We start from the raw sequence: 277,208 nt of genomic DNA, 5'->3' as shown, positions 1-277,208 counted from the left end.
TCGTTTGAAGATTATAGTGGAACCCTCTGCGGAGGAGACTAGATGTAGCTCAATTAGAGTGAACCAATATAAAATCTCTTGTGTTATTTTCTCTTCTCTTAACTAAATGATCCTCTTGAAAAACCTTCAGTTGAACTTTATATTTTAAATACAGGAACTTCCACGCTAAACGATTATTTTCCTTAAGGAAGTTCTTACAAAACACTAGAATAGATATATTCTGAATAGCACGCCAAACTTATCAACATTTATACATATATCTCAAGTCAAGCATCTAAGCTTTCAAAAGAATATTTCAAGAGCTTGATAGCGTGCTATATCAGAAGGGTTGTGAAAATGTTTTCCATTAACATTATTCAACTTCTCTTATAGTGTTTTTCAAGTACTTCAACAAAGACCTTCATGGTCTTATTGAGGAACAAACTGTTAAAACAGTAGATAAATACGAGGGGGGATTGGAACAAAATAAATAAAAAGATTATTATCATGATCAGACAATGGATAAATTAATCAAATTATCAACATGTATTAGATGATACTTAGCTTACAACTTATGGAAGATATTAAGCTTGTTGTTTGAGTCTAAAAACTCCTTAAACAAGACATTCCTTGTTAAAAAACTAGTAAACTTGAAATACAAGGATGAAAATTGTTTGTGAGAATTGTTCGTGATACGAAGAATGGAAAGTTGTGGTTGTACCAACAAAAAATATACTGAACAAGAATTAAAGAGATTCAATATGAACAATTTTGAGCCAATTAACACTCTACTTGCAAGTCACTTTAAGTTGAGCTCAAAGCATTGTCCTACAAGTGAGAAAGAGAAAGAAGAAATGTAGAAGATTGCATTTCATCTATAGTTGATAGTTTGATGTATGTTATGGTGTGGACAAGGCCGAAAATTGTTCATGTTATTGGTGTAGTGAGTCACTTCCTTATAATAATGGGAAATAGAATTGTTAATCTATGAAATGAGTGCTTAGGTATCTCAAAGGTACTTCTAGAGTTTGTTTATTCTCTGAAACTGGTAAGCCTATGTTAAATGGTTACACAAATGCATACATGGCTAATGATGTGGATTATAGGAAGTTTGCTTTTGGTTACATGATGACCTTTGCAGGGGGAGCAATGTCATGGAAATCTAGACTACAAATATGTGTTTCTCCATATTTTACATAGGCAAAATATGTTGTTGTTACAAAAGTTGCTAAGGAGCTCCTGTGGATTCATAAATTCTTACAAGAGTTGAGATTATTACAAGAAAAATGTGTTTTGTATTATGATAGTCATGTAATTCATCTTAGCAAAACTTAAACTTTTCATTCAAGGTCAAAGGATATTGAAGATGATGCATTAAAGATGAAGCAATTATCATTAGAAAATTCATACTTACGAGAATGGATTAGATATGATGACAAAGATCTTAATTGAAATTTTTTTTTGCTAGTTGTAACGAAAAAACCAATTTAATTGACTATGATCTCAATTAATTAGTGAGAGGAAGAAATTTCAGCTGGGTCACCAATTTATTAGGCCCGCACTAACTTAATTAAGAAAAATAAATGAAAAAATATATTTTTCTTTATGCGCTACTAGTCCATTATGCAATTTAAAGTTATGCAACCCTTTGCATCATGTTTTCAAGAGAGAAAGATAAAGAAAAGTTCTAAGTGCCTCTAGTAAGAGAAAAAAAAAAAGAGAAGAAGCCACCATAGGGTGGATAAGAAGAATAGAGCAACCAATGTATCTTGTGCAAATCTATTCGAAGAAGTTAGTTTGGAGAAAATGTTTTATTATATTGGGGTTCTCCATGTAGTTTGGTTAAGTACCCATTGAAGTTTTCTTGTGCTATTATCCACCTTGTTAATGAAGAAAATATTTTTTTTTATCCTGTAGATTTTTCCTTTTTCACATGTTAAAAATTTTGGTATATGCTAGTTTTTCTTTTCTTTATTTTTGTGATTTCATTGCTTTGTGTATCATTTATGTATAGAAAATATTTAATTTTGGTTTTCCTTTTATGTACTATTTTTTTTTTCACAATAATATACATCTACTATGAAATTTCTAACAGACTTATACTTAAAAACTAGAAATTATAAATTTTTGAATATTACTTATTTTAATAAAATAAACTTATAGGATTTATTATTTTTAGTAATTTAATTGTATTAAAATAAGGTTATTAAAACCTTGAACTTTAATATTTTTTTAATATTTTACATTGTATAACTAAAGAAAAAAAATTACAAAACTAATAATTCTTTATATGAATTGACTTATGATCAAATATTATGCAAAATGAGTAAAAAATGTATTTTTATATAAAATGAAACCGTCTAACTTATTCTTTATGAGATAAATGTGAGACATACCAAAAATGGGTTGAGATAATCAACATTACTAACCCTACTTTTAGGTTGATAATGATTTTGTGGTAGTTCGAAACTCATTTCTTTTATATATATTTATACAGTAATCTACTTCTATTATTATTAAAGTCAATTTTAACTGAAGGAATTAACTTACAATATGAAAAAAAACTCTTATTTGAATGAATAAATATTGGTATTTAAATGAGTTAAACTCACACATTGTTAAATAATGAGATAAATAATCAATATATATATAAAAAGAAAAAGTGTAACCATATATGAGTTAAGTCTAAGCTGACGTTAACAATATTTTTAGTCACTTAGACCTTCTCATAAAGTTCGTGATCTTCCTTTGACCAAAGTTTTACCCTATCATACCAATTTTCTCTCTCAATATATTTTAATTTTATTCCTTATGTTTTATTGTCTTTTACTTTAAAAAAACACAACTTTAAATTTCTAAAATTAGAGTTTAAAAAACAGAAGAAAAGAGAGATTCAAAATTTAGAGAAACAAACACGTTACTACTATTAAAAATAAAACCATAAGTCACAAGATCAAATGTGCCACAAATGTTTTTTATCAATCTTTTAAGTTTTACATTTTTTTTACTTTCAATTTTATTCTCATTTTAACATTTAGGATTTAAGGTTGAACCCGACTTTCAAAATTTCTTACCACTATTACTACTAAAAAAACATTCCACTCACAAGAATAAAGGTGCCACCAATTTATTCTTTTATCAATCTTCTAAGTTTTACATTTTTTACTTTCAATTTTATCTCATTTTAAAAGAACCCTATTATTTATTTCTCATTTTATTTATACGTACTTATAACTATTAAAGCAAGAAATACACCTATACTCAATTAATTGAGTAAATACTAGACGCCACTAAGAGAATACAAACAAAAAAATAAATGTCTCAGTAAACAATATTAAACTAGTAATTTAATTTGAACTTACTGCACATATAGTGCACTGCATATGTAATTACTAATTTATTTAAACTATATTAATTTCTTAGAACCTCTTAAATAAGATTATAAGTATAAGATTATAAGTACTTGAATCAATGTTATCAGTATCAATATAAATAATTTAATAAAGGAAAATGACACTTGAACAACCATTTTTGACAACATTTAGACACGCGCACACGTGTCAAAATCTGAGTGATCCATTTTCATTTAATTTTTCCAACTGGACCACTCAGATTTTGACACGTGTGCGCGTGTCTAAATGTTGTCAAAAATGGTTGTTCAAGTATTATTTTCCTTTAATAAAATACTAATTCTAAGTAGGAAAAATAGTATTATTATAGTGCAATCTTAAACGATAGGATTGTATAAAATACTAATTCTAAGATAACCCGTATGACTTAAAATTATTTTTTACATATTGAAATTCTCTTATATAATTTATTTAAATTATAATAAAATTACTTGTAATAAAATCAAACAGATGAAAAAAAAACACATAAGGCAAAAGATGACTTTGAATTCTAAAATATAAATATAATAATCTTAAATTAAATAAATACTTTAACTTTATAATTAAGTTCTAAAATCGTAGTAATGACTTATATATCTTTCTGATCATGATTCCATTTTAATTTAAAACTAAAAACAAATTGATGTGAAGTAATATAAACTTAATTAATTTGGATTAGATGCTAGGACTACTATGGATTGATTGGATATTAATAATGAACACCACACTGTAAAAAACTATTACTTCTTTTCCCTTCCGTATTAGGAAAAGTGGGAAACAACTATCACCTACCTCTCTCCTTATTTAACCAAAAAAGGTTACCTATTTCTTTAACTGATTATTCTACACAGCACTTCCAGAAGATTCACAATCAATAGAGATAGATGAAATTCTTGACACGAAAATTTTCAATTCGTGCATTGCTCCATCCACACTGATACACAGAGAGACGAAGACAGTGCACAGCCAGCTCATGTTGCGGTTGTTGATTCAGTATCCCAAATACAGAATTTCAGTTACGACTAAGCACCGGATTTCGTTCCAATTCACCTCAATCAGTAATCAGTAATCATCACTACCATTTCAATTTCCCATGGCGAACCCTAAAACCAAGAGTCTTCATTCCCTGGGTGGCGAGGGCGATCCCGAATCATACGAATCGCGGTGGATTTTCCAGGAGGATGAGTATCCCTCTGAGATCGAGGACTTCGACGCCGCCGATTTACGCCACCAGCCTATGTTTGATTCTGAGGACGAGGACAATGGCGAGCATAGACTCGTTCGCACCGGTCCGCGAATCGATTCATTTGATGTCGAGGCTCTCGAGGTTCCCGGCGCTCAGAGAAACGACTACGAGGTGATTCCGAGCTTGATTTCCCGCTTATGAAGTGTTCAATTGTGATGTATTGGTGATGCGCATTGTTTTGTGTTGTTTGCATTCTCTTATTGCTTGTCGTGGTTGATTTGTGTGTTGTTACAGGATGTTAGTGTGGGGAAGGGGATTCTGTTGGCTTTTCAAACTCTCGGTGTTGTTTTTGGTGACGTTGGAACGAGTCCTTTGTATACGTTCAGTGTTATGTTCAGGAAGGCTCCTATTAATGGAAATGAAGATATTCTTGGAGCTTTATCACTTGTTTTGTACACTTTAATTTTGATTCCTTTACTGAAGTATGTGCTTGTTGTTCTTTGGGCCAATGATGATGGGGAAGGTATGTTAACTTGGGTGTTTTAATGAGAAATATTCGGTATTATTTTCTGTTCTTTCTCTTTTTCACACGGGGTTCTGCACTCAAGTTTATGCTTATTTATAACCACCGCAGGTGGTACCTTTGCATTATACTCGTTGATTTGTCGAAATGCCAAGGTGAGTCTTCTTCCCAATCAGTTGCGATCGGATGCCCGAATATCGGGCTTTAGACTGAAGGTGCCATCTCCCGAGCTTGAAAGGTCTTTAAAAATCAAGGAAAGATTAGAGAATTCGCTGACTCTTAAGAAGATTCTACTATTATTAGTTCTTGCTGGTATTTCCATGGTGATAGCTAATGGGGTAGTTACGCCGGCAATGTCAGGTTGCTTAATGCTGTTGCGTCATATCTTCTATAACTTCTTTTACAATTATATTTTGTCATATTATGTTTGACTGAAGCCAATGTCAAACTTGTAATGTAATGACATCCTGTTGCTTTTGTACCTGGTCACTGTTGTTCTTCAGTAACCACTTCTTTTCTTTATTTCTTCATATTAATTCTTTCTTTATATCTTTTTCATTCTGCAGTATTATCATCTGTTAATGGTTTGAAGGTTGGGGTAGATGCAATTAAACAAGGTATCACACTAACCTATTAACAAATTTATATTCAATAGTTATTAATTAACACTTGCATTTTAGGTTGTTATGCACAAACACAACTGGAGAACTTTGATTTCTGTCCTTCTTCTATGGAATAATTTTTTGGAGCTTTTCCTATAAAACATAGTGTTTGTGGCTGCCTTTTTGTTTATAATATTGTCTGAACTATGCGTTGGTCCTAGCATTGAACAGATTGAGTCATGTATTTGTAGAATTCTTTTGCTCTGCATGTTATTCCAACCAAAGTGTAATGGTATGGGATGAGGTTCTTAGAGTTTAGGTAATCCTGGTAGAGACTGTAGATGAATTTGGCTAAATATTGTTATTTTAGCATAATTTGAAGTTGAATTAATCTTTTCTTCTTTTTCCTCTATTATGCAGATGAAGTGGTGATGATTTCTGTTGCCTGCCTTATCGTTTTGTTCAGTGTACAGAAATATGGAACAAGTAAAGTGGGGCTTGTTGTAGGGCCTGCTTTGTTTATATGGTTTTGTTCTCTGGCGGGCATTGGTATATATAACCTTGTTAAATATGACAGCAGTGTCTTGAGGGCATTTAATCCTATTCACATATATTATTTCTTTGCAAGGAATTCAACTAAAGCATGGTATTCTCTTGGGGGCTGTATTCTGTGTGCAACTGGTAAGCACATATATGTAGGATAATGGATATGGTGTATTCAGTAATATATGTTCTGCTTCTCATGTATATTTGTGGATTCAATTCAACCCGTGTGTTTGTTTTTCTGTATTTATAAACCAATTGTTTGCATGATATTGAATGGCTAATCTCCTAGTACTCATTTGTTCTAAAGTTGAGTATAGTTGATTTGGATAGAAGTGATTTAGGTCAGTTGAATGTAATTGGTATGTGTGCCAATATTCATCTTGACCACAAATTTAACATTGGGACATGGGCACAGTGTGGGAAATTGATTATTGATGTAAAACAAGTAGGCCTTAAGTTTATGCTCGCTATCTGTCTTGATGGAACAACATGCCGAATGACTTTTATTAGAATGTGAGGTTCATTGAAGTATTAGATCTTCCTAGCTGTGGTGTGGGATAAAATTATTATTTTTAACTGCTTGACTAATTGGTAACGAATTTATTTTGATAGGGTGAATAGATTAGTAATGGACAAATTCAAAAAAGCTTTGTTTAAATCCAAGAAGTTGGGAATGGATTCATTATACTCAAGCACTGTTTGACTTTGGTTGGTTCACTTCTTGTGAGGGTATACGTCTAGGAAGACCAAAATTAAATACGTCAAATGTTCATATTTGATGAACTCAATACATCATCAAGAAGTCTGATCTGCAATTGTTACTTGTACAAATAGTCATCAGTTGGGTAATTATTTTATGACAGGACTTGACAAAAAAACAGAGAAAATAAATATTTTATTTATTACAAGTATAACTATTACATTCTCAACCCCTCTATTTGTAACAATCACACTCTTTTAAAAGAGGAAATAAAATCAGCTAAAATGAATGTGTAGATTCAAGGGATATTTTATTGATAACTATAGAGATATTATGATATTTTTATTCCTATAATCCCTTATTTATAACACTTCCCTTCAAGTTAGTAAATGAATATTGATCCCTTCTAAAAGAGGAAATAAAATCAGCTAAAATGAATGTGTAGATTCAAGGGATATTTTATTAATAACTATAGAGATATTATGATATTTTTATTCCTATAATCCCTTATTTATAACATTTCCCTTCAAGTTAGTAAATGAATATTGATCATTCCTAACTTTCGTTAGGCACATTGGTTGTGACCACATTTTCTCGATCAATTTTAATATATTTGGTCCTATCGTGAAATTATGAGCAATGCTTTCGGGTGACTTATGATCACAGTACAATTGCACATGGATGACAACTTTTATTTTAAGGTAATCTAATATGATCTTCATCTAAAGTCCTTCACACACACCTTGAGTAGGGGTTTACAATTCAACTTTTGCAGTTGAACAAGATACTCTATCTTGCTTATTGCTTCTCTAGATGGCTAGCCTTTTTAGAATAAGCAACCTCTATTTCAAGGAAATACTTGAGTGTTTCTAGGTCTTTCATATCAAATTGGCATGTGAATTTTTCCTTTAAACCCAATTTATTTATTTCATCATCTCTTACAATAATCATGTAATGGTGTGCTTTACAAATAAAGTATGATCTCCTTGACTTTGCTTATATCTTAAGGAAACCATTTGTTAAGAAGTAGACTTTAAGCCTAACTCAACCCTACAAAACCGGTTTCTAAAGTGAGGTTTGCATCCACTTATATACTATAAATTGACTTTATCTCTAGTTGATGTGGGACTTCCAACACAATCCCCTCACGCCGAGGTATATACATCTCAAATGTGGGACTAGACATTAATGGGTGGTCTGATAGCGGGTGGAACAATATTGCCAACAACACAAATCTTGCTAGGATAGGCTCTAACCTGACTTTGATACCATGTTAAGAAGTGGACTTTAAGCCTAACTCAACCCCACAAAACTAGCTTGTATGGTGAGGTTTGCATCCACTTATATATTATAAATTGACCTTATCTCTAGTCGATGTGGGACTTCCAACACCATTATTTTTGTAAATCTCCTAAACTATACTGTTGGAGATTGTTTAAGACCATATGTAAGGCCCTCTTTAGGAGGCAAGCCTAATCCCTTTCACTATGAGTATCAAATCAAGGTGGAATTTCCAGGTACAAATTTTCTAAGCTTTATGAAGAAAGACATATTTCACATCCAACATGTACAAGTCCATCCAAAATGAGTTGCCAAAGAAAGAACAACTCAAACTATATTCATTTTTGGCATGGGTGAAAAAGTCTCCTCATAGTCAATTTCATAAGTTTGAGTATACTCCTTTGCAACCAATCTAGTTTTATACCTCTTTACTCCCCATCCACCTTATGTTTTATTGTAAATATCTATTTGCACCCCACAACCTTTTTGTCTTTTGGTTTCTCAACAATCTCCCATGTTGAGTCTCTTTCCAATGCCTCCATCTCTTCTCCCATGGCTTGAGTCAAGTGCTCATTTTTCATTGAGTTTTTTAGATCAAGGTAGGCTTTGTGGCATCAATCGCAACAATAAAACTTCAATGTCTATTAGAGAGATTGTGAGTGCATATATAATGAGAAATAGGATATTTAAGACATGATCTTATTCTCTTTCTCAACTCAATGGGTAAATCCTTAGTAACATTTACCTCTTCACGGTTACCTTTATGGTTCCACACCTCTAAGGGAGACAACTCTTCTTGCTTTATAGACAAAGTGGGTCGGCTTTGATATTTTTCCCATAGAATTTGAGTTCTTCTTTACTATCAAGTGATTCTATCCTACTCGTGGTAGCTCTATCACTTAAATCTAATGACAAGAAGTAGAGATCCTTTGCTTCAAGTGCTTCCTCCCTCAAGCGAAGGACATATAAAAAGGATTTTGTTTCATGATAAGTGACATCCATTGAGATAGAGACATGATGACTCTGAGGTTGATAACATTTGTGCTCTTTATGAAAACATATTTAAGAGCTATAAGATCCAATTTATTTCAATTATGATTATGAGAGTGAAGGAAAACAACACAACCAAAGACCAATAACAAGGTTGACACTAGGGGAGAAGAGTAAAAAGATAATATACACTTAATAGCATTGATGCCATTTAAGACACAACTTGGGAACCTGTTAATGAGATGTTAATGAGACATGTGGCAGTTAATACAACTTCTCCCTGGTATGTTTTGAGAAAAGGCATTTGGAAAACAAAGCTCTAGCTACTTTTAGGAGATGATGATTCGTCCTTTCTGCAACTCATTTTGTTTTGTAGTTGTTGAAATATAATTTCTTTATTATAATTAATATTTATGTTAGGGTTTTGTTAGGGACTTCCTGCCCTTTTACTTTTTAGAACTACTGTCTCCTATAAATACAGTAGTAAGTTGTATCAGATATACTAAGTGAAAAATAAGACTTTTCAGCTTCTCTAACTCTTCAAGTTGGTATCAAGAGCCGAACCTCTTTGTCTTCCTCGTCTATCATCATCGAAGCCGTCGTCTCTTTGTCATTTCTCTGCTGTCCGTAGTTCGCTCTGCTGTCCGCAGTCGCCGTAGTGTGTTTTGGTTCTTGTTTCTCCGTTTCGTTGGCTTGGGCTCATACCTAGGGTTTCCTCCCTCACGTTATTTGAAACCCTAAGTCCCATTTCTTCTTACAGTTTTAAAATGGGCTCTTCTATTGGAATTAATTCCTCTGATATTTGGGGACCAAGTCATGTTACTTCTTTTGATTTTAATTATTTTGTAACCTTCATTGATGAATTCTCTCGATGTACTTGGGTTTATTTAATGAAAGAGAGATCTGAACTTTTGCAATATTTGTGTCCTTTTTTAATGAAATTAAGAACCAATTTGGGAAGACAATTAAAATCCTCAGAAGTGATAATGCTAAGGAATATTTTTCTGTAGCATTTTCTTCATTCCTATCTTCCCAAGGAATTTTACACCAGTCAACATGTCCCCACACTTCACAACAAAATGGCATTGCAGAGAGAAAGAATAGACATCTCATTGAAACTGCACGCTCCCTGATGTTGAATACCATTGTTCCTGTTCATCATTGGGGTGATGCAGTCCTCACTGCCTGTTTTCTGATCAATAGGATGCCTTCTTCATAAAGTCCCTCACTCTGTCATTTTTCCAAATGACCCTCTATACCATGTCTCTCCTTGTATATTCGGATATACTTGTTTTGTTCATAATGTTTCTCCAAGTCTTGATAAACGCTCTGCAAAAGCTATTAAGTGTGTCTTTTTGGGATACTCTCGTCTTCAGAAAGGGTATAAATGTTATTCTTCCTCAACCAAGAGGTATTATATGTCTACTGATGTCACATTCTTTGAGGATACACCTTTTTTTCTTGTCCTCCATGGAGGACCGTTCATTTGTTCAACAAATGTTTCCTCTACCATCATGTGATCCCTTGGTTACTCCTGCTTCTTTACCTCAAACTCAAAATGCAAATGACATTGTTCCTCCACCTCTTCTCACATATCAGCATCGAACACAATCTCAAACTCAGAACACCGAAGATCGTCGAGACTCATATCCTCCTCCATCAGATTCCCAAACCATGGATCATTCATCCTCCTCACCCTCTCTTGACTTAGATAATAATTAGCCTATTGCCCTTCGGAAAGGTATTCGCTCTACTCATAATCCTTATCCTGTTTATAATTTTTTGAGTTATCATCCTTTGTCTCCTCCATATTTCTCTTTTGTTTCCTCCTTATGTTCCAAAAAGGTTCCCAATAATGTTCGTGATGCACTTGGTCATCCTGGATGGTGACAAATGATTGATGAAATCCACTTGGGACCTTGTTCCTCTTCCTCCTGGTAAGAAGCCTGTTGGTTGTAGATGGGTTTATGCTATTAAGGTTGGTCCTACTGGTGCAATCGATTGTCTCGAAGCTCGTCTGGTAGCTAAGGGGTATACTCAAGTCTATGGCCTCGACTATTGTGATACCTTTTCTCCTATGGCCAAAACCAGTACTGTTTGTATTTTTCTTGCTATGGCTACCATTTGTCAATGGCCCCTTTACCAGTTGGACATTAAAAATGCTTTTCTTCATGGTGATCTAGAAGAAGAGATATACATGGAGCAACCTCCTGGGTTTGTTGCTCAGGGGGAGTCTGGGTTAGTTTGTAAATTACATCGTTCCCTTTATGGCTTGAAGCAATCACCTCGAGCTTGGTTTGGTAAATTTAGTCGGGTTGTGCAGAATTTTGGATTGAAACGATGTGAGGCGGATCATTCAGTATTTTATGGTCACTCTTCTCCTAATAAATGTGTTTATCTTATGGTTTATGTTGATGATATTGTCATTATAGGAAATGACATCACTAGAATTGCTCAATTAAAGAATCATTTGTTCAACCACTTTCAGACCAAAGATCTGGGTCGGCTAAAATATTTCCTTGGTATTGAAGTGGCACAATCAAAGGAAGGTGTCATCAGTTCACAAAGAAAATATGCTCTTGATATTTTGGAGGAAATAGGCCTGACAAATTGCAAGCCCATTGATAGTCCTATGGACTCAAATCAAAAGTTAATGAAAGACCAAGGTGAACTTTTCTCAGACCTAGAGAGATATAGAAGGCTAGTTGGAAAACTCATCTATCTTACCATAGCAAGACCTGATCTTTCTTATCCGGTGAGAGTTGAGTTAATTTATGCAAAATCCACATGTTGATCATTGGAATGCAGTGATTCGCATTCTCAGATATGTAAAAGGGAACCCAAGACAAAGATTGTTGTATGACGGCAAGGGAAACACTTGAGTTGAAGGATATTGTGATGCAGATTTGGCTGGTTGTCCAATTGACAGAAGATCTACCAGAGGATATTGTGTTTTACTTGGAGGGAACCTTGTATCTTGGAAAAGTAAGAAACAAAGTGTTGTTGCTCGATCTAGTGCTGAAGCTGAGTATCGATCTATGGCTCTAATTACATGTGAGCTTGTGTGGATTAGACAACTCCTTCAAGAGTTGAAATTTTGTGAAAATAAGCTGATGAAGTTGGATATTGTGTTTTACTTGGAGGGAACCTTGTATCCTGGAAAAGTAAGAAATAAAGTGTTGTTGCTCGATCTAGTGCTGAAGTCGAGTATCGATCTAACTACATGTGAGATTGTGTGGATTAGACAACTCCTTCAAGAGTTGAAATTTTGTGAAAATAAGCTGATGAAGTTGTACTGTGGCAATCAAGCCACCCTTCACATTGCCTCCAACCCAGTGTTTCATGAAAGAACAAACACATAGAGATTGATTGTCATTTTATTAGATAGAAGTTGTTGTCAAAGGATCTTGTTACTGAGTTTGTCAACTGTAATGAACAACTCGTAGACATTCTGACCAAATCTCTAAGGGGACCTAGAATTCAATTTATATGTTCCAAACTTGGTGCATATGATCTATATGCTCCAACTTGAGGGGGAGTGTGGAAATATAATATCTCTATTATTATTAATATTTATGTTAGGGTTTTGTTAGGGGCTTCCCGCCCTTTTACTTTTTAGAACTACTATCTCCTATGAATACAATAGTAAGTTGTATCAGATTTACTAAGTGAAAAATAAGACTTTTCAGCTTCTCTAACTCTCCAAGTGTAGTGTTAACACATATTTTCTCAATACATGATAGGTTCCTAAACTTGGAACCTAATCAAGAACTCCCTCACAGTCTCTCACACCCAGAAAACAGAGAGAAATATATGGTGAATTGTGTATTATTAACAGAAAAAATAGTGTGTGTATACAAGATCCAGAGGCATAACCCTCTTCACAGGTCAATGGTCTGTTAACAAACAATGTACTCAAAAACTACCTTCTAACTATCCAAACAATCTATTTATACAATTCCTCTACCTTCTTTCCTAATCCCATTTCCCATTATACCCTTATATCCCAAATACCCTATATCCTAACATTACACCCCCTCAGAACAATCTTGTCCTCAAGGTTGGAACCGGAAAGCTCGATCTCATGGCTCCTCTTCATCAACCTGTTACCATATGAAGGGAACCCACTGGATGCTGCCCTCCAATTCAGGTCTGGAGGCTTGGGTGGTGGCCATTTCTCCTCAATGACTTCCATTCCTCCTCTTTCCTTCTTATCACCCCCGAATTCCACACCAAGGTCCACGGTTCTACTTCCTTTATTTTTAACAAAGCTTCTGGCTCCACCCACCTTCTAGCTAGTGTTGGATCCCCCTTGCTGAATACCTTCTTCCCTCTTTGATTGAACACCCTAGTCAATATCGTTCGGTTTCGTCCAATAATGGTCAACACCGTTCGGTTCCGTCCTATTTTGGTCAACACCGTTCGGTTTCATTCTATAATGGCCGATACCGTTCGGTTTCTTCCTATAATGTGGACCACCGTTCGGTTTCGTCTTTTAATGGTCAATACCGTTCGGTCCTCTATCGAACATTGCAACTTCATTGCTTTTGGCTGAATAGGGCCTCCAGTCGAGAGAGTGGACAACTCCGTCTACTTCAGGTCTAATTCTGTCTCGGACCGCTCGGCAACCTCACCTGGGATATTGCGCTCGACCTCGAACTGCTCGGCAACACTCGATCTACCGTTTGGTTCCTTCCTGCTAACTTCAACCGTTCGGTCCGTGTTGGTTTTCTTCCTCTGCTCATCCTCCAAGCTCACCTGGTACGGTTGGGTATCCTCCATAGGTAAACCCCGATCCTCTACTAGTACCTTGCGTATGAAACTATGGCTGGCTCCTCGCATTCGTCCCCCAAATGAACGGTGACCCGCCAAAATCTTGAGGTCTTGTACAGACTTGTCCACCGTCCCTTTCTGTTTGGATGCCGCCAAACGCTCAATGATGGTTCCAAACCGTATCACCAGGGCTTCCTTCAAACCATTCCAAGAACGATTCTTGCCTTTCTCCTTCCAGGCTCTGAACCAGTAACTCGCGCTTCCCTCCATGCTAATGGCTGCCCGACGCACCTTTTCTTCCTCCTTCACCCCCTGGGTCTCAAAAACTGTCTCCGCCCTAGCAATCCAGCCCATCGCATCAAACCCTTCGAAAACGGGTAAATCTACTCTCCTCTCCCTGCTGGGTTGCACTTCATGGCGTTCATCCCCTCTCTCCCCTTCCTCTTCCTTTCGCCGGTCCCAATGTTGGTCGTCCTGGTTGTGGCCTCGACCACCCAACATCCTTATGATTTCTTGCAAATCTTGGCGTATTGCAGTATAATCTTGGCGTATTGCAGCATAATCTTGGCATATTGCTACATAATCGCAGCTTCCCTGTCTGCACTGTCATTCTATCAACCGCAATTTCTTTCACCCTCACCCGATTCTGGCGGCGTCTCGATCCAGCAGGTCGGACCAATTGATAGGTTCCTAAATTGGGAACCTAATCAAGAACTCCCTCACAGTCTCTCACGCCCAGAAAACAGAGAGAAATATATGGTGAATTGTGTATTATTAATAGAAAAAATAGTGTGTGTATACAAGATCTTAGACTTTGAGTTTAAACCTAAATCAAACCCTCAAAATTGGTTTGTGAGGTGACATTTGTGCCCCTCTTTTATATTTTATTTTAGCTATACCACTGGTGGATATGAGATCTCCAACAATTCTAAAATATAAAAGTGGTATCTTTGCTTTAGACTTCTTTATTTTAGATATGGAGTACTTGCTTAGTGAACTTGGAAGCTATACTCAAGGTGGTCAGTTTAGAATGTCGATTGAAAATGTGGTAGTGGAAGGGTCCCACACCTGTAAAAGGTCTATCCCCTCACTTGATAAGACTTCCAATGATAGAATGAACTGAAAACTAAGATGCATTGGAACTGTTAGAATCCTAAATGCTTACTGAAACAAAATTTTATCTAGAAAAACATCACTAGGTCTATTTTATTGATAACTTTTAAGAAAGGGGAATTTAACCCTAACTGAACTTCAGAAAATTGGTTTGAAATGTAAGGTTTGCATCTACTTACATGTTTTAACTCGACCATATCTCTAGTCGGTTTAGGATGTCTTACGTGAATTTAATTTTCTTTTGTTTTTTCTTATATATATATATATATATATATATATATATATTATAAATAGACCATATCTTTAGTCAATGTTGGACCTCCGGCACACCACCCCACACTAAGGACTAGACATCTAGAGTGTGAGACTAGAGGGGAGCCTAATAGAAGGTAATATGATAGGTCTAACAAACTTGATTATGTTAAGACTTTGAATGACTTTTATACCTTTTTAAAAAAAGTGAAATTTAAGCTTAACTCAAGTATAAAACTGGCTTGCTAGGTGAGGTTTACACCCACCTATATACTATAATTTGGCTATATTACTAGCTAATGTAGGATCTGCAACAATATTAATCATACCAATAACATTCTCATCATCTCTACTTTTGTAATAATCAAATCCTTTAACAAAAGGAAATAAAAATATGCTTAAATGAATAGGGAGATTTTGAAGATATTTTTTCCTAATATTGTGGAAATATTGGGATTATTTTTATCCTAATAATATGCTATCTACAACATTATCCCTGCCTTTTGAAACCAATCTCTTGTTATTGTAATGTGGTGAATAAGCAATTTGCATTTTGGAATTGCTAAGGTACATATTATTTTGAACTGTTGATTAACATTGTTACTGGATCTCGTTATAGGCTCGGAGGCAATGTTTGCAGATCTTTGCTATTTCCCTGTGCGGTCAGTTCAGGTAATGAATGCTGACTATGTTATAACTGACACAGCTTATGTTTCCATTATTGTACTTTCTGTATCTTATAAGCTAATATCTGATGAGACCGATGGTGGTTTTTTTGTAGCTTACATTTGTATTTCTTGTTTTACCGTGCCTACTGTTGGGATATTTGGGTCAAGCTGCATACCTTATGGAAAACCATGCTGATGCTGGCAATGCTTTCTATTCTTCTGTTCCAAGTAAGTTTAGTCTACTTGGTTTCTGTACTAGTGTTTATCAACATTTCCAGTGACATTTCTTTGCACTTTATAGAACCTTCATCTAAGACTATTTTGTGTCTGCAGGTGGGGCATTCTGGCCAACATTCCTCATTGCTAACATTGCTGCATTAATTGCAAGTCGGGCTATGACAACAGCCACATTTTCTTGTATAAAACAGTCTGCTGCACTTGGTTGTTTCCCTCGTCTTAAAATAGTTCATACCTCTCGGAAATTTATGGGACAGATCTATATCCCTGTCATAAACTGGTTTCTCTTGACTGTTTCTTTGGTGTTTGTCTGTACTATATCCAGCCTTGATGAGATTGGAAATGCATATGGTAATGATTTTGTTTCAATTTCTCTATTTTTATTTCTAGATAATTTTGTCATTTTTGTCAGCGTATTCACATGACATGTCAAATTTTAAATCATGTTACTTTTTTATGGGATCAATGCATATTGATACTGATTGGAAAGACATTGAGTTTCTCTCTTATAATCACACTTGGAAGAATAACAAAACTGGAGGTCGAGCCTTGACCAAATTTTCTTTAAGAAACCTTTAAAGCGTATAAAATAAAACCATTATTTGTGCAGTTTTACAAGTACTGACTTTATTTTCAGAAAAAAATGACATTCTGTATAAATAAAGATATAATTATCTTGCACTCACAGCATTTTTAAGAGGTGGCGGTTATCATTTTATTCCAAATGGATGTGGTCAAACAGGCAGGTTACCGGTTTTCAAGGTTAGGTCATGTCAAAAGCTTCAAAAAGGGCTTTACCCACACCAACTGATTTGGAACCAAACAAAAAAGATGTGGTGTTTGGTCCTAGTGGTCGAACTAACCTTCATTGGAAACTGGCAGTCTACTTCAGAACAAGCTTTCACCTTACTTGTAAATTTGTAAAATGAATACATCAATAATAATTTGATTCTTACTGGGAGGAGGGAGTTAATCTTTCATTGATTTTTATAGACTTAATTTACCTTTGTTATTATTTTACTATACTACATAAAATTATATAAAATTGTTTTCAGCTTGTTCCTTTGTCTTCTTTCAGGCATTGCTGAGCTGGGTGTGATGATGATGACCACTATTTTAGTAACTCTTGTTATGCTTCTTATATGGCAGATTCACATCATTGTAGTGCTGATTTTTGCAGTAGTCTTCCTGGGATTGGAGTTGACTTTCTTTTCATCAGTTTTGTGGAGTGTAACAGATGGAAGTTGGATCATATTGGTCTTTGCAGTATTAATGTTTTTTATAATGTTTGTATGGAATTATGGCAGCAAGCTCAAATATGAAACTGAAGTAAAGCAAAAACTGTCAATGGATTTGATGCGAGAATTAGGCTGTAATCTTGGGACAATACGAGCTCCTGGAATCGGTTTGCTCTATAATGAGTTGGTGAAAGGAATTCCAGGCATTTTTGGCCATTTTCTAACCACGCTTCCAGCTATACACTCTATGATTATATTAGTGAGTATTAAATATGTTCCAGTTCCTATGGTTCCTCAAAGTGAAAGGTTTCTTTTTCGGCGAGTTTGCCAGAGAAGCTATCATATATTTCGCTGCATTGCCAGGTAATAAATAAGCTAAATATTTTACATTTTGGGATATTTGTGCGTTTTTCATCTGTATTGGATCAGTGAAAGTGTTATCTTTTAAAAAGCCAAATAGGTTGTGAAAAAGAAGTCCTACATACATGTTACTTTTGGAATTGTGCTATAGCTTTACTTGAAATCTCAAGGAAAATAGTCAATAATACAAGGAAAAGTCTCGATGATGTGATTGTTGGTAAAGTATTTAGTTCAGGACAATTGATAAGTTGCTAATTTGAGTTAATCAATGGTTGCTCTTTAGCCACTTTTCACTAGTCATAAACAGGATTACTTTTTACTATATTTTTTGTATATTTTCCTGGAATATATACTTTAATTAAAGTTTCATTTTTCTCAATTCTATAAGCCGGATCAGAACATTTTACATTTTCAACAGGTATGGTTACAAAGATGTTCGAAAAGAAAATCACCAGACTTTTGAGCAACTGTTGATGGAAAGCCTAGAGAAGTTTATACGTCGTGAAGCTCAGGAGAGGTCACTCGAGAGTGATGGGGATGATGATTCTGATTCTGAGGATGAGTACTCTGGTTCTAGGGTTCTCATAGCTCCCAATGGGAGTGTTTATTCTCTTGGCGTCCCTCTTCTGGCTGATTTTATTGATACAAACATACCCATACCCAATTTGGAAGCAAGCACATCTGAGGATGCAAACCCTGAATCTCCTAAGCCCCCAGTGCTTGATGCTGAGCAGAGTCTTGAGAGAGAATTATCTTTTATACGCAAGGCTAAAGAATCTGGAGTGGTTTACCTTCTTGGTCATGGGGATATAAGGGCTAGGAAAGACTCATGGTTTATCAAGAAGCTAATTATAAATTATTTTTATTCTTTTCTGAGAAAGAACTGCCGGAGGGGGATCACAAATTTAAGTGTACCCCATTCACATTTGATGCAGGTTGGCATGACCTACATGGTTTAACCATCAATTTTCCGACCCCAACATTTGACAGGTAATTTGAAATTATAATTTGGTAGCAGTGAGTTGGTCTTGGAAAGGTCTCATTTTGCAGTTCTAGTTGCATGATCGTAACTTTTTTGGGTCCTCAAATTGCTATGTATCTTTCTAGCTCATAATCTGGACCCTGTTCCAATGTTTTTTATGGTTGTGAGCTTGGATTGTAGATATATGGAAATGACATAGCTATGAGCAAAAAATAGAAAAGAAAAGAAAAAGAAGATAAATGTAGAATTGTCATTACAAAAAAGAAACTGTAGGCTGTTATGTACACATATCGTGGATGTGCCAAATTCCACCTGAACACGAATTTTGTACTATCTAAAGACAAATTTCTGTAGTTTGCGTTAGCTCTTTACCTGATCTCATCTTACAAGTCATTTTAGTGATTAGACTACAAGACATATGGCCCTTGAAGATTTTATCGTTGTGGATTTTTTAGTTTTTGATGAGAAAATAGATTATGGTAATAAAAAAACTGATAATACCTATTTTAAAACAGATATTAATTTTGATTTTTTTACACTGAGGGTTAATAGTTAATAGTTGGAAATTGAAAAAACTGAGGAACCAATACTTCATCCCAACTACGCATTTTGAAGTTTTATTTGAAACTATAGTTGTATTCTAAAAGGCTTTCTGACTACACTTGGAGATTTTAAGATGCAGAAATATAAATGGATTTTACTGCAGTCCCTTTCAAATCTTATTATAAACAACAAAAAGACCAAGGAACAAGGAATAATGAACCTGCCATAAGTGGAAAATAGAGAAAAGCTTATGGTTGAAAGAGAAAGCTAGAGAGCTCATAAAGAGAGAAACTTATGAGAATCAAATAGAAGTACCAACCAGTAAAATGATTGGTGCAATTTATTCTTTTTCATATTACATAAATTGCTTTATTAGTTTTCGCCGTTTCCTGAAGGTGTGAATCTTTCAATTCTATGCATCCGAATTTTCCTGTAAACCGATTTCCTTTCATCCGAGGACGATCGCACCCATAAATCAAAGGTTAGCAGTATACACACCGAGCTGACGTCAGGAGAGTCCGCTGTTCTGCTTTGTGCCTGCGTGTATCCAACATCTAGTATGGTCGGCTTGTTTTCCGGTTTTGTTGTGCCAGATCAGCATCTACATGGATTTTGGTATTTGGCGATGTACTATATATTTGTTTCTGCTTTGAGGAAAATTTGAATCTCAAAAGTATCGAGTTGGTCATTACACCAATGGAACTCAGCCCCATGAGAGCCCCTGCAATTGATGGAGTCAGAATAGTTCCATTTATGGGAAATAACACTCCAGCTGCAATTGGAATTCCTACCTGTATACAGATAGAGGTTTAAATACACCATGAAGGTTGAATAACAATATAGAACAATATTTTTCCAGATATTTCAAAATCGCAAATAACAGAAACATTAAACCAACAAAAATAAAGTATCAGTCCTAAATTCAGTTGAATTTGGTACATGAAACAGGTGGAGATTATCTGCGCTGATACCGCATGTTAATAAAATTCGGACACCGATTGTATTTGCATTTTGATGTGGAGTGTTTTATTTAACTGTAAATGAAAGAAGCAGAACACTTAAAACCCAAGCTGTCTCAAAGAAGAAAGTATAATTAGTTGCTATATTTAAAGCTTAGATTTCATTTGAAGCATGACTTTGATTTGTCTCATTCATACAACTACTACCACCAAGACCTTACCCTACTCGGTGAAGTAAACTATTATCATATATCACCAGGCATGGTTAAACCCCAAACTTTTGAGAGATGATCCCTTTTAATAATTTTCTCTAACCTTCGAACAAGAACCATGCAATATATTTAATCGATGCCTTCAATGGTAATCTTTGTCCTTGTCCTAATAATCTTATTGATTTCTATAACACCAATATTCCCTTGTATAGAATTTGTATCCCACACTTCTCCGCACGGTGAGCTTGACAGTTCCACTTCCAATATTTATTTATCAAAAATACTTTCATCAAGTGTTTTTTAAGTTTAGTATTTATTAGACATTCTAAATGTTAAAATGACATAAAAGTAAGAAGATAAAAGAACAACAGTTCTTAAACATAAAAAGGATGTAAAGAGGAATTCTTGAGATAAAATTATAATTTATAAAGTATATTTCTTTTCTTATATAAAATATTTCTTTTATTTGTTATAAAGTACCCATAATTTTTTAATTTCATACCTCTATAAGCTGACTTTGATTGAGTAGTTAACAAGTAAATTAATAGTTCATTAATAACTAAATTTATTTCCATCTCTAACCATATTCCTTCATCGGAAAGGTCTTTTGCTGATAATCAAAATATAAAATGCTAAGAACATTTTTTACATTTCAACAAGAAACTTTTCTATGCGAAACAAAAAATCAAATTTGTAATGGAAATGAATTAAGCATGTGGAAAATTCTTAGATATACACGCGGATCAATTTCTATATTTAGGTGGTAGAAGAACTTACAATGTTGTAGACGAAAGCCCACCAAAGATTCTGCTTTACAGTATTCATGGTCAACCTACTAAGCTCCAAGGCATCAAGTACCTGCAATTAAATAAAAAGATTAATTATCTACTAACATTCGATTGTCTAAATCAACCACATCGAAGAAATATTCTGGGTGCACATAATAAAGTGTCTTAGCAGAAATAAAGGCATCGAGAACGTAACCTAATCATTTTTTGGTTATTGAAGTAAAAATACGTACTTCATGTAAATCAACTACTTTCAATCCACACCCAGGTGTCTCCTAGAATCTCAAGTGCACTAAAAGAAAAATGAGAAAAGTGTTAAATAAAACCGGTTCCAATCCTATATATTTGTTAAGAAGTAGATTTTGAGTCTAATTCAACCCCATAAAACCGACTTGTAAGATGAGATTTGCACTCACTTATATATTATAAATTGGTCTTATCTCTAGTCGATTGAGACTTCCAACACACCCTCCTCACGCCGAGGTATATACATCCCGAGCGTGAGACTAGACATTATTGAGTGGTCCAATAGTGGCCTGATAGCTGGTGGAATAATATGTCCACACAAATTTCGCTAGGATAGGCTTTAACCTGGCTCTGATATCATATTAAGATCCCACAAAACCGGCTTGTAAGGTGAGGTTTACACCCGCTTATATACTCTAAATTGGTTTTATCTCTAGTCGACGTGGAACTTCCAACAATATTTTATTAGTGCAACATTCCAACGAGTTTGTCTTCTAAACTTTCAAAAGTGAGTATAAGCTAAGAGGCTCATTGACTAGTCAACAGAACCATCAAAAGGGCTGTTTCCAAAATACAAAAAGAGATTGAAAGATGAAGTCAAATAATAAAATATTTCAAAAATAATTGAATAGAATAGAACATAACTTCTAACAAATATAAGAATGTTTTAAGAAAATACTTAATTAAATAACAATGACCTGTGACAGCTGGTTGCGCATTAATACAATAGAAGACACCTCACTAGCAGCCCCGACACCTCCACCTAATGCAATACCAACATGTGAAGAAGCCAGGGCAGCTGCATCGTTAATTCCATCACCAACCATAGCAACAATGTTCTTATCTTTCTGTAGTTCATTTATGAACTTCTTTTTCTCATCTGGTTTCACTTCAGATAGCACCTGCAAATGGCAACATAAACCAGACATTAAATAAACAATTTTTTCTGTTTATTAAAAAAATATTAACAAGAAAAAAATATTTAGGTACACAAGAATTCAGATCCAAGACATTTATATCTACCTGTTATAAAAGACGGATTATTGGATAAAAATATCCTCAATATTTTATATTGATTAGGAGATTTTAGCATATTTTCTTTCCCTATTTAGAGTTTGATTGTTAGAAATAGAGGTGATGAGAATGTAATGGGTGTGATTATTATCTATAAAATAATTCTTCTTTTCCTTGTATAGTTCAAGTTGGTTAGAGATCTTGATCTTGGAAGCTCTATTTTCACTGCCATGTAAATAGCTGCTACTGCTGTTACTCTATCGCCGCCACTGTTGAGGTCTGATGAGGTCAATAGTGAGCTAGAAAGGTGCACCCTAGTAGAGTTGCCACGTGCCACCAGTACCAGCTGTTAGTATACACACTATAGTTAATTGTCAAATGTATTGTACAGCTTATTTTCTTTGTATAGTTGTAGGTTTACCTGTAAACTGTTTTACTACTTTGTACAACTGTCAATTCTTATAATAGCTAGTAGTAAACTATATCTATAAATACATCTTGTACCTAAGGTTCTAAGTGTGCTACAATAATAAAAATATTCAGTTCTCTATATTTTCTCTATTCAATTTCTCTAAGATAGTATCTAGAGTTTTTTCTTCAACAATCTAGCTTCTTCAAGTTCTTCATTGATTTCCTTATTGTTCAAGTTGCGATTGCTTCCACTTCATCCTCTTCTAATTTCAATCAGTAATTATTCGAGGTTGATTCACTTCCTTAATTCACGTTTTCAATTGGTGATATGTTCTCAATTCAGCTCGAAATTGATTCAGCTTCGTTAATTTGAGGTTTCAATCAGTGAATTGATCCTGATCTGACTCGTGATTGCTTCTTTTCAAGTGTTTTCCATTTCAATTGGTGAATTGTTCTTTGTTCCTAATTTTCTCTGTTCAATTGTATCTCTGAATTTGCACTTTGCGAAGGCTTCACTCGCTTTGCTCATGGTGATTTGGCTATGCATAGAGTGAATTGCTGGTTTCTCTGATTCTTTTTGCTAAGCGTTTCTGTTTGCTTTGCAGTCTTCATAATTCTGCTTGCTATGGCTTTTGCTTCGTTTCCTACATCTACTGCTATGAAATTGGATGATTCTAACTACTTATATTGGCATCAATATGTTGAGCCAGTAATTAAGTCACATAAACTCCAGCGTTTTGTTGTTAATCTAGTGGTTCCATCTAGATATCTCAATGAACATGACTGTGCTGCTAACACTGTTAATCCTAAATATGAAGCTTGGGAAGTTCAAGATCAAACACTGCTAGTGTGACTTCAGTCTACTCTCTCCAAATCTGTTATGTCTCGTTTTTGGATGCACTCATTCCTATGAGGTGAGGGAGAAGATTGATGAGTACTTTAGTCTCCAGACTAAATCTCATGCGGGACAGCTACGTACTGCTATGCAAGGTATCAAACTTGACTCCAAATTGATAGAGGAGTACTTGCTAAAAATTAAGAGCTATGTTGATGAACTTGTTGGAGTTGGTGTTCCTATCAGGCATGAAGAACCTGTTGATGCCATCTTGGATCTAATTATGCTTCCGTTGTTTATGTCATTGAAAGTAAGAAATGCATTCCTTCCATTACTGAGATTGAAGCTCTCTTGTATGGTCATGAAAACATGGCTTACTCGTTATGTACAAGAGACTCAGCTTAATCACACCATCTCTAAACTACACTCAAGTCTCTTACTCTCGTGGTGCTAATAAATAGGAGGTTTTCAAGGATCCTTTCATGGTGGAGGTCTTGGCAAAGGACGAGGTGGAGGTTTGCTAACTTTCAATGCCAAATTTGTCTAAAATTTGGTCATACAACCAATGTCTGCACTTCAAATTTGATTTCTCTAATCAGATGCATGAGTCACTGTTTTTTATTGATCCAGCTCACAACAATCTATTCCCTATTCAGCTGGTTCATAGAAGACTTCAAACACTTGGCTGAATCTGAATGCTAAATCTAATAACAATAATCAACCTAATTCTATGTTGATGAAGTCTAACTCTCAAGGTAATGCTAATACTTCTGGATACCAGATTCTGCTGCCAGTTTTCATGTCATTGGTGAACCACCAAATATTAAACAACTCCAACAATTTGAAGGTCCAAATCAGATATTCATCGCAAATGGTGCTGGTTCATCTTCTTTTGTATCACCTTATGATTCTAGAGTCTTGTTTCAGTTAAAAAATTGTTAAGTGTTACTTTGTTTGTGTTAGATATAGTGTTTTATGTTAATTAGGAAAACATAGTCCCTATGTTAATTATGTTGTTTTTACATATTCATTTGTATTTGGGCTTAGCCCACATTCTCATTATTGTAAATACATTATCCTATGTATATTTTCTACACAAGGGAGATTAATCCTATATCTAGTTTTACTATATTCAATATTTGATAGTCAATATTTGAATTTAAATTCATTGAAAGAGGATTCTCTTGGTTCTTGTCACAGAACACTCGTTCTTATCAAAGATTGAGATCTTTGTGGAATATGCTAGTCTCCATCTCTGTATTATTTTCGCATTCTTCTCTGATTTTCTTTGTTTATGCTTCCCAAATGATAAAATCCTATCCAAGAAAGAGTATGCTCGTTGGCACAGTTATGGAGTTTCCATCTCTTCTCATGGCCTTTATCATCTCTGCCCTTCTATGCTAGTCTCCATCTTTGTATTATTTTCGCATTCTTCTCCGATTTTCTTTGTTTATGCTTCCCAAATGATAAAATCCTATCCAAGAAAGAATATGCTCGTTGGCACAGTTATGGAGTTTCCATCTCTTCTCATGGCCTTTATCATCTCTGCCCTTCTATGCTAGTCAAAAGTATGTTTTATTGTAAGGGGGGAAGAAACCATGAGTTCTAATGCTTAATAGAGGAATCTCCAACGTTGGTTCTACCATGAAAATAGGAAAAAAATGGGTCCTCAAGGGATCAAACAACGGATGGAAATCTAATCATACTAAAGAGACATGCTTCAAACCCCACAAAGAGATAAAGTCTTGGAACGCAAGGGAGCAAACAAAGGAACCTCAGAGATGGGCAAGTGATACAACCTTAGAACATGAAGAAATAGATCAACCCATTGCTTCACCTCAACTAGATGTTGTTATAAAAGTCTATAAGGAGGAAATATATCATTTGAGAACACCAATTAAATGAATGCTTAAGTTCTCTAGATCATTTACTTTGGTCATAAAAGGTAAGAGTTGGTCCTATGTCTCATGGTTTTTGGATTATTGATTTTGGAGCAACTAATCACACCACTCCATTTCCTATGCTCTTCAATTCATATGTCAAAATGATTGGAGAACAACTCATTAAAATTGCAAATGATGACAGTGTATCCATATATGGATCCAAGAACATAACTTTAGAATCATATATTATATAAAGGAATGCTTTACATGTCTCACAATTATCATATGCCACAAGCAACACCATAAACATGAGCAAGTTCCCAAATATGGCTTCATCATAGAAGACTTGGACATCCATTATTCAACCCTATCAAACCCATGTCACCTCATTTGTTTTCCATAAAGCCTATTGAGTCTTTCAAATGTATTTGTTTTAAAGTATCATTGTGCATCCTTTCCCTTAGTAATTTCTTATTTGATTAAATTTAATTTGACATTTGGGGACTATTTTTATAATCTATTTTTGGAGTAAAATGGTTTGTTACTTTGATTGTCGATTGTATTTGTCACACGGACATGTTATAAAAAGTAAATTTGAGGTCTTTCAATTCTCTATTAATTTTTTTGCTTGATCCAAAATGAATTTGGAAAAGGCATCAAAAGAATGAGATTTGATATTGGTAATGAATTTGTGAATCATGAATTCTTCAAAGTTTTGTCTCCTAATAATATTGTTCATAAACTAAAATGTGAAATACTCCACAACAAAACACATTTGTAGAAAGAAGTAGCTAGAGCCCTTCTTTTCAAGATGTCTATTCCTTAAACCTACTAGGAAAAAGCTATGTTAATTGACACATACCTCATTAATAAGTTATTCATGCTTGATACGACCTTAGTCCTACCGAGTCTTTATTGTCAATTGTTTTTTGTTTTTCTCTTAGAGTAAAGTCTACCTAATTGGGTTTTCTGATGTGTTATTTTTGTTCAGTCTCATAATCCTAATTGTAGTAAATTAGACCCTAGACTTTTTAAATGTATCTTCATTGGTTATCCTTCAAACAAAAAAGGCGTTAATGGTATCCTCCTCCTCATAGTCATGTTTTTATCACTATGAATGTCACCTTTCATGGAGCATATTTGTTTTTTGTTAGCCATTCTTCTTCAGGGGGAGAAAACTCTTAAAGAGGAGGACCTTTCATTCCTGGCATTACCATATCTGTCTTTGCAAGATGAAGCCACCATAGATGGGATAGTTCCAGCCCACATTGAGGAAAAAGGAAGAAGACACATTCTTTGCATAAATTATCAAAGGGGACAACCCACTTTGGCTCTCAAGAAAGAATTGTTTTCTGACTTGGATGTAAGGATCGTTAAAATTAACAGTGAGAAGGTAAGTGTTATTGAGAATTTACTCATTGTATTGAGAGAGGGAAAAATTGCGTTTTAAAGCTTTATTGCTACCAAACCATAATATGTAGCACATTTATATCTAGCCTTGTACAATAACTTTTAATTAGATTTTTGTAAGCTTACGATGAAAGGAAAATAAAACTTCACATGTTTAAGCATGGGAAGTTATGCATAATACATCATGTGTAGCTCCCCCTTGTATCTTATCATCTAAAGTGAACAAGTAAATATTTCTGATTATTAAGCAATTGATGATTCAAAGCTGCTGAAGATCATTTATAGTGGGGAGATTTGGTTGTATAAAACAAAGAAATATTCAGTTCTCAGCCTCTTTTCGATGGTGTAACATCTTCAATCTAGCATTGACCAAGTGTAGGCTGGCGCTCTACCAGTCATATTTAAACAATATTGTACTAAAATCTCAGCCATACATGTGATCTTAATATAAAATTATATCATAGTTGAAAGCCTTTCACCTTATCTTTGGGAATTCCAACAAGAGAAGCAACATGCTCGGCAGCATTCCTCTTGTCTCCTGATAGCATGTATATATCAAGATTTTGCTTTGACAATCTGTCAACAACGTCTCTTGCATCTTCCCTTATCTCATCTTGAAAATAAATTAGGCCAGCTAAAGTATCGTCAATTCCAACATAGACAAAGGATTGATTATTACATTTCTCCACTTCTTGATCTAAACTGTCAATAACTCCATGCCTGCACAAAGTAAATCACCTGCTGAAGGTTTGAAATTTATAAAGAAAAAATAATAAATGTATGTTACATACAACGAAAGCTATTGGCCTCTTAGTGAAATGAACCAAGTTTAAAGCAAGTAAACACAGGTATGCTGCAATTGTTTGAAGGAATTGTATACTGTAATAAAAAATAAATAAGTAATGCTGCAAGGTGTATTAATTGTCTTGTGACGTAGGCCAGGTGGATCAAGTCATAATGAATTGCACCCTAACTATCAATTATTAATGATAGGCATTCGATCCAATAAATAAGAAATATTAAAGAAATTGAGTAACATCATATATTGTGTATGCTTGGACAAATGCCCAGTTACCTGGTGATCCATTCCAATGTACCAACAGAAACCTTTTTGTTATCAATTGTTGCCACTGCACCAGACCCAGGTTCTTCCAGGAATGTTCCATCTATTACCTGTAAAATTTGCTGTAAGGCATAAGCTGACAGTTTTAACTTCACAACTTTCACTACAAGAAGCTAATGTGTACTTGAAAAATAAAAGGCATACTTTATAACTCCTCTGTTTCAATTCTACAATACTTGTCAGTCAATATGACAACTAAAATACTGACTGTAAAATAGTAACCAAACTGTAGAAAAAGATAAGTTGCTAAACAGGTCATGTGATGTTCATCTCAACATGGAAATGACAAATGCTTGAATAAGGCAATAAGATAACCCCAAACACAGAGAACATTAAAAAGAAATAAGATGAGGAACCTTAGCATTATGACAATTAACAGCCACAGCAGCATCCACAATCGCTTTCCCAACTGGATGTATGGAATTCGATTCTACTGCAGCTGCTAGCCTTAGAACTTCAATATCAGACAAAGCATTTTCTTCAGTTTGGCTGCATTAGAAAGACATGGTTATATAACCTCTTAGTTGCATAAAGTAAAAAAAAAAAGTATCCGAATTCAGAGTATAGGCGCTAAATCTAGAGATATGATTTCTCACTATATCTATGTTTCCAAAATACATCCACTTTTTTTCTTTGTTCTTAAAGTTGTTGGATCAAAGCATCCTATAAACCGTTATTGAGTGTTATGAGAACTATTAGATATATTGAGTTTTATGTTAATAAGGGAAATGTAGACTGTTGTAATTAGAGAAAAATCTTCCTAATTAGAGAAATAATTTGTAGAATCTTCCTAAGTAGAGAAAATATATTCGTAGAATCTTCTAGTTTATTTTTCAGTATGTTGTTTCCTTATTTTCTTTTTTTGGAAGATTAGATTGTTACAAATAAGGGTAAGGAGAATGTAATAGATATGAATGATAATAGTAAAATTCATTCTCTTCTTAAGTTTGTATCATAGCTCCCGATCTTGGGAGCTCCATTTCCACTGCAACATTAGCCATCGTTGCCGCTATCCGACCGCTGCGGTTGTCACCATAGCCGTTGGGGTCATTGATAGAGCATAAAGTTGCACCCAACTCCAACAAACAAAAACAGTGGAAATTGCTTCAGGAAAGACGCCACCACCGTCGCCGGCTTGTGTAGCCCATGTGCCTAGTTCCGACGAGACCCACTCGCTACCGCCATCACAGAAAGGTTCGCCGGAGCCTCTTGAGTCCGTTCCACAAGTTGGTGACGTCCCATTTGGCCTAGATTTGAGTAGATTTGACTTTTGAGTTCTGCTCTTTTTTCTCGGATTAGGCCCATATTGTGTTTTATGTTAATCAGGGAAACATAGTCCTTATGTTAATTATGTTTTTTTTGCAAATTAATTATGTTAATAGCCCACATTCTTATTATTTTAAATTCATTACCTTGTGTATTTTCTACTAAATAGAGATTAATTCTATACTAGTTTTAATATATTCAATAGATATATACATTTGTAGTCTATCCAATGACGAATAATACACAATTAGGACATCCTGGGTAGGAAAAATTGTAGAAGATGAAGTTAAGTTACTTGTTACTTGAAGAGTTGAGAAGAATTAAAAAGTTTTATTTCAGTTAAAACTTCTTATACAACTTACTACTGCATTTATAGGAGACAGTAGTTCTGAAAAGTACAAGGGTGGGGGAGGAGCCCTTAACAAAACCCAAAAAAGTAAAATACCTTACAAAAATATTAATAATAATAAAAGTATTACATTTCAACACTCCCTCTCAAGATGGAGCATATAGATCATATGCATCAAGCTTGGAACATATAAATTGAATTCTAGGCCCCTTAAGGAATTGGTCAGAATGTCTACGAGTTGTTCATTAGAGTAAACAAACTCAGTAACAAGATCCTTTGATAACAACCTCTCTAATAAAATGACAATCAATCTCTATGTGTTTTTTTCTTTCATGAAGCACTAGATTGGAGGCAATGTGAAGGGTGGCTTGATTGTCCCAGTACAACTTCATCTGCTCATTTTCACAAAATTTCAACACTAGATTGAGCAACAAAACTTTTTTTCTTACTTTTCCAAGATACAAGGTTCCCTCCAAGTAAAACACAGTATCATGTGGTAGATCTTCTGTCAATTGGACAACCAGCCCAATCTGCATCACAATATCCTTCAATTCGAGTGCTTCCCTTGTCCTCATACAACAATCCCTATCTTGGGTTCCCTTTTACATACATGAGAATGCGAATCACTGCATTCCAATAATCAACATGTGAATTTTGCATAAATTGACTCAACTCCCAATGGATAAGAAAGATTAGGTCTTGTTATGGTAAGATAGATGAGTTTTCCAACCAACCTTCTATATCTCTCTAGGTCTGAGAAAGGTTCACCGTGGTCTCTCATTAACTTTTGATTTGAGTCCATAGGACTATCAGGCCTATTTCCTCCAAAATCTCAAGAGCATGTTTTCTTTGTGAAATAATGACACCTTTTGATTGTGCCACTTCAATACCACGAAAGTATTTTAGCCACCTAGATCTTTGGTTTGAAAGTGGTTTAACAAATGATTCTTTAATTGAGAAATTCTAGTGACGTCATTTCCTATGATGACAATATCATCAAAATAAACCATAACATAAACACATTTATCAAGAGAAGAGTGACCATAAAATACTGAATGATATGCCTCACATCGTTTCAATCCAAAATATTGCACAACCCAACTAAATTTGCCAAATCAAGCTCGAGGTAATTGCTTCAAGCCATAAAAAGAATGATGCACTATACAAACTAACCCAGACTCCCCCTGAGCAACAAACCCAAGATGTTGCTCCATGTATATCTCTTCTTCTAGATGACCATGAAGAATTTTTAATGTCCAACTGGTAAAGGGGCGATTGACGAATGACAGCCATAGCAAGCAAAATACGAACAATACTAGTTTTAGCCACAAGAGAAAAGGTATCACAATAGTCAAAGCCATAAACGTGAGTATATCCCTTAGCTACTAGACGAGTGTTGAGACGATCGATTGCACCAGTAGAACTAATCTTAATAGCATAAACCCATCTACAACCAACAAGCTTCTTACCAGGAGGAAGAGGGACAAGGTCCCAATTGCCATTGTGTTCAAGTGCCTGCATTTCATCAATCATGGCTTGTCACCATCAAGGATGACCAAGTGCATCATGAACATTATTAGGAACCTTAAAGGAAGATAGGGAGGGAATAAAGGAGAAATATGGAGGAGAAAACGATGATAACTCAAAAGATTATAAAAAGGATTTGGATTACGAGTAAAGCGAATACCTTTCCGAAGGGCAATAGGCCAATTATTATCTGAGTCAAGAGAGGGTAAGGAGGATGAAGGATCCATGGTCTGGGAATCTGATGGTGGAGGATCTAAGTGTGGAGGATCTTCAATGTTCTGAGTATGAGATTGTGTTCGATGCTGATATGTGAGAAGAGGTGGAGGAACAATATCATTTGCATTTTGAGTTAAAGGTAAAGAAGCAGGAGTAACAAAGGGATGGTAAAGGAAACATTTGTTGAACAGATGAACGATCCTCCATGAAGGACAAGAAAAAAGGTGTATCCTCAAAGAATATGACATCAGAAAACATATAATACCTCTTGGTTGAGGGAGAACAACATTTATACCCTTTCTAAAGGCAAGAGTATCCCAAAAAGACACACTTAATAGCTTTTGCAGAGAGTTTATCAAGACCTAGAGAAACATTATGAAGAAAACAAGTACACCCAAATATACAGGAAGAGACATGGTATAGAGGGTCATTTGGAAAAATGACAAGGTGAGGGACTTTATTCTCAAGAGAGGAAGAGGGCATCCTATTGATCATAAAATAAGCAATGAGGATAGCATCGCCCCGATGATGAACCAGAACATTAGTATTTAATATTAAGGAGCATGCAGTTTCAATGAGATGTTTATTCTTTCTTTCTGCAATGCCATTTTGTTATGGAGTGTAGGGACATGTTGATTGGTGTAAAATTCCTTAGCAGGATAAGATTGAAGAAAATGTCTCAGAAAAATATTCCTTAGGATTATCAGTTTTGAGGATTTTAATTGTCTCCTAAATTGGTTCTTAATTTCATTAAAAAAAGGACACAAATATGGCCAAAAGTTCGGATCTCTCTTTCAATAAATAAACCCAAGTACATCAAGAGAATTCATCAATGAAGGTTACAAAATAATTAAAACCAAAAGAAGTAACACGATTTGGTCCCCAAATATCAGAGTGAATAGTTGAAAAGACAGAACTACACCATGTCTTAGACTTGTTAGGATAGGTCCTGAAACAAGATAAAATTTTATCTTTTCAATAATTCATTTTTACATTTAGGGTCCCAATCTTGTCACATGCTTTAGGTTTCGTTATCTTGTCACTTTCATTGATGAATATTCTCATTGTACTTGGGTCCACTTAATGAAAGATAGGTCTGAATTGCTGAATATTTTTTAGTCTTTCCTTAATGAAATCAAAAACCAATTTGGCCAAGTAATCAAGATCTTAAGGAGTGATAATGCCAAAGAATACTTTTCTTCTGGTTTTTCTATTCTTTTAAGATCACATGGTATTTACATCAATCCACTTACCCACATACACCCCAACAAAACGATATAGCAAAAAGGAAGAATAGACATTTAATGGAAATGGCTCGTACCTTGTTAATAGGTGCCAATCTTTCTGCTTATCATTGGGTCGATGCCATTCTCACTAGTTATTATCTTATTAATACAATGCCCCCTTCTTCCTTGAACAATAAAGTTCCATATTCATTGATTGTCTGCTTCGTTTTATTCTTTTATCTCCTTTGTTTCTTCTATTACCATTCCTAAAATTGTTGGCCCTTGAACAAAATGGTACATGGAATTGGTGCTAATGTCGGATTAAATGAATAACTTGCAGATATATTAACAAAATCCTTCAGAGGACCTCAAATTGAATCTACTTGTTCCAAAATTTGTATGCTCCCTCTTAATGGAGAGTGTTAGAATAAATAGTCTTAAATATTATTTATTGTACTACTGGTACCTAGGAGCATGCTTTAGACCTAGTTCTTAGGAGCATGTTCTAGAGTTCTCTTCTTTTCTCTCATCCATTGTATCTAATGTATCTCAAACTACAATAAATATGAAAACTGATAGGGGTAAACACTCTCTCAAATTCATTCCAATTTCTTTGTATTTTTCTCAAGTGTAATATTATTTTACAAATAAAACTATGTTCCATGTCCCTTTTATTGACGATTGTACCCGTGTCACGTGGAAATACCTTATTAAAAATAAATCCAAAGCTTTTCAAATTTTTATTAATTTTTTTCGTCTTGTCCAAAATCAATTTTGAAAAAATATCAAAAGAATCAGGTCTGATAATGGTGCTCAATATGTGAATCATGAATTTCTCAATTTTTTGTCTCATAATGGTATTGTTCGTGAACTAACTTGTGTAAATAGCCCTCAACAAAATGGGGTTGTAGAAAGAAAGAATTGTCATCTTCTTGAAGTAACAAGAGTTCTTCTTTTTCAAATGTCTGCTCCAAAAAATTACTGGGAGAAGTTGTGTTAATTGCCACATATCTCATCAACAAGTTACCCACTCGTATCTTAAATGGCATTAGTCTTATTGAGTCTCTATTGTCTTTTGTTCCTTCTTCTTCCTTGATAACGAGTCTACCTAGTCGAGTCTTTGGATGTGTTGTTTTTGTTCACTCTCATCATCCTAACCGTGGTAAATTAGATCTGAGAGCTCTTAAATGTGTCTTTATTGGGTACCCTTCTAATAAAAAAGGGTACAAATGTTATCATCCTCAAAGTCGTCGCGTCTTTATCACCATAAATGTCACATTTCATGAAACACAATCCTTTTATGTCAGTCCACCACTTCAGGAGGAGAAAGCACTTAAAGTGGATGAACTTTCCTTCTTGTCATTACCATGTTTGTCTTTGTAGGATGCCCAAGATCTGAGCAATGAAGCTACCATAGTCCACATTGAGAAAGAAGAGGAAGAAGACAAATTTTTTGGCAAAAAATATGAAAGAAGAAAACAACCCACTTCGACTCTCGAGTAAGAAAAATTGTCTAATCTAGAGGTGAGGATCCCTAAAGATATCAGTGAGGAGGAGGTAAGTATTATTGAGGATTTACCCATTGCATTGAGAAAGGAAAGAAGATCATGTGCTAAATATCCTATTTCTCAGTATGTTTGCACTAACAATCTCTCTGATAGGCACAAAAGTTTTATTGCCAAGAGACACGAAGGCAGTAGGGTGTAGATGGATATTCACAATGAAACATAAGGAAGATGGGACAGTAGAAAAATATAAAGCTAGATTAGTGGCAAAAGGATATACCCAAACATATGGGATTGACTATGAGGAGACATTTGGCCAAGTGGCAAAGATGAATACAGTTCGAGTTATTCTCGCTTTGGCCGCTCATTTTCGATGGGACTTACACCAGCTGGATGTAAAGAATACCTTTCTTCATGGAAATCTAGAAGAGGAAGTGTACATGGAGATTCCCCCCGGGTTTGAAGTGAAAAATGAAAGAAACAAGGTATGCCTCTTAAAGAAAGCATTGTATGGTCTTAAGCAATCCCCTAGAGCATGGTTTGGAAGATTTACAAAAGCAATGGTTTCCTTGGGATATAGACAAAGCCAAGGAGATCATACTCTATTCATAAAGCACTCTTCTACAGGTAAACTCACTTTATTGCTTGTCTATATGGATGATATGATTATTGCAGGAGATGATGAAACAAAAAAATTGGCATTAAAAGATAAATTGGCTGCCCAATTTGAAATGAAAGACCTAGGAAAACTCATTTTCTTGGAATAGAGGTTGCTTACTCCAAGAACGAAATTTTCATCTCCCAAAGGAAATATGTATTGGATCTCCTCAAAGAAACAGGAAAGTTGGAATGTAGAATCTCAACAGTTCCTATAGAACAAAATCACATAATTGAAAGTGAGGAAAGGGCTTATGTAGAGAAGGCCTAATATCAGAGATTAGTAGGAAAATTGATCTATCTATCACACATAAGACCAAACATTGCTTATGCAATTAGTGTAGTGAACCAATTTATGGATCCAAGAGAGAGACACATGCAAGCAGTTGACAAAATTCTCCAATACTTGAAGTGAAGTCCAGGAAAGGTGCTATTATTCAAAAGGGAAGACACATTGACTATGAAAATATATATTGATGCTGACTATGCAGTTTCTATTACTGACAGAAAATCTACTTTTGTGTATTGTGTATTTCTTGGAGATAGTCTGATAACATGGAGAAGCAAAAAGCAAGATAGAGTATCTCGTTCTTGTGCAGAAGCTGAATTTCGAGCTCTTGCTCAAGGAATATGTGAAGGACTCTGGATGAATATCATTTTGGATGATCTTACAGTCAAGGTGGACAGTAAGTCTGCCATGAGCATAACCCATAATCCAGTACAACATGATAGGACCAAACACATTAGGACTGACAGACATTTCATCAAAGATAATCTAGACAGAGACTTTGTGATTACAACTCATGTTTCTATAGAATTTCAAATAGCAGATATTTTTATAAACTCCCTCTGGGTAGATTTCAATATCTTGTAGGTAAGTTGGGAATGATTGATATTCATTTACCAACTTGAGGGGGAGTGTTGTAATTAGAGAAAATATCTTCTTAATTAAAGAAGATATCTATAGAATCTTCCTAATTAGAGAAAATAGTTGTATACTCTTCTAGATTATTTTGTTTCCCTATTTCCCTATTTTAGAAGATTAGATTGTTACAAATAGAGCAAAGGAGAATGTAATTGATATGATTGAGAATAATAAAATCATTCTTATTTTCAACTCAAAGTTTACGTCTTTAGCAATGTTTGTAATAAATGAACATAAAAAATCCCTATACTACCTTGAAATAGCACTTTTCATGCATGGGGCAGTGATAATGTTTGTCACAACAGGTCTACCAACTGTGAGGGTCCCTGTTTTGTCAAACACAACAGTGTTTACCATTGCAAACTTCTCTAGAATGTTTCCACCACGTAAAAGTAAACCTCTTTTAGCCCCCAGAGATGTTCCAACCTTTTTATACACAAAATTGTAAATATGGCTTAGTTCAAACATAATTATAACTAATGATGATAAATGTAGTCTTCACGAAACTTTACCAGCACTGCAGTAGGTGTGGCTAACCCAAGTGCACATGGACAAGCAACAACCTGCACCAATAAACAATATTAAAGGCTTAAAATAGAAGCCTTAAATATACGGAAGAAACTGATTCCTTGGAATAATATAGCAGTTGGCGTGCCCCTTCTTTTTCTTTTTCAATTTAAAAGTTACATCAGAATTTAAGTTTAAAAACAATACTTTCAATACTTTTACAGCTTATCTGAAACTTCTATACCACAAACAATTTCATCAAACATTTGGCATGCACAACAAACCCATACACCAATGCAGACAGATCTAAATATTCGACATCCCTTGCACTCTATACCAATTTGATCTCTACCTAAATCTTTGACATCCTAGCTGCTTGCATACGGAAAATGGTTGATCAATTAAACTACACAAGACAGTGTATTTATCCCCTCCCTTTTCTCACTAACAAAAGTGAAGGAAGTAATGCAGTAATGAGAAAAGAAGGGAACAGAATTTGCATAAACTGAAAGTGATTTATTGCATTTCTTATGTGAAGAGTATATGCTCAAGCTTTGCTGACAAGACTATAGATCTAATAAACTGACATCTCAGCATACTGACTTCAGTTAGTTTGTTACATCTTTTTGCAATTGGACTACAGATATAACTAACTAACAGCTCGACATAACTGACTTCAGTTAGTTATGTCAAATGCTAACTAGGCACCTACAACACTTGGTGCTTAACAACTATCATAGCATTCTATCAAAAAGAAAACACCTAAAACATTTTGATAAAATTGATAGCACCAAAATCATTGGAAATTATGGTAAACACTTTGCACTGTTGAAACACTCCTCCAATGAGCTTTTGTGGAAGCTCCTTTAATTTTTAGAGCTTCTTAAAATCGTGTTTCCTCACTGTTCCTTTTAAGGAGCAGAAAAACCCAAAAAAGGTGCCCCAAATGCCATCAAGAGATACAAAAGAATAAAATGCTAGTGCAAAATCTGAATATATTCTATACTTGTATGTTATTCTGTGCAATATATTGCTTCTGATTTAAAATAGAGTAGAGGTACAAAATCTTGAAAATCCCCAGACTAATTAAAGAATCCCTAAAGAAAAGAAACTAAGTAAAGAATCCCTAGAGGATGACTTATCAATTCACTAGCACTCATAGTGATAGCCCATCCGAAACCATTCGACAGCTAGTAGCAATAAAATAACAATCTTTTTAGACTGGTACTACGCATTTTGGCTGGTTTGATCCATCAGGCAGGACTGCATCGACCAAACACATTTCTGGCTGAGCTGCACCAATTAAGTTGCAGGCTAACAATTTGCTTCGACACTGAGCAGTCACTAAGTGGGCTATAGCGCAATCGTCTACTATTTACTTTTTAATAAAAAATACTTCATAGAAACGTTAATGATATGATAATTAAGAGGTATATGACATCTATATAAAACCGCTAATTTTCTATCACTATCCAACATATTATGTTTCAAAATTTTATATTTATTAAATTATCATATTTTATTTAAAACTTGAAGGTTATCAGAAATAACTTCTACCCTTAATCTCTTGTTAATTCCTTTTAACATGCAGATTTAAACCCAATATAAAAAACCTAGTCCAAATATATAAGGGTTCATATAAAAATAAAGCAATATGGTTCTGCCCATTATGGGCCAGTCAGTTGCAAGGCTGGGCCAAATTACTACTGGGCTTGAAATTTTAGAACCAAACTCACCACACATAGGGCTATTCAAGTTATCCGTGGCCCATTTGTTGGGTATTGGAAAAATGTTAGAGGTGTCTGACATCATTTAGGATATCATAAATCATAAGGTGCTCTGTATTTGTTGTATATTTTTCAGTACACACTATTGATCCCTATTTAGAAGACAGCAGAGATGCAAAAAATAAACAATGCTGCTAATCAGCCAAAACAATTCCCCAGCAAAACATAATAAATAGGGAAAACTGGACTCCTTCTAATCGTTACCCTTTAATAAGCATTCTAATTAGAAAACATGACAAATGTTAAACATATTTACAACAGTGTTTCTCAGACAGGAGAAAGTTCCTGCACGAAAGAAAGACTCTTTAACTCCATTATTTACTTCTTAAGCTATTGCAATTCCATTTTCTTTAATTATTCCCAAACAAAACTGGCATGCTACATTCAAAAAATAAAATATGGAATAGTAGAATATACATAGACAATAAAGGAAGCATACACCGGGATACTAGTATTGATTCAGATAAAATAGCGTTTATAGGGACACAAATATCTTCAGGATATCCGTATTGATTAAGATAAAATATTTTTTATAATATTTTTATTTCAGCATACTTTGTTTTCTTATTTAGAGAGATCTTTTGTTACAAACAGAGGAGCTAAGAATGTAATTGGCGTGATTATGAATAAAATAATTTCTTGTTATTATAGAATTATTAATATTGTTTCTAATAGTGTCAAAAAATATTTAGTCTAATGGCCAAGCCATCAAGCAAGAGTAACAAAACAGACTTTATAATTCTGATCTAAAATCATTAGATGAAGGAAAAATACACTCAAGCTGCCCAGAGGCCCAATCATCATCATACGCATTGGATATGTGTGGTTCATGGAAAACATTTGAATTGAAAAATACCAGAACGCTGCAAGCAAGCTGCAAAGCCAGTGAAACTGAACTTCCTTGATATAAAGCAGAAGGCAAAATGTGTGCCCCATACAGACTCCAGAATGTGAAAGTAGCAGCAGAGGCTGCCATCACTCCATAAGTGAAATGTCCAGCCACCTGGATATAAACAAAAAGATGTTACTCAATTCAATAAAAGATGCAAGAGTAATACTCAGTTACTAATAAAGTAGAACAAAGGAAGACTCAAGGAATACGACCATTTCAATCACGAGGATATCAGAATGATAATATTTGTCATTGAAATATTGGAAGACTGTTATTTTTTCAGCACAGGAAACACATGCTTCAACAAAGGTAATACAAATGAAACATGCCTACAAATAGATTTGTTGCATATATGAAGACATCCATTGTTAATGCTCAAATGTTCCATATCAATTACCAATACAAACAAATGTACTTCTTACAAGACTTGGGAATCCTCTTCCCTTGAGCTAGTATTTGAAGTAGACTTGGGTTGGGTCCCCTCCTGAAATTAGATCTCCACTATAGAGTTCAATCCTTGTTGTCTCCATACTTATTAGAAGTTGAGTTTGGAAATTTAGCTTCATTGCTCAAATCTTAGGGATGAAACATAGTGAAGTAGATAATTTGATTCCTTATTGTTGTACTTTTTTTCTAAGAAATGTGTTTACTTAAAGATACAGTTACTGATGATATTAGAATTTATTGTATATAGTGAAAAACTAGGTATAAAATTAATCTCCTTTGTTTTGAAAATATACATGAGGTACTGTATCTATAATAAAGAGAATATAGGCTAAGCTCAAATTACCAAGAATAATAAAAAAGAAAAAATAACATATAAACAGAAGATAAAAGATAATATATCTAATATATCTAACATTGTCCCTCAAGCTAGTGCATATAAATCATATGTATCAAACTTATTACAAATATAATAAATTCTCAGTCTTGATGTCCCATATACAATCTTCTCTCGAATGAAATGATAGTTAATATCAATATGTTTGGTCCTCTCATGAGTTAGAACTAATATGAAGAGTATCCTGATTGTCACATATAAGTATCATTTGAGCGACATCTCCAAATTGTAACTCTTTAAGCAATTGCTTAAGCTAAACAAGTTCAACAGTGGTTGAGGTCATAGCTCTATATTATGCTTCTGCACTAGATCTTGTCGTAATACTTTGTTTCTTACTCTTCCAAGAGATCAAGTTACAACCAATGGAGACAAAATATCCAAAAGTAGATCTTTTGTCAAAAGGAAATCCTACCCAATTAGCATCTATGGAAACCTTTTCCAAGAGATTCTTTAATGTATTTTAATATACAATGACTACATTCCAATGATCTTCACATGGTGAATTGAGAAATTGGCTCGCAACACATTGCAAAGGAAATGTTATAACGTGTAACCATAAGATAATTTAATTTCCCAACTAATCTTCTATACTCCTCATGATCTAAAATAGGCTCCCCTTAATTTGGTAGAAGCTTAGTATTAGGATCCATGGGTATGTCAATAGATTTTGAGTTCATCAACCCAGTTTCCTCCAAAATATCCAATGCATACTTCCTTTGAGATATAACAATACTCTCGTTGAATTGTGCTATCTCAATAGTAACAAATATTTGAGTTTGCCAATATAGAAAAGAGTTTGTAGAATTAAGAAGTTGTCCCAAGTGTGGTTTGTCACATTATAATGTCATAGATGGTGATAAGGAGAGTATTGATGAGGTCGCAAAGCATGGCCCTCCTTCAAAGGCAGTTTGGTATCTACCAATAATTCCAAGGTTTAAACGTATGTTTGCGAATCCAACTTATGCTAAAAGCCTTAGATTATTCGAGATTGGTATCTTGAAGAATCCTAAAGATAGAGTTACAAATATCTAATTGCACACTTGAAATGTTCAGTACTTGATGTGAGGGAGTGTGTTGGAGATCTTGTTTTGACTAAAAATATCATCAAATTATAGTATATAAATAAGTGCAAACCTACCCTTACGTACTTGTTTTATAGGGCTAAGTTAGACCTCAATCCACTTTGTAAGAGATGCATTAACTCCACTAGAAAGGCCAACTACAACAACTCCATCTTCAAAAAACAAAGAACAAATCTTACACTGACTGCAAGCTTTCCATCTTATTTTTCAAGATTGAAATTTTTTCCAATCCAGAAGAAAGCATCAACTACAATACTAGATTTGTACATCTAGGTCACTATTTGCAGAAACTAACCTTAGCAACTAGCAAAACAGCTTGACGTAGAAACAAAATAGAACTTGCTATATATTAGAGATTCAGTAGAACCTTGTCAGCCAACCGTTGTACAGGAGCTTCCCTACTTTGTGCCTCTTCAACCAGACGAACAATGTCTGCCATAGAAGTTTCGCCACCTGGTCGTTGCACTTCCATTGTAAGAGTTCCGTTAAGATTTATACTACCAGCTGCTACCTCACTCTACAGACATAAAATCCATCAATCAGTCACTAAAATCAACTGTTCAGCACTTCACAGCTATAGAAACGTGAAGGGGTCAATCATACATACACAGAAAATTAAGTCTTCCTTTTAATAGTTAAGACATAACCAAATGGTTTTCCTGTTTTATTGATAAATTGCACTCGATGATCACATTATAGAAATTTGCTGATTAAAAAAATGATGGAAACTCAGTTCAGGGCAGTTATGACAGTTATGTTTGCACTCAACAAACTGCTTTAGAAAACAGTTCTATATTAGTTGTAGTTAGTTTTATATTAGAAACTGCAGAATGACAGTTATTTGTAGAAAATAACAGCTGGTAGTTATGTATTAGGAGAACATATGTCAGACTTAGGCAGAAGAGGAGAGTCCAACTCAAGGTTTAAGAACTACATCAAGTAGTTTATCCTACTTAATGGTCCAACTAAAAGACTAGTCCATCAGATAGGAGAAAACTTCTAGGTAGAGCTTGAAAAATCAGCCCGATTTCAAGAATAGTTCCTTAAAGGGTTGGGTCAGACTGAAAAAATTTAGCCTAAATTGAAGCAAACCAATTTTTGCTCAGCCTGTGGCCCAGATGAGCTTTTCGATCAATCTGTATTAGGCTTATGAGTCGGCCCCTTTCTTAAATTAATCATTATAATTTTAGAAAATTGAAAATATGTAGTTTATCCCGCTCGATGAGGGACTCTTAACAACATATATGATAAAAGGCTGTGTATTTGGACAGTGAGAAGCTATTTGCAATTTGAGAACTGAGAATACAGTTGATAAAAGACTTTTGCCAGTAGGACAGCAAGGGTATTGCTTATTGTATGTGACAGAGACATTTTCCACTGGGACAACATGCACAGGTGCTCAAAGGAACAAATAGAAGCAACAATCTGTATCAAAAGCCAAATAAATATCAAATTATCATAAAATATGTCAAGGCAGAATGTACCCCAGGCACTTTTGTTACAGGCAGTGGTTCACCAGTGAAACTTGATTCATCTACAGTGCTTCTACCAGCTCTCACAACTCCATCAGCTGGAATACGGTCCTAGACAAAGGAGTATATGGGTTAAAAGCCAAAATCAAGAAGCTTTGACAAGTAATTTATGCATATTACTTGTCAAAATCTAAGCAGAAGAATTCAAACTTAGAAATGATATTAGCAATGGTTTTGTAGCACAAACAACATCACAGATGACGAATTTGAAAACAGTGATTATAGGTGTACATCACCAGTTCACCATATACTTTTTGAACCCAAAATTACACCACTAAAAAACATCCATTTGGAGAGAATACGCAACCGAAGCTTCTTCCGGTACTAAAAAAAGGGTAAAGGAGCTACAGGGTTGTATCCGATAATATATAGGTTCTGATATTACTCACTCCAGGCAGCACAATAATTTGGTCTCCAATAGAAAGACTTTCAGAAGGAACTTCAACAACTGAGCCAGCCTCTGTTTCCTCATTGTTAACTAGAAGGCGAGCTTTTGGTGGCAACAAACTAAGAAGTCCTGCCATATCACTGGTTGCTTTAATTTTAGCTCTCTGTTCGAGATTCCTTCCTAGCAACACAAATGCAATTAGCATAATTGGCTCCTCAAAGAAAGCCTTCCATCCCTGCATAACAATTAAAAAATATCATTTAGCACAATTAAATTTATCTTTACACATATAATTACAAATCCAATTCCATAATTTCACAAAGAAAATATGCTTTCTAGCTTCTAATTAATAGATATAAACAAGCACATGTTGAGCATCTAAGTCTAACCAACAGCTGGTTTTGACTGGTGTAGTATAAATGTGATGAGTACAAGTTATTATTTTTCCTATATGAGATGAGATGAATAGAGCACTATTCAACAAAACTACATAGATAAGAATCAGCCTAAGTCACATCCTGTCATGAGCCTTCGTTCAAGGTAACAAAACAGGATACAGATTAGAAGAAAAAGAGTCCACTTCTCCTATTATTCAAAATTAATGTGCAAGGAAAAACAGGGTACAAAGAATACAAAGGAATTTCTTCCTTCCACCCAGGGCATTCCCTGTTCACAACTATCTTTTTCTCTCTACCTCCCACACCATGGATGATATGAATATATAGACTTTTGTCTAACATAAGTCTCACCCTCTTATAACGGCTAACCACCTCTTTTTTTTAACTTCTTCCTCTAATGTACTTTCCAACCCCTCTCAGCACTCCCCTGCCTAACACATCCACCATCATTTACCAAAATGAAAAAGACAAGCAAAAGCTATAGCTTTGTAATGTAAATGAACATAAGCATGAGCTAAAAACTCAAACCAAACTATGATCATGAACGTGGACTGTGGAGGAACACGTATGCTACTATTTCTTAATAATAGCTAAAAAATACAGTTTGTTGGATCGATATAATTGACTCTACCAACCTACTTGTGCATGAGCAATGCTTGTGTGAAAGTGTGGGGACCAAAATGTGTACACACATGTATCAATGATTTGATAAAAGAGATCACTGAGAGTATTTAGCCGAATCCAGAAAAACAAACCAGAAGAGAATTTACATATTATAATCTGTGAGCTACTAGTACTTAGCCATCTTGCAAACTATACCTATATAGGAATCATAAACTTGACAGTCAACAACAAAAGAAATTTGAGTTTTCTATTTTCTTTAATGATTTGAAGATAGCTTTTACTAAATGTTGCCAGCAACTAATTGAATCAAAATTACAGATTAGAGATAACAAACTTCAGAAAGACATTTTACCAATTTTGGAACTAAGGCAGCAAATGAGCTGACAGTAAATGAAGACAAAGCCCCAAGACCAACTAAGGTGTTCATGTTTGGTGTTGTTTTAAGAAGGCTTTTTAAACCATCAAGGATAAGCTGGCGGCCAGGACCAAGCAATGTAAATAAAGATAATGATAGATGAAACCCAATGGAATGAAAGACATGGATCCACGGTGCCTTTGCTGCAAAGAAATGAGAGAAATGGCCAACAAGACAGACAGCACATAGAGCCCAAGAAACAGCTAGCTCACGACCTTTAAACAGCACATAAAAAAGAAAGGTCACCAATTAGTCCCAGAAGTTAAAGTTGAATCATCAGAGAACCCCTCAGAAATAGCATAAGTGGGCTCTTGTTGCAATATTAGTGTAGATTTCATTAGTGCTTACCACTTTCTCTTAATTGTCTATGTCTTTCCTCCATCTTCCTTTCAAAAATTTGGAGGAAATTGTCTCTTGTAGAATCTGCACTTTCAAGATCAGAATGGTCAGCAATCAAACACACTAGTGGAGAAATTTGTTCCCATTTAAACTACATACAATGACTAGCATATGATTGTTACAACTATTCACAGGGAAAGGTTAGGAAAATTCTTGATGAAAATGTTTAAAATTTGGGAACATTAACCACTCATCTGGCTAGTGACAAGAAATCCAGAATCTTTATTGTAGTTTAATCAATATTTTATTCACTTAAGTTGCAGAATAAATAATCATTCCAATCGGGCCTTTGCAGGAACAAAATTCAGTGGAAAATGTCAAAATTTATGAAATGCCCAATACTATCTTGATCGTATCTTAGATTATAATAGATTGTCTTTAACAATTAGTTTACCTATTCCCTCAATACCTCCTAGGATTGCTCATCAACTTACCATGTTTCGCTATCTCATGATTTGTTTCCTATATAGTTATAGTAGAGAGAAATGGTAGAGTCATGCGTAATGGAATCCGTGTGTAAGAACAGCACAAAGAAACACATACTTATATATAATGCAGCATTATATAAAGGTGTTAGGGGTTTATTATACTGGAACTTGTAAAAATAAAATATAGCATTATACATTCATTGGGTACAAAAATATATGGTGAAAAATCAACCATTGAATCATACATTATTCCCATCAATCATACGCACAAAACAAAATAAACCAATTGCACATGAATAAGAGTCGCTAAAATTCATTATAACTAAAGGATCACTAGTATCATATTCAACATCAGCAAAACTCTTCACCGTGCAGGGGCTCCAGAACACAGACATGGCTCTCCAATACCCATCACAAGAAGCCACGGAGATTCACCTTCTGAAGGGAGAAAGTATAACATGAATAATGGATTTTAAAATATCCTATATAACTAAGTAGTGGGGTGGACATAAGATTTGAAAACAATTTACTCATACAGAAGGTAAAGCGTTAAAACTTAGAACCCCATGAATTGATGGCATACCATTGACTCCAGAAAACCACTTTCGCATTTATATGGTGAAATAACTCCTTCAGTAGATAGCTTCTTCACCTGCCACTTAACCCGCCAATTTTATGTAAATGAAATGAAATTCTATGACATGCCGTAAGATTTAATCTCATATGAAGTAATGACTGCTAAGTGGATAGCCAGAAGTCATGTCACCAATATTGCATGTTGTGTCTATTAAATCCAAGCGTAAAAATCTTATTCCTACTTCGGAAAGAGCTGGTATATATTGTTCCCAATTGAAGTTTGGTAGGAAGACCAGTTGCTTGTCATTTATATTCACACATTTTAATTTCAAACTAAATTCCTAGCTTCTAGTTCAGTCCATGGAGTACAATTGAACCTTTACAAATTAAAACTAAATACTGATATAAGGACTCAAAACATTGATAATATAGAGATGTATGAATTTTGAAATAAACGGACAACATTAAGGTGCAAATAATTTTAAATGAAGCAAGGTATGAACACTCAATTCCAAGTTCTTGTTCACAGGTAACAAGATATTCATTTCAAAGTGCGACTTAAAGAAGGAGCCCAACTAAAATAGGTATTGGTATTATTTACAGCTTTAATTAATACTTGAATTATATTTATCCAAGATTCAGAGATATATAGACCAAAGATAGCAAGCTCATTGTATTACAACGAAAGGCCCAACTAATATAGGTATTACAATTATTCACAGCTTTATGAATTATTATTTACCCCAATCCCAAAGACACGTAGACCAAAAATAGCAGGCCAATTGTACTAATAACATTATTATATAAATACACACATACAGTATAATCATATTTTGGTAACTTTAAAAAGCAATTTCTATTGCCAATAGAAAATATCTAGAAAGCTGAAACAGTTTAATACCAATGAAGCCAAATATTTCAAAGAAATTATGCTAGTACGCTTCCATTATGACAAATATTCCAAGAATCAAGCAATCAAATCTAACAATTAAAAGAAGTAACAGACATGACTTTGAGTAAGTTAACAGACATGCCAAAGGACGTAAATAAGATAGGATGGGCATCTGTGAAATATAATATAATTAAATGATGTAAAAGTAGTATAACCAACCACGCATGTGATTTTATGAAAAATAAGCAAATACCAAGGTAAAAAATCATAAAAAGACACTGAATTGACTCAATAATGGCTGGCTCAACTGGTAGGAATGAATAATACCTCGGAGGCTAGAATTGTAACCACAGCTGGTTAAATGCTCTGCAAGTGCCTCCCCTAATTGCTTTTGCCAATTTGGTGCATTCTTTGCTTCAGATATAGGCCAAACGATTGCTGTCTCTGTTGTTAAATTTACACTAGCTGATGATACCTGTGGCTACCCAATGTTCATTTGCATAAAAAGTAAAGAAACAGTATTTAGATTACTGTAAAAAATTATAGAGAGGGTTTATCAACTATGTACTGTTGGCACAAAAACTTCTACACTCAAGCAATCAAAATCACCTTAAGGATTTAGACACCAATGACTAAACTACTGCGTTCTTTTGAAACTGTTGAACATGATTTTTCCGCATTAAGGTCAATCATCTCCCACGACATCCACAGACTTACGAAATAAAAAATACCGCACGCTCATAGTAAACCTAGCAGAAAGCCCCCAACAACAGAACCAGTATACCAATCATCTTACAAATAAAATAATTGAAGCATTCAAAGTTTAGATTGTAAACCGAACCAAATACAAATTTTAAATACTTACTCGATTTTCCAGTATCCTTTTCACAGTCGCTGCACATCCCCCGCACACCATTCCCTATCAAACGCACAAAAAAGTGAAATACTAAAAATAAAACTAACAGGAAAAATTCTACACAGAGAGAAGAGTTCACACTGAAACATCGAGAATGATAACGTCAGGCGAAAGTGCCGAAAGCTCCTGTGACGCGTCACCAACCAATTGGAGATTAGCATCACCAGACTCACCGCTAGAACCGCCAGAGCCGCCAGAACCGCCGCTGTCACCGATTCCACCGCCTCCATTTCCATCGCCGGTGGAAGAAGCACAGGAAGCGGCGGAGCTCGAAATGCAGCGGAGTCGGCACGGCATTCGCGGGAGCAATCCGCCGAAGCAGCGGAGCGAGGACGGCGACGGCGCGGAAGTAAAAGAACATGGAATGCGGCAGCGGTTGTTGTAGGAAGCAATGAGGCATCTGAGGTTGCGCCGGACGAAGGCGCGTTGAGGAGCGCCGGCAAAATGACGGTGGAGCGCTCTGACAATCGCCATGTGCGCCGTCGTGGTAACAGAGAACGCAGAATCCATCGGATTGGGTAGAAAAAAAGGGAAGAGAAGAGTCGTCAAGCGTTGTAGTTGAGTTCTTATAGTACAGACGTCCACCCTATGGTTGGTCTTGACTTCACTGGTTTTCGGAATGTTAAAACAATCGAAAATTATCTATAGACAATGCCATCTTCATACCCTTTTTTTTATATATTTTCTTTTTTGTAGTAAGAGAATCTTTAATGGATTTTTTTAATTCTTTAATTTATAAGAAAAATATGATTTTAGTATAGGTTTTACAAACCTGAGATGTAAAATTAAAGAGAAATTTTTATATAAAATAATTCTTTAAATTCCGTATATAAAAAATTAATTCAAAAAAACATATCCATAAGACTAGCTTAACATATTATAAAACAAATTCTTATTAAATACGTCCTAACTAATATATTGATGATTTTTTCAAATGAAAAAAGAAATTTAATTATTAAAAATGGATTAGTGAAAAAAAGGGAAGAAAAGTGTATTGAAGAGAAAGTGTTTCAGTATATACGGTCCATCAATTACTTATACGTATGAAAAGTATTTTGATGTTAAAATTAATTAAGATTTAGGTAAGGATAATAAATGTATATTAAATATGTAACATATCACCTTACTTTAATTTATATTTATAGTTATTGTAACGAGCTTTTGATAAGATTAGCTTAATCACGCTTAAATCTATTTAAAATAATTGGCTTAATCAACATTACGCACTTGTCTCGCCTACTGCCCAGTTGTTACTTAGATTTTTGATTGGTTGGTTTATACTGTACGCAACTCCTAAGCCTCGAGCATTGTCAAAGACTATGTGAAGGGATTTGCTTCGACTGGCATTGTTCGAGAATTCGCTTCAATCGTCCAAGTCTTGTTTGAAATATGATCGTTGAGGATGAAGGTTGTGATGCTTCAATATTCACGCTTCTTTTGGGTCGTTAGATGGAAACAAATCTAACAATTGAACTTCATGATGGTTGGGCTACTTACGGATAAGTTTGATAATATTTATTATTCACACTTATTAGAACCCTTTATTTGTCTTTTTGTCATTTATTTTGTAATGAATTCCACCAAAAGATTCTTGACTTGTATATATAGTTTCATAGATAGAGATAATTATCTATTTTTGGTTTATTTTGTAGAAAAATGGAGGATTGAAGATCATTAAAGAGATGTTGCCAAAAGCAACTCATCCAGCGAGTCACAAACACTCGCCTAGTGGGATCTTGGCAACACTATCCCAACTAGTAAGTAATCATAATTATCTAAACAAACACATGTGTGATAATCGATTATCAGTAACGATAATCGATTATCAGTAACGATAATCGATTATCAGTAACGATAATCGATTATCACTATCGTTTGAAAAATTATTTTTCAAAAATCACAGATTATTGCTTCAAATAATCAATTATTGTCGAATTAAAAACCTAGTTATTGAAAAAAACTCAAAGATAATCGATTATGACATGAGATAATCGATTATTATCGAATCAAAAACATTTTTTAGTCCAAAGATAATCGATTATAACCTTAAGATAATCGATTATTGAGCATTAATTTACGAAAATACGAAAAAACGCAATTCTGAGTCAAATTTCTATTCTAAGACATATATAACATTCATAAATTATTTTAAAGCTCTTAAAATTTACCAGAATACCATAGACCCTTATTTTCCTTTTCAAAATTTAACCTACAAAACAAAACAATAGAGTTTTAGTTCTCAAAAATTTATATAGTTCAAGCAAAGTTTGCCTTAGTCTACCTAACAGTGAGTCTGGCCATGAGAATGAGAAGGGGCAACCAGGTGTTTCAACAATTTTACAGGTTCGAGTCTCTATACAGGGTCTAATCTGAATTCAAAATCATACTATAATGAGTCTGGATTTACCCATCTAATGGGTTCTAAAGAGGGTACATTTTTGAGTGATAACTTTTTGGCAAGTATACCAAATCGTTACAAGTAATACAGTGAATAAGTAAAAGTATCGTCTCCCAAGGGACTTGTGCAACACATGACAATTCTTCCTTTTATAACTCAATTAGACATCAAAATGCACAAAACAACACAAGAAACTATTTTTGGTATTTTATCAAACAGTTGGTGTGCAAGAAATTTATATTTAAAAGAAACTTCGTTGGAATTGGGTTTCATGAATCATATGAAGATAAAACTCTGTACAATATATCATTATTTCATTCAAACATTCACATCAAGCCATACTAGTCCTAATCCCTTAGCAACTAGTTCTAAATTAATATATCAAAATGTTAATCCCTTAGCCAATTTAATATACAATTTGCATTAAGTCCGATGTTAAGAATGATCAAGTTATTGAGTCTATCCCTAGATCCCAAATCACTTAAGTGCTCTATCTACGTTCGTTCATGTTCAAAGTTACTTTCCAATAATCAAAGACATTAAAAGAACGTTATATTTTCATACAATGATAATAAATTCAAGAAAGAGCATATGAACAAACAACGATATATTGAGCAGGAAAATTACAGTGAGTTCATTACATCCAATCCCAACGAAAGAGAAATTTAACTACTCCTAATCATCTAAAACGTACACATTTGAAGCAATCCCTTGCAACAATGGTGTCTTGATGCCTTGAAGTAGTCTCCGGAAGTTCCTGAGATGTTTTCGTTTCTTTCTTTTGTCTGGAACTTCTGTTAGAAGGGAATGTTTCTGTCGCTCTGTCACGTCTTTTAAAGCCACTTAAATTCATTAATTCGCTTAGCGCACATGTACTGGTGCGCTATGCGAATTTTCTTAACTGCTTTTAACTGATGTTATTCGCTCAGCGCACAGATACTGGTGCGCTATGCGAATTTTCTTTTTCTGGCAGTGCGAATTTTGGCTTTCGCTTTGCGAAAATTGGCTGACAGAGTCTAAATAATATATCATTTCTTGTACAATATTTTACATAACAATCTACTACCTATTACAACTTTTCAACGAGTAACAACATGAAAAATTACAAGATTGAGTTCATTTATAAGTATAAAAACAACTCTTTTTCACACTTATCATTGAGTCGTGCAAGAAGTCACTGATTTTCCTGGTCTTTTACAGGCAGTAGTCAATGGGTTCTCGTTTTATGATAACACGTTGATGAAGATGAGTCATGAGATCAAGCTTTATTGTTCCAACCTTGAGGATAAGGTTGTTCTGCAACGACATATAATGATAGGATATAATGTGTATGATGAGAGGAAATAGATTACAATATTAGTTGTTAGTTGGGTTGTTAGGTTGAGTGAGTTTTTTTTATATAGTGGGGGTCTTTGTAGGCAAGGGGATGTTTTTGGATGTTTAGAGAATTGTTCACATAATCATTACCAACCCTGTGAAGGGAACTTTGTCCCTTGGAGGCATTTTCCTATTCTGGATGCCTAGAATCAATAATACCATATCTTTTCAGTGAGTTTGAGTGTTTTACAGTAGTTTTCTTGGGTTCCTCTACCTAGGAACCTAACACCATCCCTCTTCAGCACTTCAATTCCTATACTCCTCTCGTTACTTCTTTGAATATCAACCTCCGCATAATATTAGATGAATGTAATCCGGCTTTAACAAGCTTATGGATAATAGACACATATGAAAAAAATTACAAATGAGGTAACGAAGGTTCAACTTTTTATTTTTGAATTTCTAATTACACATTTCTGGATCACTCTTTCCATTTTCATACTTGACTGTCATCAAATATAATAAATGCATATCAATCCATCATTGTCATTGTCCTCTAACTTTATACTCGTGGAAGAATGCCTATCTGTATCGTAATGGTATCATATTACACATGGTTCTCTCAGATGGGATATTACACTATAATCATTGAAATATTTGCTTTAAATGCAATATCCTACATTGTCATTGTAAAGGACTGTACTAAGCCAGATGTACTTCATTTTCGTGGCAGTAAAGACTTAGTGATAACCAATAGGAGCAGGTGCTTCCCGCAGTTCTTTACCTTGAAAGTGGATGTCCTGCATGAAAAACATTATATTAAATAAAAATCAACCTGGAACAGCAATGCTTAAGCAATGTCCACATGAGACACATATAATATGATAAATAAATATGGTAAATTTAATCAACCTTTGTTTCAAACAAACTATGTACCATCTCACTACCTCCTAAGTCCGGAACCCAAAACATAAGTAGATCGACAAAGGAAGACATATCAGAACTACTCATAATAAGCTGTCTTACTAGCTCGGTGGTTACAATTTGTATGTCTCTCTCAGTTCTCTCAAAGGAAATCTTTTCAATGTGGATGAAGTGGAAAAATGAAACTTATACCTTTTGTTTGTTAAACCTATTCAACTAGGTATGACAATAATAATGTGCGAATATTTTCCTCCGCAGCAAAAAGCTGCTTACACACTCGTCGGTTCCATAACTTTAGTATTGAAGTTCTAGGCATGGACTGTGAGAAAATTGGGGGAAGAATGTCCATCTAGTTGTCTGCCAGATTAATATTCTTAGTGGATTTTATATTATAGCATTCTCATGTTTTCCATAATGTAGATTTTTCATGATTTGTGCTCCATGAAAAAAAATCATTATAAGTCAAAAGGGAATTTGGAAATGAAATAAGTATAAAACAAATATATCATTAAAACAGTTTTAGCGGTTAAGTTCGTGAAGTCGAGAAAGCATCCTTGTTTTAAGCTATGCAAGTTATAAAGAACACTCACAGAAGCAAAATGATTCACATCTCGATGATGAGCCTCGTCAGCACGAATGACTGTTATAACATCTTTCAGTTTGGCATCCTTGGGAAGCCTCCAATAGTCTATTGCAATGGCAGGCGCAGGAACATTTTCGATTGCACCACTTTCAAGATCCTTCAAATACTCCGTGTAAGAATGTATAGCCTCCTCCTCAAGGTACCCAACTATTCTATGAGCCACCTTGGGAGAGATTATGTAAAGTACGAAAAACGCATTGAAGAAAACTCCCTGTACAGCAAGAACCAGCAGTCTTTCGTACCATTTAGGCTTCACAAGTTCCGCCATAGTCATTAGGTGCATTCTCTCATTCTCTGCTTCCTCCATCAATGCTTTGATCCAACCACCACTTTGTTGAAACTTACGGAGTGATCTAAGGTGCAACAACATCCCTCCTACCATGCCAGGGACAGCTGCAACCGTTTCTAGCATCATTGCACGGCAACCATACCGCCTCTGAAATATATTATGGAAAATGATAAACGACATATTACCTTGAAGAATAAGCATATTTTGTAAAAAGATATTATGAAACTGCATCAGGTAGTCCTTATAAAAATATATATTAAGAAATATACATAACATAAAACATCATGGTTCACACTTCCATGAATAAATAAAAAATGAAGTTATCAATAAACATGTAATTCACAACCAAAATATAAATACAAAAGTAACACTAAACACCTTTCTCATGTACAAATAATACAATTTTTATTAATCAAGTTTGAGCCAACCAGTTATAAATAAAATTAACAGATCCACATGAGTTACGAACTTATAGTTTTAGCAACCCATAAATACTTCTTTTTCCTTTTGTTTTGGATCAAACTATAGGAAATTTCAAAACTGAGTGAAATATTGCAATTCACACACCTGAAAAAATAAATCTGTAGGAATTCTGAGGAGTTTCACGGTCCTGTAAGCAACTTTGTCCAGAAAATTCTTTGGCACGTGATGTTTAGTAAGATCTATAGACAGGTTTGAATGATAAGTCTCCCAAGGCTACATAGGCAAATGAAATCAGAAGCCAGTAAGCATTCAAAGAAAATCATAGCCACATTTAATAATAAGTAGATTGCGTAAATCTCTCAATCTTAAAATTTAAAAAAGTCTATGAAAATGTAAATTCTCTGACACATTAATTAAGTTAACAGATTAAATATGATTATTTCTGAGACGAAACTATAATAAATAGTAAGTTAGAGGGACATTTTTTAATTTTAATTCATGACAATGAAGTCTCTTTAAAGGAACTGTTTACCTATGAGTTTAATAAAATATTCCAACAATGAATATATAAACATAAAACAACAATAAACGAAAATCTCGTTCCGGAAGTCAGAAATCAACAACAAAATCCGCAGAAAGAACTCCTCAATGATAATCAATCTTTGATAAACTAATCAACTCAAAGATATTCAGTTAAACCTTCGTTGGTGATCAGAAACAGAATCCTCACCATAAAGCAGTTCCAAGGCCACTCCGTTCCGTCCTCTCTCATAATCTTCGGCCTCGAAATCCCCCAATAACTGCACTCTACCACACTCTTCTCGGCCTCGGCCTTCTCCTTGTCCTTCTCCCGCAACTTCGCCTCCGCCGGCGAAGCCATCGACCTCCTCCAGTAGAAGAGCCCTCCGTTGGCTGCGCCGGCACAGAGAAGCCTCGTTTCCGGCGCCGCATACGCCATCACCGCCGTCGAACCGAGGCCGTTGCAGCTGCGGCCATTGAGCAGAGCTCGCCGAACCGTACAACTCAATGCAATGAACTTCATCACTCGAGAGAAGAATCGCGTTTTCCAGATACTTCGTTTATGAGAGACATTCCATGAAGTGTGTAATTGCGGTTAGTGAAGAAGAAACGAAGTTCGCATGTGCAGGGAAAAGAATCACCAAAGGAAGTTAGTTAAGGTCCCACGCGTGTCTCGTGAGGCAGGTTAGGAACGCCCTTGACCGTTGATTAAAGACGGTGACGTAATCAGCGGCTGTGATGATGATGGGAAAGGAATGGAGGGTGTTTAACGAGCATTAACTGTCACTAAAATGAACATCTACTTGGAGTGAGTAAGGCGGTAAGAGTTGGGCTACATTCAAGTCTAACGCAGAACACGTAGTGCTCCGACTCAACCAATAATTGCTCGAGTAATGTCTGACTTTGACTATTCACTATAGATGGTTAAACAATAATTATAAAATGCGTAAATATGTTTACATTATTAAATTCATTTTCATGATTTTATGGATATGCTTTATGTAATGAACAATATTTACGTTAATGTTGTTTATCTTAAAATAAAAATTTAATTTTATATTTTTAATTCATGAGTTTTTGTAAATAATATTAAAATTTATATATTATATCATTAAATTATCTAACTTAATATTATTTTATAGGTGCTTTTGAAGGATAATTAAGTGAATTGATGTAAAAGTCAAGTATATTTTAATTTTCTTTAAGTTATTACACTTGTAGAAAAAATTTGTTATTTTTAATGAATTTTTGTTAAATATTTTTTGAACACGTAAATGATCGTGTAGATTGTACATTCGATAACACCAAGCAAAAAAATTCTAAACTTTCTAAAATTTTATTCCACACAATTTAGAGTTAATATGTTATTTTTCATTTGCTTCACTGGTTTTTTACCCTTTGCGATGTACACTGGATGCTTAACAAAATTTCTATCAAGATCAAACATTTTTTCATAGTCCCAGGAAAATAAGTATTTATATTCATGAAGTAATTTTATCAACTTTTCTTGAATCTTTTTCAATAATGTACTAATACAAGTTGACATTTTATCGTCTTTTGTACACAAATTGATATATTTCGAAGTATTATGGCGTTCAATCCCTATAAAGGCTAATATGAGAGTTTTTTAGATATATAGAATAAAAAGCATCCTGTGCTCTCTTTTTTTTTTTTTTTGGTGAATTACATGTTTAGAAATGTTGTCAGAACCAGTAAAAACCACGCACGTATCGTTTTAGTGGAGTTCACGTGTCAAGAGGGGGGTTCGACACTCAGATGACGGACCTCAGGTGTCAAGCGAAGAGGATCCGGAAATCAGTTAGTGGAAAGCAGGTGTCGACAGATGAGGGGACGTTCGTTTTGACGTGTGAAACAAAACTTGGATTTTCAGAAAATCTACTCCACTCTCTGCATGCACCCTCTTTTCAAAATTTCAGAAGAATCTCATTCTCTCCTCCTTCTCTCTACATCCTCTTCATCTTCTCTCTAAGAACGCACTCCCTTTCCCTTTTCCGATCTCCGTTCAGTCACCGTAAAAGCACTTCCGGCGTCAAGAGCTTCCAGATAAACCGTTCGGTTTGTGAAGCAGAGCTGGTAAGTCTTTCTTTTCACCCAGTCGTTCGTTTCCTAAACATGCAAACCCAGTTATGGGTTCCTGTGTTGATCACCATTCTCAAAATGAGTGGTTCTGATAGTGTTGGGTTGTCACTTGACGTAGTTGGAATTGTCGAGCGTTGACGGTAGGGAAACCGGTAGTGGTGAAAGTGTATTCTGCCTCTGGGAACGTTCGTTCACGCTCAGAGGTAAAAGAAGCTTATTTAATTTAATTTGTATGTTTACGGTGTTGCATGAACGTTCGTTTGAGTTGCTAAATTAAAGTGAAGTATGATTATTGTGATATTTGACTATGTGATATTTGACTATATGATATATGATGGTTGCTATGTTCTGATGTATGAAATTTATGAAACTTATATGATATGAATTTTATGAAGTATGAAAGTTGATTATGATATGAATGTATAAAGTTATGAAACTATATGTTAAGAAATGAGTTTGAAAATAAATGATTTTGGTATGAAATTTCTCATATGAAAGTATACGTTCGTTACTGAACGGTCATTGACCGTTCGGTTTTTCTGGTGAACATAGTTGAAATGGGATTCTTTCATTTGGGAAGAATCCTAGTTGAGGACGTGCGTCCTCGTGTGGTAATACTATGCTTGAGCATTCGGTCAAGCACAATTGTATTTGGGTATCCTGTGCTAAACTTAAATTTTTATATCTATGTAATTGTATATTTTCGTTATTCGTAAACACTAATTCAATAGTATCTTATTATATTTATCAAGCCTTTTATTATAAGTTTATTAGTGCTCGGTCTTACACCTAGCGCTCGTACTGAGTAGTGCTCGGTCTTACACCAAGCGCTCGTACTGAGTAGTGCTCGGTCTTACACCAAGCGCTCGTACTCGTTTCTTGTATAATCTATCTTGATGAAAAATAGTGTTCGTCTAACTTCAATAGAATTTTCTTCTCTACCGTGCTCGGTCATTGACTAGCATTCGGATTTCTTGACGTAAATTCAAATAAGCTAAATATTAATAAACGTTCGGTTTCTTCATGTGAATTCTTCTAAATATTATTATTGGAATGTCTTGAAGTGTCTGTATCGATTGGTTCCGGCCTAGAGTCGTAGCACTTGGCGAGGTCTTTTCAGTGTTCGGTTAGAGTTATCACGGGTCAGTTCATATAATTGATTCACTTTGTAATGAACGGTCGGTCCATTCGTTTCTTGCTATATCTATTACACTCGGTTTCTCTCTCAAACCGACAGTAACCCTCTCGGTCTTATTATATTCTGGAACTGGAGACCTCTCGGTCTCGTCCCAAGTGTTCGTCCTCGTTCTGAGTGAGGATTGAACGTTCGGTATCTTGTGTCTTTATAAATCTTTGAACAAAGAGGAAATTGAAATGATTGATAATGAAAGATGAAATTGAGATGATGAATAATGAAAGATAAAACTAAGATGATTGATAATGGAAGAGGAGAAGAATATGATATGAATGAAATGTGTTGGATTATGAACGAGCGTTCCGGGGAGGAACGACTCATGGATGATTATTGAATTGGTAAAGTATGACTGTGGGTATGCTAAGCTGGCAGTTCATCCTGATGTTCCGTGGGTACTCGTCTTCACGTAGAGGAGGGTAGGTCATGCGTGGGAACGACAGGAGGTCCTAGTCCCTAGGGGTACTTTGGACATATAGGACTAACCTCGGGTGGCAGCTATTGAGTGTATCCCAGTTACTACATCACCCAGGTGCACGAATGCCTGTAGCTACACAGATTTCATACAGTCCGGACGAGTCAGTCTAGTATTAGGCCTTGCTTGAAATGCATGATGAAATATATCGTACCTGTTTGAATGTGAGAATTGTATGACCATTCGGTATTTTCTTTTGTAAACCGTTCGGTCATGTTTGCTTATCTTGTACGACTTAAATTTGTAACTCTTTCTGTAAGGTTGTTCGGCCATGAGCGTACGCTCGACTCTAGTGTAAGACTGATCTGAATTATTATTAAATGTGATTATTCTATCATATACTTTATACTGTACTTTTGGGATGTTACAAATTTCAATAACTAAAATTTTTAGTTGATTTTATAATAGCTTGTAATTTTTTTTTCTTCTAATATAAAGAACGCAAAAGTAATTTTCTACCAAATTAAAAATGTAATTATATATTGAGTAATAATTTAAGTGAATTATTATTTGATTTGAATATTTTGATTATATATATACTAGACTAAAAGTAAAAGTTGATAGTCTCACAAATTATATGATAATAGTCTTGTTCTAGATCATATTTAGGCAAGAAATTGCAAAACAAAAACATAACTAAAGTTTTATACCAAACAATGTGGTACAATATATAATTAGTAGAAGTAAACAGATGGTCAAACTTAATTTTATTTTCATTTTTTAATACAAGAAGGGAGAAGATTTTTTCACCCTTTTTACAATATTTTTCCCCTGAACAAGCTGGTCTTCGGAGCCAAGCTACATAAAACAAACAACTCGACCTCTCATTCTCTCATTTTCTTCTGTATGACTCTAATATTCATTTTGAAGAACTTTATTTTGTAATTTCATTTGTTCTATTTATGTGGGAATTTTATTTAACAATTTTGGGTTCAAAATTGGATTCATTGAATAAAAAAATTGAGAAAATCGTCTCAATTGATGTTTTGTGGACATAAAATAAATAAAACAAATTTTAATTTAGGTATAAAAATCCTATGCAGTTTTATTAATATTTCTTTCTCTTTTTAGTATAACAAATAATATTTTTTTTTGTCCTTAATTATGAATTTTATGAATGATAAATGTGTGGAATTTTAATAATTAATTTTAGGGTAGATGACTTAAATTTTAGATATTTGTCTGTCTCAAACCAGATAGAATTTAGTGATTTAAATATTTGTCTCAAATCATAGTTGTTTTATCATTAATCCCGAACAATGTTTGGTAAAATTTGTACTGACATAGGAAAACTTGGCTGTAAGGTTACAGCTACAGATAGATCCTATGTCTGAAACTACACCTATTCAACCATAGAAGGCAGGTAAATTTACTCTTTTTTTCTATTCCCTTTTTATGATCTTAAATTATACACATCTCCAATGTATCACATAACTACTGATCTCCATAAAACTTCTGTTTTAGAATGAGTGCAAACAAATACATTTTATTGATCCTTCAGTCACTAATAGAAAGTTCTAGACGAGAAAAGCTACAAATTCTTTTGCTAAAAATTTACAACAATGGCTCAATGATAACCAATAGGAGCTGGTGCCTCCCTCAATTCCTTTCCTTGCTGGTGAATATCCTGTAGGAAGAAGAACACAGCATTCAGAAGAAGAACAAAGTGAAACAAACAAAGGCAATGATCAAGAGGTGACAAAAATGGCACTCACAGAAGCAAAGTGGTTGACATCTCTGTGGTGAGCCTCATCTGCACGAATCACAGTGACAACATCTTTGAGAGTTGCATCCTTGGGGAGCCTCCAGTAGTCAATGGCAATGGCAGGAGCAGGGACGTTTTCAACTTTGCCACTCTCAATTGCTTCCAAATGCTGTGTGTATGAAATCACAGCCTCTTCCTCTAAATACCCAACAAACCTGTGTGCTGCTTTTGGTGAGAGGAGGTAAAACACGAAGAAGGCGTTGAAGAAAACGCCCTGTGCAGTGAAAATCAGAAGCCTCTCGTGCCATTTGGGCTGCACCAGCTCCACCATCGTCATCAGGTGCATCCTCTCGTTCTCTGCTTCCTCAAGCAATGCCTTGATCCATCCCCCACTGTGCTGAAACTTCCTCAGAGACTTCAGGTGCAGCAGCATCCCTCCCACCATTCCTGGAACCGCTGCAATTGTTTCCAGCATCATGGCATGGCACCCATACCGTTCCTGAAAGTGAAAAATATTCAAATCATCAACTCAATCTCTTCCATATTTGTACCAAGTAAACTCGTCTTGAATCAGATTCTTCTACTGTTACTTTTTGTTGGAATTCAAGTGAGTTTAAATTCCACACTCAGTAGACATTAAAAGTTGAACATCTTACAAGAAAAGAATTATAAATCAATGTGTGTATCTTCTCAATAAATTCCCTCTCAAAATACTTGTTAGATATATCAGATCTTTTGAACTAGAATTGATGTTATTTGGAGTACAAAAAATTCAGTACCAACACTATTTGGAATGTTCCTTAATCAAATTGTTTGAATTCTAATGATGTTTATCTGTGCTCCTAAATCCTAATGTTTACTCTTACATATAAACCTTAATGCTTAACCAGTTAGAAAATCATTTTTATATATTTATTATCGGTGTCAAATTGAAGGAAGAAATCATATTATGCATAGCAGTAGCACATACCTTGAAGTATAAATCAGAGAGAACCCTTAGAAACTTGACAGACCTAAAAGCAACCTTGTCGGTTAATGTCTTCGGTGTGTGATGCTTGGTCACGTCTATTGACACATCTGAGTGGTAAGTGTCCCATGGCTGCGAGAGACGCCATAGAAACAAAAGTGCTCAGAGCTCAAATTTCGGACATCATAAAGAAAACATAAAGGCATGTTCATCGCGGAAATTTACAACGTGGTGGTGTCAAACCAACGTAAAACAGAGGTGAATTTTTCAGTTTACAGAGAGTTCAGATAATTCTTACCATGAAACAGTTCCATGGCCACTCAGTTCCGTCCTCCCTGCGGACCTTGGGCCTTGAGATCCCCCAGTAACTGGAAATGACGGCGTTGGTGTCGGTGTCTTTGACCTCGTTTTTTTTCTCCTCTGAGTTGTGATCCTTGATGTCTGGAAGACTGGACATCCTCCGCAAATAGAAGCTTCCAAACGCGCCGCCGCCATGCTGGCGTGTCGGCTCCACGATCGCGGCTGTTGGGAGGTGGCGGTAGTAGCTACGGCCACCGCCAAGCAGAGCTCGTGCCGCTGACCTTACTAAAGTATGCTTCATGGTGGATCTTGACAGCATGTAATGTTTTTATTTCTTGATCTGTGAATGAAAATGGCTGAGATTTGAAGATTTATATACACGCTGAATATGAAATATTATATTTTGGTGTTCAATTCTATGTTTGCCACCTGATGATTGAGGAGACCGGGAAAAGAAGGGGTTGGGGAAGGTCACAGCCACGACAACGTAGCCATAAAGATTTGATATTTTGGTTTGCGATGGTTATGAACCGTTTGATTGAGGACTTTTTTGACAGCAACTGTTACTTGCCATTATGTTGGCTTGCCATTATGTTGGAAAGGTCTTGTTCACGAACCTGTGCTAGAACAATCAATTTTTTTAAAGTAATTCTTACAACTCCAAGTTTTATGTAGTTTTGCGTTGGAAAAGTTATAAAAACGAGGAAGTTAAACAATAGAAAAATATTCTTTTACAAACATAAATTTTTTACATTTATTCACTAATTTTTTTTATAATTTATATTTTTATAACCATTTTATTCTATATCAAATAAATATAAAATATCAAATTATTGTAAAAGTATGTATATTCCATTACTTTAAACAATATTCTACCAGAAACATTCCTACTTTCATTTACTAAAAGTTAGAGATTCAAGATAATATTATAAATTTTTCATATGAATTGTTTAAACTTATTGGTATCAGGTTGGTAATCTTTAAACAAAAAAGAAAAACTGACAGGAAGCATATTGGACTTTTCTCCATTGTTGACTATTATTTTGTTGAAGGGTGACTTACTTTGGAACCAATTGCACCTGGTCTAATCAACATGTTGTGCTGTGAGAAGAAACCAAAGAAAGGAGAAGCCAGGTCAAACATGACCTACTTTCCAACTTCAAAAAAATTGTATATGTTATAATAGTTCATAGAACTATTTGTTTATGAGTTTAATTTATGTTTATCTTTCATGGTGTACATACAATATTTTTTGAAAACATCTAAAAATATTGTATCTTCTTATCGCATTATCATAGTGTATTAATAGATAAGGTAACAAAGTGATTAAAACAAATTTGAATATAACAATTTATTCAATTTTTTACAGGATTCAATTAATTAATTCATATGAGAAAAAAATATTAATTTAGTTGATAATATTAAATACGTCTTAAATTTAAATTTTTTTTAAAATATTCTTAACACTAATAATGCATGTTTTTTCTTAACATTTTTAATTATTTTTAATTTTCAATATTGCTATGCTGTTTTTTGTTTCTGTCTTAAAAAAGTAAGAAAATTAACAATGAAAAAAGAAATAAAGTGAATATGTTTATTATTTTAATTGTCACTGACTTGTCAAAGAAATAAAGTAATATATGGTCTAAATTTTTATATTACCTTTTTTAAACATTAAGTAGCTTGATTAAATCAATTAAATCTCATAATTTTTTGTTATCATCAAAATTATGGGTTATTACATACAAGATTGTATTATGGATAAAAAAATTATATTATAAATTATATGTCGTATATTTATGTATTTTGTTATCCATATGTCTTATTTTATTTAAGAGATTACACCTTCAATTTATGAGACGTAAAAGGTTACTCGAACAAAATAAGATGGATAGATGATTTCACAATCAACATAGTTAGTTGAGAAGGTTACCCATGCCTTATTTTCTTTCCATGGTATAATGATATTTTAATAATGACCTCAAGAAGACCAGAGCGCTCAAAATATGTGTATTAATATTAGTGGTTCTTAGGAATTTTTTAACTATTGGTCCATCATCACGAGGAAGTGTCATCTTTTGCAATCAAAAGGCCTACAAAGATGCAATTTAAAAAAAAAATCAAATATCATAATCCTTTAAAATAACAATTTGATGAGAAGTTAGAGTTCCTTGCTCATTTTCAACATCATACTCAAAGAATACTCAAAGAAATGGGAATCAAGAAATACTTACTTGTCTCTTTGCCCTGATCATTTTCTCCTCTTTCACCACTGCCATCTGAAGCCTCTAAGGCTGCCGGACCACCGTGAGATCGCCACTCTCTGAGACGGAACCCTCTGGAAGCTCTCCGTTCTCTCTCCTGACTTGTGAAGAAGCGCTGGCCACGTCTACATTAGCCATTCATCTGATGGCTTTAATCCTTCCATGGGCCGCCCAATATTGGGCTTCATCACAGTGCACATCACTTTGGGCCTCAGTTTAATATGGTACCAGAGCAGGTCTTGGACCTGTTCTGCCACTGATTCCGCTGCATTTTCTTCTTTTTCTTGATCTTTCTTTGGTTCTTTGAAATTTTCTTGCTAACTATGGAAAAACTGGACCAGACCAATAACCCAGTCAGCCCCTACTACTTACACCCAGGGGAGAACCCAGGCACCTCCCTCATATCTCAGGTCTTGAATGAAACCAACTATACTTCTTGGAGTAGAAACATGAGAAGGGCTCTCTTATCCAAGAACAAACTAAAATTCATAGATGGAGGCATCACAAGACCCGAAAGAAGTGACAGTTTGTTTGATTCTTGGGAAAGAAACAACATGATGGTGCTGTCTTGGATCATTAAAACCCTATCACCCCAAATAGCTGAGAGTGTGATATACGTAGAGAATGCACAAGAATTGTGGGAAGAATTGAAGGAAAGATTTTCTAAAGGAGATCACTTCAAATTCTCAGATTTACTCCAAGAAATTCACTCCATCAAGCAAGGTGAAAGGAGTGTGACCCAGTATTTTACAGATTTGAAAATCTTGTGGGAAGAACTTGAATTTCTAAGACCCATTCCCATTTGCAGTTGCAAAATTCCATGCAAATGTGATCTGTCCAAAGCATCACAGAAATACAGGGACATGGAGCATGTCATATGTTTCCTAAAGGGCCTAAATGAATGCTATGATACTGTTAAAACCCAGATATTGCTTATGGAGCCTCTACCCAACATTAATCGTGTGTTTTCCCTCATCATACAGCAAGAAAGACAAGGGAAAAATGATTCTAATCAGAATGACAGCAAGGTCCTTGCTAGTACCACTGAAAAGCAAAATCAATGGAAGAACAATCAAGGTTGGAAGAATTATGGACGTGGAAATCCTCCCAGAAATCAAGGAAGAGGGAGAGGGAGAAACCCCAACTACGGAAAACAGTGTTCCTACTGTCATAAGATGAACCACACCATTGATGAGTGTTATTCCAAGCATGGATACCCACCTTGGTACAAAAAGAATGACAACAGTGGTGAAAACAACACTGGACAGAGTGAATGGGGGGCAGCTAATGTCTGTTCAACATCTACTGGAGTGCAGACAAGTCAGCAAAATATCACTCAAAATTCTTTCACTCATGAACAGATGCAAAAGATACTGCAAATGCTGGAGAAAGTTGACACCCCATCTCACAGCATCAGTCAAATCCAGAAAGACAACACAGAAAATGCACCAGGTATATTTTCTTGGATCATAGACACAGGGGCAACAGATCATGTAACCCATGATAAAAACCAGTTTACAACTTTCTATAAAATCAATCCTATATCAGTAAAACTACCCAATAGTTCTACTGTCACTGCTCACTATGCTGGAACCATACATTTCTCTAAAGAATTTGTGATTTTTAATGTTTTATATATACCAGAATTCACTTTTAATCTCATATCTGTTCAAAGTCTTACTAGGGATATAAACTGTACACTAACTTTCTCTTCTAAGATGTGTGAAATTCAGGACAACTCAACATTGAAGATGATTGGGTATGCTAGTGTGTGCAAGGGACTCTACCATTTACAATCTTTTGGAAGGAATTTAGCTCCTAGTTTTGCTTTTTCGTATGAACATGACAATGTAAATATTTGGCACTTTAGACTTGGTCATCCTGGACATAAAACTCTTGATAAGATGTGTAAATTTTTCCCTTATATTCAAACTGCTAGTGATAATGATGCTTGTGATATCTGTCACTTTGCCAAACAGCACAAATTGCCCTTTCCTAAAAGCACTTCTTTATCTGATGACTGTTTTGACATGATTCACTGTGACATTTGGGGTCCCATATCTACCCCCTCTGTACATGGTCATAGATATTTTTTAACTGTTGTTGATGACTACAGTAGGCATACTTGGATTTTTCTTATGCATAATAAGGGCCAAACTAGAGAGCTGCTGCAGAGCTTTATTGCTAAGGTTAAGACACAACATAATAAGGCTGTTAAGGTGATAAGAACCGATAATGGACCTGAATTTAATTGCTCTAGTGTCTATAATTCGTATGGAATTGAACATCAAAGAAGTTGTGTTGAGACTCCACAACAAAATTCTGTTGTGGAGAGGAAACACCAACATATATTGAATGTAACCCGCAGCTTGATCTTCCAATCTAATATCCCTCACATATATTGGTCCTATGCTCTATCCCAAGCTGTTTATCTGATCAATAGACTTCCCTCTCCTATCATTAAAGACAAAACCCCTTACGAACTTTTACAGGGTAAATCACCCACCTATCTTGACTTAAAAATTTTTGGTTGCCTATGTTTTGCATCTACCTTAGAAGGTAACAGAAGTAAGCTTGATCCTAGAGCTAGAAAGGGTATTTTTCTAGGATACAAGAGTGGGATAAAAGGATATATAGTCCTTGACATTAATAGTAGAGAAATATTCATAAGTAGGAATGTTATCTTCTATGAAAATATTTTCCCATATAAAAACAAACAAGCAGGAAACAGTAATCATGATAAAGATAAAGGAGACCTATTTTTTCTTGGTGACATTACTTGCAGCCATGAACAAAGTTCTACTGAGAATGAGAGATCTACTAGAGAGGAAGCTGCCACCGATAATGACAATCCTATAGACCAAGAACTTGAGAATGTACAGAGGAAATCCAGCAGAATGAGAAGGACTCCAGAATACTTAAAAGATTACATACAGCAAAGTGATCACTCTCCATCCACTCAACTGTGTGCCAAAAATGGTTTGATTACTCCCTATCCCATTAAAAATTTTATGTCCTATAAATCTCTTTCAGATAAGCATTTGAGATACACTCTTGCTGTGACTGTGAACAAAGAGCCCAATTCCTATGAAGAAGCTAAGAACAGCCCTGAATGGGTTGATGCTATGAGGAAAGAAATACATGCTCTACAGATGAATAAAACCTGGTATTTGACCCAACTTCCTCCAGGAAAGAGGTCTATCGGATGCAGATGGGTCTATAAGGTGAAGCATAAGGCTGATGGCACAATTGAGAGATATAAAGCCAGATTGGTAGCCAAAGGCTACACTCAACAAGAGGGAATAGATTTTTTGGATACTTTTTCCCCAGTTGCTAAACTCACCTCTGTTAGACTTTTGTTGGCTCTTGCAGCCTCTAAAGGCTGGTTCCTACATCAACTTGATGTAGACAATGCCTTCCTTCATGGAGATTTGAATGAAGATGTTTATATGGATCTTCCTCCAGGATTAAATGTTGACAATAAAGGGCTGGTCTGTAAACTAACCAAATCCTTATATGGGCTGAAACAAGCTAGCAGACAGTGGTTTGACAAGCTTTCATCTTTTCTTATTTCTACAGGATATACCCAATCTAAATCCGACCATTCCCTATTTGTTAAAAGAAACCTTTCGGATTTCACAGCCTTACTTATATATGTTGATGACATTGTCTTGACAGGGAATTCAATGAAAGAAATCAATCTCATGAAAACTCTTTTGGATAATCAATTTCAGATTAAAGATTTAGGAGAACTCAAGTATTTCCTTGGATTTGAAGTGGCTAGATCGAAGAAAGGGATACACTTGTGCCAAAGGAAATATGCCTTGGATATCCTAGAAGAAACAGGAATGCTAGGGAGTAAACCTAGTTCTACACCTTATTTGAGCAATACTAGCAGTATGTACAAAAAGGAGGATTATATGGAAAACCCTAGTGATTATAGGAAATTAATAGGAAAATTATTCTATCTTACTAACACTAGGCCTGATTTATGCTTCACTGTCAATCTTTTAAGTCAGTTCATGCAGGAACCAACTAAGCACCACTATCAAGCCTTACAACACGTACTTAGGTATGTCAAATCAAGTCCAGCTGAAGGACTTTTCTTTGCTGCTGATTCTAATCCTCAGATAAAGGGATTCAGTGATTCAGATTGGGCCACATGTCCTAATACAAGAAGGTCTACTACTGGATACTGCATTTTCTTAGGCAACTCTCTTATCTCATGGAGGTCAAAGAAACAGAGTACGGTGTCAAGGTCTTCCACGGAGGCTGAATACAGGGCTCTTGCAGCCACCGTGTGTGAGATGCAGTGGTTACACTATCTTCTTCAAGATTTACACATTGAGCCAACAGCTACTGCTGTCCTCTATTGTGATAACAACTCAGCAAGGCATATTGCTCACAATCAAAGCTATCATGAGCGAACCAAGCACATAGAGTTAGATTGTCACGTTGTTCGTGAGAAAATACAAGCCAAGCTCTTACATTTGCTTCCCATTCGATCAGAAGGGCAACTTGCAGATGTATTTACTAAATTTCCTCACCGGACTAGGTTCAAATCCATTATTCCCAAGCTTGGAATGATGAATATCCATCATCCAGCTTGAGGGGAGGCTATTAAGAATCTGTTATTAGATACATAAATACAAAATGAACCGAAGTTCATTTTGGGGCTTTGTTTTAATGTTTTCTGTTTTAGGTCTTCTGAAACATGAGATTCTTAATACAGCTTGTAGGACTTCGGTTTTAACAGATTCTTAATACAGCTTCTGAAATCAATTTCTAGGACTTCGGTTCATTTTGTATTTATGTATCTAATAACAGATTCTTAATAGCCTCCCCTCAAGCTGGATGATGGATATTCATCATTCCAAGCTTGGGAATAATGGATTTGAACCTAGTCCGGTGAGGAAATTTAGTAAATACATCTGCAAGTTGCCCTTCTGATCGAATGGGAAGCAAATGTAAGAGCTTGGCTTGTATTTTCTCACGAACAACGTGACAATCTAACTCTATGTGCTTGGTTCGCTCATGATAGCTTTGATTGTGAGCAATATGCCTTGCTGAGTTGTTATCACAATAGAGGACAGCAGTAGCTGTTGGCTCAATGTGTAAATCTTGAAGAAGATAGTGTAACCACTGCATCTCACACACGGTGGCTGCAAGAGCCCTGTATTCAGCCTCCGTGGAAGACCTTGACACCGTACTCTGTTTCTTTGACCTCCATGAGATAAGAGAGTTGCCTAAGAAAATGCAGTATCCAGTAGTAGACCTTCTTGTATTAGGACATGTGGCCCAATCTGAATCACTGAATCCCTTTATCTGAGGATTAGAATCAGCAGCAAAGAAAAGTCCTTCAGCTGGACTTGATTTGACATACCTAAGTACGTGTTGTAAGGCTTGATAGTGGTGCTTAGTTGGTTCCTGCATGAACTGACTTAAAAGATTGACAGTGAAGCATAAATCAGGCCTAGTGTTAGTAAGATAGAATAATTTTCCTATTAATTTCCTATAATCACTAGGGTTTTCCATATAATCCTCCTTTTTGTACATACTGCTAGTATTGCTCAAATAAGGTGTAGAACTAGGTTTACTCCCTAGCATTCCTGTTTCTTCTAGGATATCCAAGGCATATTTCCTTTGGCACAAGTGTATCCCTTTCTTCGATCTAGCCACTTCAAATCCAAGGAAATACTTGAGTTCTCCTAAATCTTTAATCTGAAATTGATTATCCAAAAGAGTTTTCATGAGATTGATTTCTTTCATTGAATTCCCTGTCAAGACAATGTCATCAACATATATAAGTAAGGCTGTGAAATCCGAAAGGTTTCTTTTAACAAATAGGGAATGGTCGGATTTAGATTGGGTATATCCTGTAGAAATAAGAAAAGATGAAAGCTTGTCAAACCACTGTCTGCTAGCTTGTTTCAGCCCATATAAGGATTTGGTTAGTTTACAGACCAGCCCTTTATTGTCAACATTTAATCCTGGAGGAAGATCCATATAAACATCTTCATTCAAATCTCCATGAAGGAAGGCATTGTCTACATCAAGTTGATGTAGGAACCAGCCTTTAGAGGCTGCAAGAGCCAACAAAAGTCTAACAGAGGTGAGTTTAGCAACTGGGGAAAAAGTATCCAAAAAATCTATTCCCTCTTGTTGAGTGTAGCCTTTGGCTACCAATCTGGCTTTATATCTCTCAATTGTGCCATCAGCCTTATGCTTCACCTTATAGACCCATCTGCATCCGATAGACCTCTTTCCTGGAGGAAGTTGGGTCAAATACCAGGTTTTATTCATCTGTAGAGCATGTATTTCTTTCCTCATAGCATCAACCCATTCAGGGCTGTTCTTAGCTTCTTCATAGGAATTGGGCTCTTTGTTCACAGTCACAGCAAGAGTGTATCTCAAATGCTTATCTGAAAGAGATTTATAGGACATAAAATTTTTAATGGGATAGGGAGTAATCAAACCATTTTTGGCACACAGTTGAGTGGATGGAGAGTGATCACTTTGCTGTATGTAATCTTTTAAGTATTCTGGAGTCCTTCTCATTCTGCTGGATTTCCTCTGTACATTCTCAAGTTCTTGGTCTATAGGATTGTCATTATCGGTGGCAGCTTCCTCTCTAGTAGATCTCTCATTCTCAGTAGAACTTTGTTCATGGCTGCAAGTAATGTCACCAAGAAAAAATAGGTCTCCTTTATCTTTATCATGATTACTGTTTCCTGCTTGTTTGTTTTTATATGGGAAAATATTTTCATAGAAGATAACATTCCTACTTATGAATATTTCTCTACTATTAATGTCAAGGACTATATATCCTTTTATCCCACTCTTGTATCCTAGAAAAATACCCTTTCTAGCTCTAGGATCAAGCTTACTTCTGTTACCTTCTAAGGTAGATGCAAAACATAGGCAACCAAAAATTTTTAAGTCAAGATAGGTGGGTGATTTACCCTGTAAAAGTTCGTAAGGGGTTTTGTCTTTAATGATAGGAGAGGGAAGTCTATTGATCAGATAAACAGCTTGGGATAGAGCATAGGACCAATATATGTGAGGGATATTAGATTGGAAGATCAAGCTGCGGGTTACATTCAATATATGTTGGTGTTTCCTCTCCACAACAGAATTTTGTTGTGGAGTCTCAACACAACTTCTTTGATGTTCAATTCCATACGAATTATAGACACTAGAGCAATTAAATTCAGGTCCATTATCGGTTCTTATCACCTTAACAGCCTTATTATGTTGTGTCTTAACCTTAGCAATAAAGCTCTGCAGCAGCTCTCTAGTTTGGCCCTTATTATGCATAAGAAAAATCCAAGTATGCCTACTGTAGTCATCAACAACAGTTAAAAAATATCTATGACCATGTACAGAGGGGGTAGATATGGGACCCCAAATGTCACAGTGAATCATGTCAAAACAGTCATCAGATAAAGAAGTGCTTTTAGGAAAGGGCAATTTGTGCTGTTTGGCAAAGTGACAGATATCACAAGCATCATTATCACTAGCAGTTTGAATATAAGGGAAAAATTTACACATCTTATCAAGAGTTTTATGTCCAGGATGACCAAGTCTAAAGTGCCAAATATTTACATTGTCATGTTCATACGAAAAAGCAAAACTAGGAGCTAAATTCCTTCCAAAAGATTGTAAATGGTAGAGTCCCTTGCACACACTAGCATACCCAATCATCTTCAATGTTGAGTTGTCCTGAATTTCACACATCTTAGAAGAGAAAGTTAGTGTACAGTTTATATCCCTAGTAAGACTTTGAACAGATATGAGATTAAAAGTGAATTCTGGTATATATAAAACATTAAAAATCACAAATTCTTTAGAGAAATGTATGGTTCCAGCATAGTGAGCAGTGACAGTAGAACTATTGGGTAGTTTTACTGATATAGGATTGATTTTATAGAAAGTTGTAAACTGGTTTTTATCATGGGTTACATGATCTGTTGCCCCTGTGTCTATGATCCAAGAAAATATACCTGGTGCATTTTCTGTGTTGTCTTTCTGGATTTGACTGATGCTGTGAGATGGGGTGTCAACTTTCTCCAGCATTTGCAGTATCTTTTGCATCTGTTCATGAGTGAAAGAATTTTGAGTGATATTTTGCTGACTTGTCTGCACTCCAGTAGATGTTGAACAGACATTAGCTGCCCCCCATTCACTCTGTCCAGTGTTGTTTTCACCACTGTTGTCATTCTTTTTGTACCAAGGTGGGTATCCATGCTTGGAATAACACTCATCAATGGTGTGGTTCATCTTATGACAGTAGGAACACTGTTTTCCGTAGTTGGGGTTTCTCCCTCTCCCTCTTCCTTGATTTCTGGGAGGATTTCCACGTCCATAATTCTTCCAACCTTGATTGTTCTTCCATTGATTTTGCTTTTCAGTGGTACTAGCAAGGACCTTGCTGTCATTCTGATTAGAATCATTTTTCCCTTGTCTTTCTTGCTGTATGATGAGGGAAAACACACGATTAATGTTGGGTAGAGGCTCCATAAGCAATATCTGGGTTTTAACAGTATCATAGCATTCATTTAGGCCCTTTAGGAAACATATGACATGCTCCATGTCCCTGTATTTCTGTGATGCTTTGGACAGATCACATTTGCATGGAATTTTGCAACTGCAAATGGGAATGGGTCTTAGAAATTCAAGTTCTTCCCACAAGATTTTCAAATCTGTAAAATACTGGGTCACACTCCTTTCACCTTGCTTGATGGAGTGAATTTCTTGGAGTAAATCTGAGAATTTGAAGTGATCTCCTTTAGAAAATCTTTCCTTCAATTCTTCCCACAATTCTTGTGCATTCTCTACGTATATCACACTCTCAGCTATTTGGGGTGATAGGGTTTTAATGATCCAAGACAGCACCATCATGTTGTTTCTTTCCCAAGAATCAAACAAACTGTCACTTCTTTCGGGTCTTGTGATGCCTCCATCTATGAATTTTAGTTTGTTCTTGGATAAGAGAGCCCTTCTCATGTTTCTACTCCAAGAAGTATAGTTGGTTTCATTCAAGACCTGAGATATGAGGGAGGTGCCTGGGTTCTCCCCTGGGTGTAAGTAGTAGGGGCTGACTGGGTTATTGGTCTGGTCCAGTTTTTCCATAGTTAGCAAGAAAATTTCAAAGAACCAAAGAAAGATCAAGAAAAAGAAGAAAATGCAGCGGAATCAGTGGCAGAACAGGTCCAAGACCTGCTCTGGTACCATATTAAACTGAGGCCCAAAGTGATGTGCACTGTGATGAAGCCCAATATTGGGCGGCCCATGGAAGGATTAAAGCCATCAGATGAATGGCTAATGTAGACGTGGCCAGCGCTTCTTCACAAGTCAGGAGAGAGAACGGAGAGCTTCCAGAGGGTTCCGTCTCAGAGAGTGGCGATCTCACGGTGGTCCGGCAGCCTTAGAGGCTTCAGATGGCAGTGGTGAAAGAGGAGAAAATGATCAGGGCAAAGAGACAAGTAAGTATTTCTTGGTTCCCATTTCTTTCTGTGTATTAAAGTGTTATTGCTTTTCATTGATTGTAAAACAGAACACATACAAAACATAAAACAGAAAACAGAGCTCTATATATAGTGCTCTGATGAACAGAAAACAATAAAGACCTAAAACAGAAAACATTAAAACAAAGCCCCAAAATGAACTTCGGTTCATTTTGTATTTATGTATCTAATAACAGATTCTTAATAAACTTGTTTAAGAGAGTACTAAAGGGAGTCGTATTGCTACATATCCCTTAACAGGTCATACTCACCCTAATGTACCAAATCAATGTGAATTATATGTTACATATAATCTTCCTGATCTATTGACAATTGATCGACAAATAAAAGGAGAGTTAATCATCCATGGTGTCACTTAAAGAGGAAGTATAAAAATAAAAGATGTAAATTGAGCATATTGATATACAAACTTAATGATAGTTAATTCATTAACTAAAGATTTTTCACCCAAGACATGTATTAACTATGATGAAAGAATGAGTATTATGGATAAGTCATTATTACTAGTGTAGTTTTATATACACACATTATGGTTGTAATTGCTCAATAGTGAATTCAATTTAATTAATTAATTATATATATATATATATATATATATATATATATATTATTTTGTCATTCATGGTATACATTACTATTTTTAGTTGAATAACATGATATGTCTTTTAAAGAAAAATTAAAGAAACATATTTCATTATTAATTAAAGTTTAATTGAGTAGGATGAATGGTGATACTTTGGAATGAACCATATTCTTGAATAACTTAAGGTTTAATATTATATCTTCAAAACATTACATGAATCAGGTTAAAGTATCTAATGTGATGTTATTTAATTATAAATATATTAAATCCATTATAATTATTTGAGAGATATTCAAATTAAAGACTACATAGTCTTTTAATAAATAATTTAAGTTTTGAGTTATTTAGAAAAAGGATTTAAAACATTATATTGTTGAGGGAATTATCACATAAATAAATTATTCATTGTCTCTAAGTTAGGAATTAGAAAAAAGAAAATAAGTGAGAGTTATATAGGGAAACAAGAGAAGAAAAAGCATTAATTGTTAATTAAGTAAGTATTTTTAAAGTACTTCAAAATAGATTTAGGTGAGTTAAAGAAAAAAAAAAGCTTAGTGAAAAATATGTTATTTAAGATATTATAGTATGATTTATTTGTTACATTCAAACCGCGTAAGAGATTTTATATCCCAAAAAGTAAAATGAATTTAAATATGTGAATCAACTTAATTTATCATGAGTTTAAATCATATTAGGTTGGAAAAAATATATATTTTTCAATATAGCTTAATTTAAACTTGACCAAAATGAGTTTCAACTCGGTTAAGTGTGAGTTAGCCTCTAACTTGTCACCAACGACAATTTTTTATAATTTTTAACAACATTTTTTTATTATGATAATTTATAACTTTAAATTATGCATTTTGAGTTTTTTTTTTAAATTAGAATGATGTTCAATAATATTTGAATGATTTAGGTATTTAATTTATTTACATTCTCATTATATAATTATAAATAGATAAATCAAGTTAATTCATTTTGATTATACGGTAATAAATATACAAAACAAGTTATAAAAACAAAAATAGTCAATTTAACAATTTTGATGGTCGAGCCAAGTTATAAAACTTATGATTCAAATAAAATGATTCATATAAGGGTTAAATATGTTTTTAGTTCCTATACTATCACGCGATTTTGGTTTTAGTCCCTCTTTCAAACTAAGGTACATTTTAGTCCTCCTTCTTAAGGACACTTTGATTTTAGTCCTCCAAAATTAACACCGTTAAAAACCAGCTGACGTGGCTAACGGTAGACTGACATGATTTTCTTTTCTTGCGCTGAGTCAGTGTTTCTCACATTTTCTCCCTCTCTCTCCCTCGCCTCTTCCTTCCATCTTCTACCCAACCTCTCCACCCTCAGTAAGAGAGAGTGGAAGCAAACCTTCATCAGAAAACATTCGGCATCCAGATGTTCAATATGTAACGTTTTCAAAGACGGATTGTCTCCGAAAGCTACTTTCAGTGAGCCAACAAGTCTTGAGCATTTACTGAGTGTCATCTCTTTTAGATTTGATGGCAAACCTCCCTCACTGAAAGGCTCAAGTTTTGGACAATCACTAATGTGTAAACTCTTGAGCATATCCCAGTTTTCAGGCAATGATTCAAGTTTAGGGCAGTAACCGATATGCAGACTCTCCAGATGATTATGTGCGTGATTTTGTGAAATCATCTATAAAGTATTTAAGAACAAGAGAGCAAGATTCTTTAGTGTCTGGAAGAAATGTAGTGGAAAGGTCCACAGAGAGACAGAATCACCAATATTTGGAGGAGGACCAAAACTGGATCCATGAATCTCCAAGTGTTGAATATAATTGTCAGGTATGTTTTTCCCAACCATATCCAAGAATGATGCTTCCATGATGTACCCAGCCAATAGGAGGCTTTTCACTGTAGCCCAATCAAACAACACCTTTGCACTTTCTTCCAGTTTTATATCTAGAGCCCTGGGAGCGAAAGCCTCAAGTTTTTAGCAGTATCTAATGCATAATTTTTCCAAAGGAACAAGTAGCTTTGGCAGCTGTCCTTTCAGCTTGGGACAAGGCTTTATGGATAGCTTTTGTAGACGTGGAAAAGCACCTGTCACAACTTTACATTCCCATTCCTCCATTCTTTCATATCGGAGAAATACAATGTCTCAAGGGATTTTAAGGAAGAAGAATTGTTCCCATGAAAATCAGTATCAATATTCACTATCCCATGAAGTTTTTTAATTCTCAAGTCCTTAAGAGATGGCAAAAGTCCAAGGGGAGGTAGACGTTCGCAATATTTACATTTCTCTGACTGAATCTGGAGCATCTTCATGACGAGGCACATGAAAGGCGTAGGTTTACGGTTTCCCCCGTAAGTTCCGCCGAGATGGTCCAGCTCCATGGCCTTGTCCACCAGCATCAATGACCTTTTTGCAGAGGGTGGGGAGGTTGAGTAGAAGATGGAAGGAAGAGACGAGGGAGAGAGAGAGGGAGAAAAGGTGAGAAACACTGACTCAGCGCAAGAAAAGAAAATCATGTCAGTCTACCGTTAGCCACGTGAGTTGGTTTTTAACGGTGTTAATTTTGGAGGACTAAAATCAAAGTTTCCTTAAGAAGGAGGACTAAAATGTACGTTAGTTTGAAAGAGGGACTAAAACCAAAATCGCGTGATAATATAGGGACTAAAAACATATTTAACCCTTCATGTAAATTTGATTCATTTTAGGATGAGAGAGATATTTTGACCTACAAACTCACTGACTCGCCAAAATTTGATTGGTTAAATTAATGTTTTCAACCTATCCATCTATTTTGACTTACCAAAATAGTAGGCTATAAGCGAGACAAAATCAACTTGTCTTCTAGTTTGTATGGTTTTTTTTTAAATGAACATAAAAATAGTTTAAATTATTAACTTTTTTGTATTATATGTTTTGGAGAATGAAAATATATAATAGTAATGTAACTAAGTGTGTCAATTATTAATTATAATAAAATAATTTAACATATGAATATAATAATTATTTTAATTTATTTAATTAATGCATTAATTATCCAATTATAAACTTAAAAATATTTATATAATTAAATATACTTTTATAATATATAGATAGATAATAACTTTCTAAAAATACAAAAACAAATAAAAAGTTTGCAAGTCAAAACAAAATCTTTAATTTATTTTCTATGAAAACCAACCCTTTCGTCTCGGTTTTTACGAATCAATAACACTTTAGACAAAAATCATTGAACAAAATTGTCTTACCAAACTCAAAACATAGTTAAGTTAACTAGTCCTCCATTTTGAGATTAATTAAGTAAACACCCATTTTCCTTTAGTAACATTGTTTTCTTGGATTTCTCCATCAAAAGTAAGTGAATTGGTTTCCAAGAAGGGTTGCTTTAACAAGTAACGCAAAATTTGTAAAAAAAACATCATAAATGGACCATTAATTTTACCATGGGACCTATTATTGATGTAATCTTTCCATTGAAGTCTATTCATATCATTTAGAGAAAGTTATTTCACTGTATTACAAAATTCTAACGAGAACAATAATACAAGTGATCAATTGAAGCATAAAGTGTAACATCCTCAAAAATAACCAAAAACTATCTTTAAGATTACTATATTTTTGACATTAAGCAAACTTATTCAAAATATATATATATATATATATATATATATATATATTATTGATTTTAACTCTAAACTATTCTAAATATACAAAGAGAAATTCTATCAAAGGCTAGAACATATTCTCATTAACACAAAAAAATAAATATTTATTTTAAAATATTTTGAATCACATATAAACGAAAAAAAATCACATAGTAACTCAAAACAATATACTAATTTAAAAAGGAGAAAAAATTGAATTTACTTTGTCTTTAATTTTGATAAATTGGATGTGTAGAGCTCTGTAGAGAGATCTCTCATAAGATTTATGATATTCAAACAAATGAAAAAAGAGGTCAAAGATCTAGAGAGAAGACAAACAAAGGTTTTTATAGAAAAAACATTTAGAGAGATGGTGGATTTTATAAAATGAAATTATTTTAATAGAAATTCTATTTATGGTATAATGTTTTAAATAATAAAATAACTTTTTAAAACCACTACTATTATTTACTATATTATTTGTTTTTACACTCTTTTTAACAGAAAAATGTTCATCTTTGAAAATTCACTAGTGAAAAAGAAGTAAGGATACATTATCTTTACTTTCTCTTATAACTTTTGCATATATTCGATTGATCTACCATCATATCCATTTACCAAACTGATAATCTTACCTTTGAACTGGTTTATTATGGTGATCAACAATCTTGACTGATCCAACTCTACCTTCCCAAGGAAAATCCTATATATCTAACACATCATATTCTTCTACTATATTATTAAGACCAAACATGTACTTTGAGAACATTGCAGATTGAAAGAATTAAGGGTAAATGAACTCATAAGTCACTAAATCACTCTTTTAAGAGAAATTGATATAGCATAATACTCTAAGATGCTCTCATATTGTCTTATATCAACTTCACATTTTCTATAGTTGCTAACACACCTTAAACTAACACACTAATGCCTCCTCATCCCAGAATCAACATAAGAGAGTTTAACACCTTCTACCATATAGAGTCTTATAAGGAGTCATCCCAAAGGTAGTAATTCATCCCAACTCCCAAGGTGATCCAAGACACAAGCCCTTACCATATCCTTTAAAGTTTGGATGGTTTTCTTTAACTAACCATTAGTTTGAGAATGGTGAACTAAACTCATTCTCAAACTACTTCCAATTGTCTCCATTAAGGGCAACCAAAATCTTTGAAGACAACCACAAACTTATCTAAAAGGGGACACAAGATCATTTTGATATCCATTAATATGGTAAGATATTATCATACCAAAAGACATTACCATAAACTCATAATGCTCATACTTAGATTCAAAGATTGTCTCATGAATATCCTAAACTCCTACACCTCTAGTTTTCACATGTACACAAAAAAAACTCCTATCAAAGGTCAGACTGCATCCTCATAATTACAAACAAATATATATCCAGAGAGTCATTTATATCTCAAAACAACCACTAATTAAAAAAGACGCAAAAAATAAACTTATTTTATTTTGAATTTTGATCAGTTGAGTGTGTCTCTGTAAGAATTTCTCTTGTAATCTTTGATATTTAAAGAGAGGAAATATGAGGTAAAAAAAGTCTAAAAAAATAAAGAAAACTTTTTAGATTTTTTTAAAAATGATTTCTATAAAAAACTCTATTAATAAAAAGTTTTATTTATTTTAAATAATAAAATGATTGAGTATTATCTTTTAAAATCACTATTATTCTTTACTTATTTCAATGGTATTTATGTAAAGTAAAATTATTCAATTGTTAAAAAATTAATCTAAATCTAAATTATATTTGTAAAAATTAAACCTTTATAAAAAAAAATTATAAATAAATTATTTTTTAATTTTAAATTAAAATAATATCATTCTGTTCATATCATTCATCTCATAGGTCGGAGAAGAGCATGAACCATCTATTGTAAATGTCCGTGGGAACGCGGTAGAAAACTGTTTAGACTAGGGAATATGTGCGTGAGGTATGGAGACTGGGAGGATATGATGTGCCCTTTTAATTTTTGTAGTATTTTTTGTTTTGAAAAACAAGAACGAAGACATGCACGTGCGTGCACTCCATCGAAGTTTTATTGAACCAGACTGTTCCCGCAATCACCTACCACCCCACGTGTCTAGGAATGAATGGCTTCAACAACATTAATATTTCAATTTTTAATGGAATAAATCAAAATCCACTTAATTCAGTGCAAGAAAAAATAAATCTTGCTGCATTACATTTCTTTGATCTTCTAATATTTTTTAAATTAGTACGTCCAGACAATATCAAATTTTTATTAAAAATTTAAAATACTTTGGAAAATGTATTATCAAATAAAATAGAGTTAAATATGTTTTTAGGCCCTAAATTATCAAGCGAATTTGTTTTTAGTTCCTTCTTCGAAATAAGGTACATTTTAATCCTCCTCCTTAAGGAAAACTTAATTTTTGATCCTCCAAAACTAACACCGTTAAAAACCAGCTCATGTGGTTAATGGTGGTGTGACACGTCGTTTTTTTTTTTCTAACACCAATCTTCCTCAGATTTTCTCTCGTTCCACCAACCCAACCTCATTCCCCCACCAAGGATGTTCCCTCCACCTCCTCAACCACCGACGACCCTCCCCTCCCTTTCGCATCACAAATACCAACACAAGCTGAATTCATTAGCTACAGCTTAACAACAACTCATTCAACCCATTATCTGATTACCACTCCTATTTCTGAATTCATTTGAACAAAATGAAGTGATTGGCATTCTAGAAGGAAACAACAAAACACCCAACCGGGAAAACCAGGTACGAACCCGAATCGCGCTCTTCGACCCGCATCTCGTACGAATTGGGATCAATGGTGACAATGTCAGCGATTTCGGGATTGGGTCTTGCACCAACAATCGCAGAGCCAAGCTCTTCGAAAATGCCTCTAACGGCGGCGGACTCGGGGTCCTCGTTGGGCTTCATCTTCTCCGACAAGGGCCTGCCGTGCTTCTAGATGTTGCCATCGGACAACTCCTGGTGCGACTCGACGAGGACCTTGCCGTGTTTGGCGGTGACACAGACGAGGATGACGTGGACTGTCCGAATCAGAGAACTGGAATCGGCGAGTGAGGTTTCTCCCTGAGAGAGTTTGAGCCAAAGGTTGTGCACGTTTTCGGTGCCGGGCTTGATGCCCAACGAAGCGAAGGACTCGAAGGGGAGGCGGGGTTTGAGCCAATCAGAGAGGGATTGGGGAGATGCAAAGTTGTGGGGGCTCGGGGGTAGGGTGTTGAGGGCAGTGGCTGTGATGGTATTTTTGGAAGGTGTTGCGGTGAGGGACATGGCGAGGAATTTGAGGAAGCGGCGCAAGAAAGGGCAGCGAGTGGAAGCGATGTTGGGCTGATGAGGCGGTGGGTGGGTGGGGGGCGTTGCGCTGATGAAGGTTTGGGTGGTTTTAGTTTTCTGATTTGGGTCTCTATGGTGGTGGGAGGAGATGAATTGATATGCGATTTGAGGGTTTTCTGGACAGTGGAGATGGAGGTTTTACGTTGGCTATGGAGGTGAGCGTGGTGGAGGGTGGTTGCACATGGAGGTTTCACGGTTGATGGTGGCGCCGAAGATGTTCGAGGTGGCGCCGGAGGTGGCTATGGCAGAGTCGGAGGGAGAGGGAGGGAGAAGAGTTGAGAAAGATTAACTGGTGTAAAAAAAAAAACGACGTGTCACACCACCGTTAGCCACATCAGCTGATTTTTAACGGTGTTAGTTTTGGAGAACCAAAAATTAAGTTTTCCTGAAGAAGGAGGACTAAAATGTATCTTATTTGAAAGAGGGACTAAAAACAAATTCACTTGATAGTTTAGAGTCTAAAAAAATAATCTTAAATTTTTATATTGTTTATTAGCAAAATGACAGTGTGTTCGCATCTTTTTAAATTTTAAACGTAATAAAAGTTATTATTAAATTTTGTAATTAAAAAACTACGAAAAATATGATATTTTATTATGTTTGTTCTACAAGAGATGTTGAAAACTAAAACGTTAAATGAAACGGTTGGATGATTTATATACGGAAAAAAACAGTTATATTTTAAAGTTAAAAAAATTATGTATACCTAATCAAAGTCGTTATACATTATTACCCATGAATAATAATTAAAGGAGTTAATTTTAACCCTTTCTCTTCCGTGTCTCTTTTAGACCGTACTAAGTATATCAGAAACCTATATATATATATATATATATATATATATATATATATATTAAAACTATACTCTAAAATAATTTTCGGTAATGTTTACTTATTAATTACTTTTATAGATTATAGATTTCAGTAAGTTTTATTTCTTATTTAATAATTAAACCCTTTTATAACTTTTAAAAAAATTTGATTATCCAAAGCACATTATTCTATACCCACATATACAATTTATTTTGGTCATGTAAAATAGATTTAATTACGGTTAGAATTTCTACTCTTTTTAATGATATATTATTTATTAATGTTTGATATATTTTTTAATTTTTTGTTAACTTTTATGTGTTATTTTTATGTTATAATTTTCGGTTATTTGGATTTTTTCTTTATATTCAATCATATTTCATTTATGTAAATCAAGTCAATTTTTTATTTTCAATAAAATATTTCCTCTCAAGTTTTTTCTTTTATGTTTTATCAAACACTCATCACTTAGAACATTGTTCATGAAGAGTTTATAATCGAGATTAGTAAAATTAAATAATATTAATTTACTTTCACAAATGGTATAAAATTAACTAATTTTGCTTAAAATTGAAAAGGAAAAGGAAATACGATATCGTAAAATTGTTTACTAATGTATTACTTCCACTCCTCTTCACAATTGTTAATAATCTTAAACCACTTATTTCATCTCTTTTGTTAATAATCTTCACAATTGTTCTTTTAATCTTTGTTATTCAATTAAGTTGATATTTTTCTTAATAAATTTTTAATAATTCAAAATTTCCTTATCATAATTTAAATTATCCAGTACGAATTATTTTGCGCAATGGATGGTTTTTGTTTTTGAAAAGGAGACATAAATACCAAAACCAAAAATATATTAAGAACTATTTCGTTATAACACATGTTCAAGATACGTCACACACACAAGGGTTTAAAGAAAAAGACAAATAAACTAGACGAAATTTGACCATTGAATCTCAAACTAAGGCCGAATTTAGCCAAAATATCAGCTACCAATTGTAAAATATGACTGTCACATGTCAAATATGTCAAATTAAGGCCAAATTTAACATATCAATTAAATAAGTATGTTAAAGATTTGATATTTATAGTTTAACTTTTATTAACAAATATTTTATTTAATGTTTGAAATATCTTTTTATCTCATTAAAATAATTTTTTTTATCAAATCTTGCATCAAATATTAAGTTAAATCACGACTCAAACTGATAACTTTGTCAACATCTTCAAAACAGCAAACACAAAATGAACTTTCTTGTTTCGTTGAAGCCAACATTAATCACAGCAAAAGTATTTTTCTCTCTCAAACGCATCCTTCTAATTATATTATAACATATAGTTCACATAAATATTTTTAACACGTATCAAATATAAAAATCATATTACAATCAAATAAATAACTTCGTCAAAATTTCACATTAAATAAAAATACACACGTCAAGAAATTTAACTAAAATTAGTTACCTGATGTATAAAATTATTGTATTATTTTTTTAAGTGTATTAAATTTCTATGGACAAATATACATAAATAAGTGTTTGAAACATTACATAATAGAAAAAAAATAATGAACAAAAAGTAACTTACTTCTATCATTGAAGTCAACGTCAGTTTCCTGATGGTACTTTGTTTTCAGACACGCCCTTCTACTGTAATTTATTATATATTATATATAATATACATATTATAAAAATATAAAAAAAAACTGAAGAAGAGAAATATATCTTAATATAAAAAATTACAAAAATACAAAGTTAATGAAAAACGGAAGAAGAAAAAGAAAAAGAAATAAAAATAAAGGTTGTAGCTGTCCCCATGTCCCGCCTGTTCTGGTTATTCACTTCGTCACGTTACTGTGTGTGAGAAGAAGCTGACTGGAAAGAGCGAAAAGCGCAGAAAGAACGAACGAACGAAAGCTAAAAAGTGTGTTTGATTGATAGAGATACTGATACACGGCTTCAACGTTTCCGCGTCGATCTCTCTCAGATTCTTGGGTCTTCGCCATGGCGGAGCGTGGTTCTTACGGATTGGGACCTCGATTAGGTCATGATTTATTTTAATTGATTCACTTATTGATTTTATATTACTTATGTTTCGATTAAATTAGTGTTCAATTTATACTTGTAGAATGAATGCCTGATCATGTTGTTTGATTTGTGTCGGAATGATTTCGAGTAGCCTAGCTTCCTCAAATTTCGATTGTCTGCTGTGGGATTCTGGAAAGGAGTTAATTGTTAGGGGTTTCAACTCTCTGCTTTTTTGTGCGTGAAAATCTTTATATATTTTATTTGAAAATGTACTCGTTGGTTCAATTAGGGATTATGGGTGAAAAAAGTGAAGAAGCGTTTTTGTGCAATTCACGTGACCGTCACTTTGTCTGTTAGGTGTGAATGGCTTGGACCATGGATTGGTATTGGTTCTTCATTAAATAGATGGAATGCATGCTACTCTATTGAAAAATTATAATGCTGCTGTTGCTGTAAGAAAATATGGTTCTCTCTTTTAATTTGCAGAAAAGCTTATGTCCGCTGCTAAATGGGTTCTATTGTAGCAGTTTGCATCTGTATTTCAGAGGTTAAAAGAAAACTATATATTTTTCTGCTTTCTCTTGGGTAACAAGTTTATGTGGTTCAAAGAAATTCTCCTAGGCCATGTCCTTGCTGGATTTTCACTGTAAGTAGAGGTATGTCTAGGAAGAGACAAGTTGACTTCACATAATAATTTCCCTTCGACTATTTTAGAGAAGACTAAGCTACTGAATTGCTTTTTACCCATTTTGTCTAGTCTGTTTGCTTTCAATTTACTGAGAGCAACATCCTCTTCTGTCTTGGAAGAGCCAGCAGTATCTGTAGTTGAGATGTTCAAGCAAAGCCTTTGCATCCAAGGTATCAGCATAACCAACAGTGCCTCTTCTGTATTAAAAATATGTTTCTCTAAAATCTTGTCCAGTGCCCCTTTTAAAACAAAATAACTACATTGTGTTAGTTGGTACCTCTCGATTGCCAAAGGATCCGTTTGTCAGTCTAATGATCTTGCTTCCCTAATTAGCTATGATAGTGCTTACAACTCCTGTACTATAGTAGCTTGAGTAAAATCAATTGCATGCTTTGGACTACCAAGCTGAAGCATTGAAATGAAACTTGAGATATGAAATCATACTGTTCTTACATCTTGGGTACTGTCCCTATCCTGAAGTCTCTTGCCACAGAAGCACTAACATGTTTTGATTCTTACATTGTTAAATTTCTCAGCTGCTTTTCAGTATGACCAACTTGTAAAAGCTTCAAGCTCAAACTACTGGCCACTTTCTTCTTAACAGTTCTCATCCCAAGATTTTGCTTTGCAGCTGTGAATTTCTTAATAGCAAAATATTTTGGTAGTTGTTTTAGCATGCTGATGCTTTGGTTGCTAGATCCTCTCTTTGCCATTGAATTATTGGAATTGAATAGGTTAATACAGAAATTATCAAATTTAGCAGGTGGCAGCAGCGGCAGTAATATGTGGCATCTCTTAAAGCAAATAGTCATAGTTACATGCTAATAAATCAAATTTCTTATGCATGTGGGGTTTTAAGAATTATATTTATTAATATTGTTGATATGATTAGTGTGGCTGTTGTTTGATTCTTAAAGTTTGCTAAATTGTGAATGTGATAACATAGCAATCAAATGTTTAAGTGAATGCCATGTTCTATTATTTATTATCCTGCAGATCTTCAGCAATTACAACTCGAAGCCCAGAATAGGTGGTTGCGCCCTGCGGAAATATGTGAAATTCTTTGCAATTATCGGATGTTTCAAATCACTTCAGAACCACCTACCAGGCCACCAAGTATGGTTTCTGCATATGTTACTGATCAATTTATTACTGCCTCCTATGTCAGTCTCGTGCATATGGGTGGATTGAATTGTTTAAATGCTTAAAATTACATATCCATCATGAATGGTTTGTTGCAACTCGGTATTCCCGAGGTTGTTTGGTAACCTTATCAATGACAATTATGGAGGCTGGGCTTATCCCTCTTCTTTTGCAGCAAAAGCCTTGCTTATTAAACATCCCAAATTGTCTTTCTTAAGATGTTTTACAACCTTGTACATGGCAACCTTTTAGATCCCAAAAGATATTTACTTTAACATCTAAGTGCACCTGATATTTTATTCCCGCATAATCATGTCTGTAGTTTTTAGGATGCTATTTATAGTTTTGTTGTTTATGCTAAAACCTGATTGCATTTCTAAGTTGATTTAATCTTTTAGGTCTTATTATGGCTTTATGTACCCAAAAAAAATTGCTTCATGTCAGTTATTTGATGATTCCAGGTGGCTCGCTTTTTCTCTTTGATCGGAAGGTTTTAAGGTACTTCAGAAAAGATGGACATAATTGGAGAAAGAAAAAAGATGGAAAGACTGTGAAGGAAGCTCATGAAAAGTTGAAGGCAAGCATGAATTTTTTATTTTTCAGTTTGTGGTTAATAAAATCTTTGAAAGGGAAGCATATATATAAGATAATACATATATTTTAGCTTATTTTTCTCTAATTGAAAACTAGTCTTTATACACTAAGAAAATACATGCTTAGATTGTTACCTTCTTTGTGCAAAATTAGGTGGGAAGTGTTGATGTGTTACACTGCTACTATGCCCATGGAGAAGAAAATGAAAATTTTCAGAGGCGAAGCTATTGGATGCTTGAACAGTGAGTGTGTTAGTTTACATTTTATTAAGTTGCTGCTGTCTTTAAACTTGAAGTACTATATTTTTCATGGAAGTTGCTGTCTGAATTCCTTCCTAAGTACCGCATTATTACTTACTAGCATTAGTGTACTTATATTTGCATTTGGAGTCTGTTAATAGTATTTATAATATGCATATGTTACTCTACTGGATTCTTTTAGGGTTTCTCTGCAAATTTTTAAGTTCCAATATTCTACTGAAATTATTTATATTTATTATTACAATTAATTAGAAAATGATTTTGTTTTGTTGCAGGGATATGATGCATATAGTATTTGTGCACTACTTGGATGTTAAGGTATTTTACTTGTTTTCTTTATTTCACGCTTTTACTCAGGCATTCCGCTTCCTTAGTAGATCAAGAAATGTATCATTGTATTATTTTGTTGTTGTTGAAGTTTTGACCGGAGTATGTATGACATCTAGTAGCTCAAGCATAGTCTGTTCTGAGTTTCTTATCATTTGGACTTCACTCTAGACTTGACGGAGGAAAATAGTACCAGGGTACTACTGTACAAGTACTATTTTTCTTCCCTTAAATTTTGTATATAATGTGAACAAAAAATCTATCTTCAATCTGATTTCCTTCTTAAGTTTTTGCCGTCATGCATTAGAGAACGTGCTTCTTCAGCAATTATTAGCCTGGGTAGCTATATTTAAGCTTTACGATATCTACAAAATGGTAACATACTAACATTCAGTATTTACTCTTCCACTGCTAAACTTTATGTTTTTCTCTTTCTACCATTAGAAGAAATTGATTTTTAACCATTAGAAATCCCTATTGTTAATACTGAGGAAGTTGCATAATCCTTTTGAAAAGATCCCGAACTCTATTTCTATAATATTGTATAAATCTGACAGAAAACTTTTCAATCTAATATTGACTCACTTTTTTATCCTTAATGATTTATTAATACGTGTTTTGTGGGTTTGTCAGGTTAACAAAACTAATGTTGGTGGAAAAACATATTCTGGTGAGGCCACATCAGATTCCCAGAAGGGAAGTTCTTTGTCATCTGGCTTTCCTAGAAATTATGGTAGTGTGCCTTCTGGAAGTACAGATTCCATGAGCCCAACCAGCACTCTGACGTCTTTATGTGAAGATGCCGATTCAGGTAAACCTGTCAGTTATGTTATGGTTGTTACACTTAATTCTTTTAATTAACATGCCAAGACTTTACATTGGTTTACTGTTACGCCATATATTTGCACAAGTGCTTGGTCCGTTTGGTCTAAATGGTTTAATCAAACTTCTTCCTAGAGGATATTCATCAAGCCAGTTCAGGATCACAATCCTATCAGGAATCAAAATGTTTGGGAAATGATTGCCCTATCGATAAGATTGATGCTCGTTCAAATAATTCATATCTTATGCATCCATCTTCAGGTTATCTTATCTTCCTTTTCTTCTTATTTGCTTCAGATGATCATTTTGTAACTTTTATTTTGTTCAAAGCGTTTTATGTATAGAGAGAAGAAAATAAATTCGGGAGACTGAGTACACTGATACTATGACTCTATATGATATGATGTTTTACATTTGTTCTGAAATAATATAAAAAGCAGAATACTAATCTCTACAAGGAAGCAAATTGTAAGGAAATATGGAAATTAGTCTTAAATTAAGATACAATCTAGATATTGAAATTTTTTGGTATATTCTAACTTATTTATTGTCTTAAATAAAGTCTAAATTTATCATCTTTTTCTGGGATTTGTTTGAATTTTTGTGGTTTGTTTTGAAATGTTTTCAGGTGATCGTGGACAGTTTCCAGTTCCTGGATCAGAATATATCCCACTTATTCAGGGTCATAGAGCACACGACATTGCATCATGGGACAATGCCATGGAGCAGTCTTCAGGAAAGCATACTGCTCCTTCTCTTGTATCATCTACATCCATTCCACCAAGTGCATCAGGAAACATCCTTGAAGAAAACAATGCTGTTCCAGGCAACCTTTTAGGGCATAAAAATGTCCTCATCGAAGAGGAAAGGGTCTCTCAGGCTCTCCACTCAAATTGGCAGGTACATACTGTTACTTCTGGCTATATTTTCTTGTAGTGTACTTTGTTGTATATCCATACACCTGATTTCTCAGCACAAATATGAGTTTTATTTGAGGTTCCATTCGGAGCAGTTGTGCTATCTTGTTGTACTGGATTGAATTTTCTGTCTGGTTCCAGAAATCAAAGCTATAGCAATTATGGTCGAGCAGTGCAGTTGACTACTATGCTTGAAACATTACTTTGATTCTTAAAGTTCTATTATTCTATGTGGTTTCTAATGGACATGATTTTTTCATGGGCTATATGGTTCATCTATTGTTTTATTTTTGAAAAGGGAAGAATATCTAGAGGACAGTGAAGCTAGGGAGGGTGGGGATTGGTGGTAGTTGTTGCTATTTATCAAAAGAATATTAAGAGATTCAAGAAGATAGATTTTGGAAAAAGTGACCGGGGAAAATACAGTTTCTTTCTTGGGAGTTTGTCATTTAACCATGTGCTTTAGTAAGTTACAATGCCTAGAATGATGAAGTGGGAGGGAGTGTTTTCATAACTTCTTGTTACTGATCTACCAGTTTATCATTGAATGTTCTGAATTGTTTCTGAACTTGTAGAAATGCTAGAAAACAGTGTTTATCACATTTTTCTTACAAACTTTGTTTTAGTTGATGCTTGTACTAATCTATCCCTTTTAATTACTTTTTTTTAACATTTAGTTGTATTTCTCTCATCAAAATCTTCAATCTGCACCAGTTTCTGAGATTTAGCAATGATGTATAACTATTTTCATTTTGTTATTTTAATTGTTTATTCAGATTCCTTTTGGGGACGATACAGGAGAATTACCTAAGTGGAGCCTTACCCAAACATTAGGTTTGGAATTTGGATCTGATTATGGCACTAGTTTACTGGGGGATGTAGCAGGCTCAGAAATTCTTGCTGAGATGTTCACTTTTAATGGTGAGTTAAAAGAGAAGTCTGTGAACCAAAACATCTCAAAGCAATATACAAATACACAGTCTCAACCTGCAACAAAATCCAATTCTGATTATGAAGTGGCTGGTGAAGCAAGTATTAATTATACCTTGACCATGAAGCGTGGATTATTGGATGGAGAGGAGAGCTTAAAGAAGGTTGATAGTTTCTCTAGGTGGATTACTAAAGAATTTGCTGGTGTGGATGATCTGCATACGCAGTCCTCCCCTGGTATTTCATGGAACACAGATGATTGTGGGGATGTGATAGATGATACATCATTAAACCTGTCCCTTTCTCAAGACCAGCTATTTAGCATAAATGATTTTTCACCTAAATGGGCTTATGCTGAATCAGAAATTGAGGTACTTTGATTGAGACTCACAGAATTATAATATATATAGTTTAGCAGAAATTTATGATTTTTCTATGTTTTTCTTGTGCGTGGTGGGAATAATTAATTAAATATGTATGGCACTGCACTTAATTTACTTTAGATTATTATCTTTTCATATTTTGCCTCTCATGTTGACTTCTCTTTTTCAGGTCAGATGCTTATAGTTTTGTTCCTTATTTATTTGGATATTTCCAATTTGTGTCTATTTCTTTGTTACATAATGTTTCTTGTATTTCATCATGCACCCGGTTAATATTCTCTATCTGCTATTGAGTTTTGTACACAACTAATGGTTTAATAATTTGCTATGGGTTCTGCCACAAAAAATGATGAGACTGGCTTTAATTGGACTCATACTATTCAAAACCGTACAGGTGTTGATTGTTGGAACATTTTTGAAGAGTCAACCTATGGTGACAGCATGTAACTGGTCCTGTATGTTTGGGGAAGTAGAAGTTCCTGCTGAGGTTTTAGCAAATGGAATTCTATGCTGTCAAGCTCCACCTCATAAGATTGGACGGGTTCCCTTCTATGTAACGTGTTCCAATAGGTTTGCCTGTAGTGAAGTTCGGGAATTCGAGTACAGGGAAGGTTTCGACAGAAATATAGATTTTACAGATCTTTTTACCAGTTCAACTGAAATGGTCCTTCATTTGCGACTGGTTGGGTTACTTTCTTTAAATTCAGTGCACACTTCAAATCAAGTGCTTGAGGATGATATGGAGAAAAGAAACTTAATTTTCAAGCTTATTTCACTGAAAGAGGAAGAAGAATATTCAAGTAGAGAAGAGACAACTGTGGAGATTGATGCAACAAAACACAAGTTGAAGGAGCATATGTTTCACAAGCAGGTTAAAGAGATGTTGTACTCTTGGCTTCTTCACAAAGTAACTGAAACTGGTAAAGGGCCTCTTGTATTAAGTGAGGAAGGGCAGGGCGTGTTACATTTAGTTGCTGCTCTTGGTTACGATTGGGCCATAAAACCAATCATAACTGCTGGAGTAAATATCAACTTCCGTGATGTGAGTGGATGGACAGCTCTACATTGGGCTGCATACTGTGGCCGGTAAGACTTTTATTTTTAATTGTTGAATTTTGATTTTGTTTATGTTACAACTACCTTATCTGGGTTAAAGCCTCTTTTGTTACCCTGACCATTTCCAACTATCCAGAATTTGGGATTTGATTGAATATGAAACCATTAGGCGATGTGAATATTTTAGCTCCTTTCCTAAATTTTTTAGAAATCTGTTTTTTTTTTCATTACTAATATTTATTCTCTTTTGGTCCCAATTTTGGTGGATTGTTTATACATGTGAAGTTGTTGAAAATTGTTTTGGCACAATTGCTTTGGTCAGTTAAAGGAAAGTTTGAAAGATATATGCTGTCATACTTTCAAAACTAGAGTACCCTTTTTCAAAAGTGTCGTCAGATCCATTATCTTCACTCAGCATAATATGAATATGATCCTCATGTTATTATCTGTCTATCTGCTCAGGGAGCGAACAGTTGCAGTCCTTGTGTCCATGGGTGCAGCCACTGCAGCAGTGACAGATCCATGTCCAGAATTTCCTGAAGGTAGAACAGCTTCAGATCTTGCTTCTAGCAATGGCCACAAAGGAATTTCTGGTTTTCTTGCAGAGTCATTATTAACTAGCCATCTTGAATTACTCACAATGGAGGAAAATAAAGATGGTAGGAAAGAAACTTCAGGAATGAAAGCAGTCCAAACAGTTTCAGAGCGAACTGCGACACCTGTGCTTTATGGGGATATACCAGATGTTATCTGCCTTAAGGATTCTCTCAATGCTGTCCGAAATGCTACACAAGCTGCTGATCGAATACATCAAGTATACAGAATGCAGTCATTTCAGAGGAAACAGTTAGCTAAGCCTGATCATGATGATGAATTTGGATTGTCAGATCAACAAACTCTTTCCTTTTTAGCTTCTAGGATGAGCAAATCTGGACAAGGAGAGGGTTTAGCCAGTGCTGCTGCAATACAAATACAGAAAAAGTTTCGGGGTTGGAAGAAGAGAAAAGAATTCTTGATCATTCGTCAAAGAATTGTTAAAATCCAGGTTCACTGTTCTGCTCTCTTTTATTCCTGTCTTCCTATTTTTAGTAACTTAAACTAGTCGCTTTGTTTCTATTTTAGTTTCTACATGAAAAAACTGTACATTTTCCCCCCAGCATGAACAGTTGATTACAAATTAGTCCCTATAGTTTAATACGGTCCAAACTGTGTTAGATTATTTTTTCCATATGGGATCAAAACTAACAGGCATATAGTAGGAACCAAAATGTGACAATTGATACCAAAATTATGTATAAAATTTCCACTTATGACAAAAATGAAAACTCTTTTAAGTAGAGAGGGACTGTTGTGTTGGTTGTAGGAACTAAATGTAAATGTTGAGACCAAAGTAAAATATAAATTTTTTACTTATGATTAAAGTGGAAAAACGGTGTTATTGTGTTAAGTAGAAAGGAACTAAATCTCATACGGTTGTGACGTTGTCCAATGGCAGGATCAAATCCATATTGTTATTTTCAAATAGGAGCAAAACTGTAGAATTTATGAATGTAGGGACTAAAATGAAATAATGTAAAGTGTAGAAACTATTTTTTTAATTTACTTTTTAATATTATGGCTGTTCAATTTACCATATTGAACATCCTATCAACTATTGTACAATTTAGGTGAAAGTTTGACAGTATTGTGTATGTTGTTTGTAAATTAAGTTGAAGAAAAAAAACTCGTTACTTCAGAGTCAACTAGAGTTTGAAGTGAATTTTGTTTCTAACTGGATTTAGAAAAAAAAATGTCAAACATGTTGTAAGGAAACCATTACCAATATTGACACCCTATGTGATATCTATGTTTGACATTTTTTTTTCTTGTTGTAAGGAAACCAGATTTGAGAAATCATGTTATCCTTTCCTTCATTTGTTGTTGATATCTTCTATCTCGTCTTCCTAAAGTATTTGCAATCTGGTTGCTGAAGAAGCATGGAGATTGAGCACCCATAGAACTCTTTTTTTTTTTTTCTGTGTTTTTTGTTGTGTGCCCTTTTACATTGATACATTCTTCAACTGACTTGAATTCCATTTTGTTGAAGGCCCATGTAAGAGGTCACCAGGTCAGAAAGCAGTATAGAACAATCATATGGTCCGTGGGAATCCTGGAAAAGGTCATATTACGCTGGAGGCGCAAGGGCAGTGGTTTACGTGGATTTCGATCAGATGCTGTGAACAAGGTCATCCCTGACCAACCAATAGAGTCTCCGAAAGAGGATGATTATGATTTTCTCAAGGAAGGAAGGAAACAAAGTGAAGCAAGGTTCCAAAAGGCCCTTTCACGGGTGAAGTCCATGGTTCAGTATCCAGAGGCACGGGCTCAATACCGGCGGGTGCTAAATGTAGTTGAGGACTTCCGTCAAACCAAGGTATTATCTACTAGCTTGTCTTGTCCTACGTATAAACTCATGAATAATATTAGGTTTAATTTTATACTTCGTTTTTATATCTACCAGGGAGATAATTTGAATTCGATGAATTCTGAAGAGGCAGTTGATGGTGTGGAGGATTTGATTGATATTGACATGCTTTTAGATGATGAAAATTTCTTGCCTATAGCTTTCGATTGATTCTCTGCCGTGGCTCTACCTACTCACCCTCCCTCTCGGTAAATAGATGATGCCCAGTTGGTTTTATTCGGCATTGGAAATTTCCTAACATCGCGTGCTGCTGTATATATATAATATATATATTGAATCATAGGTCTTCCTGTTTTCTAGAAAAAAAAAGAAACTAGTATCCAAGGTGGATTATAAATAGATTATGAAACCCTGAATGCGTTAAGGTTCGACAGTTGAAATAATATTATAGACATGATTTAATTTTATATGTGGTGATCTGTATATGACATGATGATTTTATTTATATTGAAATGTTTTTAATTCTTAAAATTGTATCAGTATATTTTAGAAATTTAGTATTTTAGTCATTTGCATTTTTGGGTAACCATGTTATTGGTTTAGAGTATCACCGACTTATAATCTGTTTCCTAACAATTTTTTCATCCACAAGTTTTGAATCCGAGATCCTTACTTAGAACGATCGAGTCTACTACTACTTCAAACTAGCATGTGAATTATTTTTGGTTTACTTGTCATTTAAATTGTGTTCAAGTTCATACGTTTTATTATAATAGATTATTATATCTAATTACCATGACAAAATGTTTTGTTTAAAATGCTAATAAATAAGATTATTAGTGAAAGATAAACATTTTTTTTGCTTTGTATTTTGATAAAGTAGTATCGAAGATTTTAGAGACTAACATAAATTTTAGAAATTTTTTAATTTTCTTATCGTAATTCTAGAGTTCTAAATAGAAAAGTATAAATATACACGAGAGATTAAAATAAATCTTAGAAAAAAAATCAGATTATTGTTATTGTAAAAAATAGCCCTAACTACAAATATATAAATATCTCGTCAGAAGTAAGGTTGATGATATGCTCTTTCACAGTCAGTTTTTTTTTTCTCTACAGCTTATCTTCATACGGTAACGTGGGAAGATTTTAGAGTAAGTGAATCAGCCTATCGGATTCTACGATGCAAAATGTGTTTGTTTGATGGAAATATTGTTGAAAGTGTTAATTTGGAAACTCTCCCCATAATCACTTGCACTTGCGATAATAATATAAAAGATCTTGAAATTTAATAGATTTACACTACTAACTTGAAAGTATAAAGCCTAAAAATACAATGTTATTGTAGTCCTCCATAAATCTAAATGATACATTTTTTATAATATATAATTTTTGTTTTGTTTTTTCCAAAAAAAATGTATAAAATACAGAAATATAACCTTATGTTTGATCTATATTCTATTTGACACGTTTTTCATTACTTCTCAAACCTTTAACTAGTGCTATCCTCTAATAAAGTATAACATGCTATTACTGTAGGCGAATATATCATTATAAACACAAAAAACAAGAGTAAGTTTGTGCATTTAGAAAGGAAAAGAATTATAAACACTTTAAAATAATTCAAACAAGCCATCATTCACAAAACAAAACTTCATTCAATCATCTACGTTATATAAGCAAAATCATGATAATTACATTTAGAGGGTTTGTGCATAGAATATGACATAAAGATATACTTTGTCACAAGGATATCGATATAACATTTTGACTTATAAAATTATAGTTTTATCAACCTAAATTCTATATGACTTGGTTAGTTCATCTGTGTTCGTTGAAAAAAATTTACATTCGAACCAATTCCTTGTTATAGGAACCTTTATCCACTCTCATGACTAAATATTTTATATTTTATGTGAGTTGAAATACTTATCATAATCAGGATAATCTCATTATGAGCCCTTACTCATTACGCCTAACACAAGAATGAATTGCTTTCACCATTGAAAGCTATTCTACATTCACCATCTCATTACCACTCATTTTCATCTCATTTAACATTAACCACCACGAACATTCTTTCATATATATATATATATATATATATATATATATATATATATATATATATATATATATATGCATATGTCTAATAACTCATTCAACATTAAACATTACAAACATTAATTTACATATATACATCTTATTCGTAAAAAACATTACTAAGATAGTAAGCACAATTGTAAGAAATTAGGCAAAGAATAACATATGTCTATGATCTATCCACAAACTTCTAATCAAAGATCTCAACGATCAAAGTAAAGATACATATGTCTGTGATCAATTGTCAAAATTTCAATTTGATTCAACGGTTAATGAAATAGAAATATCTTTTTTCTCGAAATGGCTAAGAATAGGGAACATAAGCTCATCTAGCTATAGGTAAGATCACCCAACGAGAAAACCTTCCTTGTTTCTCTACCAAACTCAATTTTGGCACTCACCTAACGAGAGGGTGGTTCACCCAACTGGTTTGCATAACACATAACTCATGACAAACTAATGAATCTATTTCCTAAGCTTTAAAGGAATTTTTTCTCCATTCTCATAGATAAAAACCAAAGTTACCAAGTCAAAAATGAATTATACGATATTAATTGAACTAAACTTGCCAATCCCCAAAACACTTACAATACCAAACCCTCAATCACACAATTCAAATTTAATCAAAATATCAGTTCAACACCATACGAATTCACATTCTTAAACCAACCAATTAAAAATATCACACATCAAGGTTACACGGTAGTTCAAATGAGTGACAAATATACATACTCTTTTAGGTTTCAAATGGTGTTTTTTTTTTTACTTTTCAGAAATCACAACAAATCCTAACTTGTCAAATACATCAATTGAAATCAATCATGTCCAATTTACCAATCATTGTGACCAACCAACAATTCATGCATTCATAACTCGAATAACACGATCAATTTAGCCAAACACAACATGCAAGGTTTCAATCAACCAATTCACATTATATAACAAATTCAATTCAAATCATAATTTTATCACATTTATATATCAAGACACAACAAATGTTTAAATAACTTATAACTTCCCTTACTTGTTATAAAACACTACCAAGGTCATTGACTCTAAACGCTCCTAATAATTGAGATAAGCAAAATCTGCACAAAGAAGATGCATATCAAGGATTCAATCATACTAATAATCCTAATTGAATGGAGTTTCATCAATGACCCCAAACCTCACGTGAAATCTAATTCACACTACATGCATATCAAAACCCAAATGACTCTAAAGGGAGAAAAAGAAAAACTTACTCTATTCAACAATTTAATCGAATAGAAAGGTAAGTCTCAACATTAAAAGTCCTACCATGCTTTTCGATCTTCAAAGTAGAGAGAAAGTAAATTTGAGAGAAATTCTGTTTGTATAAAGATAATGATATTTATACGAATAAACTCTATTTAACTAATTTCTATTTTAATAAACTCTAATGATAAAATAATCGTGTGTGTGTGTGTGTATATATATATATATATATATATATATATATATATATATATATATATATATATATATATATATATATATAAGGGGTTTGCTAACGCGCGTATGCCTGTTTTTCAGTTGGTACATTTTAGCAATGTGTACCGGATTTTAGTAGACAAAAATACCCTTATATATCATGGATTCTAAGTTTTAAGGTTAAGGGTATTTTAATAATTTTCATTCTCAAAACTTAAAAAAAAAAAAAAGAAACCCCCCAAACCCTTACTCACCTCTCTCATTCCTCTCAATCCTTTCTCTTTCATCTCTCTCACTCCAACCTTTTCCTCTGTCATCCCTACTGTAGCCCCAATTGAAAAAATCAGAAACACTTAAGATCAGTAAGGCGAAATTTACTGAAATATAATCCTTGTTAGATCGTCCATTTTGTACCAACGGTGTCTTTTGAGTATACCGAATCAGTATAGCTATCCTTCTTCTAACAGAGCAATGAAATTTCACAATCAGTGTAAAAATTTAGTACTAGATTTTTTTCGTCTTTTTTCATTGATTGTCTCTATGTAGTCAAAAATTCGATAGAAAATTTTGCAAAGTTTGGGTATATAAAAATTTTTTTGATATTCAATTTTTATAGTAATAGTATAAAATGAAGGTTCTTAACATTTCAGATTATTAGTTTTGGATTAGAAACTAAAGATCCATTCAAATCGGAATATGAGCCTTTAAACAATTTGTCTTTCTAAAGAGTTGAGTCATTGACATATTCACCTTGAGGCAAAGGTTCATTCAAGATCTCTTCAATTTCACCATCTTCACTAATTTCTCTAATTTCATCATCTGTATATGTTGAATCATCATCTCTAAAAAAACCCATTATAAAATTAGATAAGACAAAAGTTATAAAATAAAAACTCATTATAAAATCATTTTCTTTAAGAAATTGTTTAACAACAAGTATTTCTGATTTTTTCCAGGTCAATTACCAATTCCTTTATGCTTGTGAAAATTGGATAAAATTAGATAAGACAAAAATTTGTAAGATTGTTTAACGGCAAGTGTTTCTGATTTTTTCAATTGGGGCTACAGTAGGGTATTTCTGATTTTTTCAATTGGGGCTACAGTAGGGATGAAAGATTGGAGTGAGAAAGATGAAAGAGGAAGGGTTGACAGGAATGAGAGAGGTGAGTAAGGGTTTGAGGGTTTCTTTTTTTTTTTTAGTTTTGAGAATGAAAATTATTAAAATACCCTTAACCTTAGAACTTAGAATCCATGGTATATAAGGATATTTTTGTCTACTAAAACGCGGTACACATTGCTAAAATGTACCAACTGAAAAACAGGCGTACGCGCGTTAGCAAACCCCATATATATATATATATATATATATATATATATATATATATATATATACACACACCTTATTATTAGTGTTGGTTTAATAGAGTTTTTAACATGTTAGGAATCAAATCCATATTTTTTAATAGATTTCTACACAGCCTCAATTCAAGATACTAAACAAAATTGAATTAAACTCATGGTTTAACACACAAAAGAGGATTAAAATTTTGCTTTGATTTATTATAATTTATTGATGAACTGGGATACACAAAAGATATCGAAAATAGGACAAAACAAAAATAAGAAAGGAAACACTGTTACACTGAAAGCCAAGTTTTAGATAAAGAAAGAAAGTCTAACATATGTAATTAAGAACGTTGGTAATAATCTAAGCATTGGCCAAAAGGTAAGCCTCAATGACCTTGAAAAGAGCATCACTCTTGGCTTTACCAGCTTTGAGCTCATCTTCATTGGGAGGAGCATCTCCTTTGCTGTGATAGTTTATCCTCAGCTTTACGACAGAGCCTCCGTTGGGGCCATCACTCAGTATGGTGTCGATGGTGATCTTCTCTGCAGTGTCTGGCAAGGCAGCACCTCCAACTATGCTGTAGCTGTATCCCAACTTAGCCTCGTCTATTCCTTCTATTTTGTGCAACACAAACTTTGTCTCTCCATCTGCTCATTCGTATACCAGATTCACATTAATCACTTAATTTTATAACAGAAAATGTAAAGAAAATGAAGAAAGAGAGTACCCTCAAGGAAAGAGATCTTCTTGATGGTTCCGGGGCCACCGTTGCCCTCAACGATTTCAACACTCTTGAAGGAATCAACAGCCTTTGGGACGATGTTGTCGGCGTCTTTCACAAGAGCCTTGTAAAGGATAGCAGGAGCCACGGGAGAAGTGGTTTCATCCTCGAATGTGAAAACAGCCATGGATTCTAAATGAGATAACAAAACGAAAGAGAATATAAAATAGGAGAATAGAAGGAGATGTTTGCTGTGTGAGTTTAGCAGAAGAGAAACCTCTATTTATAAGAACAATGATGTTACTATGTTTGTTTCTATGAATAACTCATAACACACTAAAGTGTGAAGCTTCTGACTCCTGATACAAGATTATTAGACTATTCATCTTTGCTTACCCAGATTATTTTCTCTCTAAAAATAAACAATCTTCTTAGAATAGTATGTCATCCAGCATTATTCTTTCTTACTTTTATATTTTCTAGTATTTGTCAAATATTCCGATTGGAACCTTTCAAATTCAAAGAAGATAAGTTGTGTACACGTCAATCTTGAGTTCAACGATGGCGACCGTTTGCTGTAGGTGTGGTAATAGAGAATTTCAGAGGGAACTACGTTAGTTCTCTCTCTGTGCTTTTCGGTTTCCCACAATTTTATATTTAAAAACATTACATTGTTATAATTATTATTTTAGTTTATGGTTTACGTAAAGTGAGCTTTCGAGACACTTAAATTTTAGAAAAGAAGATTTGAATAGAGTTTAAAAACTTGTATGGAAATAAGTGTTAGAGTGTTTGCAAAATAATGTTGAACACTTAAAAAGATATTTTTAAGTGTTTAGAAAGTTTTTTAAAACAAAAGTACGGAGAAGACAATTTTTTTATGGTTCATTCGAAACTCAGTCTTATGTCTAGTTTTCTTTAAGTACTCTTATGAGATTTCACTAATCTTTAAAAGAAAGATTATGAATGAGTTTGTCCACTCTTGGTTTTACAAATTAATCAAATTGGTTAGATGAGTTTTACTACTCTTGGTTTATATTAGCCTAACTATATAAATTGTTTATCTCCACTTAGTTAAAACATGTATTTTAATTCACTTTTGAATATACAAAATAACAAGTATTTTTGGAATATTTTTCAATATAAAAAAAATCTAAAAACTTGTAATAAAACTTTTCCTTCTCAAAGATAAAGTGTAGTTGATGTAAGCATAAGAGAATGTTGACAACATAAGAACAACAATAAATCTTGATTCTTGTCTTTTTTTTTTCTCTTTATGCAATTCTTTTTATATAGACTTCTTCGAAAAAGATCCGTTATTGAGAGCATTTACTTTCTCGTAGATGTGTAGCCTTTTGTTACTAGGTGAGATGCTATGTTGCTTCTTATAGAGACAAATGTGTTGCTTGTACAGATGCGTCAGACAAAAGGCATTAGGAAAATTACCAGAATATCTTCCTATTTTCTAACGTTCATATATATGATCCAATGTAGAACTTTTGAATAATTATTTTTTAGTTCACTCCAAACTGAGTTATATCCAATTATTCCTTAAGCACTCTTAAGGGGTTTAACTAATCTTTAAAAAATTATGAATGAGTATGTCCACTTTTAGTTTTACAAACTAACCCAATTGGTTTACAAGATTATGAATGAGTTTTTCTTCAAGCTTTGTAACATACACTTTTCTACCGTCATGTGATATGAGCACCTACTGTCAAAGTATCGTCACAGAGGTTTCTTTTATGTTGTCAGGCAAGTCTACAAGAGTAATAATTTTATTTTTAGGTACCCATCTTGTATTGAGTCTTATTTTGTTAGTTCTTTGCATCTTTTTGTTGACTGAAGTTGATGCATCACTAGAGATTTTCTCATTAGTTTTAACAAATTTAACAAATTTAGATTTAAGCATATAATGAGTGTTTGCCTTTAAATCCTAGGCCTTTTTTTTATCATATAGATGTTTGCAACCTTTAATTAAGAGACTTAAACACTCATTTCCTTTGAACGTTTTGTTAACACCTTAAACAAGGTGTCGTTTTCACATTGAAGGGGTTCAATGTGTTTAGCATCTTCTCAAGCTTTTTTTTTTTTCTGAAAACAAAATTTTAACTTGTCGTTTGGACTCAATTAGCTTCCTCTCTAGGTCGCTATTTTTTAAACTCAAAGAATTTACATTGTCCTTAAACGTTGTGAAGTCCGTTTTCAAAGCTTCGTTTTCTTTAAAACATTTTCTATATTGCTTTCTTAAACTTTTGAAAGCATATAACATTTTTGAAAAATTCGACAACAACTCATTATATGTTTGAATTATAGAGTATAGTTCAAAAAAGTATACCACTTCGTTAGAGTCGTTTGATAAATATTCAATGTTGTCTGCCATGAGGCATACATTTGCTTCTTCTTCCTCTTTATCAGACTTGGACGAGTCCAAGTCTTCCCAGGTACCCATGAGTACTTTTTTTCTCCCATTTGGGGAAGATTGTTTTCTTTTTTTACTTTTTCAAGTCAGGCACTCGGACCTGAAATGTCCGAGTTTGTTGTAATCATAACATGCCATTGACTTTTCCTTTCGTTTATCTTTCTGATAACTTTTAGAGGTTGACCCGATGCATCTGCCTCTGAAAGGAGTATTCTTCTTGTTCCTCTAAATTGAGTGGATCTTTCTAGAGATGAACGATAATTCATCTTCTTCTTCTTCCAAGGAGTCCTCTTCAGCATTTGACTCCTTAGAAGGTTCTTGGTAGGAGTTCTTCTTAACGGTCTTTGGGCTTTCAGGGTAATGCTTTTCTCCTTCCTCAACATTTTGTCTTGTTGTAATTCTAGCACGTGCACTTTTAGAATGACAATGAGCTCTTTGAGGCTTAAGCCATCGAGATTCTTGGAGGTTCTTAGGGTTGTCACCAACAATCTCTAGTGTTTAAAGAGGCTGCGTAAGATTTTATTAATATGATCAAAATTATCATATGACTTACCTAAGGAGGGCTTTGAATAAAGTTTAAATTTTTTTCACAAATAAGTGTTAGACCCGTAAGGGTTATACATTCTACAAGTAGTGTTGAACACTTAAAAGATTCTTGTAATCGCTTAGAAAAACTTTTTAAAGAGAAAGCAAGGAGAATAATTTTTTTTTATATTAATTCACTCCAAAATGAGCTTTAAACTGAGCTACATCCAGTTCCTTTAAACACTAAGAGTTTTAGTTATCTTTAAAAAATTACAAACGAGTTTGATCACTCTTGGTTTTACAAACTAACCCAACTAGTTGGGCGAGTTTCACTACTCCTGGTTTACACTAGTCCAATTAAATAGATCATTTAACTCCACTGAGTTGAACCAAGAAATATTTTAATTCACTTCTGAATATACAAAGTAACGTAATATTTTTTGAAATAATAGAATAGATTATTACTCTCTTAGAAAGAATATATTTTTCAATACAAATAAGATATGAAAACTTGTAATAAAATTTTTCTTTTTCAAAGATAAAGTCTAGATGATGTAACCAAGATATAAGCGTACGTAAGAGCAATAATAAATCTTAGTTATTTTTTATTTTTCTCTTCATGCAATCCTCTTTATGTAGAGTTCTGCGAAAAAAGATATGTTATTTAGATCATTGAGTTTCTCGTAGCTGTGGAGCATTTTGGTACAAGGTCAGATGTTATGTTGTTCCTTTTAGAGATAATTGTGCTGCTTGTACGCATGTCTCAGATAGAAGGAATTTGGGAAACATTCTCAAAATATTTTTCTATTTCTTAACGTTCTTGGAACTTTTGAATAAAGCTATCTACTTTAATGATATACACAAAAAAAAGTACAACACAACCCACAATGGAGTACAATACAACAAACAATGGAGTATTATATTGTACATGTATTAAAAACGTTAAACGTTTTTAAGCGTTTAAGCATGTTACGTGTACTAGCCTTTAGGCATAGTATGATTGAGTAACATTTAACATTTAGGATAACGTTTACACATATAGCGTTTAAGGCATTTATCATAGACTCTTCATTTGATATATGCTATTTCATTAGACAGTTATGTTAAACTTCAAAACAATGTTTATTTAAACAATCATAACAACTTTTAGTTTTAAATTGTTTTGGTAATTAAATATTTAATATATAAATAATATATTAATTTTTATTGTGATTTTTGGTGGAGATAATATAATTTCATTCTTATACAATTGAAATAATAGTTTTCAGTTTTTATGTGTTTTTAAATTGATAGTTAGAGGACAAAAACAACAATGAATTTAATTTCCACGATATTCTTTTACAAAAATCATATTAACAAGTCGTTATTCAAAAAGATAAAAAATCATAATCTTATTAATATATATATATATATATATATATATATATATATATATTAATTAAAAATCTATATATTATTTTGAAGAGAAAAAAACAAATTCTCTCATTCAAGAAAAATTAAAAGATAAATGTTAATAAATCTTTTAGGATATTGGGTAAAAATAAAAAAAAAATAGTATGAAAATAAAACGTCTTTCAATAATTTTTATTATGTTTCTATATGATTAGCAGTAGTTTTGTTTTTAATTTCTTGACCAGCATCATTAGGCATTGGTTAATAAGATCTGAAATAAAAACATACCTGAATCAAATTTTTATAAACTTGTTTACTTTTAATTTCTACTTTTTGGTTCTTCACTAGGGTCAAATAAAAGGTTAATAGGAAACTATTCATGTACATACAGACTGGGGTGCTTTTTTTAGACGCCTTCTAGACGCGCTTTTTTCTTTTGAAAATAATGTTTCTTAGATGTTGTTGGAGAAATTCAACTTTCAGTTTTTAATAACCAGTTACTCATTACAGAAAGTGTTCAATATTTATACTAAATAGTTTAATTTTTTGTAAACAGATATTGCTTTTCTAATTTTATACAGTACATAATTTTACTAAATATTTTTTTATTTTAAATTAATATTCTAAAAGAACCGTTTAATAATTCTAAAAATTCATTCCTCATATTTTTTAAATAAATATATTTTTTACTATCAATTTTCCTATGGCTTTGTTAATCTAATTTTTAGTACGCATTTACAAATGATGTCATGATTTTTTAATCAGTCGTATATGATTTTGATGGTACGATAGAATTTTTATTATTTAAAAAAATCACCATTAATATTTATAAATTTTTACGTAATGATTTCATTAAATATATAAACGATTAATTAATGTATCAAATTATAATAAAGCATAAAATCATTATTTCAAACATTTTAACGATAAAAATCAGTTTAGTCCTTTTATAAAGGCAGAAAATTATAATTATTCCTAAATGAAATTTATGATTCAAAATTATTTATTATAAATCGAAACATTTGTTTATTTAAAGTGCAGACTAAAATAAGATTCATTTAATATAAAAAATTATTAATTCCTGAATATACAATGCACATGCAGTCGCCAGGGTTGAACTTGATGTGTCTGCCATTTAATCTGTTTATTAATTTCTTTTTGGAGGAAACTTCTTCTTTGAATTTGAATGATTCAACGTCACAGAACTTGACAAAAAAATAAAATCAATCTTATTTAATATTAAATAAAGAAAAATAGATTGAAAAATATTTCACAGATTATACAAGAGGAAAAAATGTTAAAAAAATACAAAATTACTGAAATAGGGGAAAGACAGAGAGCATGAAAAATTAGGAGAGAAATCATAATTTTGTTATTTCTGAAGTATGTGCAAACATAAAGATTTAGGTTGTTTAAAAGAAATATCATCTCATGATGACTTATGACTTAAGATTAAAGTAGTTCATAGAAAAATTGCTGTAAAGAATGAAAAGAGACCATAATCTATATTAAACTATAATGAGTTGGTTGAAGCAGTGAGTGCTATTATTGCTTCCTTATAAATAAATGCCATTCCTCTCCCTAAGAACCACACACAACACAACAACAAACATCTCCTTCTATTCTCCTATTTTATATTCTCTTTCGTTTTGTTATCTCATTTAGAATCCATGGCTGTTTTCACATTCGAGGACGAAACCACTTCTCCCGTGGCTCCTGCTACCCTTTACAAGGCTCTTGTAAAAGACGCCGACAACATCGTCCCAAAGGCTGTTGATTCGTTCAAGAGTGTTGAAATCGTTGAGGGCAACGGTGGCCCCGGAACCATCAAGAAGATCTCTTTCCTTGAGGGTACTCTCTCTTCATTTTCTTTACATTTTCTGTTATAAAATTAAGTGATTAATGTGAATCTGGTATACGAATGAGCAGATGGAGAGACAAAGTTTGTGTTGCACAAAATAGAAGGAATAGACGAGGCTAAGTTGGGATACAGCTACAGCATAGTTGGAGGTGCTGCCTTGCCAGACACTGCAGAGAAGATCACCATCGACACCATACTCAGTGATGGCCCCAACGGAGGCTCTGTCGTAAATCTGAGGATAAACTATCACAGCAAAGGAGATGCTCCTCCCAATGAAGATGAGCTCAAAGCTGGTAAAGCCAAGAGCGATGCTCTTTTCAAGGTCATTGAGGCTTACCTTTTGGCCAATGCTTGAATTCATCTAAGTTATGAGCAAGGACCTTATGATATTGCTTAGTGAGTTTTATTGTGTGGAGTGTATGCTTTAAGTTAAGTTGGTTTATAATGTAACAGTGTTTTTCTTATTTGGTTTGGCCTCTGACAGTGAGAGCTGATGTCTTTGTATATCTCTCTTCATCCATAAATTATACGAATGCATATACGTTTGAACTTCTCGTTTCTCCTAAAGAACGATTGGATGAGCAGAAATGCATCTGACTGCTTTGTCGATGAAAATACAAATTTAACTAAATTATGCCTTGGCAGCAATGCAATGGATGAGAAGTTTCGTTTTGAACAAAACTTCTTTCTAATGCAAGAAAGACATTTTATACAAGTTAAAAAAGATTTTTTATACTAGTTTCAGACTAGTATAAATACAATATATAAAACTTTTTCACTTTCTATACTAGTTAAGTCTACAACCAGTAGTATAGAAAGTATTTTACATATTTACATTCTTCATTCACGTCCAACGCTTAGTTGAATTTGTAAATGTAAACCAAAGTTCATGTGTGTTTGTAAACTGTGATTTTATTATTATAAAAATAAAATTTGGTGATGAGTGAAACATTGTGAAAGACATCCTCTGATAAATTGCTCTAAAGAAATACTGCATAGTCCGTGTGCGTCACTTCCTTCGCAGCATCGATGTTTGGTGTAATGAAGAAGTTTCCTTGACTCAGAATCGTTGGCTCAGCATGCACCACTAATTGCGTACATCATCCAGTGAGTGTAATCGTTGTTGAACACAAGGAAGAAACCCCATTTGCATTAGGGCATTCTCTTGATCAAACCCTGCCTGAAATGGTTGAATGCTACTGTCACTTGTAAAGAAGAAGATGACTTCACCGGCTCTGAGACGTTCGAAATCCCAGAGATGCCCCACCAAGCTGTAGCAATGCCGGCGAGAAGGAGTGATTGAGAGAGGATGCGTTCAACAAGATATCATAAACGAGAACAAATGTTTTGAGAACCTCTGTGTTTATAAATAAAAATAAATAAATAAATTACTTTTTATGTTGTGACTAAAATCAATATACAAAATTTTTATCTTTATTACAAAAACATCTACTTATATATGGGTTATAATTAATTTATGATAGAAAATTTTCTTTTTTAATACAAAAATGTCACATGCTATAATTAGAACCAGTATAATTTTCTTTTTAATTTATTACAAAAGGACCACCGCATCCATTTTTTATATCTATTATAATTACAACTTGTATAAAAAATGTTATCTTATTTACAGTTTCTTCATCATGTTACTCGTTATAGTGGATGGATTGTGTTAGCAAAATCATGAAGATAGAAGTTTTAACTATGTCCAAATCAAGTCTCTAATTGCTCAAGTTACAAGAAGACATTCATGAAGACTTGTTTTATGTATTAAAGCTTTTGTAATAAGTAGTTATGTATAGGTCTCTATATATACGTTGTTTGAGTCCATATATATTGTTTGCTTTGAAATTTATTTTGGAGTAAAAAAGCTCTACAAAATCAATTAGCTACTTAAGATAATTGATTAGCAACTTAAGAGAACCAATTATCACACAGAGGTTTTCAAAGATTGCTAAAAACTCATTTTGTCTCTGAAATAATCGATTACTAATCCATGATAATTGATTATCCATATCCATAATCGATTATGACTTACCATAATCGATTATCACGACTAGCCGTTGGTAATAAGAGAGGTGTTTCTATACCATAAACTTGTTTTTCTGTGTGATTGTACTAGTTTATTAGTTTTTTGATAGTGGAACATTAATCTTCTTTTAGGATTAGCAACTGGATGTAGGATCCTTGTAATTTGAACCAGTATAAAATTATCTGTGCAATTTTCTCTCTTTCTTACTCTTATTATTGTTTTTTATTATTCGCTAAGGATTTTAAAATAAAGAGAAAATTATTAACAACACACATTTGCGATAAGAAACTAATTCACCCCCCTCTTGGTTTGTTGTTTACGCTAATCATTCTGCTACACCGCTATGATAATTGGTATCAGAGCTTTGCTTTGATAGTAATTCAAGTGATGGGACAACATCAAACTTTTGCTGAGGGTGCCTCTATCAACAGAGAAGTCCAAACAAAAGAGAAGATTCAAAAGCGGAAGGAAGGAAAATCAAGAATCCTCCTCAAATTACCGTTGCTATAGTTGCAGAGTAAAAGGACATATGAAATATGATTGCCCAAATTAAAAGAAAGGTGAAGAAAGAAATACAAAGAAGTTCTTCAAGGAAGAGAAAGCCTACATTTCTTGGGATAATGATAATGAATCAACATCAAGTTCAAGTGATTCTAATGAGCAACCTAATATTTGTTTAATTGCACACGACAATATATCTAAAAGTCAAGTAAGTTCCTCTAGCAATTATGAAGATTCTAATTATAGTGATAATGAATTGCTTGATACTTACAAAGAATTACTATTTGAACCTGGAAAATTAGATATTGCTCACAAGAAATTGAAAAAGGATTTTAAAGAATTAAATCTAAAATTTGAAAATATTCTTGAAAAAATAAGAATTTAAAAAATAAAACTTTATATTATGAAAAAAGAAAATATACTAGTAGTGATAAATGTATTTTCTTGCATAAACAAAATGGTTGTAAAAAATAAGTATGTTCCTTGTTATAATTATAAAAATAAAAAAGAAAGAACCTGTAGAGCTTGGGTAGAAGAAGGAACTACTTATAGGAACCCAACTATTTTTACTTGTTTCTATTGCATGAAAAAGGGTTATACCTTAAATAAATGTAAAATAAAACATTATGATGTTCCTTTACGAAAGATTTACTTGGGTTATAAAATAATTCAAAATATTTTTCTATCTAACCCAAATGCCCATACAAAGTTGTTGTGTACTAAAATAACTTGTTCTTTTTATTTTGCAGATTAGTTCAAAATCCAGGAAGTTCAAATGATATCTTGATAATGGTTTGTTCAAGACACATGATAAGAGATAAAGAGAAATTTACAATCTTCCGGAAGAAGGAACAATGTTATGTTACATATGGTGATAATAACAAGGGAAAGATCCTTGGTATAGGAGATATTGGAAGTGAAAACACCTTGATGATAAAGGATGTACGGTTTGTAGAAGGATTAAAGCACAATTATAAGCCAACTATGTGATAAAGGTCTCAAGTTAACCTTTGAACAAAATTATTGCATTGTCCATGAAAAAGATTCTTCCAAAGTTGCTTTGAAAGGTATTAGAGATATAAATATTTATTTAATTGATTTAGAAAATGCATCTAATAAAAATATTTCATTTTGTTTAGTAGTAAAAGAAGAAAATCCATGGTTGTGGCATAAAAGAGTGGCTCATATTCATATGCAACAATTGAATAAGCTTATATCTAAAGATTTAGTAATTGATCTACCAAAACTAAAATTTGTAAAGGACTAATTATGTGTTCCATGTCAAAAGGGTAAAAAGTTTAAATCAGCTTTCGTTCAAAAAATATTGTTTCTACGAAAAACCTTAGAACTCTTGCACATGGATTTAGTTGGTCCTTCAAGGATAAAAGGTTTTGAGGAAAATTATTATGCTTTAGTTATAGTAGATTATTATTCAAGATATACATGGACATTCTTTATTACTATAAAAAGTGAAAATTTCAAAGTATTTCAAAATGAAAAAGAGTTAAAAAAAAAATTTATTCTAAGTGATCATGGAGGAGAATTTCAAAATGAATCTTTTAAAAATTTTTGTGAAGAAAATGAAATTTCTCATAACTTTTCTGTGCCTAGAACTCTATAACAAAATGGAGTAGTAGAAAGAAAGAATAGATCTCTAGAAGAACTTGCTAGAACTTTATTAAATGAATAAAAAATTCTAAAACATTTTTGGGTTGATGCTGTGAGTACTGCATGTTATGTTTTAAATAGAATGCTTATTGGACTTATGATAAGTGTGAAAAATACTTGTTTTCATACTTATAAATGAGCTTAAAGTTGTAATTATTCATGTGTTTCCTGATTGAAAACTTGTAATAGGAAGTAGAAAGTTGTGTAAATAATTGTATAGGAAATTCTACATTTTTGGGAGTGTTGAAAACCTTGTTTCGCTAAGCGCACACCATCAGTCGCTCTGTCGAAAGAAGACTTCTCACACAACGCACCAAAACTATGCGCTTGAATTGAGGCAGTTGGAGGTGTGCATTTGAGATTTTCGCTCATCGCATGCATAGTGCACTGATCGAATTTAATAAATGAAGTTGGTTTTTAAAGTCAAGATAAAAAGAAAGAAGACATCTTCTAACAGAACACAACACGAAAAATATTGGAGAAACATCAAGAGACAACTCCAAGGCTTCCAGACATAATTTTCTGCAAGGGATTGCTTAAAAGAGTATGTTCTAGATGACTAAAAGTGACTAGTTTTACTGTTCATTGGAATTGGTTGTAATGACTCTTCATTAATGTAATTTTTCTGTGCAATATATGTTTATGTTCATGTGCTTTTCTTGACTTGCTTATGATTATACGGAAGTATAATTTGATTTAAAAGTTTTTTTGTACTGGAAAATATTCTTGAACATAAACATAAGAAAAGCAACCAAAAGTAATGATGCTAGGACTAGTTTCCGATCTTATGGTCATTCTTAACGTTAGATTTTAATGCAAAGTATCTGTTAAATGAATTAAGAAATTTATGATTTAATAGATATGTTGATGTGAATATAAAATATGTTGTTCAGGATGTTACTGTAATGTTAGTCATGAACCCAATTCCAGTGACATTTTCATTTAAATTTACAATCTTTAATTTTTAGGTCCTTTATTTTGATGCAAATTTCCAATCATGAAATCATCTGCTATCATCACTAAATTGATCTTGATAAACAAACCCGAGACTCAAATTCTCTTGGGAGACAATACTTTTACTTATTCACATTATTAGTTGAGACTATTTTGGTACATTGCCAAAGGGCTATCAACCTATTTTAAAATGTACTCCTTATTAATTGTTTAAAGGAAGAAAGCCTAATGTTTCTCATTCAAAAATATTTGGATATAAATGTTTTGTTTTGAATAATGGAAAGCAAAATTTGGGATGATTTGATTTTAAGTCCAATGAAGCTATATTTCTAAGATATTCTCTTACAAGCAAAGCTTATAGAGTTTTTAATTGCAAAACATTTGAAATAGAAGAATCTATGCATGTTGTCTTTGATGAAATTGTGGACATTGAGGAAAACTCTCTTCACTCAAAAAATTCAGATGCAAGTGAAGAAGAAGACTTGCAAAAGACAGTAGACAAAAAGACAAATGATCCTCAACCTGAAGATTTAGCAAAGACATGGCAACAACCCCGAGGATTATCACTAGATAATGTTATTGTAGATGTATCAAAAGGGGTAAGTACTTGAAGAAACTTAGCAAACTCTTGCATGATTGTGGCTTTTGTTTCATAGTTTGAACCTAAGAATGTGAATGAAGCTCTTCAAGACGATCAATGGTGTATAACAATGCAAGAAGAACTCAACCAGTTTGAAAGGAATCAAGTTTGGTAATTAAAATCCCTACAAAAGACACTCATCAAGTGATAGGAACATAATGGGTGTTTAGAAACAAACTGGATATTTAGAAACAAACTGGATGTTTAGAAACAAACTGGATGAAGATAGAAACATAACCAAGAACAAAGCTAGGCTGGTTGCACATGACTATAGACAGGAAGAAGGTATTGATTATGATGAAACATATGCTCCTATTGCCAGGTTAGAGGCAATGCACCTAATTCTTGCTTATGCATCTATTATGAGATTTTAACTACATCACATCTTTAAATTAAAGAAAGCTCTTTATGGACTAAAACAAACACCTAGATTTTTGTATGAAAGACTTTGCATTTTTCTGTTAGAAAATAGATTTAATCGAGGTAAAGTTGATTCCACCTTATTCATTAAAAGAGAGAAAACATATTTTGCTTACCTAGGTATATGTTGATGATATTATATTTGGATCAACTAACAAATCTCCTTGCGAGGATCTTGCTAAGTGTTACGACTCCGGCAAGTGTACCGAATCGTATAAGTAATAAACATGGCAAGATCAAGTATTGTTTCTCAAAGGACTCACGGCCTAAACAGTTATGTGATTTCTTGATTAAATAAGACTTGAAAACAAACTCTTTTAGTGTAAAATGAAAATACATAAAAGTAAATATGCATGCAACTTGATCAATTGGACAAAAGTGCAAAGATGAACGAATTTGATATTATGGGATAAATATGTTGTTGGGGTTAGATTTCACCTAGTTTGCTCTCATGTATATACGAATTCTACTTGTTCATTAATGTCAATGTCACTATCTAAAATACTTAAAACCCGATTCCTCGGTGAAGAAATCCTATCCTTAATTATAGATCATAACATCTTTCGTCATCCCTAATAATTAATTCTTACGAACAAAAGCTTAAGATAACCATAACTCATACCCCATTCCTGAGCAATACTGCTTTTAGGAATAATTCTCTAGAACCTGAATTGTAAGATACCTTTCGGTACTCATGCAAATCATACATCATGCTAATGAATGAGTTAAACAAAGCAAACAATGAGCAAAGAAGAATTACCCTAACAATTAATGACAAAAGCATATATAATAAAGAATCAATTCAATACATGAGAGTTTACAAAGCTTTACATCCTTCCCCAACAACAAATAAAGTTTAGTTCACCATTGACATGGTGAAACTAGATGAATAATGGAAAAAGAATGAAAGATAAAACCCTAGAAGTTGAAGATAGGAGCTTCCGCATCCAAATCTGCCTCTGAGGGATCAAAAAGTGTGTTTCTGTGCCTATTCCGTCCAAAAATACAATCCCTAGGACGTTCAAGTCCTTAAATAGAACATAAAAATAATATAAAACAGATCAAAGCCCACGAAACTGGCGCTCAGCACCCCACTTAGAGTGCCTAGGCGGTGTGCCGACTCATGTGACGCTCAGGGTCAACTCAGAAGGCAAGCAGGCATGGTGCGACTCGAGGAAGTGGCGCTCAACACCCCAAAAAAGGCGCCCAAGCGTGAGACAAGGACTTCCTGCGCTGAGGGCTCTAGAAAAAGGGCAGCCAAGTGTGAAACAATGTAATCTGGCGCTGAGGGCCCCTAAAATGACGCTCAGCGTTGCTGCGTTCCTCCTTTCTGATGCTTTTCCAGCTCTTCCTGAGTTCGAACTCCTTACTACTTCAACTCTTCTTCCAAATCATCTCAATTCCTGTTGAAAACAAGGAAATCTAGCATAATATCATTAAATTCACATTCAACTCTCTTATTTACACAAAATTATGATTTGAAGCTAGTTTCTAAGTCAAAAAGGTTGTTTTTAGTATCAAAATTAAGTATCAAATAAGGGTAAATTCAACCGTTATCACTAAGACTATGAGAGAGTTGACATTCTTCCTTGGTTTGAAAATCAAACAAACGAAAGAATGTACGTTTCTTTCTCAAACTAAATATCGTAAAGAAATCCTAAAGAAGTTCGAAATGGACAAAGCTAAGGAGACAGAAACTCCTATGACAACATCATGTTATCTTGACAAGGATGAATAAGATATGATCGTAAACCAAACTCTGTATAGATGCACGATATGGTCTTTATTATGTCTTAATATACTAGTACGCCAGATACGTGCAAAGTGTTTGTGTATGTTCTAGGTACTAGTCTAGTCCTACGTAATCTCTTATCACCATAGTTAAACGTATTCTTAAGTACCTTAACGGAACTGTGTCCTTGGGTTTTTGGCTGAACCTAGTCTTGTAGGGTTTTCTAATGCTGGTTATGGAGATTGTAAGATAGATAGAAAGATCACTAGTGGTACATGTCACCTCTTAGTTTCCTTGCATTCTAAGAAACAATCATGTGTAGCCCTTTCCACCACTGAGACTGAGTATATTCTAGCAAGTAACTGTTTGTGCATAGATTTTGTGGACTTTGATATATACATTGACCATATTCTTCTTAAGTGTTATAATACCAGTGTCATTAAACTTACTAGAAATCCCATAATGCTGCACTCTAGAACCAAACATAAAAATATTAAACACCACTTTCTTAAAGACTATGTCCAAAAGGGAGACTCTAAGGTAAAATACTGAACACTAATTAGCAGACATTTTTACCAAAACATTTCCTAATGTTAGACTTTATGAGCTCAGAAGGAATTTAGGGATCTTAGAAATCTCTTGAAGGTATTGTTTGTTGCATTTTCATGGTTTTCGAAAATCTTTGTGCAATAATCTATTATCCCCTACTGATAATCGATTATCCCCTATTGATAATTGATTATTCTTCCCATTAGAAAATGTCTATGTTTTGGAATAATCAATTATGAGAAACCATAATCGATTATCATAAGTTTTGGGCTTCAAGTTTTGAAACGATAATAAATTATCTGAAGCAATAATCGATTATCCACGAATTTTTGAACGTTGGAAACTCAAAATGTAGCTGTTGCTACTGTCATAAACGATTATATTCTACATTTATCAAGCTTTTAGGTTCTAGTTAGTATAAACAGGGGTCTATAATTAATTAGTATACTGCTTTGTATGCATTCTAGTCCATTTGTGTGCATTTTTGCTCTATTTTGTGCTTATGCATCTTTTCACTCCACCCATACCTTTTCCTTGATCCTACTGCAATAGCTGATTGTGCTAGAAGAAAGCTTCAAACAAGAAGAAGTTCACGTCCTTCGTCCTCCACCCAACCCATGGTATGTGGTAACAACCTAAGTGGTTGGATCTCTAATGAGGAGAAGCATAGAGAGTTCACTACCTTTTGAAAAGAGAAGAAATTAATTTCTCCAAAGTATATTGATCTCAACTGATTCCACATTTACGGGTTTCAGTTTCCAGCACATATCTTCCACCAGGGTATCTAGTCTATTTTGGAAATGCAATAAATTCTATCATGATCTAGGTGTTTTATTTCAATCTGAAGGTACAAGATTAATATTAATATGATGCAATATTAATTATCACTATAATTTATATGTATCAGGATAATCATATCTCCAGTTTAATGTTCCGGATTAAAATGTGTGCTACAGGGGATGTTTTTCAACCTTTTTGGCACCAAGGATTACTGGTCCAGCTGTGCATTTGTGAACAGTAAAGAAATTTATATACTTAGGTTGGTTTCACTTTTTGTTTTTTAAAATTAAATGTCGGCCTTTGGGTTTCTAAATTTTCTTTGTGGCTATTGTTTTCCTTTAGTTTATTATTGTTTTGCATTGAATTCTAAGTTTCGTATGTTATTGTTAAATAATCCTACTCTTTATATCATTTTATAGAAGTAGATAAGTAATTGATTAACATTGATGATATCATTGAAACAGAAAAGGTCAGGCACTCGAACTTGATGCCTTGTAAGTTATCAGTAAAAAAAATTGTATGCTTTAATGTGTTTAAACATTTTAATGCTTAACAAATCGGATTCAGTTGTTATCAGTGAAAAAGAAATCTATATTTTTAGCTAACTCTTGTTTATTTTTTATAAACATGTTAGTCGGTGATAATTGATCACTCATGTGAAATAGATTTTCATTGTTTTCATACATATTATTTATTTACGTTGTTTTACATATTATTTATTTACGTTGTTTTATAAATGAAGTTTTCAAGCGTAGACGAGAATAGATTTATTTTTCTAGAAATGTTTTCCAAGTTTTATGTAATGCTCTTTTAATATCAGTTGCATAAGTTAAACTTATTTTCTTTTGTTGGCAGATGTAGTTTCTTATCAAACACACATTTCATCTTATGTTGATATTTGAGGATGGGTTACCATAAATATTCTTAATAATTCATTTCAAGTTGTTTAACTTTTGGATAAAACATCATAAAAAGTATCTTTAAAATAGAATTTGAATCTAACAATGCTGCAAGACAGAATAACGAACTGAAAATAAACAAGTTTAAAAAATGATTTTGGGAGTCGCAATCATAATTTATTATAAAAAAAATATAAAAAATCATAAAATAAGACATGGTCTACGAAAATTAAATTTTAGATTCGGAAATCAGTTGCATGCATGGAAGACATTAGCGCCTACCATGTTTGCTCAAAAGTAATACCTTAAAATAATTTGTACAAAGTTGATGTGGTTTTCCTAAATATTCAATTTTTTCATAAATAATACTATAAAGAAACAAAAATATTTTTTTGTTTTTGTAGACCCGACAAAAAATGACCTTGCTCCCATTCTCATCCAAAATGAGAAATCAGGGTTAGATAATTCTTTTAAAAAAAACTTGTTTAGCAATGTTGATATTTTGGTTTTGAATATTGTATAATTTTTTTGTATTTTAGAAATGGGGAAAAAAAAAAGAAACAACAGTTATACAAGTACTTATACCTCTTTTAAAACAAAATTTATTTATTTGGAAAAATAATTAAGAATTAGGACTATGCAAACCATCATACAAGTGCTCGTACATTTATAAATGTGAAAGCATTTTTATCTTTTATTTTATGATTTATTATTTTTTAAAATAAGAAAAATATTTTTTATTTTTTAGAATTGTTTATTTAATTTTTTTAAAGGAAATTTGAAAATAGATATCACGTGATGCGATGGATCAAAACAATATCAAAAAAAATGAGGGAAAACCTTTTCTTATGATTTAAAACAAGATATTTGTGAATAGTAAAAATAATGCCTTTACAAACCATGTGAAAGTTAAGTGTAAAAAAAACATGCGTACAATGTAATATAATACCCAAATCAAAAGAAAAAAAAGTAGAGGTGACATAACTTTGCAGCTTTGAGTATTCCAACTATTTCTTCCTTAGTAATAGTTGTTGATAGAATCCTTTGATACGAGGACTTATTCTCTTTTATACTTTTTGGGTGACTCTCCGTATTTTTTTTGTCTCCCTTTTCTTTTATAGGATGCCTGTTTATATACACAGATTGTAATATTATGATAATCTTGCTTTAATTGTGAATTAATTAAGAATGAAGAAAATAGGGGAAGGGATGGTCTTAGTTGCAATATATTTCACAAAAAAAAGAGGTAAATAAGATAATATCTAAGACATTGATTATAATTATGGTCAAAAACTTTGTCAATTTTAGGATCATATCTTTCTCTTCTAAAAAGAAACTAACGTAGCAAATTATAGTATAATACCAAGATATTATTTCTAATTATCATCATAAATATTGCTTATAATTATTGACATAATTGATTCAAATTATTACCATATTAAAAGTATACCTTTATATAAAAATCAATATTTCAAAAATATTTTCTAGTGAAGGGTATGAAAAGCAAAAAGGGGTGAAGATATGCATAAAACTCTTGTTGTGGCTAAATTAAGTTTGAAAATTACATATAATTTAAGGAAATTTATTTTCTTTTTTCTTTACTTTCTTTTATTTTTTTATTAGTTTTTCTATTAATTTATTTAGACGAAATTAGGTGTTAACACAAAGTATAGAAATTCAAAGTGTGACACCATGGACATTATTGGTAAGATCTTTTGTGTTTGGAGTGTAAAAGGGTAGGGACAACGAGTACTTGCAAAAAATAAAAAAAAATTAATTTATATATATTTTAATTAAATTTAATTAAAAATTAAATTAAATTATATTTTATTAGGTTGAATTTAATTAAAATTAAATTTTAATTTATATTTAATTTAATTTAATTTAATTTATATTTTATAATTTTATTTAAATTTTATTTTAAAAATGTATAAAATATATTTCTTTTTAATTTTTTGCGGATATCCGCGGGTTTTGAAATCCCGCAAATATTTTCTAAACGAATACCATGTGGGTAGCGGATCGGATAGTGAGTACAATTTTATCCAGTAAATCGGGTTGTGGATAGACACTATTCGTACGTGACCCGATCCGGAGTAACAGGCTTCACATTCTGCATTTTTGGTGACAAAGCAATATATTTAATTAATGAAGCAGGTTCTCCTGTTTGGCTTCAACATGCACAGTAAGTTTTCAGACTTGAATTGTAAGCACGTGAGTTTTTCTTTGTTATAACTTGTATACATCTCCTCTATTTCTTTATTTATTCTTATAACTTAAATATATTATAGTTTTACTTTCGAATGGGTGAGTTTCATTGCCTTTTACTTTAATTATAGGTGGAAATTCTTAAGTCAACTACATCTCATTATTTGGTCTTGGCTTTTGAATGTGCAGCAACTTTGATGTGTTTGAACGTGTTTTGTGGTATGGTTAGCAATGTGTGTTCTATGAAACATGTAATGGGAATCCAAGTGTGAATATAAGTCTCACATTAGATTAAAAATGTGAAAATAGAGTATTATATAAAGATGAAAGATTCGTTAACTTAATAGTTTTTATAAAGAATAATATTAACCCCTTATATGGTTGAATTCATATTTCATTGATATTGTGTCTCTGGTGAATATCCCTTAATAGACTCATTGTTTGGGAATAAATCTTGTGATGTTAAGAAATTATGTATATGTTTAATCAGTGCAAACTAATAAGCTATAAAATCACGTTTTCTTTTTCAAAACTTTGCATATTCTATGGTTTGTGATGTTAAGTTTCTGGAAATTTTTGGTTAAAGGAAACTTTAAGTTGAAATATAAGTCAGTGGCTGTTTTCGATTATTAGCCTTGGTGTAATGGAAGTTTTGAGTGGTAAAATTAGTTTATGTTTGAACTGGTTGTTTGGAAAATAAATTCATGGTGTAGTGTTAATTCTGAATTGATTAGGGAGATTTCTTAGGTTTTAAAATCGTTTGATAGTGTAGTGATGTTTTGTGATTTTCATATATGCTAATTTGTGTAGTTGACAATTGGATTGAACAGAGTAATAATGTAAAATTTGATTTTTCTGATAATTGAAATTAATTATAACATATTACACTTTTAGAAACTTAATTATCATTTATTAGTGTTTGAAATCAATATAATATATATTTTTAAACTAACGTAATGTTTTTTTTTTATTTTATTACAAAAATTTATAAGCTTGCCAATAATTAAAAAGATATTATAACAGATTATACTTTTCTATATTGTACTAAATGGTACTCTATGCTTTAACTAATTACACTTCATGCTGCTTTTTTTCCTAATTATATTTCATTAAATTGATTTTAACACCGTTTAGAAGGTGACTTGTCATTATCTTAGTTGTTTTTTTCTCCTCCCTCCACCTTTGACTACTTTCCACCACTTCTCTTTTATATCACACCCCACCCAACGTAGCAAAACCCTTCTCTTCCCATGCTTCTTTTGTCACCATGGATGCAACAGCCATTGCCGATTCCATCAAGCACCTGTGGTCTCATTTGGTTTCGTGCTTGTGATTCATATATGTTGGTTCTTATGGGACCTGTAGTATGGAAAAAAATTTCTCACTTATTTTACTTTTTGATGGATGAAACTATAATTTATGGACGGTAAGAATGAAAATTTAATTAAGAAAGTTAGATTTTTGAGAAGTTATGGTGTAAGATGATTATATGTGTACCATCCTTCCACATGGCGGTACGGTCCTCTCACATGGCTGTCCTCCCGTTTGGTCCTCCCATCGTCGTCTTTCTGTACAGTTTTTTCATGATTATCTTTTTAGGTCGTCCACCATCCTCCCAGGCTGTTCTTTTAGGAAGTCTTCCCATGGTCATTCACCTAGGTCATATCAAGTGGTAATGACTCATTAAGTCCTTAATGTAGATTAAGGTGTGATTGGACCATTATTAGGTCAACGAAAGGTAAAGACCCATCACAACTATTATAAGAGGACGATGCACAATATATGCATTACTTGTTGTGTCAACCGTTCGGTTATATTACTAACTTGAGTGTTAGAGTGCCTACCCACCCACACGACTTGAACAAGGAGGAGAGAGAATGAGCAACACGACTTGAAAGATGGAGAACAACTAGGGAGTCTGTCCGGTCTTCAAGACAACCTATAGTGCTTTGAGTAAGGGATTTCAACCCTATACCCAAAACAATATGTTATCTAAAAATTTCACCATAACTCAAATCAAAATGTAAAAAGAAGTAAGACAAAGAAAATAGTGAAAGTAGTTTATTAGTATCATGACTTTAAATTCATTTAAAAAAATTTGAAATTATTTGAAAGAAGAATTTGTCTTACTAAAAACTACTAAATATCATCTAGATGTAATTAATGTTATTTGAGTAGGAGTATGAAGGGTAAAGAAATCCTAAAAGAGAAAGAAACGGGAAATGAGAAAATGGTGGTGAAAAATAGATAAAGGTAAAAATGGTTATGATTGTGGAGGAAGACCAATTTAGATCACACTACATCGGTTTAAATAAATAGGATTCGGAATCAAACAAAAGAATATTGGAAACTACTAATTAAGAATTTTCTTAAAAAATAATTTATCTACTAAATGAATTTTAAGTGTTCTTAAGTATATGATTAAATGACATAGGAAAAACAACAATGATTTTAATTTCTAATAAAAAAAAGATAAATATTAGATATTATAAATATTTTATAATTAGATATTTTGTTTTTTATTTTATTTCATTGGTATATTTGCTATTATATAATGATTTTTCTTTTATACACTTATGAATTCTTTTACTTTCCTCTCTTGATATGATATGCACTACGTCAAAAATGCTTTTTACTCTGGTTAAAAAATGTTTTTTATACTAGTTTTCGAACAGGTATAAAAGCAGGGGTATATAAAGTTTTCATTTTTTTAGTGTAACCTTTTACATTGGTTCTGTCGGTAAAAAAAGTTATCTTATTTGAACAAATATAAAAAGTGTATTTTACACTAGTGATGATACCATATTTATTAAGAGTTTATTCTAGTTTATATTATCAGTCTTTGATACCACACGACTACACATTTAACATTTTGCATTTTCAGAACTTTCTCATATAGGGTTGTTCTTGGATTTTTCTCTTCGCTGCCATGACTACGGTAAGCTTGGCTAGCATTTGATACTTCAATGCATTCTTGTAATCAACATTTTTTAGCTGTGTTTAAATTTTTTCAGCTCGCTAATAAATGAGCCAAGTTGGATTGACTCACTAAGTTACCAACCCGTAATAAGCGAGTTTGAATTTATTCCAAATTACATATTCATAATTCATTATTCATTATTCATTATTCATTTTTTATTACATTAACATAAGATTAGAGTTTCCATTAAATACATCAAAATTGTTAAATGAATTTTCTATCCAACATACTTCTAATCAAAGATTCCAACGATCAAATTAAAGATTCATATGATTAGGACCAGTTGTAAAATTTTTTAACTCAATCCAATGATTAACAAAATGAAAATATCAATTTTTCCGAAATAATTAAGAATAGGAATCACAAACTCGCGCAACGATAGGTTTGATAACCTAGAGAGGAAACCTCCCTTGTCTCTCTACCAAACTCAATTTTGGTACTCACTTAAAGAGTGAGTGAATCACCCAATGAGAGGGCATAACACATAACTCATGACACATTGGTGAATCTGTTTCCTAGGCTTATAGGCATTTTTCTCCATTCTCATAGATAAAAACCAAAATTACCAAGTTAAAAATGCATTCTCTACTAACCATTTCAAAATTACACACATCAAGGTTACAAGGTAGTTCAAATGAGTGATAAATCTACTCTTTTATGTTTCAAATGGTTTTTTCTTTTCTCTTCACAAATCATAACAAATCCCAACTTGTCAAATACACCAATTCAAACCAGTCAAGTCTAATTTACTAATACCAACACACCAACAATTCATGCTTTAGGTACCACTCCAAAAAGCCTCTTATCAATGGAGGTATCTTATGTGTATATAAACCCATGTCCATCTCTTATTTTATCCGATGTGGGACTTTGTTTGTATCCAACATCCTCCCCTCAAACAAAGGACTATGACTCTTATACCTCCACCTCCCCTACAGGAGAAGTCTTTTTCTTGTCCTCGAGTACACCATGGTCAACACTCTCTTATTTTCTTTACATTTTCTGTTATAAAAATAAGTGATTAATGTGAATCTGGTATATGAATGAGCAGATGGAGAGACAAAGTTTGTGTTGCACAAAATAGAAGGAATAGACGAGGCTAAGTTGGGATACAACTACAGCATAGTTGGAGGTGCTGCCTTGCCAGACACTGCAGAGAAGATCACCATCGACACCATACTGAGTGATGGCCCCAACGGAGGCTCAGTCGTAAAGCTGAGGATAAAATATCACAGCAAAGGAGATGCTCCTCCCAATGAAGATGAGCTCAAAGCTGGTAAAGCCAAGAGCGATGCTCTTTTCAAGGTCATTGAGGCTTACCTTTTGGCCAATGCTTGAATTCATCTAAGTTATGAGCAAGGACCTTATGATATTACGTACTGAGTTTTATTGTGTGGAATGTATGCTTTAAGTTAAGTTGGTTTATAATGTAAGAGTGTTTTTCTTATTTCTTTGGCCTCAGACGGTGAGAGCTGATATCTCTATCTCAATTCATGCATAAATTATAATAAAGGAATGCAAATTTGCATATAAGTTTGAACTTCTTGTTTGTCTTATTCATTTGGATGAGAAGAAAAGTTGATACATTTGATTGCTTAGTAAATGAAAAAAACAAATTTAGCTAAATTATGCCTTGACTGCAATGAGCAATGCATATGTGTAGCTTCCAAGCATGCTAAGCAACTTTGCACTTCGTTTTGAACAGAACTTTGCATCCTTGGATTGAGAGGAGGGCTAGGGAATGGCAGGGGAAGGGGAGGAGAGAAGGTTATGGAAAAAAGAAGGAAAGAAGAAGAGGGAGAGATCGTTTACTTACCACAACAAAATCTTTAATCTTGTTATTATCAAGAGAAGTTTAAGAATGAAAGTTTGAATTTAAAATTTACGAAATTCAATTTTTCAAGAACTGAAAATATATTTATCTCTTAAAAAAATATTTGTAGTAGATTATATCTGATTTATTTAAATAACTCAAAATATCATATTTTTTTATATTTATAATATTACATGTTTTACTATTTTAGTGCTATGTTGACCGATTTAATAATGATGTTGACTATTATTTCATTATTTAATCTCCAAATTAAGAAAAATAATATGATTAAAAAATTAATAATAATTGCAAATTAATGACACTTTAATGTACAAAAGTATTTGTCTATTTAAAAAAAAGCAGTAAAATAGTATTTCTAACTCCAATAGCAAACAAAAGGTAAGATTAGTTGGTAGCTAAGTCAAGAAGGTATTCGTAATTTGATGTGAAAAATAACAAAACTTATATTATTATTAACATCTTTATTTTCTAAACTCTTTCTACTGTCACATGTAAAAGTTTATCATATGTTAAAATGTTTATCAATGTTAAAATCTAAATTTATCACGTATGAAAATTTATGTTATCTTCTATTTTTAAATCTTCTTGATTTTTATACGTGAATATTTAGATTTTGACACATTTTTAAATTTAACAATAAAAGATCACTTTTTTTTTCGGAAACATGGTTTTTTTTTACATAAATCTAATAAAAGAGTTCACATGTAACAAGCAAATTTATGTACCAAAATATCGAATTCCCATCTAATCTAGATTTGAAATTAGTTGAGTTGGTATATTATTTTAACAATGTTTTTCTAAATATAAGAACCACTATTTGCTAATTTCAAATATTCTCATCAAAGATAGACGTATGCATTAGAACTTTCATTTGACCTTTAGACCTGTTGAAAAAGATAGCACATATGACTAACCACCAACAAACATATTTAGATTTTATTACTTTTCCTAGCTTACTAATTTTTGTTAATCATATCTCTGTACCACAACATAAACCTATCTTGAAAAATGGTTATAATATTCGTAAATATAGAGGCCGAAGAACAAGACCAATCTATATCTTTAAAATATTTTTCCTTAATTTGCTAAACACACTTTTAATCACGAGATTCTTTAAAACTCTACCAATCAGCTACCTAAGTAGTAAGTACCTACTATAATGTTTTTTATACGATAAAATCTTAAGGATTATTTCAAAATATAAATACTTTTTGGGAAGAAACTCTTCCAAGAATTTAAATTTAGATTTTAAAGATTAAATTGAAGTCTTGCAAACATCTAAAATGTTGATAGTAAACGCATTTTATGAAAAATCTTATAAAATAAGAAAATATGAAAAAGAAATGTGTCTTTGTACATATTTATAATCTAATTTCTTATACAAAGACTAAATTTTAATCCTTAAATTACACAAAAATAACATTAAAAAATAAAAAACATTTAAATAAAATTCTAAATGTAATTATGTTGTAAATTTAAATTATAGATATTTCTATTTACATATTTAAATTATAATATAATCTAAATATATAAATTGTGTGCTTATATAAAGGTTAAACAAAAGAGTTATATAAAGGGAGATTCTATATTTGGTATGTATATTATATATATATATATATATACATATATATATACATATATGCGTTTTTATTCGGGGTACATATTTTATACTTTTATTTTACTTTTAATTTTATTTTAAGATCAATTTAAATTTTATCTCAATATTAGATTAATTTCACCATAATAAAATTAGAATTGTGCATGTAAGTTTTAGGAAAGAGTACATATACTGGTATATTATATCTCCATCCAAGAACGCAATAGTTATGATTATTGAACCTTATTAACATGAACCTTATTTTCATTTTTACTGAAAGATTTTAAAGTTTCCAAGTATCATAATTAATAGTAATAGTAAAACATAGGCTAGATGGTGGACACGATTTCTTTAATGCTAGTTTTCACTTTAGAAAAACAGAAATAGAAAAGAGATGTAGTTTAGAGAATAAACACCATTAATTGAATAAAATGAAATTATGAATATACAGAACAGGTAACCATCTCAGACTGAAGATATGTAGAAAAAAAAAGAGAGTAAAGGAACATATATTGACTGTTGGTGGGAGGCTTTTAAGTGCACAACTCATCATCTAATGGGGTGGTACTGATCAGAAACTCGTCTTGGGGGCAGCTTTCGCAGTATGAAAAGCACCAACGCTGAGGGAACAATCTCTACCATCTGCAGTACAGAACAATCCAGGGAGAAAGAACCATTCAGGTTCAGAATCAGAATACAAGGGAATTTTAAGCAAATGTTTATATTTGTATTGATCATATGAAATCCTTCTGGTCTGTTTACTGTGTCAAAAATATTATGTTCTTGGAGGATGTCACATGACATTTTGATATGATGCTACTAAATTAAATGCATTGTTAGGTGTATATGATCTCAAATCATATCATAGAAAGTATGCACTTAAACATTTAAATAGTAACTGATAATAACTATAATAATAAAATAGTAACCTTAAATCATAAGGTGGTCAAGAAACACTTTTCTGGTCTTGGTAGCAGTTAGAAAATTCAAAATAAAAAGATTTTGCTAAAATTTATATTAGAAATGCATTGAAAAAAGGGGAATTAATGTTACTTTCTAATGAAAGAATCATTTCTTTACACCTTAACAGGTGCCCACTGGCTAGGACTTTGTCCTTTTTTGTTGGGTTATGCTAACAGTTAGTGAACTATTTAAAGTTTACTTTTTTTTTTATTATTATTAAAATTCATATAGGGAATGAATTGAAAATCACAGTTCAGAAGCATTAATGACACTAATGAAAAGTTTCCATTGTTTACAACATATACAAGTGCTCACTAGTTAAGATGTTACTCCTTTTAACAAGTTGCCCACCGGTTAGCATTTGCATTTTATGTTGTGTGAAAAGTTTCTATTTTTACTCCTTAACTGGAGCCCACCGGTTAGGATTTTCCCTTTTTTCTGTAGTCATTGGTTTAGTAGAGAAATTTAATGCAACAATTAAATATGATTCCCTGGTTAAGAAATACAATAAGTTGACTTACCAAATAGTAAACCAGATTAAGAATGGGATGGTTCAAGACATCAAGATCTGTATTTTTACCAAATACAGAAAATGCAAGCTACATCAAAGGTGAAAACAAACATCATGTCAGAAAAAAATAACTTCAAATAAATACAGTAGCTTTAAATGGGAAGGAACTCACCAAAGCACATCTTATCAGAAAACAAGTGCAACAAATACTAGTAACAGACCCGACCTGCCATGGTGAAACGTTAGTCACAAACAGCAAGAGCTTTAAAGCATACAGTTTTTCCCTCACACAGTTTAAGGATATATTTCTCTCTAAGGTTGAAAAGCCTGAAGCAACAAATACTTTAGAAAATAACCTCGTAAAGTTTCTTTTGACGGCCTCTAGATTCAATGGGGAAACGCCTCAATAAGAAAAACAACCTACGCCATCCTGAAAAGGTTAGTGTACAATGGCCAACAAAGGATTGTGCCATCTGAAAGACAACATCTTAGTTAGCTTACCTTCCACCGTACAACAAAAATCCAAGAGCAGCAAAGAATGATATAACTGCAAAAGAACATTAAAGTAAAGGTCCCAATACCAAACAACTATACATGAAGTTTCTTTGTAGCAATAATCCATTTATATATTCTCAAGTTTCTATTTTAAGAGTGTTAGTACAGACCAAATTCCCCTGTTTGTGCATGCAAAATAAGCACCATGCAGAATAAAAAATTAAGAGTAAGAGTAAGAATACAAATATTTTCTCTTTCTCAAAGAATCTCGTGAAGAATCTCCCATCTTGTATGAGCATCTCTCAATTCTCACCAAATATGTGAAAAAGGAACCACCTTTCTTCGCACCCATAGCTTCTTATATCCAATATGCAGTCCTTCGAGATTGGCATTGTCTCGGTCACTATCTCAAACGAATTAACGTTTGTATTGATGCTTTCTATCTTCAAAGCTTCTCATATCCAATGATATGATGTGTTTAGAGCGTGAATGGAATATGTTCTTGGCTAGATAGACGCCACTTCAATTATCACAATTCACCTCAGAATCATATTGATTGTGTCCATTTAACTTAGGAAATTCTTCATCCATGGCATTTCTTAGCACACTTCTATTGTAGAAATGTATTTTGCTTCAAAAGTAATGAAATAACCTAATATAGATTTTTGGAATAAACATCTTAGGCCATATTTAAATCTTAATATCCAATGAGCGTGAAATTTCCATTACCAAAATACAAACTCCTTTTGGTAGTTCCTCTTAGATACCATGGTATCCATTGCCATATCTAAATCTTAAGCGTGGACCCTTGTGTCCATTTCAAAGCTTCTAGGATTTGATAATAATCTATTATCTCAGAACAATATATGGCTTTTTACCAATCTTTCATGGCAAAAGACTTGCTCAAATCCTTCTTGAGATGTAATCCTCCCAGTTTAGTTTAGCACTAATAGATGGTTAACTTTCTCCATTGTATTTCTTCTTCCAAGTTTCCCTGCGGGAAATTAGTTTTAACATCAAGTTTTTCAATCTCCAAGTTTAGTTTAGCACTAACAGATGTCATCCTCGCTATTGGTAAAAAAAAATCTCTTCACTATTGGTAAAAAAAAATCTCTTCAAAATCTGTCTTAACTTTTCTTTCTTTTGGCAAGTCCATGTTCTTCTCTTTTGGAAATACCGCAAGTCCATGTCGTTCTCTTTTGGAAATACCGCAAATCATGGGACTAGTTCTCCTTCAAGGATTGAATTTCTTCATTCATGTTCATGCGACCATTTGTCATTATTTCAATGGCTTCTTCAAAGCTGTGAAGTTTCCCTTCATCTGACATATTCTTTTGAGAAGTATCTTCGTTTATCTAATCAAAAGCTTTGATCTTGTCCTGTTTGAAGGTTATCTACATCTTGATCTTCATTTACCTAATCAAGAGTGTAATTTGTTTCTTCAAGTTTCTAGCATCTGATTTCTCTGTTTGATTATGTTTTTCTGTCTATTATTCCGTATGAAAATTTTCTCTCTCAGAATTAGTAGGATTTTGTCTCTGAACTACCTTAATATTTGGCTTCCCAGATATATTGAACTGTTTGATCCTCAAACATACCATATATTTGTTTCGAACAATTCACTTCTCTGAAGAGACCCATAACTTGAAACCAAAGTTCATCTCTATGAGAATATGAAGAAAACTTTTACACTCAAAGATACTCACAAGAGGTTTTCTTTCTATATCATACTTTATCGGGATATCTTCTCATCCACTCCATTATTTGAAGGTGAGATGTTGATCAGATTAGTGGCCCTTCTCATCGTATCCCCATATTCCTAGAACTCCGGTCCAGGAAATTCCCTCCTGGATGAGGGCAAAATAGAGGCACTATGTAAAAGTATTTGAGTAAAAGATTTGTCTTTCTTCTTTTAAGAAGATTGAAAGAATTGAATAGAATGAAATACTCTCCCTATAGGAGATGAAAAAACCCAATTCAAGAAAAAACTCTTCATCAATCGTATAAAGTTGTGATTCTTATGACAAATGTTTCATCGAAGAGGAATTCCAACAACATTATTTGAGGGTAAGATGAAAATTAAATATTGACACAAAAAAGACATCAACAAAAGTCATGTTGATAGAAATAATGTTGATAGAAATAACCTGAAAGAAAGAGTTCTGCAGCTTCCAAGCCTGTAGCAGTTTTGCTTGCACTCATGTAAATCCAGAGGCAGATCTATTATTATCAGGCGAGATGATTAAAATAAAATCATTATATTAACAAGTAAGAATACTTATTTTAAGGACTAGAATGGTGGACATGGAAATCAAGATTGTGCACTTACCTGTACCAAGTAAATAAAACCATTGATAATAAAATAAGCAGGCCTAAGTTTCTGTGCGGGTTCACTTCTTGCCTGAATACATTCGAGACAGATAAAGATAATATAATTTACCATAAAATAATGACTGTTAATGTAGTTCTCCCAAAAGAAAGTAAACATACCTGGTGATATATCTCAGCCCAGAACAAGACAAGCAATGTATACGTAGAAAAAAACAGAAGACCAGGAAGCTCCATTAACACCTGCTCTAGTGCCTATAAACGTAATGTGATAATAAGTCAGAACATGAAAAGAAACAATTAAGGAGGGTAATCTGAATGGGCAAAGGAAAAATAAAGGTTGAAATAAAAGACGGATAGATGAAAGCCTAGCAGAAGGGCAGTAAATTTGAAATTCAGCTAATTTTCTTATAAACTGATTTGTTATTTATTCTTAGGGGGAGAGGGGAATATTGCATGGTCCTACGTCATGGATCATCATGTGTTTAAGACCAAACTCCATGTAACTAGTAACTAAGTTTTTTTCAATTTACAATGAAGAGTAAATAAAAGCAGGCTACAATTCGACATGACCATAGCTTATAATGATCTTGGACTACACACTAATTCGGGGGGTGATCGGAACTTGTTTTATAAGTCATAGTAGAAACTAAAAATGTGTAATGGGCTTCTTAAAACGGGGCAAGAAATTACAATTGACTGAAAACTATTTGGTCATGATATTTATCAACAGACAAAATAAAAAATCTTGATAAAACTAACTATATTCATAATCCATTATAAACTCAATCATTCAAAATACAAGCTTAGAAAGACACGATGTGCTCTACTTTGATCCTACTTCCCTAACCTACCAACCAAAAAAGCAATAAATGAAGAAATGGGATTAATGCTTAAATTACAGTAGTTGAGATTTAAGAACAGAAAAATACCTTTGGTCTTATTGCAAAAACACTTTTGTATAAACCGAAAAGGACAGCCCTTACTGCAAACATAATATGGATTCATCAAGCATAAAAATAAAAACAAATAAGCTAACAGAGCTGTTTATAAACTATTCACAACTCACATACATCCATTGACAACAAAGTTCATCAAGTGGAAAACCTTCTGCGTTGTCCACCCATATTCAGGTACCCTCATTTGAATTCGCACCAGTTGTACCTGAGAAATAAACAGATTACGATTATGACTTCCTTTGCAAAAAACTGGCTAGGGCACAAACAGCTACAAGCCCATATTTTACCAAATTCCCACACAATTCACATCTCAAGCAGCAAAAGAAAACCATTCACATTCTGCACGAAGAAAACCTACGCGTTCAGAGTTCATAGGGGTTGCAAAACAATGACCCTCATATAGAGAAACATCAGTGTTGGATCAAATAAATCTGATCAGGGGTTAAAGTTTAAACTTTTTTGAGATTTGAGGAGACCCGTTGTGTAGTAAATAATAAGTTCAGACCAAAGCCAAAAAGAAAGGGAAAAAGTGATTAAAAATTAAACAATAATTGAAAAAAGTTGAGCCTTTTTCTAACCAGGGCAATAAATGAGACCAAGGTATAAGAGACACAGAGGGCATAGTAAGTGCCTCTCTGCCATTGATCCGAGTCATCAATCTGGTTCCACCATTGGAATGCACTCACAAACTGAGGCTCTCCTTCTATGAACCCAAAGCTCTTCGTTCTGAGCCCAAATGCCATAATAGGATTGGGAATGACGAAGGAGTTAATAACACGGAAGAAGAAGAAAGGGGAAGCAAAAGGAGGAAGTTGTTTTCGGTGCACTCCACGGAAATTAATAGAATGTCACGTGGCTAGATCTGAATTGCACACGTAATTGGGTGGTGTTACACGTGTAGCGTGGTGGCATATTCGTTTATTATGCAGGAGACATGCTTTGCTTTGGTTTTTGAGAAGGGATTAGACGAAGATGATTGATTTGATGCGAAACTGGTAACAACAACTTTTGGTTTGTGACCGACCTAAAGGATTTATATTTTTACTTGACTTTATCTTTTTCCTCGGATCGATCAGTGCAAAGATACATGTCTCGGGTTGACCTTTTCGTCAGAAATAAACTACTAACAAAAGAAATAAAAACTACCTACAAAATAGATATTTTTATAAATATAATTTTATTATTGTTAGTTTTTATTATTTATATTTATGTAGATCAAAACAGATCCATTACGTGTGTTTTCCATTTTACGTGTGATTAATTTTTTTATGATGTTATTATTATAATTATAAAATTAAATACATATAATTTTATGTATTTTATAGGCAATTTTTTAATTAAAAATATTAAACTAAAAAAATTAAATTTAAATAAACGGTTACTAAAAGATAATATTGATAACATAATTATTTTAATTTTTAAAAAATATTTAAAGGATAAAATTGAAAAATACAGGTGATGAGAAACTCGTCTTGGGAGATCTTCATTCTTCTGTTGCTCTTCAATTTTATCCCCTGCTCCTCCATTCAGCAGCATCCACATTCATCTAATTTAGGATTTCTGAAGCTGATTTTGTTCACTTTGTTTTTTTTCTCTCTTTTCTTTTGGGGTAGAGGTTTGTTAGCATTGAAAACGAAATTTTTCATTAAACAAAAACTAAGACTTTTTTCTAACTCTTTCTTCATCTTCCTTTACCTTAGACTTTTTTTAACTCTGCCAAAAGAAGCTACAGTTAATCACGAAAAAAATATATAATTTTTCCAGAGATTATTTTTAATATTATTGGAAAAATATGTTACCTGCGGTTCCAAGTAAATTATTTTTCTATAATAGTACAGTAAATTATTTTTCTTTTTAAAATAACGATATTAATCGTCTTACTAGACAGTGTATGTATCTTATTGGATTTTAAGATTCTTACTTCAGGGGTTCTCAAATTCCTTCCACTTTATTAACAAAATATTTTCTACATTAATTAATTTTTTAATTTTCTAGATCCATTTTTCTAGTTCATATAAATCCAATCAGTATAAAAAATGAGTGTTTGATTATTAAATCTGATAATCATTATAAGAAATATTAAAGGTTAATTACTGATATTCCTGTGTTCTGATATCATAATTTTTTTGTACTTGTTTTTCTGCTAGAAATTTTGGCTTTCAAACTCCAGTTAGTAATTTTAGGAGGCTCCACTTTTTACTTACCAGTACTTCTCATACTCAAGCTGCACATGAATATTACCCAAGCAAATATTAAAAAATAAATCTGTATTTTGGCTTAGTAAATTAAGAAAGAACTCTATTTATAAACGAATTAGTAATGTGAGAATTTTTAGTTTTTAGTATAGAATAGATGTATAAAGTGATTTTGACTTATGAAAATTCAATGTATTTTATCTTTTTGTTTTATTTATCTAAAAATATTTATAAAAAAAGGTATAAATAAAACTGAATATATTGATTAAACACTAACGGGATATAGGCACTTATGAGTCTTAAGACATGTTTTCTTTCTAAAGTTATTTGTGATTTTAATATATCGAGTATAATATTGTTTTTTGTGACTGCAGACTACATTGTTGAACTGACTAGTGCAAAATTGGAATACTAACACGATTAATATATCTCGGTTTGCAGAAAACTGAAGCATTTGAAAACGCAGTGCTAGTTTTGTAATTTCAGCGAATTTATAGACCTCGGTTCAAGGGGAACCGAGGCATAACAACCCTATTACCTCGGTTAAATAACCACCCGAGGCATAATGTTCTATAAATTTCCAACTGCAACTGACTCTTCACTTGATAGCTTTTTGAAAATGACTTACTCGGTTCACCTGACCAACCGAGACAAAAAGGCATGCCTTTTTTGACATGAACCTGACTCCTGCATTGACAACTATCTGGAAACGACCTACGACATTGATTCCCCTTAGAACTGAGGCAGTAGGTCCTGTCAAAATGATTACCATCTGACTTTTGAAGGTTTTAATTCCTTTTGTCGACCTCTTTGGCAACGGTTCTAGACCGATGTGAAAATCCTTTTATGCTTCGGTTTCCCAAAGGACCAGGTGTATAGTTACGTATAGGCATCGGTTGGAGGAAGGAACCTAGGCAGTAGTTGTGTATTACCTTAGTTAAGTTGATAATCGAGGCAGTATAGGTTTAATATTTTCACTCTCGCGAAGGAAGTTACCCTACTGTTCCACTGTTCTTCTTCCTTGCAAGCGAAAACTCCTTTATTGCATCCAAGTGCTCCGTCATCGCCTCCACTATAGGGTCGTCGCTTCGTAATCACCGTCGTTACAGGGTTGTCTCTCCGTCATCGTCGCCGCTACAATGTTCTCGCGTTGTTTCGCGATTCCTTTTCTCGCGCAAGATCTCCAAACATCGTCGCCGCCACTGCCATCCAACCACGGTCTCGTTGTCAAGACACCATTGTCGTCATGTTCTTACATTGCCTCCTTCTCACTCAAGAGCTTCACACCACAGTGTCACTATTGCTGCCTTGCCGTTGTGCGGTCAAGACATTATTGTCGTCACATTGCTGCCATTGTTGCTGCCATAGTCCTCCTTGGCTCTCACCGCTGTGTTGTCTCCACACTGTTGTCGTCATCGTTGCTGCCACGGTCTTCCTCAGTTTGGTAAGTGAAATTTTTTTTGTTGTGTTTGCCACTGTGGATTTTTGGGTCCAAGTAAAGTATACATTATATTGTAATTAGATAATTTAAAAGCCTAAGTTAGTTTATGCTAAGAATGTAAGTAGTCAACTGTAGAAATTACTTAGTTTATGAGTAAAAAGAAGATTAGTTTTGTTGCAATAATGTCGCTAATTAATGTGTTGTTTGTTTTTGTCCATATATTATGATTTTGTGATGAGATTTTATAGTTTCTAAAACGCGGACATTCTCCATTGTTGACCGGTTTGCACACTCCCAGGTAAATATTCTTAAAATTTTCCTTTTAATATAAACATATAATTATTTGTTTGCTTCAATATATTATTTGCTTGAATATATTGTATGTTATATATGAAATTATTTGATTGTTTTGAATATATTGTTTGCTTACTTTGTTATATTTTACATATGTAATTATTTGTTTGCTTGAATATATTCTTGTTTTGAATTAGCCTTAGTTTCCCGTTTGAGATTCAATACAAAAATTATGGAAGTTGTGGATGATATAAGTTTATGAGAACTTTTTTATATAAAATTGATTTATCAAGTTACTTATTTCAGATCATTTCTTAATTTCAGGTATATGTTTGGTGTAAGTAACAAGATGGAGTTCAATTATGTATATCAGTTCATTGACTCCCAAATGGCTCACGAAGGAAATAAATTTGATGACATCTAAGCATACATCACCAGCTGTTTTGCAATGGGGAAGAAGCTATATTTTCTCCCTTATATACTTTGGTAAGTGAAGTTTGTTAACTTTAAAGTTTCATTTATGATTTTAGTATATGATAATTAAGTTATTACCAATTTCAGGCGTCATTGATAGCTACTTGTGATCTCCATATTGCAGAACATTGTTGTATGGTTTTGTTCATTGCACAAGTATCCTCCCAACCTTCTTAGACAAGTATAAATTAGTAAGAACCTCAATGTTTGAATTTTCTTTGTTATATAAATGTATGCTAAAGCAATTTTTTTTAATAATTCCCCTGCAACACATATGATGTTGTTTGAGATATCAACTGCTAAAGCTAAAAAACTTGCATGGTTGGCCCTTAAGGTTTGATATTTTAGTTCATACTTTGTTACATTTTGTACCATTCCAATGATGTTACTTAACATTTTATAATTACGATGATATATTGTAGTGTAATAGACAAATCAGGTCATATGAGTGTGGTTACTACATCATGTATTGGATGATGACCACTATTCGTGAACATGTTACCAGTGGATGGGAAACAATAATATTTTGGTTTGAATGTTATTTTCTCTATAGTTTAGATTTCATATACACTAATTGAAATTATTGTGTTTTATGCAGAGATTCAATTTTACTGTTTCAATTCCAAAGAAGTCACTTAAACTCATAAGGAAAACACTGGCTAAATATGTAATTCAATTGTATAATAGTTTGTAGATATTAGGATATAGTAAGTTCTAAGTTTATGCTTCTAAGTTGATTTATGCTTCTAAGTTGATTTATGCTTCTAGGTTGATTTATGCTTTGTACCTCAATTAAGTAGGAACTGAAGCAGTAGAGTCTGACATACAACCTCATTTCAAAAGGAATCGAGGCGAAAAGTCTGTTGAAAAAATAAAATAAAATAAGGAAAAACTTTACTGCTTCGGTTACCTATGAACTGAAGCAAAATTCTACCCCTTTTTGTCTCGGTTTAAGACCGAAGCAAAATGCATACCCCTTTTTACCTCGTCTTTATATACCTTGGTTGCGAAACCGCTGTCTTGAAGCAAAAATAATCACTGTCATTTTCTTTAACTGCACTAGTATCAATGTCATATTGCATCATTTTAGCTTTTCTACCGGACAAAGAAGATCAAAAATAGTTATTATTAGTGAAAATATTTTTCTTTAATGTGTACTTAAATAATCTAATTATTTTATGTTGAATAATTTCTGATATTAAAACATGTTTATGTTTATTTTATATAATATTTAGTTTAAGTTTCAAATTATTTTATTGTTTGTTTTTATTTATTACAGTTTTTTATCATAATCAACTAAATATAATAGAAAAACAATGAAAAAAATCAATCTGATATGCATTATTAACGATTTTGGAACCCCTATAAGTTCTCACAATTCACGAAACTTCTATAAATTCTGGCGTTCCCAAACCCGATTACTTACAATAGTTTTGTTCAAGTACTGATGGTTTTGTGTAACTTTTGTACAGCAGTTTTGACACAAACTCTCGAAAATTGTGGCGATTTTGACTAAAATTTAAAAAAAAATATGCTGATAAAAATTCATTTTTTTAATGATTTCAGTTTGTGTCTTTTACATTTTACAATTTAATATATAATTTTTATTTTATATCATTTCAAATTATATAATTTAAATTACTTTATATTTTAATATGTCTAATTCAAAATAAATAAAAAATTACATTCTAAATTCTATATTTTAAGACGAAAAAAAGCTGCTTAAATGACAAAAACAGCTTGAGATTGTGACAGTCAACGAGGGGAAAGTTGTCAAGTTTTCTGAAACTGTCAACCAATTTTTACAACTCCAACAAATTTTATAAAATAATGAAAATAAAATTATGTCCTACCTAACATTTAATTATGAACTTAACTTGTCTAAATTTGTTAAGAGAAATTAATTTGTACAATTTTCGTAGAATATTTTTTAATATGATTTGGGTTCGAAACTAATATACCTTATTATTAGTGTTGGTTTAATAGAGTTTTTAACATGTTAGGAATCAAATCCATATTTTTTAATAGATTTCTACACAGTCTCAATTCAAGATACTAAACAAAATTGAATTAAACTCATGGTTTAACACACAAAAGAAGATTAAAATTTTGCTTTGATTTATTATAATTTATTGATGAACTGGGATACACAAAAGATATCGAAAATAGGACAAAACAAAAATAAGAAAGGAAACACTGTTACACTGAAAGCCAAGTTTTAGATAAAGAAAGAAAGTCTAACATATGTAATTAAGAACGTTGGTAATAATCTAAGCATTGGCCAAAAGGTAAGCCTCAATGACCTTGAAAAGAGCATCACTCTTGGCTTTACCAGCTTTGAGCTCATCTTCATTGGGAGGAGCATCTCCTTTGCTGTGATATTTTATCCTCAGCTTTACGACTGAGCCTCCGTTGGGGCCATCACTCAGTATGGTGTCGATGGTAATCTTTTCTGCAGTGTCTGGCAAGGCAGCACCTCCAACTATGCTGTAGCTGTATCCCAACTTGGCCTCGTCTATTCCTTCTATTTTGTGCAACACAAACTTTGTCTCTCCATCTGCTCATTCGTATACCAGATTCACATTAATCACTTAATTTTATAACAGAAAATGTAAAGAAAATGAAGAGAGAGTACCCTCAAGGAAAGAGATCTTCTTGATGGTTCCGGGGCCACCGTTGCCCTCAACGATTTCAACACTCTTGAAGGAATCAACAGCCTTTGGGACGATGTTGTCGGCGTCTTTCACAAGAGCCTTGTAAAGGGTAGCAGGAGCCACGGGAGAAGTGGTTTCGTCCTCGAATGTGAAAACAGTCATGGATTCTAAATGAGATAACAAAACGAAAGAGAATATAAAATAGGAGAATAGAAGGAGATGTTTGTTGTTGTGTTGTGTGTGGTTCTTAGGGAGAGGAATGGCATTTATTTATAAGGAAGCAATAGCACTCACTGCTTCAACCAACTCATTATAGTTTAATATAGATTATGGTCTCTTTTCATTCTTTACAGCAACTTTTCTATGAACTACTTTAATCTTAAGTCATAAGTCATGAGATGATATTTCTTTTAAACAACCTAAATCTTTATGTTTGCACATACTTCAGAAATAACAAAAATTATGATTTCTCTCCTAATTTTTCATGCTCTCTGTCTTTCCCCTATTTCAGTAATTTTGTATTTTTTTAACATTTTTTCCTCTTATCTGTGAAATATTTTTCAATCTATTTTTCTTTATTTAATATTAAATAGGATTTATTTTATTTTTTTGTCAAGTGCTGTGACGTTGAATCATTCAAATTCAAAGAAGAAGTTTCCTCCAAAAAGAAATTAATAAAAAGGTTAAATGGCAGACACATTACGTTCAACCATGGCGACGCATGTGTACTGTATATGCAGAAATGAATAATTTTGTTATATTAAATAAATCTTATTTTAGTTTTCGCTTTAAATAAAAAAATGTTTAGATTTATAATAAATAATTTTGAATCATAAATTTCATTTAGGAATAATTATAATTTTCTGTCTTTCTAAAAAACTAAATTGATTTTTATCTTAAAATTTTTTGAAATAATGATTTTAAGCTTTATTATAATTTGATACATTAATTAATCGTTTATATATTTAATGAAATCATTACGTAAAAATTTAAAAATATTAATGGTGATTTTTTTTAAATAATAAAAATTCTATCGTACCATCAAAATCATATACGACTGATTAAAAAATCATGACATCATTTGTAAATGCGTACTAAAAATTAGATTAACAAAGCCATAGAAAAATTGATAGTAAAAACTATATTTATTAAAGAAAAATGAGGATTAGATTTTAGAAATATTAAACAGTTCTTTTAGAATATTAATTTAAAATAAAAATATATATTGTATAAAATTACAAAAGCAATATTTGTTTACAAACAATTAAAATATTTAGTATTGAACACTTTCTGTAATGAGTACTTTCACTAAACTGGTTATTATTAAAAACTTAAAGTGCAGTTTCTCCAACAATATCTACAAAACATTTTTTTCAAAAGAAAAGAAGCGTCTAGAAGGCGTCTAAAAAAAGCACCATATGAATAGTTTCATATTAACCTTTTGTTTGATCGTAGAGAAGATCCAATAAGCAGAAATTAAAAATAAACAAGTTTATAAAAGTACGATTCAGGTATTTTTTATTCACATCTTATCAACCAATGCGTCATGGTCAAGAAATTAAAAACAAAACTATTACTAATTGTATCGTATCATGGTCAACCATATCGGATAGTCATAAAACCTAACTGATTGATTAATTGTTAGGATAATTAACTCTAATATTGAGTAACATCATTATCAACAATTAGGTTGTATTTAGGTTGTTGTTAATAAAAAAACTATCTCAAAATTTATATATATATATATATATATATATATATATATATATATATATGTGTGTGTGAGGAAAGTAAATAGGTGGATTGTATATACTGCACCATTACTATATGAATTGTTAAACATTGAACTAACTTTGATATTGTAGTGTCATATGCAGATACCCTTCAAACATTTTGGATAAACGACTATAAGAAGATTTAAAGTAAGAGATAGTTTTTAAACTCTTTAGACAACCTTCTAAACTTTGAACATTTACCCTACCCTACACCCGAAGAAACTAATCATAAATTTTTCTTGAATGAGAGAATTTCTTTTTCTCTTCAAAATAATATCTTATATAGATATTTTAATATATAAGTGTAAAGACCTGAAAAATAGAGTGTTACAGAGCAGATTGGTGTATTAGAATAATGAGATAGATTATTTTACTTTAAAATAATCTTACAATATAAATTGTATTTTTATAAACACACTTCTCATTATTCTAAGAATACTTCATCTCTGTAAAACTCTATTCCTCAGAGTTCTCTGACTTCTCTCTACAAATTCTCTCTGCTGAGTTATCTGTTCAACGATCAGGAGGTGCCTAGGCGATCCTGGCGTTGAGGGCTTCGTTTTGGACCGATCAATTTCGTGTTCTTCAGCTGGTAAGTGATTTCCACCGTTATACGTTTTCTGTGAATTGTGAACATGCACTGTTTCAGCTTTGCATGTGGTTAACAGTTCTTCCTTCCATTTGCTAGCTCAATTTAGGTTTTAAGTATTGTTCTCTATTACCAATTAGTGAGTTGTAGGTTTCTGTTGAGTTCTCTTGCGGGGCAAGGTACAGTTGGAGTATCTGTGAGTTGATTTGTCTGTCTTTGAGGTAAGGAGAGCTTGAAACTTTATCTCAATTAATTATATGATATGCGTGTATGATAAATTCTGAATTAGTATGTTGTTTTGTGTCACTGGTTGTATCCTGAGTAATTTAATAGTATGTACTGGAATGTGTAATGTATGAAACTGTAATGTGTTGTTGCGAAACTGTTTTGGATGAATTCTAAGTGCTATAATTGAGTATGTTGGAGGTAGTTGATGTGAGTAATCTGTTGTGATAGTGATGAATTATGAAGTGAAGTAAATTGTGCTTGTTTTAAGTCAACTTAGAGGAAGTGAGGTAGTGAATTTGAGTATTAGAAGTCAAGTGTTGTTAGAGGCTGCTGGGGTAGTTTAGACAGGTCATTTGTGACTTGTTTGAGTCATCAAATTAGTTAAATCAGGTTCAAAGTGGTCAATTAGGATTTGGGTCTCTAAGTTGATGAAATTGAGGTTTTAGAGTAGGATTTGAAGCATAAACACTTTAGATTGAGGATAGGAAGGTCTAGAATCATTTAGTCAAGTCTAAGTAAGTATATACAGCGGATTAGGAGTGTTAGAAGTTGGCAAAGTTGAGTAGAATTGGTAAAGAGGGGTTGAGTTACATAATTCTGCAGAATTTCGTTCTGCAGATTATGCAGACTCGCTATGCGAATGGATTCGCATAGCGAGTCACCTTGGCGAGGTGCTCTCTGCCAAGGCACTCGCATAGCGAATGGGTGCGCTGTGCGAGTGAAGTGAGAGGGTTGCTCTCTGTTTGTAAATCCGCATAGCGAATCTAATCGCTATGCGACTGGCTGGGGTCTGGAACCATTGTTCTTTTTATTCGAACAGCGAGTGGGTCTCGCTCTGTGAGTGTTTGGGGAGTCAAGTCTCTGTCTGAGGTTCCCGCATAGCGAATTGGGATGCTATGCGAGGGGTTGGGGTTTGATGCATTTCACAGTTTATTCGCATAGCAAGTTTAGTCGCTATGCGAGAGATCAAGAGTAGTTGGTCTCTGTCTAAGGTTTTCGCAAGGCGAGTTAGGTCGTTGTACGAGAAGCTTATAGCCTCGCTATGCGAAGGTGTGCGCTGTGCGATAGGTGCATTTCTAGTTCAAGTTCTTGTGTGCTCTTATGTTGTTTGATATGAATCAATGAGTGTTGTATGAAGTAAGTTGAAGTTGTATCATGTAATATCCGTGGTGATTGATGTATTTTGTAATTAAAAGTGTAAAGTTCAAGTGTGGTTAATGGACGTAATTCCATGATCCTCAAGGAGAGGAGACATGGTGGTACCCTATATTGTGATTCAAAGTGAAATCTCTAGTTGAGATTCAAGTAAGTTTAGAATGGATGCAGGAGCTTAATCCTGGGGGTTATCCTGAAACTCCAATGTTCTTTCATTCTCAAGTAGAGAGGATTAATCCATGTCGTGAGGAGTGGCAGGAGGTCCTAGTCTTGGGTGCTTCCAGTATGGCCCAAGGTGAGTGATAACGGACTAACCTCGTGAGTGTGGTAGGGTGAAACCCATTAGCAATGGCTTTGCAAAGCAGTAGAAGCCACCACGAGTGCACGACCCGTCATAGCTCGGCAATCATTCTAAGTCCGGACAGTCAAAGTCAGTGTGGTGTTATGTGTGTAAAGGGTTTAAGTGATGTGAATGAATATGTTTGTATGAAGTTAAATGAATTGGCGTATGATTAATCTTTGTTTAAACTAGCTTATCCTGTTGTGTGCTTATATTTTGTATGTTCTACTGTTTCTTCTTCTGCAATGACCATCCTTTGGATGTGAGCAGCGGAAGAAGAGGTCTCCCTAGAGCAAGCATTGGATAGAGGTGATGCTGCTGAGTAGTTGCTTTAGTTCAGTAGAGCTTGTATATAGTTTTGAATAGTTTTCCGTTTGTATAAAAAGTTTTAAACTTATAGTTGTTTTTGAATTATTGTAAAGATATCACTTTATACTCTAGGTGGATAATTGTACTACTTTATCATGCATGTAGCTTTTCTTTAATATAGTCTATACTATATATTTTGGGATGTTACAATAAAATTATAAATTTGTATCTTTTTGAATAAGGACTTGTTAATATGATCTTTGTAAAAGAATGTTTAATTTTTTAGAATATTACATAGCATTATAAACCCAAGTAAAATTTGATGACATTTTGTTATTTACATAAACAATGTTAATACATTGTTAACAGTACATAGTAAATACTAAAAACTGTTATTTCAATTGAATACGAATGAAATTAATATTACCTCCAGAAAAAATCACAATAAAAATTAATATATAATTTATATATTAAAATATTTATTTAACAAAAAAATGTAAAACTTAAAGCTTATTTTAAATTTGTGAGAACTTAGAAGAGTATACTTTAGAAGTGTTTTTAAAACAGTGAGAATCTATTCTATTAATGATAAACAACTTTTATATAAATAAAAAATTTATAAAAGAGTATATTACTTAACAACACTTTATCTTTTTAAAACTTCTTCTTTAAAAGTTTTTTTTCTAAAATTTCTTACTATCTTTTTCTCTTTTTGAAAATTGGAATATGTAAGATTTTTTCTTGTGACGAGCTAATCAAGATCCATGGATCGATTTTTTCTTTGGGATAAGTTGGTTTTCAATCATTTTTCTTGTTTTCTCTGTGTAATTTGGTTGCATGCAGGGTTTTTTTTGCTCGCATATATTTGTGTTGTGTTTTTTGAATCTCTTCCAATTAGTGTATTTATTGACATAGTCAAATAGTTTGGATTGTCTTTAGGTGATAGAAAGGGATACAGGACGTTTTGACTTGTTAAGTCTTGATCAACCTTGTCAAGATAAGGCAAATTAATTACTTTAGTGTGCGTGAGTTTGAAAATTTTGATATTTTTGCATATTAATTGAATTTAATTGGTGTGTATGTTGAATTGAATTGTACAATTTTAAAGATTTGTTTGTATTTGATTGTTGTTTAGGTGTGACTAAGAGAAGTTAGGATATGAGAAATTGAACAAATTGGTATAAGTTTTAATGTGTAAAAACTATTTTGAACCAATTCACCAAGAAATGAGTACCAATTTGAAAAATTTATCAAGTTCACTTAAAATAAAAAAATGTGTTTGTTGTCACTGGTATAGTGTTAAGTGGTGATATACTAGTGCTGACTGCTAACTTCGTCTCAGATCATTTTAGGTAGTGTTGTTGAGCACCCTTTTTGTATGAAGAATGACGCTGAATGTTAGAACTGTTGTTAAGCCCCAAGAGTGTTGTTGGAAAAAGTTTGGTGCTGAATGCCACCTTAGAGTGTTAGTTTGAATGTTGATTTATTTTTTTGCTATTTAGCTTATTTATATCGATTTAAACGAAATTTATGTATGATTGTGAGTATTTTAGTGTTTTATTGAGATGATGATATTGTTGTGATATGTAGTGTTGATTGTTGAAGGAATTTGAAGGAAAAATTCCATGTATTATTAGTGAGTGATAGGATGAAATCTCTATGTATATGATATGTATTCAAAAAATTGAGTATAGTATTAATGTTTTGTAATTATAAGTGTGATGTGTTGTATTTTATATATGTTTTGTTTATATATCACATAATTTAAATAATTCAGGAATGTATTTTGGTTCACTAGTTTACTCAGTATTTTTCTGTGTTTTATTGTTATTTTGTGATGATCACTTCTCCAAAGAAGTGAGTATGCGATGTAGTAATTTTATAATTTTTTTTTAAATGTTTGGTATGAGTTATTCTGTTTTGAAAACCATTTGATGATGGATAGTTATGTGTATATATTATATTATAATAATGGATAACTATATTAATATTATATATGTTTTCAACTATCTTATTTGCTTTATTAATTTTATAATATTTTATTTAATAATTTAATACAATGAATAAGTTATAAACTAAAATAATAATTATAATAACAATGTAATGTTTTTAATATGAAATTGTGGGAAACCGAAAAGCACGAGAGAGACTTAACGTGGTTTCCTCTCAAATTATCTATTACCACACTTACAGCAAACAGTCGCCATCGTTGAACTCAGGATTGACGTGTATACAACTTATCTCCATTGAATTTGAAAGGTTCCCAATCGCAATATTTGACAAACACTAGAAAATATAAAAATAAGAAAGAATAATGCTTGATGACATACTATTCTAAGAAGATTGTTTATTTTTAGAGAGAAAAAATAATATGGGTAAACAAAGAACCAATGAATAGTCTAATAATCTTATATCAGGAGTCAGAAGCTTCACACTTTGGTGTATTATGAGTTATTCATAGAAACAAACATAGTGACATCATTGTGCTTATAAATAGAGGTTTCTCTTCTGCTAAACTCACACAGCAAACATCTCCTTCTATTCTCCTATTTTATATTCTCTTTCGTTTTGTTATCTCATTTAGAATCCATGGCTGTTTTCACATTCGAGGACGAAACCACTTCTCCCGTGGCTCCTGCTACCCTTTACAAGGCTCTTGTGAAAGACGCCGACAACATCGTCCCAAAGGCTGTTGATTCCTTCAAGAGTGTTGAAATCGTTGAGGGCAACGGTGGCCCCGGAACCATCAAGAAGATCTCTTTCCTTGAGGGTACTCTCTTTCTTCATTTTCTTTACATTTTCTGTTATAAAAATAAGTGATTAATGTGAATCTGGTATACGAATGAGCAGATGGAGAGACAAAGTTTGTGTTGCACAAAATAGAAGGAATAGACGAGGCTAAGTTGGGATACAGCTACAGCATAGTTGGAGGTGCTGCCTTGCCAGACACTGCAGAGAAGATCACCATCGACACCATACTGAGTGATGGCCCCAACGGAGGCTCAGTCGTAAAGCTGAGGATAAACTATCACAGCAAAGGAGATGCTCCTCCCAATGAAGATGAGCTCAAAGCTGGTAAAGCCAAGAGTGATGCTCTTTTCAAGGTCATTGAGGCTTACCTTTTGGCCAATGCTTGAATTCATCTAAGTTATGAGCAAGGACCTTATGATATTGCGTACTGAGTTTTATTGTGTGGAATGTATGCTTTAAGTTAAGTTGGTTTATAATGTAAGAGTGTTTTTCTTATTTGCTTTGGCCTCAGACGGTGAGAGCTGATATCTCTGTATCTCACTTCATCCATAAATTATAATAAAGGAATGCAAATTTGCATATAAGTTTGAACTTCTTGTTTGTCTTAATGAACTAATTGGATGAGAAGAAAGTTGATGCATTTGACTGCTTTGTAAATGAAAATACAAATTTAACTAATGCCTTGGCAGCAATGCGTGTAGCTTCCAAAAGCAACTTTGCAATTCGTTTTGAACAGAACTTCTTTGCGTCCTTGGATTGAGAGGAGGGCTAGAGAATAGCAGGGGAAGGAGAGGAGAGAAGGTCATGAAAAAAGAAGGAAAACATAAGAGGGAGAGATCGTTTACCACAACAAAATCTTGAATCTTGTTTTTATCAGGAGAAGTTTAAGAATGAAAGTTTGAATTTTAAATTTATGAAATTCAATTTTTCAAGAATTGAAAACATATTTGTCTCTTAAAATAAAAATTGTAGTATGGACTATATCTGATTTATATTAAATAACTTAAATATCGTATTTTAATATTTTTTATATTACATTTTTTTACTATTTTAGTGTTATGTTGACCGATTTAATAATGATGTTGAATATTATTTCATTATTAAATCTCTAAATTAAGAAAATTAATATGACTAAAAAATTAATAATAATTACAAATTAATAACGCTTTAATGTACAAAAGTATTTTTCTATTTGAAAAAAAAAACAGTAAAATAGTATTTCTAACTCTAATAGCAAACAAAAGGTAACATCGTGGCTAAGTAAAAAAGGTATTCCTAATTTGATGCAAAAAATAACAAAATTTCTATTATTATTAAATGGAATGAAATGGGCGAATTTGGTAGCCTATCTATAACCACCATTATATTGGAATAACCATGTGATAAGGGCAAATTGATTATAAAATCCATTGCAATTTTTTCCTAAATAAAGTTAGGAATAGGAAGTGCTTGAAGGAGGCCAACTGGCAATGATTGACTGACTTCTGTTTCTTGACATATTCACACTCTTTGATAAATTTCTTGATATCCTCTCTCATCTTGTGCCAATAAAACTAGGCTTCAATTCTTACACTAGTTCTCGTGCTACCAACATGTCTACCCACTTTAAATGTGAAATTTAGTTAGGATCATGTTGATTAATGTATGGTCATTAGGCAATATAATTCTCCCTTTCCTTAGAACTACATCATTATGTAATGTATATTCGTCAAATTTGCCTGCATTCTTAACAAATTTCTTGTAGATATACATTAATGCCTCATCTTTTTTTATTGCATCCTCACTACTTTTAACCAATAGTTTAGTGGTTCAGACCATGTCATTGTAAAGCTTATGGATAAAGCATCTCTTGGTATATTTTCATTCCCTAAAGAGTATTGGATAGTGAAATTGTAATTGAGGAATTTGGGCAGACATGGTTGTTGCTTAAGAGTTTGTAACGTTTGAGCAAACAACTCTTTCAAACTTTTCTGGTCTGTTTTAATTATGAACTTATGACCAATAGATAATGTCTGAATTTGGCCAATGATTCACTAATAGCATAGAACTCTCTCATGTAGGACGACTGCTTATGCATTTTAGATGACAGATTCTTAGAAAAATATGTTATTGGATGTTAATGTTGACTTAAAACAACATTTATACCCGAACCTGATGCATCTATTTCCAAAACAAAGGGTTCAACAAAATTAGGAATTGCCAACATTAAGGCAGTAGTTAAGACTCTCTTTAAAGCTGCAAATGCTTGCTTTGTTGTACCACTCCATTTAAAAGCATCTTTCTTCAATAAATCCATCAATGGAGCAACAATATTGGCATAACCTTTTACAAAGCGCCTACAATAGCCAATTCTTTACAACTTCTAGATTTTCCAGATCCATAGCCACAACATCACCCCCATAATGTGTGTGTGTCATAAATAGTTTATCTGTTGGACTCCAAAGGTGCATTTAGGAAATTTGGCAAACAAATGATTATCCTTGAGATATGCTAAGCATCATTTCCAAGTGTTGCAAATGATTATTGGTGAAAAAAAAGGTTTCGACGTCGGTGTTTTATTGGCCTTTAACGTCTAAAAACACATCGTCGTCATATCGGAAGATGTTAAAATCAGACAATAACAAAGACGTCATTTAACGTTAGAAAAGTATGCCCACTATGTTGCCCAACGCAAGCCCTTCGCACTTAGCAGAGATCCAAGAAGTGCTCTTTGTAAAATGGAAAGGGGGTATTTGACGTCAAAATGTAAGCTCTCTGACGTCAATATCGCTAAGCCACACCCTCTCGCTTAGCGAAAATTTCCCCTCTGTAGTGTTAATGTAAGGGATTTAACTTCAAAAACTGCACTTCTCGATGTCAATTCACGTCGTGAAGTGGATTTTTCGATGTCTTTTTACTTTTTTTTATAAAAACTTTGTTTTACAATATCACACCTAAAAATCAGAAAACCATTTTCTGCATTTGATATATACAACATTCATCTATTCACAATTCAAACTATAATTGAAGCTATGACAAATGAAACTAAAAGCTAAAGCTATCAATATCAAAACAAAAAGAATTGAAACTAAAAACCTATCAATATCAAAACAAAAAGAATTGAAACTAAAAACCTATCAATATCAAAACAAAAAGAATTGAAACTAAACTATTGTAACCTAACTCCATCTCCATAAGATATGTTGCTCATTACTGCCTTAGCTTCGTGGTTATGGCCTCTGTTAATGGGATAGATTGTTCAGCCATTGCAAAAATAGAAAAACTTGACTATTATTTGCATTCTGATGTTCAAAGTTGAATGTGATGTGTAAGATTTCAAAGATATATTTTTACCTCGTCCAATCATCTCTAATTCTAGCTCAGATGATGATCTTCATCCATGACATTATGTAGTACTTGCATGTCCAAGAATCTGACTACTTATTACACTAAACATGACAAAGAAAATTATCAAATTAAATGTCTAAATTTCACATACAAAAAATAATAAGTTAAAGATCAATGAAGGCCAACCTTTGGATAAATTATTTCAATTTGTTGTGCTCTAGGCCTACACACAACTCTAAACCAATTTGAATCATTTGAAACATAAGTTAATATATCAATATCATAATGAATTGATATGAAAAAAATGTAATACTTACGTTTGTAACAAGGATTTCAAGTTATATTTCATCTTCCTATGCAGGGAACAAAACCATACAACTTGGGTTTGTCTTGGTATGGTCATCATCACTTGCCAATGACCCTTAGCATGAATCACAAATAATGACTTGATTAGTTAAATCTTAATAAAAAAGTACAATATTGAGTAACACATACCCATTAATGTATGGCGTGATATACAATTCTCTTTTAGACTCATTCATTCATGTTTGCATATATGCTTGCTTGTTTTTTACTGTGTTTCTAAATGGTTGATGGCTTAAGGTTCAAAAGAGACATAAATGGATGTCTGACTCCACTATGGTAGTGTCCATGTACCTATATCAATAAAGTTAATATATATTAAAAAGTAAGTATTTGAATATTTAAAAAGGGAAAGACAATTATAAATCTTACATGCATCATAGTGGTATGACCGAAATGTTTAACATTCTTTCTTCACCAGCGACCTCTAGTGCATCATTTAGAGTAATATACAATGACACATGATATTAAAGGCCAAATACTCTTAACTTTCACTCCATCTCTACCAATTCTTTATTTAACTTATGTAATTTTTTCATCAACATGGATAGAGGATAATCCTCTTATGCTGCTTCATCCTTATCATCTTCATGGATCACAGATTGAACCATTGGCTATTTGTCAGGATGGTAGAATTGAAACAAACATTTATAAAATTTATAAGTCATTTATTTATAACTCGAACATAAATATATTAAGAATAAAAAAATAATATCACAGGTGGGCCAAAATAAGGCATGATCATAGCCTTAGGTCAAGCTATAAATGTGTCTAAGACCTCCCCACCTCGACGTCCTCTTCCCATAACATTTTCAAATCATCAATTAACGGTTTTAAATACCCATCAATGTCATTTTTAAGTTAGGACTCGATATCATCATAGACAACATATATTTTCTCTTCATGCACGACATAGGAGATAGATTGTAAATCATCAATATAACCGGCGATGAACTATGTTTGCTACTTAAGTTGCTATAAGGGTTCATACCATCGGTAGCAAGTGCAAATCTTAAGTTTCTTGACTCTACACCAAATTTTGAAAATGTTTCATCAATCTTCTTCCATTGTGGGGAATCAACTGGGTGTCGAAGAAGATTATCACATTTTCTTTCATCAACGTGCCATTTAAGATTTTTTGCATCTTCTTTAATGGAAACAATCGTTGTAACTTAAGTACTATAGGCAACACCACATCACCTTAGTAGTTGGACCATCATTGTTTTTATCATCATTATTTTCATTAACTTTTTTCGTAAACTGTGATAGACCACACGTTGGACAAATCTTCAGTGAAGCATACTCATTTTTATACAACACACAATCATTGGAACATGCATGTATCTTTTGATATTCAAAACTCATTGGGCATAGAATTTTCTTCACCTCGTAATTACGGATAGATAACATGTTATTTTCTAGAAGCATCTCCTTCAACAACTCCAAAAATTCCATGAAACTTTTATTAGTCCATCAATTTTTTTCTTTTAAACAAAACAATTTCAAAGTTTCGCACAATCATGTAAAGTTGTTGCATCCTTAATACAATTTTTGTTGTGAATCGTTCCTAAAAGAATTGTATAAATAAACTCTTCCAAAATTTTACTCTCCAACATCACATACCATGTCCTCTAAATGATCCTTGATTCATTCGTCCACATAATTTGTACTTTTTGACGTTGTTAGGTGGTGTAGTACTTCTCCATGCCAAGTTCAAACTGTATAACTCTTCATTATTTCATAAATGAATAGATGATCACGGATATTATTCAAGTCTACCAATATTTGATTAAGACAACAAACACAAGGACAAAAAATGTCACGTTCACTAGGTTTAGGTGTTTCTTAACATATTGTAAGAACTTAAAAACTTTTTTTTCAAACTCTTCACTAATACGACGTTTATTCATCTAGCTTCGATCCACACTAATCTTAAAAGGTTTATAAACAATAAAAAGAAAAAAATAAACACATTAAAAAATAAATCTAACTTACGAAACACAAAATGAATACAAAAACACAAAACAAAATCATAACCACGACTTTTGAAACAAATGCATTTAAGGTAGATAACACAATACTAACCTTTGTTGTTCCTTGACTTCGTGAATGAAGCAGCTGGTTCTTACTTAAACAAATGGAGGTTGAACTCGCGTAAGCACGTAAAAACCTCAAGAAAAACAAAAAAATCGGTTAAAACATACAAATCACACAACAAAAGTACATAGAAACACTATCGCATGAGTTAACTAAGTAAAAAATACCCTTTGTTCTTGTTTGCACTCCTCTTTAAAAACGAAAGTTCAAACACAAATGCAAGCGCGAAGAAATAGTGAGAGTTCTAAGTTTTTACAAATTTTTACAAGATATATGACATCAGAAACCATGTAAATTTGACGTCTTATAAGTATATGACGTTGGAATCTTGGACACTCGACGATATATGATAGTAAATACTTACACTTGTTCACAAAAATTTCAATATTTTAGAGGGCATATGACGTTGGACTACCACCTTTTTCGACGTCTAATTGGTCAGTGAGAACCCAAAAGGTCATCACTTAATCCTTACAACTTTCGAAGACATATAATGTCAGAAAATGGAAAACACATACGTCACATATCTCCTCGAACTTTGTAGTGGTCGTTTTGAACATTTATTTTACCGATGAGTCCAATGAGCAAATTAACATCGACCTAGCCAATGGTCTAACGTCAATGAGAAGCCAAAGATTAGTTGTATGCATTTGCAACTACATTTACTCAATTCGAAGGCATATAACTTTGCAATATTGAAAATTTAAACATTAAATGTCCCTTCAAATTATGCAGTGGCAATTGTTAACATTTAATTTATTACTGAGTCCAATGAATGAATGGGCATAGCCTATCCATTGGTCCAACGCCATATACTATGTCAAGAGCAAGTTTGTAATCATTTATTATCTTTTTCTTTATCCAATGAGCAAATTGACGTCCGCATATCCCTTGATCGGTCTTACAATTGCTTGAATTCCCATATGGTATATGACATCAGAGTTACTTTCGTTCGATGTCAATTTCTCATTGGGCATCTCATTGGGCATATCAAAGGCTAATTAGGATTCTTGCCAACATACAACGTCATTAAGTGCATATTCAAACGTCTAATATTCGCATAAAAATATTACTTCCATTCCATTGTATGGTCTAATAAAGTTTCCCTCTTAAACATATTAGGATCCATTTTTAAGTTTTCTTGAAGATGTTTTTTACCTTCAGATTTTAGAACATTTGTCTCCTCCAAATCGCATTTTGTTGTCTTTGATTTCAAGGTGCACCTTCATCTTCACAGAACATGATCAAATAATGAAGATGCAATTTGAAATTGAAGATAACAAAATATTGTTTGAAGGATAAAAATCTAAGGAAATCTTACTATAAAAGGCATCTTTAGGAAACTTAAACCATGGTCACAATATATTTAAAGGGGAAACTTTTAAACAAATTGATGTCACAATTTTGGATCATCCAACGTCAATTTGCTTCGAGGATTTCAAAAGCACCCCTATTATTACAAAACCTATGCACAAATTTGAAAACCATACAAGAAAGACAAACATAAGTTATGTAAAATGAAGAAGTTGTTTGCAATTCATATATGTTAAATTTTGGTCTATGAATTTCCATCACACCTTTAAGGTTCACAAAAATTATTCATAAAGATTATGAATCAACAACGAAGAAAACCCTTGCTTTGAGGAACATGAAGGAGTTGATAGATATCGAGAGACAGAAAATTAACAATATGAAAGTTGATATAATTCCAAAAGCTCTTTAGAGAAGTCAAAGTTTGGTGAATGGATGTGGAGGTTACAAAGGATCCGAAAATTCTTTTGGAAAGGGAAACTATAGTGAATGAGGTGTGTTTCAGATATATTTATTTTGTTATGGATGTCTATAGTTTCCTACATAAATGTTATATTTCTACTTATACCAAATATAACGTCTTTACTGGGTAAACCAATGTTAAAGGACGTCAATTTTTTACATTTCAGACATCATTTAGTAAATGATGTCAGAATTTAAGAAGTTCAGATGTCTAGGTTATTGCATTTATTTACAATAATGCCACCGGTCAATGTTAATGTTGACATTTTTTGTTTCTAACGTTGAAACCTTTCTTGTACCAGTGGATCTTTCCAGATTATGTTGTACACTAGTATGTCATTAGAAAATACTGATACAAATCTCTCAACAAACTTGTAAAGATCTGATTCATAAGGTTTTGGAAGGTCGTCAGATGCATTGAATAACCCAGAAGGCATGACCAACCACTTGTATAAACCATTATGTGTTCGGAAAACAATCTTGTACATATCCTTTGGGTTCAACAAAATTTGATGGTAACCAAATCTTATATCCAACATAGAAAAATAACAAGCTCTATAAAGCTCAACAATCAACTCATCTACTATTGGGATTGGGAAACTATCATTTATAGTAATAGCATTTAAAGCTTTGTAGTCAGTACATACCATCCAACATCCATCTTTATTCTTGACCAAAATGATTGGAGAAGAGAAATGCTGAGCAATTGAATGATACCTTCCCTTAAGATGTTTTCTACTAACTTTTCAATTTCTTCCTTCTGGCTGTGAGAGTACTTGTAAGGTTGTGAGGATACTTATGTAAGGTCTGACTTTAACAGGATTTGAGCCTTCTAATAGTGGTATGTGATGGTAAGACAGAAGGGGTGATGAATACTGATCTATATGTGCGTGACAAAAGAGTCAATTCTAGTTCCATGTCATCAGGAATTTCAAGCAAAGGAAAATGAGTAGTGTCCACTTGACCATTCTCCTTATGTGATGTAATTGTGTTGTATCCGAGAAATTAGCATTGTCACCTTGTAATATACTAAATTTTCCATCATAGAAAAACTTGATTTGAAGTATGTCATAGTAAGCCAAGTGGGGCTCTATGGTTTTGAGCCAACTAGCACCAAGTATAAGATTTGCACCCAAAATTGGTAACAAATACGTTGATAACTAAAATACATTGCCATGAGCTTGTAAGTTTAAGTATTGAATCAATCTCTCTGACTCCATATAATTGTCATTGCCCACCATAGCTCTGTTTTGCCACCTTAGGCTCTAGAAAATTATCTCAACTCCATCCATCAATCAACACTATTATTGAAAGAATGTCTATATAAGCCTTGAATTTGAGTGTCCCTAATCCCAAGCCTCTTTTTAATGCATTCAGGGATACGTGATGATCCTCCTTGTTTGATATCTCTTATTCTTTTGTTTCATTTGGCGGTTCTTTCTCACTGTCCTATTCCTCTTCACCAAGTTGCATGAAAGAAAATTTTTCATCATAGAAATAACATTGGCCTTTGTCACGTCTCAAAGGCATTTCAACATGGCTTATCCTTTTAACATTGGGGTTTTTAAGTTGTGGATCCTGTGGTATGGGTAATAAGGGTGGTATAGTAAATTTAACCTCTGATAAAGGCTGTTTGAGTGTGTTCCTCAATGATGAGTTGTAGAAGTGGAGTAGGATGATGAAGTTGTGAATCTGGTAGAGTAGGAAGGTGATGATTTAGGTGTAGGTGTATATTTTTCCTCCGCCAAGACTACTGCTCTCAACAAATTTGCTGGTATTATGGCCACAACATCATGTTTAATGTCAACACTTAAGCCACAAATGAAACAATTTAAAACAGCTTCCTCTGTCAAACCTTCTGATCTATTAGCCAACGTCATGAATTTTAAGTAGTAATCCGATACTGATCCATGTTGTTGCAACTTGAAGAGATCTGTCATTGGGAAATCGAATGGTGAAGGTCCAAATTAAGATTCCAAAGCACGAGTTAACGTTGTTCAAGTGGTGGCTGCTTCGATCTTTTGTAACTTCTGAAACTATGGTATCAGCTCTTTCTCGAAATACACTAAAGCAATTTCCACCCTATTTGAATCAGGCGTATGATAGTTAAAGAACTTGTCTGCTTTAAATATCCACCCTAGGATCGGAGTCGAACCATCAAAATGGAAACCCAGTGAAATATCCTTTGCCATAGGAACCATGGCGAACGGAATAACCTTCGTTGCTGATCCTAAGTTCAATGAACTTCCCAAAGATTGAGATGCATTTTCTAACAATTGTTGTAATGCTATTTGGATTGGTCCATCTTCTTGTCCTATGATTTGGATTGCACTGTAAGAGCTGCTTCGAGCTTCTCACGGTTAACGATAAACAATACATATCGTCGACATTTTTTTTACCTCATTTTGTAACTCTCCTTCATAAGTGTGTCTCAACCAAGAGTCAATTAAAACACCAATGTACCAGTTCTTCTAGAATTTGAGGGAACAAAAAAATGCTTTTGTATTAATAGAAAAGAAATGTATATTGTTTGTAACAACAATCAACAAAAAATTGAGGGAGCAAATAATTTATGAATGAAGAAAATGTGGTTGCAGTGGCCATAACTTCTGAGAAATCAATTTGGGATGAATCATTCCTGAAATGAAATTGGGGAATAAAGAGATAAGGTTAGAGAGAAGGTTACAAAAAATATAGCAGGAAGAAGGATAGCAGAAAAGAATCATACCACACTTGTCCTCAATGGGTGGAATTGGGTGAATCCACGCATTTTTATACTCTCTCTTCTCATATGTGTGCTTTTACGCACCTCTGCCTTCTCCTCATTGCTTGCCACGTGGCCCTCACTCTCCACCAATTTTCCCACTCTCTTTGAATCCTTCTTCACGCGTGTTACAGACTGCAAGAGTTATGATTATTGAGACAAATATTATAATACTATCCGGACCCATTACCATCCCTATTATTATTAACATGAACCTTATTTTCACTTTTACTGAAAATTAGTTTCCAAGTATCATAAATAGTAATAGTAAAGCATAGGCTAGATAGTGGACACGGTTTCTTTAATGCTAGTTTTCACTTTAGAAAAACATAAATAGAAAGGAGATGTAGTTTAGAGAATAAACGACATTAATTGAATAAAATGAAATTATGAATATACAGAACAGTTATGGACCATATCAGACCGAAGATATGTAGGAAAAAAAAGTTATGGACCATCTCAGACTGAAGATATAAAGGAACAGACATTGAGTGTTGATGGGAGGCTTTTAAATGCACAACTCATCTAATGGGGTGGTACTGGTCAGAAACTCGTCGTGGGGGCAGCTTTCGCAGTATGAAGAGCACCAACGCTGAGGGAACAATCTCTACCATCTGCAGTACAGAACAATCCAGGGAGAAAGAACCATCCAGGTTGAGAATCAGAATACAAGGGAATTTTACGCAAATGTTGATATTTGTATTGATCATATGAAATCCTTCTGGTCTGTTTAGGGTGACAAAAATATTATTTTCTTGGAGGATGTCACATGACACTTTGATATGATGCTAATGAATTAAATGCATTGTTAGGTGTATATGATCTCAAATCATATCATAGAAAGTATGCACTTAAACATTTAAATAGTAACTGATAATAATTATAATAATAGAATAATAATCTTAAATCATAAGGTGGTCAAGAAAAACTTTTTTGGTATTGCTAGCAGTTAGAAAATTCAAAATAAAAAGATTTTGCTAAAATTTATATTAGAAATGCATTGAAAAAAGGGGAATTAATGATACTTTCTAATGAAAGAATCCTTTGTTTACACCTTAATGGGTGCCCACTGGCCAGGACTTCTGTCCTTTTTTGTTGGGGAGCAGTAATTACACTAATGAAAAGTTTCCATTGTTTACAACTTAAACAAGTACTCACTAGTTAAGATGTTTACTCCTTTTAACAAGTTACCCACTGGTTAGCATTTGCATTTTATGTTGTGTGAAAAATTTCTACTTTTACTCCTTAACTGGTTCCCACTGGTTAGGATTTGCCTTTTTTTCTGTAGTAAATCAAATGATATTTTGATCACCAAATAGAGTAGTCATTGGTTTAGTAGAGAAATTTAACGCAAAAATTAAACATGATTCCCTGGCTAAGAAATACAAGAAGTTGACTTACCAAATAGTAAACCAGGTTAAGAATGGGATGGTTCAAGACATCAAGATCTGTATTCTTACCAAATACAGAAAATGCAAGCTATATCAAAGGTGAAAACTAACATCATGTCAGAAAACAATAACTTTAAATAAATACAGTAGCTTTAAATGGGAAGGAACTCACCAAAGCACATCTTATCAGAAAACAACTGCAACAAATACTAGTAACAGACCCAACCTGCCATGGTGAAACGTTAGTCACAAACAGCAAGAGCTTTAAAGCATACAGTTTTTACCTCACACAGTTTAAGGATATATTTCTCTCTAAAGGTTGAAAAGCCTGAAGCAACAAATACTTCAGAAAATAACCTCGTAAAGTTTCTTTTGACGGCCTCTAGATTCAATGGGGAAACGCCTCAATAAGAAAAACAACCTACGCCATCCTGAAAAGGTTAGTGTACAATGGCCAACAAAGGATTGTGCCATCTGAAAGACAACATCTTAGTTAGCTTACCTTCCACCGTACAACAAAAATCCAAGAAGAGCAAAGAATGATATAACTGCAAAAGAACATTAAAGCAAAGGTCACAATACCAAACAACTATACATGAAGTTTCTTAGTAGCGATAATCGATTCACATATTCTCGAGTTTCTATTTTAAGAGTGTTAGTTGGGATTTGCAGAACAAATTCCCCTGTTTGCGAAATGCAAAATAAGCACCATGCAGAAGCAAAAGTTAAGAGTAAGAGTAAGCATACAAATATGTTCTCTTTCTCAAAGAATCTCTTGAAGAATCTCCCCTCTTGTATGAGCATTTTTCAATTCTCACCAAATATGTGAAAAAGGAACCACCTTTCTTCGCACCCATAGCTTCTCTCCAATATCTAATCCTTCTAGATTGGCATTGTCTTGGTCATTATCTCAAACGAATTAACGTTTGTATTGATCTTTTCTATCTTCAAAGCTTCTCATATCCAATGATATGATGTGTTTAGAGCGTGAATGGAATATGGCTAGATAGACTGTACTTCAATTATCTAAATTCACCTCATAATCATATGGATTCTGTGCATTTAACTTAGGAAATTCTTCATCCATGGCATTTCTTAACACACTTCTATTGTAGAAATGCAATTTTCTTCAAAAGTAATTAAATAACCTAATATAGATTTTCTGGAATAAACATCTTTGGCCATATTTAAATCTTAATATCCAACGAGCATGGAATTTCCATTCCCAAAATACAAACTCCTTTTGGTAGTTCCTCTTAGATACCTTTTTATCCATTGCCATATCTAAAATCTTAAGCGTGGAATTTCCATTGCCAAAACACAAACTCCTTTTAGTAGATCCTCTTATCTTAGATACCCTTGTGTCCATTCATAGCTTCTAGGATCTGATAAGAATCTATTCTCTAAGAACATAAGCAATATATGGTATATTTCATAGCTTCTAGGATTTGATAAGAATCTATTATCTTAGAACATAAGCAATATATGGCTTTGTACCAATCTTTCATGGCAAAAGACTTGCTCAAATCCTTCGTGACATGTAATCCACCAAGTTTAGTTTAGCACTAAAAGATGGTTAACTTGCTCCGTGTGTATTTCTTCTTCCAAGTCTCCCTGTGGGAAATTAGTTTTAACATCAAGTTCTTCAATCTCCAAGTTTAGTTTAGTACTAAAAGATGTTATCCTCACTACTGATAAAAAAGAGTCTCTTCAAAATCTATGTCTTCGTAACCCTTCACAACAATTTATTCTCTATATTCACAACAATTTGTAATGTCAATGTTTTCTTTCTTCTGGCAATCTGATGTCCATGTCGTTCTCTTTTGGAAATACCGCAAATCATGGGATTAGTTCTCCTTCAAGGATTGAATTTCTTCATTCATGTGCATGCAACCATTTGTCATTGATCTTAATGGCTTCTTCAAAGCTATGAAGTTTCCCTTCATCTGACATATTTTGTCACGAACTACCTTAAAATTTGGCTTCCCAGATATCTTGAACTGTTTGATCCTCAAACATACCATATATTTGCTTCGAACAATTCTCTTCTCTGAAGAGACCCATAACTTGAAACCAAAGTTCATCTCTATGAGTATATGAAGAAAACTTTTACACCCAAATATACTCACAAGAGGTTTTCTTCCTATATATCATACTTTATCGGTATCTCTTCTCCATCATTATATGAAGGTGAGAGATGTTGATCAGATTAGTAGCCCTTCTCATCGTATCCCCATATTCCGAGAACTCCGGAATTAAAACTTCAGGAAATTCCCTCCTGGATGAGGGCAAAATAGGAGCACTATGTAAAAGTATTTGAGTAAAAGATTTGTCTTTCTTCTTTTAAGAAGATTGAAAGGATTGAATAGAATGAAATACTCTCCCTATAGGAGATGAAAAAACCGTTCATCATTCATATAAAGTTGTGATTCTTCACTCTTTATGTAAAAAGATAGATAAAGAGATGTGATTCTTAGGAGAAATGTTTCATCGAAGAGGAATTCCAACAACATTTCCAACAACATTATTTGAGGGCAAGATGAAAATTAAATAGACACAAAAAAGTCATCAACTAAAGTCATGTTGATAGAAATAACCTGAAAGGAAGAGTTCTGCAGCTTCCAAGCCTGTAGCAGTTTTGCTTGCAATCATGTAAATCCACATGTAAATCCAGAGGCAGATCTATTATTATCAGGCGAGATGATTAAAATAAAATCATTACATTAACTAGTAAGAATTCTTATTTTAAGGACTAGAATGGTGGACAAGGAAATCAAGATTGTGCACTTGCCTGTACCAAGTAAATAAAACCATTGATAATAACATAAGCAGGCCTAAGTTTCTGTGAGGGTTCACTTCTTGCCTGAATACATTCGAGACAGATAAAGTTAATATAATTTTCCATAAAATAATGACTGTTAATGTAGTTCTCCCAAAAGAAAGTAAACATACCTCGTGATATATCTCAGCCCAGAACAAGACAAGCAATGTACACGTAGAAAAAAACAGAAGACTAGGAAGCTCCATTAACATCTGCTCTAGTGCCTATAAACGTAATGTGATAATAGGTCAGAACATGAACAGAAACACTTAAGGAGGATAAGCTGACTGGACAAAAGAAAAATAAAGGTTGAAAAAAAAGACAGATAGATGAAAGCCTAGCAGAAGGGTAGTAAATTTGTAATTCAGAACATTTTCTTATAAACTGGTTTGTTATTTATTCTTAGGGGAGGGAAAAATTATTGCATGGTCCGACGTCATGGATCACCATGTTTTTAAGACCAAACTCCATGTAATTAGTAACTAAGTTTTTCAATTTACAACGAAGAGTAAATAAAAGCAGGCCACAATTGGACCTGACCATAGCTTATTATGATCTTGGACTACACACTAATTGAACTTGTTTTATAAGTCATAGTAGAAACTAAAAACATGTAATGGACTTCTTAAAATGGGGCAAGAAAATACAATTGACTGAAACCTCTTTGGTCATGATATTTATCAACAGACAAAATTAAAAAATCTTGATGAAACTAACTATTTTCATAATCCATCTTCCATTGTAAACTCAATCATTCAAAATCCAAGCTTAGCAAAAGACACGATGTGCTCTACTTTAATCCTACTTCCCTAACCTACCAACAAAAGCAATAAATGAAGAAGTGGGATTAATGCTTAAATTACAGTATGAGATTTAAGAATAGAAAAATACCTTTGCTCTTATTGCAAAAACACTTTTGTATAAACCGAAAAGGACAGCCCTCACTGCAAGCGTAATATGGATTCATCAAGCATAAAAATAAAAACAAACAAGCTATCAGAGCTGTTTATAGACTATTCACAAGTCACATACATCCATTGACAACAAAGTTCATCAAGTGGAAAATCTTCTGCATTGTCCACCCATCTTCAGGTACCCTTATTTGAATTCGCACCAGTTGTACCTGAGAAATAAACAGGTTACGATTATGGCTTCCTTTGCAAAAATCTGGCTTGGGCACAAACAGCTACAAACCCTTATTTTACCAAATTGGCACACAATTAACATCTCAGGCACCAAAAGACAACCATTCACATTCTGCATGAAGAAAACCAACGCATTCAGAGTTCACAGGGGTTGCAAAACAATGACCCTCATAGAGAAACATCAGTGTTGGATCATAAAAATCTGGTCAGAGGTTAAAGTTTAAACCTTATTGAGATTTGACGAGACGGGGTGTCAGTTATGTAGTAAATAATAAGTTCAGACCGAAGCCAAAAAAAAAGGGAAAAAGTGATTAAAAATTAAAAGACAATAATTGAAAAAAGTTAAGCATTTTTCTAACCAGGGCAATAAATGAGACCAACGTATAAGCGACACAAAGGGCATAGTAAGTGCCTCTCTGCCATTGATCCGAGTCATCAATCTGGTTCCACCATTGGAATGCACTCACAAACTCAGGCTCTCCTTCTATGAACCCAAAGCTCTTGGTTCGGAGTCCAAATGCCATAACAGGATTGGAAATGACGAAGGAGTTAATAACAAGGAAAGTTTCAGTGCACCACGAAAAGTGAATAGAATGTGACGTGGCTAGCTCCAAATTGCACCCGTATGTGGGTGGTGTGACACGTGTAGCATGGTGGCATATTCGTTAATTATGCAGGAGACATGCTTTGCTTTGGTTTCTGAGATGGGATTAGACGAAGATGACGCATGATTGATTTGATGCGAGATTAGTAATAACAACTTTTGGTTTGTGACCTAAATGGATTTATATTTTTACTTTTGACTTTATCATTTTCCTCGGATCAATCAGTGCAAAGATATGTTGACTTACTCGTTCAGTAAATAAATTACTAACAGAAAAAAAAAACTACCTACAAAATAAATATTTTTGTATATATAATTTTAATATTGTTAATTTTTATTAATTATATTTATGCATGAAAATTATGAGACGGGAAAATAAGAATTTTAGAAATAAAGTTTTTGTTAAAACTTGATAATATTTTCTTTTAAGAGTTTATATGATTAATAAGGTATTGTGTATAAATATTTTTGTTAAAATATAATTATGTTAATTTTTTGATGTTATTTTAATTAAGTATAATATATGATTGGTCTCTTGTTAACATGGTGATGTGTGTGTTTGATAGTATCAATATGATGGGTTGGCTTATTGATAGATTTGTGGTATAGGATTGAGTGATTTTGGGTTTAATTCTAAGTTCGGAGAGAGTAAAGAGAAAAACTTTAATTATTTGTATTTTTGCTTAAGGGTAAAATGATTTTTTATTTTTATTAATTGATGCATAAATTAAATAAAGGAGTGTAGAAATAAAAACATGCAAAATAAATTAAATAAAAATAAATAGATAGAGGATTGAACCTGGAATAGAAGAAAGATAGATATTTAGATAGAGTTAGATTTAAAAATATATTATTTTAAGTAAGAGAATATTAGAGACAGGTTTTAAGTGATTTATAAAAATTAAGGTATAAGGGAGAAGGGTGACATTTGTTTTTAGAAACTCTACATCAAAGAGAGAAACATAGAGAAAGAGAGAAGAAGGACATTTTGTGGAGAGAAGAGAAAGGGTTGTAACAAACCTTAATGCAATGGGAGATTTGTGGTGTTTTTGAAGTATAGATATAAAGCCCTAGTATTGGTCATGGTATGGAGAAGTTTACCTTTGTTTGTTTGTTGTTGTATGTTATATGTTCTTGATTATTTTGATTGATAATCATTGTTTTGATGCATATGTACATGATTATGATTAACATTATTTGTAGTTGGGTAAGGATTGTGTATATGGGCACAGAGTTTATGTAATGTTTGTGTTGGATTTTCCCTATGAAAGTATGTATGGTTTTGTTGGGTTATACCAAGATAATAGGTTTTGATGCTAAGGGGGACCAACTTATGTAATGTTTGTGTTGGGTTTTTTTCTATGAAAGTATGTATGGGTTTGTTGGGTTATACCAAGATAATAGGTTTTGATACTAAGGGGGGACCAAGTTATGATGCTTGAGGGTTTTACCATGCAAATATACGTTATATAGAATGATATGATGATCATATGCAATATGTTGGGTTTGTTTAGGTTGTAATATGCATAATGATGGGTTTTGGATGATTCCAGTAATGTAATGTATGTATTAGGATTTGTTCATAAATGTATATGAGGCTTGAATGCATGCATGATGTTTTAGGTAAGTTCCCTAGAGTTAATGTATATGTGTTTTGAATACTTGAATTATGTTCAAGATGTGTTTCGAATTTGATAATAATCGATTATCACTAGTTATAATCGATTATTTGTGCATTAGTTTTGAGCTATGTTTTAGGAATAATCGATTATATGGGATGATAATCGATTATCCTTTCATATGTGATGATTCTAGAAGTTTGATGTGCTAAGGTCATTGAGATAATCGATTATCTTAATTTAAAATCGATTATCACAGTATAATTTAAGAAAAATATGAGTTCTTTGGAATAATCGATTATCACTTATGATAATTGATTATTCCTATGCATTTTTGTTAAAAATGATAAATATGAAGAAGAATAGAAGTAGATTAGGGATGACAGCGGGTCGGGTACGGATAATGTCTACCCACAACCCGACCCGTAAATGAAAACTACACTTGCAACCCACCTACTACCTGTGCGGATACCCATTTCAAAAAACCCGTAGATATTTTAAAACTTGCGGATACTGCAAATATTAAAAAAAATATATTTTAGATATTTTTAAAATAAAATTTAAATAAAATTACAAAATAATATATAAATTTTAATATAAAAAACATAAATTAAAATTTAATTTTAATTAAATTTAATCTAATAAAATATAAATTTAATTTAATTAAATAAAACATAAATTAAATTTTTATTTTTATTTTTATTTTTTTGAGTAACGGGTATCCACAGGTCGGGTGGTATAATATCCACACCCGACCCGTTTATAAGCAGGAATTAAAAATACCCGCAACCTGCGAGTAGTAAATACTCGCATGTACCAACTATCCGTCGCGGATTTTATTTATGGATATCCACGGACGTAGCTATTTTTGTCATCCCTAATGTGAACCAAGCTTTAGGAGCTATAAATCGTGATGATAATTAGAGAATGAGATTAGTGACTATGTTTAGGGTTAGGTTTGACTTTTGAATTGGTGATGGAGCATGCATAAAAGTGTATGTGGTTAATGAGCATGAGGCATGTGAGATTAATCTACTTGTTGTACCTAGTAAATCCTGAGACTATCTGTGGATAGGTGCTCCCTTTGACATTGGTTGTTGAAAAGGAAGGAATATTCTCTTTGACATTTGTTGTTGAAAAGGGGTGACTCTCTTTGATATTTGTTGAAAAGAGAGTGATGTTCTCTTTGGCAAATGTAATATGGAATCTTTCCTATTTCTCCAATTAAAAACCTAACAAAAAAAAATCTAAATATTGTGGTCCATCTACCATATTATTAATGTTTAGAAAAATAGAAGCTTTTGTTTGCTGTACAGAATCCAAGTCTTTGTAGTAATAATTTTACAGCACTCGAGTACACAAAGGAGTATTGTACTGTGCTATTGTAATTTGGTTTGTTTTTCCTTTTGACTCTTTTGGGGAGGAAGCAAGAAGGAGAACATGGAAGGTTGAAAATTTGGCCGACCTTGGAGTGGACCCCACAGATGGGGTGAGAAACTCCACCAATGAATGACAATGCAGTAGAATACAAAACAATACAATCAGCTTGTTCGATGTTGGGTTTATAGGAAGGAAGGAACTATGTAACGTAATCACGTTATTATTGTGAAGTCAAGTGAATTCTGAAAACAAAAACAGCTGTAATAAATCATAGAAAGAAACAAACAAAGAAACAGTGTCAGCAATAAAACAAGGCACAGAGAAACTGCAAAAGTCAATAAGGGCAACCTATGCCTTTTGGCCCCCATTCTCATTCCGTTGCTAACAAAACTGCGCAAAGACTTTCTCAACAAAACCAATACAAGACGGTTATCTAAGTCTACTCTTTCAACCATCCATCCCCTATTCCATCTTCCTATTCCTATATTATCAATCAATAAAATTTCACTCCTTATACGTTCTTCTCCTTCTTCCCTTTAATTTCTGCCTCTCTCTCGCTCTTTCCTTCCTTTAACAATTAACTAGAGACGACCCAATTGACTTCCAGATCTTTTTCCAGGGAAAAGTTTTGATTTTTGGATCGGTAAGGGAGTTTTTGGATTACCAATTCATTATCTGGGTGTTGGGAATTTCCTTTTTTTTTTTATCTTCTTTTTTTGAATTTCTTTTCTGGGATGATTGAATTGCTTCCTTTATTGATCGGCTTTCTTTTGGAACTTTTTAGTTTTGGACTTTCACTCACGTTGAGTTTTTTTTTTTTTTTTTTTTTTTGCAGTTTTGTGGTAAGAGTTAGATGTTGACTGATAGACGGAAAGTTTGAGGTGGGGCTGGATTATATGGACAGTCTTTGTTGCTTCAGCTCTGTCAGCCAGGTGAGGAATTCTGTCCCTTTGGAATATTTTCTTTTTCTTTTGGAAATAATCAATCTCCATATGAGGATGTGAGGATGTCATGTGGTGAATTGCTGATCGAGAGTTGAGGTTTAAGCTCTGCTGCTGTGCTAGAGAATGGACTTGGGACTTTTCCAAATTTTATTTTCTTAATCTTGATGAGAAAGGTTCTGTGAATTGATTATTTCTGTTCAAACAGTTGCCAATAACCAGCTTTTCTGAAAGCTTAAGCTTTTGATAGAGACATAATATTTTTTTCATATCTCTAACATGTTCGTCCGTGCGAGAATGTTTTGGACTTGACGACTACAGAATGAATGAGTTTGCTATATCTCATACCGACATTTAATTATAAAGAACAGTGGGGCCTTGGAGGATTTTCCTATAATAGGAATGCACTACAAGAATGGATGAAATTGATAAGTGACTGTGTTATTTGTGATAAAACAATGGAGCTCATCAGGCTTAAAAGGAGATTTTCTAAATAGCTACAAGACCAACTGTGTTTTATGGTATGTCTTAGAAATTTGGTTTGGGTCTAATTCAACACTACGAAATTTACTTGTGAGGTGAGAGTTTTTTCTTACGTATATACTTTAATTTGGTCATTGAGTTAATTGATGTAGGAACTCCATCTCACTTCCCTCAATGATAATTGGATATTTCAAGTGTGAAGTTTGCAGAATTGAACATCTGTGGGTTGTCTAATAATAATGACATAATAGCAAGTGACTTGATCAGATAAACTGGAATCTTAGAATTTGAATTTTAGTCTAACTCAATCAACAAAACCAGTTTGGTTTGGGCGAAGTATCTTCCATTATATACTGAATTTGGTTATACCAGGAGGCAATGTGATATTTCCAACAGTATTGATAGCTGGGTGGTGAAGTTCTAGCTAGAGCGCAAGTATTCTGGAAATAGAATATTTTGGTAGATGAATGTTCTTTCTAGATAAAATAGGATTAGTAATGGATATTTACATAGGAATACCACCTTTCGAGGAACATTTGACATAATCTTGCCTGAAATGGTTTGTCCACGTGTGGAAGCGAACAATTGAATCACCTGTTGAAAGAATTGGTTAGATGGAGGATAGATCAATGACAGGGTAGTGGTTGACCAAGGAAAACTCCAAGAGAAAATATTGAAAAAGCCTTGAATGTAAAAGCTCTTTCTCATATTTTGGTTTTATACAGTAGACATTGGTATTGTTTGATTCATGTACCTGCAATCATATGGTTTTGTTGTATATACACTAAAGGTTGCACAGAAACTCATGAACCCTTGGTCATAGAAGCACTAATTCCAAGTGAGATCATCTTCTGTTTCTCTCAAGATTAAACCAATAGATTGTTGGTCCTTTGTTAATTTAGGCTATATAATCTTCACTTCTTTGCACTTCAAATTATTTTTCTGCCTAAGTGATCCATTCTTCACCTCTGACGATCCTAACACTCCCCCTCAAGCTGGAGCATACAAATTGTATGTACCAAGCTTGGAACAAATAAACTCAATCCGAGGACCCCTTAATGACTTGGTCAATACATATGCGAGTTGATTGTTTGACCCAATAAACTCAGTACATATTTCTTTAGTCAACAACTTTTCACGAACAAAATGACAATCAATTTCTATATGTTTAGTCCTCTCGTGAAACACTAGATTTGATGCAATGTGGAGAGCAACTTGATTGTTGCAATACATCTTCATAGTATGGATGTCACAAAATTTAACCTCTTGAAGGAATTGTTTCACCCATATAAGTTCACATGTTAGTGATTGTTGAATATAGTGAAAAACTATATTTGGATTAATCTCCCTTGTGTTGAATACACACATAGGGTTCTTTATTTATAATAGAAGAAATATGGGCTAAGCCCAAAATACAAATGAAAAATAATAACAAACTAACTAAAAGATAAAAGATATAATATATCTAACACTCTCCCTCAAGCTGGAGCATACAAATTGTATGAACTAAGCTTGGAATAGATGAACTCAGTGTTGAACTAGATGATTTGTCTTCAAGAGTGTGAGGCAAACATAGATGGACTAACAGCAGCTTGTGAAACTTCAACTTCAAAAGTGGATGAAGGAGAGCAGTGGTGGACAATGACAAACTGCAAGGACTGATTCCCAATCAATGATGGATGAGTGACGGGATCAACAGTGGTAGCTGAAAGCTAAGAGCTACAAAACTGCAGGGACTACACTAAATCCTCATCAATGATGGATGGGTGACGGGATCAGTAGTAGTAGCTGAAATCTACAAAACTGCAGGGACTACACCCATATATATGTGACTTGCAGTGACTTGGAAACGTACTCCCCCTCAGTGTGAACGGCGGAAATGTGGAATATCACAGTTGCTGGACCACTAAAACAAAACAAAATATTAAGCTACAATGCTGAAACAAAGGCATCAAAGATCCAAAGATACGTTGGAGCTCCAAAATTCTTTGTTGGACAACTCCCAAGTGGTGATACTTAGCCGTGTATCACAAGATCGGGCTAAACTCTAGCCCAAGAAGAACTGATGCAATTGCGTCTGTCTGAGGCGGTAGCGACTGCAGCGGCGGTTGACTGCTATAAAAATGGAGGGACTAAATTGTCATCACTGACTGATGGGGCCTGTAGTGGTTGGAAGCGACAAAACTACAGGGACTGCCATCACTAACTGACGAGATGATGGGGGCCTACAGTGGTTGGAAGCATACGGTGCCTGGACAGCGGCAAACGGCGCGGGACAGCGGCAAACGGCGCGGGACAGTGGCAAAACGGCGCCTGGACAACGGCAAACGGCGCCTGGCCAACGGCAAACGGTGCCGGACAGCGGCAAACAATGGCTGGACAGCGGCAAACAGTGCCTGTATAGCGGAAAACGGTGCTTGGACAATCAACGGCGGAGACGAAGACAGACGAAGATGGCAGCAATGGCTGCTCTGGAAGGTCTGAACAGAGAGAGGGAGGTCCGGCGAGAGCTATGGAGGTGTCGCGGTGAAACTCCGACACCGGGCAGGCGGCGCGTGCAGAACACGCGCCCGAGATCTGACGAGAAGAAGGCGGCGCGTGGAGGCGCGTTGAGCGGAGTCTGTGCTTGTCTCCGGCGGGGTTGGCCGTCGCTCGAGGAGACGCTTCAGATCTGCTGGTCACCGGTCGAAACTGTGACGGCGACCGGCGGCCGGCGACGGACTGGCCGGAAAGAAGCGCTGCGTGGCGGAGCGTGACTGAGAACTGGCTCTCGAAACCGGCGTGGTTGGCCGTCGCTCGAAGAGACGGTCCAGATCCGCAGGTCACCCGTCGAAGCTGTGACGGTGGCCGGCGGTGGCGACGGCGGCGGCAGCGGAAAGTGGCGGCGACAATGATAGCAGCGATGGCAACGAAAAGCGGCGATGGTCGGCGACTGGCTGCACTGAATAGAAGAGAAAATGGACTGTCGACTGAAATTTAGGGGCTGCCGGCGGCCATGGCGGACGGCCGCCGACAGACAGCAGAGGCCACAAGAAGAGATCAGAGAACCTGCTCTGATACCAAGTTGAATATAGTGAAAAACTATATTTGGATTAATCTCCCTTGTGTTGAATATACACATAGGGTTCTCTATTTATAATAGAAGAAATATGGGCTAAGCTCAAAATACAAATGAGAAATAATAACAAACTAACTAAAAGATAAAAGATATAATATATCTAACAGTGATGCCATTGCCCTATACTCGGCTTCCGCGGTTGATCTAGCTACTACATTCTGGTTCTTACTTTTCCATGAAATAATGTTTCCTCCCAAAAAAGCACAATATCCTGTAGTAGACCGTCTATCAATAGATGAACCTGTCCAATCTGCATCACAATACCCAGAGACCTGATTGCTTTATCTTCATATAACAATCCTTGCCCGAGAGCCTTCTTTACATACCTTAGAATGCGAATGAGAGCATTCCAATGGTCAACACATGGAGCCTCCATGAACTGACTAACCACTCCAACTGCAAAGGATAGATCTGGCCTTGTAATAGTGAGATAAATCAGTTTTCCAACCAGCCTCCTATACCTCTCTGGATCGGAGAATAATTCACCTTCTTCTGTCCTTAATTTCTTGTTTGGGTCCATGGGACTGTCTACCGGTCTACAATCAATCATGCCTGTTTCTTGTAATATATCAAGAGCATACTTCCTCTGGGAGATTACAACTCCATCTCTTGATTGCGCTACTTCAATGCCTAAGAAGTATTTGAGACTTCCAAGATCCTTGGTTTGAAAATGTCTACACAAGTACTCTTTTAGTTGAGATATTCCAACAACATCATTTCCTGTAATGACGATATCATCAACATATACTATTAAGTAAACACATTTCCCAAGAGAAGAATGACAGTAAAAAACTGAATGGTCTGCTTCACTGCGTTTTAGCCCAAATTTTTGAACAATGGAGCTAAACTTTCCAAACCAAGCACATGGGGATTACTTGAGGCCATATAGAGATCGATGCAATTTGCATACCATACCAGACTCCCCTGAGCAACAAACCCAGGAGGCTGCTCCATATAAACTTCTTCCTCAAGATCATCATGTAGGAAGGCATTCTTGATATCCAATTGATGAAGTGGCCAATGACGAATGACTGTCATGGCAAAGAAGAGGCGAATAGTAGTCATCTTGGCTACAAGAGAGAAAGTGTCACAATAATCAAGACCATAAACCTGAGTGTAACCTTTTGCAACAAGCCGAGCTTTAAGCCGATCAATTTCACCATTAGGGCCGACTTTAACTGCATACACCCATCACAACCAACCGCCTTTTTGCCTGGGGGAAGAGGCACCAGCTCCCAAGTATTACTGTGGTCAAGAGCCTGCATTTCTGCAATCATAGCTTGTCGCCATCCAGGATGATCAAGTGCTTTTTTCACATTCTTGGGTATAACAACAGAGGACACTGAGGATAAAAGAGAAAAATAGGAGGGCGACAATCGATGATAGCTTAGAAAATTATAAATGGGATGAGGGTTTCGAGTGGAACGAGTACCTTTTCTGGGGGCAATAGGCCATGTTGAATCATTTTCACCAGGAGGCGTGGGAGGAGGTAACGAGGGAGAAGAATCTGAAGTAGGAGATTCACCATTGTCTTGGGGAGGTGGACTATCCATTGGGGCCCTCTGTGGGATGATCTCAGTATGTGGAGAAACGGGTGTAGAAGGATTGTGATCAAGACTTGGAATGACAGAGACAGTGGAGCTATTTGACTCAGCCATTAGAATAGGAAGGACCTGCTAGAGGATAGAAACATCCTGAACAGATGGAGAGAAGTAAGGAGTCTGTTCAAAGAATGTGACATTGGCCGACATGTAATACTTCTGAGGTTCAGGAGAGTAACACCGATATCCTTTTTGAAGTCAAGAATAGCCTAAGAAGACACATTTGAGAGCGCAAGCGGAGAGTTTGTCTAGACCTGGAGACATGTCATGAACAAAACATACACAGCCAAACACTCGGGGAGATGTATGAAAGAGAGTAACATTAGGAAACAAAATGGAGAAGGGACTTTATTATCAAGAGAGGAGGAGGGCATCCTAATAATAAGATAACATGCAGTTAAGATGGCATCCCCCAGTGATGGACAGGAATATGGGCACCAAGCAAAAGGGTACGAGCAGTTTCAACCAAGTGTCTATTTTTGCGTTCTGCTATACCATTTTGCTGCGGTGTATGAGGACAAGTAGACTGATGTAAGATACCATGGGAACTCAAGATGGCAGAAAAGGAGGATGAGAAATACATTTTTGCATTATCACTTCTTAATATTACTTGACCAAATTGATTCTTGATTTCATTCAAAAAATATGTAAAGATAGCTAACAATTCAGAACGATTTTCCATAAGATAAACCCAAGTACATCTTGAATATTCATCAATAAAGGTAACAAAATATCTAAAACCAAATGAGGAGATACGACTAGGTCCCCATATATCAGAATGGATGATGGAGAAACTAGAATTACATATTGATTGAGACCTTTTAGGAAAGGAAGATCTAACATGTTTTCCTAATTGACATGATTCACATTCTAAGGTTTGGAGACCACTAAGTTCAGGACACATCTTTTTTAATATGGACAAATGAGGATGGCCAAGTCGATCATGTAGCACTTTAGGATTAGGAGCAGCAACACAGGACACCCTTGAACGAGATCCAAAATGGTATAATCCGCCAGCTTCATATCCTTCTCCAATCTGTCTCCCCGAATCACGCTCCTGTATAACAAAAGATTTATGATCAAAGGTTATTGAACAATTTAACATTTTAGTCAACTGACTTAGGGAAATTAAATTAAAAGGACAAGTAGGGACAAAAAGGACTGAGTTGAGATTGAGGGAGGGAGATAAAGAAACATGGTCGACTCCTTTGGAGGAAGTTTTAGATCCATTTGCAAGGGTTATGAAATGAGGTTTTTCTCGAAAGGAAATAGATGAGAACAAAGAGGTATTACCAGAAATGTGATCAGAAGCACCTGAGTCAATTACCCATGAATTTTGAGCTTCCATAGATTGAGAAACGCAGGCTGTTGATGTACTGGGAGATTGAGATGGTTGTGCCAAGCTGTTAGACTTTAACCTTAAATACTCTTGATATTCATCCTCAGAAAAATAGAAGTGGAAGTTTTCGTCTTCGAAGTGGAAGTTTCAGTCTTCGAAATATTGACGGTTTTGGAAGGGAAACCATGTAAGGAGTAGCAATTCTTTTGAGTATGACCCATCCTTTTACAGTATGTGCATTGAGGACGTCCCCGACCTCCTCGTCCTCCTCCTCTAGTGCCACGTCCTCCTCTTCCTCGTGTGGCAACCATGATAGATGGTTCCACTAGTTCATGTGCTTCTTGAGTTTGAGGTACCGGGACACACAAAAGGCGGGTGGTCAATGTTTCCATAGAGGGGACCTCATGACTAGTTAGAAGTTGATATCTGAGATGATCAAAATCGGGATGTAGGGCACGAAGGATCAACACCATGTAAAATTTGTCTAGTTTCTTTTTGATATCCTCTAATGGGTCCACTTCCAAAAACATCCTAAGTTCTTCGACAGTAGATTGGGCTTCAGCCATGAAGGACACCATATCATGGTCTGCCATTTTAAGAGATGCAAGCTTGTTCGTAGTGTCATAGAGACGTTGAATATCGTTGGCATAAATGCTTTGGGCTTTCTTCCAAAAGGAGTGACAAATTTTGAAAGCCCTCAAAGATACAAGAAGTTTGGGTTCCACTGATTGCCATAACAGGGCACACAACTGGAAATCTGCTTGTTTCCACTGATCAACTTTTTCAGTAGGCACATGGCTTCCATCTCGCTCAAGGTGGTCATAATGCCCTTGGCCAAGAAACCACATTTCAACGGCAACAGACCATGATAGATAATTTTTTCCATTTAGCTTCTCGGAGGTAATTGATGGACTTCCGGAGAAAGAAAGAGTACCAGCGAGGAACAAGAAAACCCTAAGGGTTTAGACGAACGGAACTGTGACAGCGATGGACGACGGTGGCCGACGACAGCGGACGGTGGCCGGCGATGGCGGACGGTGGCCGGTGGCCGGCGACGGGCAGCGGCGGACGGTGGCGGGCGACGACGGACTGTGGCGTCGGACAGATATTACGAGACAGAAATAATTCTAGAGGGCTTGATTGATCCCTCTCACAATCTTCTATTTATAAGAATAAATTGATACAAAAGTACATGATAAATAAGGTAACCCTAAACACAATATAATCATGATAAATAGGGTAATCCTAGACACAATATAATCATGATAAATAGGGTAACCCTTAACACAATATAATGATGATAAAATAGGATAAATATCCTAACAAATCTGACCCCTGGTTGGAATAACTCCTTTCCTTATGATTGGAATTTTCTTTTTACTCCATTGTTCTCTTTCCAAGCATTCTCACATAGATACTGCAAAATGATTGTTGAATAATGCTTATAAGAGAAGTGGATGGGTTCCACGATGAATGTCCAAAACGTCAGTTGAGGACTGGAATGTGAAATTTTGAGTCTTCTGAATTGGCTTGATCAACATCTAGCTGGAAGAGAACATGGTGAATGACACAGCAAAAGAATATATCTAAATTAAACAAACTGCCAAAAAAAAATATACCAACTATGCCAGCCAGTTTAGGAATAAGAACCAAGTAGCTATTATGTAGCGTAATGGAAAGAAATGGGCCAAAGAAGGCAAAAGCAGATAAACCCACGTAAGGAGTTAATTTAAGGAAAAAGAGAGACGAAAGCTAAACACACCCGTAAAAGTACAACATGAATGCAAGAATAACATGGGCACGAGCAACCATTAGGATACAAATGTTATCAGACAATGGAAGCTTCTCAACTTCAAACTTGGTCACAGATATAGTGATGGAATCAGATCATCAGATCAGAGATGGTGCCATGTCAACTAATTCTCTTAAGCTATTAAGTGAAAGCCTAAAAATGACTTTATATTTGTTTACAATGGCTACCAGTTAATTTGAAAATAAGTTGGCATATACTGACAGAAGGCTAGTCAAGAATGTGAAGACAATTGGTAATAGGTAAACTTGAGCAGCTTGTGTTGACTATCTATTTGAAGGAAGAAATAGTCCTTTATGGATTTTTCTTTTGGAAAAATTTATTTTAGTAGATTTGAAGGTCAGGACATGCCAAGAGGCTCAAAGAGGGTTAGTCACTTCCTGGCTTCTTCCTTCACTGCCTGAAAATATTGGTGCCAGAGTGGACAGAAGTGTTACTTGCATCATGAGAGAAAGAATATGGTTGGTTTTGTGAGATGAATAATTCACAAATCATGATCAATCTTTTACTGGATCAGAAATGTTGATACTGAAACAGGTTGGAAAGAGAACAATGGAGTAAAAACCCCATATGTTTAGTTACGCTGACAGATAATATTTTGGTACCATGCCAATGATGGATTTCTTGCAGCATCTGGGCATTGATTAAATAGAAAACCCCATAGCTAGATGGGAATATGAGATCATTATTAATATGTTTCTTCATTTGTTTCTCACATTGTCTTAGTGACTTCTTCCAACTCATTCCCTTTTGGTAATCATAGATATAAAGTTTTTCTTTCCTTTCCGTTATTATACATTATTGAAATATGTTAAACAAAATCTATAAACTCTCCTGTTGTTGCATTTCAATTTCTCTATCTGAAGGTGGTTGGAGGAAGATCTTCATCTAACTCTGGCAAGGGCAAGAGCAGTCAGTCCTCAGTCAAATATGGCTATAGCCTAGTCAAAGGGAAAGCAAACCATCCCATGGAGGACTACCATGTAGCAAAATTTGTCGAGTTCAATGGGCGAGAGCTTGGCCTTTTTGCTATATATGATGGACACCTGGGAGACAGTGTACCAGCCTATTTACAAAAGCATCTGTTTCCTAATATCTTGAAGGAAGTAAGTTGTTGAATCAAACTGAAGAGCTGTTATGCATTTATCATAATTTCATCTGATTTATCTGGATAAGAGTTTTGTTCATTTCAATTTTATATTGCTTTTAGTATACTGATTTTCTTTTTCTCAAGTTCCTATACTTTTTGGCAATCAATATACTGCTATCAACCATATGAATGATAAGTCATTTTAGTTTTAAAGTCTTGAAGAGGTTGGTAAGATCTCTGTCCTAGCAAGATAAATTTGAAAGATCAAATACTGGTAAATTTGGCTTATTGTACCTTTTCTTACTATCTTTAGTATATTTATGATTGTGAATTTGTGATTCTTTATCCAGGAGGACTTCTGGAATGATCCATTCATGTCCATTTCTAATGCCTATGTAACAACAGATCAGGAAATTCTTTCTCATAGTCCTGATTTGGGACGAGGAGGATCAACTGCAGTGACTGCAATTCTCATAAATAATCAGAAATTATGGGTAGCCAATGTAGGAGATTCTCGAGCTGTTGTGTCAAGGGGAGGGGAGGCTGCACAGATGACAACTGATCATGAGCCCAATACTGAGAGGGGCAGCATTGAGACAAGAGGTGGCTTTGTCTCAAACATGCCAGGTTCATCAATTAACCCTCTGCAAGTTCTGAGTTGTTGCCTTAGGTGTTCTATGCTGATTTTTTTTTTCTTCCCATAATGAGATTTTACAAGTCCCAATCTATTTTTCCTTTTCAAATTACATTTAACTGAGAGATGGACATGATATGTGTGTGTGAGAGAGAGGTTTGACTGTTCTATATGCATGATTTGTACTCATTAGAAAAGTAAAGGATGGGTTGAAAGAAAAGAATGAAAGTTTAAAAAAAGTGAAGGATAGGTTAAATTAAATCAAAGTAAGCTGCAGCCAATGTAAGTAACCTGAATTTAAATGTAAGATATTGTCCTTATTGCTTTATATATGGCCACCATTCCAATTTTTAGGATGGTTGGATCTTATGAGATATCTATAAAGTAGAATGAGTATCATATGGTTGTGGCTAATGCATGTTAAGTTGTTAACTTCATCACACGAGAATAAATTCAAGATAGATTTCTGTAATTTATTCAGCAGTGAAATTTATTTTGAGAGATGATTTTCTCAGACTTAATGACAATTATTTATATATGTATATGTTTAGTCCTTTCTTGAAAAAGTGAGTTAGATGCCATGTGCAAAGCTGCTTGGTTATCACAACACAATTTCATTTGTTGAATTAATGTTCCCTGAATTTTAATTTTGTAGTTATTATTTAATCCAAATAAAATCACAAGCAGCTATGGTCAAGGTCTATACTCACCTTAAACCTTTGATCAAATAATGTGATACGAACTAATCATGGTTTTGTCTTGTTGGAAGCTTACCTTAACAATGGACACTCATAACCTGCCATAGTTATGATCATTTTGGGAGTTGTCCGAATTCTAGTCTTAAAAAGTAGGTGGTGTTAAGAAATGGACTTTTAGTCTAATTCAACCTTACAAAAATGGTTTGTAAGGTGAGGTTTACATCCAATATTGTGATTTGGTCTTATCTCTAGTCAATATAAGATCTCTACCACACTCCTCATGCCTAAGCATATACAACTCGAGCGTGGGATTATATATCTATGGGTGGTTCGATAACCAGACAATAACATGTGGAACAATAAACGTAGCAAAGAACGAACTTTGTTGGATAGACTCTAATATAGCTCTGATACTATGTTAAGAAGTGAATTTTAAACCTAACTCAACCCTACAAAACCAATTTATAAGGTGAGGTTTTCACCTACTTGTATATTGTAATTTAGTCTTATCTCTAGTTAATGTGGAATCTCGTAGAAATTAAAAAAAAAAAAGTGTATTCCAAGAGGTAGTAGAACATATGTTCACTCTTGAAGGATTCCACCATCATTATGAGAGGTTAGGAGGAGAGGTGTGATAATTTAAGTATACTAAATCATATTCGTGAATGAAGTCATTTACCACCATTGTAAATGAGAGCTCTTGGCAAGAGAGAAGAGACTATATTAAGAGGAAGATTGTGTGAAGGGAGGAAAATTTAATAGAAGAGACGCGAGAGTCACATGCAAGTGAGATAGTCTTTATCATTCTATTGAAATTTTTGAGTGGGATACTCGGGTTTTTGCTATTTGGGAAGAGTTCCTCAAGTCTATTCATAAAACTTATGTTATAATTGTAGAAATAGAGCTGCGCAACAGAAGTGTGGTTGGCCCATAAGTCACCTGTCCTTAGATCAGAATCAGGCTTTAATACCTTCTTAGAAAATGAATTTTAAATATAACTTTACTTTACAAAATCAGTATAAGGTAACTTATATACTTACTTATATACTATAATTTAGACATATCTTTAGTCAATGTAGGAACTTCGACAACTTATAATTAAGAGGGTTTTTCAAATTTGTTAAAAACATTTGTAGTGAGAACAATTTTCTCAAGTTTGTTTGAAAACTAGTTGTCTTCTTTAAAAGAGTGAACATTTGTTGAGATGTTCTTGTGGACATAAACAAGAAATGTAGCCAATAAGTGTATTATTTTGGAATGGAATCATTTGCTTCTAGGGTGTGCTGAAAAAAAATTCGTTTGCCTAAGTGTTCTAAGTTGTCTTTAACTGATGGTCCAAATGGTTACTATTTTCTGTGTTAAAACCCAACCACAGGGGCATGCTACTCATTGTGGCTACACTTAATCAATCCCAGTTTATCACATGTTCACTTTGTAGAATGACTCTGAACTTCTCTGTTTGGACTCTGTTCATCATTGAGCATCTTTTTTTTCTCTTTAATCATGATTTGTTATTACTATTACCATAATATCATTATGGTTTATGATTACTATCATCCTTATTTTTTTTTCTAGAGAATAAAGGAAAAAGCCTTATAGTTCAACATAGTTTCCTACACTTTTGGATAAGTATTACACACTGAGGAGAAACCATATGAGGAGGAATGATTTGACATCACTGTAAAGTCCAAATTGCATGAACAATTTTTTATTGAATAACTTTATCACCATCATCACAGTTACTAATTAAACGTTTATCAAATAAATTAGATCTGTATCACTAATTTGAAAAAACAAAACAATGTTATACTTTCAAAATGAATTAAGAATCATTTGATTACATACATTCTATATGAAATATGATTGAAAATATTAGGATTCCTTTTTGTTGAATGCTTTCTATTTTGTAATAATTTCTTCATTTTTGTGGTTTATATCAGGTGATGTTGCAAGAGTGAATGGGCAGCTAGCAGTTTCTCGAGCCTTTGGAGACAAAAACCTCAAAACACACTTGCGATCTGATCCTGACATTCAGTACGCTGATATCACCCCAGATGTTGAACTTTTGATACTTGCTAGTGATGGTCTATGGAAGGTTGATGTTATTCTCTTTTTCTCTATTTTTCCATTAAGGCAAAACTGCACTTTCCATGCCTTAACTCACCTTGAATTTTTTATTTCTTTTACTTCTGTCCTCCAACAATTTAATTCATTTTTATTTCAACTTTTCTCAAATCCAAAAGTTTGTCCCAATTTCTGACTAACAACATCATTGCAATTGCTAATAGTGGCAGCCTATGTGTGGACAAGTGCATCATTGGCACTACATCTAGGGTTTCCATTTCATTACCATTCCCAATATTTTGAGTCCAGATTCTCTTCTGAATTTTTTCTGTTACCTATCTGTTGAACCTTCAAAATACACTAAAAGGCTAATAACACACACTTCCAAAAAGCACTATAATTGAGTCAAATATATCAAGAATCACTGAAAAGTGTTTGATGGTGTGTTGCTGCTAATAGTTGCAAGTGTTTTTTTTATGCCATACATGCAAGTTCCATTAGCATTTCAGCAGGTTCAGTGGTTGGGAACTTGGGATGAGGGTTGAAAAGTTTAAGTCTATATCAAAATAAGTTTCTCTTGTAGGTAATTTATGCATAAAGTTTTTACATTATACATTATATTTTCTTGGAAGTGTTAACACACAAGTCTTAGACAATAGAAAATGAAACTCAATGATGCATCAGGGAATTGGGAAAGGAAAAACACATTGTTTTGGCAAATAATTATTCCATGTACTTAAAATTTGCACTTATTCCAGGTAATGGGAAATCAAGAAGCTGTTGATATTGCAAGAAGAATAAAGGATCCACAAAAAGCAGCCAAGCAACTAGCCACTGAGGCATTGAACAGAGACAGTAAGGATGATATTTCCTGCATTGTAGTTCGTTTCAAGGGTTGAAAATTGGAACATACACACTCTCTAAAATCAGGGTATATATTTATATATATATATTATTCTACAAATCAAGATGCAATTCCATACCCATGAAAATCCATCATTAATTTGGAATATCCTGCAAAATAGGTTTTGCCCCTTCCCTTCATATGTAAAAATATAAAATTTAAATTCTCGAATTTAGGTCGTGGCGTTTAGTTCTTGATTTCTTCGTGGTGTAGATTCACACAATAATTTTCTTTCAATATGCATTATTATTACTATTATTATTACTATTATTATTTTTTATTATTATTATTATTGTGTCGTGGAGCAGTGTGAAGAAGATGACAGCAGCAGTTTATAATTTCAACTGGGTAATTTATACATTTATTTTATAAACCGATGGTATGATATGGTTGAAATGACCTAACTTGTGTATTTAAATTATTATTTAAAATTGTTGTTGCGAATTTAAGTAACAATGAGTATTTTCTGTTGGGAATTTAAATTATTATTTAAAATTGTTGTTTAAAATATTAAATTTATTTTCCTTTTCACCATAGGTGTGCCCACCAATATTAAAGAGTTAAATTCTCGCCGTGTGATTTGGTGCGGCTTTTATTTGGGCTTTTTTTTATTCATTTCCATAATCTCTAACTGCGCTTTTATAATTTTTATAATAATTATTTTATTTTCTACGAAAGTGACTTCTGAATATCTATTATGGAAAATTTTTAAATAAATATTTTAAAGTTTTTGAAACATGAGTCTTAGAATAAGATTTTTAGAAAAGAATTTCTGAAATAAATTTTTCGAAACAGAATTTTAAGGAGAAATTTTTCAAAACAGAAAATTGTTTTCTGGAACAAGTTTTTCGGAACATATGTGATATATATTAGAGAAAGTTTTCTGAAATACATAAAATACGTTTTGGAACGAGTTTTCAAAATGAATTTCTTTCTACAATTTCCAAATATATAAAAAAGAAAAAAAATTCCAAAAACGTGTTCTAGAAAACAATTTCCAAATCTGAATATATTTGTCAAAATACGTAATACATTTAAGAAAATACTTTCCGGATTAGTAAATCTGAAATATTGTTTATGTTTTTTTTTTAATTCAGAAGTCTTTTATAAATCTGAAAAAAATAAATAACAAAGAACATTTTTCTATATAAAAGTTTAAAACCACAATGCAAATTAATTTTTATCATATTTTTTGAAACTCGTGATAGGTACATTATTGTAAAACATTAGTTATCGCCCGCAAATCCCTCACTTTGGTGAGATGGGATGAGGAAGTCATCCTACAAATCTACTCTCTCACTCTTGCGAATTCGGGAAAGTGAACACATTCGATACATGCCAATTCGCACTTGCAAATCCTTTCGCACAGTAAACCCTCTCAAAGAAACACATCCTTGGTGATTCAGTGTCAGAACTCTAAATATGTTGTACAAATTCACATATGATATTTTCGCCCTTGTTTGTTCCTTTTACCTTGTTCGATGACACGAAGATCTATTGAGTACATACAATTTTTCAGTTGAAACGAGCAAAGAATCTTTTTTTCTCCTTTTTCTGTGTTCACAGAGTAACTATAAATTGGCTGAATCTTAAGTCGCCTTTTTCCTGCTGTATACCAAAGCCAATGAGATAGTGGTAATTTTGACCAATTTACTACAATGGAAACAAAATCGGTGACCGACATGAATCCAATCGGAATGGTTGTTTGAAATTTTCATAAGTTAATTTAATTTTGGATCGCGATATTTTAACAACGCAAATTTGACAAAAATTTGACAACGTCACGTGTCAACTTTTAACTGGTCGAAATTTGAATGTTATTTGTAATTAAAAATCTGATTTGGAGGGGCCAGAAGTTAGGATTCCGAAAGTGCCATCTTCGTTTTCGAACTGTATGTTCTGTCCTTATCAACCTCTTCTCTCTCCATTTTAGGGATTTCAATTTCATTTGAACTTGTCTCTTCATAGCAGTGTTGTTCGTCCTCCATTGTAAGGGTTTCGTTTGTTTTCAAGATCTCTCTGTCCCGCTTCCCTGTGACCATTGTTTTGGTTTGAATCTCTGTGGACATTGGATTTGTTTGTTTGAGTTGTAGATCACCGTTGTCTCCTTCGGTGTCTGTGTGAACTCGTCTTCTTTGTGAGTTAGAGATTAGCGTTGTGTCGTTCGGTGTGGATTTGGTGGAAGTTGTTACCTTTTTGTGCAATGGGTTTGTCCGGTGACAATGGTTGTTCGAACAAGGTATGAACTTTTTCGTGTCTCCGTATTCGTATTTTGGGGAGGGGATTTTGGTGTTGCATGTGTTGGTAATTTTTTTGGTGTGTGTTGCTTTTGGGTTGTGACTTACGTTGGTTATTTGTACCAAAATACATTTTTTTTGCAGTTGTTTGTTCGTCACTCATTGAAAACGAAACGTATTGCTTCTTTGAATGACATTTTGAGTGAGGAGTAGAAGTCCATAATCTCCAAGACTCACTTTCGATGGTTTTTAGAATTACATGATAATATTAAGATTGGAAGGAATATTTTGAGCGATTTATTGATTAGATGGGATGATGACAGAGGTGGTTTTAGCTTTAGAGATAAATTTGTTGAATTCAAGGAAATAGATGTCAGCTTAAGCCTAGGGTTGGGTTTGGTTGGTGAGCAGATTAAATTGAATGAAAACAAACTTAGTGAAAGTCATTGTCGGAAGTACTTTGGTGATGGAAAATATGAATTGGATTTGGTATATGAATTTATTTTGAAGCAACACAAAAAGTTGCCTTCAATAGATGTTTGTAGGTTGTACATTTTGGTAGCAATTAGTGAGGTATTGTTTCCTAATCGCAGCAGAACAATATTCCCAATTTTGTTTGAAATTGTTGATAGAATAAGTGAGTTGGGAACTTTTTGTTGGGGTCGTATAGTGTACCATTATCTACTTAGCAGTCTGTGCAAAGCTTGTACAGTGTGGAATAGAGGAAAAGGTGCAACCACTGCTTATGTGGATGGTTGTGTATACGTGTTCCAGGTAAATTTGTTACATGGATTGTTTGTTGTCTGTGAATTGAGATGACTAATTATGACGTATATGATGTATTTCAGGTTTGGTTTTGTGATCGTTTCATTCCTTCCAATGTTTGTGTCCATAAATATCCAAGATTTTTGCATTGGATGAATATAAATGTTGGTGACAAGTTCATTAAACGTGCAATGGAGACGGGTGTGGTATGTACTTAACTGTTTTATTTCATTTGTTTTAGAAGTTGTTTTATGTAATGGTAATTGTGATGAAATTGCAGATGCTTGATGATTATGGTGCATCAAGGACAGAAAGCATCAGTTAATTCAAATGGAGAGGAATTGAATAAACAAGAAAAATCAACAATCAATACGAAACTCATAAAAGGTATTAATGATGCTTTAGAGGAACAAGATGCTGTAATTGAAGAACTTGAAGAAGACTTATTTGGATTGCAGGCTGAGCTGCTTCAAGAGAATAATAAAGATGAAGGTGGTTACAGTACACCCTGTAACCAACATGATTTTTACAATAAGTTTGACTATGAGGGAGCAGTTTACAGCCATGAAACCGTTATGAAGGAAAGAGTACGTCGAAAACGTTACAAAAGTCGAGTTTGTAGAACTCCCTACACTGGATATAGTCCGAAACTTGATTGATTAATGTAATTTATGATTATTCCAGTATTAGGTTGATGTTTAATTATGGATAGTTGTATTTCGAACATTTTTCTTTTGTATTGGTGATAAAGAAAGTGGTTGTTTCAGTATTGAATGTTATATTAATTCCATTTCTTGTTTGGTAGTAGTGGGAAGTTTTAATTGTGGTAGTTATATGAAATGTCCAGGTGTGAAGATGCTGTAATCCATTACAGGGGACTTGTAATCGATTAATATTACAAAAAATCTCATTCTGTACGATAAGTATGTTTGTGCTACCCAGACATGGTTGAATAACTCCCTAGTAGTGTTTTTTGACTTTTCACAGGTTCAGAGTTCATGGGAGGGAAACCTGAGAGAAATTAAAGGTGCTGTAACTAGTAGCAACCCAGTGTACTTAGTAGCAGTCCATAACTGGGGAGCAACTCAGTCATAAATGTGGAGCAGCCATGCACTTTCGGTACATGTCACTCGTAAGCGATTACAGCGTTCCTGTAATCGATTACAGCAGCCCTGCCTTCCCACCCCTGCCTGACCAAGCACCTGCTACCACTCATCAAAACACAATGTTGGGGGCACCCTATTCCTGTCCAATTGCCTTATAACTACAGCCACACCCACAAGTTCCCAACAAAACCACCTACCAGGTCATGCTGTCTCAATCAACCCAGTGTACTTAGTAGTAGTCCATAACTGGGGAGCAACTCAGTCATAACAGTGGAGCAGCCATGCACTTTCGGTACATGTCACTCGTAAGCGATTATAGCGTTCCTGTAATCGATTACAACAGCCCAATACTGCCTTCCCACCCCTGCCTGACCAAGCACCTACTACCACTCATCAAAACACAATGTTGGGGGCACCCTATTCCTGTCCAATTGCCTTATAACTACAGCCACACCCACAAGTTCCCAACAAAACCACCTACCAGGTCATGCTGTCTCAATCAACCCAGTGTACAAATTACTCCAACGTACTAAATGAGGAGTTGTTCAATCAAAATAGGGGACAAGCGATGCAGTTACGGTAATCAATAAACTCACTCCAACAAAAAACAAACACAACGAAAATGAATATTACGAAAACTTTAGCTGTATTCATTATGAGTCGAACAACTTCACATGTACATAAATCGAACTAATAGACTTCCAATAGTATAATTGTCAACAATGTATATTCTTTTACTATAAATCAAGAATCTAAACCTAAGGACACATTTCTAATGCTATAGTAATCCAAAATGTTGCAGCGTGTCCAATCTTCGGACGTTGTCCTCGTCCAGGATCCAGTCACATATATACTTTTTCCTAAACGCAGCCAAGTCTTCCTGAAATTAACATATTGGAATTCAAAACCAATGTCAACGGCCTAATAATGTAATATTGAGAAATTCATAATTTAACATACATTTGTATAATCAGGCATGCTTTTCCCATCATATTTCTCCTCTCCATCCCAAATTTCAATAGCTTTCATCATGATTACACCACAATCGTATCTGTTCAAATGAAAAAATACATACATTACTTTTGTTAATGGAAACACACAATTTTTTAACACAGTGGTAATATAATATTACGTGTTTGCTTGGACTGGGATGTTGGCTTTCTCAACTAACAAAGGACACTTCGAAACTTCAAGTTTATCCATCAACAAACCCCAAAACCGTTGAATATTTTGAGCCTGTATGGTTACAATAACGAAAACAGTGACTTTAAACTAACTACGATTTAACCACTCATTTTCCAAAAAAATTTGTAATCATGGTAAAGCTTACAATGCTTCTATCAATCCGACAACGTCCTTTGATACCATTGGCCAGTGAGTCTATGACATAAAACTGAAAAGTGCAGACCTTCAGTGCATAACACCACCAATGACCACTTACAATTGGGATGAACACCTACACATGTTTTGGAATATGTCAAAATAGGAACCCATCATCTAAAGACTACTATCTGCTTACAAAGTACATCTTACTCACCCAATCAGCAGACAGTAAGGCCTCAAGTCGAACCAGATCGTATCGAAAATATGGCTGGTAGTCAAGAAGTTGCCACACATGTTGATTCGCTGGTCGTTTCCTATAGTCGTGCAACACATGGGTCTTCAATATAAAATTAAACCATAATTAAACAACCATGTCAATGTTAAATTGTACCGTACAAAAAACCAACAACGTCTAATTAAACCATTTACCCCAAACATAGGACTGAATACAATCCTTTTTATGACTCCACTCAACCTTTTCTCAAAGTACATGAACATTGTTGCTGCAAAAATTAAAGCCTACATAACAATGAACAATCAAACTTCAAATTTATGAACTTTCTAAATTGAATGACAACAGTAATTAAAGTCAACTGTATAATTATCATGTTGTTTACACATTACCTTGGCCCTAAAGAGCTACATTCACTTGTGCTCAACAGTTGAGACATAATTTCAGACACGTAGCTGAAAAAACAACATTATTAAATCAGGTACCAATATCATTGACCATAAATTCAGGTACCAATAACAACAAATTATAATAAATTATTCTGTTCTAACCTCCGTGGAATGTCTCTTCGCGTAACTGTGTGGTACAACATATCCAAATCGACCACTATTCTTGGATCACCAACAAAAGAACACAAGGGCACTACATTCAAGGGTTCTACATCCACATCTCCGTCACCATCATCACCACCATCGCCAACGTCAATGACAAGTATTGGATGGTCATCGGGTACTTCTTCTTCTTCTACAACCGTTGTACAAGCTGGTTCTTCATCTGCAGGTTCTTCATTTCCTTCATCTGCATAAGCACCTCCTTCATTACCCTCACCTTCAACATCACCAGCAGCTTCAGCACCTGAACAAAATGGTTCTACAACGACATCTCCTTCGCCATCATGAACACCATCGCCAATGTCAGTCAAAAGTGGTGGATGCTCAAGGGCTACTCGTTCTTCTTCTACAACAGTTCTACAAGCAGGTTCGTCATCTGCAGGTTGTTCATGTTGTTCATCTGCAGGTTGTTCATGTTGTTCATCTGTAGGTTGTTCATGTTGTTCATCTGCAGCTTCTTCATGTTGTTCATCTACAGGTTCTTCATGACCTGAAGGAGATTGTTCCACCTTTCGAAACTTTAGATGATCACCAAGTACCTTCCTAACAGCCGCAATTTCATGTCTGAGTTTTCTTATCTTGAGGTTGTTTGTTCTCAGTTTTACCTCAGTGGCTGATAGCCAATTTTCATCATATTCATTTTCAGGTCGTACTTCTTCACGCTTGGAACCTTCACGCCTCAATCTCTCATCCAAATTCAAAGCACGACGTATGACGGGATTTAGACAATCATTGTCACTGAGGTACCAATCAAATTGTACCTTTGACAATGACAATAAAAATACAACAATCACATAACAACAGCAAAAATCATAAAAAATAACAACATAAGTTCATAACAAAGTTACTTACCTCGCTACTCATAAACATAACATCTATTTTTTTGGTTGTATAATTTAACGAACAAAATCGCCTAACGCGCGGAAATTCCTTGCGAGAACAATCATCATGCAAACCAAGTCGTTCATACGCCCAAAGCTACAGTTAAACCAATGAAACTAATCAAAACAGTTATTACTATGGATTGACTTAATACAACAAACAACCACAATAAATCATACCTGCAAAACAACAACATTCCCACTTATGCTCAAAGAATCAGCAATCGATCCAGAAAGTAGTTTCTTATTACATCTATTTAGACTATGTACAAGATATGTATGTACAGCACTACTCCAATCATAACTAGACAAACTATCTAAGTCATCTAAGACTAAACAAGGCATGTTCGAAACATATCTTGCCTTCCTAGGAAAAAAGAACACCACAAAACAAACTAATACATACAGCCGACACACCACATCTACCTCACTATCGTCATTAGCTACAACCACATTAAACATATCTATGAGGTCTTTCAATTTGGTAGATTTTGAATTAAAGGATTCACCAACTTTACCCACAACTGATTCATCAAAAGGAACATCCAAACCCCCTACTCTTAACCCTAAACTCATGAACACATCCTGCACATTGAAAGGCACCAAATGTTGGTTAACTCTAAACGATTGATGGTGGGGAACTCATCGACGAACCATCTTTTTCAACAACTTTAGGTTCACCTCTAAAGGATCTACATTTTCTAAACACCACTTAAACGGAGTTTGTAAAATGCGCATCTTATGTCTCGATGGCAGTAAGGAATTCATGTTGGCAATGTACGATGTATCTATCCAAGCTCGAAGGCGCCACTATAAAACAGTTCAAAATTATAACAGTTAATTTGCTTCTCCAAAACAACAAAGAAAACATTCCTGTTTACTGTCTACTTACATTGTTATTAGAGGACTCCATTTTCAACTCTAAAAATAGTGTCTGTCAAATATTCACCTACAATAGCAAAGGTTGATCAACTTACTATTAGTCAAACTCCTTCCAAAACGCAAGTACCCATACCATGGAGTCAGGAATCCTGAACTCAGCTTTAAAACATAGATTACACAATCAAACTCACAATAAACGGGAAAACGAAACAACCACATACATAAATGGCGAAAGGAATAAATGGGAAAACACGGGTTCGCCAACAAAAAATCGTCGTCAAATCTCCAAAAGACGAAAGCGAACAAGGGCATACAAAATACCTTGCGATTAACACTCAACCCAACCAACCAAGGAACAAGGGCGACGGTCAAAAAACCACTCCTTTCAAGAAAATGTGACAACGCTTGCCCCTTCAATACACTTCCTCCCAACACTTCAATGGTGGACGGAGACAAAGGACTTCAATGTCGGACTTCAATACTTCCAAACACGATTTCGTAGGTCAACAAAGACCATCTACGTGGCGTGCCCAAAGTTCACAATGGTGGACGCAGAGTTTGGGAGTTCATTTGGTGGAAAAGCCAAGTTTGGGAGTTTCGAATGAATAACTTGGACACAGAGAGTTTCGGGAACAGTATGGGCGCCAACAGGTTATTCCAAAAATGCCCTCCAAATCAAGTTTTTTCCTTTTCAGATTTCCAATTAAAACAGCAAATCACAGCAAATCACAGCAACCCACGTGTCGTTGTTAATTTGTTGTCAAATGGGCGTTGTCGAAGAAACATTTTCCTTTAATTTTTGGAGTGGTATATATGAGTTAGTTTGTCATGTTTTGGCTAATGCAACATGGGTATTTTACCGTAAACCTCCAAGTCTTTCACTTTGCACCTCCAAATATTCTCAACCATACTTAAAACAATATTAATATTTAAAAGAATTAAATGGTCAAAAATTCTCTAAAATATCAGTTATTATTCCTCAGCAGGAGTTATTATTCTTCACGCTTGCGCATTTGAAAGCACATCACATCTCACTTTTTCTCTTTCTCTCTTTCGTTCCTTCCCTCTTTCGCATCTCATTTTGAACAACACACTCTCTACTTCCAGGCACACTTCAGCAACACAGAGACACCACAACACCATAGGTTCGTCTTCTTCCACTACTTCCAAGCACACTCTAGGCACACAGAAACACCACAACTTCGTCTTCTCAAGCACCAGAGGTTCGTCTTGTTATTTCTGTGGAGGTTGAAGTTGTTTTTGTTGTTGGATCCAACGCCACACCACATTGTTTCGTGTTTGTCATTTTGGTGGTGTTGTTCCTTTCGTCGACATTGCTTCTTCTCGCTGCTGGCCAAAAGTTGGTGGATTCCCATATTTATTTTCAATTGGATAGTGTGTTGTAGATATAGATCTTGTAGGGTAGTATTTATAGAGGATTAAAAGTTGTTATGTTACTATTTTCACGACTGATTTGCGCTTAATCTATTATCCAAACGTGATGGGACTGAATCTATTATCCAAACGTGATGGGATTGAATTGGATCTAGATAATTGATTCATCCGATGTAGATTGAATTAGTTATCCAGATCCAATTCAGTCTTCTTCGCATTTGGATATCTGATTCGTAGCCTCTTCAATTTTTTTTAATGATTTAATGATTATAAATGTTCTACCTATATTTTTCCTATAATAAATGTTCTCTTTTATAAATTTTAAATTTTCTATTACGTTAATTATTTTTATGGTTAATAAAATTTAATTATTTTTATAGACATAATAATATTTAATTATATTTATAGACATATATTTAATTTTTTTAATGAAGTAAATATTTAAGTTTTGATTAAGCTATGTTGTTTTTAATTATTTTATGTTTTTTTATAGTGTTATGGTTTTTATTTTATTTAAATTGTTATATTTTAATTAATTAGTTTTTTTATATAAATAGTGGAATTAATTTTATTTATTTGAATTCTATAATTATTTGAAATGGATGTTTTCTGTGTAATGTTGTTAATAAAAAAAATGGAATAGATATGGCTCGTACTTGAGGTGCACCTTCACATGACGGAGAGAGTTTCTCATAGGGTAAGAGGAGGAGACCTACTACTTCTACTCGCAGAAGACATGGAGCAGCTTAACATGATGTTGATGTTGAGGAGCTTGAAGATGTGAGGGTTGAGGAGGATGTTACCAATGAGGAGCATCGGTATCTTGAAGCTACTGTGAAATTTTGATGATGATAAAAGCTGAAGAATTGAAGACTCTAAATGCATCTTTGTTAAACGCATTTTGTAGAAACAAATGTATAGGATAAAATGTAATGATGTAAACACTCTTAGAAGTTTTCGTATTTAGTGAGTCATTGCACAAATAATCGATTATCAAGAGGAATAATCGAATATCACGAGCCAGTTTAGAAGAGAGTTGCTTACGCAAATAATCGATTATTACACAAAATAATCGATTATCACTGTTTCATTTAATTCTGTCCAAGTATCTGGAATAATCGATTATTGCTCAGGATAATCGATTATCACCATTTTGAAAACCCCATAACGGACACAAATAATCGATTATCAGTTATGATAATCGATTATCAGTGGCAGTTGGGAGATGACTTTTCAGTTTTTGACCCTGCACGAAACTAGGCTTATAAATAGAGGTCTTCACAGCTCTTAGAAAGAACTTTTTCAATTGAGAGTATTAGAGCTTTGTGCCTAAGGGAAGCTCTCTATGAGTGAAAAGGATCTATGCCATTTTGAGAATATAGTTTGTCTGAGGAAGTTCTCAAAGTGATAGAGTGCTCTTGCCTGGTCTTGTGAATAGGAGAAGCTCGCGTTTTGTGTGTCAAAGGTCGGAGCGATTCTCTTCAAGTTGGCTGAGCAGGTTCTTCCGTTCGTTTGTCGAAGGAAGGTGTTTTCTATTCTTTGCTTATTTTGATTATCTGATTGTAATCTTCAAACCATATTTTAGTAAAAAAAAAAAGGTTAATCACTATTCATAGTGATTAACGATTGGACGTAAAATCTTTTGATTCGAACCAGGATAAATTTTCTGTGTTGATTTTCTTGAACTCTACACTCTTTAAACTTTTAGCACATCAACTGTTTGATAAAAGTTCACTAAGAAAATCAATTTTTGAAACCGACTATTTTAACTTGAGTTGTGATCGTTACACGCTTTCCGCTATCTATATTTTATTCCGCTGCGTGACTCTATAACGATACCGATTGTTCCTACAGAGGATGCAATTGAGGAGCATGATATTGAGGAGTAGGAGCATCATAATGTTCCTGAAGGTGAATTTCTTGGAGGTCCAGTAGACGCTTCAGTACTGACACATTACATTCACCATGTTGCCTATGCAATATGGCAGGGTTGAGGTAAATGCAAAACTTTAATTGTAATGATTATTGTCTAGTTGAAATAAAATTTATATTAATATTATTGTTTAGGATCGGAAAAGATCAAGTTGATCTCCCACGGGAAGAAGTTAAACAAACTAGGATCTTGCCACAAGGGCATTATAGACATCGTGTATGGTTCTGGTCTGATGTCTCTGGTGGGCATCTCATATGACTACGTCAATAAGAGTCTAGATTTCATTTCGAGACCAATAGTTTTCATCTCCCCGTAGGTGAGATGTCTGTGACTTTAGATGATGTGTCATCCTTGCTGCACCCTCAATTTTAGGCTAGTGTTGTAATATGGAGGAAGTAGACATTGAAGAAAGTCGACGCGCCATTATGGAGCTTTTAGGTGTGAATGACAGGAGAGCTAATGCTGAGATACATGCAGCTCATGGTGCAAAAGTCAGACTGAGCTGACTTCGAGAGACTTATGCTAAGTATTGTGAGCAACAGCAGTGGGAGTACTTTTCCTGGGCATATTTGTTACATCTAGTTGGATGCACTATATTTGTTGATAAGACTGTCACATCCATTCTTGTGTCTTACCTTTTGCTCTTTAGAGCCATACATGCATGTGACCGATATGCGCAGGACGTTTCTACACTAGCATATATATATATATGAGCAACTAGGAGATGTCAACTTGGCTTCCACTAGGCAGATGACAAGTTATTTGAATCTATTACAAGTACAAATATAGTTTACACTTTGATTTGCTTGAATTGTTTCAATGTGGATTATGAAATAATTTTTAATTTTGTAGAGTTGGATATATGAGCACTTCCCTACATTGGGAAGAAGGCATCTAGTGTCTTTGTACATGGAAGACAGACCGCATACTGCAAAGTGGGAGTCACTGAGGTAGGGTTCCACCCTCGTAGAGGTAAGGGTACACTTGGTTGACTGACATATGATTCAGTCACTTGGTCCCTATTTGAGTCACATCGGGAGACTCGTCCTTTTTACGACATTTGTATGTTCTCGCGATGGACAGGATTGGTGACACGCTAAGTCGACATTTGCGTGAGCGTGTTTTGAGCCAGTTTGGGTTTCAACAATTCATCCCTCGAGACCTACCCATTGTTGCATATGTGGACATATTGGCGACCAATAATGCCTGATTGCACTTTCAACATCATGTTAGGGGGGTGTGTTCATCGACAGATTCTCATCTGACTATGTTGATAGTTACCTTCCGTGGTTTGAGATGATATCCCATCATTACATTATTCTTGTTGTCAATGAAGACCGGTCGAGTCTTGCTCCCAGACTTCGACGTGATATTCCAGATGAAGTATCGCATCGTCATAGATCACCTTCACAGTCTAGTGTGCTGGCATGCTTACCTACATTAATTGTTTTGTGATTGTTTATATAATTGTGTGTCATCGTTATAATGCAGGATGTAATGAAGCACTTTGTCATCATTAAACTAAACAATGATCATAAAAATAATTACCACACATATTGTAACTACATACAAAGCATTTCCCGCATAATGACATTCTCAAGATATTAAAAACCACACAAACAACAAAGTTGAAAGTCAAACTAAAACACATGAATAAGTCAACTATGCACTAACCACACTTCCTCTTTTCAACATACACCTACCAAATGATGACAAACTCATTTACCTCCGAAAGTGGACCCCACATGGGTCCACCACTTTCCTATAGTGTCCTTTTTTATGTTTGCACATGCACATATGAGGTTTTCATGCATTCATAACTTTCTATACACACACAAGGGTCCACGCCTATTAATTTTTCCTTTATTGAAGTCTTAAACCCCACGTGAATCTGCATGCAAACCATTTTTGCTTTTCTCCCATGAACCCATCAACACAAAATTCTATACAAAAACCTAATAGACTATCTCACCAAACTTATTATCACTTAACCATCATCATAACAACCTAGAACACTAAACTGCAATCACTATATCACTAGGCAATACCCAACTCATTCCAAATGCACCCAACAACCCATGTAAGTTAATGAAATTCTCTTTTTCATGATTACCTATAATTTGTTTGCACATTAAACTCCCAATTTTAAAAGCCAAAGTCACTGTGCGCAGATGCCCATATCACGCCCCAACATTTTCTCAAGATAAAACCATAATAAGCATGTTCACTCCCCCAAGCCACAACCCTGTAACTTGTTTTCACATTATAGGTTTATGAATGCATTCATATTACATGTATATATTATAATGCATAAATTATTGATCACAAGGTTAGATATATTTAATAAAATATGTATGATATATTTAAATACATTTATGGTCAAAAGCATAGCATGAGATATATTTAATAAAATATGTATGAGATATTTTAATATATTTATGGTTACAAGCATAGCATGAGTTAATAAAATATATATGTCTTTCATGTCGAGGAGAAATCATTAAGATTGTTATTAATATGATATATACAAGCATGAGATCTTAAAAAAATAGTTTTATGTGGTTGTAAAATATTTATAAATATGAAAAAACTTGACTAAATATTTATTCATTTACATATATTATCTTTAACATTTATTCAAGTTCTTTAATTATTTTTAGTTAAGAAATGAATTTTTATCTTTAACCTAAGATATTATAATATGTACTAACATTTCTTATTTATTTAAAAATAATATAAAACCTTACAAATTTATTTATAAAAAAATATTTTAGATATTTATTGATTTCTCTGGGACGATGGTGGCCGCTGTTTGCTTAAGGGAGTGGTCTATGCAAATCCACTTATCTTTTAATTTTTAATTCAAACATAATTTTAGAATACATATCTCTAATATTTCTAGAAGATGGGTGTTGCAAAAATAAAATAAAAAAAATCTTATTTAGTTTTTTCTCTTTTATATGTATACTTAATTTTGTCTCTTATCTAAAAAAATCCTGATCCGGTCTTTAATACAATTCTCTTTTATATCTTATTTTTATTTTTGAGTGCAATTCATGTTTTTAATATATTCATTTTTATTTTCCATCCCTCTAAACTTTTTTTACCTACATCTTTACTCCTTTCACATCTTCTCCCAATTTTCAAACCAACATACCTATGGGTGGTCAGGACATCCGATATTATAAATTAATTTAAGAATTTTTACATAAAAAGAAAAACATTGTTAAAAGGTAAAAAAAAAGTGTTAAAAGGTAAAAAAATACGTTTTTTTTATATTGAGAAATTTTACAAAACTGGAAATTATATAATTTAAAAAATAAAAAAGTAAAATGATTGACCAATAATTTATATATTACAATATATACATGTAATAGGTAATAGGTGAATCAATGCTGTGCTGATATGTCCCGCTAAATATAAAATAATTTAAAAAAAGTATTTTAAGTTTTTTTTTTAAAAAATAAATATAACAACAATAAATTAAGTTATATATATATATAATAAAAATTTACTAAGATAATAAATTAAAAAATTAAAAAAAGAAAAAGAGGAGAAGTTTTGTTGAATTGTAAATAAAAACAGATTCAGTTACACTTTTCATATATAAATTTGTAATTTACTTCAAAAATCATAAGAGAAATTTTTTTACAGTATCTTGTTAAATGCTTTCTAGTTGCTTTCGTTCTACCTCGTGGCTTCAAATCTCAGCATTCTCTCTTTTTCTTTTGGTGCTTTTTGCCTCTTCTCTCTGAAATCCTAGATTGTATCAAGAGCTTAATGGCAAAAGATCTTTGTGGAGTTGTGGATGTAATAAGTCTGGAAGAGTGTGGTATATTCCAGAAAGAAGTGTTCTTTGGAAGTGATAAATCCTTAGAGTGAATAAGGAGGTTCTAGAAGCTTCAAGGTTAAATCAAGAAGAATATGGCAGGGTTTCGAAGAATACAGGGGTCACTTCCAATATTCGATGGAGAGTTGTTTAATGACTAGAGCATCAAGATGCAAGTCATATTTAGCTTCCAGGATGTTGCAGATGTGATAGATGAGGGCTTGCTTGAGTTGAACTCAAAGGCTACTGATGAAGATAAAAGAAACTAAAAAATGCAGTAGAAACTGGACAATAAGACACATTTTCTTCTTTATCAGTGTGTCAGTCTAAAGATCTTTAACAAGATCTCAAAGGCTATCACTACTAAAGAAATATGGGAGATATTGGTGAAGATCTATGGGAATGGTGACAAGAACAAGAAGGTGAGACTGCAAACATTGAGAAGGTAGTTTGAAATTTTGACCATGGATGAAAGTGAAACTGTGGCAAAATATTTTGACAAGGTACAGGAGCTGGTTAATGCTATGAGGGCATGTAAAGATGGCATTACAAACCAGTATGTGGTGGATAAAATTATGAGAACCCTAACTCCAACTATCACCTCATTTGAGGGATTATGAGTTATTCTATGATGCTATTGTTAGAAGGGAATTTTGTACATTATGTCCTAACAGCAGAAGCTAAACCCATTGAGTTTGAACAAGGTATTACAAATAAGAGATGGTAGAAGGCAAATCAGGAGGAAATTGAGTCTCTTGAGAAGAGTCAGACATGGGAATTGACTAATTTACCTTTATATAAGAAGCCAATAGAATTAAAGTGGATCTACAAGTCAAAAATAAATCCACAGGTTGTTGTTGTAAATACAAAGCCAGGTTGGTTGCTAAAGCATTTCTACATAAGGTTGAAGTGGATTATGGGGAACTTTTTGCTCATGTAGCAAGGGTTAAGATAATCAGGTTGATAGTATCTTTAGTAGCTATATTTCATTAGTATTTGCATCCACTAGATGTGAAATCTGCTTTCTTAAATGGTAAACTAGAAAAAGAGGTGTATGTTTTTCAACCATAGGGGTTTGAGATCAAAGTGCACCAACACAAGGTGTATAGGCTGAGAAAGGCTCTTTATGGGATTAAACAAGCCCCAAGGGCCTGGAACCAGGAAATTGATGGCTTCATGCACATTATTGGGTTTGAGAAATGTGTTTTAGAACATGGTTTGTATGTGTAGTGTTGTCAACATAATCGCAAACCAGAAAAGTTGATAGTTTTCCTGTATGTTGATGATCTCCTAATTACTGGAAGTAGTGCAGAGCTAATTTCTAATTTCAAACCCCAAATGCTAAAGGAGTTTGAGATGAGTGGTTTGGGAAGGCTTAGCTACTTTCTCGGGATCGAATTCACTGAGACTGGGTGTGAAATTGTGATGCATCAGTCAATGTATGTTTTAGACTTGTTAAAGAGGTTTGACATGCTAAATTTCAATACTGCCAACACCCAAGCAGAACTGGGATTAAGGTTGGAAAAGGAGCTAGAGGAGGAAGCTGTAGATCCTACAACTTACAGGAAAATTATTGGAAGCCTGAGATATCTCTGTAACACTAGATCATATTTGTGTGAGGCGGAGTATATAGCTGCCTGTGAAGCTACGTGTCAAGCATCTTGGTTGGTTTCTTTGATGGAAGGGTTGAAGGTTGAGTTAGCTGGAAAAGTTAGACTATTTGTAGACAAGTCAACCATTGATCTAGCAAAGCATGCTACATCCCATGGGAGGAGTAAGCATATGGAAACCATATTCCACTAGATCAGAGAATAGGTCAGCAATGGAAAGCTAGAGGTGGTACGCTGCAGATCCGAAGACCAACTCACAGATATACCCACCAAAGCATTGAGTGCTTTCTAAACCTAAGAAAGCTAATCGGTGTTGTGATAGCTAACACCTTTGAAGATTGTGTAGAAAGGTATTTGAAACCCTAGGTTTCATCGGTGAGAGGAGGTTTGCTCGGAGAAGAAGGGTTTTTCTTGATATCAATCGGTGAAAAGTGTTTGTTTCCTTGGAGAAGAAAGGTTTTTCCCGATTTCAATCGATGAAAACTATTTCTTTCATGGGAGAAGAAGGGTTTTTCAGATTCAATCGGTGAAAGGAGTTTCTTTTCTTCAAAGAAAGGGGATTTCAATTTCGATTAGGGTTTTTGATTTAAGGAGGAGTGTTGAATTGTAAATCAAAAACATATTCAATTACACTTTTCATGTATAAATTTGTAATCTACTTCAGAAATCATAACAGAGTATCTTTTACAGTACCTTGTTGAGAGCTTTCTTGTTGCTTTTGTTCTTCACCCTCGTTGCTTAAGATCTCAGCCCTCTCTCTTTTTCTTTTGGTGCTTTTCCCCTCTTTCTCTCTCTAAAACCCTAGAAGTTTAAAAACCAAAAGTAACACTTTATTCATGCATTTTTAGAAGAAACCTTGAAAATGGTGTCGACTTAAGCTTTAAACCTTGCATTCATATAGTTTGCATATTTGTTCTTTTATTTCTCCCTTGGTTTTGATTTTTGTAATAGTGGTGTTGGTTTGTTATTGTTCTTCTTTTGTCCATTTAATAAGCATAAGTTATTCATCATAATTGCTTTTTCCCTTACAATGCTCAACCACAGTTCTAACCTGTTTCATGAGCCTTTTCTTGAGCATTCTTTGCAACTATTCAATCATTCTTTTTGGCAGCAAAAACCATTAGATTTTCAACCATTTTGTGAGCAACCATCCTTGCATATGCAGCAACGACTACAACACTCACATAGGAACCAATATACTGCACCAGAGCAGGAAAATTTCCAATCATGGCAGCCATAATTTGTGATAAGTGGGAGTAGGGGACTCCATCATCAGATCTTCAAGGAATGGTCATTCAAGTGGCTCAAATGGTAGTTGTTGTCAAAAAGTTGACTAGGAGAGCTGAAGGGGAAAAAGTGGCAACAACTAATGAAGCACCATTGATGGTAGCTGTTGTCCAAGAGTTTCAAACTATTGAGAGCCCAACCACCTCTATAACTAATACAACTATTTAGTACAAGAGTCTATCTATCACTCAAAACGGCACACGCACACAGAATACTGGACAAAAACAGTATATTATTCTAGTAAGCAAGAATACACTGTATAGTACCCAACTCTTAAGGAAGCACTCTCCCTCGACATGAACAACCTCTTACCAAAACAACTAATATCAAAAGCTCCCCTTGACACAAGACCTCCCAGCCTTCTTATAAAGGCCCCCCAAACCAACTAACCAACTAACAACTAATTACTAATTTGTTTCCTTTTTCCTACACCTATTACCCAACCTATCACATTATATCCTATCAGTAACTGTATACTCCAATCCTTTTTTCACTGATTTACATCCTGCTTCAAATTTTATTAATGCTAATTCCTATTTGATTATGAGGGATGATTGTGTTGATGCATCAATTAATATTTCTGAATCTGAATCTTATGAACATAATTATACTAAAACTGATTTTGAAAAGCTAGTTTTAGGGAGTTGACAATTATTCGTGAGTGTAATACTTTTGTTGTTATCCCTATATCTGATTTGACCATTGCTAGTGCTCAATTAAGTGAACATGTGCATTCTAATGATGATTTGAGTATTGAACCTCATTCAAAAATTGATTGTATTGCTACTGATTTGAACTCTGATTTAAAAGTTGAACCTAAAGTATAATTTAATTTCAAAAATTCTAAAGAGTATTTGCAAAAAGATGAGAAAAGTTGCTGACCATGTTTTGGTGTTGTAGTATTAAATGGATTTTGATGCTGATTTATGTGATCCTGAAATTGATTTCATTATGTTTGATCATATGCATGATGAACCTTTAGAAGTTGTTACTACTCCTTGCTTTGATCATTCTAATATCACAAATTTATCATTTTCCATTGATATAGTTCATATACATGCATCTAGTGTTTTTGATGATTGCATAAATTTAAATGCACTTCTTAATGATGAATTTGATGCTCATGATGATACCTATGTAGTTTTTGATGATGTGAGAATTGATATGGATGATTTTGAAAATACTTGTACTAACCTACGATTAGAACTTAAACTTAATGTTGTTGAGTCTTTAAATTCTTTAGAAGTAAGCAATAAAAAAATCACTAGTTGTACATGCATTGGGGGAGGTCGTGCTATTTGTGAAGAAATTAGCTTTGCCATATGTTCTGCTTCTAAGTGTTTTGCAAGTGTTGAAATTGAAATTGATTCAAAGGAACAAGAAGCGCCTTTGACGGGTGGTTTTGTTGATCCTAGAGTCATTATGGTGAATGATGTTGTTGATGCAATAGTTGCTATGTTAGAGGATGTAGTTCTATATTTTGTTGATTCCTTTATGCTTGTTGGATGTTAGAACTAATGTTGCTGACTTATTTTCTTAAATGTGTTCTAATTTTCCAAGTGTAGTTCGGGTGAATGAATTAGAGCTAGTAGTTGCTTTTGTGAATGCTTCAAAGGTTTCAAAGGTCATTCCACCATCAACATCTAGTGAAGCAAGAGTTGCTACTTCTAAAGTAGGGTGCCCAAGAAGAGTTCACTATGGAAAAGATCAAGTTGCATATCCTGGTTGAGGACAATAGTATAAAATTGATAAGTCCATTCCTATTTTTTCTTTTTAATAATAAGTTTATATTAGTAGATAACATAACTTTAAGGAGCCTAATAAATATTAGGATAAAGAATATGTTTTTTTTAAAAAAATAAATAAGATAAACAAGTTATCTTTTTCTTTTAGCTTTATAGTTTTAGTTTTATGTCTTTAGTTCCAATTTTGTTTCTATACATTTTATGGTCTTTGGTGTTCTTTTTCAGTTCTATTTTTGTATGAATTTGTTTCTATTTGTTCTGAACTTGTGTGTCTTTGTTAGTTTACTTGTCTTTGTTTTATGTCTTTGTTTATCTTTGTTAGTATAAATCCCAAATCAAAATAATCCTTAGATTCTTGTGAGGGATGGTGAGAATCTAGGAATTTAGAGAGCGGGGAAGTGTGTGGTCAGAGGTGAAATTGAAAGAAAGAGAGTCTAAAAAAAATCTGGTTGGTCTGAAAAGAGAAGAAAAAGTCTTGAAGAAGAGAAACAATGAAAAAGAATGGTCAAGTTTGAGTTGAAAAGAAAGACCTGAAAAAGAGAAAGTGTCAAAATGAGAAAAATAGAAAATATATGTTTGGGTCACTAAGTGGATTTGCATGGAATGCAACATCCAAAAGATTTGAAACAATGAAGTTTGGGAGGACCTAATATAGGTATTAATGATATATCTTAGCATTTGGATTTTATTTTGACATTTTAAGCATTTATTAATTCATGGTTTGGTTGAATATTGCATTTTAGGCAATGCCTTTTGCAGCTAAGTGGATTGTTACTACCATTAGACACTATGATCTAATGGTTGAGTTGTGGGCCACTGATCGGGCTACTAGGAGTGGAGTTTGAACAGCTAGGCAAGCACGACGACTTTGTCAGGAGGTTCGTATACAAGTTGATGTGAATGAACAAATGTAATACATTTCTGAAGAACCTATCTTTCAAGGGTTCAATGACCCAACTGCCCTATCCCCTCCACTTATGGATGAGTATAGTCTGGGAGATACTCAATATGTGCCTTTTGTTCCATCCGTAGGGACATCATCTTCACATGGCTCAAAGCGGGAGGCACCTATGGTCGACATAATGGACACACAATTTCATAAGTTAATGGGATCTAGTAATGCTCATTTTGAGAAAATATCAAACATGACAAAGCGTCAAATGACTACCATTGAGAAGCGAAATGATATTCTCAATAACCAAGTGGAGATCATGCGTCGCACCCCTACATTCCAATACATGGAGGGCGACATATGGGAGATGTTATATGCAATGAACATTCAGACGATACACTTATGGAGTAGTGTTATGATTTTCTCTATGCAAATCTTAGATGCACAAAAAGGTTAATGAGAATATGCCCACATCGTAGATTGAATAAGTTGTGTAACATGATGATGAGGGGTAGTTGAGTCCACGTATCTTTAATAGTCTTAAGTCCATTTCTATTGTAACATTTTGTATCTTCCTTGTATTGTAATATGGTATTTGTTCCTATTAATATTGAACAATGTTGCATTATTTTTGCTCTTCCTTCAATTGTTGTTATTAATATTATATTGAACTTATGACATTTGCTGTTTTAAATTTTTTGTTTTGTTGAAGTTATTACTCAATGACATCATCATCATATAAAAGGACCCAAAAAAGTCGTAAGGGAAAAGAACCAGTGACTGCACATACACTCCTACACATACGAGACCATCTATTGAAGAAGTATTAAATCAACGTCGTTTCGTGAGCGACAATCATCAAACAGAACACTACGCTACTGATTTCTATACAAGAAATGTTGAGGTTACATAGATTATGAATTTTGAATCATTTGCGATCTCATTTTGATCAAAGTCTTATATTCAAATCTAAAGATCTCAGTAGATGATTATCTTCATAATGAGGTGAACAAAAAGATAATCAAATTAAAACTAGCTGATTGGTTGAATGTTGCTCATCTCAAGTACGAGGGTAAAAAATTATCCTTCGCAAATATACTAGATGACTTCCCCTTTGACTGCGAGATGACATTGGCTACTATGGTAAGACAAGAAATGCAGGGTCAATGTCTAAAAATGGTTGGTTGTTTGAACATTAATAAAGACTTTTGGATTATGTTATCGTGCATATGTTGACTACACGCACTAGAAATTTTGCAAAATTATTGCAAGAAGATATCTTTATGTTTTGGGCTTAAAGTTAATATATCTATCAATTGGCTTCATCACATCATTCAACATTTGCTTAAATGTAAGGCGAGTGACATACCTCTATCATATGGTGTATTGATCACCTAAATCATGTAACACAGTGGATACATCTTGATGTTGATGGCAACCATCATATTGAAGCAGACAACATTTTTTAACCAATTCTTTTAAGAAGTTGAACATTCTCAATGTCAATGGTGTTTGGTAGCACGATGTTGGTGATGATGAAGACGAAGAAAAACCACAACATCAAAGTCGTCAACATGACGACCCTATGCAACATCATCCCTATCCTTCAAATCCTTATATGATGACTCAATGTCGGAGGAGGTACAAGACTTGCAAAACAAAATACAAGATATGGAACAAATGTAGGGGTGTGTTCAACGAATTGAAGATAACTTGGTCAACTTATCTCTAGACATGAACCGACAATTTGCTAACCTCAATTATAATGTTAACTTAATTATGCACAAATTAGATGATTAAGTTGATAATATTTGATAAGTGTATTACATGACATTATGAATTTGCTTTATTATATTACATTAACTTATGTCTCTAATTTGCTACATTACATCAACTTCAATTTTATTTGATTTCACAATTTTTTTTTATTCTTTTATTTATTGTTAATGTCACCTTAATGAACTTCAAATCAGATGGGTTCTCAAACAATTGACGAATTGGAAAAACCAAATACTGAAACAAGAAGACTATGTGCCATTATAAACTGACAATCACAAGCCATGGAGCGTCAAAATGCACAATTAGCCGCCACAAACAATGAAATTGGTACAACTCATTCATCTAATCATACCTTAGAAAAAATTGGTAACTTATTAAAGACTATGAACATTTAAGACGATAACTTATTCAGAGGTGCTTCGAGTTTCTGTCTTCACATCCATTCCAAACAAGACGTCTAATAGGGATGCCAATACAATATCGTTTGAAAGGTTGCTTACATGCATAACCAAAGGAACTTCATTTAAACTATGATAAATATAGTTGTACCTTGTTTGATTCAAAAACTTTTTATATAATGTAATATTGTAACTTCACTCAATTATTTGTTTTATCATGAATATTCAATTTCACTTCAATAAAAAAATTATACCACTTGACAATAAAATATATTCATAAAATATTATATTTTAAAAATAAATATTTCACTTTACTTAAATACAAATTTTTTTTTTCTCCTTATAATAATTTTTACAATTATATATATTATTAATAAGGTTTAATACCCAATTTTGTCCCCAGTTTGGTTCGGAAATCTCAATTTAGTCCCTCTATATAAAAGTAATTGTAATGGATCCTTACTTGTAATTATGTGAGTCAAATTAGTCCCTTCCGTTAAATATAGGCAAACGGAGTTAATGGGCTGATGATGTGGCAGTAGTCACTGATTAGGTGTCAACACGTAATTGAGATTGTGCTTACGTGGTGTTAGGGCACCTGATTTTAAAGTTAGGGCACCTAATTGGAAATTGGGGATAAAATGATTTGGGGGTAATTTGTTGCAGATTAGGGCATTTTGGTGTGTGCGAAAGAAGACAGAGGCAGTGATTGCGGGAACCATTAAGTTTAAGACAAAGCATTTGTTAGTGGACGACCATTCGTGGAGATCGTGTTGGTGGGGTAAATAACGAGAAACGACTTTCGAATGTGCGTTTATGGTAGGTTTTGTTCTGTGTTTGGTTGCTTTCGGTGTGGTCCCCCCAGAACTTTTGATTTTTGTATGGTTTGTCTGTGTTGTGTGCCCCAATGTCAGTGCATTTGCTTTGTTTCTGTTGCGACATTGTCGTTGTGGTCCCCCTTGATAGTGTGTGGTATTGTGTTGTGGCATTTTCTTTATTTACTGTGATAAATGTGGTTTTGCTTTGTTTGAGTTGTTTATGGTCTGTACAGTGGTATGTTTATGCTTTGTTTTTTGGTTAGATATCATTTGGGTTAGATATCATTTGGGTTAAGGGTTAAGCATAGATTAACTGTGAACAATTTTTATATTAGATAATATGGCCAACTCAGACATTGAAGTCGTGTTTCACCATGGAGGGAAATTTGAGAATAATGGGACATTTGGATATCACTATGGTCAAACCACAACTTTAAAAATAGACCCTGATCGAAGGAGTTATTTTGAAATATTAAGCATTCTAAAGGAGATGGGTTATAGGAATGTAAAGGACTTATGGTATTCATTGGGTCGTGGTCCTGTATTAGAAGATTGTTTGGAACCTTTATTAGATGACAAGGGTGCTTGTCATCTGATCAATATTGCTATGTTGAATGGTGAAGCTCACCTTTATGTTATACATAAGGTGTGTGAACCTGAGTATCTTCTGCAGTTGGAATACTTTTCTGAACACCAAATTGATAGACCTAGTGGTGAAGGAGAAGTTGAGAGAGAGAGTGCTGATTTGGAAGTTGATAGACCTAGTGGTGAAGGAGAAGTTGGGAGAGAGAGTGTTGAAAAGGAAGTTGAGATAGAGATTGGTGAAGCAGATGTTGAGGCAGTGGGTGAAGCAGAGGTTCAGACAGTAACACCTGAGGTAGAACCTGAATCAGAAGTTGATCCACAAATGATAGAAGTTGAGGTTGATGTACAACCTGAGGTAGAACCTGATGTAGAGGCTATGGTAGAAGTTCAGACAGAGGCAGTGATTGATGTACAACCTGAGGTAGAACCTGAATCAGAAGTAGCCCCAGAAATGATTGAAGTTGAGGTTGATGTAGTGGGTGATGTAGAGGATGTCGTAGAATTACAATCAGAGCCAGTGAAGGATGTTGGTGTGGAGGCACAGGTTGAGGTACAGGATGTTGGTGTGGAGGCACATCTTGAGGTACAAAGTGATTCAAATGCTGAGGGAAATGGTGTGAATGTAGACGTGGAATCTGATGTGGAGGGGCAGGCAGAAGTAGAGGGTGAGGTAGAGGGTAATGGAGTAGAAGCTGATGAGTATGATGTTAGAAGTTGGAATGGGTCCGAAGAGGATGTATTGAGTGACCATGGAGATGAAGTGGGATTCGATATATTTGAAGCTACTAATGAAGTTGAATTTGGTGGACCTAGGGGTTTATCTGATAGTGATTGGGAATCCGACAGTTTGAACAGTGTTGTGGAAAGTGATAACACAGATGATGACAGGGATGACTATGGGGATTTTGGTGTTTTTTCAATGCCCAAAACTATGGAACAATATAAATGGGAAGTGGGCACGTACTTCAGTGACAAAAAAGATTTTACAGAAGCTATAAGATCGTATGGAGTAGAGAATGGTAGAAAATTAAAAGTTTATAAAAATGACAAAAGAAGAGTGCGTGTCAGATGTTGTGGGTCAAAAGGGAAATGTCCTTGGAATGCATATTGTGCATATAAGGCAGCTGAAAATACATGGCAGCTAAGGAAAATAGTAGACAACCACACTTGCAGTAGAGAATTTAACATCCGTTTAATGACTTCAAAATGGTTGAGTGGGAGGTTAGAGAAGACTATGAAAGACAATCCAAATATTAATTTGTATAACCTCCATAACAAAGTTTCTAAGAAGTGGAACATTGGTGTTTCTCGATCCACAACCTGTAGGGCAAAAGCAATGGCTTTTAAACAAATAGAAGGTGATTTTAAAGAACAATATAGAAGAGTGTATGACTATGCCAATGAGTTGCTTCGGTCAAATCCTGGTTCAACTGTCAAAGTTCATGTTGAACCTAATGAGGACACTCCAATTTTCAAGAGACTATATGTGTGTTTGAAGGCCTGTAAGGACAACTTCGTGTCATGTAGGAAGATTATAGGTTTGGATGGTTGTTTCTTAAAAGGGAAATTTGGAGGTGAGTTGTTAACTACAGTAGCAAGAGATGGGAATGACCAAATGTGTCCTTTGGCATATGCTATTGTGGAGGTGGAGAATAAGGCCAGTTGGAGTTGGTTTCTACATTTCCTCATTAATGATCTTGGTGGTATGGAGATTTCTTCAACCATCACATTTATGTCAGATCAACAAAAAGTGAGTAACTTACTACCATTGGCATTTTTTTTTATCTTTTAAGCCTTCATGTCTTTTATTTTAACTTGTATACCTTCATGTCAATAGGGACTTTTACCAGCATTACAAGAACTTCTCCCTGGTGTGGAGCAAAGGTTTTGTGTTCGGCACATCTATGCTAATTTCAGGAAGAGGTTTCCTGGCCAGATTCTAAAACGTCTACTATGGAAGGCAGCAACATCAACACACCCTCAAACATGGGAAGCAGTGATGAGAGAAGTTAAAGAGGTGAATCCAGACGCCTTTAAATACTTATTAGCCATTCCACCAAGGTATGTCAATCCACACGCCTTTAAAATTCATTGTTCCTACTAATTGTTCTTTGTTTTCATAGCTGATATTTTGCACTTGTTATTTGTGTAAGTAGATTTTGGTCACGGTCAAGGTTTACAAGTAATGTTGTTTGTGACACCTTAGTGAATAATATGTCTGAAGCATTTAATAGTGTAATATTACATGCAAGAGGTAAGCCCATCATCACAATGATGGAAGACATTCGTCTGTACCTCATGAAGAGATGAGCAACAAATAGAAACAAAATAAGTACATATGAAGGTACTCTTTGTCCAAAGATTAAGAAAAGATTTGACAAGGAATTGCACTTGACTAAATACTGGATCCCTAGGTATGTTGACATCACTACATTACCATTTGACTTCTTTATGTATTCAATTTTGTACTATAAACCGTGATTTGTCTTTTAAAAATTTGCAATTGGTCAGGACAAAATTTTTTTGAGGTCAAACACATTTCAATGATGAGTGACAAGTATGTGGTTGACATAGATAAACTGGAATGCAGTTGCAGAAAGTGGACTTTAACAGTTATCCCATGCTGTCATGCACTAGCTGCCATGACATTTATCAACATCAATGGAGAAGACTACGTCCCACATTGGTTTACAAAGTCAACCTACCAAGAAACATACATTCCAATCATCTACCCTGTCAATGGTCCTCAACTATGGGAAAAGACTTCTCAGCCTGATGTTTTGCCTCCAACTAAAAGAGTGTTGCCTGGTAGACCAAAAAAGAAGAGAAGACTAGAGGCTTGGGAGCTAAAGAAGGATGACACACAACTCAAGCAAAATGGAACTCGTAAGAGATGTTCCATATGTAGACAGCTTGGTCATAAAAGAAATAGTTGTCCACAAGCTCCTCCAGCAAACCAAACTCAATATCAATCAACTGAGCAACCTGAAACCCAAGCTGAACAAAGTCAGCCAATTACTGGACCAAGTCAGCTTACTCAATGCGTTTTGGAACAAACTCAGCCATCTACAACACAAGTTTAAAAGTGATTTAGGACTGACAGTATGTTTAGGTTAAGTATGTTTAGGTTAAGTGATGGCTATTTTGTAATCACAGACATGTATTTTGTTAACTGTCAAACGTGCATTTGAAGTCCACTTTGTAATTCCAATGACAGATTTTGTTTTCTTTATGATGTAATTATGAATGGTGTTTGGACCTTTGGCATATCAATTTCAATGACAGATTTTGTTTGGATGTGCATTTCACAATTCCAATTTCTCATTATATTTTGATCACAGCTTTTGTTTTGATTATGATGTCATTATGAGTGGATTTGTTGGACAACTCCTTTTTTGATCACAGCTTCTGTTTTGGTGTTTGATCACAGCTTCTGTTACACATATACTTCTTCCAATCACTGAAAGTCCCTTCTTATACAGAACTCTCTTTTTGGATTACAGAAGCCACTTCCTCATTTAATTGCCAGTTACACACCACTTCCTCATTTTATTGCCAGTTACACACCACTTCCTCATTTTATTGCCAGTTACACACCACTTCCTCATTTTATTGCCAGTTACACACCACTTCCTCATTTTATGTTGTATATACCAAACAAAATGTAAATTCAAACCATAATTTCATATGCTTGAATTCAAATTTCACCTTCATTTCATAACATCATATTATAATTTGCCCAAAGTGCTCTTCACATAAACTATCTAATAGAACACATCATGGACTTTTAAACAAAATACATACAACAATAATGTTAATGAATCCCAGAAAACATATCATTGTTATTAACATCTTCTCCCTTTTCTGACATTCCCTAACACATTTCTCCAGGCTATTAATCTTCCTCCTTTGCCTTCCAATAGTACTAGCAGCATCATCTACGTAATCTTCATTAAGCCATTTAAAGAAATTGCATCCTTGAAGTTCTTCATTTCTTGTCCGCTGTTCAAAGTATCCAACCACCAAATTTTCATTAATAACTAAAAATAATTTATCACAAACATTAAACTACAAACCTTGTAGTTATGGCAGCCCCATAATTGTTTCCCCTCGTTCGTAACTGTTTTTGCTACTCTCAACACAGCAGCCTCCCCACAATGGCATATTTGGCTTCCAACCAATCCTCTGGATGAACCACCACGAGAGCTCCCCCATGAACAAGATGAACAACCGTGATTTGAAGACATTGCAAACCCCAAAGCGAGACAACCACTGAGAAGGAAGAAGAACTCGTCAACCGCGAACCACCAGCAACCACTGACTTAAGCACAACCTGTAAAGAAGAACAACACAAATGACAAGATGATGAACAACAACACCCACAACTGCTCCGTGTTGGCAATGTACGTGAAGAACTCCAACTCCAGCTGCCCTAACTTTCTTTCTATTCAATGCACGTGAAGAACTCCAACTCCAGCTGCCCTAACTTTATCCCCAATTAAATATCCCCAATTAGGTGCCCTAACTTTAAAATTAGGTGCCCTAACACCACGTAAGCACAATCTCAATTACGTGTTGACACCTAATCAGTGACTACTGCCACATCATCAGCCCATTAACTCCGTTTGCCTATATTTAACGGAAGGGACTGATTTGACTCACATAATTACAAGTAAGGATCCATTACAATTACTTTTATATAGAGGGACTAAATTGAGATTTCCGAACCAAACTGGGGACAAAATTGGGTATTAAACCTATTAATAATTATCATTTTATAGCACTTTCACTATTAAGAGCATTTTGGTAATATTTCGTTTCTATCAATTAAACTATTTTTTTATCTGTTACATCAATCAAATTCTACACTAATTTTCAAAAATTTTACTTTCAAATCTATTCTCATTCGTCCCAAAATCCCTTAAAAAAAATAACAATGAACTTACCCTCAAATCCCCTTAAATATCCATCCATTTCATGTTTCTCAACTCTATCTTTCAAAGTGAACTTAACTTTAACGAGTCTTCTCTTAAGATAATAAATTTGAGGGAATAAATAGATTTATTTGGAAGAGGTAAAGTTTCTGTCTTTATTTTTAATAAATTTGAAAGTAAAAGTGAAAAGATTTAAAAGGAAGTAATTATATGACAAAAAATAAAATTTTCATAAATTAAAATATAGTATTATTTTTTTTATAATTATATATATATATATATATATATATATATATATATAAACCAGAACCAGTTTCCTAACCTCGTAATCAAAGCTTTCTCATGTAATAGAATCGATTCTGTTTAATAGAACGGATTCGAGAATCAATTCTTAAGCCATCATCTCTTCAAGAAGCCACCATCTCTAGTTCTGCGAGCGAAGGTCATTCCTTGCTGTTACAAATGTACGTGAGACATTTACGGTGACCATGCCTAGTGAGGGTAGAGGTTGTTCGGAAGACGCAGATATTCGCAGATAAAATATTTGCGTCCGTGGATATCCACAGATATTCGCAGATAAAATATGCGATGGGTAGTTACTATTCGCGGATATTCCGCTTCTAGGGCCTTGGGTCATCAAGTTCCTTTCAATTACTTTTTTTTACAAAATGAAAACAACACCCATTAGGTCTCGCAGAAGCCACATCACCATTACGCACATCCTCTAAAGTTCTTCCATTCTCTCGAGCATCTCTTTTTCGCGATTTCATTGTGCGCGAACCACAACTTCGTCTTCCTCTCAAGTTTTCATCACCACAGAACCTCCATTTCATTAACAGAATCTCCATTTCCATTATAACCACTAGTACAAAAATCGTGTACAACGTCGAATATTTTGGGCTTTTAATGGCGAATTCGAGAACAATGTCATATCAGGAGACGTTAAATTGACTTCGAATTTAAAAAATTTGACGTTAACGGCGAATTTTGTCAATATACGACATTAACTTAACGTCGAATTTTCTTAATATACGACGTTAATCAATTTTTTTTGTTTTTTTTTAATTAATCGTGATCCTTTTTTACAACTCTACGAGAAGCAGAAAAACAACAAATTTCAGTTTTTGGTATTTTATAAAGCAAGAACTATGAACGTAGTATCAACAACAAACAACAATAACCAACAACAAACAAGTTCGATCAAACAACAACAACCAACAAGTTCAACAAAAAACAACAAACAAGTTCAACAAATAAGTTCTTCAAAACGAAAACGAAAACTAACCTTCAAAAGGTGGGTTTGTCGGAATAAAGTGTCGTCACCAATGACAAAGAAAGCAGAATGCACCTATGAAGAATAAAAACACGAAAATAATCGGTCAAAACAAACGAAAATCATACATAAAATGCATTTGTATCAAATGAAAGAAAGATTACATGTGATGATCGTTAAACTTCGTTCGAGAAAAGTTTGAGAAGAGAAGAGGGTGTCACACGCTAAGATAAAGTGAATGAATTTTCAATCTCCCATTCAAATTTTTATTGAATTCACTAACCTTTTGACGTCTAACGCTAGGGCATTCGACGTTTTATATCCTTTTACGTCAAATTACAATTCTAAACGACGTTTAATAATTGCATTTATTTACAAAAATGTCATCGGTCATTTTTAACGTTGGCTATTTAGTGGTTGGACGTTAAACACGTGACGTTATACGCTGCTTTTATACTAGTGAACCTAGCCTTTATTCGAAGCCTTTCCACTTTCTATTCACATATCTTTGAACGACAACATCTTTCGTTAGGGTTTTTCATCCTTTTTTCGTCTGTTTCCTCCATTTTAACTTATTAAACCTACTTTTGCACCGATTAAAAGTATTTCCACCGATCAATCTCTTGTTTCCACCAATTAATCGGTCTAGATTAGGGTTCCTTCTAGATTTTAGGGTTTTTCACTCTTCATTTTTGATTTTGCATTCTCTTTCGAATTTTTACCATTTTGCTGCGTTATTCTTCGTTGGAAAAAGCTTCGAGAAGACATTTAAAATATATTTTTTAAATATTTGCAGATTGAAAATGAGTATTCAACGGATAACCACGAGTTAAAAAGAATCTGCAAATTATTTTATATAAATATCCAATAAATAGTAGAACGAATTATAAATAAATTTTTTACATGGAAATCGGGTTGGAGATGAATATTATTCGTACCAAACCCGATATTATTTGTACCCATTCCGTTTGCAGATAGATATTAACCCGTTGCTACTGCAAAGAAAGGGATATTATTTTCACTAAATTCCCCATTTTAGCGATGGAACGAGGAAACTATTAGGCAAATCCACTTTCTCACCCTCTTGCCAATTTCTAGAAACGAACAACGTGACACTTGTAAATCCGTATCTCCAATTCTCAGTAGATGGATGAGTGGAGGAGAACAGACATCTTAGAAAGAAGATAGTAAAAGAAAATGAAAATTTATTAAAGTTTAGAAATTATTTGATGGATTGTTAATTTTTTTAATAAAATTAATTAACTAAAACTTTTAAAATTTTATTAATAATTATTTATAATATAATAACAAAGAATAAACATTTATTTGTTTAATTAATTATGAGATAATTTTTAAATATAAGTTATTATAAATGTGAGAAAAAATAACTGTTTCTCCTTCTCTTCGCATGAACGAGCATAAAGATGAAAATGTATTCTTTTTTTATTGTTTTTTACCATTTTTCTAGATCGATTTCGAACTATCATTTCAAATCTGTCCTGTAAAATTTCGGTCGTAGGAAACAAACACACCACGAACTTTAGGTGAAATTTTTTGACATGTAGGCACAAAAGTAGAAATTTTTTCTTGGTACTTGTTTAATACCTACATTTATATAATTTATCTTGGTCTTGATATTAAATTTTTTAAATCAGTATCAATTTGTTCCTCTTTGACACATTCAACGTGATAACAAAATCAGACATCAGAAAGAAATAAAATGAAACTAACTTAAAAAGTTAAAAGACGTATCAAAATCAGACATAAGAAATAAAATGAAACTAATTTAAAATTAAAAGACGTAAGTGAAAATTTTAATAGCATACGGATTAAATCAAATCAATCATATAAATATAAGAAAAAAAAGTAGTTTAACCAAACAAAATTCCGTTATATAAAAGTAAAAATAAAGCTGTAAAAAATAGGAATACAGAAAAAATTATTGGTGTTCAAATTTATAAATATCAATTCAAATAAATATAAATAAAATTAAATGAAGCCCCATAAAATACAGAAAAGAAAATCTGGCGATCCCATATAGGCCGTAAGAGTTCTGTTTTAGTTTCTCCTTTTCTTTCTTACGCTCAAGAGCCTTCTACACTAAAACCCACCCAAAACCCACTATTCTAATCACCTTTTGAACACTCCATTTCTCTGCTTGATCATGTCACAATCACTGAAGCTAATCAAGGAACATGCCTCCAACGCCAAATTCTGGTTGATCATCGGAGTAGGAGTTGCCGGGATTGCGGTTCTGGTGGAGACACGGCGTAGAACACGGCGGAATAAAACACACAAACAAGACTTTGGTGCTTTTGTTGAGCGCTTTGAGATACTTCCCTTTCCCCAGCTTCCTCCTCCTGCTGCCAAACAATCGCTCTCTGCTCTAACGTTTGCCATAAACGAAACGTTCGTTCTTTTCAACCTCCCCCCAATTTTTTCGAGTTTTTCTTCAGTTTGATTATAAAAGTTGACATTTTTGTTAATTATCCACGTTTTTCTTTAATGGGGTTGAGAGAAAATTTTCTGATGTTATGTCATGCAAGGTCTGTGATATCATGACATTTGATTTGCAATAAAGACATTGTTGTTAGTCTCAGGCTCTGGTTATGTTTTAGCGTTCGTTTGAGTAAAAGGTTTACATTTTTTGTTTTTGGTTTTTACTTTCCTGGGGTCAAAAAAAGTATTTGCTTAAAGGTTTGAGGTTTGGGATATGATGTTTGGGAAATACATTCTAAAATTTGTTGAATTTTACATAATTTCGAGTAAAACTTATTCGATATGAAGTATGCATTACCGAATTTTGTAATTTCTTATAAAATTCAATCAATAATAGATAGAGTATTTAAGGAGTGTAAGATAATATCATTTGGTGTGATATTGTTGTGGTTTCTGATTTAAATGATATTTTGGGCTTGTATTTGTTGGGGTTGGCAGGTTTGATGTTAAAGGCTATGTGACGGGGTTTGGAAATCCTACGTGGAAGAGTACACACAAGGAAGCGGAGAAGACTGCAGTTGTGGTGACTGCTCTGCTCAAGAGTGGAGCCACTTGTGTTGGCAAGACTGTTGTGGACGAATTCTCTTTTGGGTGATGAGTCCTTTAGAAGTCCTTTAGCTTCGTTTAGTAAACTGAAAGAATTTGATATACTTAAGCCATTGTTATGTCAGGATTTCTGGTGAGAACAAGTATTATGGAACTCCAACTAATCCTCGGATGCCATCATGTACACCAGGAGGGTCTTCTTGTGGTTCAGCAGTGGCAGTTGCTGCAGGGCTTGTGGACTTTGCCGTTGGTAAGTTTATGTGTTACCCATAATAACTTGAAATTCTATTTTTTATGCGTAATGTTACTTTTAAATTATTTTAGTCATTTGAGAATATGTCATTTTCAATCTAGCAATCCGCCCTTTGTCTTGCTTTGGTGATTCTTCTGCAATTGTATTTTTTTAATGTTATCCTATTAAGTCATAAAAAAACCAACCAAGCCTTTAGCCATTAGGTGTGTGATAGACCTAAGGGTAAACAGGGGTGGATTGTATATGAGAGGAGAAATAAGGGGGCGAGTTAGAGGGGTTAGTCAGTTAAGGGAACTGAGGAGGTGTTAGTATAAATAGGAGTTGGTTAGTTGGCAGAGAGGATTATGTTTTGACAGTTAGTTGGTTAACAGGTTAAGTCCTGTGGAGGAGGGTTAAGCCTCTTGTATCATTGTTGCCTATTCAATTCTTGTGAATAAGATACGATACCATTCTTTTTCTCTTATGCGTTTCTATGTTGTTTGTGTGAGAAGAGTTCTTGATTAGGTTTCCAAATCAGAAACCTAACAGTGTGTATGCAGCACCACAATGTTCTATCATAAATCATGTTGATAACAAACTTTTTTAATCGACCCTCTAAAATATTCTTAACAGTTTCTTTCCTAGCTTTTTTTTGAGTTGTTTTTAGCGCTAGCGATTAGGCTACCTGCTATCTGATTTATTTTCCTTAATGGGGCTTCTACAGCTTGTCCACATGTGTCCAAACTCCAAACTAGCTAAGGTGAGTTTCTATCGTCTTTTCTATGTTAGGTGCTACCTTGACATTTTTTCCAATGCATTTGTACCAAACCTTATCTTGTCTGGTGGTATGTCCCTCATCCTAGTCAACATTCTCATCTTTTCTACATTGAGTTTATTCTCTTTTTCAAGGTTTTAAACTTGTGAGTCTACTTACACCTGTGGGAACTCGATAGACTCTCGTAAGAGTCTTCTTCATGCGGAAAAAATGTAATACCTATATAGATGTTAAAATTTCAGCAACTGAATAGCAACAAAAAAAATAGCAAATAAAACTCTAAAGTCCAAACAACAACCTAGTCCCAGCATAGATGTTTTGTGGCATTGAAAATGTGGGAAGAGAATTCCCAAAACACATAAAGAACAAAACATAAAAGGAAGAAAGATTTCCAACATAAGAGGCCAAAAACAGAGAATAAAAATGGGGAGCATGAAGAGCTTACCTCTTTGTAGACATAGTGGCCAAATTGCAGAGGAGAAGGAAATGATCTAAAGGCTGAAAATGCAGTCCCAACTTGAGCACTCAAAAGTTCACGCAATTATGAGTATAGCACAATGCTTTTGATAGCGTCACATAGGAGAATCAAGGTGGGGAGGAGTGCAAAAACAAAGCAAAAGAAAAAAGAGGGCAAAATCAAAGCAAAGAAAAAAGAGGGAAGAATATTTTTATCGCAGTTCCTTTTGGAGCTCCAAATTTGCAACTAAATGATGTTCCCTGGTCTTCAATTGATAAAGAAGATTATTTTACTCAAATGGACTCGCTGGCTCAATAGTAATCGCATGAGTCAGCTCAAGTTTGTCTGAGTCAGCATGAGTCTACATTGAAACCAAGTCACACGATTTAACTTGCAGCCATTCTCTAGACTTAGACTTATTTAGTTTGCGAGTTAATTCAAGAGTTTGATAACCATGCTTTTTTAACTTTTTACTTCCAAACATTTTCTTCATTCAATATCATCACCAGTTTTGCAGTTGTAGTAAATTTTTCCTTTGAGCTAAAGTAGTTCTATTGTTTGGTCACATAACATAAAAAACGCTCATCCATTTCATGTATCCTGCTTGAATCCTATAATTTATTTACATCTTCCTTTATTCTTAGTTTTTCTATTTGTTGAACCGCAAGTACTTAAAGTATAAGACCTTTAGTGTTTTTTTGGTGTATTTCTTTGAATTTACTATTATTCTGTTAACTTGTTCTATTAAATAAAATTAGTTTCTTCCCTATGTTTCTATGGTACCAAGTACCAATTTTGTAAAAGTTAAAGTTATATCACACAATGTTTTGATAGGAACCCATAATTGAAAAGAGAAAGAAGAGTAATATTCTTCATTGACTAGACATAAAAGAACACAAAATAGGAGAGCACTCTCTCCTCCAAGGGTTTTCCCTTCACAAAGAGTTAAAGCTCAAACTACAAAATTATCATCTCCCCTCCAAGGGACTGATTGGTCTAATTGGTCTAATTATATAGACCAACTCCCAACGGACAGCACTGCATCCACTTATTTTTCCATTCGTTCCTTCCTTTATTCACTGCTCCCTTTTACTTTTCCTTCTACAATAAAACTTTCCTATCATATCATTCCTTCTATAATACCTATTCCACTCTTCCTCATTATTTACATGCCTAACAGTTTCAAATATTTGGAATTCTTGCATTTTCAATTTGAACTTGCGAAGATTACCATTGTTTCTTCACTTGGTTAATGAGAGAACTGGGGGATGATTCAATTTATATATTCATTATTTCTTCTTCTTAATGCTGATTTATTTAATTAGGTTTATAGTAATTTCTTTTTTGTATGCTGTAGTTTCTCATGTAAAACCAATGCTAACCACACACATTATTTAAGGAGTGTCCTCATTCTAGTCTAGTTCCTTAAACCTATTATAGTTCTTATTGCAGTAGTGAGCTGAGTAGGGGCTTGATGATGTTTTGAAAATGAAGTTATTTTTCATGGTGATTATTAGAAAGTGAGTTTAAGTCTAACTTATTCTCACAAAATTTACTTGTAAGATGGGAATTATACACCACACTCTCTCACGCTGAGGCATTGGCATCTCTTGTTTGGGATTAGATATTCAAGAGTTGTCATATAACGAGTGGCATGATAGGCATAACTAACCTCACTAGGATAGGCTCTGATATCATATTAGAAAGTGAATTTAAGCCTAGCTTATCTTCACAAAATCAGCTAATGAGATGAAGAGTACACCCCACTTATAAATTATAATCTGACCTTATCTTTAGTTAACATGAGATCTCTAATAGTGATCCATAGCATAATAGTTGCATAAGTTTTGTGATTTCAAGTCTTAGTTCGTTTTTGTGGTATTTTCATTATATTATAGCTAGATGGCATGCTAAGCATGATCTTTTTTATTTTATCTAGGATAGACATAATTCGCACATGCAATTGTATTGAGGCCTTGAAAACTTGTTACTTGATTTTACATGAGTATATATTTAACATGGAAGATTATTGTGTCTTGGCAGGTACTGATACTGTAGGATGTGTGAGGGTTCCAGCAGCACTCTGTGGTATTTTTGGTTTTCGACCATCCCATGGGGCGGTATCCACCATTGGAGTTCTTCCAAATGCACAAAGCTTAGACACTATTGGTAAGATTCATAAGTTTTTTTGTTGCCATGATTTTAATCAATACTTGACCATCAGTTATATGTGTTAACACTTGAGATTTTGTCATTTTGCTAACGTGGCTAACTTTAAGGAAATAGCATAGAGCAATTAGATTAAAGACTCAGACAATATATAGTTAGTAGTGCTTTGTAAAGTTGTACAATATAAGAACGATTAAACATGTTAATGGTTTTGATTTGCATCCGGAGTTAAAAATATGATTTAGTAAGAAATCACCACATCATGAGGTGAATGGGATTTCATTTTTTAATACATTAGTCTATGTTACTAAGATTTTTTATTACTCTATTGTTTAATTGATTTGTAGGACTGTTTGCTTGTGATCCATCTGTCCTACATCGTGTTGGACATGTTTTACTTCAATTGAGTTCAGTGGAGACCAAAAGGTCCAGGCGAATAATATTTGCTGATGATCTTTCTCAGTTATCCACAATTCCTACACAGAGGACAATACATGTTATTGGTAAAGCTATTGAGAATATGTCTGGGTGTAAGTTTCTTGATCTTTGAAGACCACTTGTTCCTCCTTTCATATTAGTAACTAGTAAATTGATTATTAAAATACTAGTTTTCTATAAGAACAAAGTTTATCACTAGACTGAATCACAAAAAGAAGAGAAAATTGTGGAAATTATGTTATGACGTGTTTTTAGTCTATTTGGTTTTTCAGATCAGAATCCAAAGCATTTGAATATCTGTCAGTACATTGAATCTAAGGTGCCCAGTCTAAGGCTTCATGAGCAATCAACACACCAGCAAAATGAAACATCTATATTGAAAACTCTCTCTTCTGTTATGCTTTTATTACAAGGGTATTCCTTTTTAAGTTTGGAAGTTTCTCGTTTAATTTATTATAGTATGTCACCTTGTGCTGTATGCTTTTCTATTAAAAATTTATTACGAAAGAGAATGGAGTTGTATGAGTAAGCATTGGATGATTCTCTAAATGGATTACAAATATAAAAGAAAACATGGTATAATGAAACTCGCCAATCTGGGTAGCAGGAATTGGGAGTACACTAAAATAAAGACAATCGAAACTCAAGAGATTGTGTAAATTGTGTATAGCTCTTCATTCAATTTTAGTGGTTCTCATGCAGACAAGCACACATACAATTCAAGGTATAGGCAATAGTAGAGAATCAGAAAATATAATATGAAACTATATGAAATTGTATTGATACTATATATGTGAAATGCAAAAAGAGAGGATGTCTTCTACCCCAGAGCAATGCTCCTACAGAGGGATAAATCTCTACTCACAAACAACCTGATATTCTCTTCCCCTTTTTTTACTCCCTAACGGACCCCTATAACAGAAATGCACACCCCCACTCACATTTCCTTCTCTCTCTCTCTGCCACATCAACATTCTATCCTTTGTGCCTATTTTTCCTCAAATAGACCCTCCAAATTTTGGGCCTATTCTCTTGACTTGTATTCTGCTCCCCTAAGCCTAAAATATTCTCCATGGGCCTATCAGGTTCTTTATTTAGAAACTTGAGAAGTTTCAGTGTTGAAAATATAATCGAAAAGTTGTCAACTGAATAAGCTTGTAGAAAATTCTACTTTTTTAGCAAGGATTTCATTCACTTGGTTGTTTTAAGTGTCTTAGATTCCTATTCTTTTGCTAATATGAATATCATTGTGTATATATGCCTTTTGGACAACATACTATGGGTAGGCCATGCCTAGAATATTTTCTTAAACAATTTAATGTTGGGAAAGATAACAAAAGAAAACTTCTTAATACAAAGGCAATGGATAATATATTATCCATGGATTAATTTTCCCCCATGCTTTAATGAGACAAGAAAAGAATATCTTTCCTCTCACACAATTGAGGTTCTCTTCCTTCAAATCTCTCTGTTTTAGTTTGTACAATTATATATATGTATGAAACCAATAAAAGGATTTGGCTTTTATAGCCTAGGTGCTAATGAGTGAGCCTTATATTAAGGGGAGCTTTTATTCATTTCTTTACTATAGCTTTCCTTCAAACTCTCCCATATTTCCATTTTTCTTATTTACTATTTATTTATTTCCTTATTTTTTATTTTGCACCAAAGAAGGAAACTCAACGTATTTTTTGTTTTCAATTTTTACTTGGCCATTTGTGAGGACTTGGTCATCTATATTAGTTGTTATCATTAGTTTGAATTTTCTCAAGTTGCAATTGCTTGGATTCCAATATATCATGTATTCCACTGATATATTGTACATTGATATGTTTTGATCTGAGGTGAAAGCTCAAATTTTTTACTATCATAATGCTCAATGTAATTTTATCGTCCATTCCATAACTCGTGATGCAAGATCTGTAATAGTTTTTTGTATATTCCAAAATGCTGAAGTCCTACATTGCCTACTTAACTCTATTTTCGAGGGTTTATATACCTACACACTCCTATACCTTCAAAGTGAAAAGCAAGAGTTGTGGAATTAGTGTGCAAGAAGTTGAGGCATGAGATTGGGCCCCCCTTGGGCTTTTCAAGTAGTTTGCCAATTTCTCCCATGCGTGTGCTATAAGGAGGTTGTTGTCCTTTTTACCATTTTGTTTTGTTTAAAAATTTTCTTTTTACCTTTCATTAATATGTATCCTTATCTAGGTTTTTTGGTTTATTACTATATGACTGTTGGGCTGTCCTTAGTTCCCGTGTTCCCGAGATACTTATGTCCCACAATTTCCTCATAATCATCGTGCCATAATATCCACGTTCCCATGGACATTACTTGTATCTTACAATGTTACTCTGTGATTTCTGTAATGTTACTTCTTTCATGTTAGTTGGGAGCGTATGACCTTGATGGTCACGTTCATGTACTTTACAAATATGAGAGTCACCTCTTCTAAATTACACTTTCGCTTACTCTTCTTCTCCAGTGTTAGGTTTTTTCTTTTGTGCTCTTACTAGTTTTGAGTCTCACGCGAAGATCCTGTTTTATCCTAGGACTTGTGCAACATATTGTTGATAAGACTTTAAGGGCAGTGCTCAACATCTTAGGAAGATGTCATGTTCGTGTTCTTAATATTATTTTTTTACAATGTTATGGATTTATGGCTGGCAATATGGACATCTAAACCAACTCTGCATCCAAGAAGTGCAACCCAAACAATCTTTGCCAAACCTTTTCCAGACATTTCAAAAACTAAAGTCTTCGCTTTCAAAACTCGTGATGATGGTAGTAATTTGTCTCTACTTTGTTAGACATGTACGATGTTGCTTTCACTATTACCACATCAAAACCCGATGCTAGTATATCTGGAAAGTACACTAAAGACCGGTCACTTACAAATAAGGTATGCATCATGTTTTGCTTAGCACACTTTAAGGAAAGAAAAGCTATTGGGACTCTTATTCTCAAATACATTATCAAAATTGTGGTCATACAGATTTGTTATATGAAATTACTATTGTTGGGAGATGATCAAAGATAAAGACATCATAATACAGATCAACAAATATAACAAATTTCTTGAAGATATTAAAGCAAAAATATTATCTTACCTGATAAATTCGGTTTGGGATTGCTGCTAGAAAAGCTCGGAAAAGGTATGATAAAAAAAACTAATCACAAGTAAAATAAACTTATTTTTCTCATCCTAATGCATCTAACTCCACTTTCAAGAAGAAGGGAACTTGTTTTGTCTGTGGAAAGCTTGGTTATCATGTACCTCAGTGCAAGCATAGAGCCAAGGAGGACAATCCTCTTAAGGAAAATTGAGCTGAAGGGGAAGATACAATTGTTATGGTCTTTTTGAAGCATATATTGTGACTAATGTGAGCAAATGGATGGTAGTTCTGGGGGATACCAGACACTTTTGTGCAAACAAGAATGTTTTTTTTACCTCCTACACTAGTGTGAGTGATGTTGAAGAACAAGTGTAGAATATTAAATCTCTTTGTATTAGTTCTGTTCTCCCAATATACATAAAACATCTCTGCAGTTTGAGAAATATACAGTTTCAGCTCAATGTCTCTGTCTTCCCTATAGTTTAATTGGCTTTAAATCTATTTTACATGTTTTTGTCTCCTTAGGTATGAATTCAAGACCAATCATGAAGAATGGGTTAAATCACTCAAATTCAAGTTAGGTCGTGGTGTGCCTGATCATGTTATTGCAGCCATTAGTACTCTATATGATAATATAAAAACATTGTATAAAGTCAGGACTGAAATGCGAGGAGCTTTCCAAAGTCTATTAAAGGTAGTAGTATTTTTCTTACTCTTGTTTCTTTTGTAGATTTTCTAAGGCGGTGAACTTTCATTTAAATTATTAGATTATATTTGTGGCTGACTTGAAGATAGATGAGCAAGTAATTTACTTTAATTCTTATAGTGAAGTAGCTCAATTAATTTTAGCATGTGCACTGTATGCTTGAATACTGCCCTATTATCTTCTGGTATTGATTGATTGTTCCCCAGGATGATGGAATATTAGTTATCCCTACTGTAGCAGACAACCTATTAAAGCTTAATACAACTATAGGTTTTTCTTCGGAGTTCCACGACAGAACATTTGCATTATCGAGCATTGCTAGTGTATCTGGATGTTGTCAGGTAATCTGACAACTTTTAGATTCGGTGGTAATATTTTTTTTTTATTATTCATTGTACTGTAATTTTCTTTGGCTTATATATAAGCTCTTACATTATGTGCAGGTTACAATTCCATTAGGATATCATGATGGTTGTTGTGTGTCTGTTTCATTCGTCTCTTTTCATGGAGCTGATAAATTTCTTTTGGATACGGTCTTGGATATTTATTCAACTCTTCGAGAACGAGTTAGTGTTGATTCTGATTTGTTGTCATTACCTGATATTAGTGGCAACAGGGAAACTTCTGAACTTTTAAAAGAGAAGGTTAGATTTCACTGAGCAATTACTCTAGGTCACATTATTTCTCAAAAAGTTTGTTGGTTTATTTATTTGGTTAATCTCATGATTTGAAGTTGGATGCTGCCAAACTTGGTCTTTGTGTTTCAAATTGACATGTTGGAGTTTTTTTGATAATCTTAGAAGTGAGTTTTAGATTCAACTAAATCTTATAAAATTGGTTTACACGACGAGATTCGCATTCTGTTAGGAATCTGGGTAAGAATCCTAACTCACTCACTCTCTAACACACACCAGTAAACACAAGTCAAGAATTGAGTAAAAGTTGTATTGTATTCACAGCCAAAGAATCAAGAATACAATCTATAGTCCAGGAGCTTAACCTCCTTCACCAAGTTCAAAACCTGTCAACCCAAATGAGTGTAGTAACTAACTAACTGAAACTACAAAAGAGGTTCCTTATATAGACCTTTTCCCGCCCCTCTTAACTGTTCAACAGTTAAGTATTCTTTCTCACTTTCCTACTCTCTTCCTTCTTTCATACACCCTCCACGTCCTAACATTACTCCCCCCTGAAAATCAACCTTGTCCCCAAGGTTGAACTCAGGAAACTGTTCCTGCATTGTCACCCTGTCTTCCCAAGTGGCATTATCCGCCCCTCCTTCTTGCCATTCCACCAATACTTGCTCCCTCCGGTCCTCCCCTTGCTGTTGGATTCGTCTCTCTAGGACCTTGGCCGGCCAGCAAGATGGCCCATCCATTTGCAAATCCGCTGGCAAATCTTTCTCCACATTTCTCGGCCCTATGGCCAGTTTCAGCTGGGATACATGAAAAACAGGGTGGATCCTTGCAGTCTCTAGTAGTAACAACCTGAATGCCACCTCTCCTACCTTCTGGATGACCCTGAACGGCCCATAATACCTTGCTGCCAATTTTGGGTGCAGTCGCACGGACATGGACGATTGTCTATGTGGTCTTATCTTCAAATACACCCAGTCATCCACCTTTATAGTCACTGGCCTTCTCTTCCGATTAGCTTGCTTCACCATCATGTCTTGAGCTCTCGTCAGATGGAACCGGAGCTATTGTAGTGCCTCATCCCGTGTCTGTAGCTCTTGAGCTACTGCTTCTACCAACTTCTCCCCCGAAATGAACCTGGATAAGGTTGGTGGTGTTCTTCCATAGACTGTTTCGAATGGTGTGCATTTGGCAGCCCCTTGATAACTGGTGTTATACCAGTACTACGCCTAAGGAAGAATTACGTTCCAACTCTTGGGCTGTTCAGAACAGAAACACCACAAATACCCGTCCAAAACACGATTCAGCACTTCCGTCTGCCCATCTGTCTCTGGATGGTACGCCGTGCTCATATGGAGATGAGTTCCCTACAACTTGAACAATTCCCTCCAAAACGAACTGAGGAACAAGGGATCTCTTTCACTGACTATGGTCTTGGGTACCCCATGTAATTTCACTACTTTCACGAAAACCTCTGCTACTGTCCGCGCGGTGTAAGGGTGTTTGAGAGGGATGAAATGTCCATACTTGCTTAGACGGTCGACTACAACTAGAATGGCGTCAAACCCCTTGGACTTTGGAAGCCTCACAATAAAGTCCATGCTGATATCTTCCCAGATGGCTTGGGGAATGGGCAGAGGTTGCAGCAGACCCTAGGGGATGCCGCCAAGTACTTATGCTGCTGGCACACTGCACATCCAGCCACAAACTCTATCACGACCCTCTTCATTCCAACCCAGTATAGGGACTACGCTACCCTCCTGTAGGTGCGATACACATCTGAGTGGCCCCCTGTTCGAGTCGCATGAAACTCTGCCAACAGTTTCGGAATCCATTCTGATTTAGCCAAGATGACTAATCTTCCTTTATAGTGCAGTCGCCCATTTTCCATAGTAAAAGTCGAATGCTTTTCAGGATCTTGGGTAATGTCTTCCGCAATCCTTCCCAACTCTTCATCCTCTTCTGCTTCCCTTAGCACTTCCTGGAAATCCTTCCAGTAAGGTCTTATCATCACCTTCAACTCCTTCTCCATCCCCTTAGTATGATTCTCGGCTCCCTCCTCCGTTCTTCCATTTCCTTTCGTGACAAAGCATCTGCCACCTTATTAGTGGTCCCCGTTCGATAAACTATCTCAAAATCGTAGCCAAGTAGTTTGGCAATCCAGTGTTGTTGAGCTTGGGTTGTTATGCTCTGTTCCAACAAATATCTCAAACTATTTTGGTCAGTGTGCACTACAAACTTCTGACCCAGCAAATAAGGACGCCAATGCTGTATCGCCATCACCACCGCCATGAGCTCCTTCTCGTAAATCGACTTCCCTAAAGTCCCCTTCGATAGTGCTTTGCTAAAGAATGCTATTGGCCTCTGATTCTGCGTTAGCACTGCTTCGATTCCCACCCCCGAAGCGTCGCATTCTACTTGGAAGGGTTGCTTGAAGTCAGGTAACGCTAACACTGGGGCTGTCGTCATCGCTTCCTTTAATCTCCCCATTGCACTCGTGGCCGCCTCCGTCCATATGAAATTGCCCTTCTTCAACATCTCGGTTAGAGGTCTCGCTATCTTGCCATAATCCTTAACGAATCTGCGATAATATCCGGTCAGACCCAAAAACCCCCTCAACGCTTTCAGTGTCTTTGGTTCTTCCCATGCAACGACCACCTCCACCTTTTCTCTATCCATTTCTACCCCTTCCTCCGTTATCACATGCCCCAAATATCTGATCGAGGTTTTCCCAAATTCGCTTTTCCTTTTATTAGCAACCGACTGCTGTTGCTGTAATCTGCCCAGCACGGTACGCACTTGCTACAAATGCTCTGTCCATGTGGCGCTATAAACTAGAATGTCGTTGAATAAGATGAGCACGAACTTCCTTAAATACAGTCTGAACAACTCGTTCATGGCGCTCTGGAAGGTGGCAGGGGCGTTGGTGAGGCCGAATGGCATCACCAAAAACTCATAATGCCTCGAGTGCATCCTAAACGCAGTCTTTCGGATATCTTCTTCCCCCATCTTGATTTGGTGGTACCCTGCTTTAAGGTCCACCTTTGAAAAATACCACGCCCCTCTAAGCTCGTCCAACAACTCCTCTATCACCGGGATGGGGAACTTGTTTGGGACCGTGGCTCTGTTGAGAGATCGGTAGTCTATACAAAATCGCCAACTACCGTTTTTTTTTTCTTTACTAGAATTACGGGACTTGAGTAGGGACTTGTACTCGGTCTAATAATCCCAGCTTTTAACATTTTTGCCACCTGTCGTTCGATCTCTTACTTCATGACATGTGGATAGCGGTATGGACGAACGTGTACAGGATTCGCCCCATCTTTTAAAGTGATTTGATGGCTCTCTTCCCTGTCAGGTGGGAGTCCCTGGGGTTCCCTAAAAACCCCCTCATACTTTTCCAGAATTCCCCCCATCTCTTTCTTCTACTCCTTTGTCAACTCTCTTTCTCCACTATCCTCTCGCCCCTGATCCCTGCATTCCAGACTCCAAACCAGGGCCCAGGTTTCTACCCCGTTCATCTTCAATAGAGTTTCTGGTTCGGCCACCCTTCTCTCTAGTGTCGGGTCTCCCCTAATGATAACTCTTTTCCCTGTCTGCTGGAACGACACGATTAACTCCCCCAGTTCACCGTAATCTTCCCCAGCTTGGCTAGCCACTCCACTCCAAGGATCATGTCTACACCACCCAGCTCGAACAAGTAGAACTTCTTTATGATCTCTACTTCCCCATACTGACTACCACCCTTGGACAGCAACCTCGGGTTCTCTTGTGGCCATCCCCCAAACTTACTTGATACGGAGGGGTGTCTTCCTGGTCAAGCTTCAGCTCCTCCACCAACGCTCGGCTGATCAAGTTGTGACTTGCACCACTGTCCACTAATATCAATATCTCCTTTTCCCCTACTCTTCCTTGTAGCTTCAGCGTTTTGGGTTGTGAAAGCCCGCCGGCGGAGAAAGCCGATAACTCCATTCGGGGTGGCTCCGCTACTTCCTCTCCCTTCTTCTATAACTGCCTCTTCATCCTTCGCCAACACTACCACCCGTATGCTTCTCTCGGGGCATTGGTGCCCAGGGCCGAAAGGGCCTCCACACCTAAAACACCTCCCTTCTTCCCTCCTCCTCAAAAACTCTGGGTAGGGTAGGTTTCGTGAATTTCAACCTCGGTTACCACTTCCCGTCGGGCTGTCACGCCTTACTGATCCGACGCTCTCGGTTGGGGCCGTTCTTCCTGAGTTACTCCTAATGGGTTCGGTTTTCACCACCACTGCCCCTCCTCCTGTCGTTTGACCCCAAGATTGGGTATTCTTGGGTGCTGTCCAACCGCTCAGACCTAACCCGTGTAGCGCCTCTTCGACATCCCGTGCGATTTTCATTGCCGCCATCAAATTTCACGGATTGTGTGGCCGTATTTGGCACCGCAGTTCCTCTCTTAGGCTCGCCAGAAAATATCCCAATAGCTAGTCCTCCGAAAACGCCTTCGTTTGTCTAACCAGCGCTTTGAAATCCCGCACATATTCCTCCACGGTGCCCGTTTGTCTTATCGCCGCCATCCTCTCAAAAATACCCCCTTGATTACGACTGTCAAACCTGATCAACAAAGCCTCCTTGAGCCCCTCCCACGAGCGGTCTCTCGCTTTCTCTTTCTAGAACTTAAACCAATAGTCAGCGCTTCCTTCCATGCTAAGGTACGCCAGTTCGACCTTCTCTGCCTCTGCTAATTTCTGAATTTCAAAGAACTTTTCTACCCGATTAATCCAATTCAGAGGGTCCGATCCTTCAAAGGTGGGTAACTCCACCTTTTGTCTCTAATTGAGTTGCCCCTCCGCTCGTTCCCCGTCTCTCTCTCTCCACCTTGTCCCTCCGTTGGCCATTGACTGACCCCTGACTCCCGTTGGAGTTCTCTTCCGTCTGTTTGGTTCGCGCACCCATGATGCTCATCAGTTCTTGGATATCTTTGCGCATCGCAATCGAATCTTGACGGTTCGCCGCTGATTCCGCCTTCAAACCGTCCACCGTCATTTCAATATGCTCCAACCGTCCTTCCACCCCGTTCATTCTTCCTTCAATTCGGTTCTCCAACGCATGCAACTTCCCTTCCATCTTGTTCTTCCTCCGATTGGGATCCGGCAGGTCGGACCACTTTTTTAGGAATCTCGGTAAGAATCCTAACTCACTCACTCTCTAACACACACCAGTAAACACAAGTCAAGAATTGAATACGAGTTGTATTGTATTCACAGCCAAAGAATAAAAAATACAATCTATAGTCCAGGAGCTTAACCTCCTTCACCAGGTTCAAAACCGGTCAACCCAAATGACTGTAGTAACTAACTAACTGAAACTACAAAAGAGGTCCCTTATATAGACCTTTTCCCGCCCTTCTTAACTGTTCAGCAGTTAAGTATTCTTTCTCACTTTCCTACTCTCTTCCTTCTTTCATACACCCTCCACGTCCTAACACATTTACTCATATATATCATTTGATCATATCTCTAAATGAGGTGAGATTTCCAAAACACTCTCACATACCAAAAATTGAACATCTCTAGTGTGGGTTAGATATTTCTAGGTGGTTTGATAGCGGTTGACCTAATAGGCTAACAAATCTTGCTAGTACAGACTTTGATATTGTCTTAGAAAACAAAGATAGTAACTACTTTATTGATTAGGCCCATGAACTGATTGAAAATATGACTTCTAGTGATAATGATGTTCAAAGTGAGAGAGGTGAACCTCAAAAGAAAGGTATGTTTGAACTTCAATCCCAAGATGCTTTGTTTGCTCAAAATAAAGTTATGACTCAGCAGCTTGAATCCTTGAAGAAACTTTCCCAATTGCCAAAAGAGCTTCAAAATGTATCTGAGGCTCAACATCAACCATTTGTGCAAGGTTGTGAATTGTGTGGTGGTGATCACCAAAATGGACAATGTGTTGTTCAACCCACTACTAAGGAAGGGGCGAATTACATGGGAAACCAAGGCCGTCAAGGCAATTATGGTAATTACAACCAAAGATGGAGACCTCATCCTAGTATGGAACATGCTAGTTCTTCTAATAGACCACCAAACCAACAACAACCACCTTTGTATGACAGGACATCTAAGCTTGAAGAGACTCTTCATCAATTTATGCAAATGTCTATGTCTAATGAAAAGCGCACAAAATCTTCCCTTAGGAATCTTGAAGTTCAAATTGGCCAATTGGCTATGAAATTGGAAGATAAACCTGATAATACTTTTGGGGTAAACACTGAATCTAATCCTAAAGAGCATTGCAAGGCTATCACTACTAGGAGTGTAAGGTGTTGGATGGAGTAGTTGTAAATGAGAAAGAAGATGTTATTGTTGAGGAAGAATATAGTAAGGAAGAAGTTGAGGAGGAAGATAAAAAGAAAGATGAGGGAAAGAGTTGCAAAGGAAAACAAGTGGTGAAGCCTTTACCTTAGATAAGGAAGGAAAAGGAAAGCTAATGGCTCTTTTCAAGAAATTGGAGATTACGATTCCCTTTTTTGAAGCTCTTCAACAAATGCCTTCATATGCAAGATTCATGAAGGATTTGTTAACAAAGAAAAAAAATATATATTGAAGAAGAGACAATAGAAGTGCAAGGGAATTGTAATGCTATCATTCAAAAACTTCTTCCACCTAAATTTAAAGATCCAGGAAGTTTTACCATTCTTTGCACCATTGGAAATTTACCCATGGGAAGACATTGATTGATTTAGAAGCAAGTATTAATTTGATGCCTTTTTCTATGTTGAAGAAAATTGTTGATATGGAGGTAAAACCCACACGAATGACACTCCAATTAGCAGATAGGTCTATCAAGCATCTATATGGTGTCATAGAAGATGTTTCCGTTAAAGTGGACAAATTCACTTTTCTTGTGGATTTTTTCATTTTAGATATGGAGGAGGATACTGAAGTTCCCTTTATTCTTGGTAGACCATTCATGAAAACTGCTAGAGTGATCATTGATGTGGATGATGGACATCTCAAGGTTAAATTGCATGATGAGATTGTAACGTTTAATGTGGTAGAAGCAATGGAACATCCTAGAGATAAAAGTAGTTGTTTTAGGGTGGAAGTTTTGGATGAAGTGGTGGAATCAGTGAAAAATCAAATGTATGTGAAGTCTCCTCTTGAGCGTGTATTGGTTGGAGCTTCTAAAGAGTTAACTTTAGATGAGGAATCTGAGGCTACACAACATTTAGAAACATTGAAAGAGGAAACCTCCATTGATGTTGCAGTGGAGAAACTGGACAAGGCCCACTTGGAAGGTCAAGGTAAAATGGAAGTGAAAATGCTTCCTGATCATCTCAATTATGTGTTTTTGGAAGAAGATTCAAAGATGATCACGAAGCATTTTCAATTCCATTTTACCTTCACCATCCAAGTGAGCCTTGTCCTGTTTCTCCACTTCAACATTAGTGGAAGTTTCCTCTTTCTACTTTTCTAAATGTTGTGTAGCTTGCTCAACTTCAGATTCCTCATCTAAAGTTAACTCCTCAGAAGCATCAACCAATACACACTCAAGAGGAGACTTCACATAAATTTGATTTTTCATTGTTCCCAGCACTTCATCCAAAACTTCACCCTAAAACAACTGCTTTTATCTCCAGGATGTTCCATTGCTTCTACCACATTAAACGTTACAGTCTCATCATGCAGTCTAACCCTGAGATGTCCATCATCCACATCAACGATCACTTTAGCAGTTTTCATGAATGGTCTACTAAGAATAAGGGGGACTTTAGTATCTCCTCCATGTCTAAAATGACAAAATCCATCAAAAAAGTGAATTTGTCCACTTTAACCAAAACATCTTCTATGATACCACATGGATGCTTCCTATCTGCTAATTGGAGTGTCATTCTTGTGGGGTTTACCTCCATATCACTAATTTTCTTCAACATAGAAAGATGCATCAAATTAATACTTGCTCCCAAATCAATCAATGCCTTTCCCAATGGGTAATTTTCAAATGGTGCAAGGAATGGTAAAACTTCTTGGATCTTTAAATTTAGGTGGAAGAAGTTTTTGAATGATAGCACTACAATTCCCTTGCACTTCTATTGTCTCTTCTTCAATATATTTTCTTTTCTTTGTTAACAAATCCTTCATGAATCTTGCATATGAAGGCATTTGTTGAAAAGGGAATTGTAATCTCCAATTTCTTGAAAATAGCCATAAATCATCGGCTTTCCTTTTCCTTCCTAGATAAGGTCTTGGGGTAAGGTAAAAGCTTCACCACTTGTTTTTCCTTATAACTCTCTCCCTCATCTTTCTTTTTATCTTCCTCAACTTCTTCCTTACTATCTTCTTCCTCAACAATGACATCTTTTTCACTTTTCTTCCTTACAACTACTCCATCCAACACCTTACCACTCCTAGTAGCGATAGCCTTGCAATGCTCTTTAGGATTAGGTTCAGTGTTTGCCCCAAAAGTATTATCAGGTTTATCTTCCAATTTCTTAGCCAATTGGCCAGTTTGAACTTCAACATTCCTAAGGGAAAATTTTGTGCTCTTTTCATTAGACATGGACATTTCCATAAATTGATGAAGAGTCTCTTCAAGCTTAGATGTCCGTTCATACAAAGATGGTTGTTGGTTTGGTGGTCTATTAGAAGGCTTAGCCTGTTCCATACTAGGATGAGGTCTCCATCCTTGGTTGTAATTACCATAATTGCCTTGGCGACCCTGGTTTGCCATGTAATCCGCCCCTTCCTTAGAAGTGGACTGAACAAAACATTGTCCATTTTGGTGATCACCACCACACAATTCACAACCTTGCACAAATGGTTGATGTTGAGTCTGAGATACATTTTGAAGCTCTTTTGGCAATTGGGAAAGTTTCTTCATCAAGGATTCAAGCTGTTGAGTCATAATTTTGTTTTGAGCCAAAAAAACATCTTGGTATTGAAGTTCAAACATACCTTTCTTTTGAGGTTCACCTCTCTCACTTTGAACATCATTATCACTAGAAGTCATATTTTCAATTAGTTCACAGGCCTAATCAGGTGTCTTCCACCTAATATTACCTCCAATTGAGGCATCTAACATTAATTTTGTGTGAGATTTTAATCCTCCTAAGAAAATGTTAAGTTGAGTGGGAGCATCAAATCCATGTGTAGGGGTCTTTCTTAACAATGATCCCAAGTTTGTCTCAATGACTCCTTAGGTTCTTGTTGAAAAGATGAGATCTCTTGTTTATGAGATCTTTTGTTTTCCTTTGTTGATTTTAGATTGAGGAATATACTTATCCAGGAATTTAGCCACAACATCCTCCCAAATAGTTAAGCTCCCTTTTGGAAAAGAATTTAAGCAGAGTTTGGCAATTCTAGCTAGAGAGAAGGGAAAAAGGCCAAGTCTTATTGCCTCATCTGACATTTGATGTATTTTCACAATGTTACAAATTTCTAGAAAAGTGGCCAAACATGTGTAAGGAATCTCTTGTGACAAACCATTAAATTGATTACTTTGGACAAGATGAATCAAAGCTGGCTTCATTTTCATATTAGCAGCATTCACCACTGGACGGGGTATGCTATTAAAATTCAAAGGTGTTGAGAATGAAGCATAATCTTCCAAGGTGTGGCGACCTTTATCTTGTCCATCATCCTGATTTCCTGCCACTTTCTTATCCTTAAGTTCAGAAGAAGAAAGAGTGTTTGAGGTATAACTTAAACTAGCTTCCCTAACTTCTCTTTTTCTATTTTGTTTCCTACGCCTACTGTTATTCCTATGAGCTGTTCTCTCTATTTCAGAATTAAACAAGTTTTCGGCTTTTGTTTTGCTTTTCATTGTAGAACAAACAGAGCTAGACTAAGCAACCCGAGGAAATAACTAAAATCAAAATACAACCTATCTACCAAAATTAAAAGACAATGGATGTATATATAATGAAACAAAATTGAAATTGGTAAACAATCAAACAATTGGACTAACAATAACAAGAAAATCCCCGACAACGACGCCAAAAACTTGATAACGTTTTGGCAAGTATACCAATTCGTTACAAGTAGTAAGTGTAAGTACAGAGTATCGTTCTCCGAAGGGACTTGTGTTATGTTGTCTAATTGGACTCATTTACCAAAATCAATTTAGTTATGATAATAGTAGAATTCATATTAGTTAAATTGTATTGAAATAAAAAGAACTTTAAAATTATGATATAAAATTTAAAAGGAAGCTTCATTAGAATTGGGTTCCTGAATCACTTTACAATAACATTCTGGACAATATTTCATACGTTTAAACATTCACATCATTGTATACTTGGTTCAATTCCTTAAATCAAGTTCTAAATATATATGTTAAATTATTAATTCCTTAATTAACTTAACATAATTTGCATTAAAATTTGATGCTTAAGAATGACCAGAAGAAAATACGTTATTCCTAACATCGTTCCTTTTGGTTGTTCTTTCTTATGTCCAAATTTAAGTTCACTTTCCAATAAACACAAACATTTAGAATTTCATTATACTACCATATAATGACAAGAAACACAAGAAGAGCATTTGAACGCACTATATATTAAACAGAAAATTACATCAAAATGAGTTCAGTACATCCAATTCTAATGAAGTAGACTTGTAGCTACTCCTAGTCATATAGAACGTACACATTTGAAGCAATTCTTTGCAAAAATGGTGTCTTGATATCTTGAAGTAGCCTCCTGGAGTTCCTCTGAAGTTTTTCGCGTTTTTCTTTCCCAAGAACTAACTCTTTTTCTGTCTTTCTTGAATTAAAAACCAATTTAGATTTAATTAATTCACTCAGCGCACAATTATGCATGCGCTGAGCGAAAACTCAATTGCTAATCCTTTAATTGACCTAATTCGCTCAGCGAGTTGTGATGGTGCGCTAAGCAAATAATCTTCCTTGTAGCCTGAGCGAATGATGACTGGCTTAGCGGGAAACTGTAGACAACACTCCAATGATGTACAAAATTCCTATACAAAGGACTACACAACTTTTTTACTCACTATTACAATTTTTATACGAGGAAAGCACGTTGTTTCATGAATAAGCACAACTTTGAATTAATTAATAAGTATGAAAACAAGTATTTTTCATACTTATCACCTTGGTGAAAACCCACTAGCTTTGCTTGGTTTAATTTAAATCAGTTCTGTCGAATTTGAACTTGAATGTTAGGCCTAAAAATTTTGTCCTGCCTTATGTATTTTTAGCTTTTGGTGACCATTTGTCAACTAGCCTTGACTTTCTCCAGCAGCCCATTCACTTATAGAACTGGATCTATCAGCTCTACACGATAAAAAACCAAATCTGTAAAAACTATTGTTCTAAAAGCATTTAGACCATTTGGAGTATGAAGTCCAAAACAGATTTTAAGGTCAGGTCTTTCATTTGGAATATGGTACATTAAAGAATTCAAATGAACAACATAGAGCTCTGTGGCTTGATATCTTCGTAATGTGTGGTGTTTTCTTGGTACATGTTCTTCACCTGTACTTGCATTGTTCTGATGGTGTTTCATTATTTTTCAATTATGGTTTATTGATTTTCTCTTTTGTATTTATTTTCTAGTCAATAATTTTCTTCTTTGATAGCTAAAAAAGATAGCTCATATCAGTTTGAAAAGGTCATTTGGAAGCATATATATGTTTAATGTTAAAATTGAAGGCACTGGCACTTAGTAGTAGTTCTGATGCATAAAGCTTTTTGAATTGACATTTTTGTGACGTGTGGTATTTTCTTGGTCCATTTTCCTCACCTGTACTTGAATTGCTTTGCTGCTGTTTCGTTATTTTTCAATTATAGTTGATTGGTTCACTCTTTTGTAATTATTTTCTCATCTTAATGATTTTCTTCTTTTGATAGCTAAAAGAACTAGTTCAGATTAGTTTGAAAAGGTCGTTTGGAAACATATGTATGTTGAATGTTAAATTTGAAGACCATGGTACATAGTAGTTCTGAGTTGTTTATGTATTGAATCTGCCAATAGGGTAATTTGGAAAAGATTCAAAAGATTATTGACACAGGATAACTCTTGGAAGCGTCAATTATTGAAAATTTTCGAGGCTCACATGTATCATAATTGCAGTCTTTTGAGAGAACGACCCGCTATACTTTTTTAGGAAAGAAAATGAGAGAGAAGATTTTGAAATGTGAATTGAAGAGAAAATGGAAGGAAAGAAAATTTTGAATTTTTTCCCTATGGGTCAATCTTTTCTTCTACCAAACAAAAGTAATTAATCCCCAAACTATCCTTAAAGACCATAGAGATCGATATTTGGGTGACTATAGAAAAAAAATTGTGTAATGGATATCAATAGCAATGATTATCCCCAAACCTTTTTTTCACATAAGAAATCAATATATAGCCGTTGTTCATCCCAACCTATGATGAGCAACTCAAATTTTATCTTGGCATCATATAACAAAATCATGCTTAGATTCATTTGCTTTAAGAGTAAATAGTGGTATAAACCTTGGATGGATAATTTTATATAAGCCACCATAAAGACATAATTTTCAGGGAAATGTAGCATTTAAAGAAAAGCAATGGAGTAAGGCACTCAATTACTACACCGAGGCCATCAAATTGAATGGGACGAATTCAACGTACTACTGCAACCGAGCAGCTGCTCATTTAAAGTTAGGATGGTATAAGGTTTATCATATTTGTCAATTGGTACTGTGATATTTTGCACCATTTTTGTTGAATTTGGATTCTTTGCTAGGTTTTTTTTTGTACTATTCCTCTGTTGTGCTTTCAAAATACATTGATGGATACTGATTTTAATGTTTTAAAATATATTAAAAAGAGTTTTAATATACCAATACCAGTCTAATTTTAATGTTCAGCAGATAACTGCCCTAAGAGAACTGCATTAAAACACCCAGTAGAGAATCTAAACTCATTTGTCTTACTGGTATTTACCCTTTGAAATTATGCAGCTTTCAGGACGCTGCAGAGGACTGCAGTAAGGCAATATTGCTTGATAAAATGGTGAGAAAATGGGCATGTGAATGTGATAATGACTATGAATTTTTTTTTTTGATATATTATTTTAGTTATTACAATTTTTAAACCTTAATAATTGTTGGAAGTTCCACATCGACTAGAGATAAGGCCAATTCAGTATATATAAACCTCATCCTATAAGCCGGTTTTGTGGGGTTGAGTTAGGCTTAAAGTTCACTTCTAACATGGTATCAGAGCCATGATTAGAGTCTATCCTAGTGATATTTGTTGTTTGCTGGGCATATTGTTCCACCCGCTATCGGGCTGCTATCGCACCACCCATTAAAAATGTCTAATCCCACGCTCGAGATGTATATACCTCGGCATGAGGGGGTGTGTTGGAAGTTCCACATCGATTAGAGATAAGGCCAATTCAGTGTATATAAGTGGGTGCAAACCTCACCCTATAAGCCGGTTTTGTGGGGTTGAGTTAGGTTTAAAGTCCACTTCTAATAATAATCTTCAATCCTTGGATGGAGTCATACCAAATATCATATCCTCTAATATTTATTTTTAAAGTGTTGTTCACACCATCTTACCTAACAAATATCTGTCTTTTGCATAGAAACACACCATGTTAGGAGATGGTGAGTTTATGAGAGAAGGAATAAAACATTAAATGCCTAACGGCCTTAACTGCCTTAGCAGTTAGGAGGAGCGGGGTTATTGGTTGTATAAATAGCAAATAAACAATTGTAGTTGGGGGATTGGTTTTGTTTTGTAGTTCTAACAGGGTTATCATCCTGAGGGGGGAGGTTAGGCTCTCTAGAGGGAGGTTATGCTCCTAAACCCAGTCCTTGTAAAGAGATTCTTTTACGGTGAATAATAGCAAAACATATTCTTCCATTAATATTTCTATCTTTTGAGTGTGTTCTTGTTAGGTTCCAAACCCAGGAACCTAACACACCACATGTGCTTGTTTTTGTGTACCTTGATAATGATTGATTTGGCAATGTTCATGATAGGAAGTGAACATTGGCCTATTACTAGCAAGGAACAATTATAGAAGGAATATTTAGGCCCAAAATATGGAATGTTTATGTCAGAAGAAAGAAAATGGGGTCAGGAAAAGAAGGAGTGAGAAGTTAGTTAGGATGGGGAATGACGTGTCAAGAATCCATGGATGGGGAATTCTGTTGTAGGAGAGCGAAGGGAGAGTGTGAAGGGATACGGGGTAGGAAGTTGTGAGTTAGTTAGGAGGAGAGTGATCCTCTGGAGGAGTCTAGTGCTCTGGGGTTGCCTTGTTGCTAGAGAGTTATCAACTCAATAACTTTTTACTGCATAATATTCTCAATAATACAGACTTGGATATTCAGTTATTTCTTGGATTTTATCATTGGTTCGACTTGCTGGATCCTGAGAAGAACTAGCATTGCTGTCCATGCCACCTAAAATGTCTGATCGAGTTGAAGCATTGGAGGAGATATTGTTAGCGATGGAAGTGTCAATACGAGAAACGTTAGGGGAATTTTGTCAATTAATGTTGGAAGAGTTTACTAAGTTGCGTAACGAGCAAGTGGGAGATCATCGAGAATCTCCATTTTCAGATATGGATTCATTAGGATTGTAGCAAAGAATGTGGAATTGCCATCATTTGATGGCACTGACCTTGTGGGATGGATTACGAGAGCAGAGACATATTTTGAAGTGCAAGGATCTACAAAGGAGGTGAAGGTCTGATTAGCCAAATTGAGTATGGAAGGTGCAACCATTCATTGGTTCAATCTTCTACAAGAAGTAGAAGTGGGGTTGTTGTGGACCAAGTTAAAAAGGGAGTTGATCAGTCGTTATGGTGGTTGTATTAGCAATAATCCTTTCGAGGAGTTGAAAGATTTGTCGCAGATTAGTAGCATAGACGAGTACCTGGCGGAGTTTGAGTACATCTCTTATTAAGTGTTGCGTTTACTAGAGGTGCAATATTTGGGCTATTTTATTGGAGGATTGAGATCGGAGATTTGGTGAAGGGTGCACACCTTCAACCCTGTGAATCGTCTCCAAGCCATGCACCTGGCTCGAGATGTGGAAGCAGAATTGCAAGGAGAGGGATTTCAGCGTGAAGGAGGAGTACAGGATTGGAAATGCAGTTGAGATTGGGGTATGGGTTAGGGAGAGAAGTTTGTATCTGGATCAGGTCAAGGCCCAAATTCAGGGAGATTAGGCCCAACTCAAGGCACACAAACTAAGCCCTTATTAGTAGGGAGTTCAAGCCCTCATGAGTCATGCTCTGTGACACAACAAAGCAGTCATGTTTCCAGTGATCTTTTTCCGGCCGCTCAGAATAGCAGCACGAAGCATTTGCCTTATTCCAAATTGATCAACAGGAAAGCTCAGGGGATTTGTTTTAGATGTGGTGAAAAATACCACCCTTTGCATCTATGCACGAAGCAGCAATTGCGAATGATGGTGTTAGCTGAGGTTGAAGTGTTGTGGTTATTGCGAGTGAGATGCGAGAAGAGAAAGATGATCGTACCTTGGAGTGTGGTTCTATGAGGCTGTTTGCAGAGGTTGAAGTGTCGTGGGGTGGTCGGAATCGCCCTTCAACTTTGTGCATAGAGGGTCGTCTCAGTGGAGTAACCATGGGAGTGCTGATTGATAGTGAGGCCAGTCACAATTTCATCTCTCCTCATGTAGTGGCTGCTCTAGAGTTGAAAGTGGACAAAAAGAAATTGATTAGGGTGCATTTAGGAGATGGGCACAGGGTGTCAATTGTGGAGAAATGGGAGAAGTTGGACGTTCAACTAAGAGATAGTTAAACCATATGTGTTGGAGTTGGGAGACAAAGACATCATTTTAGGAGTTTCTTGGTTGCCAAAATTTGGGAAGGTTACTTTTGATTGGGAGGAGATGACTAAGTTTTGTTTTGCCTGACAAATATCTAGAACTACAAGGTCAGAAATTGAGAAAACATGGACAACGGATATCGTCAATAATGTCCTTACAGAGTTTGGTGAAGGAGAATAATTTGGAAGAAATGTCCACTTTGAAGCAGAGTTTATATGAGAAACAAGTTGGAGATATTCAACTGATTTTATTAGCATTTTTGGTTGTATTCCAAGAGCCATAAGGGTTGCCTCCTTGTAGAGATGTGGTGCATTTAATTACATTGCATTCAGAAGCGAAAGCAGTAAGTGTGCGACCATATTGGTACCCATATCATCATAAAGAGGAGATTGAAAAACAGGTTGGAGAGATGTTGAAACAAGGAATTATTAGGTGCTTTTTCCAGCTTGCTAATTCTTCTTAAGAAAGACAACTCTTGGCGCATGTGTGGATTATAAGGAGTTGAATAAAGTCACAATTCCCGATAAATACCCAATTCCGGTGGTAGAGGAGTTATTGGATGAGTTACTTGGCGCAACTTATTTTTCTAAACTAGACTTGAAATCTGGGTATCATCAAATATGCATGGCGGAGGAAGATGTTCATAAAACAGCTTTCAGAACACATGAGGGTGGGTCACTATGAATTTTTTGTGATGCAATTTGGTTTGACGAATGTCCCTACAACTTTTCAGTCTACTATGAATCAGATTTTTAAGCCTTACTTGCGGATGTTTGTACTAGTATTCTTTGATGACATACTAGTTTACAGTAAAGGATGGGAAGAGCATTTGAAGCACTTAATTACAGTGTTTGAGTTGTTGTGTGAACAATCTTTTATGGTTAATAGAAAAAAAGTGTGTTTTGGGGAGTAGATAAGTAGAATACTTAGGTCATCTAATTTCTGAGCAAGGAATTGAAGTGGATCTAGAAAAAAATTAAAAGTGTGGTAAATTGGCACGTTCCTCGTAATGTTAAGGGTATGAGGGGTTTTGTTGGACTGACGGGGTATTACTGAAAGTTTATTGCGGGTTGTGGCAAGATTGTTAGGCCCCCCACTGAATTGATGAAGAAGGATGGCTTCCATTGGGCCCCACAACATTATTGGCTTTTGAGGAATTAAAAAAGGTGATGACTTAAGCCTCCTTATTGGCTTGACCTAACTTTTCTAAGCTGTTTGAAATTGAGTGTGACACTTCAGGAGCACGTATAGGAGCAGTATTGATGCAAGACCGTCAAATGTTAGCTTATTTCAATAGAGCTTTGTCATCGACTACTAATTTAAATAAGTCAGCCTATGAGAAAGAACTAATGGCATTAGTGTTGGTGGTCCAACATTGGAGACCATACCTGATTGGAAGGAGTTATAAGGTGTATTTGGACCAGAAGAGTTTGAGACACCTTTTACATCAAAGGATCACCACAGAGGCTCAACAAAATTGGTTGGCAAAGCTGTTGGGATATCAGTTTGAAGTGATTTACAAACCTGGCCCAGGTAATAAAGCTGCTGACTTGTCACGAATGTTCGAAGATGGTGAATTGAGGGAGATTCAGTCTTTTCCCATATGGTTGTAGTAACAACACATCCAAAAGGAAGTGGAAGTAGATCCCTTCTTATAGCAAGTGGTGCAAAAGTTGCAACAAGAGGAATCATCTGTTGTAGATTTCAGTCTGCAACGAGGAGTATTATTTTACAAAGGACGCATAGTATTGTCAGCTAAGTCAGATTTAATTCCTACCATTTTAACCGAGTTTCATTCTTCGCTAGTATGGGTTTACTCGGGTTGTTTAAGAACCTATAAACGCATCATAGGAAATTTATATTGGACTGGTATGAAGAAGACGATTCAAGAATTTGTTAAAGCATGTGATGTGTGCCAACGACATAAATATGAAGCAACGTCTCCAGCAGGATTACTTCAGCCCTTGCCTATTCCAGATAGGATTTAGGAAGATATTTCCCTAGACTTCATTACGGGTTTACCAAAATCGAAAGGGTTTCAAGCTATATTTGTAGTGGTGGATTGGTTGTATAAATATGGCCACTTTATTTTGCTGAAACATCCTTACACTGCAAGGAAGATTGGTGAATTGTTTGCTAAGGAAATTGTAAGACTTATTCCACAGTCGATTGTTAATGATAGAGACCCTTTGTTTATGAGCCTCTTTTGGTAGGAATTATTTCGGTTACAGGGAACAACTTTGAAAATGAGTTCTTCTTATCATCATGAGACAGATGGTCAAATGGAAGTGGTAAACTGATGTTTAGAAGCTTATTTACGATGTTTTGTGTCAGAACAGCCCAATAACTAGACATATTGGGTACTTTGGGCATAATTATGGTATAATGCAACTTTTCATGGATCGACAGGAAAGACTCCTTTCGAAATCGTTTATGGGAGAACACCACCTACATTAGTGTGCTTTACACAAGGAGAAACACGCGTAGAAGCTATAGCCGTTGACTTGGTTGATGGAGATGAGGTGCTACTACAGAGTCGATTTCCTTCTTTTAGCCTTGAGGACAATGATGTTGTTGCATGAGGGAGTAATGATATGACTCCTAATAATGATCATAACGTGGGAAGTGAACACGAGCCTGTTACTTAGCAAGGAACAATTATAGAAGGAACATTTAGGCCCAAAATATGGAATGTTTATGTCAAAAGAAAGAAAATGGGGTTAAGAAAAGAAAGAGTGAGAAGTTAGTTAGGATGGGGAATGACGTGTCAAGAATCCAAAGATGGGGAATTTTGTTATAGGAGAGAGAAGGGAGAGTGTGAAAGGGTAGGAAGTTGTGAGTTGGTTAGGAGGAGAGTGATCCTCTGGAGGAGTCTAGTGTTATGGGGTTGCCTTGTTGTAGAGCTATCAGCTCAATAACTTTTTACTGCATAATATTCTCAATAATAGAGCTATCAGCTCAATAACTTTTTCTCAACAATATAGACTTGGATATTCAGTTATTTCTTGGTTTTTATCAGATCAATTGTTTAATTTCTGTACTTTCTGTCGTTCCTTTACATCACGAAGCCAGCTGAATTCTTGCAAATATTTACAAAATGAATATGTTTTGTTAAGAATAATGCATATATTTCCATGCAGAATGTAAAGGCATATCTGAGACGTGGAGCTGCTAAAGAATCACTACTATGTTATGAAGGGGCACTTGAAGGCAAGTCTTGATTATTTTTTAAATGTATTTGGCTTACACCTATTTAATTCTATTAAAATCTTGGATTATTTCCATGACACCGGACAATGTCCTGGCAACGTACGGTTGGTTATGGCTGGTCTGTCTGAGTAATAAACATTTCCAGGTCTTGGTTGGATTCTTGCATTGGTGTATGGTTCATTGTTGTGAAACTATTTGCCATGTTTGCAGCACTTGTTTTACTTATTCGTGGGTTTGTCTTCCCAGTACTTTTATATATTTGACGCTGTTTCTATTACTGCCTCATCTTTTTTTTCTTGTTTTGCAGATTTCAAGCATGCTCTTGTTCTTGAACCACAAAACAAGGATGCTAGTCTAGCTGAGAAAAGACTTAGAAAACTGATGAGTTAAGACTTGGTGTGCTTTTTTCTCCATTGGCCTCACCCCTTCAATATAATGTTAATAGCCACCTTCCGGGTGAAGGAAATAGAAGAGATGAGCCCTTATTAATGAGGCGCTTCATTTTTCTCATTTTGTGTATATCTTGCAAGAAATCTCATGCAACCCTATTTGATTATGCTTACAATTTTGGATCTACATGAGAATGTAGTTGCCCCCTGTACATTTAAAGCGAATGGTGCAGCAGCTTATTTACTTTTCCTTTTAGGTGTTGCATTTTCTAATTTCTTAGTAGTTTTTATAACAGAAAAACCTACTTGGGGTGCTGTTGTTAAATAAATAATTTACTCCAGTTCCTCAACCAATGTGATTATCAAAATAATGTATTTCATATTTTCTAAAAGTTAACATCAACTTAGTTACTCACCGCCAATGCACTGATGGTGCCGAATACTGCTGCATTACCACCTTGCCGCACTGTGAGAGTGGAGGCAGCTAAGTCAGCCCCCCTGCATTGGAATCCGGTATCGATTTGGCATTTCGCAAGCCCCAATTGCTGAATGAATGGAGAAGACCTGGTTGAAACCCTTTGTTCCTGACACCATACAAACAAACACCACATTAACCCATGGTGACTTGGATTGGAATGTGTAATAATGACTCAATTGAAACTCATTGCTCCTCGTAGATGCATTCAAGATGGGGTTGATGGAGAAGGCTTGAACCGGAGAGTTGCATTACGATGAAGGCAGACTTGCTCGATGGGGGATCGCGAGGCATAGTTATGGGTACTCAAATGAATTTGGGACCTTTGATGTTAGCTAGTTGTGGTGATTCCACAGGAATTCACTTGATTTATCCTTAGGTACTCTAACATTCTTATAACAGTAGGATTTTGATGTATGATCAATCTGATTACAGTAAAAGCATGCTACAGATGGAAGGTTTGCTTATGTATAGAAATCTCAGCCTTCAATTTGCTACTTTTACTGGTATAGCCAATTCCTTGCTTATTATGTATACTCTTTTGTGATCCTAACAAGGCTTCAAGGTTGGAGCTACTTAAAGTAAATTTTGACACCATGTTCATTAAATATTTAATTCTCTCTAATTGTGTTGGATAATTTATACATTCTTGAACTTTCATCTTAATCTCTTTTATGATTTGCCTAGGTGAATTCTTCAAACTTTCTAGTTCAATTTTTAGGCTTTGATTATCTTTGTGTAGATTTTCTATTCTATCTTCTAGGCACCTCTTTTCACTCTTAAGCTTATTTATGGAATACTGCATCTTCCTAGCTTCTTCATGTAATTCCTAAAAAACATCAAGAAGTTGATAATACATGTCTTCAATGCATTCATCCTCAAATATGCTCTCATTACTTTGTGAAGACATTGATCCAGCCATCAAGCACATGTTGGTTTCCTTTATGAGACTCTCATCTGAATCACTTGAGGAGGAGCTTGAGGTACTATCCTTCGAAGCTATATAGGCCTTTTTCTTCTTCTGATTTTTACCGTCATGAATGGTTTTCTCTTCTAGTTTTTGTTTCATTTTGATTACAGGACATTCAGGCTTGATGTGTCCCACTTTGCCACATTCATAACAAGTTGGTGTAGCTGATTTTCCTTTTCTCCTATTTGTCCTTGCATTACCTACAAAATCAGAGTTAGTTTTATTTTTGAACTTAACAATTTGTGAGAACCTTTTTACCATAAAGTTTGTTTCCGCATCAGATTTGTTAGCTTCAATCTCATCTTCTGCATCATGTCTTCTTGAGCTTGCTTTGCTAGCTATTTTTACTACTGTTTTAAAAGCAATAGGGTGTCTTTGCTCTCTTTCTTCCTCTTCTTTCAATCTTCCCGATTCAAGCTCATGTTTTCTTAGTTTTCCAAACAAAGTGCCATATTCATGGTGGTTAAATCTCTAGATTATTAAATAGCAGTGATCTTAGGTTGCCAACTCCTATTCAAACTCTTTAGGATTTTGATGTTTATCTCTTCTTTATCAAAGGTCTTCCCAAAAGCAAGAAGGTGATTCACTATGAGAGTGAACCGTTTTTGTACATCATATATTGTTTCACCATTTTTCATCCTAAACATATTATATTATTGAATTAAGGAATTCTTCCTTGCACTTTTCTCTTCATCTCTTCCTTCATGAGTTACCCCCAAAACATCCAACATTCCTTTAACCATTTCACAAATCGAGATCCTATAGAATTCATCAATAGTGAGTGTGGAAGAGATGATGTTCTTGGCTCTGACATCATAATCAACCCTTTTGCTTTCATTATTTGTCCATTCTAAAAACTCCTTTGGTTTGATCTTTCCATTTTCCATCTTGGTTGGTTCATAGGGTTCATTGATTATAGCATCCTATACATCTTTGTCTATTGACTCTAAGAAGATCTTCATTTTTATCTTTCAAAAAGGGTAATTCTCATCCGCAAATAGTGGTGGTCTATTTGTGGATGCACCTTCTCTAAAATCAAGATCAATTTAATCGATTAAAATACGAATTTCCAACTTTGGTGATTGTTAGAAAAGAAATACCTTATATCTTAAACCAAGAAGGTGGTGGAGGGGGGTGAATTAGTTTTAACCCTTTTCCAAATATTTTTGAAATCTTTATCCGTTCTTGAAGCTTGAAATCAATAATCAAAGGTTAATGAATCAATTAAGATAAAGAGAATGAGAGAGAGATCAAGACACAACAATATATATTGGTTCGGCTATCACAAGCCTACATCAAGTCCTCCTTCAACAACATTAGTCGAAGGGAATCCATTAATAATGATTTGAGTTTACAAGAATACAATGAAAACACTCAATTTCACTCCTCACACCACTTAAACCAGAAATAGAATTTAAAAGAGATGAAGTACTCAATCTCTCATTATCCTCGCATAGGTATTCAAACACATATTACAAACGAAACCTGGTCAAAACACACTCTCAAAAGTGCAAATATATAAGAAAGTTGAAGTCCAAAGTGGTCTTCAAATATCTTGATGTATAATCACCAAATGAAGTTTAATTTCTCCAAGAATAGTTCTTGAGATCACATGTAATCAAAGCTCAACAAATATGTTAGTATTTGAAAATTAAAACATTATAGATTACGTTATGTGCATAACCTATTATGTTTTTCTCTATGTTTTAACATATTATTACTCGTGGATAATCGATTATTTGAACATTTATTTGAGCATCTTTTTCAACTAACCTAACAGATTAGGTTATTTGTATAATGGATTAGACCTTATGTTCTATTGTAATCAATTATTGAACTTATATAACTATTTATATTGACACTTAGACTTATACGTCATTTATTTGCCTTTCTTAACAGATTATATTACTTATATAACAAATTATGCTTGTCTCTCTGTTTTAACCAATTATACAACTTATATAATCGATTATAATAAAGTAATTTACCCTTGTCATACAATCTAAGTGTTCTAGCTTAATGTAATGGATTATACCACTTATCTAATCGATTAATATTATGAGAAACTAGATTTCTAATATATTTTAAGCTTGTTTCACTCACTATGAATGGATTCAAACATCAAGCACTAACATGTTAAAGATATTATATTATGTCATTTTATTGTGCAAGAATGATTAAAACCATTTTTAATCATTTAAACATATTCATCATCAAAAACCAAAATGTATAAGGATTAGCTCCCCCTAACAACAAAAAGCAATTCTATATTTGTTGGGAAACTAATCAGGGTTACTTTAACCTTATCTACTTTCTCGACTACTAACTTGGCAATGATGAAGTTGTCTTATAAAATAGTATTAATTTGATAGCTTCACTGACAGCATATCACCTTAAGATCACGTATTGCTACCTTTTTTTTTTGGTATATATGTATTTTGTAATTATTAGAAAAATGCAACATTATTATTTTACCTTATATTACTTTTCTTTGTTGGTATCAGAGCTGTAAAGCTCTTAAAGCTCTTGATCCAATAAAAATCATGGTATTCGCTGTGGATTCAAAGTCCAAAAGTGATGTCCTATCCACTTTATTTGTCAAGTTGGACAGAGATAATTATCCCCTATGGAAATCTTTAGTGAACTCCATAATCAAAGGCTGCAGGCTCGATGGGCACATACTAAGTACAAAGGATTGTCCTGAAGAATTCATAATTTCTATATATTTGAGCAAGGAATTAAATATTGCGTTTGAAGATTAGTAGGCTCATGATTCACAACTCCTTGGATGGTTGATGAATTCAATGGCTATTGAAATGGAAACACAGTTGTTGCATTGTGAAACCTCAAAACAACTATGGGATGAAGCCAAAAGCCTAACAGTTGCACACATAAGGTCTTAAGTCAAATCTAAGTTTCACAACATCAAAAAAGGAAAGATGAAGATGGAAGAATAGTTAGTCAAGATGAAAAATCTTGCGGACAAGCTTAAACTTGCAAGCAACCCCATTTCCAATTCAGATATAATCATTCAAACTTTGAATGGGTTAGATTCTGATTATAATCCTATGGTGGTAAAGTAATCTTATCAATCTAATCTCACTTGGGTTGATCTACAAGCTCAATTACTAACCTTTGAGAGTAGACTTGATCAATTGAATAACCTCACCAACCTAACTCTTAAAACCTCAACAAATATTGTCAAAAAAACTAACTACAAAGGCAAAAACTTCAACCCAAACAAGAATTGGAGAGGTTCTAGTAGCACATGGAGAGGCTCTAACTTTAGAGGTTGGAGAGGAGGTAGAGGAAGAGGAAGAATGTATAAGCCAACGTGTCAAGTTTGCAACAAGGTCGGGCACATAATAGTAAATTGCTACTTTAGGTTTTATATGTCTTAGTCAAACTCCAATTATTCAATAGGTAGTGATAAAAAAAGACCAAACAATGCCTTCATAGTCTCATAAAGCTTTCCTCAAGATTATGATTGGTACTTTGATAATGGTGCAAGTAATCATGTGACACACCAAATTGATAAATTCGATGATCTAGCCGAGCATCATGATAAGAACTCATTAATAGTTGGAAGTGGTGAAAAAGTGAAGATTATTGCTACTAAACTCACTTAACTTACATGATGTCCTATATGTGCCCAACATTACCAAAAACCTATTAAGTGTGTCGAAAAACTGCTGACAATAATGTTTTGGTTGAGTTTGATGCAAATTATTACTTTGTGAAGGACAAGTTGACAGGGAAGACAATTCTAAGAGGGATACTTAAAGATGGCTTGTATGAAATCTTGAGGAATAAAAGGGACCCATGTTCTTACAGGTCAAATATCAAAATGTGGACGTTAGAGATAAAATAGATAATCACAGAATGTTCCTCTCTTGAAGCAAAATCTAAAAAGATAGTACAACTTACTTCAAGCAAAAGACTAAAAAAGCATGCATGCTCTAACAAAGTTGACTTAGACAACGACTGTTGTGAAAAAAAAGAAAGAAAAATTACAAGTATCGAGACTATCAATTACAAATCTAGTCTAACGAACAAATACTCATGAAGACTATGTATAGAAGATTTCTCAAGAAGAAAATCAAGAGGATAACTACAAAGCATAAGAAGAACTTACAACGAAAAATTCATTCTAAAGAGAAAATGAGAGAAAGAGCTCAAGGAAAGATTACATCTAAGCTGAAGAAAAGAGAAGAGAAGAGAAAAAGAGGAAATAGCTCAAGGAAAAAAATATATCTTAGTTAAGGAAATAGCTCAAGGTCATTGATTCTAAATGGGTCTTCAAAACCAAGTGCAAAGCAGATAGGAAAATTGAAGGAAGAAAGGCCAGATTAGTTGCAAAAGAATTTCAACAAATAGTTGGATTGAACTATGAAGAAACTTTCAGTCCAGTTGTCAAAGCTAATATAGTTCGAACCATGCTTTCAATTGCAGTACATCTCAATTGCAAGGTCAAACAGTTGGACATAAACAATGCATTCCTAAATGGCTACCTTAAAGAAACTCTGTTTATGCATCAACCAAAAAGATTTGTAGACCCAACTAAACCTAAACATGTCTCTAAGTTAACTAAGGCAATCTATGGATTGAAACAGACTTCAAGAGCCTGGCTTGACAGCCTAAAAATGGCCTTACTCAGTTAGGATTTTAAGAACACAAAAAGTGATTCCTCACTCTCTCTAAGAAGTACAAATCACATTAAATTTCTACTTATATATGTGGTTGATATAATTGTCACGTGGAACGATACCAAATTTTTAGAATCCTTCATCAAGCAACTCAATATTATTTTTTGGTTAATGATCTTGGTCTATTGCACTACTTACGCAATCGAAATACATAGGAGACATCTTGAGAAAATTCCAAAATGGAAAAGGCTTCACTTGTCCAAATCCTATGGTAACTGGCAAGTGATAAATCATTATTTTGAACTATTCACTTAGCTTTTCGCACCAAATTATATTAGTGAATTGTGTTTAATTCTCCGTTATTGTCTCATTTTCACTAATTGGGCTTAATTTGATCAATAATTCATATTTTTAATTAATTTAGATTATTTGAATATAATTATTCTAATTATTAATTGTAGGACAATTTTGGAATTATGGTTAGGACTGCAACACCATTTAATTTCATTTTGTAATTTTATTTATGTTAGTTTTGGGCCAGATTTGATTTTTGGGTCTATTTTTGGTCAATATTTTTTAAGAAGCCCATATAGAGGGCATTTTCGTCTTTTTCCCTTTTAAAACCCCAAATCATATTTGGGAAAGCTCCTATCCCTTCATTTTACGCTTTTCACCTCCCCCTTTGTAGGGGTTTTAAGTTTGCTTTCGTTCTCCTTTTTCTACTATTGAATGAATTTTGTTTTCAATTTGATTTTCAATTTCGTCTCCTACTTCCGTTTACGTTTCCAATTTCGTTTTTCCCTCTTCATTTATGTCCATTTATGTTTTCGAAGTTCATTTATGTTTTCTAGTCCAATTTGCGTTTTGCAATTGCATTTAGTTTCAATTTTGATTCCAGAATTACATTTTCTATTATGCTTCGTTTCTATTTCGTTTGCTGCTATTCCAGAATGAATTCACTTTCGTTTTGCTGTTATAATTTTGATTTAATGTTAGCTTAGAGTTGCTAGGTGGGTCATTAGCGAAATTGCATCGTTTCCATTAAATTTCTGAGTTGGAAGTGTGTTTTTATTTGCTGCTCTGACTTGGCTAATATTGAATATGTTTTATGCTTGTGATTGCGTATACTCTTAGTTTCCTAATTGGTGTGTAATCTTCGCTTAGTTGATGAAACTGTATGGTGCAGAATTGGTTGAATATTAGCATTGTGTTCGCTTAGTTCGCATTATGAAAACATGGTTAGTCTTTGCTTAGTTGGTTAACTTGTGTTCGATTAAGGGTTAGAGGAGTGAGTATTTGTTGCTAATCTGTGATTGGAAGTATTGTAATTAAGCTAGTGACCAATCATTTTAATTAGTGTTTGATTTCGTTCATTTTAGTTCACTCAAAACTGTCCAAAAACCACCCCACCACGTGTTCGATCTAATTCCTGAACCACATTTGGTCCTCTAGAGACAACCTAGGAGTCACTTCCTGGTATTATATTGCACTTAATTGCATATTAAATTTGATTCGAGTACGGGCTCGATCAAATTTTGGTGTCGTTGTCGGGGAGATTTTCTTCTCTCTTCTCCTCTCTTTCCTACTTTTATTGCACTTGTCCATGATCCTTTGATTGTACTGATTGCTCTGATCTTATGCTTATAACATATTGAAGACACTGTGTAGTTTATGTGTGGTATATTGGGAGAGATTTTCACTTTTTCTTTGTTTCATTTTTTCTTTGTTTCACTTTTTCTTTGTTTCACTTTTTCTTGTTTCATTTTTTGTTTTCTTTATGTTTTTCTTGGTTTATATTTTTCTAGTTCTAGGTTGTTTTTGTTCTGTTTTAAGCTTGTGTATGTGTACAATTTTGCATGTTTCTCTTCATTCCTGGATTTTGTTTAGGCTGTAGACTTTTCCTTCACGTGATTGATACTATTGGTTTGAAATATTGGTTTTTCTTTGCTTGGAAAGGTGATTGTGATTTTTGAGAGATTGATTTGATTGTGACAAATACCTTGTGTGAGATTTGAGCCACTTTATGTTCTTTCTTGTGTGTGATATATCTCTTGATTGCTTGCACATATGCCTTGGCGTGATTCTTTTTGATGATTCTTGATTAATATGCATCTTTGGAAGTGATAAAGGCAATTTTGTTCTTGAGCCTCTCTAGCCAAATAAGCCTACCCTATTTTGATCCTTTGATAACCCCTTTGAGCCTATGTTTTCCCCTGTTCTTTGTTTTCAAGCTCATTAATTACCCTTAAGTGAAAAACCCTGATCACCTTAACCTTAGGGAATTTTGGAGCTTTGGAAGTGTTTTGGGAACAAGTGTGGTCTTCTTGGGAATTTTGATGAATTGGTTAGTTGGTTTCTCTTCTTAGTTGTTTTGTAAATATGTGTGCATCTTGTCTCTTACAATTGTGTTCTAAAAAGAGAGAAAAGAAAAGAGACAAGATGAGAAAAGAAAGAAAAAAATAGAGAAAACTGAGAAAAATAAAAATTTGAATAATGGAGTCAAGAAGAGGATTGAATTAGAGTTTTTTGGTGTGATTTAATTGTATTTTCACTTGTTCCCCATTACTCCTCTATTTCTTTTGATTTGTAGCTTCTCATCAATATGTTATCCTCCTTTGTCCTTGGCCCATTACAACCATAAAATGACCTTTTTATTTGAACATGCATATGTTTTTAGTGTTGATATTAGAGGCTTGCCAAGTCTGTTTGTGTTTGCTTTCTTGAGTGCATTGAGCTGACATTTTTTATCTTAGACACTTGAGAGAAGCATTGATAGTGCGTATGTGAAGTTCTGTTGCTTTTGATTCACCTCTTGAGTCGATTGATTATTTTGCCATGTGTTGAATTGCTTGGATGATTTCCATGAGTATCTGCTTTCTCTGATTATCTGTGTTGGATGTTGTCTACTCCTTTTCTCTTTCATTGAGGATTGTGCAAATCTGTTTGTTTACTTGTGTGTCTTTTTGTTTTTGTTGTAGTTTCTTAAAGGTTGTGTCACTCTCTTAATGTCTTTTGAATTGTTCCTTGTTCTGCGTCTTGATTTTTTCCAAGAGTGCAAAAGACTAAGTATGATTTATTTTGATAAATCATTATTTTGTACTATTCACTTAGATTTTCGCACCAAATTATATTAGTGAATTGTGTTTAATTCTTCATTATTGTCTCATTTTCACTAATTTGGCTTAATTTGATCAGTAATTCATTTTGTTAATTAATTTGGATTATTTGAATCTAATTATTCTAATTATTTATTGTAGAACAATTTTGGAATTATGGTTAGGACTACAACACCATTTAATTTCGTTTTGTAATTTTATATATGATAGTTTTGGGCCATATTTGACTTTTGGGCTTATTTTTGGTCAATATTTTATAAAAAGCCCTTTGTGGGGGCTTTTAGGTTTGCTTTCGTTCTACTTTTTCTTGTATTGAATGAATTCCGTTTTCAATTTGATTTTCAATTTCTTCTGTTGCTTCCATTTACGTTTCCAATTTCGTTTTTTCCTCTTTCGTTATTGTCCATTTATGTTTTTGAAGTTCATTTACGTTTTCTAGTTCAATTTGCGTTTTGCAGTTGCGTTTAGTTTCCAATTTCGATTTCAAAATTGCGTTTCTATTGTGCTTCGTTTGTATTTCATTTGCTGCTATTCCAGAATGAATTCACTTTCGTTTGCTGTTGTAATTTTGGTTTAATGTTAGCTTAGAGTTGCTTGGTGGGTCATTAGCGAAATTGCATCATTTCCATGAGATTTATGAGTTGGTAGTGTGTTTTTTTTGCTGCTCTGACTTGACTAATATTGAATTTATTTTGTGCTTGTGATTGGGTATACACTTAGTTGCCTAATTGGTGTGTAATCTTTGCTTAATTGACGAAACTGTATGGTGAAAAATTGGTTGAATATTAACATTGCGTTCGTATTTATGAAAACATGGTTAGTCTTCGCTTAGTTGGTTAACTTGTGTTCGATTAGGGGTTAAAGGAGTGAGTATTTGTTGCTAATCTGTGATTGGAAGCATTGTAATTGAGCTAGTGACCAATCATTTTTAAATAGTGTTTGATTTCGTTCATTTTAGTTCACTCAAAACTGTCCAAAAACCATCCCCACCACGTGTTCGATCTAATTCCTGAATCACATTTGGTCCTTGAGAGATAATCTAGGAGTCACTTCCTAGTATTATATTGCACTTAATTGCATATTAAATTTGATTCGGGTAAGGTCTTGATCAACAAGAAATTTACAACTGGGGAGAAGTTAGAAGACCCAACCTTGTTTAGACAAGCTATAGAAGCATTGCAATACTTAAAGAACATAACACCTGATATAGCTTTCTCAGTCAACAAGCTCAACCAATTCATGAGTTCCCCCACTATAGATCACTAGCAAGGCATCAAAAGAAAATTGAAATATCTTCAAGGTATCATCCAACACTGCTTACACATTAAACCATCCACTAACTTAGACTTAATAGGCTTCTCAAATGCAGATTGGGCCATAAATATGGATGACAGAAAATCCATGGCAGTTCAATGTGTCTTCCTTGATGAAACACTTATCTCTTGGTCCTTAAGGAAGTAAAAGGTAGTCTCAAGGTCTAGTACAAAGTCACAATATAGAGCCCTTGCTGACTTAGCTGTTGAAATAGCCTGGACCGTTCACTCCTTGATGAGCTAAGACAAACTCTACCAAGAAAACCAACACTATGGTGTGACAACTTGAGTTCCAAGGCATTAGCCTCAAATCTGGTTATGCATGCTTGATCCAAACACATTGAAATTGATGTACACTACATTAGAGATCAAGTATTAAAAAATGAGATTATTGTAACCTATGTTCCATCAGTTGATCAAATGGCTGACTGTCTCACAAAAGCATTAACTCACACGCGATTCAACCAACTCAAACACAAACTTGGTGTGTGACTCCTTCACCCATAAGTTTGAAGGAGAGAATTAAAGACAAGATCCCTTAACGTGTGCAACCATAATTGCCTTTGATATTATCAATAATTTGTTGCCTTATTTACTTCCAATGCCTTAATGTTAGCCTAAGATCAACTTCTTTTTATATATGTATTATGTAATTATTAGAATAATACAACATCATTCTTTTACCTTCTATTACTTTTCTTTGTCAGGACAGGATAAATATTATTTCATACAACAAATAATTTCCAAACGAGCAAGTTTAATGACAAAATATAAGTCTAAACTGGTTTTCTAGTTGCTCAAAGATACATTTTGTCCTCAATTTGACCTTTATTTATACCTCGTTAAGCCTTGAAGGTTTGTTCTATACTGACACTATACTATGAGCAGATGCAAGTGATGGAATGCTCTGTTCATATCTGAAAAAATTGCTTGGATCTACCTTGCTCTTTATCTTCACCAGCCTATCAAAGTTTGTTTTGAAATACTTCTTACCCCAAACACTAGCCTGAGCATAAGTAGCATTTCCAGGTCCATTGACACCTATATCAACATCTCTATAGTTCAAATATGAACTCCTAGGTGAGCTTGACATATAAGGGGTCATGTAATCATACAGGCTCCGAATCGCATGTAAAGATCGATTAGCAACATCTTCACTCTTCTCTTTCCAAATCACTGAGTACTGAATTTTATATATGTTACCACCCCTGTGTGGAAATGGTGTTTCCTTCTCAGAAATCTCACTCATTTTCCCCCCATAAGGGTTGAGTGTGAGAACAGGCTTTTCTAATTCCATCATCTTCTTCCATATACCTTCAAGAGCAGCTTTGGAAATGGGTTTCTGCACGTAATCTGATTTCTTCTTCAGGAATTTCTCTGGTGTACCATGCCTTTCAAGCAAAGCTTTAGCGGAAGTCCCCACTGGAAAATTATCCCAGAACAACACGGAATTGATCCAACTCAGTTGAATGCACTGTTCACCAACTAAACCCAGTTGAGGGAAGCTCGCGTTCATCACATGAACCAGCTCTTGTGCATTTCCGAGAAACAAAGCGTTGAACTTGGCCCTTATCGTCTTCTTACCCATTCTTGTCACAGGACTAAGAACCACTCTAATAAACAAACCATCATGTATCTTATTAGCAACATACTGCCACTGATGAACAATATCACTGGCACCTTGTTCCAATGTTTTCTCAATTCTGAAAACCGTTACAACCTCAGGCACGGGAACCAACTTGATTTTCCATGAAACAATGACCCCAAAGCTTGCTCCCCCACCTCCTCTAATGGCCCAGAAAAGATCCTCCCCCATTCCTTTCCTGTCCAAGACTCTCCCTTCAGCATCCACAATTAGGGCATCCAAAATATGATCCACAGAGATACCAAACCTTCTCATCATGTTCCCATACCCTCCTCCACTGAAGTGCCCTCCAACACCAACACTGTGACACACCCCAGCTGGGAAACCAAGGATCTTGCTCTTCTCAGCAATCCCGTAATAAAGTTCACCAATCGTTGACCCCGACTCAACCCACACAGTCTGGTCCTGCACGTTAACCTTCACTGATCTCAACATGAACATGTCCAAAATGGAAAATGGGGCTTTCGCCACGTACGAAAGGCCATCGTAGTCATGCCCCCCACTTCTTATTCTCATCTCAAGACCGAACTTTTTGCAGCAGATGATGGAGGCTTGGATGTGGGAAACGTGGTTTGGTGCCACAATGAAGGATGGTTTTGGAGTTGTGGGGGAACTGAATCTGAGGTTTCTGATGTAGGCCTCCAAGATAGGAGGGTACGAGGAGTTGTTGGGGAAATAGGTTACTGCAGAGATTGGATGGGAGGGGTCAGAATGAAGAGAGAGACATTGGGGAATGGTGTCTGAAACTGCCATTACAACGTGCAGCAGAAAGATTGAGATGAAGGGTATGATTGAAAACATGGTTCTTGTGGATGGATTCGGAGACTCCATAGTTCAATACTTCAGTTGCACATTTGAAAGGAGGAAGCCACAGATATGAAGATGATGAGTCAAACACTGTGGGTCTCGCTGATAAATAAAGAAGACATGGGTGTTTTCTTATAACCTTTGGGTTTAATAAATGGAAGCTAAAAATAACTTCAAAGAGATGAAATAAAAGAAAGAGAAAACATTAAACGTGATTAACGAGTTCTTAAAAGAGACATAAGAAATTAAATAAGACCAATTAATCATACGTTTTTTATACGAATTTCAAGAATTTATGACTTAAATATAGTAGTTATGAAAAGAGGCGAAATAATAGGAATAGAAAAACCTCCTCTATTTTATTTTATTTTTTTAATGTATTTTTTTCGCATACTAAAAAATTAATAAAGTTCAAATTTATCATAAATTTTGAATATTTTTAATTGAATCATTATTAAAAAAATTGTGTATCGAGCATTCAATTTTTTTATATTTTTTCATTAACCGAATAATGACCTGTTTTTATGTTCCTTTCTTTTTCTTATTATCTTCTATGTTTAAAAAATGTAAGATTTTATAGTTAATATAGTAATTAATGTACAAGAATAAATTAATTTTACTATATATATTGTCATTGAAAACATGTTGAATAATAGATGTTTAATCAATGTTGATGATAGATAGTCTCTTGATTCTTGTAGGTGATGATGACGTGGATGTCAAGGCAGAGCATGATAATCTCGTTATTCATGAAAACAATAAAAGTCATTTGCAATATCAACTAATATTTGTAAGGACTGGGAAAATTAATTTAACTATACTAAATTATGATTAACTGTATTATTTTATACTAAAAAAAATTAATCTATTTTAACCAAAAATTAATTATACTATTATCTAGTTCAGTTTAAAAAAAGTATATTTATTATATTTCTAATGTAATTAACTGAAAACTGGATGTTTGCTTCTGTTTAGTGATTTCCTTCATTTTCATTTTGTCTTAAAACATAAGTTCGATGGTTAACTGGTTGGAAAACCCAACCTAGTTATAGTATCAATTTTATCTTATTTTTAAATACTTATTTTTTATTTGTTTAAATTTATGTTTACGCAAATCAATCTAAGGTAGCTTTTTGAAGATACTGAACCAATATGATTTTATTTCATTCTCAACTAATCTAACTCAACTAAAATATAAATAAAGTCTTTGCTAAAAAAAATTGATTAGTATAAAAATTAATATTTTTAAATATTTAACATTTTTAATGTTTTTAAGTATGATCCTTAGTTATTTTTTATTTTAATATTAAAATAAAAAGTATCAATTAATATAACTAAAATAAAAGTTAAATTAAGATAATAATTATGTTTTGATTATAATTTAATTAATTAATATACTTTTGTCAACTAACGGTAAACTCTTCTGTTTTATACTTTATTTTAAAGTTTTTATGTTATTGTTTTAAATAAACATTACTTTTTAATAAATTGTATATATTTATTATTTTAGACCTAAATAAGGATTAACTAGACATAGTATTTTAATATGGACCGGAACACTCTCATTTTTTCAATTTTTTTATTCCACGGTTAAGGATTCATACCGTTTTTTATGGATGACAATATGCTTAACTTTTGAATACAAAATTTGGTTCAGCTATTAGTTAATTGATATAAGTTCAGTTCGGGTGCCCACCGTCTCCTTTTACTTTTCCGGTGGACAGATCTTGACCCTTCCGGCCAGAAACTTTCTAATTCCGGTAGATGATGCCGGAACATTCTGTTTTGCCTTTGCGGCTTCGCCTTTGGGGCTTTCCATTATAGGGAATATTCAGCAAGAGGGGATTCAGATTTCGATTGATGGTGACAATGGTTTTGTGGGGTTTGGACCCAATGTCTGTTGATTTAGGGAAACAAATATTCTTGAGCACCCACCATCCGAGTTTTGTTAAGTCTTCGCCTTTCCTTTCTCCTACCCATCTCATCTGCTTTCATTTCATAACTTCATTCATGTATTATACCTCTCAAAATAACTAAACTTCTCAATGTCACTGCCAATTTTTCTCACTTCTTTAATTCTAGTGTAATGCCAGCCAGTGCAATTCAGCAGAGCTGCATCGCCGGGAATCTAATTACTCTTCCCGCCGCAGTAATAATGTGGTCAAAAGAATCATGGAAAAAGTATAGTAGAAAAAAAGTTTGCTTTTTCGGTCGACGCAGAAAACAGTGTACATAGAAAAAAGGTTGCTTTGATGTTGATGTTGTTGGTTTAGGAGTGAGCTTCTAAGAGAGAGAGAGATAAAGGTGCTGGGTGCAGCAATTGAATAATCACCGTTCACCATCGTTTGAGACGTTTGAAACCGTCACTTATATAATTTTTGAATGCATGCAGAGTTTTTGGTAGCTTAGTTTCTTATTTAATCAATCCCTTTCAAATAGTGGTTCCGGACTTTGGTTTACCTTCTTTTTGGTGAGCCAATCTTGATTTTACCTAATTGTGGATGGCGTTGTAACCCCAATGCGCGTGTTGGAGTCTGATTCCATTGCTTCGGTGAAAATGAGGATTCAGCAGTGCAAAGGCTTCGTGGTGAAAAAGCAGAAGTTGGTTTCCGATGGCAAAGAGATAGCCCGAATCAAGGAGTATGGTATCGTTGACGACAATGTTCTTCGCCTCTCTGCAGTTTAATTGAACAATAAATTAAAAATTATATTAAGTAGTTTAGTTTTTCTAATTTATTAAAAATATAGTTAATTATAGTTTAGTTAACTATCTCTAGTCCTAATATTTACCTCATTAGTTTATGCATATTTAAGGTGTATTGGTCTATGTTTTATAAATATTAGCATGAGTTATGATTAATGTTTAAGTTATACTTTAAATTAGAGTTAGCTTAGAGAGTAACTATGAGTTGAAATATCTAAGTTTTAGTTAGAAATGTAAAAATGGATTTAAATCTGAGTTGACTCACAACGAATTCAAACTTAATTAGACATTACAAAAAAATTGTTACTATTATCGATTTGTAAAGGATTTTAATGACCCCTAGTATCAAATTTATATTGTAGAAGTTTTTTTTGGAGAGTTTTAATTTCTTCTATTATAGATTATTATTATGTGGAGGTTTGAAATTCTTTTATTTATAATTACCTATCTATATTCATAATTTTTTAATTTAATAAAATTTATTTTTTATAATAAGAAATAAATAAATATATAAAATTGTTAAATACACAAAAATTAATCTAAAATTAATTTCATTGATCATTTAACATAAAGTACATTAATTAACAATTACAAGATAAATATAAAAAAAATACATGATATTTAAGTATTAAAGAATGTTAATGAATTAAACATAGTCACTACAAAACATCATTCATCCAAACTTTTGCACATAAGTTCAATCCTCTCAAAAGCAAAGGACTTTTATTCAATTATCATTCATTATTGGTGTTTGAGTTTGAGCAAAAGGGCCAGACTTCTTCGGCTCCCAGTGATATTGACCAAGAACTGGTTTAGCGGCCTTAGTCTATAATTACAATCATCACTCAATAGGTCAGAAGCTTCCTTAGCATACTTCTCCTATGCATGGCATGTCTTTCTCTAAACATGACAACCGATATGATGAATATATATATTTATATATAATTTGTGTGAAGGATTGAATTGAAAAGATAATTGTGCAAACATATAAGGATAAACAATAGTGAATTTTAAAATTAACACTTTATTAGGAAAATAACCTTGCAAAATTGGCAAAAAAGTTACTCCTCCACCAACTCACAAAACACTTTCTTTCAAGTCAATTATACTCTGCAGACAAGATCCACAACTATAAGAATAACAACTTAGAGTAATAACCGAAGACAATGATACATGAGAGTGCAACTGAGAATGGGAGCAAATAAAAACTCCATATTGGAAGAGTCCAACACCAAGAATGAGCATGGATTAAGTATACTCCCAATCTAAAAGAAAATACATTCACAAGATTAAAGGTTGGAGTAAAACATAACATGGACAAACAAATACTGTAAAAGCTTATGAAAATTGCATCGCATTTCTCCTATCATTTAGCTTTATGAAAATCACATTAAAATGAATGAAACAAAAGACAACCACATGGTGAAAGAAGGCATAAGAGATACCTACCATTGCTAAAATTTAAATCACAAACAACAAAGATCCTTCTCCGCAATATATTAATACAATTTGGATCAAAATATAATACTAATCAATAATAACTCTAAATTTCAGTTAAATTTGCTACGTAATTAAAAAATACAATACCTAAATGTAATTAATATAAAAAATAGATATCCACATAAGAGAAAATATATAATCATTGTTTACCAATACCAGTGAGTATATAATAAGATACTCATAACTTGAGTAACACAATTATCCACTTTCTTCATCTTCGCAGCTCATCACCACTATTCCTTTACCTTGCCGTTGTCCTTCGTCATCCACGGAGTTCACCACGCTGGATATCAGGGAGACCACCAACAGCACCAACGTGATCCTCTTTCCATTCTGCGGTGTTCACATTTTCTCTTCCATGATGAGCCCTTTTACTTTTTCGGCGTCGTAGCAACTATAATATTTCAACTCCTCCGACGAACTCCTCCGAGGAACTCCTCCGGTGAACTCCTTCGGCGAACTCCTCTGACGACTGGAAACACCACCAGAGTCTTTCTACCCTGTCTCTCTTTCTCTCTCAAATGTGAGAACTCCTTGTGATTTATTTTCCTTCCCATGATGGTTCACGAAAATTGGTTGGATTTGTTGAACCGGAGGTTGTTTAGAGGTTGAGAGTCATTTGTTGGTGGCAAAGCTCATGAAAAATGAAAAATGAAAAATGAAAAATGAAAAATGAAAAATGAAAGAAGGAGGGAAAGGAGAAAGGAGGAAGAAGATGAACTTACCGACAAATTTTTCTTTTGATAATTACCAGCGGAATAAAAAATCCGCTGGTAAAATTTACCGACGTTACTTTTATCGATGGATGTTTGGCCGTCGGTAATCCATCGCTAATTACCATTTACGGAAAAATTTTGTGCATTATCGACAGAATTTGGACATCTGTAATATCCGTTTTTATTGCAACTCCTTCCTTTTCATTCATCTTCATATGTTCAAATTCTCTTTTGAGAGCTTGTACTCAGACCTGCCTAACACGGATATCTCATTTATATGCCAATTCCACAATTTCCCATGCTTCTTTTGTTGATTTTTCATTAGCTATTTTCTCGAACCTCAATTCATCCACTACATTATACAAAACGTACAAAGTCGATGTCTTTGACCCGTGTCTTTTTTAATGCAACAATCTGGGTCACTATCTGATGTTCATCCTCCGCGAATTCATTGTACCCATCCTCTACTATGTCCCATACATCTTGGAATCTTAGAAGAACCTTCATCTACAGATATCAATTGTCGTAATTAATCTTTTCTGACAATTATGACACACTCATTCCATGGACTAACTTTGTCATCTCTCTCACAGAAAATTCATACACTTACTTTTTCCTTCACGGTATTATATTGTCCTCTCTCTCTCGGTACTCAAAGTATAAAGCTTTGATACCACTTTGTTAAAAAATAAATCTCGTCGTTGTCACAATCGCAATCGCGATAGGAACGACAAAATTGTTTAAAAAATAGTTTAAAATTTTGAAAATTAGAGTTTGGAGTCGCTACCATAGTTTATGTTAGAAAGAATGACCTTATTTCTCAAACTAAGAGGGAAGGGGGGTGAATTGGTTTTAATCCGTTTTGAGATCTTTTTGAAATCTTGATTAGTTCTTGCCTCTTGAAATCAATAAACAAGGATTAATGAAACAACAAAGATAAATAGAAGGAGAGAAAGATCCAGACACACAATCTATATTGGTTCGGCCACGCCTACATTTAGTCCTCCTTCAATCAACCTGAGTTGAAGGGAATTCACTATAATGATTGAGTTTACAATAATACAGAGACAACCCTCTCAATGCACTCCTCTCACAACTCAAAATCAAAATAGCAACACAAGAGATTAACAACCTCAATCTCTTACAAATACAAAGAGCAATCTCAGCTCTTAAACCTGACTATACTCAACATAGGTATACAATACAAATTATTTGAAGAACCTGATCTTTAAAACACTCTTCACACTACAGATTAAACCAGAACCAATGTAGTCTAATGTCTTGAATTGAATTCACTACAAGAAAAAATTGAATTACATACAGTCAAAATCCGTATATAAGGTCCAAAATCCGTATATAACACTTGGTTACATACGACTTATATACGGAAAAAAATCCGCATATAAAACTATCGTAGATAAGTTATATACGGATATATCCGTATATAATTTATATACGGATTTTTCCGTATATAATTATATACGGAAAAATCCGTATATAAAATTCGTATATAATTATATACGGAAAATCCGTATGTAAAAGTCATATGTAATTAAAAATTAATCACATACAGAAAAATCCGTATGTAACTTTAAAGTTTTATAAAAAAAATAAATTATCCTAATTTTCTATTCCTTTTGCAGTCCTGAACCTCTTAGCATCCTTTGTCACCCTCTCAAATTCCTCTATCACTCCCTTCATGTTAAACTCTTCCACTTTCTCTACCATCTTCACAGTGCTTTAGTGCTTTAGTGCTTCAGTGCTTCAACTGCAGCTATTACAAAAAAACATAAGAATTAATTAAGACAACAACTTACAACATTAATAATAGCTATACAGATATATTAAAATCGTTTATTGAAATAAAATTGCACAAATATATTAATTAAGAATGATGTGATAGAAATCTAGAAAAACTAACTAAGATATTGTATAATAACTCTTGTAATGTAAGATTACATGTCATAAGAATAAAGAACAATTACTTTATAACATCAATAAGAATATCATTGAAATATGAAACTTAAACTTGTTTGACTTAACCTTTATATATTCAACCTTATTTTGTAATCTAAATTCACTTTTTGTAGCATAGTATTTTCATCAAAAAGTGAATTTTTCATTCTTCAGTTTTTTTCAGTTTTCGTCAAAATGTGCATATATTTTATTTAACTTACTATACTCACCTAGTAATCATTAATAAACTTACTATTATTCAAACTCCTTCCAAAACCACAAGTAACCAAACCATCCAGTCAGGTAACGTGCAATCAACTTTAAAACTAAGATAGCATATTCTAACAAAATGAAAGTAACTCTCAGATATTTCTAAAAATGTTTTCTTAAAAAATATAACCAAATTTCCCATCAATTTATTAACATTTATATTGCATACTTAACTTCATAGTTCTACATTACTCTGCAACCACAAAATGAAATTACATTTTCTCCCTCAGATGCAAATTTAAAGGGGAACAACCCTTGAATAAAAATCAAACAAATCCAGTTAAGATTATGATACAGCAGCATGCAATAATGATGTCTACAAAATTGTTATTAACTCAAACAAGTCTCAACAATAATATCACAATACTGCCTTGCAACTAAAAATAAGCATATATGCCTCTATAAATGATCTATATTACATAAATTTTGGCCAAATTATATACCTCAGAAAAGAAGGAGCCATACAACTTTGGGGCTCTGTACCATCTTGTAGCAACACAATCCTGCAGTATGGACCAGAAGAAATAACGAGAAAACTCAATATTACTTTTGAATATAAAGAAAATTATATCAAAGTCTTAATCAATATTATAGTAATACAATACTTTTCCTTCATATATGAATTTAATAACTCAAATCCCTGTTTTCTTCATTTTATTTGAAGGGCAACGATTGGTACAAAATATTGTGTGGTTCTGAGAGAGAAAACTTAATGGGATGTCAAAAATCATGCAGCGGGGTTGGAAGTATCTAGCTTGTTAGAGTACTTGGAAAGCCATTTTTGCTTGTTCTTCTGTGAAGCGTTCCAGTTTCGAGTTAACGACCCAAGATTTACCCCATCTCCTACCAAAATGCTAGTTACTCCCATTTTAGAGACCTAAGGCAATAATATCCGATGATGATGACAACGAAATGAATTTAAAAGAAAACGTGAGAGTTTATATTATTACCGATTGGATGTTCCTATTCTCATCATCGAAAAAGAGCATGGAGTTGAAGGGGACAGCGGTGCTCGAATGAATCCGCTGAAAATGATCTGTTTTATGTGTCTAGCTAGAATATATTTTCTGAACAAACCAAAGTTCACAAGAGAAATAAAAACCTAATGCATGTTGCTTTAAATTTGAATTGGAAAAGCAAGATAAGCACAAGAATTGACTTGTGTGACAAAGAGTGAGGAGAAGCCCAATTTGTTGAGGAAAATTGTTGCTATGTCAGCAGTTGGTGAGCGAGAAGCGATTGCAACGTCGATGCCTTTCTCTTTGAGCCATAACAATATGCCTTTGGCGTGAGGATACAGAGAGCACATTTTAATATGAAGAGTAATAAGTTATCAAGAATGAACAATCTCATATTAGCTCTCTTAGACATTTAAACAAACAGTTTATGAGCAAAATTAACATATAATACTCAGAATTAAGACAAAACAAGCCAATACAAATTCAACCTTACATGAATCAGAGAAAAACATCAAAACAGAGATGCGAAACAATGTCAACACAATAATGAATCAAATGAAAACACGACACAAAGGAGAGAGATACTTAGCTTTTGAATTGCGTGGAAGAATCAGAGCTCTGAATACCACCTGATGGAAGAGGCTCCAAGGAAGAGGACTGAACGCGCGACGCGAGCTGATTTAAAGGACCTTGAAGCTTCTCCGAGAATGAAACGCAGCGAAATAACGAGGAATTAGAGATCGAGAAAGATTCTACCAAGACCTAAGGGCGATAACCTTCGCACCAACCCTAGGCAAAAATAGAAGAGAGAATTTGAAGGAGAACAAACCGAATCAGAGATAGGACTCATAGAAACCCTAAATAGAGTAGGAACCCTAATCTGGACTGAAGGAACCCAAGAAAGGGAGGAAACTTAAAATGAACCGATTAATCGGTTCAAAACGAGATTGAACGGTGGAAAAGAATTTTCAATCGGAGGAAAAACTTTTAAACGGAGTAAAAGAGGATTTAATCGGTGAAACTTCAAGAAAATGGTGAAAGGATGACGAAACCCTAGAAGGAGATGAAGATAATCGGTGGAAGAGGAATTTTATTGTTAAATAGGCTGAGGCAGGAAAGAAATATGAAATAAGATAATGAATCTGTGAAGAGAAAGAAAGCTTACCGTTGATGGTGAGCTCTCGAGAAGAAAATGAATGTGGCTGATGATGCGGTCTGAATGAAGACATGGCAAAGGAAGAACGCGTGGCTACAAGGAGGGAAGGAAGAAGAAAGAAGTAAGGGTGTGAGATGGGGAAACAAAACCATCTGAGTGTTTCTTCTACTGAGAAAAAGGAAGAAGAAAGGATTTGTGGGTTTTTTTTTATCCGAAATGAAGGAAGAAGGAAGGGTCAGTGAGTGAGTGAGTGAGGGACTCATTTTGGAGAGTTGTAATTAGGTTTTTTTTTCAAAGTTAGCAGAAGATCGGGGCTTTTTCTAAAGTTTTTTTAATTATTAATTAATTAAAAATCCGTATATAATATCTGTATGTAAAATGTTTAATATATATGGATTAAAATCCGTATGTAATAATCCGTATATAAAACGCAATTTTCTTGTAGTGATTCTTGTTGTTTAATCACCAAGAAAGCTCTGATTCCTCCAAGAACTTATCTTTGAGAACACCTATACACAAACTCAGAAGATTTGTCAGTATCTGAAAATTTTAACTTATAAAAATAGTTCTCAAGTCACATATATATAGGACTTTTGAATTATGTCACAGTTTAATCCATTATGTTATATGCATAATCTATTATGCTTAAGTTTCTGCTTTAACATATTATTATTCATGCATAATCAATTATATGTGCAATTAAGCCTATAACTTCCTTTTCGACTAACTTAACATATTAGGTTATTTGTATAATGGATTAGATTATATTCTCTATTTTAACCAATTAACAAACTTATGTAATTGATTATATCAACACTTAACCATATTAGTCATTCATTTACCATCCTTAACAGATTATCTCATTTATATAATAGATTATGGCATTTTCTTTGTTTTAATCAGTTATAATAGATTATCTCACTTATATAATAGTCCATAAAGTGCCTTTTTTACTTTGAAAATGCGATCAAGAAACTCAAAGTCTTGGAAACCAAGAGGTTGCTTTACGAAGACTTCTTCTTTGATGTAGCCATTTAGAAAAGCACATCCATTTAATATAACTTGAAGTTGAGCATAGATGCAATAACTAGTAAGATCCTTATTGCTTCAAGCCTTGCAACAAGGGCATATGTCTCACCATAATTTATCCCTTCTTCTTGACTATATCCTTTTTGCCACAAGTCTAGCCTTGTTCTTTACAATAGCTCCAAAATCATCCATCTTGTTTCTAAAGACCTGTTTGGTTCCAATCACTTGATGAGAACTATCTCTACACTACAAAATATATTAATATTTCCGACGGATTTTTACCGATGGATCAATATCCGTCGATATATCTTAATTTCCGACGGAATTACCGACGATGTTTTTAATCTTTTTTACCGATGGTCAAATGTCTTCGGTAAGGCCGTCAGTAAGTGACATGCACATTACCGACGAATTTACCGAAGGTTTTTGACCGTCGGTAAAAAGAGCGGAATTTTTCCTGCCCATTATTTCACTAGATGACATTACCGACGGATTTACCGAAGGCTTTTGGCCGTCGGTACATGACATGCACATTACCGACGGATTTACCGAAGGCTTTTGACCGTCGGTAAAAAGAGCGGGATTTTTCCCGCCCATTTTTTCGAGACCAGCTTCGCATCCAGTGCCAATATATGTGGCAAACACTCATTTCTCCTCTCATTTCTCTCTATCTCAGTCTAATACTTCTTCCTATCGTTGCTCTCCACCGCCGCTGCCATCCACCGCCACTGCCCTCCACCGTCGCTGTCCTCCACCACCGCTGCCCTCCACCACCGCTGCTCTCCACCACCGCTGCTCTCCACCACCACTGCTTTCCACCGCTGCTCTCCACCGCCATTGCTCTTCACCGTCGCTGCCCTCCACCACCGCTGTCCTCTACCACCGTTCTCTCCACCACCGCTGCCCTCTACCACCGTTCTCTCCATCACATTTTTTGGATTAGGAACATTTATCTTACAAATCTGATAATTGTAGAAAAACTCTCCATGATTCCCTATAATTTTAACTATTGAAAATAAATGGTTGTTTGATACTTTGGACATTAATTTGTTACTCGCGTGATGTCGTTTTGGTGGCGGAGTTCGTGAAAATGTAAAAACAAATTGACACAGCGATGAAGGAAGAGGAAGAAGATGAACCAAGTCGCGACATTTACCGACGGATTTACCGAAGGCCTAGATCCTTCGGTAATTACCGACGGACGAAGGATCCGTCGGTAAAGTTTACCACTAACGTTTTTACCGACGGTATATTGACCGTCGGTAAGCCGTCGGTAAATGCTAATTACCGACGGATTTTATACATTACCGACGACTTATGACCGTCGGTAATCTCAATCATTCTTGTAGTGCTAGGAATAAACTCCCACACATTATTTCTCTTGAATTGATTTAGTTCCTCTTGCTTGGCCAAAAACCAGTTTTCATCTTTCAATGCATCATTGGCATTTTTGGGTTCAATTAGACATACAAAAGCAACATTCATACAGAATTGACCCAATTGTCTTCTTGTGGACACTCCTTTGGTAATGTCTCCTATAAGGTTAGTTTTTAACACATCCTTTGGAGTTATCCAGTCCTTTGTGGGGTTTGCACTGGTTTCTGTTTCGATATCGCCAAGAGCTTGTACTTCTTGAATATCTTCAATTTCTTGTTCCATACCTACATCTGATTCACCTGCAATTGATTCACATCCATCTAAACTTTCTCTTCGCTACATTTAGTTAGTCATGTTGTCAAAGTTTTCATCAAAACCTACATGAATGGATTCTTCAATAGTTAAAGTGTGTTTATTATATATCCTATAGGCTTTGCTGGTTAATGAGTAACCTATAAAAATTCCTTCATCAGCTTTAGAGTCAAACTTGCCTAAATTGCTTTTACCATTGTTTAACACAAAACATTTGCAACCAAAAACTCTTAAATAAGTAATGTTAGGCTTTCTGCCTTTGAATAAGTCTTATGATAGTTCTATTTAGCACATAACAAGTTGTACTAACAGCATCATCCCAAAAATGTTTAGGCAGAGATGTGGGGTGTACGGTTTCAAAAATTTTAAAATAGGAGAGAGGAATCTTGGTCAAAGATTCTTATTCTCTATTAGAAGGACAAAAGGGTAAAAAGGGTTATTAACAAAAAATTGGAGGTGTAGGACGAGATTATGAGGTTTATGGAAAACGTCTCGAGAAAAAATTGCAAAAGCTTCACCTTTTCTTCGAAACTATCATCTCTTCTGGTGGTCATTATGTGAGAGAAAATCAAAATTGAAATATTACGATTCTAGAATCCATAGCCTTAAAAAAAGGCTTAATATTTATTTTGGTCTCTATATTCGTCACTTTTGTTCAAAGTGGTCCTCAAGTTTTTTTGGCATTTAAAGTGGTCTCCTTTTTCGTAAATTTTTGTGCAATTTGGTCATTTTCGTTGATGGCGTCTAAATCGCTAACGACGTAATGTTCACCAAAGTCAATATTGAATGAGCTGACAATTTTGAATATATTCGACAAATTAAGGGGAAGTGACGTGGTAATGTTAAGTTAAAGTTATTTCTGTAAAATGAAATTGACATTGGTTTCGAAGGGACTATTCAATTTCGGTTGAAGAAATTGGTGAAATTGTTGTTCAATTTGAGTTCGTTGTTCGTTGAAATTGCAATTGTAGGAGTGTAGGTTAGGTAAGTGTTTTTAACTTGATGTTGTGTTTGTTGTATTGGGGTTTTAGTGTTTATTGTCGCGTTCAATATGTTAATTGTGTTTGTGTGTGCATTGAGGTTGATGGAGATGGCAGTTCACGAAGTGGTGGAGAAAATCTCGCGATTTAGGGTTTGTTCTCGCGATGGCGCAATGTTCTTCACGGTGTTTGTGTGTGCCGCAGGTTTTTGATGATGAAGGAAGTTGAAGGAGAATAATGATGGAGGTTTGATGCATCATAGTGGTCTATTGGTGGCGATGGATGATTTCTTGATGGTGGTTTCACGATTCACAATGACTACGATTTGAGGTTTCGAGAAAGATGAAGGCGCAAGAGATGCTTGCTGGAGATGAGCGTCGTAGGTTGCTTTGGTCTCGGATGGTTTGTAAAGGAAACTGGGTTCTGATCTTGGGTTGTGTTGCTTCGGTTTATAGGTGCCGTGATGGACATGGTTGATGGAGGTGCAAGGATTTCGTGGTGGCGCTGTGGTGATGGAGCCTGGCGCGATAAAGATGGTCTAGCCATGGATTCATTTTCATGGTGGCGTGAACCTGGGTTCACGGTGGTGACCGTTTGTGCCTTGCAATGGTGACGCAAGGTCATGGCAGCTAAGGTGCTTGAGGTTGAAGATGGAAGATGATGAAACGACCAAGATGAAGATGATGAGGTGGACAACCACGTCAGACAAAATGGCCACATCATTCACTAATAGCTGACCTTGACTATGTATAGTTAACAATTTAGATGTCGTAAGTAAAAATAACCAAATTGAACAAATTTTACAAAAGAGAAAACGACTTTGAATGTCGAAAAAACTCGATGACCACTTTAAACAAAAGGGACAAATATAAAGACCAAAATAGATATTAAGTGTAAAAAAATATAATATATATACTATTTGAAATACAAATTTATATTTCAAATTGAATAACTTAAAATATAAATTTATATTCGGATAATTAAGAAGATATAAAATTAATAATCTTAAATTCTAAATTATATAATCTAAAATATTTACGGATTTCTAAATCCAAAATTATAATTTTAATAGAGGTATAATTAGAATTTTGAAAAAATATGGGAGTGCAGGAAAAGAACATGGAGGTGCATGAAGAAATTCTCACTCATTCATTTCAAAGTTATAATTTGTCGCTTCTTAATAGATCAGCTTTTTAACATGAGCCAATGAAGTATAATGTGTACCATTGCTAAATCGAGTATCATGCTGTATCAATTGGTTATTTCTTCCGGAACCCCTACAATTACTAATGGGACCTTACACTCATAGAAAGACTAAACTACGCCTCACCAATGCATTACACTAATAGAAAAAGGCTATACACTTCACCACTTCATCATATCACTAATCTCGCTACTGACACCTCTGTCACTGCTTGCATCAACCGTCGGTGCAAAGGTACAAGAGAGAATATTGTAGAGGTAGAAGGAAATTATTTTCTGAAATATATTTTATGAAACACATTTCACGTGAAATGTTTCGAAAAATTTATTTCGAAGTTATTCCTATACATTTTTTAAAGTTTGTTTCAGAATTTTTTTTTCGAAAAACTTTTTTCAAAATACATTGTTTTAAATTTTGGGAAGTTATATTTCGGAAAGTTTGCAAATATATGTAATTCAGAAATCACTTTTACAATGCCATTTTGATAATTTGTACGGGTGCCCAAAGAAATTCTGAAGGTCCAGGAAGTAAAAGTCATACCAGTTAAGTACTTTTAGCTCCTACTCTATCCAGCTAGTCCAATTGTTAAAACTATGCATAATAACGAGTTTAAAGAGTGAAAAAATAATGTATTAGAAGAAAGTAAAGATAACTCTAATAGTTACCATGCTTTACAGTAGTCCAATATCGGTGGTGATTTCACACATAATAAGAAATAAAATCTTAAATCTTTGGCATATATACCAAGCTCTGGAGAGGCGTGAATGAAAACGTTAACTGCTGGATTATAACAAATAATTTAATTAGACAAATTTATAATTTTCTTTTTACACCTTTATATAAAAAACATAGAACAACTTTTATACGTATTAATTACCAATTATTTTTATGTTAATTTATTACGAATATATTAATGAGATGCTTACTCATTTTCTTATGCAAGTGAGTGTATTTCTTAGTCTATGAAGTTGAGAGCATCTGGTTCTTACTGCCATCATAGCGAGAATAAGGATCAGAACCATATCTTTTTTAGCAGACGCAAATTTGATAAAGAATTCTTAACACATTTTCTGATTTTCCACTCACTTTTCAGTTTCTCCTCTTTATGACTCCTTAACAACTCACTGCTGTGGGGTTCTTCAACGTTATACAAATAAGCATCTGCCAACTTTTTTCCAACACCGGGATTGGATTCTATGTTTGTTTATCTTTTTCAAAAGAGAAAGTAAATGAATGCACGCTTTCTGGGGGCCCTTAATTTCTCATTGTCAATTATGCAGAACACAATTTTCAAATTTCAACTTGGGAAAAGTTTACTTAACGTCTAGGTAAGTGCATGAACATATTGTGAGAGCTGAAGCATATGAGTCTGCATCATAAATTTTGATGCTGCATCAATGGAAGCTTCATCTAAATGCAGAAGGTACAGAAAGGGTGTTTCTGTGAATGGTTGCTATGCCTCCAAATATATCTCTAGTTCTCAGTCAAATGGGGAAGCAAAAGTTACTTGTAGATGTTGCAAAGAAGAGTGTCACTGCTTATTGCCCTCAAGAACAAACTCATTCTTTGGCAATTCAACTTTGGGACATAGTTCAAAGAAAGAATGTGGAATATGCTGTCCAGTGAAAAAAATTGGATCCAAATTGTTGAAACTTGGTAGTTTAGGAGGTTCAAACAAAGATGAAAATTTGCTTAGTGGGTCATTATCTCATTCAATGCCCTCTTCCTCAGCCTTTTCTAGCACTAGCAGGTATAGTAAACGAGCGGTTCTCTGTGGAGTTTCTTACAGAAGGAAATTCAGACTCAGAGGAATCATTAATGACATTACTAACATGAAGGAACTGCTGATCAAGAATTTTGACTTTCCAAATGAGTGCATACGAATCCTCACAGGTCTCTCTAGAAATTTCTTATTTGTTTCTGTTCATTTGATGGATCAGTAACTTAGTCAGTTAATCAATATCTTTCTGGTTTGTATCAAAGCTTCACAAAGTATGTCTAAAAGCACATGAATACAGTAATTTGATACTTTACAATTTAGTTCACAGCTGGTTCGAAAGTTGGTTAATACGAATAAAGTTCGTTGGTATCTATGAGTGTAAATCTCATGTAAAAAAGGAGAAAATTGAATATCATATAAGTCCATGTACTTCAAATCATAAACTTATTACGAGTTTTTTGTTGAAAATGATGTCTTGGACTTAAGTATCCTTTGTTGTTGTGTTTCCCAGATAACTTTTTCCTCAAAAGACTTCAAATTTTACTGATTCTGATACGTTTTCAGTAACATGTTGAACACCCCAATTGTGCCAAAATATTTTCTTATTTGAAATCTGAATGATGAATTTTGCAGAATATGGGGAAAACGGCAATTTGATACCAACGAAACACAACATAATGGAGTCCTTAAGGTGGCTTGTGAAGGACGCTGAGCCAGGAGACTCATTAGTGTTTTACTTCTCGGGACACGGTTCTCAGCAGGCAGATTTGAAAGAAGATGAAATTGATGGGTTTGATGAGACTCTTTGCCCTGTTGACTATTTGATAGAAGGAATGATCATTGACAATGAAATCAATTCCACCATAGTTTGGCCACTAAAGAAAGGTGTCACACTTCATGCTATTGTTGATGCATGTCATAGCGGCACAATTCTTGATCTTCTGTTTGTTTACAATCAAGAAAGGTAAGTGCCCTTTTTTCTGGTTTTCTGCTATATGAATTTTCTACTTTCATTGACCACACCCACATAAAAAGAATCTAAATTTGCACGAGGCAACGTTGTAGTGGGATTTGGGAGGATAACAAGCCGCCATCAAAAGAACCTATAAGAAAACATTCGAGTGGTGGATTGGCGATTTGTCTTAGTGCTTGTGAAGATAATCAGACAGCTTGTGATAGCTCTGTAAGAATGAATAATGTTTTGGATTTTTGTTTTGGCAACGCAATGTAGTTTGTTTTGTGTTGTTGATGTGATGGTGTGGGTTTTGAGCAACCTACGTAGGTTTTTGGTGGGAAGGGAATGAATGGTGTTCTGACTTATCTTTTCACAAAAGCAATCAGAGAATACCCTGGAATAACTTATGGGCGTCTCCTACAAAATATGCATGAAGAGATTAAGAAGATTAACAGAAGCAAATGCAATAACCGCATATTGCAACATATCTTCAATCGTAAAATTGCACAGGTTTGGATTCCATCACCATTCTTTCTTCATTCAAATTATATATGATGTTTTCCTAATTCTTGGATAAATAATATATATATATATATATATATATATATATATATATAAATTTTAATATAATAAAAAAATTAATTGTAGTATTATTAAAAAAAATTATTTTCGTTAATTTTATATAAATTACTGAGAATTAAGGTACTTAAATATATATTTTTTGTTTATAATATATATGTCATGTCACATATTTAATCTTTGTTTCGTAAATTTAAAACCCTTAATAATTACTTCAAGTTAATTAATTATTAATTTTAATTTTTTTAATAAATTTATAATACTTATCAAAGGTCATACATATATTCAATTACATTAACTCTATACTAAACTTAAATAACTAAAATTGTTATAATAATATTTTATTTTTTTATTGTAGTAAAAATGAATGTTATTTATCATAATTTTTCTTAGATTTGAAAATTTTCGATTGCGAATATTAATTATTATAGTAGTTTAAAAAAATTACAGATCTAAGGTAGATTAATGAAATTCATTTTGTTTTAAATTTGATGAATTAGATAATTAAACGTTATAAATAAGAACGAAGGAAGAAGATCCTTTTTCTAATGTTTTTTTTGCTTTTCAGCTAATAACTTAAGCAGGAGTAGAATATCTGAGTCCGATTTGTGTAATTTTGAGTGGAGTTGATATTTGAATGAATGAGACACTTGTATAGAATTAGTCAAATAAATGAATAGAGATAAATATCTCGAATTATGCAAAAGTGATATAATGTATAATTAATGCATTACAATATTCCTCTTATAAGTTATATGATAAAGTTTTAATAAGTTATAAAATTAGAGTAAATCGGTAAAATATTAAAGAAAATATACATACGTGACATATATTTGTGTCACTCCTAAGCTTTCTCATTGTTAAGAATTCCTACATGCACCATCTTCTAATAAGGTATAATATCATATAGATAAATCATAATAGATAAAAAAAAAAAAACAAGTTAGTGACAATTTAAAACTTATAAATTTTAAATAAAAAGAAAATATACTATAAATTCAAAAAATAGATTATTTATAGCTTTCACAATTCATATAATCAACGTCTAAACATAAAGATTCTCATAGCTCATTCACATATCAATAACCATAGATACAACATTTGGAGGATTGATGTATTGACTAGTTCCTAGAGATCATGCACCTACCATTACTAATCGTTCATATCCCTTAGGAGTTATAACTATAATATGTTTGGGCATTCTCCTGATCCATAGAACATGACAGTGTAAATTCTAACGAGTTTCACACTGTCGACATTCTATATATGAACCTTCATCGACTCTTTCAACCAGTTATATATTTTTATCAATATGAATCAAATTACTAGTAGAGTTAGGATGATTTCGTTCTGACCCCTGTTATTACATAAGCGTTCAAGACCATATATGGATTTATTTAATCTACTAACTAAAGGTTGGCTAGTGATAGAGAAACAATTATGATTATAACCTTGAGGGAATGTTCATAAAAATTTCTTCACTAAGATTACCATTTAAAAAAAACATTGTTTATGCCAAGTTGAGCAAGAGTCTAGTTTTTAGAGACAACAATCAAGAGAAGAAATCCAATTAGAGTACAAATTTTAACAAGAGGAGAAAAAGTTTCTTGAAAATAAATACAAAATTGTTGAGAAAACCTCGAGCCACTAGTCTAACTTTGTGCTTAGAAATTGCCCCATTAGAGTTTAATTTCAATTTAAACAACCATTTAGATGGACTTTTTACCAGGGGGAAAGGGAACAACAATCTAAGTTTGGTTTAAATCCATAGTTTGTAGCTCAGGTTCTATAACAACTTTCCAAATAGAATGTTTGATAGTTTGATTATAGGTCTAAGGTTCAAAATGAGAGGAGATTTGACAATTGAATAGCATATGAGATTAGGAAAGGCACGAATAATGAAGATAATTACGTATAGGATAAACACTATAAGAATTAGAGCTTATATTATAGAAATGATAATTAAATAGATAATTAGGGGTATCAATGTTACAAGAAGACCTACATGGAGAGGATGTTATTGACCTCAATTAAAGGTGTCGATTTTATCGAACAAGTATATTGTTTCAATTGTAGCATGGAGGAGGATGTTATTGACCTCAATTAAAGGTGTCGATTTTATCCAACAAGTATATTGTTTCAATTGTAGCATAATAATGTTGTATTCATAGGGATCTGGTTTGATAAAACAATAATATATAATTTATTCAAGTTTGTAATAACAAAATGATAAAGGTTTGATAGTTTAAAATAAGTTTGAATGAAAATAAAGATAAGTGATGTTGATTAAGTTGTTGGGATTGAACCTGACTTCTTTCACTTAATTGCACTATCATTGATTCTTCCAAGTGCGTTAGAGAGTAGTAAATGTTTAATAATGAATTATTTACTTATTTATCTCGTGTGTTGTTATTTATACAATATTTTATAAGATTTTTTTTACTTGGATGAACCTAGTTCTGGCTAATTACCATGATTTGTCTTTAATTAGCCAATTATTCTAATAATGTGTTAATCTTGATGTTAATATAGTCAATGTAATCAATGCTTGTCACAGATATTTTCTTAGCCGATATGTAGTCGGTCAAGGTGTCATGGTATATCCTTATATCATAAGGGCCAAGTACATCTAGGCACAAGTGGCCGAGATGTACTTGAACACATGTGGTACACATTTTATTATTAAAATAGTCGAATGTCACTATTTTAAAACAATTATATGTCTTAAATATCATTTTTTAGATTCTCACATTCTCTCCAATAAAAAAAAAATTCGTCCTAAAATATTCACTCATCTGGTAGAAGCTAAGGACTTCTCACTTTATCTTAACAACCACCTAGATTCATCCCGCTTACTATTCCCAAACATACTCACAAAACTTAAATCCTACCTTTGAGTTATTTGTTCTAGTGCTCAATAGTGTAAACTGACCAAATCATCTCCCCAAGCACAAATCTTCAATTTTCACCTCTAAAATTTGAATAAATCTTTTCTTCTAACATTCAGTTTGTAGTTGATATGTTGAACTCGTTTCCCACATGCTCTCTACTATATCTCTTGTAAGGTTTGTTAAAATCTAAAGATAAATTTAGATCTCTCTCTAAAACATGCTAATTAGCACTTCACACCACATTACTCTTACCTTGATGTAGAACATATATGTTCAATAATTGGATTGAATAGAATCATAACTCTCGTCGACAAGAGTCTTACCGTACTCTTCGATTTTCAAATATATAAGCAGTGTGGGAGGAAATATAAAGAGAAAGTAAAAAAACTCTGAAAAAATTATTTCTAAAAAGATAATTTTTTTTAAAATAATGAAACTCATTTATTACAAAACTATTTATACCATAATATTTTATTATTAAAATAATCAAATATTAATATTTTAAAACCACTATTAGTTATAAAATATTATTTTCTAAGTTCTCAATATACTAAAATCATACTCATAAGATGTTTTAAATTTTGTCATACATTATAGTATTTTACGAGTCATATTGCTTATATAAATAGCATAATTAGTGTTTTTAAGGTTATTAATAAATTTTACTTGTCTGAAAATGGGCATTGCATCACTTACTAAATATATAGTTTTTATTTTCATGATGAAAGTGAATATATGTTGCAGGATCCTCTTCTATCATCATCGGAGAAATTTGATGTTTCTACGACAATGTTCTCCTTGTGAGACGAGTTAACTTGAATATTTGTTTTGAATAACTTGATGCTTAATTAGCACCACTTAATGGTTGTGGTATTGAAGAACATCAGCATTTTACATTCAGTAATTGTAGCGACCTATTGTAATCAGCATTTTTCATTATTTTATAAAATAAATATTAATGGGATATATTCTGAAACATTTTAGTGTAGCACACGAATTTTTTTCCATTCATTACGTCAAAACTGTTACCATAATTTGACATATCACATGATTTTTAATTTTAAGAGAATCTATTTCTATAAAATATTGAATGTATTATTGTAAATATAAAAAATTTGCATAGAAAATTTTAAAAGAAATTGAAGTTTTAAGAATTTAGAAGATGTAACTTTAAAATTAGATGATTTTAAATTTTACATTTTTTTTAAAGAATTTTGTACTCCATCTTCTCTTTAAATCATTTTTTTTATATTTTTGTTTTTATTCAAATTTAATTAAGATATTTTAGACTGAATTTCGATTGAAATATTTTTTACTTAACCTCGAGTTATTTCTCGATATTAATAATTTTTTAAAATTAAAGTTAATCAATTTTTTTATTATTATAGTCTTAATTTTTTTTATTAAAATATATCATTTTTCAAACAACATTAATTAGGATATTTTTGTCAATATTAATATTTTGTTGTTGTCAAATAACTAATATTTATTTTCAATTAACATTATTTCTTAATTTTAAACAATATTAGTTAAGGTTGTTTTCGATCAATATTAAGACTAGTTTTTAATCGATATCATCTAGAATTTTAGTTCATGTCAACGAAATTACTATTAGGTTAGTGTGAAAGAGTTTGTTAATAAAAAATTATAAATATATAATTTTCTATTTGACAATGTTAATATTATTTATCCGTTATAATTATTTCTTAATTGACATTTATTATGATTTTAGAAAGATGACACTTCAATTTATGTTAACTAGATTTTTATTTTTTCTTTGCAGTGTTTTTTTTTTTCAATGTTTATAAGGTTGAAATAATAATATTTATCTTTGATAATAATTGAAAAACTTTACGCAAATAAATACAGTAAATAACATTTATCAACTAAATATATTAACAGAATTATTAAATGAAAAGTTAATTAGCTATTTCAAATTTTATCACAATCTAATAAATGTTCACTTTCATGATTGATTTTCAGTTTCATAATTTATTTTCACTAAAAGTATTATTTATATTTCAACAATTATTTAGTTTTATTCACTTCAGATTATTTATATATCAACTCATGCATTATATTTATTTATTAGTTTTAAAGTTCTAGAATTAATATTGCAAACCCTTTATATTTTACCATCTTTCTTTCTTTATACACAACATGGAAAATCTAAACTGAGGAAAGTTCAATTTTAAACTGACTCTACAAAGATATTAAACTGCTGGAACAGAGGTTTTAAACTCTCTGAACTTTTAAACTGTACAGTAATATACTTAAAATTTTCGTTGTTGTCTAATAAAAAATGCTTTTAAACTATACAACAACTTTAATATTTACCTATAATGTTTTTCTTACAGATATTTTGAAAAGGTTTATTCAAGTGAAAAAGATGTATTTCATCGGTTCCTTATTCCCGATTCTTGATTAACGGTAATCTGCATTCGACAAATAAAAAACAAAAGCAAGTCAATATATTCAGCCTCCACTTAGAAAAGCAATCAGAATCGTATTCTGCATAAATAGATATATAGCAGAAGCAGAATTTCATCACAGAAACATTTGAAAAAGCTATTATACATAGTATGCGTTCATAGTTTCTAATACCCTTAGTTTCTTTCCGAGGCCTGACGAAATGGCAAGTAGACAAGAAAGGTGCATCCACTGTGGAGTTCTACTTGTGGTGCCAGCAGAGGTGACTGTCTTTGAGTGTGGAGTGTGCCATGGCATCACCCAGATTAGACCCTCCACAGCTCCATGGAGTACTCAAGCCTACAACTCCTTTCATAGTTTCACAGGTCGTTTTAGAGGCTTCTTAAATACCATTAGGAGTACTTCTTCAGTTAACACCAATTATGGTGGCTATTATGGGGCAAATAGTTTTGGTCTCTATCCTCAGCCTCAGTCACTAAGGCCATCGTTTCATGTGTATGGCTCAAAGAGAGCTGTGCTGTGTGGAATTCGCTACCATGGGAAGAGTTACAAGCTAAAAGGCTCCATCAATGATGCAAAATGCATGAAATACTTTCTCATTAAGCACTATGGGTTTCCTAGTGACTCCATTCTCATGCTCACAGGTCTTTCTATATAGTTTCTTATCATATATCACATTACAAATTCACAAACAGGTTTATCAGTACTTTATTGCCTTAATTACCCAGTCATTTTTACAAATCTAAAACTTAAAATGGCACTTTTCGGAAAATTCATTTTCTATATTTGTGGCAGATGATATGGAGGAGAGAAACCAGCTGAGGATCCCTACCAGATATAACATTCTAATGGCCATGAGGTGGCTGCTTGAGAATACCCAGTCAGGGGATTCGTTGGTGTTCCACTTCTCTGGACATGGCACTCAGCAAATCAGCATGGATGGGAACGAAATCGATGGGCTTGATGAAGCGATATGCCCCGTTGATTACGAAGAGCAAGGGAAGATACTCGACGATGAGATCAACACTGCAATCGTTAGGCCCTTACCACGTGGAGCTAAACTTCATGCCATTGTCGATGCATGCCACAGTGGGACTGTTCTTGATTTGTCTTTCGTCTGCAAGATGAATAGGTCAGTTTGAGAAAGCTTGTTTTTTCAGCAACAATTTCTGAATTGAATGATCTCTGTGTGATGCAGGGAAGGGTATTACTCATGGGAAGATCAAAGATTTCCCAGAGCTAATAAAGGTACAAGTGGAGGGCTAGCTGTTTCTATTTCAGCTTGTGAAGATAGTCAAACCTCCATAGATACCTCTGTAAGTAATATTTAGTTTAGTTTTTTCATAGAGAAAGAAAAGTTGATGAATATTGATGTGGGGTGGTTGATGTAGGCCTTAAGTGGCACCGAAGCTACTGGTGTATTGACCTATAGTTTCATCCAAACGGTGCAAAACGAACCTGGTCTGAGTTATGGTCGATTGCTGAGTGCCATGCGTTCCACCATTCGTGGGACAAAAACAGGCATAGTGCCATTAAATGGTCCAATTGCTTCCATGTTCAACAGACTTCTTGGAATGGAACTGAGACAAGTAATGCTTTCTCCCTTTCACACTTATTATAATAACTTTTACATCAGAAGCTTTATATTGGAATCCTTAACAATGGTGTATAAAGTTGGGATTATAAATGGGTTGGACTTGGATTTGCAGGAGCCACAACTATCGTCTTCTGAGGTGTTTGACGTCTATACCAGTCCTTTTGTACTCTGATCGTTAATTAATTACCTCCTCTCATAAAATAATTCAGACTACATGCATTACTCAAATTTTTAATTTGGCGTAAATTTCTGATATAATTTAAAATTTATTCTAATTGAAATTTGAACTTCTTTTACTAGTTCTCAAACTTTTCTATATTTCTACTCTTCTTATACCTTTTTAGATAAGCACAAATCTCACTCTAGAGGTAGACATGCATTTCTGATTTCTTGTAATCATTTATAATAATTATATTGAATAATCTTTAATTTGATCTATTTTTTTTCTTAAATTATTTCATTATAAATTCAATGGTTAAAGATGTTTTTAGTTTCTAACTTTATACCTCAAATTGAAATTAGTTTTTATTTTAAATTTTGTTATATTTTGGTCTCAAACTTAAAAAATAAATAAATATAGTTTTTTAACCAATTGAAATTAATTTTTTTAACTTATTAAAAAGTAATTCAGATTAACATTTGAGTTAAAATATGTTAAAACAACATCATTTTTAAATGTCTTTAACATGGCAAAAACAAATTAACGTAATCACAGTCAATGGAAAGAATTACTTTGAATTTTTGTAAATTTAAATTCAAATATTTGGATGAAAATATAAATTTATGTTTTCTAAAATATATTTGATAGTTATAAATTGGTTTTATACCAATTTTAAAACCATATATTCTTCAAAATTGATTCTAAATACAAAAAAAAAATATATTAAAATCAGTGCTTAAATATGTTTTTTGTCTCTTAATTTTTAGTGAAAATTGGAATTAGTCTATCTTTAAAACTTTGATCCATATTGGTTATCCAACTTTAGAAATGTGTGGAATTAGTTCATCTTTGAAACTTTGATCCATATTAGTTATCCAACTTTAGAAATGTGTGAATTTAATTCTTTTAACCAAATTATATTAAATTTATTTGACGTTTCAAATGTGTTTCTAAACTAATCTTGAAGAAGAAATATGTCAAACAATGTAAACAATTCACATACTATCATGAAACGCACTTGAAACGTAAAATAAACTAAACAAAATTTTGTTAAAAGGACTAAATCCACACACATTTATAAAGTTAGGAGGCTAAAATGGGTTAAAGTTTCAAAGAGAGACTAATTACAATTTTCACTAAAAGTTAAGGGACCAAAAACATATTTAACCATAAATTATGTTAAGTTTATTTGAAGTTTCAAACTCATCTCAACTAACATTGAAGCAAAAATGTGTCAAATGGTGTAAATAACTCATATGTTATCATAAATCACGTTTGAAATGTCAATTAAATTTAACAAAATTTGGTTAAAAGTACTAAATTCACGCATTTCTAAGATTGGAGGACTAAATTGAGTCAAAGTTTCGATGATGGACTACTTCCAATTTTTACTAAAAGTTAAAGGACCAAAAATATATTTAACACTAAATTATGTTAAGTTTATTTGATGTTTCAAACATGTGTTTTAGCTAACATTGAATAAAAAATATGTCAATTGATGTAAAACTCATATTTTTTTATCATGAAACGACTTGAAACGTCAAATAAAATTAACAAAATTTTGATAAAGAGACTAAATTCACGCATTTTTAAAATTTGAGAACTAAATTGGGTCAAATTTTTGAAAATGAACTAATTCCAATTTTCATTAAAAAC

The 277,208-nt window shown here is 34.1% G+C and overlaps 18 protein-coding genes and 3 pseudogenes across 48 annotated transcripts; 11 read left to right on the top strand and 10 right to left on the bottom strand.

Annotated features, from left to right (window-relative positions):
* The first annotated feature begins 4,193 nt into the window (after positions 1-4,193).
* LOC124847417 (potassium transporter 7-like) lies at positions 4,194-19,190 on the top strand. Its single transcript, XM_047324903.2, has 10 exons — positions 4,194-4,725; positions 4,849-5,077; positions 5,189-5,437; positions 5,644-5,694; positions 6,100-6,360; positions 15,954-16,006; positions 16,116-16,230; positions 16,336-16,590; positions 17,318-17,840; positions 18,256-19,190. The coding sequence occupies exons 1-10, from the start codon at positions 4,462-4,464 to the stop codon at positions 18,794-18,796; spliced, it is 2,541 nt and encodes an 846-aa protein (XP_047180859.2). The 5' UTR covers positions 4,194-4,461; the 3' UTR covers positions 18,797-19,190.
* Positions 19,191-19,564: 374 nt separating this feature from the next.
* On the bottom strand, positions 19,565-48,229 carry PAA1 (P-type ATP-ase 1). Of its 2 annotated transcripts, none has more exons than XM_047324900.2 (17): positions 47,673-48,229; positions 47,541-47,594; positions 47,003-47,156; positions 44,729-44,803; positions 44,318-44,595; positions 42,945-43,178; positions 42,508-42,606; positions 41,391-41,540; positions 39,065-39,211; positions 36,427-36,477; positions 36,168-36,340; positions 28,600-28,732; positions 28,196-28,293; positions 27,600-27,840; positions 22,266-22,469; positions 21,311-21,391; positions 19,565-20,153 (listed from the first exon to the last, which is right to left on the bottom strand). In XM_047324900.2, the coding sequence occupies exons 1-17, from the start codon at positions 48,099-48,101 to the stop codon at positions 19,917-19,919; spliced, it is 2,838 nt and encodes a 945-aa protein (XP_047180856.1). In that variant the 5' UTR covers positions 48,102-48,229; the 3' UTR covers positions 19,565-19,916. The 2 variants fall into 2 exon arrangements, with proteins under 2 accessions (XP_047180856.1, XP_087959969.1); XM_088103843.1 differs by having other exon boundaries at positions 19,926-20,083.
* Positions 48,230-51,736: 3,507 nt separating this feature from the next.
* LOC124847427 (ubiquinol oxidase 2, mitochondrial) lies at positions 51,737-54,740 on the bottom strand. The gene is made up of 4 exons (XM_047324921.2): positions 54,316-54,740; positions 53,730-53,858; positions 52,821-53,309; positions 51,737-52,106 (listed from the first exon to the last, which is right to left on the bottom strand). The coding sequence occupies exons 1-4, from the start codon at positions 54,625-54,627 to the stop codon at positions 52,047-52,049; spliced, it is 990 nt and encodes a 329-aa protein (XP_047180877.1). The 5' UTR covers positions 54,628-54,740; the 3' UTR covers positions 51,737-52,046.
* A 4,555-nt stretch (positions 54,741-59,295) lies between these two features.
* On the bottom strand, positions 59,296-61,333 carry LOC124847428 (alternative oxidase 3, mitochondrial). Its single transcript, XM_047324922.2, has 4 exons — positions 60,842-61,333; positions 60,547-60,675; positions 59,587-60,075; positions 59,296-59,498 (listed from the first exon to the last, which is right to left on the bottom strand). Exons 1-4 carry the CDS (start codon positions 61,160-61,162, stop codon positions 59,439-59,441), a joined length of 999 nt encoding a protein of 332 aa, XP_047180878.1. The 5' UTR covers positions 61,163-61,333; the 3' UTR covers positions 59,296-59,438.
* Positions 61,334-79,578: 18,245 nt separating this feature from the next.
* LOC148205809 (uncharacterized) lies at positions 79,579-83,026 on the bottom strand (annotated as a pseudogene).
* On the top strand, positions 82,781-93,103 carry LOC124847430 (calmodulin-binding transcription activator 2-like). The gene is made up of 13 exons (XM_047324923.2): positions 82,781-83,064; positions 84,733-84,852; positions 85,341-85,456; positions 85,627-85,715; positions 86,009-86,051; positions 86,694-86,871; positions 87,018-87,143; positions 87,511-87,782; positions 88,576-89,100; positions 89,507-90,198; positions 90,631-91,213; positions 92,255-92,581; positions 92,669-93,103. The coding sequence occupies exons 1-13, from the start codon at positions 83,025-83,027 to the stop codon at positions 92,780-92,782; spliced, it is 3,225 nt and encodes a 1,074-aa protein (XP_047180879.1). The 5' UTR covers positions 82,781-83,024; the 3' UTR covers positions 92,783-93,103.
* A 4,558-nt stretch (positions 93,104-97,661) lies between these two features.
* On the bottom strand, positions 97,662-98,459 carry LOC124847425 (pathogenesis-related protein 2-like). Its single transcript, XM_047324916.2, has 2 exons — positions 98,203-98,459; positions 97,662-98,122 (listed from the first exon to the last, which is right to left on the bottom strand). The coding sequence occupies exons 1-2, from the start codon at positions 98,381-98,383 to the stop codon at positions 97,836-97,838; spliced, it is 468 nt and encodes a 155-aa protein (XP_047180872.2). The 5' UTR covers positions 98,384-98,459; the 3' UTR covers positions 97,662-97,835.
* Positions 98,460-104,114: 5,655 nt separating this feature from the next.
* Positions 104,115-104,947, top strand: LOC124847424 (pathogenesis-related protein 2-like). The gene is made up of 2 exons (XM_047324915.2): positions 104,115-104,386; positions 104,465-104,947. Exons 1-2 carry the CDS (start codon positions 104,206-104,208, stop codon positions 104,749-104,751), a joined length of 468 nt encoding a protein of 155 aa, XP_047180871.1. The 5' UTR covers positions 104,115-104,205; the 3' UTR covers positions 104,752-104,947.
* An 18,643-nt stretch (positions 104,948-123,590) lies between these two features.
* On the bottom strand, positions 123,591-129,418 carry LOC124847426 (tobamovirus multiplication protein 1-like). The gene is made up of 11 exons (XM_088103841.1): positions 129,025-129,418; positions 128,561-128,651; positions 128,420-128,472; positions 127,650-127,742; positions 127,489-127,560; positions 127,307-127,379; positions 125,166-125,211; positions 125,021-125,084; positions 124,837-124,890; positions 124,675-124,752; positions 123,591-123,832 (listed from the first exon to the last, which is right to left on the bottom strand). Exons 1-11 carry the CDS (start codon positions 129,187-129,189, stop codon positions 123,740-123,742), a joined length of 882 nt encoding a protein of 293 aa, XP_087959967.1. The 5' UTR covers positions 129,190-129,418; the 3' UTR covers positions 123,591-123,739.
* A 5,528-nt stretch (positions 129,419-134,946) lies between these two features.
* LOC148205808 (pathogenesis-related protein 2-like) lies at positions 134,947-135,765 on the bottom strand. The gene is made up of 2 exons (XM_088103842.1): positions 135,486-135,765; positions 134,947-135,407 (listed from the first exon to the last, which is right to left on the bottom strand). The coding sequence occupies exons 1-2, from the start codon at positions 135,664-135,666 to the stop codon at positions 135,121-135,123; spliced, it is 468 nt and encodes a 155-aa protein (XP_087959968.1). The 5' UTR covers positions 135,667-135,765; the 3' UTR covers positions 134,947-135,120.
* A 6,642-nt stretch (positions 135,766-142,407) lies between these two features.
* On the top strand, positions 142,408-143,235 carry LOC124821751 (pathogenesis-related protein 2-like). The gene is made up of 2 exons (XM_047293684.2): positions 142,408-142,670; positions 142,751-143,235. Exons 1-2 carry the CDS (start codon positions 142,490-142,492, stop codon positions 143,035-143,037), a joined length of 468 nt encoding a protein of 155 aa, XP_047149640.2. The 5' UTR covers positions 142,408-142,489; the 3' UTR covers positions 143,038-143,235.
* Positions 143,236-152,695: 9,460 nt separating this feature from the next.
* Positions 152,696-159,027, bottom strand: LOC124839023 (tobamovirus multiplication protein 1-like). 9 transcript variants are annotated; one of them, XM_088103833.1, is made up of 13 exons: positions 158,692-159,017; positions 158,382-158,444; positions 158,220-158,310; positions 158,079-158,131; positions 157,319-157,411; positions 157,158-157,229; positions 156,964-157,048; positions 154,869-154,914; positions 154,724-154,787; positions 154,539-154,592; positions 154,377-154,454; positions 152,940-153,110; positions 152,696-152,849 (listed from the first exon to the last, which is right to left on the bottom strand). In XM_088103833.1, exons 1-13 carry the CDS (start codon positions 158,854-158,856, stop codon positions 152,844-152,846), a joined length of 1,041 nt encoding a protein of 346 aa, XP_087959959.1. In that variant the 5' UTR covers positions 158,857-159,017; the 3' UTR covers positions 152,696-152,843. The 9 variants fall into 9 exon arrangements, 8 of the variants coding, with proteins under 8 accessions (XP_087959959.1, XP_087959960.1, XP_087959961.1 ...); XR_015783364.1 differs by lacking the exon at positions 152,696-152,849 and adding an exon at positions 153,431-153,589 and having other exon boundaries at positions 152,971-153,110; positions 158,692-159,021; XM_088103837.1 differs by lacking the exon at positions 152,696-152,849 and adding an exon at positions 153,462-153,589 and having other exon boundaries at positions 152,971-153,110; positions 158,692-159,020.
* A 3,215-nt stretch (positions 159,028-162,242) lies between these two features.
* On the top strand, positions 162,243-176,875 carry LOC124831670 (putative protein phosphatase 2C 9). 2 transcript variants are annotated; one of them, XM_088103832.1, is made up of 6 exons: positions 162,259-162,578; positions 162,771-162,867; positions 172,094-172,333; positions 172,668-172,944; positions 175,590-175,744; positions 176,472-176,875. In XM_088103832.1, the coding sequence occupies exons 2-6, from the start codon at positions 162,832-162,834 to the stop codon at positions 176,610-176,612; spliced, it is 849 nt and encodes a 282-aa protein (XP_087959958.1). In that variant the 5' UTR covers positions 162,259-162,578; positions 162,771-162,831; the 3' UTR covers positions 176,613-176,875. The 2 variants fall into 2 exon arrangements, with proteins under 2 accessions (XP_087959957.1, XP_087959958.1); XM_088103831.1 differs by lacking the exon at positions 176,472-176,875 and having other exon boundaries at positions 162,243-162,578; positions 175,590-175,924.
* A 4,453-nt stretch (positions 176,876-181,328) lies between these two features.
* Positions 181,329-194,921, bottom strand: LOC124845191 (uncharacterized). 15 transcript variants are annotated; one of them, XM_088103815.1, is made up of 12 exons: positions 194,473-194,921; positions 194,115-194,222; positions 189,264-189,417; positions 184,665-184,721; positions 183,953-184,582; positions 183,744-183,869; positions 182,832-183,652; positions 182,673-182,735; positions 182,263-182,362; positions 182,056-182,181; positions 181,686-181,961; positions 181,329-181,605 (listed from the first exon to the last, which is right to left on the bottom strand). In XM_088103815.1, the coding sequence occupies exons 5-11, from the start codon at positions 184,346-184,348 to the stop codon at positions 181,854-181,856; spliced, it is 1,740 nt and encodes a 579-aa protein (XP_087959941.1). In that variant the 5' UTR covers positions 184,349-184,582; positions 184,665-184,721; positions 189,264-189,417; positions 194,115-194,222; positions 194,473-194,921; the 3' UTR covers positions 181,329-181,605; positions 181,686-181,853. The 15 variants fall into 15 exon arrangements, with proteins under 15 accessions (XP_087959941.1, XP_087959942.1, XP_087959943.1 ...); XM_088103816.1 differs by lacking the exon at positions 194,473-194,921 and adding an exon at positions 194,308-194,391; XM_088103817.1 differs by lacking the exons at positions 189,264-189,417; positions 194,473-194,921 and adding an exon at positions 194,308-194,391.
* On the top strand, positions 192,276-193,614 carry LOC148205807 (uncharacterized). Its single transcript, XM_088105400.1, has 3 exons — positions 192,276-192,367; positions 192,687-192,777; positions 193,042-193,614. The coding sequence occupies exons 1-3, from the start codon at positions 192,276-192,278 to the stop codon at positions 193,612-193,614; spliced, it is 756 nt and encodes a 251-aa protein (XP_087961526.1).
* Positions 194,922-200,680: 5,759 nt separating the features above from the next.
* LOC148205806 (uncharacterized) lies at positions 200,681-204,008 on the top strand. The gene is made up of 4 exons (XM_088105394.1): positions 200,681-202,675; positions 202,763-202,986; positions 203,082-203,179; positions 203,437-204,008. The coding sequence occupies exons 1-4, from the start codon at positions 200,681-200,683 to the stop codon at positions 204,006-204,008; spliced, it is 2,889 nt and encodes a 962-aa protein (XP_087961520.1).
* Positions 204,009-209,165: 5,157 nt separating this feature from the next.
* Positions 209,166-238,335, top strand: LOC124825389 (outer envelope protein 64, mitochondrial-like). Of its 7 annotated transcripts, none has more exons than XM_047297992.2 (13): positions 209,166-209,541; positions 210,070-210,222; positions 210,303-210,427; positions 213,685-213,810; positions 214,158-214,340; positions 214,521-214,662; positions 217,891-218,059; positions 218,278-218,412; positions 218,515-218,715; positions 231,217-231,335; positions 231,639-231,690; positions 237,627-237,696; positions 238,004-238,335. In XM_047297992.2, exons 1-13 carry the CDS (start codon positions 209,297-209,299, stop codon positions 238,084-238,086), a joined length of 1,803 nt encoding a protein of 600 aa, XP_047153948.1. In that variant the 5' UTR covers positions 209,166-209,296; the 3' UTR covers positions 238,087-238,335. The 7 variants fall into 7 exon arrangements, 4 of the variants coding, with proteins under 4 accessions (XP_047153948.1, XP_047153947.1, XP_087959940.1 ...); XM_047297991.2 differs by having other exon boundaries at positions 231,217-231,344; XR_015783363.1 differs by lacking the exon at positions 231,217-231,335 and having other exon boundaries at positions 238,004-238,071.
* Positions 238,336-242,073: 3,738 nt separating this feature from the next.
* Positions 242,074-243,159, top strand: LOC148205805 (uncharacterized; annotated as a pseudogene).
* A 6,248-nt stretch (positions 243,160-249,407) lies between these two features.
* LOC124825391 (berberine bridge enzyme-like 8 pseudogene) lies at positions 249,408-251,140 on the bottom strand (annotated as a pseudogene).
* Positions 251,141-266,347: 15,207 nt separating this feature from the next.
* Positions 266,348-272,321, top strand: LOC124825388 (metacaspase-3-like). Its single transcript, XM_047297990.2, has 5 exons — positions 266,348-267,113; positions 267,574-267,904; positions 268,006-268,123; positions 268,223-268,405; positions 272,110-272,321. Exons 1-5 carry the CDS (start codon positions 266,618-266,620, stop codon positions 272,167-272,169), a joined length of 1,188 nt encoding a protein of 395 aa, XP_047153946.2. The 5' UTR covers positions 266,348-266,617; the 3' UTR covers positions 272,170-272,321.
* Positions 272,322-273,917: 1,596 nt separating this feature from the next.
* LOC124825387 (metacaspase-3-like) lies at positions 273,918-275,700 on the top strand. Its single transcript, XM_047297989.2, has 5 exons — positions 273,918-274,439; positions 274,591-274,927; positions 274,994-275,111; positions 275,187-275,384; positions 275,505-275,700. Exons 1-5 carry the CDS (start codon positions 273,998-274,000, stop codon positions 275,562-275,564), a joined length of 1,155 nt encoding a protein of 384 aa, XP_047153945.1. The 5' UTR covers positions 273,918-273,997; the 3' UTR covers positions 275,565-275,700.
* Positions 275,701-277,208: the final 1,508 nt, after the last annotated feature.

This window comes from Vigna umbellata, chromosome 1 (genome assembly GCF_029865625.1).
Source record: "Vigna umbellata cultivar VRB3 chromosome 1, Vumbellata_1.0, whole genome shotgun sequence".
Lineage (NCBI taxonomy): Eukaryota > Viridiplantae > Streptophyta > Magnoliopsida > Fabales > Fabaceae > Vigna > Vigna umbellata.
The sequence above is the reverse complement of the archived record's forward strand: the minus strand, read 5'-3'. Positions and strand labels throughout refer to the sequence as shown.

Excerpts from the sequence above, each read along its gene's own strand:
- LOC148205806 (XM_088105394.1), top strand. The coding sequence starts at position 200,681 with ATGGCCAACTCAGACATTGAAGTCGTGTTTCACCATGGAGGGAAATTT. Across the intron at positions 202,676-202,762 it reads TTATGTCAGATCAACAAAAA|GGACTTTTACCAGCATTACA; the intron begins GTGAGTAACTTA and ends TCATGTCAATAG. Across the intron at positions 203,180-203,436 it reads TGTAATATTACATGCAAGAG|GACAAAATTTTTTTGAGGTC; the intron begins GTAAGCCCATCA and ends GCAATTGGTCAG.
- LOC124821751 (XM_047293684.2), top strand. The coding sequence starts at position 142,490 with ATGGCTGTTTTCACATTCGAGGACGAAACCACTTCTCCCGTGGCTCCT. Across the intron at positions 142,671-142,750 it reads GAAGATCTCTTTCCTTGAGG|ATGGAGAGACAAAGTTTGTG; the intron begins GTACTCTCTTTC and ends ACGAATGAGCAG.
- LOC124847428 (XM_047324922.2), bottom strand. The coding sequence starts at position 61,162 with ATGCTGTCAAGATCCACCATGAAGCATACTTTAGTAAGGTCAGCGGCA. Across the intron at positions 60,076-60,546 it reads TCTCTGATTTATACTTCAAG|GAACGGTATGGGTGCCATGC; the intron begins GTATGTGCTACT and ends TTTCACTTTCAG. Across the intron at positions 59,499-59,586 it reads ATGTCAACCACTTTGCTTCT|GATATTCACCAGCAAGGAAA; the intron begins GTGAGTGCCATT and ends TTCTTCCTACAG.
- LOC124847417 (XM_047324903.2), top strand. The coding sequence starts at position 4,462 with ATGGCGAACCCTAAAACCAAGAGTCTTCATTCCCTGGGTGGCGAGGGC. Across the intron at positions 16,591-17,317 it reads TGAGATTGGAAATGCATATG|GCATTGCTGAGCTGGGTGTG; the intron begins GTAATGATTTTG and ends GTCTTCTTTCAG. Across the intron at positions 17,841-18,255 it reads ATATTTCGCTGCATTGCCAG|GTATGGTTACAAAGATGTTC; the intron begins GTAATAAATAAG and ends CATTTTCAACAG.
- LOC124831670 (XM_088103831.1), top strand. The coding sequence starts at position 162,832 with ATGGACAGTCTTTGTTGCTTCAGCTCTGTCAGCCAG. Across the intron at positions 162,868-172,093 it reads GCTTCAGCTCTGTCAGCCAG|GTGGTTGGAGGAAGATCTTC; the intron begins GTGAGGAATTCT and ends CTCTATCTGAAG. Across the intron at positions 172,945-175,589 it reads CTTTGTCTCAAACATGCCAG|GTGATGTTGCAAGAGTGAAT; the intron begins GTTCATCAATTA and ends GGTTTATATCAG.
- LOC124825388 (XM_047297990.2), top strand. The coding sequence starts at position 266,618 with ATGGAAGCTTCATCTAAATGCAGAAGGTACAGAAAGGGTGTTTCTGTG. Across the intron at positions 268,124-268,222 it reads AGACAGCTTGTGATAGCTCT|GTTTTTGGTGGGAAGGGAAT; the intron begins GTAAGAATGAAT and ends CAACCTACGTAG. Across the intron at positions 268,406-272,109 it reads TCAATCGTAAAATTGCACAG|GATCCTCTTCTATCATCATC; the intron begins GTTTGGATTCCA and ends TATATGTTGCAG.
- LOC124847430 (XM_047324923.2), top strand. The coding sequence starts at position 83,025 with ATGGCGGAGCGTGGTTCTTACGGATTGGGACCTCGATTAG. Across the intron at positions 85,457-85,626 it reads AAGCTCATGAAAAGTTGAAG|GTGGGAAGTGTTGATGTGTT; the intron begins GCAAGCATGAAT and ends GTGCAAAATTAG. Across the intron at positions 86,872-87,017 it reads ATGTGAAGATGCCGATTCAG|AGGATATTCATCAAGCCAGT; the intron begins GTAAACCTGTCA and ends ACTTCTTCCTAG.
- LOC148205807 (XM_088105400.1), top strand. The coding sequence starts at position 192,276 with ATGGATGAAAGTGAAACTGTGGCAAAATATTTTGACAAGGTACAGGAG. Across the intron at positions 192,368-192,686 it reads AAAGATGGCATTACAAACCA|GTTGGTTGCTAAAGCATTTC; the intron begins GTATGTGGTGGA and ends ATACAAAGCCAG. Across the intron at positions 192,778-193,041 it reads TTAAGATAATCAGGTTGATA|TGTTGTCAACATAATCGCAA; the intron begins GTATCTTTAGTA and ends TTGTATGTGTAG.
- LOC124847424 (XM_047324915.2), top strand. The coding sequence starts at position 104,206 with ATGGCTGTTTTCACATTCGAGGACGAAACCACTTCTCCCGTGGCTCCT. Across the intron at positions 104,387-104,464 it reads GAAGATCTCTTTCCTTGAGG|ATGGAGAGACAAAGTTTGTG; the intron begins GTACTCTCTCTT and ends ACGAATGAGCAG.
- LOC124825387 (XM_047297989.2), top strand. The coding sequence starts at position 273,998 with ATGGCAAGTAGACAAGAAAGGTGCATCCACTGTGGAGTTCTACTTGTG. Across the intron at positions 274,440-274,590 it reads CTCCATTCTCATGCTCACAG|ATGATATGGAGGAGAGAAAC; the intron begins GTCTTTCTATAT and ends TATTTGTGGCAG. Across the intron at positions 274,928-274,993 it reads TTCGTCTGCAAGATGAATAG|GGAAGGGTATTACTCATGGG; the intron begins GTCAGTTTGAGA and ends TGTGTGATGCAG.
- LOC124847427 (XM_047324921.2), bottom strand. The coding sequence starts at position 54,627 with ATGAAGTTCATTGCATTGAGTTGTACGGTTCGGCGAGCTCTGCTCAAT. Across the intron at positions 53,859-54,315 it reads GGCCTTGGAACTGCTTTATG|CCTTGGGAGACTTATCATTC; the intron begins GTGAGGATTCTG and ends TTGCCTATGTAG. Across the intron at positions 52,107-52,820 it reads ATGTGAATCATTTTGCTTCT|GACATCCACTTTCAAGGTAA; the intron begins GTGAGTGTTCTT and ends TTTTTCATGCAG.
- LOC148205808 (XM_088103842.1), bottom strand. The coding sequence starts at position 135,666 with ATGACTGTTTTCACATTCGAGGACGAAACCACTTCTCCCGTGGCTCCT. Across the intron at positions 135,408-135,485 it reads GAAGATCTCTTTCCTTGAGG|ATGGAGAGACAAAGTTTGTG; the intron begins GTACTCTCTCTT and ends ACGAATGAGCAG.
- PAA1 (XM_047324900.2), bottom strand. The coding sequence starts at position 48,101 with ATGGATTCTGCGTTCTCTGTTACCACGACGGCGCACATGGCGATTGTC. Across the intron at positions 42,607-42,944 it reads AAATTATTGTGCTGCCTGGA|GACCGTATTCCAGCTGATGG; the intron begins GTGAGTAATATC and ends TCCTTTGTCTAG. Across the intron at positions 22,470-27,599 it reads TTGGAATTCCCAAAGATAAG|GTGCTATCTGAAGTGAAACC; the intron begins GTGAAAGGCTTT and ends TGCCATTTGCAG.
- LOC124825389 (XM_047297991.2), top strand. The coding sequence starts at position 209,297 with ATGTCACAATCACTGAAGCTAATCAAGGAACATGCCTCCAACGCCAAA. Across the intron at positions 213,811-214,157 it reads ACAAAGCTTAGACACTATTG|GACTGTTTGCTTGTGATCCA; the intron begins GTAAGATTCATA and ends ATTGATTTGTAG. Across the intron at positions 218,413-218,514 it reads GTGTATCTGGATGTTGTCAG|GTTACAATTCCATTAGGATA; the intron begins GTAATCTGACAA and ends CATTATGTGCAG.
- LOC124845191 (XM_088103815.1), bottom strand. The coding sequence starts at position 184,348 with ATGAGTTTAGGGTTAAGAGTAGGGGGTTTGGATGTTCCTTTTGATGAA. Across the intron at positions 182,736-182,831 it reads CGAAGAGACATTCCACGGAG|CTACGTGTCTGAAATTATGT; the intron begins GTTAGAACAGAA and ends TTGTTTTTTCAG. Across the intron at positions 181,962-182,055 it reads GTCGGATTGATAGAAGCATT|GCTCAAAATATTCAACGGTT; the intron begins GTAAGCTTTACC and ends GTAACCATACAG.
- LOC124839023 (XM_088103833.1), bottom strand. The coding sequence starts at position 158,856 with ATGGCATTTGGACTCCGAACCAAGAGCTTTGGGTTCATAGAAGGAGAG. Across the intron at positions 157,230-157,318 it reads GGGCTGAGATATATCACGAG|GCAAGAAGTGAACCCTCACA; the intron begins GTATGTTTACTT and ends GAATGTATTCAG. Across the intron at positions 154,788-154,868 it reads TTTTTGTTGTACGGTGGAAG|GTTGTTTTTCTTATTGAGGC; the intron begins GTAAGCTAACTA and ends AGGATGGCGTAG.
- LOC124847425 (XM_047324916.2), bottom strand. The coding sequence starts at position 98,383 with ATGGCTGTTTTCACATTCGAGGATGAAACCACTTCTCCCGTGGCTCCT. Across the intron at positions 98,123-98,202 it reads GAAGATCTCTTTCCTTGAGG|ATGGAGAGACAAAGTTTGTG; the intron begins GTACTCTCTTTC and ends ACGAATGAGCAG.
- LOC124847426 (XM_088103841.1), bottom strand. The coding sequence starts at position 129,189 with ATGGCATTTGGGCTCAGAACGAAGAGCTTTGGGTTCATAGAAGGAGAG. Across the intron at positions 128,473-128,560 it reads GAACTTTGTTGTCAATGGAT|TAAGGGCTGTCCTTTTCGGT; the intron begins GTATGTGAGTTG and ends TTATGTTTGCAG. Across the intron at positions 127,561-127,649 it reads GGGCTGAGATATATCACCAG|GCAAGAAGTGAACCCGCACA; the intron begins GTATGTTTACTT and ends GAATGTATTCAG.